The sequence below is a fragment of the Mixophyes fleayi genome, chromosome 3 (assembly GCF_038048845.1).
Source record: "Mixophyes fleayi isolate aMixFle1 chromosome 3, aMixFle1.hap1, whole genome shotgun sequence".
NCBI classification, from domain to species: Eukaryota; Metazoa; Chordata; class Amphibia; order Anura; family Limnodynastidae; genus Mixophyes; species Mixophyes fleayi.
In genome coordinates, this window is record NC_134404.1 from 265,830,574 (window position 1) to 266,045,024 (window position 214,451).

The following is a 214,451-nucleotide window of genomic DNA, read 5'->3' on the forward strand; positions in this document are numbered from 1 at the left end:
GCAGTACAATACCACTAATATTTATACTTTAGTTCACACTTCATAGTTTTCTTATTTTACTTATTTTATTGTATTTACTTTGTAGCATTAAAAAGACACACAATGTTAAGTTAATCAAATAAAATTTGTGATTTTAGATTTTTTTTTTAAAGAGTTTATTTAAAATTTCTTTATCTTCCTTTTGAATTAATGAATTCATATTTACCAGCCCCAGGGCTGATGTCCTAGAGCGTCTTGGTCTTCCTCTGTTAATTTAAAATTCTTGGGGGTCCAGAGGGTTGTTCAGAGTCCTTGCAAGACTGAAAAACTATGTTTAATAAACTTCCTTCCCCCTCTCCTTTACCTACCATCACCTTGTCCTGCCTCCTGTCTCACCCCCTCCTTCCCTGACTGGCTACCTGCACTGCTCAGGTGTAATAAAATAGGACGGACTTCGTTGCCTACCCCCCTTTCTTCATGCCACTTGCATTGGGCCGCCAGTGACCATCCTCCCTTATACCTCTTCGGCGCCATTGCTGTGCCCTCAGTTACTTTAAGATAAAAGCTGAGCACTGCACATGACCTGGGTCTGCCTGTATGGAACTTATCAATCTGCAACACACCTACCTATCTTTTGTTTTCAAAACTGCATTTATTTATTCTTACTTGCATGTCCTTGTTTTATGTAGTAACTATTTTCCAAACTCTTTGGTGTTGCGCAGCACTGTGGTTCCTCAAAAATCAACAATAATATTAATAACTGATGATAACTCCATATGCAGTGAAGCAGATGTGCATTCATGAGTTTTGATTATCTTTTCCAAAACCCTTAGCAAGGCATGTAGTCATATTGGCGACGGTGAATCTGTCGAAAGTCAAAACATCGACAGATTCATTCTGTTGACATGATTAAAAGTAGTAATGTCGAAAGTCACAATGTTGACATTCAAAGGGCACAAAATAGTTAATATAAAAACACACACACACACAAACATTAATCCCCCCACAAACATTAATCACATTGTGTGGGAAGACACACAAACATATTAACCCTGAATAAAAAATTAAAAATATCGTGCCCCCCCCCCAAAAAAAAAATAATAGCAAATTTGGGGGTACAAAAAGCACTGATGTCCTCAGATTTTACTAGAACCAACACTATGTGGCACTATAGCAGGAAAAACCACACCATGGGGTCCCAATGCCATAATGACAACCAGCCCTAGGCTGGCCAGCATGGGGCTGTATTCCCTAGGAAGATGGGATTTGCAAAAAACAAAGCAGTCCCCCCTCCAAGGTGTAGCCACCAAACATTGTAATAATTAGTTTTCCATTGTAATAATGTTAATAGGTACTTGTTTTTGGGACAACCACAGACCATTGGAAGGATTACAGATGAAGAACCAGGAATTTGGTGAGTATTGTGGTTCCCAAAGTGCCAGCATGCCCTGGAAGCAATGGGTGTGCTGCTGTTTGTAGTACTACAAGCATCAGAATGCCCAAACTATTAATGGCAGCCAAGGCTTGCTGGAATCTGTAGTGCACCAACACAAAATGGTGTATTTATTGTAAAAATATATTTTATTACCCCACATCCACCACCTAGGGGTGTGGTAAGAGCCCTAGTGCTTCCAGCATGGGGCTATCTACACTTGGGGAGCCCACTTTTTTTTGCGGACCCTGTCTCCCTAGGGAATCTAGCCCTATGCTACCCAGCCTGGGACTGGTTGTCATTATGGTAGGTGAATCCTATGCTGCAGGATCCCCTGATATAGTGTCACCAGCCCTGACTGGTATAGTGCTGGCTCTAGTAATATCGAGGGGACCCCAGGCTTGTTATCCCCCCAAGTTTGCTTATACCAGCCTAGGTTGGCAGTGCTAGGGGTAATGAGTTTGGAGCGGGGGGGGGGGAGGAAGGGAGTTTGGAATAATATTTGTGTGTGTGTTTGTTTTTTTTAATGTTAACTATTTTGTGCCAGACAGCTGGAGGGTCCAGCAGCTGCCGCTGTCATTGCTCTTTGATTGTTGACATTGACATTTTAAACATGTCGACAGAATGAATCTGTTCGTCGTTGCCATATTGTACCCAACTGCCTTAGCATTAGGTCCTTTACCTCCACGGTCACCCAGCGTACCACAACGAGGTGCACTGATCCTTTCCTTATTTTGTTTCAGACAATGGGCTGTCTTAGGTACTAGCTGGAAGATGTACAGTCAGATAATAGCATATATCTGAACACTACAGAAATCCAGCAACCCTTAAACGCATCTCCTGTCTCCCCTCTCTTCCAAAGTCCATTAAATGTGCCCTTTGGAATGCACGTTCTGTTTGTAACAAACTTACCTCCATTCATGATCTCTTCCTCTCAAACAACCTCAACCTTCTAGCAATAACAGAAACATGGCTCACGCAATCACACACTGCCTCACCTGCAGCCCTCTCACATGGTGGTCTCCATTTTACCCACACCCCCAGACCGGGAGGTAGACAAGGAGGGGGGGTTGGAATACTTCTCTCCCCACAGTGCACATTTACAGTTCTAGCAAATGTCCTATCACTCACATTTACATCTTTTGAAGTACATGCTGTTAGGATTTTTAACCCATTCTCTATGCGTGTTGCTGTCATCTATCGCCCCCCTGTTCCACACCAACAACTTCTTGAACACTTCTCTGCATGGCTTCCTCACTTCTTATCTACTGATATCACCACCATCATCATGGGTGATTTCAACATCCCTATTTCTAATCCACGTTCCAATGCTGCTTCCAAACTACTCTATCTAACCTCCTCACTTGACCTCTCCCAGTGGATTGAATCTGCTACTCATCAGGATGGCCACTGTCTTGATCTTGTTTTCTCTAGACTATGCTCAGTTTCTCATTTCCTAAACACTCCTTTCCCCCTCTCGGATCATCACCTTATTAGCTACTCGCTCACCCCCAGTTCTTTACTCTCCCTAGTGTCAAACTCTTCCAAGCCTCCTCACAACCGCAGGAATTTCAACTCTATTGATTTTCAACAGTTTTCCACCTCTCTCAAACACCTTCTCTCCCCAATTTCTACATTTTCCTCCCCTGATCGGGCAGTACCCCATTTTCATCAAACCCTAGGAACTGCCCTGGATCAAGTGGCTCCAGCGACACTACATACATCGCGTAGAATTCGTTGCCAACCGTGGCACACTACAGTAACACGAACTCTGCAAAAACTTTTTCGTAAAGCAGAACGTCACTGGCGTAAATCTTGTGCCTCTAATGATTTCATCACATATACTGATATCTACCACTCTTATAGAAATGCTCTGGACACTGCTAAACAAGCATACTTCCGATCTCTCATCTATGCTCAGGCTTCTAACCCCAAACGCCTCTTTAACACATTTATTTCTCTTGTGAATCCTCCTGCCCCAAATCCTCCAACTAACATCGGTTCACAGGCTCTTGCTTCCTATTTCAAGGACAAAATTGATAAGATCAGGCTTGAAATGGTATCATCTCCCTTGACAGGCAATCAATTCAGGCTCAATTCCTTTGTAGCACCCTCTGACACTCTCTCTTCATTTGATCCTACAAATGAAGAGGAAGTTTCTACTCTCTTCTCATCTTCCTACTCTACCTCCTGTCCTCTTGATCCCATTCCCTCACAAATTGGTATGTCCCTGTCTCCTGTTCTCATTCCCTCTCTAACTAAAATCTGGAATCTCTCTCTTTCTACTGGTATTTTTCCATCACTATTCAAGCATGCAGTGATTACTGCCATTTTAAAAAAAACAAAATTCTGACCCTAACTCTCTCGTAAATTACCGCCCCATCTCCCAGCTCCCATGCCCCTCCAAGCTTCTCGAGAGAATTGCCTACACTCGCCTCACACATTTTCTTACAGCAAACAACCTCTTTGATCCTCTTCAGTCAGGCTTTCGCTCTCAACACTCCACAGAGACTGCACTGATCAAGGTTGTCAATGATTTGATCACAGCAAAAAATAATAACCATTACTCTCTTCTAATTCTCCTGGATCTCTCTGCTGCATTTGACACTGTTGACCACTCTCTCCTCTTACAAACGCTACAATTCCTAGGTCTTGAAGGCACTGTCCTATCCTGGTTCTCATCCTACCTATCTAATCGCTCTTTCAGTGTTAATTTCTCTGGATCCACCTCTGCTCCGCTTCCTTTATCAGTTGGAGTACCACAAGGCTCAGTCCTAGGTCCTCTGCTATTCTCTATCTACACCAATTCACTTGGAAAACTAATAAGCTCCTTTGGATTTCAGTATCATCTCTATGCGGATGATACACAAATTTATCTATCCTCTCTTGATCTTTCACCATCTGTGTTGTCTCGTGTTACTGACTGTCTTTCTGCCATTTCATCTTGGATGTCTTCTCGCCAACTCAAACTCAATCTTTCAAAAATTGAATTAATAATATTCCCACCCAAAAACAGAAGCTTCCTGCCTGACATTTCAATTTCTGTTGATAACATGACCATAAATCCCACCCGCAAGCTCGTTGCCTAAGTGTTATCCTTGATTCACAACTGTCATTTATCCCCCACATCAACTCTATATCTAAATCATGTTACATACACCTAAAGAACATTTCCAGAATACGCACATATCTGACACAAGACACTGCAAAAACATTAATTCATGCACTCATCATCTCCTGCATCGACTATTGCAATTCCCTCCTTACTGGTCTTCCCAAAGTCAGACTTGAACCCCTACAATCTATTTTGCATGCAGCGGCTAGATTAATTTTCCTTACTAACCGTTTTTCCTCTGCTGAGCCACTTTGTCAGTCTCTACATTGGCTGCCTGTATTTCAACGAATCCAATATAAAATTCTTCTACTAACATACAAGGCCATCAACAAAATTGCACCGACATACATTTCCTCACTGGTCTCGAAATATCTCCCCACTCCACACCTCCGTTCTGCACAAGATCTACGTCTCTCCTCCACTCTTATCACATCCTCCCATTCTCGGTTACAGGATTTTTTCCGGGCTGCACCCACGTTGTGGAATTCCCTCCCTTGCACAGTAAGACTTTCCTCTAGTTTTCAAACCTTCAAGCGTTCACTGAAAACCCACCTCTTCAGACAAGGTTATGATATTCCTCAGCCACCATCTTAATTTCCCTAGATTACCCTATTACCATCCTCTACACAGCTAGCGTAAGACAACAACCCTCTGACCAACACTGCAACACACACACCCCACTCAATACTTTTACCTTTGCGTTCTAGCTGGTTCATTGTGCAATATAATGTAGCACATGCCATTGTGTTTCTAACTCCCATTGTCCTATAGATTGTAAGCTTGCGAGAAGGGTTCTCTTACCTCTCTGTCTGTATGTATTACCCAGTATTGTTTTATCAATGTTTGTTCCCAATTGTAAAGCGCTACGGAATTTGCTGGTGCTATATAAATAAATGTTGATGATGATGATGATGATGGTAATAGGACTTTTAATAAGTCCATTTAAAATTAATTTACATTAGCGACTGTTGTAGGGACAAATCGTAATCGTTTTTTTTTTTCCATGCTCTTGATCCGTTCATGTTGTTGAGATATGTTACCTCCATGTTTAATAATCTCTTTCATGTCAGCAGGGAAGGCACCACAATATTCAGATAGATATTGTCAATTTTGTGCAATCTGTCCTTGACCCCATCAATGTCTTCATGCAGGCACCCCAGAGCAGAGGGAATTTCAGGTTTTTAGTATGTTCTTTTTTTTTTTTTGCAAAGGTCAATGGTAAACATGCATGAGGCATATGAACAATCTGGTAATAAACAATCTCAAACACATCTCCCACACTTTAAATGATCTGAATGTATTGTAGATAATACACGTCATGTTTTCCATTTTATACGTGTACCATATTCTGCTAATGATCATCTGCAGTGATGGAGCGCAAGGTTGTTTCCAATCAGTAGCGATTTGACACAGGGCAGCAGAGACTATGTGTCTAAACATCTTCATTTGATGTCTAGTAGCAGACGGAATCCCAAGGGGGATTGTGACGCAAAATTCCGAAGCTCCATCCAAAACGGGGGAGCTTGGGGCAATGCCACCATGTATGGAGGAAGGAACCCTCCATCAGACATCCTCTCCAGCAAGTGCTGGACGTGTCCAGGAAGATTATTTTCGGTTTGGTTGGGACCAAGTACCATCGATATAAGAGTTTACATGCACTTTCTTTTAATTTCACACAGATTTCTTCCCAGTCTTTGTTATCTAGAGCCCCCCAGGTCTTCCTCCCAAGCCCGTTCATGTGAGTCTCGACCACCTTTGACAGGAACCCTAAGCTCCCAGCTCCCAGAACAGAAGGGATATGAGACCTTTGGTAGAGGACTGCCGAAGGGAAAGCGACTCAATAAGGTCAATGGCCTGATAACTAAGGTTAATTTAGAGGTAGAATGAAAGTTCCTTAGTTGTAGGTACTGGAAGAAGTATGTGTTAGGAATATTAAAGTTTACTTTCAGGTCATCAAATGAGGGGAAGGAAATGTCCCTGGTGATATCATTGAGATAGCAGACACCTTTCCATCTCCAAGGCTCGAAGTATGACAGTGTACAGCCTGGTGGAAATTTAGGCTTGTCAAACAGCGGAATGATTGGGCTAGGAGCAGGAGCTAACTTAAATTTTGCATTTGCTTGGTCCCAGAGAGATTGCGAGTGAGCCACTACTGGGTGATGAGTAACAGACCATGGGCGGCTAGGGCGGGGGAGCCACAGAAGAGAGGAGGCGGAGGAAATACCCAAGCTCTCAGCTTCGATCGAGATCCAAACTCTGGAGGAGCCAGGAGAGTTCCACAAAACATATTGGGCAAGTTGCGCCGCTAATAATAATGTTTAAAATTGGGAACCCCTAAGCCACCACTGTGATGGGGTGTCTCAGCTGAGCCATGTAAGGTCCCTGTAGTTTTTCGATTTCTGTGGAGGCATTATTTAATTCAGAAGTTAGATATCTTAGTTTAGTGGTTAGTTATAAATAAATATGAATATTTTGAAAGAGGTTACTATTGCACATAGTACAGGATTCAGTCCACAGGTACATGAGCTCACTAGACTGCTTTCCCCAACGTAACTTTCAGATAGGTAGACAGATTACAGATATATAAAAAAAAATGCCCCTCCCTCCAATAAAATAACAGCATTAGCAGTAACCAGCCTAGGCTATAAGCACTGGTACTGGTTACTCTTTTTTTTGGGTAGAGGGGACACATTCTTTTTATTTATTTAATTTATTTATTTATTTAAACATTTTGTTTACTATAGCAAAGATATGTGCTGCTGCAGCTGCTGATGATCATCAGCACATATATTGAGACCAGACTGATTAAAACTGCAAGTTTTATCAGGAGAGGCATCTCCAGGGCCTGTGCCACACTTGTACACACCCTTATTTAAACAACATTTGTACGCACTCAGCCTCCTCTCCAGGCATAGGCAGCCGCTGGTGAAAGTTGTGCTACACACAAAATTACACTATGTTTTACTGTGTATGTGCAGTAAAACAAAGTACATTTTTTGCACCCAGAGTTGGTCTTATGTACAACTCTTTATCAGGTCCTTAATGATTAATTGATAAACATTAATTTGCATTTCAGCAATAAGAAATGTCAAAATTCTTTACTGCTCATTTAGTATTAACACTGTTCCTCATTTCCATTTATAGTCAGTCATGTCATCCCTTCTCCTTAGCTCTATTAACGTATCACCTCAGCAGAAGTGTTACAAGTGTCACACATATCTGCAAACACAGAAAACAGTGAGTGAAAATAACATTTAAACACTGTATCTCATTTTGTTAACACTCAGTCATTAGCTTTTTTTTTTCTTAAAAAAAACCACATTTTGTGAATGGTATTATCAGGAAACAAAGCAAAGGTGGACAGTAGTGTGTTGATGAAGAGTGGGACAGTGAGGGCAGAAATTTGTCAACATTCCTCCATATTTATTTGACCAGGTAAGCTAACACCAGGGCTGGTTTCAGACCAAGTAAAGACCAGGTTGAAAATGCTTTTGGCGCACACCCAAAAAAACCTGCAACCTATAACAGGACAGTGCTTTTAGTGCTCCAGTTAACATGTGTTGTAGTCTTCAATCCACACAATGACATAATCATCATCATCGACTATTTATATAGTGCCACTAATTCTGCAGCGCTGTACAGAAAACTGACATTAGTCCCTGCCCCATTGGAGCTTAAAGTCTAAATTCCCTAACATACACACATACAGACTGAGAGAAATTAAGGTCAATCTGATAGCAGCCAATTATCCTACTAGTATGTTTTCAGAGTGTGGGAGGAAACCGGAGCAGTCAGAGGAAACCTGCGCAAAACACGTGGAGAACATACAAACTCCATACAGATAAGGCCATGGTCGGGAATCAAACTCATGACCCCAGTGCTGTGAGGCAGAAATGCTAATTACTAAGCCACCATGCTGCCCATACATCACAATATGTTTTAGGAGCATCATGTTTCATCAGCACTACTAGTTGCAGTGGCATTGGTGCTTGCAGGAGGGGGGGAGGGGGTGAATTTCAACCTGTTTTGGGAAACACTTGGGATATCCTGGGATATCCCTCACTTAGGGTCATGATACTACCACTGTTAGCAGTTATGATGAAACATTACCGGAGGAAAAAACAAGCCCGTGCTCAATATATCCCATATTATATAGGGTACCAGCTGCGTGGCAATATAAATGCCCATATATGTATACAAAGCAAAAAGAGACAGTTGTCAGCACTTGTCCTTACACTGCATATCTGTGTGTATGTAGCAAAATGAAAGCATGAGGTATAAGTTCATATTTTGATCAAAACATTTAAGCCTGCATCCCAACGTCAAGGGTACCTCATTAAATGCAGGATATAATGAGGTCCCCGCATATGAGATGCCCTTGACGCTGGGATGCAGGCTAAAATGTTTTGATCAAAATATCATCATCATCATCATCATCACCATTTATTTATATAGCGCCACTGATTCCGCAGCGCTGTACTGAGAACTCATTCACATCAGTCCCTGCCCCATTGGAGTCTAAATTCCCTAACGTACACACACAGAGATACTAAGGTCAATTTTGATAGCAGCCAATTAACCTACTAGTATGTTTTTGGAGTGTGGGAGGAAACCGGAGTACCCGGAGGAAACCCACAAACTCCACACAGATAAGGCCATGGTCGGGAATTGAACTCATGACCCCAGTCGCCACCAGGCTGCCCATAAAATATGAACTAATAGCTCATGTTTTCATTTTGCTAGATACACACAGATATCCAGTGTAAGGACAAGCGCTGACAACTGTCTTTTTTTATAATGAAACTTTAAGTGGATGTGCTGCTCCTATGGTAAATGTGGGGCAGCACAATATCATCAGCATGTCTTTAATGCAAAGAGAGGTCTAGCCTTTACCATAGCAGTGATTGACAACATAGAAGGGCAGGAACATATTGAAACACAGCATCTGAAATAAGTGGCTGAAAGGCAAACCCTAAAATGTATTTTTAATTATTTTATTCGGACCAGTACCAGGATGTGTAAAATGAGAGAAACTTCACATAAAAGAAAAAGAAAACACACAAGTCAATTTGCAGTTGACCACGGTGGGGTTTTTTGTTAAACCGTTAATACTAGCATGTATGGCCATGGCCAGACATAGTGAACTTTGCATAAAATTACACTACAGTAAAACAAAAAATGCTAACTTAAGGGGGAAAATCTAATTTACCCTAATCTATGCACAGTATTTTCACATTTTGGCATTGCTAAATTATGAACTACATTAAAAATGATTTATTGATTATTTATGTTTTTATGGCAACATCATTTTGATATGTTAGCTCAAACCGGCATTATCAAAATAGAAAGTTAGCTTTTTATGTCAGTTTAAAGCATAGAGTTTAATTTCAAATATATAGGCGCCTATTTATTTAGCAGGCCCCTTGTGGCAATATGAAACTTTTTTTTAACTCCGCTTATCAGCGCAATAAAAAAAATCCCTTATCGCAGCAATTTCTAAAAAAGAAAATCACCTGGACAGTTCAGCCATACTCAGCTGCCCTGTTGATACTGTCCCGAAGCAGCTAGGGTTAACTGAGATGGCGATAACAGAACAGGTATTGGAGCGGTACAGGTACACCCTCATACCTGTTAATTTCATGTGAGGAAGCTTTTGCTGACGAAAGCCAGCAAATCTAACCACGTGCACGGCTACGGCCAGCAATAACATTGTTATGGCTGGCGGTAATCCATTGATTTATAGGGCAAAATCAAACGCTGATAAAAACTCCTGTTTTCGCCAGTATTTAGGATAAATCTGCCTCTTAGCACATGCAAAATCTTTAAGGAGATATCTTAGGTATCTTTTGGTATCAAAATTCCATTATGCTATAGATTGCAAGCTTACGAACTCAGAGTTCTTACTTCTCTGTCTCTGTTAATACCATTCACATTTTACTACTGTTTGTTCCCAATTGTAAAGCACTGTGAGATATGCTGAGCTATGTAAATAAATGCTAATAACAATTACGCTTACATGCCATCCTTGGGATCAGTTATATGGTGTTGGGCACAGGGGCGGATCTAGACTTTTCTTTTAGGGGGGGGCGGTTTATAGATTATCCCTCACCCCGCCTCCTCTACAGTCACAGCCCCTCCCTTCTCCAGTCCCGACTTCTCCCCTTCTCCAGTCCCAACTCCTCCCCCTCTCCAGTCCCAACTCCTCCCCCTCTCCAGTCCTTGTACGGCGCTACGGATACTTTGTGGCGCCCCATAAATAAAAATTAATAATAATAATAATAACTCCTGTAGGCCCTGTGCCCTACAACACTATGGGGCTGATCTAGTTCAGCCACGTTATTCTAGGAATAACGCGGCGCTAGCAGTATTAACGTTTATACAGTAATTGTAACACAGATTTCTGCTCACGGCTCCCGCAAAAATCAGCGTTAAGGATTACCGCACAAATGATAATAATGAGCTTTATTACCGTAGTAATTGTTACCATAGTAACAGTCAGGTTTGTTAATTTTAAATAAAACACTATATAACTATAAAATCACAACAATAAGAGCAACAAATAACAGATATGTATACCCCATCATCACATTGCTGATCCTTTCATCACACTGCTGCACCTTTCATCCCACCTTCACCACACTGCTCCCATCTTCATCACACTGCTCCCACCTTCATCACACTGCTTCCACCTTTATCACACCACTGTTCCCTTCCTCACACTGTTCCCCTCATCACACTGCTCCCATCGTCATCACACGGTGCCATCTTCATCACACTGCTTCCACCTTCATCACCCTGCTTCCACCTTTATCACACCACTGTTCCCTTCCTCACACTGTTCCCCTCATCACACTGCTCCCATCGTCATCACACGGTGCCATCTTCATCACACTGCTTCCACCTTCATCACCCTGCTTCCACCTTTATCACACCACTGTTCCCTTCCTCACACTGTTCCCTTCATCACACTGCTCCCATCGTCATCACACGGTGCCATCTTCATCACACTGCTTCCACCTTCATCACCCTGCTTCCACCTTTATCACACCACTGTTCCCTTCCTCACACTGTTCCCCTCATCACACTGCTCCCATCGTCATCACACGGTGCCATCTTCATCACACTGCTCCCATCGTCATCACACTGTTCTCCTCATCACACTGCTCCCATCGTCATCACACTGTTCTCCTCATCACACTGCTCCCATCGTCATCACACTGTTCTCCTCATCACACTGCTCCCATCGTCATCACACGGCGCCATCTTCATCACACTGCTTCCACCTTCATCACACTGGTGTTTTCTCCTACACTCCAAAAACATACTAGTAGGTTAATTGGCTGCAATCAAATTGACCCTAGTCTCTCTCTCTCTTTCTCTGTCGGTGTGTGTATGTTAGGGAATTTAGATTGTAAGCTCCAATGTGGCAGGGACTGATGTGAGTGAGTCTGTGTACAGCGCTGTGGAATTAGTGGCGCTATATAAATAGATGATGATGATGATCCAGGTATAATCCATCAATTTCCATTACAAATTCCTTAACCACCCATAAATGAGCTTTAAGTGACCCTTGCTGAGGCTTAGCGGCAGAATTGGATGGACCCAATAATGCCTTTTCTTTAACAATATTGTGACTGGATCACTGATAAATAACTTCTGGTATAAATTTATTTAAAGGAAATAGTGCACGACGCTTATTTATATAATTGCACATGCACTTATTTTTGATGTTGTGTATATTTTGAGATAGGAAATCGTTATTTCTGAGACCAGGGTAGAAATTTGTTTTATCTATTTTAACCTTTCTAAAGCAAATGCCTTATTTCTGATGTATATATCTGATACATTGTTTACAAAGTCTTTTGTGTATTGGGATGTGTTTTGTGTGGAAGTGTCATTGTTTGGGATTTGTAAGATTGCTAGTGGAAACCTCCAATTAGGCCTATGGGGAGGGAGTCTGATAGCAGGAAAAACCTGCTCCGGCCAAAGGCCCAGCAGCGGGTCATTACTGTGTGGCCTTTTGTCAGAGTGTTCAAACCTTTCTGAACATCGTGAACAGCATGTGATGCATGACATCACAGCATCTCTAGAATTTCATAGATAAGTGCAAATATTGTTAGCTTTGATTCTAAAAATAGCTTTGTCTAAACTGTATAAAAGGCACTGGCTTGTATTGAAAACTTGTTCTTCTGATTTCATCTGACTTGCGTGAGCACTGGTACCTTCAACCAGTGTGAAAGCAAATAAACATCTTGCATCAAAGACCTGCTTGGAAACATCTTCAATATTGCTGTATACCTGCCTGCAACCCTAAAGCCCTGGTCAGTGTGATAGGCCAGGGGCGATCCATCCCCAGCATCCCTGATCCAAGAGGTCAGGAGCACCAGCCCAGGTACAACAGCAACGAGATACGCTAGCAGCATCAGTTACCCAGAAGAAACCAGTGGTGTCAGCATTTGTAAGCCCCTCCTACTGCAGCAAGAGGGCGCATTTGGGATAACGAAAGGGAATGGTGGCAAAGTAAGCCCAGTAGGTTCCCAGCAACAACAAACAGGGAGACATAGGCGGTCATCCTGTCACAAATATATAGATGAAGAACAACTATTATTGATGCCTATTTGGCTATTAAATATTGCAATTAAGGTAAGTCAAATACAGGAGCTGTATTTCTGCTCTCTCTGGTAAAAAGCAGCTAAGATTTACAGGTTACACCAGTGCAAAAGCACTGAGGATACATGTTAATGAGCCTTAGATATACAGTATTTTCATATTGTACATTTAATTTTATTTTTTGTATTGTAGATTTGTATTACTATAGGATTTCTTAAGTTTATTTAAAAACTAATAAAAGGACAAATGCTTACAATTTCTTTAATCAAAATGAATGGCAATATTTTTGTCTTGAAATCTTTCCTTAAAAAAGGAAATCCAATTATCCATATATAAAATGTTTGCACCTGTCCAAAGTTATTGTCAGGTGTGCAAGCAACACAAGCTAATTGTGGTGATAAAACTAAACTAAAGTATGCCATTTGTATTGTCTGTCTGCTGTTTCTAGTATCACATTCACAACTGACCTCTATTAGTTGTATAGAGGGGTTTAAAAAATGATGTCACTTCCGGTTTGTACCTTTCCGTTTTTTTTCACTTTGCTCAAGATTTTTGTTAAAACTCTGGAGGCAGTAGTGTGCTAGCGGGGGGGGGGGGGGGGGGGGCGGTGGCCCCGTGGATCTGCCTCTGGTTGGGTATGATTGTGTCACCAAGGTTGAGCTTCTGGATAGGATAATAAAAAAAAGTGAATTATAAAGATGAGTGCACCACTAATGTATCACCCTACAAGGTGCACTAAAGGTTATCACTTCACCCAACTTAAAAATAGAATAAACAAATTGTTACACCCCAACAGGCGTTACAAAATATCACCATAAATTATAAATCCAATACAGTATTGTTCCAGAGGATTTCCACTGGTATTCCTTGGTTGTTGTATCCAGAACCTCTTGTAAGTATATAAAACCAAAGAAACCCCCCCCCCCCCCCCCCACATATATAGTGTAGTATGTATAAACAACATGATTATAACAAAATCAAATATAAGTTATATAGCAGTCTATGCAAGTGAATATACCACCACCAATTAGTGGTTATAGAAAACAATCAAACGCCTAATTCATGAGGTGAATCATACACCACCCAAGTGGCTGTAGATCTTCTTCCTGATTTCCCCTTTTGCGCTTACTGCATTTGGAGAACATGCACATATACATCAATCCCATTGAAGATCTGGGGGTAAATGTATCAAGGTCTGATTTTTTCAGCGTGTTAAAATCGCAGCAAATCGCGGGTAATAACTCGCGATGTTAGTCCAAAATTTCTCAAACGTATCAAGCTGCGATTTTTACCCTGATCTTCAAAATCGCTGGTCATCTCTGGCGCTTTGCTGCGATGTAAAACACTCCCGTGTTAGCCAACTCTTCTGTATTGTAGCAGCGTTTTCTATAAATACTTCTCACGCTCGTGGGAAAATCCCCTAATACTATAAATAGACCTAGGGCAATGAGCTAAGCTCATTGCGTATAGGAGCTTCTACCTAGTAGAAGCTGTTTGCAGCAGTCCAGCTGTTTTTTTTTTTCTTCAATCAAGCAAGAAGAATCTGAATTTTACAAATATGGGGCCCTCCTGGCTGAAGCAAAGAAGACTTCTATTAACAAGGGGGCCCTTGTCACGGGCACTAGGAGGCTTTACCCAGTATCACCCACTGATGGTCTTATCAGAGCAGTAGAGTTGGTATATGATACTCTGATGGCAGGGTGATAATGGAACTGGAAACAGCAGATGGTTAGAGAATGCTCAGAAAGTCTATGACTAGCAGCACTGGTAAACAATAGGTAACTGAACACGAGGATCTGGATGGACAAGGGCACGTGAGGGTAGTCAGTGGTCTGCGCACGGCAAGTTGTACCACTGCTATAGTGAGAAGAATGTCCAGGAGTAATAAGGAGGTGGAAGTCAGCGGTCTGCGTATAGCAAGTTGTACCGCTGTCTGTAGTGAAGGAATGGAATCCAGGTGAAGGTAACGGGGAAGTCAGTGGTCTGCGAGTAGCAAGTTGTACCACTGCTTATGTGAGAGGATATATGCAACTGGAGACACAGGGAAACAGGAATCAGTGGTCTGCCTCTAGCAAGTTGTACCACTGAATATATATGTGAGGAAGGACACGAGGAGATGATCCCTGCACATGCAGGTGTTTCTTTGTAGTTAGTGGGACACAGGTAATGTCACTTTGGTGCAGTGTAATAGAAGTCACAATAATTTGGGCGCCAGACCATCTCTATAACAAACTCAACTCTTTATTTACACTCTTCCTCCAGCACGATAATCATAATGGTTGCAGCAATAAAGAAATATATGTACAGCTCCTTACTCTCTCCAGTACAGTTCTTAATGAGCAATACGAATATGGTTGCAAATATATCTCATTACTCCTCCTGCACAGTTCTTAATGTTATCCAGATGTTATGTAACATAAATCATTGGTCTCTCTTACACTCCATACTCACTGCAGATACCCTTTCTGCAGGGGCACATGCATGGATGCTAATAGGCAGGCAGCCTCTCCTCCATGCAGCTCTGACACACTCTGTGTACCTCTCAACTGCAGCTCACCCCTCCTCTGCGGGGATGATGTCTCCTGTGCTCTGACACGTCACTCTGTGTACTCTCAGCCTCAGGATCTGACACTACAGCTACCAGGCCTCTTGTAGCAGCCCTCACTCCAGGGCCTCTTCCATGCGAAGTGTCCCCCTCTCTCTTGGGTTCTCTATAGTGGCATGGAGTTCTCCCCCTCATCCAGGGCACACATTCCGTGCCCTGGCTCAGTCACCATGCTCAGACTTCCAGGGAATGCTGGGGGAGCCTGGGAGCTTCCACCCCAGGTCCCCAGCTACAACTCTCCTCTTGTCTGTCTCCTCTCTAGGTGACCCCTCCTCTATTCACTGAGGTAAAGGTTTAACTAAAACACCACTAGGGGGGTGTTACATTCTCCCCCGATTAGCTGGGCACCCTAAACTACACCTAATGGGGCTGCCTAGCTAATCTCACTCACACCTAACTCACATATGACCACACACACATGTAAACTTTTCTACATCACTATTGCATGAAAAATCACAGTGTAAAGTGAATACATACATAGCAATACAATGGCAGTATCAATATAAAACACATTTCACATTGCATACCCCACAACACCCCCAATGGATGTAAACATGTGAGTCACAGGTGTCCTGTTTTCTTTCAATGTACATTTAAATATGGCTTTATGCCAAAGCAATGTAGCACCTGCCCATGCCTGCCCATGTCTCCCCCCTCCTGGGTCAAAAAGAGACAGGTGGCTCTCGTGGGCCCCTCCCAACAAATACATCTCAGCAATATATGCAGGGGTGGCATTTGACCAGCGGGGTTGTCTTCCCCCCCTTTCTCTCCAACATGGACGATCTGCCTTTCTTTGCTCCCCCTAATCCTCCGGAAGGGCAATATACAGACGTCACTTGCACAGCCTGCCTCTCTTTGCTTCCCCAAATCCTCAGGAAAGGCAATATACAGACTGCATTGTAATTGCACCTCACATGTTGAACCTTTTCTTCTTTTGCTTCCCACTCAGCTGGGATAAGTGGCACTACAAGTCTCAGCAACAAGCACACTGCTGCTCCATATACTGTCCTGGACAGAACTACTCAGCAAACAACTTGCTTTACCTCCTCATTACCCTTGGTCTCTGTTGGGCACCTAGAGACGGTCAGACATGGTGTCCCAAGGGTGTTTCTCCGGCTGGGCACACTGCTCTCAGTTCCTGTGTCCTGCAAGCACTTTCTCCATCTGTTGTGCTCGAGCCCCACGTTGGGCGCCATTATGTAACCCCCTGTCACTGTGTGTAGTGTGGGGTGCAAAGGGTACACAGTGCACCTCCTTCTCAAGCCCAATGTAACACCCCCCTAGTGGTGTTTTAGTTAAACCTTTACCTCAGTGAATAGAGGAGGGGTCACCTAGAGGGTAAGATAGAAGTTTCTGAAAAGTTACATAAACTGGTTACCATGGTGATAACCCAGCCCAGCCTGTGAGACTAAGTGAGAGGAAGGAGGGGCTGTCATTAAGGGGGGATAGGAACTGAGAAGGGAGACACAAGAGGAGAGTTGTAGCTGGGGACCTGGGGTGGAAGCTCCCAGGCTCCCCCAGCATTCCCTGGAAGTCTGAGCATGGTGACTGAGCCAGGGCAAGGAATGTGTGCCCTGGATGAGGGGGAGAACTCCATGCCACTATAGAGAACCCAAGAGAGAGGGGGACACTTTGCATGGAAGAGGCCCTGGAGTGAGGGCTGCTACAAGAGGCAAGGTAGCTGTAGTGTCAGATCCTGAGGCTGAGAGTACACAGAGTGACGTGTCAGAGCACAGGAGACATCATCCCCGCAGAGGAGGGATGAGCTGCAGTTGAGAGGTACACAGAGTGTGTCAGAGCTGCATGGAGGAGAGGCTGCCTGCCTATTAGCATCCATGCATGTGCCCCTGCAGAAAGGGTATCTGCAGTGAGTATGGAGTGTAAGAGAGACCAATGATTTATGTTACATAACATCTGGATAACATTAAGAACTGTGCTGGAGAGAGTAAGGAGCTGTACATATATTTCTTTATTGCTGCAACCATTATGATTATCGTGCTGGAGGAAGAGTGTAAATAAAGAGTTGAGTTTGTTATAGAGATGGTCTGGCGCCCAAATTATTGTGACTTCTATTACACTGCACCAAAGTGACATTACCTGTGTCCCACTAACTACAAAGAAACACCTGCATGTGCAGGGACCCCCTGATCATTTACACCCATGCCCATCAGCTAGCCAGGGCTTGAGAAGGAGGTGCACTGTGTACCCTTTGCACCCCACACTACACACAGTGACAGGGGGTTACATAAGGAGGTGGAAGTCAGCGGTCTGCGTATAGCAAGTTGTACCGCTGTCTGTAGTGAAGGAATGGAATCCAGGTGAAGGTAACGGGGAAGTCAGTGGTTTGCGTGTAGCAAGTTGTACCACTGAATATATATGTGAGGAAGGACACGAGGAGATAATTGCTATGCAGAGTCTACACGGGTACACTGAACTTGATCCCACGTTGAACTGCACACAATAATAATAATGAATGAACAGCACTGCACAGATAAACAAAGTCACTCAAATAGTCCAGCAAAAGGAAACACAATAATAGCAATAGTCTCAGAGGATGGAAACTCCGGAGGAGAACAACTCAGTCCAGATGGATATGCAATACACCAGCACAGTCAATGAGAAGTATGCATACCGTGGTTCAGATGAGCAGGCTGTTAGAGATAGCTGCAGGGATACCTGAGCGGCCGGGAACAGACGAGATGCGAAGTCCTTGCAGAATGGAAGCGGCAGGTAGGTGCAGCGCACTGTAGGTAGGCCAGCAAGGATGACAAATACTCAGGAAGCAGTAGTAAATTGAATAGAACAGCAGGAGACCACGGGAGAGTTGAAGCGATGTAGCAAAGCTGGAAGCCGAGGAGCGTAGACTCGATGCAACAGGCGAATAGACACAAATGGACACACTGTAGAAGCAGTAGGCAGCGGGTCAGCTGACGGCAGGTAGAATGCAGACTGGAGCGCTGAGACGAGCAGACTCTGTAGACACGCTGAAGTAGCGAACAGGAATCAGCTGGAACAGTAGCGATGTAACTCAGGAGAGTTTGCAGTAATCTGTAGCTGTAGATACACAGAGGCAGCGGATAGGAATCAGCTGCTGGAGTCACGATGAAACACAGGAGAGTTTGCAGTAATCTGTAGCTGTAGCTACACGGAGGCAGCGGATAGGAATCAGCTGCTGGAGTCACGAAGAAACACAGGAGAGTTTGCAGTAATCTGTAGCTGTAGATACACGGAGGCAGCGGATAGGAATCAGCTGCTGGAGTCACAATGAAACACAGGAGAGTTTGCAGTAATCTGTAACTGTAGCTACCCGGAGGCAGCGGATAGGAATCAGCTGCTGGAGTCACGAAGAAACACAGGAGAGTTTGCAGTAATCTGTAGCTGTAGATACACGGAGGCAGCGGATAGGAATCAGCTGCTGGAGTCACGAAGAAACACAGGAGAGTTTGCAGTAATCTGTAGCTGTAGATACACGGAGGCAGCGGATAGGAATCAGCTGCTGGAGTCACGATGAAACACAGGAGAGTTTGCAGTAATCTATAGCTGTAGATACACGGAGGCAGCGGATAGGAATCAGCTGCTGAAATCACTAGGAACACAAGGAATAGAAGTGGTCTGGAAACCACAAACGGCAAACAGGAATCAGCATTAGCTGAACACACGAGGAGGCACTGGAACACCTTCAGAGACTCATGAGGAATGAGACTCCAAGATCAGGCAACGTGGTATTGACCACAGGTGCTTAATATAGGGAGTGTTGCCTGATCAGCCAATTAAGTTAAAGGAACAGAACTGAAGGTTAAAAGGGACTGCACATGCGCAGTACCTCATAATAATGGACGGACACGGTTCCTAGCTACCTTAGAAGTAGCACTCACAGTCCGGTGAGTGACAGCCCTCCTGGCTAAAGACTGCAAGCAACAAGGAGGGCTTTGTGCCCAAGAAGAACAGAAGAGATTTCAAGCAGGAACTTTTGGATACAAATACTTTGGTGACATTACAAGCAGGGACTTTGGATCTACAAATTTATTTTGGACTTTTCAAGCAGGGACTATGGATCTACAAACTTATTTTGGACTTTTTGAAGCAGGGACTTTGGATACAAATTTATTTTGGACTTGGGCGACAGCCATTTTTGGATTAAAAGCTGCTGACGACAGATGAAAACATCTGTGGTAAGTAGAGGGTGTTTATTAGTTTTAATAAAAATATATGGTATACATGAGGGTGTTTACTGTCTTTATTGTGGGTTTATTATTTTTATTAAATGTTAGTGGTTTTAATGAGGGTGTTGTGATTTTGTAAACATTTTGTTTTGTGGAACTACAGGTCCCAGCCAGCCGTGGGTGTCAGGGCATGTTGGCACTTGTGATTCTCCAAGTGCCAACATGCCCTGGCTGCCATGGGTATACTGGTGCTTGTAGTTATACAAGTAAAGTTGTGCTTCTGTCAAAACCGTTATTTCCAAAATCAAACACAGTTACCCCCCGGTATTACTTTCGCTGGTTTCTTTACTGGTCCAGAAATCAGTTAGAATCGCACAGCAAAATCATATAGGGCCCCAACAATGCTGCTGATGGAACTGGAAAGAATTATGATCATTTTATGCTCATTTCAATGCATCTTTGTTTTTGGAAATCTGTTTTTTTACTGATATCCATCAGTGCACTGACCATGTTTGATTCCGTGATTTCTGTACTAAATATACTTGACATTATTTTGTAAACATTCATATGAGTTTTGTCACATTTAAACTCTTACAATCAGGTGCCTTGGGAATATATGTGGATTTTCTGGTATCTGAGAGGGTTGGACCCTCACCTCATGTTTCCCATAACTTGGCAGCCACCACCCATACTACCCTTGGCAACGGACACACCCAATCTTGTATGGAATTTTGAATATGTGGGCTGTTACCCTGTATTCCAATTTGGCAGTTCTACTATTTAAGGCAAGGAGGGCTTAGCATCCCTGACGGTTATAGTGTCTGTGTTCACACTAGCTGACCTGCTCCAGTTTTCTGTGGATACTCTGCCTGAATTCTGACTGATCTCTGACCCTCTGATTGTTTCTGGACCCTGCTTGAATGCTGATTGCCCCTGACCTTTCACTGTTGTGTCTCCTTGCTTGCTGCCAGCCCTGACCTTTGGCCTATCCTTGATTTACCTGTTTGCATCGGGCCCCTGTCCCTTGGACTGTTCCAGACTTTGTTCCTGGTTTCCGGTTATTGCCTCCTATCTCTGCGCTTCAGTGCTGCATATAAACTCCTGCTACGCTAGAGTCAAGGTGTGAGGGTGGCATACAAGTACTTGTGAGAACTACTAGCTTTATATGAAAGGCAGCTGCTATAGACAAAGACCTCTTACCATCTGTTCTAGAAGTTTATGTCAGTAACATCTAGCCATAACAAAGGCCTTATGTAGGCTAATCATACGAATTCTCTTTTTTCTGCCTACCAGATAAATTTAAATGTCAGCTGTTTTAACTTTTTGAAAGTTTATGTTGGAATACAGATTAGCACTGTTTGAAAATGATAGGTGACTATTTAGGGAACTTTTACTGCCATGACTCATCCGATAAGGTGGAAAATTAGCTGAATAGTTGATTATACAATGTGGTTAAGCTGGTTACACACTACAGAAATTTCAACCAACTTTTTATGCCGAGCGATTTTACATGCAATCGATGGTCCGATCGCTCAGTCCTTGGACTGCATACACACTAGCCTTGTTTAGGACAATAAAGGGAAGAGCGGACGTGCCTTTAGCGACTTTTTACAGCCATGTTGTCATGAGCAATGACTGTAATTTCGTACTCACTGTTGTGGAGTGGTAGTTTATACACACTACACAACGGAAACGAGTTTAGAACGAAAATATTAAACGGTATGACCAACCAAATGAGGGGACAATCGTCCATTTGGGCAGACTTTCGACCAGAACCGTAATTAGGGCTGTGCGACATTGGGGACCGCCCAGGGCGCAACGGTGAAGGGGGGCGCAATTTAGGAATATTTTAGGTTAATTTGGTTAAAATTGAGTGCTAGGGGGGCGGCATTTGTCTTTCTCGCCCAGGGCGCTAGAATTCTAAGTTACAACTCTGCTTTCGACCATCGTGGCACTGCACACACTGACCCGACTTTTGAACGAGCGGTCGTATGTCGGCTGATTTAGCCGATTATTGGATGAAAACTGTGTAGTGTGTACCCAGCTTTAGAAAGATCCCTAAGAATTTCAATTTAGGGATTGTCCTTGAAAATTTTAATTATCTCTGAGCAATTATTGAGTGCTCAGGGATAAGGTAAAATCTAACATTTGATTTATTTACATTGATTTTATAATTGGATATACAACTTGTATGAGATTAGGCAAAGACCAATCCTAATAATAACATCTGCATATGCAGAGATTACATGCTCTCGGGAGCATGAGCTTATGCCCGTGATGTCAGATTCTCTAGGGAAGGGGCTCCATTATGAGGGCAAAAATGAGGAGGGACACGTGGTAACACTGCCTAGTACCACTGTGATTTTGAAATGTAGGTGGAATAATGACACACGTGATGCTAGTAGAGCCCTTACAGGCTGGAGAGTAGAACACATCAAACAACAGTGCACAGCAAACAGTCTATGATATGAAACAATATATAGCAATATACAGGAGTTAAAGTCAAAGGAGTGCAGGTAAACTCAAAACTAGATGTAATTAAATAAAGTACCCAGGCATACAGAATAGCAACTTGGCAGACTTGTGTGAAGATGAAACAGTCTCTGAGAATAACATTTGGATACCAGTACTTTGATACAGCTGATGCTACAGGGGTAACTACATATATGAAAAGCTGAAGGTGTTATGGTATAACAGTGCTGAGAGGTTACAGACAACAAATAAAGCTGAAATCAAACAGGAAGCAGCTAGGATCAGAAAATCGAAGTGATACAGGATACCAGAATACAAACTGGTGGGACACTGGAACTGGAAGACTTGATAAGGCTGGAGATCAGAGCAGCAGTCTGTACACAGTAACAAAAATGAACAGCAACAAGCAGTGCTGGGGGCAGAAGTATAGCACTAAGGAAGAGGAAGTGGAACTGCATGCCATAAAATGTTGACACGAACCTAACAAGAGTTATCACAATAAAGTTAAAGTGAGATACACTATAACTTATAGGGAATAGAGAGATAGTTTAGAGAAAATTATGTTAAGTATATTAAATATATAAATAAATAATAGAATAGACACATTTCAAAGTGTGATGAGTGTATCACTATGTCTGCCTAGGTGGTGGCCAGGCCACATTAACATCCAATGAAAATGGAATTGTATATTTCCATTTACATGAGGATGAAGGCCACTGAAAACCATACTTGCCAACTTATAGCGGTCGGCGTCCGGGAGCTGCCGGGTGGAGGTCGGCGTGCGGGGGTACGGGGCTCAGAAAATCACAGTATATTGGCCCCACCCCTGTGACCCAATGACGCAAAGGTTCATTTTACAGCGGGGCCAAATTCTTAGGGAATCGCTGCATTTTGGATTTAATTCTGCCCACTTCATTAGGAAGTGGGCAGATGCGAGAGGCTTTCACACTCTCCCGGGAGTCTGGGAGACCCACCCGGAATCCGGGAGTTTCCCGGACATTCCGGGAGAGTATGGCAAGTATGCTGAAAACTGTAGTAGATGGCAGTAAAGTCACCTGGTCCGGGACAGGTAATAGTTTCTGAAACTGTCAGATATATTTTAGGCGAGCGATAGGTTAACTCGTCACTTTTGTTTAAATCAAGATGATTTGGTTACAGGTGTGTTTGTCTCTCAATGTTTGGGCTAGTAGTGTAACCGATTTGTCCCCTTTTTTGAAAAATTTTTGTTGAAGCCATGATCAAGTTGGCAATTTGAGGTTGAAGTCACCTCAAATTGAAAGATAAACATTTCAAGAGATGCAACATGTTAAGAAAGAGAAAGAATCAGTGGGTGCATAGGTACATGTGATTTGTGTATTATGGAAATATTTAGGGGTTTGAGAAAAAATCATGTCTCTTGAAGACATATAAGATTATGGTAGAGGGAAATAATAAATTATGAATAGCATACAATGCTTGCAAGGCAAACTAAAAGCAGTCGAGGATTGGCCATGGACTCTTCCCGATAGGCCGGTGGAAAAAGGAGGCCGCCAAATGTTTTTTGGGTTGTTTTATAAAAAAAAATATATATATTGTGGCAAGAGCCCGCTACTGCTGAAGCACACGCGAACAACTTCTTCCTTTTTATGTAGTTTTATTATCAGGATGGTAAATGTTTTGACATTGTACAGATTTCACAGCAATACTTGGAGACCCTAAACGCTAGCTAGACATAGCTCAGCTCTCTCAAGACCAGCCAGCTTCCCCAGCGTTGATCTTCCTGAACAAGTAACACAGTCAAGCTTTTATACATGATACTCCTCCCCCAGCCTTAGCTTGATGGGAAGGTGACACACCCACCTTCTCTTTATAAGAAAACGCCCATCATTGCCTGTCACGGGCACTAGGAGTCTTTACCCAGGGATCACCAGGTGATAGGCTTACCAGAGCAGTATAGGTGGTAATATGGTACTCTGGTAGCAGGGTGATCACGGAACAGGAAATAGCAGGTGATGAGATGCTCAGGAAAGTCTATGACTAGCAGCACTGGCAATATGGAGGTAGTAATACACGAGGAACTGTATGGACAAAGGACACGTGAAGGTAGTCAGTGGTCTGCGGTAGCAAGTTGTACCACTGCTATAGTGAGGAGGAATGTCCAACAGAAACGAGGGGGTGATGAGAGTCAGCGGTCTGCAGATAGCAAGTTGTACCGCTGTCTGAGTGAAGGAGTGGAATCCAAGTGGAGGTATCCGGGTAGTCAGTGGTCTGCGATAGCAAGTTGTACCACTGCTATGTGAGAGGATACTGGAACAGGTGATACAGGAAACAGGGATCAGTGGTCTGCCTTCAGCAAGTTGTACCACTGAATATATATGTGAGGAGGTGCACGGGGAGAGACTGCAACACAAGATATACACGGGCACCTTGACTTTGAACCACAGTGATATGCACAATATAAATGTATAGATGACTGAACAATACTGCCAATATAGAAAGTCTCTTGAAGTAGTCCAGCATAAGATAACACAGTCAATGATGGCAATAGACTCAGCGGATAGCACACTCCAGAGGAGAACCAACACAGTCCAGCAAGGTATGCAATACACAGCACAGTCAATGAGAAGTATGCATACCGTGGTTCAGGAGGCAGTCAGACAGGAGTGCAGAGATACCTGAACGGCAGGAGGCCGGCAGGATGCGAAGTCCCTGGATGGGTGAAGCGGTGGTCTAGTAGGTGCAGCGCACGGGTAGGTAGACCAGCAGGGAACACAGGAAAGCGTGGAGAGCGGATCAGCAGTAGATGGATGAGTAGTGCTGAGGAGTAGCAGCAGCGGGTCTCTGCGGGAACACGGAGGTAGCCAATAGCAACCAGCAGGTGCAGTAACGATGGGACACGGGAGAGCAGAGTTGAACAGGCACTGTTGATCACGGAGAATAGCGGGTAGCAATAGTGGAGGCAGACTCAAGGAAACACGGGAGCGTTGACAAGGACTGAAGACTGAAGCGCACAGAGGCAGCGGATAGGAATCAGCCAAACAGTCACGATGAAACACAGACGGGTTGCAGGTTGAAGACTGTAGTGCACGGAGGCAGCGGATAGGAATCAGCTAGCAGTCACGATGATGAAACACAGACGAGTTGCAGGTTGAAGACTGTAGTGCACGGAGGCAGCGGATAGGAATCAGCTAGCAGTCACGATGATGAAACACAGACGAGTTGCAGGTTGAAGACTGTAGTGCACGGAGGCAGCGGATAGGCATCAGCTAACAGTCCCAATAATAAATGGTAGAGTAGAAGTGGTTAGAAGACTGTAGTGCACGGAGGCAGCGGATAGGAATCAGCTCACAGTCACGATGATACAGTAGATGGTAGAAGTGGTATGGGAACCACAGTAGGAGAAGTGGTTTGAAGACTGTAGTGCACGGAGGCAGCGGATAGGAATCAGCTCACAGTCACGATGATACAGTAGATGGTAGAAGTGGTATGGGAACCACAGTAGTAGAAGTGGTTTGGAAACCACAGAGGTAGAAGTGGTTTGGAAACCACAGGAATCAGCTGGGCTGAATAAACGAGGAAACACAGGAACACCTTCAGAGACTCATGGGGAATGAGACTCCAAGATCAGGCAACGTGGTGTTGACCACAGGTGCTTAATATAGGGAGGTTGCCTGATCTGCCAATTAAGTTAAAGGAACATACACTGAAGGTTTGGAAAGGGCTGCGCATGCGCAGTCCCTCAGGATAGAGGACGTCCACGGTTCCTAATAGTCCGGGAAGAAGCACTCACAGTCCGGTGAGTGACAGTACCCCCCCTTTTAAAGGTGGGCACAGAACGCCTGGAACCGGGCTTGTCCGGATTTTTGGAATAAAACTTCTTCAGAAGGGCAGGAGCATTAAGATCTTCAGCTTTGATCCATGAACGCTCTTCAGGACCAAAGCCCTTCCAATGAACGAGGAAACGGAGGACTCCTCGCGAAATTTTTGCATCCAATACCTCAGTAATCTCGAAATCCTCCTCCTGATGAACTTGAACTGGCTGCGGTGCTGAGGGAGGAGTCGAGAAACGATTGATAATAAGAGGTTTGAGTAAGGACACATGGAAGGCATTGGAAATCCGAAGATTCTTAGGAAGAAGAAGTTTAACACATACTGGATTGATAACTTGAATGATCCTATATGGACCAATAAAACGAGGGGCGAATTTCATAGATGGAACCTTCAAACGAATATTTTTGGTAGATAACCAGACACGATCTCCAATTTTTAGTGGTGGAATAGCCCGCCTCTTCTTATCTGCGAAAGACTTATATTTGTTAGATGTCTTCTTTAAACAGGTTTTGACCTGAGACCAGATATTTTTGAAGGTCTGACAAGCAGTCTCCACAGCAGGAACTTGGGTGGGCGGGAGGGCAGGAAATTCCGGAAAAGACGGATGGTGACCGTAGACCACAAAGAATGGAGTTTTGGATGATGACTCATGGTACATGTTGTTATGGGCGAATTCAGCCCAAGGGAGCAATTCTACCCAGTTGTCTTGGTTGGCTGAAGAGAACATCCTAATAAAAGTCTCAAGATCTTGATTGACTCGTTCCGTTTGTCCGTTAGATTGCGGATGGTAAGACGATGAGAGTGCTAATCGTATGCCCAAGGTTTTACAAAGGGCCCGCCAGAATCTGGAAACGAATTGTACTCCTCTATCTGACACAATCTCAGACGGACATCCATGGATGCGGAAGATTTCTTTAATGAAATGTTCAGCCAGAGTAGACGAGGAAGGTAAACCGGACAGAGGGACGAAATGAGCCATCTTCGAAAATCTGTCTACCACTACCCAAATAGTATTGTGATTCTTACTTGGTGGCAAATCAGTAACGAAATCCATACTAATATGGGTCCAAGGCTTGGACGGAATGGGTAGTGGTCGCAGCAACCCTGCTGGAGTTCTGCGGGAGGATTTGAACTGAGAACATAAATCACAGGAAGCAATAAACTCTTTGACGTCTCTCCTCATTGAAGGCCACCAGTAACTACGAGAGAGAATCTCAAAGGTCTTATGTTCACCGGCGTGTCCAGAAAAACGAGAGGCATGGAACCACGAAAGGATTTTCCTCCTCAGAGTAGGAGGCACGAGGGTCTTCCCAAATGGTAGCATTTTGGTGGATGACGCAGCCAGAGAAATACATTTGGGGTCTAGAATAGCATGGTTGGGAACCTCTTCTACATCAGAGGACGTCACAAAAGCTCGAGATAGAGCGTCAGCTTTCTTGTTCTTAGCAGCTGGTTTGAAGGTTATAATTAATTCAAAACGGGAAAAGAAAAGAGACCATCTTGCTTGACGAGGGTTCAAGCATTGAGCAGATTGCAAATATGACAAGTTCTTATGATCCGTGAAGATCGTCACAGGATGGCGAGCTCCTTCCAACAAGTATCTCCATTCCTCTAATGCAGCTTTGATGGCCAGCAACTCCTTGTCCCCGATAGTATAGTTTTTCTCTGCGGGCAGAAGACCCCGAGAGTAGAAGGCACAAGGATGTAATTTTTGTTGCTCCGAGCGTTGGGAGAGAATAGCTCCTAAGCCCACATTAGAGGCATCTACTTCTAGGAAGAAGGGGAGTGTCACATCAGGTTGTCGCAGAATGGGAGCAGACGAGAAGGACTCTTTGAGGATTTGAAAGGCTTGGAGAGCCTCAGATGACCATTGCTTAGTATTAGCCCCTTTCCGAGTTAAGGCCACAATGGGAGATGCAATGGATGAGAAGTCTTGAATGAAGCGTCTATAGTAATTGGCAAAACCTAAAAAACGCTGGATGGCACGAAGAGTAGTTGGCTGAGGCCAATGTAGTACAGCATTTACTTTGTCTGGATCCATCTTCAGGCCAACTCCGGAAACTATATACCCCAAGAATGGAATCTGGGGTAACTCGAATGAACATTTTTCCAATTTACAGAACAATGAGTTTTTCCGTAGTCTGGAGAGGACCTCTGCCACATGTTGGTGATGAGAAGGCAGGTCCTGTGAGAAGATCAATATGTCGTCCAGGTAGACAACGACACATACATATAATAAGTCCCGAAAGATCTCATTGATGAAACCCTGGAAAACCGCGGGGGCATTACACAGCCCGAAGGGCATTACTAAATATTCGTAATGCCCATCTCTGGTGTTAAACGCGGTCTTCCATTCGTCACCGGAACGGATTCTAATTAAATTGTAGGCACCACGAAGATCCAACTTAGTAAATATCCGAGCTCCCTTGATGCGATCAAATAGCTCAGTGATCAGCGGAATGGGATACCGATTCTTGATAGTAATGGCGTTGAGTCCACGAAAATCTATACAAGGGCGTAATGATCCATCCTTCTTTTTGACGAAGAAGAACCCAGCTCCAGCGGGAGAGGTGGAAGGTCGAATGAACCCACGCTGGAGATTCTCCTGTATGTACTCAGATGTGGCTTGAGTTTCAGGTAACGAGAGAGGATAGACCCGACCCCTGGGAGGAGTCTTGCCAGGTAGAAGGTCGATCGGACAATCCCAAGAACGATGAGGAGGAAGACGTTCAGACTGAGCTTTATCAAACACATCGGCAAATGAAGCATACTGAGGAGGGAGTCCCGGGGAGGACGATGAGATGGAAGATTGCTGTACTTTAAGAGGAATAACTTGAGAGAGACAACGATGGTGACATTCAGGCCCCCAAGACGTAACTTGAGGGGTGCGCCAGTCAATCTGGGGAGAGTGACATTGAAGCCATGGAAGGCCTAAGACAATCGGACTTGTCGTAACAGGAAGAATTAAAAACGAAATTTCTTCATGGTGTAGTACACCAATCTGAAGGGTTACTGGAGACGTACTCTGGGTGATGAGACCATTGATGAGACGTGATCCATCTATAGCCGTCACAGTAATGGGTGTTTTTAAAGTGATCACTGGTAGGGACCATTGATTCACTAGTGATTTAGAAATGAAATTTCCTGCTGCTCCGGAATCAATCAATGCCTGTGACTCAAAGGATTTGGTAGCAAAGGAAATCGTAACATCGAAAGCGCAGACTTTAGATTTCATAGACAATGGAGAGGACTCCAGGGACCCTAACTTCACCTCTCCAGAACTAGTTAGGGCCTGGCATTTCCCGATTTCTTAGGGCAAGAACTGAGCATATGTGTGGAATCAGCACAATAGATACAGAGTCTATTCTTTACTCTTCGTTTCCTCTCTTCTAAAGATAATTTGGAACGTCCTATCTCCATGGGAATCACAGAAGGTGAAACTGGACGAAATTGAGGGTTTAAACGAAGAGGTGCTTTAGCAGAAGTTGTTTTCTCAGATTCTCTTTCACGAAATCTCATGTCTACACGATGGCAAAGAGAGATCAAATCTTCTAGTGACGAAGGAAGCTCTTGGGTAGTCAGTGCATCTTTAATTTTATCGGAGAGCCCCTGCCAGAAGGCGGCAACTAATGCTTCAGTGTTCCACTGAAGTTCAGAGGCTAAGATCCTAAATTGAATGACATACTGTCCTACTGTATGGGAGCCTTGTCGCAAACGAAGAATGCTGGAAGCAGCGGAGGTCACACGACCTGGTTCATCGAACACACTTCGGAACGTGGAAATGAATTTGGCACTATCTTGTAGAATTGGATCGTTTCTTTCCCACAGAGGGGAGGCCCAAGCCAGGGCTTGTCCAGAAAACAATGAGATAAGCTAGGCCACTCTGGAACGATGGGTAGAAAAATTTTGAGGTTGGAGTTCAAAATGGACTGAACATTGGTTAAGGAAACCTCTACAAGTTTTGGGGTCCCCGTCATATTTTGACGGAGTAGGCAGGTGAAGCGTAGGAGCTGTAGACACCTGGGATGGCACTGGGGAAACGGAGGAAAGCACAGGAGCTTCAATACTAGCTGTAACAGTCTGTCCAGATGTTCCTTGGGAGGTTAACGATTGGTAACATTGAAGTAACAGCTGTTGGCGAGCATCCTGTTGCTCCACACGGCTGACCAGATGCTGCAGCATCTCTTTAGCAGTAGGTTCCGTATCTGGGTCTGTCATGGCCTGATCTTACTGTCACGGGCACTAGGAGTCTTTACCCAGGGATCACCAGGTGATAGGCTTACCAGAGCAGTATAGGTGGTAATATGGTACTCTGGTAGCAGGGTGATCACGGAACAGGAAATAGCAGGTGATGAGATGCTCAGGAAAGTCTATGACTAGCAGCACTGGCAATATGGAGGTAGTAATACACGAGGAACTGTATGGACAAAGGACACGTGAAGGTAGTCAGTGGTCTGCGGTAGCAAGTTGTACCACTGCTATAGTGAGGAGGAATGTCCAACAGAAACGAGGGGGTGATGAGAGTCAGCGGTCTGCAGATAGCAAGTTGTACCGCTGTCTGAGTGAAGGAGTGGAATCCAAGTGGAGGTATCCGGGTAGTCAGTGGTCTGCGATAGCAAGTTGTACCACTGCTATGTGAGAGGATACTGGAACAGGTGATACAGGAAACAGGGATCAGTGGTCTGCCTTCAGCAAGTTGTACCACTGAATATATATGTGAGGAGGTGCACGGGGAGAGACTGCAACACAAGATATACACGGGCACCTTGACTTTGAACCACAGTGATATGCACAATATAAATGTATAGATGACTGAACAATACTGCCAATATAGAAAGTCTCTTGAAGTAGTCCAGCATAAGATAACACAGTCAATGATGGCAATAGACTCAGCGGATAGCACACTCCAGAGGAGAACCAACACAGTCCAGCAAGGTATGCAATACACAGCACAGTCAATGAGAAGTATGCATACCGTGGTTCAGGAGGCAGTCAGACAGGAGTGCAGAGATACCTGAACGGCAGGAGGCCGGCAGGATGCGAAGTCCCTGGATGGGTGAAGCGGTGGTCTAGTAGGTGCAGCGCACGGGTAGGTAGACCAGCAGGGAACACAGGAAAGCGTGGAGAGCGGATCAGCAGTAGATGGATGAGTAGTGCTGAGGAGTAGCAGCAGCGGGTCTCTGCGGGAACACGGAGGTAGCCAATAGCAACCAGCAGGTGCAGTAACGATGGGACACGGGAGAGCAGAGTTGAACAGGCACTGTTGATCACGGAGAATAGCGGGTAGCAATAGTGGAGGCAGACTCAAGGAAACACGGGAGCGTTGACAAGGACTGAAGACTGAAGCGCACAGAGGCAGCGGATAGGAATCAGCCAAACAGTCACGATGAAACACAGACGGGTTGCAGGTTGAAGACTGTAGTGCACGGAGGCAGCGGATAGGAATCAGCTAGCAGTCACGATGATGAAACACAGACGAGTTGCAGGTTGAAGACTGTAGTGCACGGAGGCAGCGGATAGGAATCAGCTAGCAGTCACGATGATGAAACACAGACGAGTTGCAGGTTGAAGACTGTAGTGCACGGAGGCAGCGGATAGGCATCAGCTAACAGTCCCAATAATAAATGGTAGAGTAGAAGTGGTTAGAAGACTGTAGTGCACGGAGGCAGCGGATAGGAATCAGCTCACAGTCACGATGATACAGTAGATGGTAGAAGTGGTATGGGAACCACAGTAGGAGAAGTGGTTTGAAGACTGTAGTGCACGGAGGCAGCGGATAGGAATCAGCTCACAGTCACGATGATACAGTAGATGGTAGAAGTGGTATGGGAACCACAGTAGTAGAAGTGGTTTGGAAACCACAGAGGTAGAAGTGGTTTGGAAACCACAGGAATCAGCTGGGCTGAATAAACGAGGAAACACAGGAACACCTTCAGAGACTCATGGGGAATGAGACTCCAAGATCAGGCAACGTGGTGTTGACCACAGGTGCTTAATATAGGGAGGTTGCCTGATCTGCCAATTAAGATAAAGGAACATACACTGAAGGTTTGGAAAGGGCTGCGCATGCGCAGTCCCTCAGGATAGAGGACGTCCACGGTTCCTAATAGTCCGGGAAGAAGCACTCACAGTCCGGTGAGTGACATTGCCTCTGTTTGGACTAATCAGACACACCCTGTCTGTTTGCTGAGAGGAAATCATGTAAGTTAGCAAACTTTAAACTACACATACGTTTTTACCTGGTTTAACCTCAACCTAGGTGCATAACTGTGCCAATACTTTATTCTGTTTGTATACTTTCTCTGCCTCTTGTCAAATAAATGCCTCCCTTTGTTACATATCCCTCCCCCTAACGTCTCCAAGTAGGGGGACGCGGACTTCGCGAGGAGCGCATATTTTCGTGACAATGCATCTGCATTCTTGTGCAGAATCCCGGGTCTATGTTCTACTGAGAACTTGAAAGGTTGCAGTGCCAAGAACCAGCGGGTTACCTTGGCATTTACCTCCCGGTTGTTCTGCATCCATCTCAATGGTGCATGGTCTGTTATTAATGTGAACTCTCTGCCTAGGAGATAATAGCGCAGAGCTTCTGTAGCCCATTTTATGGCAAGACATTCTTTCTCCACAGTGGCATATTTTGTTCCCTTTTACGACTTAGGTACAGGACAGGATTTTCTACTCCTTTCTTCTCCTGTGACAAGAATGCACCTATGCCAACACCAGAAGCATCAGTTTGGAGGAAGAACCTCAGGATAAAATCCGGTGCTTGTAGAACTGGGGAGGAACAAAGAGCTAACCGAAGATCAGACCAGGCGGTTTCTGCAGAGTCAGACCAGGTAAATCTATCTGGACAACTTTTTTTTAACATGTCCGTTAGTGGAGCAGCTCTAGTGGAGAAGTGGCTTACAAACCGCCTGTAGTAACCTACTAAGCCTAAAAAGGTTCTTAACTGCGACTTTTTTTCTGGTCTTGCCCAATTTTTGACTGCCTCCACTTTATCTAGCTGGGGTTTCACACGCCCTCGACCAACAACGTACCCCAAATATTTGGCTTCTCTCATGGCTATGGCACATTTCTCTGGGTTAGCTGTTAACCCTGCTGACCTTAATGAAGCTAAGACCGCCTCAACTTTGGCTAAATGTGATCCCCAGTCTGGGGTATAAATCACTATATCGTCCAGGTAAGCGGCTGCATAAGCTGTGTGAGGTCGTAGCAATTTATTCATGGCCCTTTGGAAGGTGGCAGGTGCCCCATGCATCCCAAAGGGACTTTATATTGATAGAGACCATCAGTGGTGGAAAATGCAATCTTTGGCTTGGCCGTGGAAGTCAGGGGAACTTGCCAATAACCCTTTTTTAGATCAAGGGTTGTTAAATAATTGCTACCAGCAAGATTTTCCACTAGTTCAGCCACACGTGGCATCGAATAGGCATCAAACTGCGACATACTGTTTAGGCGCCTAAAGTCATTGCAGAACCTAATTGTCCCATTGGGTTTCGGGACAAGCACAATGGGACTATTCCACTCACTAGTGGACTCTTCAATCACATCTAACTGGAGCATCTTCTCGACCTCCTTTCTCACGTCCACCCGTCTAGCTTCTGGAATACGATACGGCTTCTGCTTTACAATGACTCCTGGCGCAGTGACAATGTCGTGTTTGATTAAGGTAGTGCGCCCAGGAAAGGAAGAGAAGACATCCCTGTTCCGGCGAATCATTTCTTCAGTCTGTTGTCTCTGCTGAATGGACAAAGCTGGCTCTATGGGCACTTCAGACTTTTCAATGGCCGTACTTACTACCTGAGGAGAGGTTTCCTCATCATGCCAGGGTTTAAGGACGTTCACATGATATATTTGCTCCTCCCTTTCTCCTACCTAACTGGTGGACTCTGTACTTGACAGGACCGACAGCCTCTAGAACTTCATATGGACCCTGCCAATGGGCGAAAAGTCTGCTTTCCTGGGTAGGAACCAGGACTAGGACCTTGTCCCCAGGCTTGAAAGATTGAACAACAGCACTTTTGTCATAACTTTTCTTCTGTTGTTCCTGAGCCTCTTTTACATGTTGCTGCACAATGGGCCCTATCTTTCCTAGCCTCTCATACATTTGGGACACAAATTGTACCAGATTTGGCTCCCTGGGATCTTGCTGCTCCCACCCTTCTTTTAACATATCCAAGATACCCCTGGGCTGTCTCCCAAACAATAACTCAAAGGGACTAAACCCTGTTGAAGCTTGAGGTACCCCACGGATGGCAAACATCAGATAGGGAATAAGAGCGTCCCAATCTTTTTTTCTTGAGCCACTGCTTTCCTGAGCATGTGCTTTAATGTGCGGTTAAAGCGTTCCACCAAGCCATCTGTTTGTGGATGGTATACAGAGGTGTGAAGCGCCGTAACCCCTAGCAACTGGCACATGTCCTTCATCAGTTTAGACATGAATGGAGTACCCTGATCTGTGAGAATTTCTTTGGGTATTCCCAAACATGTAAACATCAATACAAGTTCCTTAGCTAAGGTGCTGGACTTTTTGTTTCGTAGGGGAACTGCCTCTGGATATCTGGTTGCATAGTCAAGCACCACTAGTATATATTGGTGCCCACGTGCGGATTTTTCCAGTGGCCCCATAAAGTCCATAGCTATCCGTTCAAAGGGAACTTGTACTATTGGTATTGGAATGAGAGGTGCCCTGTACATGGGTTTGGGACAGGTTCTCTGACAAATGGGACAGGACCAGCAATACTTTTTCACTGCTATGTGTACCCCGGGCCAGTAAAACCTAAGCAGAACTCGTTCCCGTGTTTTATCCTCCCCTAGGTGTCCCCCACAGACATGTGTGTGTGGTGCTTTTAACACTAGGGTTACATGGACCTGAGGAACCATTAATTGTTCTACTTTTTCCCCCTGTACCTTAGCAACCATATACAGGAAATTATTTTTAACAATAAAATATGGTATACCTTCTGCAGGCTGGGCAGCTTTCGTTACTCCATTTACTTCAGTCACACTTTTAAAGGCATGTTGCAAAGTGGAACGCCTGCTGTGACTCCCAGGGTGGCATTCCGGTTTGGCGGTTCCCAAAGATCGATGTCCAGATGTTGTGGATTCCTAGGTGGCTCCTTTAAGACCGGGGTTCCGACCGTTGCATCAGTTGCCAGCATGTCCGGCCGGATCCGCTCACCAAGGACATCAATAAACAGTGGGAAGTCTCGCCCCAAAATGAGTGGATATGGGAGTTTAGGTGCTATGGCAGCTACCACCATAACAGTTTTGTCTTTGAGTGTGACTGGTAGTATTGTTCTTTCATGCTCCTCTGTCTTGCCATGTACGCAAAGAACCTTCACCTTGGGCAACCGAGAAGTTATGGTTTCGGGTAAGGCAGAGCTGGAAACAAATGAGAGTTCAATCCCCGAGTCAACCAAGGCCAGAACAAGGTTTTGGTTGATTAGCACAGTCACCCGGAACAAACAAGGACTTCCTGATTTGGGACTCATGGTAAAACAGCTTGGAAAAGCAGGCCCAATGTGTGCCACGGAACAGTCCATGGGTTCCGGTAGTTTAGGACACTCTGCCTTAAAGTGGCCTGGCTCACCACATTCAAAACACTTCAGATTAGACAGCTTTGCAACTGGCCCTCTGAATGTAGCAGTTTTTCTATTGGGCCCTGTAGCAAGGATTGTCAAACCTGGCTTTTGGCGTGGCAGCGGCTTTGGCACAAATGCAGGTTCTTTAGTCATTTGCTGTAGCGCACAAAACCTTTCTACCACGGTGGCAAGCTCTTCATAAGTTTGTGGGTCTGAATACAGAACCCACCTTTGCAAATCGCGGTTCAGCCCCCGGATACAGTGATCTATCACCAGAACTTCAATAATCCGAGAAGGCGAATTCTCCTCAGGCTGCAGCCATTTCTTTAAAATTTTAGAAAGCTCAGCCACTTGCGCTCTGACCGGTTTTTCTTTATCATAGCGCCATTGGTGATAGCGCTGGGCTCGGCCTGGCCCGGAAACTCCAATGCGAGCCAATATCTCAGACTTTAGGCACAGATAGTCAGAGGCCCGTTCCTCATCTAGATCCATATAATCTCGCTGAGCTTCACCAGTCAGATATGGCGCCAGCCTCTCAGCCCAATCTTTAGGAGGCCATTTTGTCCTTTTTGCAAGTCTCTCAAAGGACACCAGATATGCTTCTATGTCATCACCTGGCGACATTTTCTGGAGAACAGGACCAAGTGGTTCATTTTTGTCATGCCTCACCTTGCTTAACTGTTCTCTTAGGAGGCTTGTGTTTTCCACCTGTGCCTCGGCAACTGAGCTTGCTGTTCTTGCTGTGCAGCGGCCACATTCACGAGGGTTCTCAGTACTTCCTCCATGTAGACATCTGCGCGGGTTGGGTAGTGGAAACTTGCTTCCCGGAGCATCCCACTCCTGACACAACTTGTGGCAAGAGCCCGCTACTGCTGAAGCACACGCGAACAACTTCTTCCTTTTTATGTAGTTTTATTGTCAGGATGGTAAATGTTTTGACACCGCACAGATTTCACAGCAATACTTGGAGACCCTAAACGCTAGCTAGACATAGCTCAGCTCTCTCAAGACCAGCAAGCTTCCCCAGCGTTGATCTTCCTGAACAAGTAACACAGTCAAGCTTTTATACATGATACTCCATCCCCAGCCTTAGCTTGATGGGCAGGTGACACACCCACCTTGTCTTTATAAGGAAACGCCCATCACTGCCTCTGTTTGGACTAATCAGACACACCCTGTCTGTTTGCTGAGAGGAAATCATGTAAGTTAGCAAACTTTAAACTACACATACGTTTTTACCTGGTTTAACCTCAACCTAGGTGCATAACTGTGCCAATACTTTATTCTGTTTGTATACTTTCTCTGCCTCTTGTCAGATAAATGCCTCCCTTTGTTACAATATATATATATATATATATATATTTATTTATGCCTAGCCCGATTAAGAGGCAGGAGTGGGTGCCGGGCGACAAGCCACGTTCCCTAATGTGGCTGCAGATCTATTGATCCGTCCCTCCCAGCTTCCTCCAATCTTCGTAGTGCTAGATATCACATGGTACGTGCACCACGTGATATGTGCTGTCCTCTGTGAGCAGGCAGAAGAGTCTCCAGCAGCTGCGGTAAGGGGGGCTGCTATAATGTGTGAAAGGGGGGCTGCTATAATGTGTGACAGACAGGGGGGGCTGCAATAATGTGTGACGGAAAGGAAGCCGAGGCTGCTATAATGTGTGAAGGAAAGGGGGTGGGCTGCTATAATGTGTGAACAAAAGGAGGGGGGTATGTTGCTATAATGTGTGAGGAAAGGGGTATGTTGCTATAATGTGTGTGGGAATGGGGGATTCTTAATATAATGTGTGATATTTATAAGTATGTGGGTGGGAGGTAGTTCTATTAATTTAATGGTGGAGGTGAGGGCTAATTATTTAATGGGTTCTAGTTTATGTGTGGGGTGATGGTGGGGCAATTTAATTTAGTTGTGGGCTATTTAATTTAATAGCGGGTCCTAATAAATTAGGATGGGGTGACGAGACCTTTAATTTAATGCTGGGGTGGTTTTGGGAGGAGGGCTATTTATTAAATTTGAATATGATTTATTTAATGCCGCGGATGGTTGTGGGAAACGGTAATGTTAAACGTAAATGGTAGTCATTTTTTCTTGGGTTGGTTGGTGGGAAATAGGTCTATTTATTAAATGTGTGTACTATTATTTTAATGTCAGGACAGGTTGGAGGGAAATAGAGCTATTTATCAAATATGAGTACTGGTATTTTAATGTTGGGGCTGGAGGGAGGCCTAATTATTAAACGTGGGTGCTATTGATTTAATGCCGGGGCTGGTTTGGTGTTTTCTAAATTTCATGTGCCCATTATTTTTTCCAAATAGGTCGTTCAGCATCCCAGGATCAAGACAAGCAGCAACTGAGCTAAAGACACCAGCAGCCACAGGGCGTGAAAGTGACAAGAACAGGTAGGAGAGAGCAGGACAGTCTGCCAACTGTCCTAAATCTGGTGGGGCAGTACTGAATTTGGGTGACTGTCTCAGCGTAGTCAGGATTGGGTCCAACTACAAGAACAGTTGGGAGGTATGTGTCACAGACAACTAGGAATCACGGACCCTGATCCTGACAATTTAGCTGTTACTGTCTTCTCCAGGGACCCCCGCAAGAGGTTATGGTTTTAGCAGCTTCCGCTACGCAGGTCGCGGCTCTCTGGAGAGTGTGGTGGGATCAGCGGAATTTAGCAACACATGTATGGTGGAGTGATGATCTGCGCATAGCAGGATTGAACACTAGGGGGTTGAAGCTATGGTCTGCGGACTGCAGGCTATTACCACTGGACTGGTGGAGGAAGATCTGCGGACAACAGGACAGAGCGCCAAGAGGTTGTAGCGATGGTCTGCGGGCTGCAGGATATTACCACTGGACTGGTGGAGGTAGATCTGCTGACAGCAGGACAGAATGACAAGAGGTTGTAGCGATGGTCTGCGGACTGCAGGATATTACCACTGGAATGGTGGAGGTAGATCTGCGAGATAAGACAAGAGGGGGTTTCTAAAAAACAATTGTTTAATCACTGTATAAATGTATAAAACACTACCAATAAGTAATAGTGTGCAAAAAAAAATTATTCTCCAGGCAAAGTTCCAGCAATATTGTCATGTCCACTAGGGTCAGAGGAATGCCCGTTTAGTTTGCTCAAATTGGTATTACCTCCCAAAAGGCGCAGAGTCTAATGGAGAGGGGGGTTTTTTCGCCAGAGGCTCCCGCAAGGGAGTTTGGACTTTGCTGCTCCCAGACTGCAGGTTGTGGTTCTCTTAGGAGGTGATTATTATTATTATTATTATTATTATTATTGTTTATTTGTAAGGCGCCACAAGGTTTCCGCAGCGCCGTACATGGTACAAACAGTAGACTATACAGGGTAAGACAGTACAGAACAATAAACACAAAGTACCAGTACTTCAGAAACTCCAGGCAGGCAGATACAGTAGAGACGGAGTGGAAGAACAGGTATGGAGACATACCTGATGAGGTGATGAGCGAGACTGATGAGAACCAAGACTATAACTGAGGATACCACGGATAAATAGAATCGGAATGGCTGAGGCCCTAGGAGGTTGTTTCCATTTTGGGCAGTGAAGAAGGTACACTGAGTGTAATAGTCTAAAGAGCGGTATGCTAGATACTCAGGAGGCAGGTAGCGATGATCTGCAGAGCAGTTACCACAAAGATAGTGGAGGACGCACAGAGACAGTGATGATCTGCGGACCAATATGCTGGGGACTCAGGAGACAGGTAGTGATGGGCTGCAGAGCAGTTACCACAAGGATAGTGGAGTAGACACAGAGGCTGTGATGGACTGCGGACCAATATGCTGGAGACTCTAGAGACAGGTAGCGAACAGAATCCAGGGTACAGGACGTTTGAACAGGAGGAGAGACCTGAAGATCTGGCAACTTACACAGGTAAGGGGTGTGCTTAAATAGTGCAATCAGTCATCCAATTGGCTGGAAAGAATGAATGGGGAGAAATACCAGTTTGCGTATGCGCAGTTCACCTGACGTCCCACCAGGAGAGCCGCGTCCCGGAGAAGTGCAGCCGCCGGGAATAAGGTGAGTAAAAGCGGGGAGCCCGTCAATCAGCGGGTCTGATGTGTGACAAATATATTCCAAATATAGCCAACACAGTCCTTATAGACCTTGATATAAATAAATTATTCTAAGGAATCCCAGTAGCACTCACATTAGAGAGATAAATGCAGCTCCATACAAAATTATTTTGTACTCACACAGATCCCAGTGATGAAATAAGGCAGAGAAAACAAGGTCCTATGTAAGAACAATCCAGGTCAGATGTTGAAGACTGTGTCCTTCTGTCCCGTTTTCTAATAGCGGTTCCAATTGAAAATGAATCCGGAGGGATACTTAACTTCAGCAAGCATGCATCCGATTTGCGACTATAGTTTCTGTAGCATCTCCGCAATTACAACAAGCACATGCACCTTATTGGGTTCTCCAATGCTACAAACGGACCACAAAATTAGTTCCATATTAAGCGGTAATGGCATTTAGAAGAAAGCCGGATCTCAGCATTCTGAAGCTCCCCACTGACGCGTTATATCTTATATCAGCAAGACTTTCTCAAAGCTGATCATGATATATAGAAGGCCCATATATTTAAGTGCTGCAGAGTATGATGTCCTACCAGCTAATCAGACTTCAGACGTCACTTAATTAACTAATCAATCAAAATGGATGTTAGTAGGACAGACAAATACAAAATGTACCTTGCACACTAATAAATCAAGTTATAATACAGTTACAAAGTAATAAAATAACATATATTATCAGTTCTATAAAAATACCTTTCTGTCCAAATAAACAATATATTTTTTTATAAATGTGAAAATATATATAAAAAAGATACATCTAAAGAACCAAATATCAGAAATTTCAACATTTCATTAGTTCCATAGATTTGATCCAACCAAACACTAAACCTGACCTCATGATAGCTAAAACATAACAGCATATCTAGCAATAAAAAAATAAAAAATAAAATAAAAAAATAATCATTAATCATTAATCTATCCTCCTTTGTACTTACTATATTACCCGCAAACCCTTGGAGTATCTCTCGGCTTCACGCATGCCACTGTCTGCCAACCCTCCCTGCATTGCATTATTAATTCAAACCACCCCAGTCACTGGACACATTTAGAGCTCATACACAATTGTTACAAAACAAGTGTTTTCTTGCAGATGCTTGAAGCATTTCAGCTTTGTTGTGATCGCACCTAGACAAACATTATAAGGATTATTTTGAATGCATTTTTTAAAGAACATAGGGGGGAATTCAATTGGCCGCGTTATGGGTAAAAGTAATGCGGTCTGCGCATTATTAGTGTTTTACGGTAATAATGCGCTTAATTACTGTTATTACGGTATTTTCAACGCCCGCTTTTTGCTCTCAAAAACGGTATTAGTTTTAACGCCACAGTAATTCGGGGGGAAATGAATTCCCGCTATAGTACACATATTTATATATTATATATAGAGAGAGAGATTTGACTGGTAATTTGCATCTCATGACGTCACAGAAAGATGCAACAGTGCGTAATGTGCTCATATGCTGCTCTGGCAGACTGATCAAATATGATTGTGCCAAAATGTTTCATAATAGTTAAACTTGTTAAACAGAGTCAGATATGTTTCTATGAAGGGAATTTTGGAAGGATGTGTTAGTAGACAACTAAACAAGTTTGAGCACAGAGGCATAAACCAGTCGCAGATAATGCAAAGGGATTCATGTACGTTTAGAACACAGGACTGGCAGCTTTTGCCCTGTATTGCTTTAGAGATGACTCACTGTGTCTTAAATCATCACATCTAGGGTTTCCTAAATGTTACTACAACCAAATTCTAGTAGTTCTAAATTCCGCCTACTTTTGTGTTGGCCCCACCTACAGTTGTTTGGTCCCTCCCACATGAGGCCACTTTAATAATTTTTTCCAGGGCCACTTTAGGTTCCCAATCCGCCCCTGAATTAAAGCATTGTGCGATAAGTATACATAGTTTCTATTGTAAGCAAAAGACAGTATTTTGTTAGCAGGGCAAGGACTACACAAAACACATTAACAATAAACTTTCCAGTTATATGTTCAATCATAATGGGAGAGAGGGTAGGCTATAAAAAGCATGAGAAAGGGGACACAAACAGCTAATTTTAGACCTCCGGCATAAGTCCTCACGAGTTTGTGGCAGAGTAGTAGCAATTAGTCCATAAAAGAGCCAGCAACTAGAATGAACCACATTATAATGAGTTATTATTACACAAAATGAATCATGTCTGCATGTATGTTACTTATGATATCCCTATATATACTATATATAGAGGCACAATGGAAAAAACTCAGAGTGCAAGCATGTCTGATGATTTCAAGACAGTCCAAGAGAGGAAATGCTCAAGACTGGACCTGGAGCCCTTCTTCAAGTTGATACTGTTCTACTCCTGTTGAGGCTGTGGAGCAGGGTCTCTATCTAAGATAGGCCTTCTTTTGGAGTGGTAGGTGGAATCCTCTGTTACAGAAGTTAAAGTGCAAAGCAAAAGAGAAACCTCAGAAATAGTCAATTCCCTCACTCTTTAGGATCTGGGTATCTTGGCACATGTTCCTCCTCTTCTGGATCTTAGTCTCGGCCAAGTGTGCATAAAGCTTGACTCCAGGCTACCTGGAGTAACAAATCTCTAGAGGCCGGATGATTGAGCTTCAAAACAACATCTGGAAAGAGTCAGGTTGTGTGGCCTGCCAAGAGCCAAATAGATCCAATTGATATGAAGCTTAGGTGGGAATTTGGCTGTCAAGATTTCTGTACTAATGATCCGTGTATGCCTTCGGGTCTGTTTGCTTCAGGCATTCCCCAAATTCTAACGGGTCCCCTGGTCATCACCAAGAACAAGGCTGGATGGACTTTTGTGGCCGGGAACACGCAGGTCACAGCCCTCTGATCATCCACTAGTTGTAACATGGCGGAGAGAAGGGAAATCCAAAATCAGGTCAGCTAGCTGAGGACTGGACTGGCGGTAACGAGGTACAAGATCAGTATGCAGAAGGGAAGTCCAATAACACTGCACTATTGCCTGGTACACAGGCAATAGTGCAGTACACAATCAGGATCTGAGAGTGGTCACAACAAGCAAGGACTTGTACACAAGGGGTTAACAGGCAGAAGCACTATCCAAGAAGAAATCACACGGGAAGCCAAGGTCAGCAGCAATACAACATAACGGAGTCAGTATGGGTATAAATATCTATTACTTTGACACAGCTGCAATGTCAGAGTGAGCTTTATATACTCTGCAGATTTGAATATGCTGCCTCCCAGCCACGATTATGTGACTGCCTGAACCAGGAAGTTCTGACCTTTACACAGAGGCAGAGTAAATCAGCAGCACAGGAGTGGGGAGCAGGTAAGTTTTGTGACATCTAGTTATTCACACTTGGACTACAAGGACTATAGTCCAGTCTCCTACTCAACTAGCCTGGACTTGTCTGTGTAAATAATGTCTGGAAACGAGTCAGACCGCTATTCCAGTATGTGGGTCTGGTGGCCCAGGTCCAGATTGCTTGTGAAATACACCACATCTGCTCCAGCTCCCTGCAGATTACCACCTGCACTGCGTCCAGCTGCACTGTTATGTCCAGTGACAGAGGAACTCTGGGTGCATCTTTCAATTGAGCTGAAGATAGGGACATGCTTGAAGTGGAAAGTGTGAAGGACCGGGAATTAATTTAGACACCTCACATTTCATTAATAGCCCAAATAATATATTTTAGCCCCCAACCAGCCTCACATTACATTACTAGTCTGTCTACATTTAAAAAGAGCCACCATATTATAGCCATTTATTTATATAGCGCCACCAATTCCGCAGTGCTGTACAGAGAATATTTGTCATTCACATCAATCTCTGGAGCTTACAGTGCAAATTCCCTCACACACACAAACTAGTGTTAATTTTGTCAGCAGCCAAATAACCTACTAGTAGTATGTTTTTGGAGTGTGGGAGGAACCCCACACAAACATGGAGAGAACATACACACTCCACACAGATAAGGCCCTGGTTGGGAATTGAACTCATGATCACAGTGCTGTGGGGAAGTGCAAGCCACGGAGCGCTTTGCTACCCATATAACATTAATTCCTCTCATCAGACCTCCTGTAACATTGTTACCTCCAACCGAATCCCCACATAACATTAATATCCCCACATAACATTTATACTGTCACCATATTATATTAATCCTCCCCCCAAGGTTTACTGATTCTTGAGCGATGTGGGAGGCAGACTGGTATGTCTGCCTTCCATGTGGTCTCGTCACCATCCATGTGTACGGAGGGGAGGGTTCAAGAGAGCATGAAAGGAGGAAGAGGAAAGGAATTGATGGGGGACGAAACCTTGATCTGTGGCACTGACTATACATTAAGGTGGCTGGCTAGTGTGAGGTGTCAGCCAGCAGGAAGCACTGTAATGGCAGGGTTAGCCCCGATAAGCCTCTCCGCTCAGACAAAGTACCCTGGTCACCAACAGACCCCTATACAGAGTTGCTCTTTTAAAATAAAATAAAAAAAAACAACCTACAGGCCTACCACAATCCTTCCCTGCACTTACCTAACATCATTTTTTTAATTCAGTCAGTGTAACTCTGTTAGGTAATTAGTATGGAATACAGGAGTAATGTGTGTATTAGACTTTTGTGAACTTTTTCATCCTTATTAAAGCTGACTATGACCTGCGCTTTATTAAAAGTGTCATTGGAAAAACAAAACTTATGTTAATCTTCCGAAAAAATGAATAGCCAGAAACAGATATAAAGAAAACAAGATGTTGTCAGACGAGAACAAATAGAAATGTAAATTATGCATAAAAAGTACGATCTAGAGCGTAATTTCTCTTGCTGTACACTAGGGGGCGAACAGGGGTTAACCACAGATCATGTGCTGTGCAGTGGGAGGGGTTGTCAGGTGACGGTCACATGATTGTGTCCTGGGCTGGCGGTGTCTCTGCTCTTGGGCTTTACTGTTTCTTCGGCCGCAGTATGAGACCCCGGGGGACCCCGGTGTTTGCATTGTTCCTGTTTGTCATCACTGGCACCACTGGGCAATCTACAAGTGGAGCACCGGCGGAGCTGTGCGGGTGAGTGGAGATCATTACTCAATACTGTCTTATGTATACGGACACTTCCTTTATCTGCAGCTTTGTCATCTCTATAATGTGTAGTGCAGAACGTGACATTGCACAACCTGTATATTTTTGCAGTGTCTTCTAAAATGCTTTATATAAATTGCTAACTGGCACACTGAGCAATATAGTGGTATGCTTGTAATGTTTTCATATAGTCAACTGTCTGGAATTATATGTATATTTTTATTAATCATGTCTTTCCTTGCATATCATTAGACAATTAACATTACAGTGTTTATAATGTAATTGTATCACATTAGAGTGTAACAGTTAATGGCAATAAAGACTACTGTGCTCATCAATTGTGCAGGAAATATATAGGTTATACAACAAGCTGATCTATAATTTTTAGATTATCTTGTATTTTTAATAATTATACTTTATATACTGCCTGCACGTTGTGCAGTGCTTTCCAGAGAATATTTAATCATTTACATCAGTCCTAGTGCTGTAGAGTTTCTATACTCAGAACCACATAGACACACACTCACTCTAATTTTGTCAGAAGCCAATTAACCTACCAGTATGTTTTTGGTCTGTGGGAGGAAATTAGATCACTCGAAGGAAACCTACGCAAACATAAGGAGAACATACAAACTCCACACAGATAGCTCCATGTTCGAAATTGAACCTATGACCCCAGTGCTCTATAGCAGCAATGCTAACCACATCGCCACCTACTGTGTATTTTTGCTATTTTTCATCCGGACCCTCCATCCTCAAACTTTCAGTATTGAGATTAGAGAATCAAAATTGCTCATTGAACGCTGTCATATTAGCGTTAATACGGTAATTACTCTCGCAGCTCCCTGAGCTGCGAGATGAAATTCAGCGAGTAAACTACCGTATTAACGGTATTTACGCGCATATTACTGTATTAACGCTAATATTTTTAGAGCGCTCGTTTTTTTTTGCTTTAGCGCGTTAAAAGCAACAGTTGAATACCCCCCTATGTGTCTTGTGTCTACTATCATTTTGAGCTACACCACTACAGTCTTGTATCAACCTAAGTTGAGATATCCCAATCGTAAACAGTTCTTTTAAGCAAGCTGTGAAATAGTCAGAATTGTTATTTCAGCATTATCAAAACTAATTGTTGGTAGCTCTGAACCTTCTTAGTCTCTATTTATTTTTAATTTTTTTTTTTTAAGTTATGACTGAACACACTGCTCCCAAAACAGGTTGGCAGTGGTCAATTTTGCATTGCTGCCCACTTGTTACTACAGGAATACATAATGGCATGTGCACAGACACAAAGTTTAAGAAAAATATTATTTAATTGACTTTTCATGTGCATGTTCAAGTATGTTATTACACTATCGTTTTGTTTTGCATTTTAAGCTTATGTATAAAGGTTCATAATAAACATAATTGTAACATTACAATTTGTGATTGAGCACATCTCTACTGTATATATGGCAGCGGTAGGCAACACAAAGCTTGGGAGCTTCATGAGGCCATCCAGTGGCTCCTATATGTTCCATCTCACCTGACTTCTTTGGTACCTCTGCTTGTGATGTTAAATAATGCGCACATTATGGTCACACAGCCTATGTAGCAGCTTAGTCTACAACTGCATAGTGATGCTTTCGCCCCAGTTTCACTATTCAGCGATATTTTAAATTATTGTTGTAGCTATTTGAACAGTTCATGCTACTGTTCTTATCTCATAACGTGATCTGATGATTCCCTGCAGTTAGCTGCTTTTTGGGACTAGTTTCTATGTGTGAGGCCCTTTAAAATATGTTTCCACACTGGTGTATTTGATAAAGCACCCCATGTGAACATATACAATGTTAGATGTCACCAGAGAGTTCTGAGGCACAGTAACTAGTCTAAGTGCATTATAAAGAACATTTAAGTCCTTGTAGCTCAAAGGAATTTTCCCACTTTAATTATAAATTTTACTAAATTCCATAACTTTCCAATAATAGTATTTTATGGAGTCTCTCTCCTCGTAGCTCCACCATTTGCTGTTTTTTTTAGCAGGGTCCTAAAATTGACATATAGCCAAGACTAGTGCTAATCAGCTTCTGCGCTGCTTGGGTGTCTCCATATCTAATTGGAAACCGCTTCTGTTGTACTACACACATTCACTACATGCATGCATTGAGTGTCAATGTTGGTGGCGTATGGCTTAATTTTGGAGTGCTACTTTGGAGCAGTGTTGCTAGGTAGCAGAGAGCATCTAAATGTGGATGAGCTCTTAAGGAAAGTGTTTAATTACCCACGATGACACTCTACTTGATAGGACCTTGTACTCTTTATATCATCCAACACTTTAAATAGCTAAAGAAGGACATATAAGGTTTGTTACAAAAACATGAGGGAGGGGGGTATGTATTCTGAGATACATACATGTTCCTGGTAGACCATCAACTACTAACTATCCTAAACGCAGCTTAATATATGCAACTTTAGAGAAGACTGAATTACAAAACACATCTTCAGGGTACATACACATTGGTGTATTCAGTGTGGATCTCTTCCAGCAGTGTCCAGGCATATTCACATCCTATATGAATGCAAGTTGAAGCAATCTAATTCTAGAGAAATCCTCTATGGTAAACACAATGTTGGTACATTCTATAACTTTTTAAATCCATCGATGGACCTTGAATGTTGCTTGTAATATTATTGGTGTTCCTGAAAAAGTGTCATTGTTCACTGATAATTTGTTTATAATAGTTATCAAGCGATCACCACCATGTGATAAATACAGCTGAATGCCACTGATTAAAACCACAGACAGAAGTCCAGATAGAAAGCAACCTAAAATGTTTTTACTTATGTATTCTGATATTTACTTGCCAATGGCCACAGAAAAGAAGAAGTACTTAAACTTTTGTTACCATAAATGTTAACGTTTAACATTTACTGTTGGATAAAGTAAATTGGCAGCCGTTGCTATCATTGTACTCACTGACTAATGCCACATCATCCTCTCCATTTGTCTGACTTCAGTCTTCTAACACGTGGTTGTTGCTTTTTATAAAGCGCTGTAGCAGAAGGGTATGAATAATGTTACATAGTTTCTCAATCAGTGGATTTAGTAATCTCATACAAACATCAAACTGCCCTCAGATGCTTTATCATTAGGCCACATCCTGTACTATAGTGTATATCTACCACTTCCCATTATTCACATCTTTTCACACCATCAACGGTAACCTTTGTGTCTTCTCAGCACAGCCAGTAAGATGACTATTTCAGGTATTCACTCTATCGTGTGAGCTTTTCAAGATAGGTTCAGGAACTGTGCAACCTAATAATTGTCATTCTGGTGCTGTCTGCAGAAGGAGTTAAAGGAGTTCTCCAGCTCCATAGAACCTTTCTCCATAATCCGTATCGCCCCACCCCATAACACAAGTCGATTTGTATCTGGAAAGTGGAAGTAATCTCCCACTTTTAATTTGACAGCTGCAGCTCTGTTGCAATGAGCTGCAAGTGTCTTATCAGATAACCTCCAGGTTCCAGATACAAAATAGCTTGCCAGGATAAACCTTTACCTGCTCTGCTGTCAACTGGAGTGATTGCATCTGTCTTTAGTGTAATAGAGCGGCTCCAGCTAGCTGCTATATGTGGGGAAACACTGATTACAGATGGCATAACTAATAATTTGTATTGTTGTTTTTTTACTGGTGCCTGTCAAAGACATACAGTGCAATATCTCACTGGTCAAGCTTTTTGGACAATGTATCACCATCTGTTACTTTATTAGGGTTATCGGCAGTGCTATTTGACAAGCTTTTTTGATGTTATTTTTATATTATGTTTTTTTAAACTTTGCATGAGTTTTTATTGATATATATTTGCAACAGATCTTTTATATTTTCTTCTATTTTAGGTCTGTTAACAGGTTTATGTATAGGACATTTTCTTTGTCTTACAGTTTATGCTACCATGTGCTGCTCTGTTTAGATAATGGCATGTGAAATCTTTATTTGGCCAATTCCTATATTTGAAATAATCTAGACCTCTAGCTATTGTATATGTTATGCAGTCTAAATGAAGGGTCATATCTTGTCTAAGTACAAATGCATTCCACCCCAGATTGAAACATTTTTATCTGATTCTTTTATCCTATTCACCAGTGTGTGTACAGAACTTACTACATAGCTACCATTGTAAGTAGTGACAGTTAATGTGCAATATGAATGCAATACTTTGGGTTCGGGCTTTGTGGCTTTAAGTCTGGAAACTTTAAGTAACAGCATAAACTGTTAGATTTGCTCTTTTTGTTGAAATTTTCAAAGTTAGTGTTTCCTTTCATCTCTAAATGATGACACTTTGTATGTGTACTCCCTTTATGCGATCAAAACTTGCTTTGAAGGGAGCAGGTCTGACAAATCTCCTGTAAATTCTGTAAACTGGACTTTTAATCTTCTTACTTAACCTGCTTTTTAAAAAGGTGTTTGTATGTGTCTGAGGATCCTTCTACAACCAAGCTACTTATTAAGATAAAAAGTGTTCTTAAGCTAATTGAAAATAGGTCAGCAGTTAAAATACACGCAAAATGTCGGTTATATCACTATAAATAATATAAATAAATGATGCCAAATGCCTCCAAAATGACTTTTTCCAAACCTAAAAGCAAAGGGCAGCTGCCAGCTGAATGTTTGTATAGTTATGTAATCATGGGTAGAACACTACTTCTGAACACTAGCAATGCAATATGTCCTCCAGCAGTCTTCAATCTGATCGTCTGACAATGTGCGAAGTCATGTAGATGGACAGTGTTACTTCGTATGGGCTTCACTGAGCGGGCTCTTAGATCACTGTGAGTTCAGTTAATTGTGAAACTAATGTAGTTCACATGTGTATACAGCAGCTACAGTCCCCTCCTTACCCTCGGGCCCTGTAGGAAGTTCTGCCACAGTTCCACCGTTGATAGTAATTCCACAGTGCAACCTGTAGGTCACTGTCGGTCCCACAACTAACTCTAAAAATCCTGTTAAATCAAAGAGCATAAATACTGTTTTGTTTTTTTCCTATTATTTTAATTACCTTACCTATGCATTTTTAGAGGTTATCCTCAAGATTTAAAAAAATAAATAAATTTTTTTTTTTTTTTTTTAAGCAAAGGAAACCGGTAAAAGCAGACAAAATAACCGAACAATATCCATACAAAGATTGTTTGTGTCCTTCATAATTTGAATTTTACAATGGGGAAAGAGGGACAAGAGAGAGCAGGAGATGTGGGGGGGGGGCGGTCGATTGTGAGAGAGGAGGGTGGAGAAGGGTTGCAGGTACAAATCTCACAGGTAATCAAGCGTCAAACATGTTTATAAAACCAAACTGATGACATAAACCTGAGAAACATGGCACCCAGCTCAGAGGATCCAGTAATAGCCAACGCGGAGGAGTGTTTGGTGTTTTTCAATGGTCGGCTATTAGGGATTTAGCAACAGCAAGGATATGGGAGATAAACTAATTAGAGAAAGCGCTCTCATCAGGCAGACGGCGAGAGAGGTGGACGCTCAGAAACAGATTTTAGAACCAAAAGGACCCTGTTCCAGAAGGGTCTATGTTTGGACATGTCCACCAAATCTGGTGAAGCATATCTCTTTAGCTACAGTTCCGTCAGCAGATTGGAGTGGATGTAGGAAACCTCTTGGAGAGCTTGTCAGGTGTATAATACCAGCTATAATTTGTAGGCTGTGTTTTTTTAATTTGTGTGGAAATAGAATTAGTGGCAATCTCCTCCCTGACTTCTTCCTAGCAGGACTCATCTGGAGGGGGATCCAAGTCTTTCTCCCAGTCACGCTCGCTGCGACCTAGTAAGTCAAACGTATGCTCAATCAGCCAATTATGGATGAAGGAATTCATACCCTTGGCCGCTCGAAAAAGTAGGGGCACGAACAGTATCTTTCGGGGGTAGGACATAAAGAAATGGTGAACCTGAAAAACTTAAATGAGGGAACAGAAGGGATCAAATTTTTGTTGTATGTCTGGGAGAAAGGTTGGGATTATTGCACCGCTGCACCCGCGGGGATATAGGGGAGGACAGCTTGTATCTGGACCTGCAATAGTCCTAGAGAGATAAACAATATCTAAGGGATGGGAGGAAATTGGCCATAGGCGGCCGGTCGGCACGCGTAAGGTCCCAGAGTGAAGTGGACTCCTGTATAATGTGTTTACAAATCCAACCAGGCAATAGTATGGTAGGAAGAATAAGTGAAACTTAACACCCGGGAAAGCCTCCCGCATCCTGGGTTTCTTAAGAACAGCCATGGAAATTCTAGGAGGTTTACCATGTCAGACAAAATTTAAAAATGAGGATTGTAAGTCCTTAAATATTGAATCGGGGGCTTTATCTGTAAGGATCTGGAACAAATAGAGAAGTTTAGGGATCTGGTTCATCTTAATGGAAATGTTCCTCCCCAGCCACAAGATGATATAGCCCTGCCAAACCTTGAAATCCTGTTTAATTCTAGTGAGGCGTCTTGGGAAATTCTCTTGATACAACCGGTCATAGAAGAAGGGAATCGTATCCCAATGTATTTGATTTTATGCTTCTGCCACTTCAAAGCAAAAGAAGTTTGGATACGTGCCTTTAAGAATAATGGAATAGCATGGCCTCCGGCTTAGAGGAATTCATTTTATATCCCAAGAGGAGACCTTATTCTTTCATAAGCTGGTACAGGAGTGGAAAAGATGGCGGGTTTGAAAAGTGGAGATGTTGCCTATAGCAGCCAATCAGATTCTAGCTTTCATTTTGTAGAATGTAATGATAAATAACTAGAATCTGATTGGTTTTTCAAACCCGCCAGAAAACTCTCAGCTTGATAGATTTAGCCCCAGGGGTTGTATAAGGGATAAGAGGCTTTCGTCCGCAAGTAAAGAGATCTTAAATTTACGAATCCACCCCACTCTGCACCATGTACCGCTTCCATCTATCGAAGCATCACCACTAGAGGTTCAATAATCGGGACGAAACCCAGGGGCGACAGAGGACAGCCCTGTCTGGTCCCATTAGATAGGGGAATCGGGTTGAATAGGGTTTCGTTTATTAGAACTCTAGCAGAGGGGGAAACCTACAGAGTGGATACACCAGTCAAGCTGATAAATCGTAGGCCTTTAGAACATGAAACGTAAAGTTCCATGAATTCTGGACAAACGCCTTTTCGGTGACTAAGGAGAGAGCCTTATCACCAGGGAATGTCAGCCATTTCAAATTTGGACGAGATTGCACTAGCTTGGAGACCCGTATGAATTTAATTTGCTCACAATGGGCCAATTCTGGGAGCACTCCATTCAAACACGTGGCCAAAATCTTGGCATACAACTTAATGTCTGCGTTAAAAAGGGAGAATGGTCGGTAGCTTGCACAGTCACAGGGTCCTTCTCTTCTTTATGAAAGGCCACTATTTGGGATTCCAACATAGACCCAGGGAAAGGAGCACCTGTAGTACACTGTTAAGGAGTGGAGGTGGGAACCAGAATATGGAAAATTTTCTTGTAATAGGCCGCAGTGAAACCATCTGGGTCAAAATTCTGTCCACCTTGTCACCCTTCTCATAGAATCTCTGCTTTAGCCTGCAAAGTAGTAGATTCAGACAGAAGGCGATTCAGATCTGTCCTTACTTAAAGAAGTTTAGCTAGGGTAGAGATATTTGGGACAGCTTGTGTTGGCACCCAAAGTCCTGGAGTTGGATAGCCAAAGAGAAGCGTTTTAAAGCACACAGTTTCTTGTGTCGTTAGGCCATGATGATAAGGTGCCGACGTGTCTCAGGAATATTGTTAAGGAGAAAATACTGCTCCAAAATATCCCTTAGCTAGAGGGGTGGGGACAGGAAACCGTCAGAGAGGTCAGCTGAGATAGGAGAGTGGTCAGACCACACCATCGGGTAAATATGGGCTGCTTGGAGCGTAAGAGTCGGATCGTGGCTGACTAGAATAATGTCTATCCTAGAGCGTGTCATGGACCGGGGAGTAAAACATAATATCAGTCAACTCCAGAAAGGAGCCCACAGCAAAGCAATTAAGTAGGCGACGCAGAGATCAGATGATTTAGTCGCTCTTGTTATAGTTTACCTTTCTGTAGCTGGAAGATGTTGAGGTTTTGTGGTGGATTGATAGTCTGGAGCTATGGCCTGAAGCTGGAGATTGCAGGAGGTCCCAAGGTCTCAAGAAGATGGACATCATCTAGAGTCTTTGCCGCATGGAGCTTGTTATGATGCCAGAGTAGAAAACGGAAGGCAAGCCCCTTCTGTAGCGAATGTTGCTGTCTTGAGAAGGATGAGCGGGGTAATATCCTAAAAAATTGAGTCATACATTCGGAATTCCCATAAAACCATCTCTTTAGTACTGTAGTAATGGCACCGGAGGATAAGATCACAAAGTTGAGAGGCTTCCTGAAATTGTTGGCGGTGAGCCCTGTGTGCCCTGTCCAGTAGAAGCTGAACTTTCGGAGTAGCAGGTGTCAGTTGGCTAAAGAGTCTCTTCAAGTATTAATCCAGCACCGAAAGTTCTACTTCCTCAGGAATGCTCAAGGCGTTATTTTCCTGGTCCTCCTGCTGATCCTGGAGGTGGAGCGTGTATTGTCGCAGGTGCTGAAGTTAAGTCTCCATAGCCTGATGAGAGGAAATGAACCCAAGATGGATGAGGTTAAGATGATCAGCCCTGTCGCCAAGATTATGAAGTTCAGCCATCAAAGAACCAATGGCCTTAAGCCCTTTCACCTGGACCGCTTGCAATCTCTTAGTCTTTTACTTTGTGAAATAAGAACTGCAGATCTTTGCGAGTCAATGAAGAGTAGTCGGTCCTCCGAGTCGGAATGATCATGGTGTCGAGGAGCGGAAGCTCTTGGGGTTCAATAAGCAATCTTCATAAAACTCTTAGGCATGATACACCAGTGAGAGAGCTACAGGAAAGAGCAGATTTGGTAACCAGCTGTGATGCCTTTAGTAGTGGGGGTAGGGAATAGTACTTAATGTGGCATTTCAAGTGTAGACCTGGATCCAAGGCCCATGGAGGGAACCTTAAACCATTGCACAGAAGATGCTACAAGGAGCCAAACCAGAGCGAAGGGCAAGGGGATGTCTTAGGTGAAGAAGCCATGTGGCCGTTCATCTACGAAGGGCTGGCCAGGAGCAAAGGTCAAGGCAATTCTAAGCAGATGAGGAGCTGGACCACAGTAGCAAAATTCAATTAGATCACACTGAGAGGCCAAAATGATAGGTGTTAAAAAGGCCCTCTGGTGATGGTCATAGAAGTCTGAACCAGTGTGCAGGGACTGTGGGTAGTAGGAGCCTGAATTAAACAAAAAGCAGTCTCTGGAAACACTGCCCACATTATGGCCTGTACCAGCAGGGGGCAAACCTACCTCAGGGTTCCTCCGCTGGCATTGGTGTCTCACGTCCTAGCTCAGTGCCACGCTGTCAGGCTCTTGCAGCAGAGAGCTGGGTCTACTAGTGATGAGAGAGTAAGAAAAAAAAAGCAGAAGTGTATAGAGGGACAATTCAGAGATGTAAATAATAAGTAATTTAAAATAGTATAACTTTTATTATCTTAATTTAAAAATTATATCAGAGTATCTCCAATACAGATAAAGCTAGCGAAATAATTAAAAAAAGGGGAAAGGAAAGTGAAATAAAATTGCGGATCAACCGCAAATAACTCAGCCTGCCTGTTAGATTAATTGGTGCAACATAACAAATTATTTATTATCATAGTCCAGGTGCCAATAATACAAGTCGCACCTAAATTTATTGTTTTTAGATAGAGCACAAATGATGGATATAATATATTTGCCCACCTCCCCAATGGTCCTTCCACCTAGATTGATCTATCTAAATAGAGCTTAGATAAAAATCTTAGTATAGTATCTCATATAAGCTCCTTAAGTGAAGCCCCTTTTCAGGTAAGTTCAAGGTGTTAGAGCGAGAGTGGACAGGCTGGACGCCCAGAGAGCAGCAGAAGGAATGTCGCACAGGCCTTGCAGCCGCGGCCCCCAGCCAGGAATATTAGGAATATTCTGGTAGCTAAACTCATTGCCGGTGGGTAAAAGCTCCTTCTCAGTGAATTCCTGGGGAAGTCACCATACTGCGGCAGCAATATGGGGCAGCGGGGACGCCTAAGGAGCATAAGAATCTCGTCTTTGTCCCGGAGCTCTGGTATCATGTGGCCAATCTGAATGGCATCATAGCCACACCATCATAGTCCATTTTTAACTAAAGCTGCTTTGTCCGTTAACATTTGAGTGTCGCGCAGGCAAGTATCTTTTTTTTTTTTTTTTTTTTAAAAACATATTTACAGACTTGACAAGAGTCATATTTCAAATAGCCACACAGTTAAATAGCCTAGTCTTTTCATACATGGTTTTCATTTGTCATTAAAGATTTATTCATAATGTATTCTAAGCATATGCTGCTTTCCCACAGTTTCTTTTCTTTTGGCATTTGTATTTGTAGAGTCTGATCTCATGGGTACTTCACATAAGCACTATGAAGCATTTTGTTGTCACTCTCTAGCAGGAATGTCCTAAAATGACTGCCATAGTGATATAGTGATAGATATTGTTATCTTTGACTAATAATGTAGAAGAGGGACCAAAAGACATCTTTCACAGCTATTTTTAAAATTGTAAAGCGCTACGGAATATGTTGGCGCTATATAAATAAATTATGATGATGAAGTAGTGACCCCAGTTCCGTAATTATAATTTAATGACATATATCTTGTGGGAAAATAGAACTTTAAGTATGACAATTGATGGATTTTTATAATTCAGACCATGTTTCTCCTGTTTGTCGCTGTTGTCATGTCAATTTTTTTTTTTAAATATATTTTTATTCAGATTTTTGGCAAGAATAAACGGTACAGCATATGTTATGATCATACAACTCATAACAGTATAAACAGCGATAGTTTATAATACAGGTGAAATAAGGACCTCAGAACCACCACAAACGGAGTGGTCCTCGAGATTAATAAAATACGGGTAAAGCGAGATTCAAAATAACTGTGGTTATGAGATAACCGGAGTACCATGAAGGGAAGATGGAGAAAGGGGTAGGAAGAGGGAAAAAAAAAGAGAAGTGGAAAACAGAGAGGGGGCAGATTGTGGGGAGGAGGGGGGGGGAGAAGGGAGTGTTAGTAGGGGGAAGAACAAAGAAGAAGGAAGCGGAAATAGAGCCTAGCGAGACTCGGCTTACGCTGTTGTCAATTTTTATGTCTATAGCTTTTATCTTTCAGTTCTATATCGCTCCATAATTGGCTACTAAGCGACCACCAGTGGTCGTTCAGACCAACAAAAGTCTGATTGGCTTTGATTGTACAGGCTTGAAAATTTGGTTAGCCGATCTTGTCAGCTTCTGCTGGGTGTCAGAACTTGATTGTAATGCTTGGCACCAATCGTAATCTGATTGTTTGCCATGAACGGCTGAATATATATATATATATATATATATATATATATATGTATGTATCATCATTTATTTATATAGCGCCAACATATTCCGTAGCGCTTTACAATTGGGGACAAACATAGTAAACTAATAAACAAACTGGGTAAAACGGACACAGAGGGGAGAAGGCCCTGCTCGCAAGCTTACAATCTATTGAACAATGGGAGTTTTGACACATGAGGTTAAGTCTACATTTGCAGTCGGCCCAGCCAGACTGCAAAGGTAAGAGTGACTCATAAGCTAAATCATCCTGTCACACAACAATGTTGGGCAAGGGGTAGTTGTATAACAGGTGGTAATAGGATAGTGTAGTGAGGTTAAGATATAGATATATATCTAGCAGTTGGGGATAATGTCCTTCAAATGCATGTTGTGCACACTGTGATCATTATGGTAAATTTTGTCGATATACAAATATACAGTCAATGTATATGCAAATATTTAAGTTAGATTTGTCATTGGAAACTTTAAAGTTTCACATATGCATATATAAGGCTAGGACGTGGACTTGCCAGTAGGTTAAGTCTATACTACTTTCTAAGTCTGTCATTCTCAAACCTACTCTCAGGGCTAATACATGTTTGGTTGATTGTCTAAAAATAATGGATTTATTTGATTGCTGGAAAACCGTGTACAGAAGACCGTTCCTGGCCAAATCCCAGGAACCAAGTCGCCAGAGCGCCAAAAACATTGTGCTGATGTTTTGGAAACATGTTTGCTTATAATTTATTTACTTCTTCCCTGGCTACTTGATGGCTTGTAAACATGTGCATTGTAATGTAGTACCCGTTAAATGTGCAGATGAAACCTTGTACCTTCTAATCTCTCTGTGTTCTCAGTCTCCCTGCAGCTTAGGCAGACTTCATTTCTAAAGTTGCCTTCATCAGGCTTCTTTACAAATGAATGACTAACTTAGTCATTCATTTATAAAGTTGTCTGATGAAGGGGCCTCTGAGCTCTGAAAGTTAGCAAATATAATAATATTTTTTTTGGGTTAGCCAATAAAGGTATTGCTCCTATAATACTTTTGTCTTTTTTGACACAAAAGTATTTAACATCATACAGACTATTGTTAAAGGGGTTGGGGATAAGTGCAAATGATGGCAGTCTAGTTTCCCCATTTTGCATGACTACACAAGGATGTTTATGGAGTAGTAACATTGCAGTACAACAGAAGCACAATACATTGTGCCCAAAACATGCTCTAAACTTGTAAAGATTTAACTGATATTAATCTTGTCATTGGCACAATTACATTGTTTGCAGTGGGTTGGGTTCTTTACATGTCAATAAGAAGAGTACATAAACTGCCTTGTACTTTATCCTTGTTATTGTGAAGACCTGGAAGCAAAAACACACTTTGGTATCTTTTGTTTTCAACAGTAGAAAGTAACACTGTAATTATAATACAATGTACATGGAAGTACTTTTCTGGAGACAGAGAAGTATAATGTCCTTATGTGTAGTACTTTTAAAAAAAAAACAAACAAAAAAAAAACAGGCTTACCTGACATAATGAGCTAGTTTGCCAAGTGTTAAGAATCTACTGCTTCTTTTGTTTTTCGAATAGAACAAATTTTTTTTTTTTTTTTTAAAACAAGTAAAACTCATTTCACATCTCTCCAGATTGCTTAATTCTAGGCTAGTTCTGAAGTCTTATTGACATGTTAATAATCCAACCCACATATTCATCATCATCATCCTCATCATTTATTAATATAGTGCCACTAATTCCGCAGAGAACTCCCTCACATCAGTCTCTGCCCCATTGGGGCTTACAGTCTAAACTTACACACACAGGTCAATTTGTTAGCAGCCAATTAACCTACCAGTATGTTTTTGGAGTGTGGGAGGAAATCAGAGCACCCGGAGGAAACCCACGCAGACACGGAGAGAACATACAAACTCCACACAGATAAGGCCATGGTCGGGAATTGAACTCATGGCCCCAGTGCTGTAAGGCAGAAGTGCTAACCACTTAGCCACTGTGCTGTCCCATTAGAGTAAACCGTCTGAGCCAGAGAATGTGAGCAACCTCTGTACAGCGCTGTGGATTTGGTGGCGCTACATAAATAATATGATTATGATGATGAACATAAAATCCTATTGAGTGGTGCCGTATACATATAATATTAAAAGGACACTTTTCTTCTCAATACAACTTAACAGTACAATCTAATAATTTACTCAACCCCGCACATCTGACTACATATATTTGGCAGCTTGGCAAGGAGAAAAGCGGCACCAAAATAAAATATCAGATATATTGTTAAAACCTGTATTTTGCTGCCGACAGTGGAGTATTGACCCAGGGTAACCTCTACCTATGTAGGTCACCTTATACAGTGGCAGCACAGAGTTTCTTTTGTCTTTACAACATTTGTGAAACAGTTTTCATTGTGTGCAATCAGTTTTCTTGCTTAAAAAGTAATTTCAAGACGTTTAGTCTAAAACACAGCCACTCTGAGAGGCTATTATTTACTGACTGAATATTCAAGCTATAATAATTATCAGTTGGCTGTTAAAATACCTAGATGTCTGGATGTAAGTAAAGAATGCAGTAATAAGCAGAGAGGGAGGTATCAAGAATAATACATAGGTGTCTGTTAGGATGAGAGCATAAAATATAATATGATATAGAATATTAAATGTCAGGCCCCAAATAAAAGATTACATTGATAAATAGAAGTGAACATGATTGTCCCCTCAGATAAGTTTGTTTCCTTTTGTTAAAACATTTGGTCAAGTAGCCTAGTGGGAGGTAATTGGGTTCAGAGGACACTCTGTTAAGCTGGGTACACACTACAGAATTTCCACCAACTTTTTATGCCGATCGATGGTCCGATCGCTTGATCCATAGATTGCATACACACTAGCCTTGTTTTAGATGATAATGGGAAGAGCGGACGTCCCTTTAGCGACTTTTTACAGATTGTAATTTCTTACTCACTGTTGTGGATCGGTCGGAAACTTATACACTCTACACAACAGAAAGGAGTTTGGAACGCAAATATTCAACTTTACGACCAACCAAATGAGGCGACAATCGTCCATGTGGGCATATTTTCGATCATCGTGTTACTACACACACTGATCCGACTATCAAACGAGCTGTCGTATGTCGGCTGGTTGAGCCGATTATTGGACAAAAACCCTGTAGTGTGTACCCAGCCTTAGGAAACTAAGATATGCAGATCACAGACATCCATTGTTTTTGATCATGTATTCCACTTCCTAATTGACTTCCTTTAAATAGGTATTGTAAAAACAAAATAACCACTAGGTGTGAATTAGACAGAGACATATGCCTAGGTGAGAATCTTGGAGACAGAAGGCAAAACTTGAATGCTCTCTAGGAAGGTATTTAGAAATAGTAACTTTCAAGAAAATACATTTCCATTTTCGTATTTTGGGAAATACATGTGGTACTCCATACTAAGAGGCAAAAACCCAACAAAGTGTTTAAAACATAGATACCAGCTATACAGGGAACAGCCTTAGTCACATGTATTTTGGGATGAGATCTGATATTGCTGTAACCCCATCATATTTGGTATTTAAATGTGCTGGGGCAACGGCCGTACGCCGAGCTATACGTTTTTCGCGCCCCGGCAACACAGGGCAACCGGGCGCTTGTGCCAAGACTCCTCCTAAGCCTGCGGGCTTGTAGCACTTATTACATTCATTAAGCCACACTTGGGGAGCTTATTATGCCATTTCATTCTGTGCTCCTAATTGGCTGTCTTAAGTATTTAAGGCTTGGCCTCCCTGCCAGTTATAGCATGGATAATGTCTGCTGCTGTCCTGCTCCTGTCCTGTTCCTGTTTGTCCCAGTGTTTCTGTGGATACTCTGACCCTCTGTTATTGAACCTCCTGTTGTGACCCTTTGCTCTGTTTCTGGACTCTGCTTTCATGCTGGTGACCCTGACCTTTTAGTGTGTTATTTGACTACCCTGTTTGCTTCGGACCCGTAACCTGGGCTTACGTCTGACTATCCGTTACCACCAGTACAGCCTCCCCCGGCCCTGCCGCTGCGGTGTTGTTGATAAACTTGCACTACATCTAGAGTTAAGTCATGGGGGCATCCGAGTACCTGTGAGCGCATAAAGCTCCACGGGAAAGGCAGCTGCTATAGGTGAAGACCTCTTCCGCAAGTTTATTATCAGACCGACAGCCTAACAGTATGTCAAATCTTTATCTATTTTTTTTTTTTTTGCATTATCTGTAAGCATTGTACCTTTTTGTTTATTAAATCTTAACAATTTAATAGCTTTGTCCTTATCCTTAAACAAATCCATTGCCTGTTTAGAAGAGAGATTGCTTGGCTGGGATTAACGCTTTAAAAACCACAGAGAGTGAAGAGTTAACTGTTTAGCTACCAGAGCACAGAGTGTGTGCAATTGGATAATTGAGTCATAGGGTTGCTGCGGGCCTTATACGTAGCTGGTGGAGAGATGTGGAAGCGGGTGTCTGTGTTGGGAAACGGACCAGTAAATCTGTAGACTTAGAGAAAGAGGCGAGTGTGAGATCTGGGCTGGTTTCCTGTGCGTTTCCTTACAGTAAGTTTTCCAAGTCACAACTGCGCAGAGGGCGGTTTGTGACGGCTAAAGGGGTTCAGGAGTGGTTTCCTGACAAAATAGAGTTGTTATATTGTATGACTGTTGGAATATATGATAAGATATTAAATCAGGGAGTAGCTAGAGGGGCTTATCCCTGACAGTATCCATAGTAATTCTCCAAATTTTACAACCAGGCCCAAAAGAGTGGCCCGAGTCAGCCAAATACACCAATGTAAGATTAGTGTGTAGAGATACCCGTTTCTCCAGTCCCTCAGTACAAAGTCCACGTAATTCACATTATCTCCAGGGATGCAATGGCAAAAAGGAGACTAGAGCGTGGGCATCCCTGCCAAGTCCCTTTTTCTTTTAATGAGAGAATGAACTCAGATAGGTGGCATTAGTTTATATTAAAGCAATTTCACCCAGGAGCTAAAATCCAGACCTGCCAGCTTTCTGCTCACCCAACAGAAATCATGGGGGGTGGGGGGCACAAGTGCCCTTTCTGCAATCTCCCCCTCCCCCGGTTAAGAAGTTGGCGCGACTAACACAGACCTATACATAGTTTAGCTGAGTACACCATACTGTAGGTGAAAATGCGCTCCTCCAATAGTATTTTACAGCCGCAAAAGTAGTCTTCTCTTCCTGATTTTGTAAAGGGTACTCCACATACATTTAAATCAACAAAACATATTGTATGTTTAGTACTGTGTATTACTGTACATAATATTCTGACATATACAAATCTTAGTTCTAGTTGCTGTAATACTTCAGGAATCTCATCTGCATCTAGTATGATGCTTTTTTTCCAGCTGCAAATGCTATTTAATTACATGTAATGAAGCAATGCACACTTTTAGGATTATTATAAGCTTCCTCTTCAAGCAGTATCTGACAGTTTTTGTTGATATATTTATAAGATTTATGTCAAATATAAAATAATGAGCAAATGTGCTAAAGTAAGTTATATGTTTACCAACTAATTATCCCTGTCACAGTCCTAGCAGCAGCTTTGATTGTTGCTGTAATTATTCTGGGAATTTGCTGATGGTGCTAATTTAATGCATTAAAGGAAGCATTTGTGTTTTTTTTATTTTTTTATTATATATTTGTTAAATGTATATGCCAATTTTTTTTATCTCGGACAATCCATATTTTTGTATTGCTTTTCTCTCTGGTCTTCTTAATAACTAATGTACATTGTCTTTGCACCCATACTGGCAGATCGTTGGGTAGAACCATATCGTCTGCTGTTTTGGCTTTAATACACAGTAGTCTACTTTAGAGTCAATTACATAAAGTGCTACGGTACCGCAATAAAGCGGATTTCCCTTCGCAAACCCTAGGGAGGGGCGAAGGGAAATCCATGTTATTGCGCTACCGCGTAGTACTTTCTCCGGCTTTTCCGGAGCGTAACCGAGATAACCAGGCATAATTGAATATGCCGCAGCGTAGTGGTTAGCACTTCTGCCTCACAGCACTGGGGTCATGAATTCGATTCCCAACCATGACCTTATATGTGTGGGGTTTGTATGTTCTCCCTGTGTTTGCGTGGGTTTCCTCCGGGTGCTCCGGTTTCCTCCCACACTCCAAAAACATACTGGTAGGTTAATTGGCTGCTATCAAAAATTGACCCTACCCTCTCCCTCGCCGTCTGTCTGTCTCCCTTTCTGTCTGTCTTTGTCTGAGAAGTGTGTGTCTATATTAGGGAATTTAGACTGTAAGCTCCAATTGGGCAGGGACTGATGTGAATGAGTTCTCTGTACAACGCTGCGGAATTAGTGACGCTATATAAATGATGATGATGATGCCCCTTAGAGTTTTTCCCTTTGAACACTGAATGGTTTACATGTTAATGTTCCTATGACTGTTGTAATGAAAGGTGGTGGTTGAAAGCAGCAATACTTCCTCTCACCCTCCAAATCAGCAGATATATGTCCTTCCTGTAGTTTGACAGCTAAATATCTTTAAATTCTACAAATGTGAGCATCGTGGGCAATTTTGTAGCCCTCCTTGCCAGGATACATTCCCTAAAAGCTTATTTATTTTTTTATTTTTTTTATTGTGTCAGACACCCAGAGGATGCAGTCATCGCAGACTTGTAGACTGCACTGTTAGGTCTATTTTGGGTATTTAATTTATGCCCATAGTATGCAAATAAACTTTTTTCAAAAAACTCTCTGCTGTGCTAGCAGCTGGTATGCTAGATATTGGTTTCCTTTAAGTGAAAGTAACTGCATGGGAGGAATTGTACCAAAAGCCATATGACTGTAGAGACCTTTTCCTGCCAGCTGGAAAAATGATCTGTACTAATTGGTGGCTGACCACTTAGTGATTTGCACTGGACTGATGGCATTTTTGTTAAACTTGCTCTACTGCTTTCAGAAGAAGTCAATGTTCCATATTTTGAATGCAGTCCTTTTTGTAATCTCAATGTCTAGTATAGTATCATTAGGTAGATTGTGAGCTCTTCGGGGAACATCCCTCTTTCTTTTATGTTTTTTGAATTTTTGTACTCATCTTGTATATGTCGTGTTCCCTTTAGTTGTGTACTTGTGTTTCCATGGTAATGAATATATGTATACTTGTTGAAACTTCATAGGACTATTGTCTGCAGCACTGTAAAATCAGATTTGAGGATTTTAGTTAAAGATGCAGACACTTAATACATGTCTAGGAAACTGCTTTGGTTGGGGAAGCCTTTGTGATGGTGGGAAAATTACAATTCAATTACTGCTTTCAGTGATCTCATTCACGTCTTGTTAAAGTCCGCCCATAATTAAATACAGTGTTGGAAATTTATGAAGCTGCAAGCTCCCATTTCATCTTTCAACTGTACATTAACTATGTTCTTTAATGTCTTGGGAACCAACTTTCCTGCATTTTGTTTAAAAAAACAAACAAAAAAAAAAAAGCACAATGTCCGAATCTAAATTTATTGTTTATATTTGTGCACATACATTTTAATACTGAAATCCATAGGTTGTAAGCATGCGAGCAGGGCCTTCTTAACTCTCTGTCTGTATTATCCAGTATTGTTTTATTACTGTGTTTGTTTCCAATTGTAAAGCGCTACGGAATTTGCTGGCGCTATATAAATAAATGATGACTATTAAATAAGATTCGCTGTTTAAGATGTTGAAAGTGGACACTATTTTTAACCAGCCTATTTTCATAATTCCAGTAGATTACAAAATATCTACTGAGTATGTTCTAAACACATTTTTGACATTTTAAATATTACTGTAGGAATACATTTACAGTATAGGGAACCTGTTAACCACACACAGTAGAGGCAGCCATTGTATGGACCCAACCAGTGTTTAAAACTATTGAATTGTTAAACTAAAGTAAATTGGTAGGCTTATGTCACATGAATATTGTATTTTACACAAGAGATTTGTCTTCACTATGATTAAATTATGGGTCCATTTTATTTTTTTATGTTTACTCACTTTAATCAACACCAAATGATATAATAATAATAATTTCTATAGCACCAATCATATTATGAAATCTGTATGCAGAATTTTAATATTATCATGTCAGCCCTTGCTCTTGTTCCTCAGAATAGGAAGTAATTTGCGATGTCTAAAATACACCTTCATGCAATATAGTGCAGAAACTAAAATACTATATTTTCATATTATGGAGATTTGTAGAGTTTAGATTGTGTATAAAACATAGGCACTTCCATGTTTGTTATATCTAATTAAAATTGTATTGTTTGGAAGTCGTCATACTCTTTTCACAATACTTTAGCACTGGCCACTCATTTATGAAATTTTCCAAATAATCCCCCTATGACAGTTAGGACCGCCTATGCCACACTGTCTGTTGCTGCTGGGAACCGGCCGGGCTTACTTTGCCACCGTTCCCTTTTGGTATCCCAAACGCACCCTGTCACCGCAGTAGAAGGGGCTTACAAATGCTGGCACCACTGGACTCCTTTACCCGCATACAGAACCGGGTTTCATCTGGGTAACTGACGCTGCGAGTGTACCCCGTTACTGGTGTACCTGTGCTGGTACTGCTGACCTCTTCCTATGAATCAGGGTTGCTGTGGATGGATTCCCTCTGGCCTATCACACTGGCCAGAGCATCTGGGTAGCGGACAGAGCGGTGGTACTCGATACTGGGTCCAAACCTCAGAAACAGCCAGTAATGGATTAGATTTTGGGTCTAATCTGTAGGTCTCAGGGATAGACAAGTTTCTAAACAGGTCTTTGAAGCAAGTGATGTTTATTTGCTCACCCTGGTTGAAGGTACCGGGGAGCAGGTCAGATGGAACATGAAGAACAATTTTCAATACAAGACAGTGCTTTTTATACATATTTGAACAAATGACTCACTTGGTAAGCCAGCCCACTGAGATCTGAGCTATTTATAGAATCAGGATGCAATTTGTTTACCCAAACATGGATTTACATGCAATGCAAAGCTAACAATATTTACACTTACCTGTGATATCTTAAAACTTGCTGTGATTTCCTGCATCTTATGTTGGACAAAGGACATCTAACAGCAGTCTAATTAAACCTTCCTTCAGGTGCTAGACCCTTACATGTCAAAAAGTCTAATTAACATGAGATTAACATGGGTCCTTTCTTCAGACAGTCACAGAATACATATTCCCAAAGAAAGGTACAAAACCCCAAACAAGTAATTTCCCCACATCACGATAACAAAAGAATTTCTCCACAAAGGCTTAATGTATCAGATATATATACCTCAGAAATCATGCATTTCCTCTAGCAAAGATAGATTACTGGGTTTTATAAAACCGTATTCAAAACCTCGTCTTTGTCCTCACAAGATATGGGTCAAGTGTTACATAAGCGTGTTGTCTTGTATTATTGACTTCAGCTGCCTTAAGTGAATAGTTTAATAAGAAGTGTTTATCTGCTCCAACCTTTAAAGATGCATGAGGAAGAAAGGCCGGATCTTGGGTAGGGGTTGATGTCTGCCATTTTTAACTTTAATGAGGTGATTAAGAGAGAAAATGTGATGTGTGGTCGTGATGTTCACACTGCTGAATAATAGCAGAAATCTCAACAAATCCTTTAGCATTCTACAATTAATTTCAGATGAAAGAGGTTTATATAATAACTTTTATGTCAAGCACTAAGTTTACAACTATATCTCGGGGATATAAACGTGTTATGTTGTACTTTTACCAAGTCCAACTAATGCGTAAGACCTTTTTTTGTACAAAATTTTCTCTCAAATCGCTGATAGACAAGAGTTTGCACTCAACTGCGCAGTGAATGTAAATCTAAAGTAACGTGTATTTTACATTTTGGTCCTCTTTTTAACATTCTTTAAATTGTAACTTTAATGTTCCTCTGCTGTTCTGACAGACACACGTGGGAAGCAATAGATGATGAGAAACATGTATACTACAAAATCAACGTCTGTGTAAACCTGAATGCCAGTGATTGCGGCGGAGTGGAGAGCGCCATTTGTGCTCATGATATAAACCAAAACACTTTTCAGTCAGTGGGTAAGTCCAAAATATACTTGTGGGCAAATGTTTATCTTCTGTCTGACAGTCAGTCTTGTCTGGATGGTAGAGTATACTTGTTCACTGGTTACACTAGGATGAGTTTAGTCCATGCTGTCCAAGCTTTCCTTTGAAGGGGCTGAATCTGTTACATAAACAATTTTTCTGGGGGTGGGGTGGGGGGCACACGAGAGGCAGAAAACTGTAGCTTGGAAATGTGGTACTCTTCCTGGAAGTAGTGTTGTCAGTGGTGCCTCAACAATTTGAAACTTAGGAGACAGTCATATAAAGTGGTGGAGAACATTCTAGAGGAAGAAATCGCCCATGTGTGTTTGGAGGCGGATGATAATGGCTAAAACTGTTAGTGTTTGTCATATCAAAGAGCACAAGTATGTGCAGTGTTGTGGAAGCTCTAAAGGTGAGGGTTCATGGAAGGAAGTATTAAGTTGGGAATCATCATTGGATATAAGAATAAGCAAAGCTGTATTAAAAACATCATAAATATTATTGAAATAACTTTATTGCATGTGAAAAAAACACTTTTTGTTCAAACTCCGTATGGTAGAGTACAGAAGAGATAAAGTCTCCCACTCATGTTGCAGTCTGGTTGTTCAGCATGAATGCTAACCAATTGGATCAGTGAGCAGTTTGGTCACACACACTGATCCAGTGTGAGCCACCAAACCACTGCATCAAAAACCACTTATGAACTACACCATGGTTGCATTCAGTGGCAGATGCTCCCCCCCAGCAGGAACTTGCTTCTGGCGGCTGCCCACTATGACACAATCAGAGCAGCCGGGCAGCATACTATCCCTGCCTGTCTCTGCTGAACGGACCTGCACATAGTGTGCACCTGTAGGCATCCTTAGGTGTCAAAAAGGGGTCGGGGACTAAATCGCTCCCTCTACAATTACATTCTAGATCCGCCCCTGGTTGCATTGTCCAACATGCCTTACAATCATACTAATTTTGGGGCTACATTCCACAACATTGCCATTCCAGCTAAAAAGAACAGAGCTCTATTTTTAATGTTAATAAACATCTTTTTTTTTTTTTACTTTTTTTTTTTTTTTTTTGTATATTCATGCTTTTTAAGTATACCTTTTTTCTTTTTTTTCCCCACTGATTACATCCGGGCCGTAATTTTAACACTTTTAGCACACCATATGTATTTTTACCATGGTTATCCAATAGTACCTTGGCGTGAAAAGTGAACTGATTTTTCTCTTATCAGTAGGTGTTTGTCATTGTCAAAAACGGTGGGATGTGCATTTTGTGCTTGCGATAACTGGAACGCCATCCCTTTCACACTTAGCTTATACATAGCTCTTTAGAGAAAGCTAAAGTTTTGTTAGCGAATTGTATTTTAAACCTGCGCTTTATACATGAGATTTCACTACATGACTTTAAGTGTCAGTCCACGCCCCCTGCAAATCAATATATGGAGACCCTTTTTAATTTTAGTGTATGCATTTTAAAATGTTTTTCTACTTTCAGGAACATTACCGCTACAGAAGGGCAATAATGTGCTTGTGTTTAATACTACTGCGGATTGTCCAGGGTCTAACCATAAAATCCAAAGTATCATCAACTTAATATGCGGGAAGTCATTGGTCAGTGTTTAATACCTGTGTGTTTCTCTTGTTGTGTCTACATGATTCCTCTGGGTGTGTGATGTACTTCAGCTGTATGAACATATTAGAACTGTTTGAAGTTAGGAGAGCCTGTGTTATTGTGGAAGCCTTGTCCCCTGTGTACACCAGACTATATCTTCTGCCAAACAGAAAATATACTTGTGAAATGGTTGTATAAATCTGTATGGAGATGCTCCATAAAATTACCTTGTTACCAAGAATATATGCGTTTTCAGATATCTTTAAATATGTGATGTCGTGGAAACCTTTATATTGACACTTATTTTTCAATAAAATATTTGATAAAATGAATGTTACGCCAAAGCATGTTTAACGTCATCTTACAGACTGGTTAGCATTCTCCCATCAACTAAAATATACCCCGATCAGCCACAACATCAAAACCACTGACAAATTAAATGAATAACATTGATTATCTTGTTACAATGGCATCTGTCAAGGGGTGGTATATATTAGGCAGCAAGTGAACAGCCAGTTCTTGAAGTTGATGTGTCGAAAGCAGGAAAAATGGGCAAGCATACGGCTCGGACTGACTTTGACAAGGGTCAAATTGTGAAGGCATAGACGACTGGGTCGGAGTGTCTCCAAAACTGCAGGTCTTGTGGGGTGCTCCCGGTATGCAGTAGTTGGTACCTACCAAAAGTGGTCCAAACAAGGACAATAAGTGAACTGGTGACCGTTATGGGCGCACAAAGCTCATTGAGGCGCGTGGGGAGCGAAAGCTAGCCCATCTGGTCCAATCCCATGCTGGCTATGATGGAAAGGTGTCGGAACACACAGTGCAGCTTGCTGCATATGGGTCTGTGTAGCTGCATACTGGTCAAAGTGCTGACCCCTGTCCACCACCTAAAACGCCTACAATGGGCACATGAGTACCAGAACTGGACCATGAAGCAATGGAAGAAGGTGGCCTGGTCAGATGACTGGGTGCATGTGCGTCACTTACCTGGAGAAAAATGCAAGTCAACATAGGCAGTATGATGCTCTGTGCAGTGTTCTGCTGCTAAATCCTGGCATTTGTGTGGATGTTACTTTGATACATACCATCTACCTAAACATAGTTGTAGACCAAGTACACACCTCCATGGCAATGGTATTCCCTGATGGCAGTGGAATCTTTCAGCAGGATAGTACGCCCTGCCACACTGCAAAAACTGTTCAGGAATAGTTTGAGGAACATGACAAAGAGTTCAAGGTGTTAATTCGGCCTCCAATGCCAATACCAAAAGACACCTGCAGAGAGGGATCTAGAGTACACAATATTAGGCAGTTGGTTTTAATGTTGTGCCGGATCGGTGTTTACCATTTACTGGCAGTGTTTGCGATGGTGGCAAGCCCTCTTCCATAGCCATCTGATCTGCTTGATGTGTACTTGCTGACTTTTACATACATACCCTCCCAAACAAATTCTTGGATTTTACAGGGTATTTTCTAAATACAGTTTTGACATTGTTGCTTGTCTGCAATGTGAACCTAATTTATTCTACCCCCAAAGTAATGAACTGACTGTGTTTTCAAGGCATTCTTCTGTATTGTAAGACCTGGTAAACTCCTCTCCTGAAATGGAGAAGAATATTGAATAAATAAAAAAGCATGGTCTCTGTTGGATATCTTTCACTATGTATAATGCTAATTTAGTGCTATATATTTTCCTGTAAAGTTTTTAAAATATTTGTGCAATATGTTTGTTGTTGTTGCAGACAGCGGTAATATTTGTAAATTGGTGCCAACACCCTATTTCAGCAAATGTATGGAAAAGTGATATATTGCTGTGACTGACTATTTCCAATGCAAACCAAGGCAAAGGGTTTGTCTGCATTAAGAAAATATATATATATATATATATATATATATATATATATATATATATATATATATATAGAGAGAGAGAGAGATTTCCTGAAAATTTGAGTTAGTATGTAAAATGAAGAGGTGCATGTTTTGGTCACCTCATGGTTGCTTATTTTGGGGGTGCAAGGGGATCTGTATGTGTACCTACACTAACAGCCTATTTCTGGAAGAGGGGACTTATATCTCCATGGCATTTTAAGTATTCTAATCATTTTTTATTTATATTTGCTGACACTGCAGGGCACTCCTGAATTTGTTAAATATGATGAATGTGTGCATTACTTTGAATGGAGTACATTCACTGCTTGCAAGAAGAACCTATTTAAACCTATTAAAGAGGTAAGTTTTTGTTTTTTTTTTGTGGGGGTTTTATGGAATATTTTTATTTCCAAACATTGTCAAATTTAACCTGTTGATTTATTTATGAATTTTTTTCTAAATATAGATTTTACTTTAGTTATTGTTAAAAATTTATAAAGGCATAATAACATAAAGGATCCTTTTCCGTGGATGTATAGATGTAGGTAGATGTGTATTCGGTTGCAGATTCTAAGAAGTCCAATAGGGGCAGTATATCCGCTTCACCCATTTCTGGAGGTGCAGGAATGTACTTGCAAGGACAATGGGGCATATTCAATTGTCTGCGTTTTCTGCGGCATTAAAAGTATTACGGTAATTCTAAGCTGGATTTCAGCTCGCCCTGAGCTGCAAGCTGAAAGCCGGCGTTAAAGGTACCGTAATACCGGCAATTACGCGCACGATTACCGTAATAACGGTAATAGTGTGCAAGCCACGTTACTTTTGCAAGTAATGCGGACAATTGAATATGCCCCCTTGTCTCTTCCATAGATCAACACTTTGAGTGCCATCGCCGTAGAATAGAAGAAAATGAGTATGCCACAATGTGTGTTAACAGCATAAATCCTACAGCAGTATGAAGCATGAACGCTTATGGGGAAACTGATCTTATGGCTATGTAATATTTATTTCTGGCGTGGCACAATCAGAGAAGCTTGGGTCTACCAAGACCACCTCTCCCACTGTTTTAGAGCCTGTGTTTATGCTCTACTATAGTCTTAGGTTTGTATGACATCCAAGCCTATGTTAGAGAATGTGTTTACCTAATCTCTCCCTGCATATTTAGTGTTTACTCTGGAGTCAATGTGATAACTATACATATGTAAACATGGGAATTTCTTTTCATGAGAAGCACAGAGAATAGGACCACACAAGCTTTGTTGCAAAGTATTATCTGGCATTATCATTATTAAAGTTAATGGACCATTTGCAATTTTTTGGTCAGGTGCCCTGCTACATTTTTGACTCTGATTACAAGAAACATGACTTGAATCCACTCATAAAGACCTCCGGCGCATATGCAGTGGATGACTGGGATACTGAATCTGACTTGTACATTAATATCTGTAGAACTATTGGTAAGTACTTGTTGCCTCATTCAATTCTTATCTTTCTCTTTCTCTTGAATTTGATTTGTAGCCGGAGAGATATAAAACTAATTCAGAACACACATAGAGCAATCTGGTTCGACCACAGGATAACCAGATCATAGAGCAATTTGGCCACATACCAACTTGATTTTTCAGATGCTGCGTTGAACAGCATGATCATAATGGAGAACAATGATGTCAAACACCCGCCGACGGGTGATTTATTATTTATTATTATTTTCCCCATGCCACAGAGTAAAATCCGATTTAAGATGTTCCTAGACACTGAGTAATTGTTTGTCAGTCTGGGTGAAATTACTAAATTGATCAATTACATCATTATTTTGTGCGTGCAGTTGAAGTGATATGAGCTGTTCGAGATCATACAAGTCTGTTTAGGGAAACTAAATTAATTATGCCTACAACTGGTCAACATAACAGTTACTCTGGCTTCATAGAAAACTTGTAATGTGTTACGATCATGGGAAAACCAGTTTCTTTAGAGACGTCCAGCTGGTTATTGCTGCACAGACTTAATTTTTATTTGAAATTGCTTGTATTGCAGAACAGAATTAAAAATTTTACACTTGTTGGTGGGTCTTTTGAGTGGGTTTTTGTTTGTGTTCCTTTTAAAGGAGATTTTTTTTTTTTTAAATTTAATTGACTTTTTTAATTTAAAATTTCCTCTTCAACACAGTATCATTATGATAGTTGTTAGGAAAATTACTGTCCAGCCTTATGTGATATTTCAATAGCTATAACAAATTGCTTTTAACACAATGGTTTTAGCTTTGCAGGAAATCCTGTTTATAATGGAACAGTGTACAGACTGGGCTGTGTATTACTCTGTCTCTATAGTGTAGCATTGGTGCGTTAATCAATACACATAAATCTGTCTGCAGTTTGTTTCTTTGCTAACGTTGAATACACTGGTTTGTCCAGTTATTTGCAGTTTACAAGTAAAATAAATAATTACATATTCGTAAGACGAATAGCACCCAAAATGCGCTGTACAGGGTCAAACAATATCGCAGTACAAGGTGAGACAGCACGGTACAATTAATAAGCACAGTAACTCGGGAAGCTCAAAGCGCAGCTAGAGAGAGAGAGGGAAGGTGGGGGAGAGGGATAATCCGCATACGTTGGTAGCGTGAGCCCAAGTCTGATTAATTTATATTAAATATTGTATTCATTTATGATGAAGAACCCATTTATATGGGCTCCTGTGCACATGCACCATTTTAGTCCATCCACTCATGGAAAATGGGCCAAAACTGCACAGACTAGCCAAACAATTTTGTCTCAAGAAACCATTAGCAGAGTGAAATGGCACGCGTATGCATGAGCCATTAGGGTGCTAAATATCTAATCTAATTATCAAAAAAAGAACATCATCATTTATTTATATAGCGTCAACATATTCCGTAGTGCTTTACAATTTGGGGATAAACACAGTAATAAACTGGGTTAATCTGAGGTGGGAGGGCCCTGCTTGCAAGCATACAGTCTATTGGACAATGGAAGTGGATACATGAGGTTAAGTCTACATATTGCATTTTGGTCCAGTCAAATTGCAAGGGTAGAAAACAAAACAAAAAAGGATTAGATTGCTATATAACCCAGTCACACAGCAATGTTTGTCAGAGGGTTGATGTCTTGTGTGAAATGTGTAATGGGTGGTAATAGGGTAATCTAGTGAGGTTAAGAGAGTGGTTGAGGAATATTATAAGCTTGTCTGAAGAGATGGGTTTTCAGAGAACGTGTGAAGGTTTGTATACCAGACGAAAGTCTTATTGTGCGTTGGATGCAATTCCATAGAGGGGTGCACCCCTAAAAAAGTCCTGTAACCGTGAATGGGAAGATGTAATGAGTGGGAGAGAGACGCAGATTTTGTGCAGAGCGGAGTTGTCGGGTTGGGAGATATTTTTGAGAAAAGTGAGGAGATGTATATTGGTGCACCTTTGTTGATGGCCTTTTAGATTAGTAAAAGTATTCTATACTGAATTTGCTAAAAAATGGCATCAAGAGTACAGGAGGTAGAGTAGGAAGATAAGAAGAGAGTAGAAACTTCATCTTCATTTGTGGGGACAAATGAAGTGTGGGTGTCAGAGGGTGCTGGGAAGGAATTGAGCTGATTGCTTGTCTATGAAAAGAATACCATTTCTAGTCTGATCTGATCAATCTTCAAGTAGGAAGCAAGACACTGGGCACAGATGGTTTGGAATGGGAGGATTGAGAAGACCTTTAAATGTGTTAAAAATGCATTTGGGGACTGAGCATAGATGAGATTAGAAGTGTATTTGTATTGTCCAGAGCATTTCGGTAGGAGTGATGGATGTATATGTGATAGAAATCATTAAAGGTACGAGATTTACTCCAGATTTCATACTACTTTAGTGTGCCATGGCTGACATCATAGTCGACGTGTAGTTTGAAGGAGCCACTTGATCAAGGACTGTGGCTATGGTTTGGTGAAAATAAGTAGTGATAGGAGAGAGAAGGTGTTGGAGAGAGGTGGAAAGCTTTCTGCAGGTATGCGGAGGCTTGGTGGAGTTTGACTGCAGGGAGGTTACAGCAGTGTGGGTGAGCGTGTAGCTGATGAGGTGATGGTCCTTGAGGGGGAAAATTGTGTTAAGGAAATCAGAAACTGAGCATAATCTAGAGTAAACCAGATCAAGGCAATAGCCATCCTGATGAAGACAGGATTCAACCCACTGGGAGAGGTCGAGGGAGGAGGTTAGCGAGAGTAGTTTGAAAGCAGCTTTGGAAGGTGGATTATCAATGTGGATGTTGAAATAACCCAGGATGATGGTGGGGATGTCTGAAGATATGAAGTGAGGGAGCCATGCAGAGAAATTCTCAATAAATTGTTGATGTGGTCCAGGGGGGGGATAGAAGGTCACCACAACACGCATAGAGAATGGAGTAAAAATCCGGAAAGCATGTACTTCAAAAGTTGTGGGTGATGGGACATTTGGTAGAGCTGTGAATGTACATTGTTGGGAGAGTAGCCCAAATCCACCTCCCTGTCTGCCTCAAGGTCTGGGGGTGTGGGTGAAATGGAGGCCATCTTGTGAAAGGGCTGCAGGTGATGAAGTGTCTGATTGCGTAAGCCAGTGGTTCCCAAACGGTGCCGTGGCCAGGGTAAGTAAGGTGGGAGAAAATTAGGGAGACCCTAAGAGTGTCTCGAACTAAGAAAGTTTGGGATCCGCTGGCGTAAGCCATGTTTCTGTTACTGCCAGTAGGTTGAGGTTGTTTGAGGGTAATGGTCAAGTATGGAGGCAAGTTTGTTACAAGCAGCGTGCATTTCAGAGGGCACATTTAAAGGACTTTGGAAGACAGGTGTGTTTGAGGTTTGCTGAGTTGCACTGGTGTTCTGATTTGTAGTGGAGGAGTTTGGGGGACCTGGATTAAGAGATATATCACCAGCTAATAGAAGCAGAGAGAGAGAGAGAGAGAGAGAGAGAGAGAGAGAGATAGGTAAGAGGATTGTAAAGTGTGTTACATAGTGTTTTCTGGTGAGACGAGGAGGCTGTTCCAGTTAGAGAAAATAAATAGGACACAAGTTCATGGGTGTTAACTAGAGGTAAGTGGAGTAGTGAAGAGGTAATGTGGACAAACGTTTGTGTTGGCGGTAGGGTGAAAGATTATTTAGCCCTAAAGATAGTGCCATGAAAGGAGACTAAGAAAAGCAATTTGTAAACCTGTACCCATGATGCTCTGCTGAACACACCTGGCGCTTTTTTGTTGTTTTGGTTTTTGTTTTGTTTTGTTTTTTTAGTATATAACAGAACATACTAGTATGCAGTATACTGCATACAATGATTAGTGAATATATTGTCCACTGTTTTGATGGCACAAAAGTCCCCGTTTTGCAAGGCATATATTTAATATGTCGTCCACAAATTGTATTGGTGCAACAAAACACCCAGAAGTAAAATTTGTCGTATACACAACCACCTTGTCTAGAGGGCCATGGAGACTTGTGTGTTTGTATAGACATTCTATGAATGAATGAATAAAAAAAAAAAAGAGAAACATTTGCAATATATAAAAACAATAACAAAATATTAATACATGTAGCATTCTTTAGTTTTCATATGTGCAGAGGAAATGCTGATTACAAAACTGAATTCTGGTTTAGGAACAAAGACTACTAAACTTATTTCTCATATTCTAAACGCAGTGAAACCCTCCATAGATAATGTATTTGTACATACCTTGATAGAGGCTCTGCTCCTGTTTCACCTTCTCCCCTCCCCCCCCCTACTCTTTTCTCCTTTTTTTTATAATATAACTTTAAATTCAATCAAATTGTTAAAATATCCGTGCGAGGTGCCTCTGCAGCTGCTGTGAGACACCTCACAGGTTTTTTTTAGCGCCCCATAGAGGTGCGAGCAAAAATGAGTATTACTTTTTACTGTAGTAACTGTAAAAATGCGCGTACATTGTGGACATTTGAATATGCCCCTGTATATCCATTCCAAGTACAGTGGCAGAGGCCATCTTTTCTGGTGAATCTGCCTCGTCCCATTCACTTATAACAAAGTGACAGTAGACAAAAAATGTCATCAGTAAAATGTGGCTACAGGCTGAAAAAAATAAAAAAAATATTAACTAGGTTATTAAGTATAGCAACAATACTTCAGAAATGACACTAGTGAGTCTGTGATTGCCTATATTGTCCACAAAGCAGCTTAGATATGTGTCCATGACCCGAAGTTTACAGATTCCAGTGACGGGCTACACAGTTGCCGATTGCCTTTTGTGTATGATTGATTTGACTCTAGTAAAATCTAAAGCTGTTAGGTAATATTATACCGTATTGGCTGCACATCGATGTGCGTCCAGTTCGAAAATGACTGCTGTCTGGTTCATCATATTAGGTTGTATTACATGTTGATCGGGACTGGGGGAAAATTAGGTTAGTCGATGGCCCTACTCTGACACTGTGTGTGTGTGTATCGTCAGTCAGACCATGCCACTTGTGTCCCATAGGAACTAGATGCTTTTGTCACAAACACCAACAGGTCATATTTTGTCCATATAAGGGTAAGGGAAGCTAGAGCATGACATGAGAGGATAAAAGATTGGGATCAGAATATATACCATTCCTATGGCCTATGCTGTGGGCCATTAGAATGATATACATTCATCCTATGATGACTTTATTCAACTCTGAGATACCATAGACATGACATACTACAGTAGTTTATAGTTACCTTTGAGATTACTTGGACCACATCATTTTCTGGCATGTTATTTCTACAAACAGGTTTAGCAGGATACTTTCTTTCTGGAATGTTTTTGTTGAACTACATCAGTGTTTGTGCAATTACAAAAATAGAGTAGCAGAAATCTTTTTCTTTTCTAAACAGACACGTCCGAGGGCGATACTGCAAAATGTCCCAAGGAAAGTTCTGCTTGCCTCATAAAGAACGGTGTGGCTTATGATGTAGGCCAACCCAAAGATGCTCTCACTTCACTTGTTAAAGAGAGGTAACCTTTCCATTTCTTGTAAAAATGTCTTTATTTTTTAGGCAGTCAGTGGTCTCTGAATTGTTGACTGTCTTTTATATCTGTTTCTATTATGGTGTTTTTAAGAGTTCAGAACAGCCAAATATTTTAAAGACCTTTTTGATGTAAAATTTTCCATATGCTTTACTTACGTTAGAAGTGTTTATATTTGTGTATGTTTGTCAATTTAATACACATATGTAATCTTAAGGCACAAATAATCCTCACCTAGTCGACAATCGGGAAATAGAATATTTGCTCTGAGCTCTAATATTGTATTGACTAAAATGTGTGTTTTTGTTTATATTATATTTTTTTTTCCCCCCCTCTAGGCTTGTTGTTCATTATGAAACTGAAAACAAACCCGACTTTTGTAACGGTCACTCTCCAGCTGTCACCATAACATTTATCTGTCCGTCAGCGGGCACCGAGGTTAGTGGAGCTTTTCCGAAGAGAATAGATGTCGTCTATGATGATATGGTTATACTTATAATTTACATGATGACTGTATATATGTTTTATCAGTTATGGGCTGAAAACTATTTTTAAAAAATGTTATCTCTTAAAATAGTGATTGCTATAATGTCCAAGTATGGGAAATCGGTGAGGACAGCAAAAAGTCTTGATGGGCTACATGTCACGCAAGGACTGTTCACTGAACAGTCCTTACTTAATTCATTGAATCATATTATAGCCTTGATTAACTAAGTACTACCTTTATGGTCGTATATATTGGTGTGCTATAATCTAGTGGCTGTTTATTATTACCATGTGTCCTAATCTTAATATCATGACATAGAGCCATTTACACAAAACTTAAAAATCTAGTCTGGATTGGCCATTATGTTGCAGTCACCTGATGGTTCCTGTGATTCGGCACTGTACTGCTCTAAATTACCCCTTATACCCCATTCATACTGCACCAAAAACCCGGGTTTTTGCAGAGGTATGCTGATAAACCCGGGTCTTGGTGCAGTATGAATAGTCCAACCACAAAATCCCGGGTCTAAAATCCCGGGACTTAGACCCGGTATTTTGCGAGGGGTAATTCCCGTGTTGGACCCCGCTAGCCTGCAGTATGAATGGTGCAACCCGTGTAATTCCCGGGTCTCACCATTCATACTGTTAAAAAAAAAAAAAATTGTGAGGTAAAAAAAAAAGATTTTAATTAATAAAAAATACATAAGAAATGTTTACTTAACTTATTTTCAGCCAGCGGTGTCTCCGGTGCGTTGCCGGCTGTCAGGGGGACCTCTGGGTACTAAAATGACGTAATTTCAAGTCCATTAGAAATGACGTCATTTTAGTACCCAGAGGTCCCCCTGACAGCCGGCAACGCACCGGAGACACCGCTGGCTGAAAATAAGTTAAGTAAACATTTCTTATGTATTTTTTATTAATTAAAATCTTTTTTAACACTTTTTTTTTTTCTAAAACCCGGGTCGGGCAGGTGCAGTATGAACCCGCCCGACCCGGGAATCTTGTTATCTATACTGCCCTGTGCCCCGGCAATATCCCGGGTTAACAACCCGGGATATTCCCGGGGCGGCAGTATGAAAGTGGTATTACCTCTTTCAGACTCTTGTTGTTTGTGTTCCTTCCTTTTGCTCTTCACACTCGTACAATAACACTCCATTGCTTTAAGTTGCAGTGAGAGTCACCGTGTGTTATACGAGGGGTAGGCCATAGAGTTGTTTTGGTGTTTTTTTTTTTTGTTTAGGGTGGACATGCGCTTTAGCAGGAATATACATGGGTCTTATCACTCATACATACTATGATTCTTTGGAAGTCAACTCAAATTGCGACTATACTTTGAAATGCATATATGAATCTTGATGGTCGAATATAAATGGATTTGTGTGAAGCTTTTTTGTTGTTAATGTTCCAAAATTGTAGCTGCTCTATTGACATGTTACTTAGAAATAAGGAGGTCTCTGTACCTAAACAAACATGGAGGAAAGAGCGGTACATTTTACCATTTCATCCATATTTGCCTTGGTACATAGAACCCAATGTTTCATTTTGCCATTTTGTGCAGATGTCCTCCTAGTGGAAGTGCCCAAAGGCGGAATTGGGGTGGGCCACAGCCCACATGGTAATGACATTTACCATTACCATGTGGTTTATACGCCTCTGCCTTCCCCTCTTCTGTGCAGTAATATCCTCCACCACATCACAGGTAGCTGAGGTTGGCTCAGCTCCATTTTGGAAGCAATTCTTACATATAGCTCTGCTCCAGAGACAGAACACTGTGGCGGTTCATGAGGTATCTGTACGTTAGCCAGTGTTGTGAAGAGAAAAAATAAGGCAAACCTATAATTTGCTGGTAATTTCTTGCACAGCTACCAATACTAGTACCAATGTTACCACTATAGAGTTGTATTGTATGCAAAAGTTTGTGTCTGTTTCACTGGCAAGAAGTTAATACAACCTCTGTAGGCTACAAACCTAAATATGACACTTTTCTGCACATTTTGATATAACTACTATTTGTAAAATGTAAATGTTTTTTTTTTAAAAAAAATTATCATATATGTAAAAAATGCAAATTATGTGGGCTGTTGACGTCAAAGCAAGATCTGGCAGACCCAGTTGAATCATTTAACATGTATACTGTTCAGATATGCAAAGCAGAAACTACTGCACAGGACCTGCACAATGGTTTATCTGATCCATAAGCCCAACATGCAGTGTTACATCTGAAGTTTGCAAAGCAATACTTATATAAGCCAAAAATTATTTGGATGAAATTGCTGTGGACTGCTGAAACAGAAATTGACCAACTGTTAAGCATAGGGATGGATCTATTATATTTGCGGTTCAGTGGATGCTATTGGCAAAGGGAAAGAGAAGAATGGTTCGATGCCCATATCAACAAATCCTGGAAGCCAATGTCTCAGTTTGTAAAGAAACTTATTCTGAAATAAGGTTGCAAGACAAAAATCCAAAACGTACCTGAAACTCAACCAGGAGCAAATGATTAAGGTTTTGGGTGCTTTTCTCAGTCCTGAGACTTCAGTATTAGTGAAAATATGTGAAGAGATTTCAGTACATCTAATAAGACCTAGGAATATTTCTGAGCTAATAGTCCTGCAAGGAGTAGTGTGAAAAAAAAATGTCCTAAAGCAGGAATAGAGACTCTTAGGCAGTGACATGAAACGCCTGGAAGCTGTGATTTCTGGGTTAGTAAGCACTGACTGATAGGGTGCCAAAACGTTTGCACATACCAAGTTCACTGTTTAAAACGAGCAGAAATATGTCTTGTATGTATCGATCTTGCGTCTTCTTCTTTTCACTCTCTTCACAGAGACGTAGAGAAACCTGCAGTGTGACTAGGGGGTGCCTAAACATTCCCATACAATGGTATATGAATAAATATTTGTGCAGCAAACAAACACAACATCTTGTGCTGCTGTTCATTTGAAAGTTCAATTCTGTAAAGAAAAGGGATCAGGTGCATAAAAATGAAGGTTTTGTTAAGTTAAAAATATTAAATACCCAGTGCCGGGTTTACATCTTAAAAGCTCACAAATATTAGCACCCTAAGCCACAGGTTACCCATAAGTCTCATCCAATATACACAGAGCATTCCATAGAGTGTAGTGAAGTATCCCTGGCTGGGTACTGATTCCCCCCCCCCTCCCCACCTGCCCAGGTTAAATTCACCCAACTCGCTAAAACCCATATTGTTGGAAATTGTTTTGCTGCTTAAAAAATTGGATCAGAAATAGATGGTTTGCAACCACTCCTAGGCACACTCCTGCTTAGAACTAATGCTAAAACTGGGCCAGTTTATACAGGTGTCCAATATTTTTTTTTTAACCAGTAGCCTGTTATCTAGAAAATGACAAATACCAGAAAGAAAAAAGGAAATAATTGATGCTGTTTAGTGGTAACTTCATATACGGAGACATTTGGTCACTGGAGCACAGCTAAAGAGAGGAGTCAAGCGGAAAATGCCAGAAGCAGTTTTATGGAACAACAGACATTTTTAAAGTATTTAGAAAGGCGCTCCAAGTTACAAAAACCCTTTATACAGAAGATCCTATGCCCAAGCATTCTGATAATAGGTCTGTCATGAACGCCCAGCCTGTCCCAGATACAGCAATCTGAACAGCTGGCCATGACTGGTGTTTCCTTTAGTTAATTAACAATCAATACACCTTTTCTGCCACCACAAAGGATTTATTATGGTGTCCTTATGTTCACCAAAACCATTTATTAAAGTTTCACACTTAAATCACATACACATGTAGCATAAGCCTCTTTGGGGCTTCGTAATTTCACAAAGGATCACAGAGAAATTCGCTAGATTAAATATGTTTAATCTGAAAAATATTTCCAAGGCTTATGTGCAAAAAGATTATAAACAGACATACGATAGGTTGCATATAAGTTTCAGAAAATAAAATCGGAGATAAAACCAGAACTCCTACTTACAAGTTCAGGAATTGGCATGTGAGGAGTACACATTGAGATGAATGGCACATTTCAGTCGTGATAGACCCTCCTCAAAGAAATTGACAATCTGATGTCTGAAGCAAGGGATTTTTAAACCATTTCTTGTTGGCTCTTCAACCCCCACATTAGGAATTTGCACTTTCAATTAAGTCAGATTGATTCCCAAAATAACAAGAGTTTTCCCCAAAGTAAATTATCTATCCCTAAGATATGTTTGGGCACCTCAGAGTATCTCTCACCTCCTGATCTTTCTGCCTGGCTAAGCCTAACTCCTCTGCCTACAAAAACTACTCAGATATCTGTCTCTGGGCCTGGCTACTTTCAAAAGACCATTGCCACTTGCCTAGGTCAGACTCAGGTCAGTTAACCAAACACAATTTGAAAGGTTACATAAAATATTCAGTGTGATACATAAATGCAACAGAAAATAACAATCAGTCATTAGATATTTTGTCACAAGGTCACATAACATTTGGATACAGATGAGAAATAGAATGGTGTTATATATATATAACACCATTCTATTTCTCATCTGTATCCAAATGTTATGATATATATATATATATATATTATAATATATACTAATAATACAAAAGTACTAGATAGTATTGTTTATAAGATGGAGAGAGGGGGAACTGTGCAGTAAATAAACCACTCACAATGTGAAAAGCTCCGACACAGAGGTAATGGAGCATTAGAGGCACTGGTAAGGTCTTCACCCTCTTATGTTTAAATAGGGAAATGGTCTGACTGGTTCATTCCTCCCTCTCTTCTATTATTCTTTCACAATAGCCACCAGCAGGACAGGGATGGAAAATAGAGCGGAGGGAGAGGTTCATTACTGTATCCACTTCACTGTATACATGACATGGAGAGATGCTCTGTCGGTTGTATGCCAGAGCTGTCCACTTCCACTGCCTCTCCTTAAAGGATCATTTTATATGTCAAATTAGAGTTTTAAACTAGGTTTCTTATCTTTACTGTTCTCTTTAGAAATACTTATCTGGGTGCATTTTGTTATGTCTGAACCCCTGTAAAGCATATGTAGGAGTATTTGGAAGGTTGCACATTGCAAATCAATTTGTTTGCATGTGATTGCTTTATCTAGACTTTTAGCATTTTCATTGCAACATTGAAATAATGCATACATCTGACTTTTTCCTTCTAAACAATAAAAATGTATATAGTTTGTTGAATTGCATTATCCTCTAGGTGACTTCCCCAAAACTGACTGCAAACACCAATTGCCGATATGAGGTTGAGTGGGTTACAGAGAATGCTTGTCACACAGATTACTTGGAAAGTTCTAACTGTGTGCTCAACAGCAAGGAGAGGGGGATTTCTATTGACTTGACCCCACTAAAAGAAAAGCCAGGTGAGAATTGCTTATTGTTGAGATTTGTTTTTTTCTTCTCTCCAATAGTATTTGCTGTAGTAAGTCACAATCTTTTGTATAAGGGGCCTAGCGCTTCTGTATTTTAGTCCTATTTTTCATGCTTTTCCCGGCGGTATGAAAAGAGGAGGTGGTTGGGACTTATGTGACCCCATTTACGTGATCGAGTGGGCTGGGCAAGGCATACAGTGACAGTGTTTGCATTATCACTCAAGCAGGCAGTTAAGTGCTTTTCTGGGAGAATTGACTGCTTGCGCTCTCCATAATCTTGTAGTCTCCAGAGGATTCCAGGAAATAAGCAATTATAATTTTAGACAGATCATCCTTCACAAATGTATAGTATAGCTTCTTCGAAACTTGGCCTCTTCTAGTAGAAATAACAAATATGAAAGCAGTTATATTTTTATTTTCCTTGCTATAGGGCTTTATCTTGTTTCCATGACAGTTATAAGTGTGCTTGTTTTGCTAAAGTGTGATAATACTTTCACAATACAATAGCTTAGGTGCATGGTCTGGTGGCAGGAGATACAAGCAGTGTCATTGGCAGTATTAGGAATTTCTCCATTGATTCATGCTTATTGTGTGTACAGAAACCAGCTAGTCTCAGGCTGTTTTCAATCTACTCATCCTGTGTACTAAAGCCAGGTTACCTCTGACTACTGTAGATCTGCTCATGCCATGTACCGATTTTGCTAGTAATTAGTTTTAGTATCAAGACTTCATCGAAACACACCAGCGTCGTGACAGGGAGCAGGCATGGAAGCTATTTGTAATGTTCATAGCCTGCACAGAGGGATAGCCTGAAACAATGTCTAACATATGTATTCCAATGTACTCGGTTCAGTTAAGTAGAAAACTGTGTTGAGGTTGCATTAAGCTGTAACAAAATGTTTTTTTTTTTCTTAAAAATGTATTAAATAAGGTACAGGGGATCTCGACAATCGGTCCTTTAATATTTCCCCCAACCTCAATTTATATCAGATTTCACATGAGCTCACATTGCTCAATGTGTACAATCAAGAACAGGACTAGTTTTAGTTGTTATGAGTTTTGGATTTGCAGCATGGTCTGGCTGTAGGAACCTGAAATGGTTTGTGGGGGAAATGTTATATTAAGGTAAGGTTGTCCAAAAGTAAGCAATCACTTTTTAAGAAAAGAAAAAACCTCTACACTTAATAAAGCCTCAATACTACTAAAAATTGTAAAAAATAATTTTCTTTTTGTTGCTGTATTCTAGGTAGTCCTTACCATGCAGAAGATCCGGAAAATAGATATATTTATTACCTCAACGTTTGTGGTTCGACAGTAGCAGGTGAATGCACAGGAGAAAAGGTCTCTTCCTGCCAATTCATAAAGTCAAGCAATCTGGGTAAAACGGCAGGATCTTATCAAGATCAGACCCTAAGGTATGTTAAATGCACACTGTACCTATTGGTACACTGCAACGATGCTCAAAGTTCCATCGTTTGTTTAGATTTAGCCTGTGATAGTTTGTCTGAAGAATTGTACGTCCGTTTATTGTTTCTGGAGTGAGTCCCATTCTTTTACTCATATCCTCAAATCATGTGTGTGTGTGGATAGATAGATAGATAGAGAGAGAGAGATATATATGTGTGTGTGTAAATATAAACTGCTACTTGAGGGTGATTTTCTGGCGAGGTATCATGCAGAATTGACATCCTAGGCCGTTTACAAATATAAAACACTCATTAAGACTATTTAAAGTCTGGTTTATCGCTATTTATGTAAGAAGTACGTTAGCTCCATTTCATATCAGAAATTTTACCTTTGAGTTGCAAACTTCCAAAATAGTCCACCTAACTTAGGCCGGGTATCCAGGGGTGATGTCCTATACACCTCATGGTTTCTTGTTAAGTTTGCAGCTTGTTGTATTTAACTCTGTATAGGGTGTTTCAGTTCTTTATAGAGCACTTTGTCTAAAGTAAAGTTTATGCGACCATGTCTATGTATTTGAAATGTGAGCATATGTCTGTCAAGTCAACCTAATAAGTGTCCCACTTTGTTAATTTAAGCAGCTCATTAACAATGGTTTATTTTCCCTTTGTGTGGTTCTTTATTTTGGACCTTCAATGGAACTTACACTGATAATAAGTAAAAACAAATTGTAAGCACATGGATCACCTATGTGACTACTCACATATTGTGAGGGGGTTATTTAATATACCAGCCATATAGAATAATACTGCTTTTTATAATGTTTTGATGCATGGTTTGTTTTTCTGTATAAAAAGGCACAAATCAAGGATTTGTGTACTTGACCTGTTCATTTTATGTGCACCAGAGAACTCCTTTCAAATTAACCCTAGTGAGCGAGTCTTTTTAAATAAACAAATATGGATACTTAAGCCTGAGCAAACAAATTTTAATTTTAACTATTCAGATTGATTGAGGTGTTCCTGTGGACATTTCACTTAATATCTGTTGGCTTCTGCCAAATTTTTATTAACCTCTTAATTACTATTATAGTTTTGAGCAGTTATGCACAATCCTGTGGATAATTTCTGACCTTAATCTTTAGATATTTTATTTTCTCCTTGTTGCACAACACTTGTCATTTGTTCTTCTCCCATACTTTTGATATGCGGTCTAACACTCATAAATTTATTGTACTATATGCAGTAGCAATAAAGGGCCTGCCAAGCTGTCCTAATACAGTGAATTAAATTGCACCCTTGCAAATAACATGATATAGCCTATAGAACCTTTTAAAATAAAAAATATTGCCGCTTTCATCATTTTTGGATCTATCAACAATGTAAAAAAAAACCCATAAAAATAAATTTTGATGTTTGCAATAAATACATGTATTATTTTTTTGGTTTGTTTTTAAACACCTTCCCTAGCCAATAGTTCTGTGTGAATGTCTACCCCTCTCCCTCCCTTCCAGAACATACTGTACCAATGCCCCCTTGCTATGTAGAATGAAGCGTCTTTTCGGTAATGGAATGTTTAGATTGGGTGCTGGAAATATTTATTCCTATGTTGTTCTGTTAATATATCCTTTATCATCTCTATATCTAGATATTCAGATGGTACCATAACCTTGACATACCCGGGAGGAGAAACATGCAGTTCTGGTTTCCAGCGAATGACTGTAATTAATTTTGAATGTGATGATACTGCAGGTAAGAACAGCAGTCTTCTTTTGTGTTTAGAATCTCATTTGGAAAGTGAACAGGGATAGAGTTTTAAAGCTGCTCCCTAGCTGTAGACATAGACATTTCTGTTACATTTGTTTTACAGAGGAATTTTGAAAAGGAGATTTGTAGGAGCACTAAGAAAATGACTTGATTGCATGGTTAAAATTTACTGAACTTGCTATTTAAAGGGGAAAAAACTCCTATGTGGATATATACTGCTTTAACCTTTGCAGGATATTTTTTGTAATTGAGCTGCTGCTGCTTCTGTAATGGTCTGAAAACACTGACTGCTTTAAAGGATGTCCTTTACGTAGACCTCTGCTAGTGTGGTTGGGGAGGTCTTTGGCACTGCTACCAGTTGGTTCCAATGCCTTCGGTCTGCAGAGCCCGTGTCTTACACCACATAGATCCACATTGAACCCACAGAATAGTCCGTCTCTGATTTTACCTGTTTTAAATGTAACCGTTTTAAATACATTTTTATATTATACAAAGTAGAACTTTTACAAATGCTTCCTACTAGTATTCCAGTTGAAGGGCTACACCATGCAGTGATCAGTAGAGTTTCTAGATAAACTAGCAATGTGCTTTTAAACATTGGTGTGTCTATGGGTGCAGCTTTGCAAACAAGGGCATACACCAGGGTTTCCCAAACCCAGTCCTCAGGGCTCCCTAACAGTGCAGGTTTTCTGGATCACATGTGACATAATTAGGACAACCTGTGGATCTGTTACAGTCAGTAATGAATACACCTGTGTTCCAGCACAGAGATATGGAAAACCTGCACTGTTAAGGAGCCCTGAGGACTGGGTTTGGGAAACCCTGGCATACACAGTTAAGATGCATACATGCTGTGATATTGTAATAGGCCTGATGTTCGTGTGTGTAACTGCAATGCCGAAATCAAAAGGAACATTCTCTGTCATGGAGGAAAATGATGATGAAGGCCAATAAACCCTGTTTGCCTTTGTGTGCAGTCCTTTTTAGATTTGTAGATCTGGGCCCCAATGTTGTTTTTACTGTCTTCATCTGCAGGCTGCACTTTGGTTTTGACAGATGAAAAAAGATCATTCTTTTGGTATTTATAGTCGAGCCAGTGACCTAGCTTAAGCCCAATCATCATTCCACTATTCCCTGGCTCAGCCCAGCGAATTAGCTGGGTTCCGGTGTAAAATTGGGCTGTGGCACTTCGCAACATCTCACCTGCCCGCTACCTCTAATAACATCCACCAGGAATTATTATGTTATACAGTCTAAATTTCCCAGTGTAAAATACAGTGTCATGCCCATTGTCCATTATTTAATATAGCAGTGTCATGTCAAGCAGAAAAAAAACACACCCTCAAATGTTAAGTAAATAATGCAATCCCACACCCAGTATTAAGCCCCATAAATAAAATCTTTAATAGAGCTCTCATGCCCACAGTATACAGAACCCAGTATTACTCTTTTTTGTGCATTGATCTGTGTAGCGCAAACAGTCCAGAGCTACTAGCAACTTGCACTGTTCCAGGTTACTAGCGCTCCAGCTTCTTCTGATTCATTGAACTCCACTTGTTCCCCTCAGTACATGGAAGGCAGCCAGAATGTTAGAAACCCCACGACAGAACAGGTTTATTTGTTGCCCCTCTCTGCACTCAATAGCTCTCATCGCTTTCTGCAGCAGCGCCAGGGTGGAAAGTAGTTGTTTGGGGTTTTTAGGAATTTAAGATGAGGCTCAATACTATAGCATGAGGGTCTCCTGCCCTTTTTCCAGTTCGGATTCCAGAAATGGCCCTCATACCCATAGAAATGAACCTGATTATGGTTGTCTAACTAAACTGTTGATGTTATCTTTATTAAAGAAAATGATGGGAAGGGTGTGCCGGTTTTCTCTGCTGAAGCCGACTGCACCTATTTCTTCTCCTGGAACACCAAATATGCCTGCCCTAAAAAGAAGGAGGACCTTTGCCATGTGGAAGCCAGGAAGAAACATTTCAATCTGTTTGATTTGATTCGCAGTCCTGGTAAACGAGAATTTTTTTGTGTTTTTATCTGTTTAAATGTTGTATCTGCATGTAGTACATCAGCTTAAAATTAATTTTGGATAAAATGCCACTTGCTTTAGGAGGGAATGACATCTATGCATAATGTCTAGTGATGATAGACACAAAAGAACAAGACTGATCTAAACAATGATAAGGTGTGAGAAAGTGTGTAAAACCTTTTTAGAAATCTATTTTTCCTATATTAATTAATCAAATGTAACTGGAAAAATATTGTATACAGTCCCAAAAATAGTGTCATCCTGTTCGCTATAATTGCAGCCTTCTATTTTTCTTTCAGAGTCCAGCACTGCTCAAAACTGGGAGGCCGTGAATACAAAACAGTCAGATGAGAGTCGTTTTTATGTCAATGTGTGCCACGGGGTCTTACAGACAGGAGAAGCTGTTGGCTGTGAAGAAGATGCAGCAATTTGTGCAGTGGGTAAGAAGAATACACCATTTTTTTTTTAATTGGGAGACAATACATACCATCCATAGTACATATTAAGGTGACAAAATATACATTACACAATAAGCTGAAACAAAAGTCCAAAAAGGCAGAAGTGTGCATAGTCTTAACATTGAACAAAAACGTAAAAAATAGAAAAGAAACCGAGTGAGAAGGAAATAGGGAAGGGTGGGGAGGAAGGAGCCTACGAGGGGTGTACTGACCCAAACCTCAAAGATTATATATAGGAGGAAGGGAGGTCTGAATGGATCAAATAGTGCCGTTGTCAAAAATCAACTCTAGTGTACAACGCTTATCTGTTTGCACGGATCCCTTGTTTTTATTTTTGTTTATTTGCATTTTTGTTTTACAGATTCTGGTGTAAAGAAAAACTTAGGGAAGTTTTTGACTCCTCCAAAGATGGTTAATGGCAATATCCTGCTTCAATACACAGAAGGCTCAACCTGTGCAGAACACAAACAGATTGAAACAAGCATCACACTTTTGTGCAGTCCAGGTACTCCAAGCATTAACAAAATGACATAACAGCTGCTCCGAAGAGCAGTGTTTTAATGTGTGTCAGTATACATGCTCCATTCTTGGTGCTTTCATTTTGTTTTGATTTCTCCTGAGACTTTAAATAGTGCCTTCATTCTTCTTATTTTCTGGACTTCAGATCTCCTTTAAGATATTATGTGCACTTGCTTTAGCCTCTAAAAGGATTATAGGCAGAATGTCTAATAGAGATAGACAAAAGGTCTTGCCATGTTTCTTGATTTCTCTGAACAGTTTTTATTATTTTGCAGTTAGCTAAATATAGGAAAAAAATCTTTATACAATGCCATTTAAATGTTACCATGTCTTTATCATCTCCGTCCAAGTCTTATTATAGGATCTGTGGTTTTTACAGGTAATCGTGAGAGCCCCCCTGTACTGAAGCATGCCGATGAGTGCCTGTATGAATTTGAGTGGCATACAGCTGCTGCCTGTGTCTTATCCAAGACCGAAGGAGATGATTGCAGAGTGTCTGACTTACAGGCTGGTGAGTTTACAGGATTAAAGCACTCTCAGCGCTACCAATATAATCACTTTCAAGTCCTTCCTGCTACCACATTGGGAGCACCACCTTCATTAGTATTATTATTTGTGTTACCTAATATACTGCCATATTTATAACGTGTGAATACAGCAGGGTTTAAAAAACAAGGGTGTAACGAAAGAACCCATGAGGTGCATATTAAAGCATAACTTTTATTTAGTTAACAAAACATATAAAAAAAAGTTACACACCCATAAAAACAAAACAAACAAATGGCTGTCAATGGAGTACCAAAAGATATAAAATATTGATGCTTGGTACTGCCAGTACATCAGTGTGACCTATCCCAATGGTCAGCTCTACTATTTCCCTTTCTAACAGTGGGTACCAGGGGATCCCAGAGGTGAAGGGCATTATATTATCTGAGAATATTCATCCTCGCCTCAAGTGTGGCATTTCTGTTTCTCATCTATATAATCCCCATACTAAAGCACTCAGTGATGTACATGTTAATACATGTAGTGGTCTGTTCCACTATTAATCATCTAACTTCCAAAGAGATGGCAAAAGTTTGAACAATCTCCTAATCTGCAGCTTAGACTAGGAGATGGGGAATGGTGCCTTTATGCATGTTATGCCCATACAACAACATTGTGACATTGCCATTCCTCACTGCTTGTCCATAGTACTAAAGGCACATCTCAGGGAACTGTTGTAGGCAAATGCAGGTTACATACCACAACATGTGTTTCACCTGCTAAGTGGCAAGCTCCTCCTAGGGACATACCCTAGAAGAACAAATGTTATTTAAGTACGATAATAAAAATCTTTGTAAAAATGTTTTTTCTTCTTGTTGTTTTTTTTAAAAAATTTCTACAAGTATTGCAGAGGTTGTGTACAAACAAATAGATGATGATATAAAAAAAAACCAATTACATAATCTTCCAAATGTCTCCTAACAGTAACAGTTGAATGAGCATGACAAGGGGGAATGAGGGATGAGCAAGAGGGAGGGCGGAGGGTCTCAAGGTATTGCGTAATAACGCCAATTTCCATCAATACTATATATTAAAAAAAAATTAAATTTGAGTAGTTTGATGGCCAGATGTCCATTAACCACCTTATATTGTTGTATTGTCTAATTCACTATAAACCTATAAACACCAGATATACCATTCATCCCTCCAACAGGAAGTGGTAATCGGGAGAATCGTTGACGTCTATCCATCTATACTAAGTCACTGTGAATTCTGCATAATGATCTGGGCCAGACTTTTTTTGTTTGCTAGTTTAATCTCTCTCTTATTGAAATGTATACAAATATAGAGATTATGGATGTCCTTTTTAAATTGTCGGTTTAGCTTCTTTTTAAAAATGTGTTTAAAAAATGGTTTTCAGTAACATGTTTCTCTAAATATTTACTGTATTTATTTATTTTTATCAGTTCAGCTTTCTCAGTTTATAAGAAATGTTGGCCTAGAATCCACTAGGAGTGAACTGTAATATATGCAGCATGAAAGTAGACAGTTATATGGTGTGACCTTTTGACAGGCAACTTTTTTTTTTTTGCAGGTTTTTACTTTGATCTGTCACCCCTGACCAAGAAAAGTGGGAGCTACAATGTTGTGACGGACATGTATGAATTTTATATAAATGTTTGTGGCAATGTAACACAAGACCTTTGTGAAACCAACTCAGGAGCGTGTCAAGTGACAAAAACGTAAATAATAATTTCATGTACACTGAGTCTAATTAATTTCTCTGTTTTCAAGCAATTAACCTATTTTTGTTGTTTCTGCAGTAAAAGCGATCATTGGAATATTGGTTTGGGTAATTCTAAGCTTTCTTACTATGATGGAATGCTACAGCTCAGCTACACCGATGGAACACCCTACAATGATGAAAAGAAAACCCCTCGTTCTTCACTCATAACTTTCCTATGTGACCGAAATATTGATGTTGGTCAGCCAGAATATCAGGTATGGGACACATTCAACAATTTACTGTAAACAATGAACACAAGCACGACCAAATGATTATATTTTGACTGTAAACTTACTAACAGTCTGTACAGTGACCCATATATGGAACATTTTGTTGCTCTCTTCTAGGGATACTTAATCCCCTTTGGCCCAGATTAAAGTATATTGTTTTAATATGTATTGTTTGAAGGTGTATTGACGTTCAAACCTTTTTACAAAATTCTCCTTGGTGGGATGCCTTTGAGTCTGGAGGACATTGTCTGTATTTTTTATGGTTAGGATAATAGATACTTGTACAGTACAATATTAAAATAAAAAATGTATTATTTGGAACTGTAAACTGTTTTTTATGGGGACCCACAATTAAATGGCTTGAGGATGAGATTCTGAATGCTCACCTAGAGGTTAGGAAATCCTGCTCTAAACCAATAATTTTTAGCTGGTGTGAAAGAGAATGCTTGGGGCATGGCAATGCGTGCAAGAGGACTTGGAACATTTTTTGCAAGTGAGTTATGCAGATAATTGCCTAATAACATCATTGTAAAGAGTACTTTTTAGGTAATTCAGTCTGGTTTTATGAATATGCCTAAATCATTTTAATATCTAAAAAAAAATGACTAAGATAACTGGCTTTCAATAACTAAAGATGCAATGTCCATTTAAATAAATGTTAGCGCAACCCTTTCTAAATGTCTCTTTTTCATGAAGCTCCATTCTTGTTTATGTTTCTTAAGAGTGTAGCAAACTGTGACAAAACCATGCAAAAAGTTGTTGTAATCCAGAACTACCAATCAGGCTTTTGCGTTCATTTTCTAAGCTGTATTGGAAAATGACAGTATCTGGTTGCAACATCTGGATCAGTTTTTATAAATGCCCCCCATTACTTTTTACCACTAATTTTTTATATAATATCGCCTCTCCGTAATATAAACTTGGAAGCAATTATATTCTAAACAGATAATTTCTCTGTTGTGCCGTGACATGAATAGTCTGATAATAGTGGGGTTAAAATAAATATCTGACAGGACAACCAAAATGAAGTGATCATTATTCTCACTGCCCTTTATAAATTATATTTCAAAAGATCATTGTTTTAAAGTCATAACTAATTGGATATAATTGTTGTATATTTAGAAAGAAGATAACTATACATATAATTTCAAGTGGCACACAAAATACGCCTGCCCTGGGCTGCCAGTGGAGTGCGTTGTGGTGGACAGTGTAACAAAAGAGCAATATGATCTGTCCAGGTAAGAGCTGAATTAGAATTACTGTTTCACCATTATTTATATTTGATGTTTGTACATTGTCGAAAGTAAATTTGGGTGCTTTCATTTTCTTTTTTTTTATTTTTGACTTTAGATTTTTTTTTATGTAATGTATTACACTTTGTTAGGAGATTACAGTGCGTTAAGGAGGCAGACAAGCTTCATGATATTGTTTGGTGTACAGACCTGACAAACCTGTTACTGTGAAGGCTAGGAGCAGGGCAGTTAGTTTTGTGTAGGCTTTGAATACTGCTTGACCAGCAAGGAATTGCTGAATAGATATGTTTTGTTTTTTAATGTACAGCTAAAGTACCATTATGGGTGAATGGTCATAAAGGTGTGAGGGTGATGGCCAGAAAATTTGCTTTAAACCAGGCAAACCCTTTGGTGGCATTTTGGATGTGGAAAAATAGGACCTGATCTTCTTTCCTCTTTTCCTGCTACAACTACTACTTTTCACAAGATTGCCTTATGCGCTGCTCCAGTTTCTCTCCATGGAGATCAATGATCTTTGATTTTATGCTGCATAGATTCCATTATTACCATTATTGCCACAGCTCACTCAAATTTTTACTGTTGTTGTAAGTGCTGTTAAGATACCAATCTCTGCATTGTGAGTAACTCTGCTCTTTGTGTGACAGCTTGTCTAAGGTACAAGGAGAACACTCTTCAAATTGGTTTGCCACGGAGGGAAGCAGCAAATACTACATTAACGTTTGTCGTTCCTTGGTGCCAGTTATAGGATGTGATCCCTTTGCAGCTGTGTGCCAGATGGACTATAATAAAGATTCTGTAAGTATATTTCAGTCAGTTAAATCTTTACCTACAATTTAGTTACTTTGTATGGATGAAGCAGCGTCAGGCTCTAATGAGCTTTTAAAGACGGCATCAGGGGATTAAACATGCTAGGTGCAAGAATTGCGGGATTGTGTGAGAATTCCCTGCCTAATGTAAACTCAAGGCCTTGAGAAAGCCACGGAGCGAAACGCACGTTGGCGTTTTTGTCTCACCATCCTCTATGCCATTTATCTTTTCCAAGAATTGCTCCCCAGTTTATATTAGGCAGGGAATTCTCACATAATCCCGCGATTCTTGCACCTAGCATGTTTAATCCTCTGATGCCATCTTTAAAAGCTCATTAGAGCCTGACGCTGCTTTAGACTGTCCAGTGGGATTTATATAGAGATCCGAATCTAGCTATTTAAGGATATAATACTATCAGTCCTTAGGAGAACTTATATCACAACTCCTATTGTGCAACCTGGTACATTAATCTCAAAGGGCACTATATACTCGGGTTATTAACCATTTATTGGTACACCATACTGTAACTTAAACCCGATAAGCGTATTAATGGCACTCTTTACCAGCAATTACTGCCCTTTCAGCTACAGACCACAGAGGATTTAATCACCTACTATGGACACACAATATTACAATTAGGTGTTTTACAGATGTAACATTTAGCGCTATTTAAGCTCATTATGGCAGACCTACGAGTATTTAGGTGTGACCTTGCATTGATTTGCAATTTTAATTACTTGTCACTTATTTTATTATTTTTTATTTTTAATTATTTCGCTCATGTTCTTTCCATTTTAATCTACCTAATAAAAGTTAAATTTTATTGAGCACTCATGGAGTGCCTCAAATTACACTGTCTTTCTTTTCCCTCTCTCCCCCTTTTTTTCCTCTCTATATAGTTCAATACAGTGTTGGGTGCACCCCCCGAATTAGAGTCTCTCTTTTCGGGTTAACAACAGATTATCATACCAAGTGCTCATATCATTTTGCCTAGTGCGGTTTTTCTACCCCAGTTTCTTTGTATCCTTCATTAAGCCCTGGCGCTAAATTTATAGACTAAACACCCATTCTGCGACTAGTGAAACATTGGTCATAACGTATGTAGTTCCCTGCTATTCATCAGATAACCCTACAGAAGTGTCTAGTAGTCCATTCTCCTGCTGAGAAGGCAGGAACATTTTAGTAACTGATAATTCAGTGCTTGCTTATTTCAAGAGCACTGAATGGGATGCTGTGACAACCGTCCAATAGGTTTGATCAATAATAGGTATTCAAAATTCTCTACATATCCCTGGCAGGAAAATGGACAGTTTCAGTGGAATACGTCTACAATACTGCACACCTTAGTGAGACATGATATTTTGGTAGTTAGGGAGGAAGGGATTTATGAAAATACACTGCTTTATCTTTCTAGCTTTCTTGTGTGGGTTTCAGCCATGTCTTTTATATCAGCAATAGGTTTTCACTTTTGTTATCCTGAGATACGACAGAAACCGCTCTGTATATTGTTGTATCGCATATAGAGAGCAAAGTAGAGCAGTGTCCTAACACAGGGTAACAATATAGATGATTCTGCCTAAATTATATAAGGGCGTTCCTGAAAATCACAGACTGAAGGTGCATACTAAATAATAAACATAATCTGAATTTAAAATAAAAACATGTAAAGTAAAACTGGAATTAAAAACAAGCAGTGTGTGTGTGTGAGCACATTTATATGTATGTATTCGTTTTTGTATTGGGTACACCTGCTCGTTAATGCAAATATCCAAACAGCCAATCATAGGGCTGCGACCTCTTGCATAAGAGCATGCAGACATGGTCAGGAAGTTCAGTTGTTGTTCAGACAAAACACCAGAATGGAGAAGAAATGTGATCTAAGTGACTTTGACCGTCGAATGATTTTTGGTGCCAGATTTTTGGTGCCAGACCGTGTGGTTTGAGTATCTCGGAAAGTACTGATCTGGGATTTTCATGCACAACAGTCTCTAGAGCAGGGGTCGGCAACCCCCGGCACGCGTGCCAGACGTGGCACGCTGACCACTTTTGTCTGGCACGCCGACGCTGAAGCTGCTTCAGCAAAGCAGCCGATGATGGCCGAAACGGAGCTTCTGCTATATATTTATGGGGGCAACTGTGGCATGCTATATATTTATGCGGGCAACTGTGGCATGCTATATATTTATGGGGGCAACTGTGGCATGCTATATATTTATGGGGGCAACTGTGGCATGCTATATATTTATGGGGGCAACTGTGGCATGCTATATATTTATGGGGGCAACTGTGGCATGCTATGTATTTGTGGGGGCAACTGTGGCATGCTATGTATTTGTGGGGGCAACTGTGGCATGCTATGTATTTGTGGGGGCAACTGTGGCATGCTATGTATTTGTGGGGGCAACTGTGGCATGCTATGTATTTGTGGGGGCAACTGTGGCATACTATATGTTTCTGGGGGCAACTGTGGCATACTATATGTTTCTGGGGGCAACTGTGGCATACTATATGTTTCTGGGGGCAACTGTGGCATACTATGTTTCTGGGGGCAACTGTGGCATACTATGTATTTGTGGGGGCAACTGTGGCATACTATGTATTTGTGGGGGCAACTGTGGCATACTATGTATTTGTGGGGGCAACTGTGGCATGCTATGTATTTGTGGGGGCAACTGTGGCATGCTATATATTTATGGGGGCAACTGTGGCATACTATGTACTTGTGGGGGCAACTGTGGGTGTCATACTATGTATTTGTGGGGGCAACTGTGGCAAAGTATGAATTGTGGGCACAACTATGAGGCATAAGATGAATTGGGGACACAATCATGAGGTATGATGTGAACTGGGGCACTACTGTGCAGCATAACGTTTTTTTGCTGGTCCCTTACTGTTAATATGATATTAGCCTCATAAAATGAGATACATATATATATATATATATATGGCCCCACTGGATACCTATCTTTGAAAATACATTTTTTATTTTAAAAGTACTTTTTTTTTTTTTATTGAGTGCAGGGGGGATCGGTAATAGCTAAATCCCCTTCAGCTCAGGTATCTTCAGACGCCAGGTCATGTGACTGCAGTGGTCACATAGTACTCGGCGAGCTGCTGGATATCTTCCCATGCTGTGCAGTGGAGAATAAGGTAAGAAGGTGTGCTGGAGAGGGGGCATGTGTGACTAAAGGGGCTGGGCAGAGGGGGGGGGGCAAGTGTGATTACAGCATGTGGGCAGAGGGGACATATGTGAGCAAAGCTGCTGAGCAAGGTGGCATGTGTGAGTAATGCATTTTTCTGTAAGAGGGTGGCCTGGTGCTTTTCACCTGCTAGACAAGCCCTGCGGAAGCACATTTCTTTTTTCCATGCTTGACTATAAAGGGGGACACATGAAGTTGCTATACTGGGGCCATGAATTTCTCTAGGCAGCCCTGTATGTATGTAAGTATGTATGTATGCGTGTGTGTATATGTATGTATATGTATATGTGTATATATATATATATATATATATATGTATATATATATATATATATATATATATATATATATATATATATATATATATGTATATATGTATATATATATATATATATATATATATATATATATATATATATATATATATATATATATATATATATATATATATATATATACACATATACATATACATACATATACACATATATATATATATATATATATATATATATATATATATATATATATATATATACACTAGATTTTAGGTGGCACTCTGATAGAAAAAGGTTGCCAACCCCTGCTCTAGAGCTTACAGAGGATGGTGCTCAAAACAAAAAACATTCAGTGAGCATCAGTTCTGTTGGCGAAAATGCCTTGTTGATGAGAGATGTCAGAGGAGAATGGCCAGACTAGTTCAAGCTGACGGGAAGGTGACAGTAATCAAATAACCATGCATTACAACAGTGGTATGCAGAAGAGCCACTCTGAATGCACAGCACTTCGAACTTTGAAGTGGATGGGCTACAGCGGCAGAAGACAAATCGGGTTCAACTTCTGTCCGCAAAGAACAGAAAACTGAGAATACAGAGCACATAGGCTCGTCACCACTGCACAGATGTAGATTGATGATTCTTGAATGCTGCTGCGATATGCAGATGGTAGGGTCAGAATTAAACAACATGAATCCATACCGCCTTGTGTCAACGGTGCAGGCTGGTGGTGGTATAAATGGTGTGTGAGGAATGTTTCTTGGCTAACACTATGCCCCTTAATACCAATTGAGCATTGTGAAAAGGCCACTGTTTTAATTGCCTACCTCAGCATTGCTGCTGACCCTGTGCATCCCTTTATTGCCATAGGCTATGTCCAGCAGGTTAACGCGCCATGTGACAAAGCTCATGTCATGTCAAGCTGGTTCCACGAACATGACCATGAATTCAGTGTACTGCAATGGTCTCCACTGTCACCAGATCTCCATCCATTAGAGCACCTTTGGGATGTTGTAGAATGGGAGATTTATAGCATGTATGTGTATTTATGTATATGCTCAACATCCTCACCATTTATTTATATAGCGCCACCAATTGTGCAGAGCTGTACAGAGAATATTTGTCACATCATTGATGCACATCTTTTCATTGTAGGATATGCCAGTTGAGACAATAGCAATCGACAACTTGGGGATGGCAAGCAGCAAACCCATTATAGATAAAAGTGGACAAATAATTATTGAATACACAAATGGCTCCGAATGTATCAATTTGGATGGGAAGAAGACCACTTACTCATCAGTTGTACATCTTGCATGCAAGAAAGGATCTATGGTAAGGATGTCAACGTCATTACAATTACACATCCTTCTATAGCCCATTTTGATATTTATATTGTATTTTTTTTTTTCGGATGAAATTTTATGTATTAAGTTTTTTAAAGTGGTTAAAAAATGTAGAATTTTTTAAAAAAAATAATACCCTATTTGTAAATAGAAATTCCCTTTATTTTTCTGTAAATGTAAACATATCTGCTTTGGTTATTCTGTTTAGTGGATAATTTTCTCTGCAGAGTTGCATTTATTAATGAGTGAAACTGCAATATGCATGTTATTTGCTGTATAATATCAGCCATAGGTTCCAAGGAAATAGCTTCACAAAACAATTTGAATAACATTAGTGTAAACATTCCCCAGACATTGGTGTGTTGTATTCAGGGTGTTCTAGAATGTATCCTATATCATAAGGAAGGGAGGTATGGGGGTTCTAATTATATGACATGAAAATAAATACAGTAAATCTAACACACAGAACACTGAAGGTTTATGGGAAAGCATAAAGGGTATACAAACCAATATGCATGCTCTATATTGCTAGCAATATAACTGACCTTTCCAAAGAATCTGAAATATATTTTTTTTCCATTATGTTTTTTATAGTCTGCCAGCCCCATATTTATCTCAAAGCAGAATTGCAACGCTACATTTATGTGGTACACAGAAGCTGCTTGTCCTATTGTCAAAGAAGTACATGGGAAAGGGGTGAGTGATCTCTACATCTAAAATGTCTACAGCACAAATTGACATTGTTAAAATAAGAACTATTTTATTTATTAATATAATGGTATCTGGTTTAAAATTACTTCATAAGAGTTGATGCAAATTGTAATCTATGCTTAAACAGTATGCAACTATTTGAATCCATGTTCTAATAATAAGTACTTGTTTCATCCATATAAAATATGAACGTGTGCTATCTGTTCATAAGGGAAAGTGTTTTTACTATTACTTACCACAAAACAGCAGTAATTGCCTACACAACCTAAAAGAATTGTTCATTTTCAAAAATTCACAAGTGTGGAAGTTTTCATCACAGTATTAAAGTCATTCTATCGTTTTAAAATAAGCATTGCCCAATCAATTGTATGTGTTTCCAAAGCACATGGTGGTTTATTTTAGCAGATGTAAATAATCAACAATTCAATACATTATTATATTATGATAAAGTACAGTACAGCACAGCCAATACCAAAAGAAAAGTACATACCAATGCAATCGCTTGCGCACGCTGCGCACCCACGGGACCCGGTGGACAGTATATCTGTTTAGAATACTGTGTCAGAGTTGACTGAGGGCCAGGGTGTGTGCAGCTATGATTATATACAGTACAGTGTTACACTTGAACAATAGAGATGACGTAGATTGTTTCTATAGGTCCAGACGTTGGGTGGGTCCAGTGTAAACAGATCATAGGTTGATTCAATCTAAGGAATCCAAAGGTGGGGGTCGTCTCTCCAGGGGGGTCTGCTCCTTTCATAGCCAGCATCATACAAAGGATTATTCCCTAATATCAATAACTAAAGTATGCAATGTGCGATCTCTTCGCCGACTGCACCGGACAGCTGCTGATGATTAGGGGATCAAATTTGATATCAGGCATGACACCTTTCCTATAACCCAAACCTTTAATAACACTACAATGTACATATAATCACTATATATATATATATATATATATATATATATATATATAACTAATAATAAACCAAATACTATCTGCTCCTGAATTACAGTGTAGCAGAACCAATATGAAATTATATAAATAACTAAATGTTGTAATGCGAGTGTGTGCGTGCGTATTTTACCGTGCGAACGCACCACACCACGTGTTACCTGGCGTACGCTTCGCAATACGCACGGCAAACCAATATTAAACCAATGTACTTTCGTTCATCCAATTATACGACTTCAACAACAGGTACTTGAAATTGGTAAAAGTGTTATGTAAACTAAAACTAAAAAACCTACGTTTTTTTTTTTTGGTTTTGTTTTGTTTTGTTTTTTTAAATTGAAACTTATTTATAAAAAGTAGAGGTCAAAATAAGTACACATATTTTAACACCTAATACTTCCCGTGAACTACAATGTTTAGTGGCTTAATCCACCCACTATAGGTATGCATATACATGTAATTTTATCTACCTCTTCTATGACTTTTAGTAGCTCTGCTTCATCCAAATAATGTGATAAATTGACAGACCTGTATTTCCGCATGGTTTCTCTGCTTCAGTATTTGTGAATGTACATTATAGTTAAGTCAAACAAGGACATCAAGGAACATTTAGACAAGTATATGTTAAGATAAGCTGATCACATGCTGCAATATAAGGCGCAGAATTTCAGCATGCATGACCCCAACACGAACCTGGTGCCAAGTCGTAAAGTAGGATTGGTCCATGTTTGGACAGCGTTGGAATAGTGTGAGAGACATGTAGAGAAGAAATTTACACTGGATCATCACTCAAGAAGCAGTATGGCAATATGTCTAAAAACCGACAGACCATAATTGGCATTGACAGGTCATATTTTAACTTTTGAGCATCATGTTACTGTAGTGTAATATTTACAACTATTATTAATCATGGGTATTAATTGCTATGCCCTGCTGCTGGCTCTACTGTAACTTGTAGTTATATAACCCGGTTGTTTTTACATGCAGGATTGTTCGGTGGAAAACCCAAACACCGGATTTGTTTATCACTTTGAATCGTTGAAGAATGACTCTGGATATATTGTTCAAGGAAATGGGAAAACATATAAGGTAAAGATAGTTCTGTTAATTCCTGGTTCACCCATTACTTTAAATACTTTCCCAAAGAAAAGACGAGACTGCAGTTATTTTCCTTTTCATTACTATTTAAAACAAAAAATTATTTTAAAAGAATAAAGATTGAAGTAACAGAACTAAAAAACAGGAGTGGTACAGAAGTTACCTGTGATTGGACACACAAGTTCTGTTAATAAATAGGAATAATAAGGCAGCAGATCAACTTGCACAGTATGGTATATTAAATCAGATTTTATGTGCGTTCACTGGTAATGTTCACACACTGGACGGAGATTGTATGCATGTATGTATATATGTATATATAATATAAATTTTGAGGCACTGACAGGACAATTTATTACAGGCTTTATTCCATATAATTAGGTTGATGTCTCGTTTAATACGCAACTCTTTATCAGGTCTTGATAAAGGGCTGTGTCTTACTTAGGACTCAAATGGTATTTTCCTAGAGTTAAATACATTTTAGGTTTACTTCACACTGCTAGAAAACATGGTTTAATTTACCCATCAATCCAATTTACAGCTGCTTTTCTGGGACGAAGATATGTTCCAGGGAGGTTAATAAAAGCAGCGGAGAAAGCATCAATAATGGTGCTAGAAAGTATCATCACTTATGCTTCTACTGTGAAAATGGATGTCTTGCAATAGAGGTTGTATGGTTCTATTTACTTCTTTGTATGCTGATCTGATTTAGGTATCCATTTTTTATTTTGTTTGATAGCTAAATATCTGTGGCCCTGTCAAAGAGTGCGGCCTTATTGGCGACATTCAAACTGCTGGTTGTGAATTTGAAAACAACATTGCATCTAGACCGGTTCAATTAAGCCAAACTTTGGATTTATCTACAGAAGGTCTCATTACTCTTATTTATCGTGGAGCATTACAAGAAGCAACAGGTGAGTTAACTGAGTGAAAGCAAAATGTCAGTTGTGACCCATTTTACACATATGTGACTGTTAATTTTCTCTACCCTCCTATTGGGGGACATCGGGGTATAGAGTAGTGGTAATAGACGATGGGCATTTTAAGAACTTGTTAACTAGCCCTAGCTTCTTCCTTTATATACCCAACTTCCTATATGGGAGTCAGTTTAGTCTAGTGCTGGAGAATTGGCTGCTCTGCAGCCATAAAACACTTTTTTCTTTTATTTGTTTTAATTTGAATCAGAGGCTTCTTACTCCTGTCGTATATTGCGGGATGGTTCCTTTCTGAATGACAGAGCACTGCACGGACAGCTGTGCTCTTACCTGGGGCAGGGGATCCAGAGGTGTCTGTGCCCTTCCCCCACCAAAATCCACTGCTCCCATTGCTGGACACCTCTGGGGAACCGTCCACAGTTGCCGCAGGCTGTGACCACCGGCATCCCTAGCAGTGGCTGCACAGGAGCAGCTTCACTGTGCAGACAGTGGGAGGCAGCAGGTAAGTGTACCCTCTCCCAGCGCAGTGCTGGGAGAGGGGGGGGGGGGGGAGTAGAAGGCACAGTGGGCCCCCTGGGTGGCTGTCTTTAATAGAGTTTCGGTTGAAGCCATGATCCTTCAAGCTAAGGGTTTGTCTGAGAGCGTGATGCAAACCACGCTATGGGCTCTCAAACCGGGTTAGGTTTAAATATATCATCGTGTCTGGAACACAGATAGTTCCTGGTGTGAAAAGAAGGGGGGTATCCTACCTCTTCTTTTCTGTTGTCAAGGTTGTTTGTTCTTGCAGGATGGGCTGGATACAAGTTTGTACCTTAGTTCACTTAAGGGTCAGGTGTCTGCACTTTCAGTCTTTGTTGAATGAGGAGGACGCGGTTCAGGACCCATCGGGGGAACACAGTAATGGAACTGGGTTGATGACAAACCAGGCTGCTGCAATAACCGTCAGCAACACAGAACAGCTGCAGATTTGGTTGAATGTACATGGACCAGGAGCTGCTGCACATGAGAGGGCAGCAGTACTGGAAGCAGCGCTGGGTAAGCGGTCGTGGTACCTGCAATGGTATCAATGTCAGTATTGGAAGGAAGACACGCTGCGATTGGGATTTCACGATGTACCACGCTTTGTGGAATCAGCCACGGACATTGACACTCACCTTTAGTTATTGGAGTCCATTATGGCAATGCATAGAGTGCCTGGAAATAGTTTGGGCTCTCAAAAAGTTGAAGCCGTACTTATATGGGCACGAGTTTTTGGTGGTCACAGATCATAATCCCCTAAGTTGGCTACAACGCACCGCAGTGGACAGTTGCTGAGATGAAGCTTGGCCTTACAGCTGTATAACTTTTCCATCTCTCACAAAACGGGTAAAGATCACAGGAACACGGATGGCATGTCCCGTCTGCAGGAACCAGACTTCAAGCCTTGTCGCGCCCCTGGAGCTGTCCAGCCAGTCTCTCTCACCACGGACTAAAAAGTGGAGGGAGGAATGTAAAGCAACGGGTATGGTGTATGGAACCAGTGTTAAAACCCCTAATCCATACCCAAAATGCACTTTTTAGCCATGTTATCAGGAAGCATCAGTGATGGAACTATAACATCTCCTTGGAAAAGTACTTCAGGGGTTAAATTCCACCTCCACAGGGAACACTCAGGAGTTGAGTGAATTAAGCTGCCATTGTTGTTTCTGTTTCCTCCCAATTGTTAACTAGTGAGCTCTACAATCAGCCAGGAGCCGGACCCAGATCCAGCTGAGGTCACCTGAGGGAAGACACCTGTGGAGGTAGGGGAAGGGGGCTGGATAGTGTGAGAAGCCCACCAATCGAGACCTTTCGCAACTCCCCTGGGCAGGCAATTTTTGAGGTGGGATTATGAGGTGATAAAAGAGGCTACCCTGGGAGCTGGACATGTTGTGACTGACTTTGCCCAAGAGGTGACGCTCTGTCAGAGATGTGCTGTGGAACATATCTCACTGGATTTATTTGAACTTGATTTCCTCACTTGGACCTGCTATCGTTAAGGGGGCCATGCTGTATTTAATCCTGTTATGCAGAATAAATCATCCTTCTATTTTTCCTCGAATACCGTGTCCTGAGTGATTCGGGAACCACATATCTTCACACCGAGCAATGATGGAGCGTGCACTGCTATAGTAGAAAATACATGCAACATCCGGAAAGCCTACAAGGCAAGACTAATGAGCTGATATCATTTGCTGCTTGAAAAAGTCATAATGCAACATGCCTCGTCTTACTTTATGCTGAAGATGTGAAAACAATGCACTTGTATCTCGAAACGGCAGGAATACCACAACTATTTATCCATGGAGGCTTTGTTTAAACGCTGGGCATTTCTTGAAGTCACAGGTGATCTTATGGAATCTAAGAAGGGAAGGGGAAGTTTTCAAGATGCTGTTAACTACTTTTTCTTAGTATCTAGCGATACTAAAGATCTTCATGAAGATATTGCCCTATTGCTTTCTGAGATTTGAGGAGAAATGTGAGGAAAATGAGGTAGGAAAGTTCCAATCCTGCTAACACCGGTTCATGCCAAGTGTAATGAAACTTCTTGCAGAGAAATGTGAAGAATGTGGAGCAACCACTGAAAATGCCTACATGTTTGCAAGGACAGTTGCCTTGTCACATTTCAGAGGTTCTGATTGTGTACACCTATTTGCTCAGGAATGTGGAGGCAAAATCTCTAAACACAGTCCTCCATTAAGCTTTGAAAGTTATCAACTTAAACGACTCAGAATTGGATCAATTGGCAGACTTCTTCGGCCACAACATTATGGTGCGATATACAATATCCCTCCCAGAAGGTACCCTCCAACTTGCCAATATCGTTAACATTGATCCAATTAGTAACTGAAATATCAGATTATATATGGATTTGATTTTTACATTTTAAAATGCGCATTTAACTATATTTGTCTTCAGAACTAGTCCAGCTACAGAATGACTAGTCTGAGGATGAGCAACCTCCTGAACAAAATACAAGCAAGACAAATGGACATGCATCCTGTCAACATTTTTCACAATGAGAATAATGTAAGAATCCAGAAAAGCAGAAAACAATAGCACAACCAAGTTTCCAAAGGTTGGTTCAGCACGATACTTTAAGAAACACAACACAAAACAAACTGTTTTGAACAACTGTTTCATCTGGAATGGACAATTCTGCTTTCTTTGAGGTTATAAAGAAGCGTAGAAAAAAACCTGGGACACAGAAGTCACCAAAGCTCATGAACCTGATGAGGATTATTCAGACAAGCAGAGTGCCCTGAAAGCATGATTGTGTCACATGAATGGGGATTGGAAGGGTTTCTCGACGAAGAACTCATTCTGCCTCGGCTGTCCCAATTCTCTCCCAGAAATACTAGGGGCATGGGAGCCGTTGGGGACCACCTGTCCTTTGGGCGGAAGGCTCCCATTGCACTGGGTCACTCGGGGAGGAACGCTTCCCTGCAGTTGGTTCCTTCTTTGGAGGGCTTCCCTGCAGGAATAAGCCCGCCGTAGATCACTCGCTGGATGAGTAACTTTGAGACAGACGCTGCATTGTAGAAGGAGTTGCTTAAAGAGGGTCAGAGTTCTGTTGCAGGGCTAAAAGCTCCTCACCTGTAAGACACTTTTTTCACCGCTCCTGCTGCTATCTGAAATCCTGGTGTACCTATATTTGAGGTTATATTTTTTTCTCTCTTCTGTCAAATCCATATTGTGTGGTGATTGTTACATGTTCTGTTCCTCTTCTCTTTATTTATTCTTTTTATGAGGGTTTTTTTTGTTGGGGATCTACACCAGTATTATTTATAGGTCAGATTCCACCTCTCCCTGTTTAGTCCATTGTGCCTTTTATATTATGTCTGAAAAATTGACCAGTTCTAAGTCCAAAGCTAGAGGAGCAAGATCTGTTATGTATTTCCTGTGTCAGGTGCCAATTAAAACTACTTAACGAATGAGGCCAGTCTTCAGGAATGGGTGGCGGCGACATTACACCTCCATTTGCAGGGTCTTTGGTCCAGGGACCAAGCACACCTTATCAGTATTCTGGACCTGAGAGCAGTGTTGACTGTCCTGACAGTGGCCAAGTCTGTGCTGGAGGGCAGGCCCATCCATGTTCAGTTGGACAACACATGGCTGTGGTGTACATAAATCAGGGAGGAACCAGGAGTTCCCTGGCGATGAGAGAATCCTGACCTAGGTAGAACACTGTTTTGATGAGCATTGTTGTTGTGTCGTTGTGAAATATGTCTGCACTATTCATGATGAGCACCAGGCATTGATGTCTCTTCAAATACAGAAATTAATTCCTTCCTCTTCCTGCAATGCATAAAGTGTTACCTTGAACTTATAGATAGCTGAAGCCCTTGCCACATCATTTTCACATCTTTTGATGGGATTGATATTGTGAAGAAGCCTAGATGGAATTTGTTTGCACTGATGTGACATAACTGGCTCTGCCCGTGTATATCCATCAACCAATCCAGTGTTTTTCTGCAAAACAAGTTTGCCAAGCTGTTGTTTAGTTAACAATAAACATTTAATGTATGTTTTGGCCTCCATCACACACATCATTTGAGATATTTGTGTTGACTAAACATTAGGCATCTACCCATCGGTTCCCTCTCTGCCTCAGGACTCTTGATTTGTCTATCTTAGTTAAGCTGAAGCTCTGTGTACCATTTTTGATTGTATAATTTGTGTTTCATCACTGACCGGTTTGATTTCTATTTTCTGAGAAATAACAAAATCTATATAAAACTAAAACAAATTAACTGTCTCTGTAGCATGTAATATATTTTGTTAAACTTTGCAGGACAGGGTGACACGTTTACAATAAATTTTGTGTGCAATGATGATCTCTATCCTGGAGAGCTTTCATTCAAGAAAGAGGAGATCAATTCTGAATTGCATCTCTACGACACCTTTTTTGATTTTGAAACTGCAATGGCGTGTGCTCCTGCTCCAGTTGACTGCCAAGTTACTGGTGAGTTACAGGAAATTTTGTTTTGAATGGATTATTCATGTTGTTTTGATTGGTCCTTTTAAAGTTAATGCTTTTTTTTCTATTTTCCTAGATTCTGCAGGGAATTTTTATGATTTAAGTGATCTTACTCTGGACAACGAGTCATGGACAGCTGTTGACTCATCTAACAAATCAAAAGAGAGAACATTTTATCTCAATATATGCAAACCTGTTCCATATACTCATAGATGCAAAGGCAAGTTTAAATGAATTGCGCTTTTAATGCATTGGTAGCACAATAAAATAAATCTAGGTTGAGGCATATATTGCATTCGCCTGGCCATGGCCACTTCGCGTTAGGGAGCCATCTACAGCGGGTCGTTTCTAGGTGCTCTAATGATCTGGATCCAGGCTTCACAAGTAAGCCCACTGCAGTTGTCCATACCACACACATGCATACAATATAAAGTTACACATTTTCAAACTACCTGGACACACTGCTTGAGACTCCCTGCATATCTTACCAAGTTGCTTGTAAGAGGTGATATTTATAATAAGTGATGCTTATATAATTTTATAGTATAAAAAGCAGTCATGCTGCACCCAATCCTAGTTCAGCTCCTAGCAGTTTATTATAGTGAGATATATGAAAGCCAATATCTGATTGCTAGCTAAGTTTTACAGCACATGTGCCCTACTTGAATTTGATTAGTAAACAAGTACCTATGTATGTTTCATATTGTGTTCCATCATGTGGTACAAGCCGGCTGGGCCTTTATGAATGCTTGTGAATGACAAATGGCTGAAAAATCAATTGCAGTACTTCCTGCAGCTTTACATATGACCAATTCTATTATAAGCATTTGTTTATGTCCTACTTGGTTTAACGTTCCATGGGTGGGGTACGGTTTAACGTTGCGGAAAATTCCGGCACTGAGGGCACCTCCAAGGAAAATCCGAATGTCTAAAAAAACGCAAGTTAGTTAGACTATACAGATATCCGGCACAAGACTTTGACGTCATCTGTGTAGTCGGACTAACTTGCGGGGAGCATGCTGCTGCGATCGGAGATGTAGAGCGTCACTGGTTGTCTGGTTATATTCAAATCGTTTTTTTAGACTTTCGGATTTTCCTTGGAGGTGTCCTCGGTGTCGGAATGGTGATAATCATGAAGATGATTACCTCGGCTTTCCACACTGTAGTGATGCCATATTTTTAAAATGTTTCAACCCTTGAAATTTCTATCTGAAATATTCTACATTTGAAATTAAATAAATCAATGTTTAAATGTGTAAGGCAGCCAGACATTTTGTGCACAGCTCAATAGTGGGCAGAAGTTTACAAGCTGCACACAGATGTGAATAAACTACATTAGGAGTTAATCCAGTATGATCAGAGACACTACATTTCAGACGGCATGGCCCCTCTACAGGTAAACACCTCCAAATCACATTTGTGTGCAGCTTTTGTTATTTCCTTGTACACAGTAATATGTAAGAGTTTGTGGTCATCATTGTACACACTAACACCAGAAATAAAATATATACACATTTACACTGTGGTTTGAATTGTAATTTAGAAGGTCACCATATTCTGACTTACGCTGTATACTGTGTATTTGTCTCTTTAGGGAATGCTGTGGGGTCTTGCATGAAGACTTCAGACAATAAAAGCATTAATCTTGGTGTCATCCAGATGAGCCCACAGGTGCAGGAGGATGGTTCTCTTACTATAGTTTATATGAGTGGGGACAAATGTACAGATAAGAAGCGTTACTCTACACGGATTAATTTTCAGTGTGACCACGTTTTGGTACGATTATCTTTATATATTTTGGTGTCTTAATATGGAAGAAAGTTACATTTTGTGTTTATATTTTGATCAGCATTTGTTAAGCCTATTTACAAACACATCTTTAAGTGTCTGTAAATGGATACATCTTCACCTGTTAAGCTTACCATTCCCATTCTTTATCTTGTTTTTGTTCTTTACACTAAAGTGAAAACCTCACTTCAGTCTTTCCTACTTTTTTTTTTTCTTTTAAAATGCAGCTCCTTGGAGCCTCAATAATGATGTATAAGGCTGTTTACTTATCTGTGCAAACAGAAATCAAAGCTTGACATCATAAAAGAAAAGCAACAGCATTTTCATAGCTCCCAACTTTTTTTAAATTGGGAGATGGGGACATTACGTGACACACACATGATCCCCTCCCCTAAAAACACCCCCTTCAATGCCACACAATAGCTGTGCATGGCAGGCCTGCAGGGTAGCGGTGAACGGGACATTCCTCCCAACCTTCAAACCCACAGGACAAAGCTGTCCCAATTGGGACGACAGACAGAACAGTCCTGATTTGTGACCTCTGTCCAAAGTTAGGAAACACAGAGCAAATTCGTACCTCCCTAATGTCCAAAGTCTGCACATTCATAATAGACCCTTATTGTTTAAGTGGTAAGATATATACATTGGTCAAATATATGCATTGATTCATAGCGGTTGCATTCAGAAAACACGTAGATCTATATTCAAATACTAGCCTTTATTCTATTTGGTAATAAACAGCTTAGTGTTCAATGTTCTGGCATTTATCTGAATGCCAAGGAGAAAACAAAACAAAAAATTGTACAGCACTTGGTTACTAAAGATATTTTAAAATACCTGTTAAGAATCATGTGAATTGCTAAATACAAAAATGGAAAAAACCTACTTTTTAAAAAAAAAACAAAAAAAAAAACTAGATAAAGCCATTAAAATAATGAATTTGAAGTATCCGTTATGCAACTGTAAATGAACTCTTCTAGTTCAGAACTGTCAAGGCTAAGATGAATAGAAGGACAATTCAACACATTGTTACAATCCGCATTCATTAGTGTTAATATGTTGCGTTAGTAACTGTTGTTCACTGCCTCCAATCCAGCAAAAGTAAACTTAAACTGATCAGCACACAGTCTATTAAATTGCAGTGTAGTTTGTTCTTTTCTCTATTATGTGCGGGTGAGAGACGTGCTGTGCAGTACATACAGTCCAAGTCCGTATAAATCCATGAGGAGTACAGAGTTATCAATATAATAAAGCAGATCCAATATCATAATACTGTTTGACACATTTCTTTATAAACATAACTTCATCAGAGTTGATGATGATAATAATATTATTATGCTGCTTGTTTCTTTTTTAAGTTAATCTGTCATACGTCACGTTGTTTCCATTGTGGTTCAGTCCACTTTTATATAATAGCCACATTATGAATCTCTCAGGTGGCAGGAAGGTCTGTGTTTTCTACCAATCCACAAATAATTTTGTTTTGTGTGTAATTTCTAAATATATATTTTAACTTGTATGTTGTGCTTTTTACCTTTTCATTACGAATTCTAAGGTTATTTATTCTTAATTTTTTTTTTTTCAATCAGGGGTCCCCAGTGTTTCAAGAGCAAGATGGTTGTGAATATGTCTTTCTGTGGAGGACTTCTGAGGCCTGTCCTGTTGTTAGAGCAGAAGGTATTGAGAAAACTGATGAATGTTTATGGAAACTGCTGTCTAAGCTCAATCTGACATGGACAGGTTTATGGAAAACAGTGGGTGTACAGGAAAGCATATGATAGTAGTTATAATATTCCTTGTCTAGAAATATGGGTATTCTCCAAGTCTCATATGTCTGAAGAGGGCATGACTCCCTTTAATGTTTATGCATTGCACAAATGAGCCCCACAATTGCAGGGCTAATAATATATTGCATAGAGAAATTATCCATTGCAATCCATCCAAACTTTTCCAGCCACATATTTCAATGAACAACTCTCCCCCCCCCCCCCCCCATACCACTCATTGCTAGTCTCCTATTGCAGATAAGTAACAGTCAAGTACTTGTAAATTGGTTACAATGATATGCTCCAACAAACATTCCTCCAGGCTTTATGGCCATGCACCCTTTTTTAACCCCTGCATACAAATACAAGGCTCTTTGTGATATACGCCATGGGTGATGTTAGTATAATAATGTTGTAACGCTTTTCTTTGGTTAGAGACAGATTTCCTTAGGGGTTAAACACTCATTTCGCAAAGAATCTTTTTGGTTCAAACAACTCTGCGTGTTGACATCTAAACTGTGTTCTGTATAAAACTGCACAAAAATTGGCTACTCACAAAGGCCACAACCTCTCCATTTATTTGGAAATTACCCATACAGATCTCTTAATTACCTATTTCCCCACAAGAGCCTTTTACTGGACTTCTACAATCCTGATATTTATTTATGAATGTATTTACATCATGACAGCCTTTCTTGAAACCATCTAGTAAAACATCATAGCGCAGACTGCATCCCACCGCCCCCTAATTTGTAGCCCTGTGGGCTGCTCTGTGCAGCTATTTTTTTACGGGGCTACTCTCTTCTTCTGCTCTTCATAGAGCCGAAAGCTGAAAACCATATGGATGGGGTGTTTGTAAGATGAAGGACCAATCACAAGCTATAACCAAGAGATTGCAACTTGTGATTGGTCCTCCTGGTCATCGCCCCCTCCGCTGCCTTTTAAAGGTAGTGCAGAGGCAAACGTATTATTTGTAGAGAGGAGTTTCCACGTCATGCCGTGAGTGGGCGTGACTAGCATGCTTAGGTGCTTATCTATAATTTTAGACAGTGCTTGGCTGCTCTACAACTCTTCCTATCCCCATCATATACATGAGCAATGCTGCGTGCGATACTGTTGCTTGTGTCCTAAGCTCAGTTGCTGCTTGTCTGGATCCTGGAATGTTGGGTCCCTGTTTGGAAAAAGAACAGGTACATGATATAGAAATTACAGCAATGAGTGAACACAGTAGGCCTCCCTCCCCCAAAGCAGTCCGATATGTGGGCAGCATGGGAGCTTAGTTGTTAGCACTTCTGCCTCACAGCACTGGAGTCATAAGTTTGTTTCCCGGCCAGTGCCTTATCTGTATGGAATTTGTATGTTCTGCCCGTGTTTGCGTGGGTTTCCTCCGGGTGCTCCGGTTTCCTCCTACACTCCAAAAACATACTGGTAGGTTAATTGACTGCTATTAAATTGCCATTAGTCTCTCTCGGTCGGTGTGTATGTTAGGGGATTTAGATTGTAAGCTCCAATGGGGCAGGGACTGATGTGAATGAGTTCTCTGGGCAGCGCTGTGGAATTATTGGCGCTATATAAATAGATGATGAAGATGCTAATGATCGTAAATCAAAAGCACCCACATTTAATATTTAGGTCTCCCAACAACCAACCTGGACAGTAAATTAATGTCATTCACCTTTACTAAAAAGATCCATTTCCCCCCAAACAACCCCAACATTAACTTAATAGTATTTATATTTAATAAACATATTTCCTCCCAAACATTAAATAATTAGTATTCACTTTTAAGAAATGACTCTCCTTCTCCCCAAACTCAGGCACATATTCAATTAATAGCACCCAAACCACTCCAACATTAAATTAATAGTTTTATCATCCCACCCTTAATAGGTCCGCCATAACCCCACTATTAAATTAAGTATGTCCAACCTTCACCCCACCAATAAATTAAAACCTCCCACTCTCAACCTGCTATGAAATTAATATTTCACACCACAACGATCTGCACACAAGCTGCAAAGTGGCTGGTCCTAGGGGCAGGGTCCAGGCGCCTCAAGCATACAGTGCCACAGGCTGGAAGGAGGATTTCCAGGCACTAGGAAACCCCATCTCCTTCCCAGGTTTGTCTGTGTAGTGGGCTATAAAATCGACCAGAGACATAGAATACTGTATATATTCTTTCTGGGGTTGCCGATTGGCTGCACTTGGTTTAGCCATAGTGGGTTTACACAGAACCTATTTGGGAAGTTTATCACTTTTCATGCATTAAAATTTGAATATTGCTTAATTGCTTTATTGTGCATATAATGAACTACACTCTGACTTATGAGCATATTTTTTTCTATTCTTCTAAGTCATTTCAAGTGAATGTCAGGCACTCTTTAAGTGTATTGCGTTATTTATATAGCCATTATTTTTAATGTTTTTATAGGCGACAACTGCCAAGTAAGAGACCCAAAGTATGGCTATCTATATAATCTAAAGCCACTAGGAGAAAAGCCTGTGGAAGTATTAGATGGTGGTTATACTTACCAGCTCAAGGTCTGTGGTGAGCTTTCAGAATCACCGTGTGCGTCCCAGGCACCAACTGGAGAAACAGTTTCATCCTGTCAGGTGACTGGTAACACAGGAAAAGTAGCAGGTATGTGTGTTTTTATCAACTTAAGCACTTATTAAATAATCACATTTGCAAATGTAAATGTTCCATTGCAGTATACTACCATTATACGATATAGGGCAAGCAGTACTCAAGATATAAAGATCCGGTGAGGCTCAACACTAACACAATGCCATGCCAAGAAACCAAGAAAATGTCTGTTGACCTTGAAACATTGCTTATATAAACGGAGTACATAATAATGTTTCAGGGGCACAAATACGTGTATCATTACTTGTTAAATATGCCCCTTAGTGAGTAGAAACCAACTTATTCAATTATGTAACTACAACACTACATTTGTTGTAAAACACAGTATACCTCCTCATATATATGTATACATTTTTTAGTGAGTAGAGACCCAATATATTCCATTGTTTAACTACAACACTATATATCTGTTGTAAGACATTGTATACCTCTTCTTATATAGCAAGTATAGTGTAATATAAGGAGTAAATAATACTTAGCCTATCCAGGCTAATGTATAGCAGGCAGGAGGGAGTCCAGCAGCAGCCAAGTGTGTCCGAGTTTGACTGCAAAGTTTCCTTCTCCAGCCAATGTTTTGGCCCTGTGGAAGAAAGCATTCTGCCGATTAAGACAGAGGAAGCTTTACAATAAATCTGTCTGCAGCGTCCAGCGGCCTCCGTTTGTCTGCGGCGCTTCTCCTATTAAACCTGCAGACTGCCTCTGCTTAATTCGTTAAAAGCATTGTGTACTGTAGCACTTTCCCCCCCACTCTCTGAAGTAGGGACTGGTAGCTACCAAGACGGCGGCGGCCATCGCTTCTGGATTCGGGTGCTCTATGCTCCTCAGAGCAGCGCCGGTGCCCAGGAAATGATGTGGCCACGTCTTCTCCCTCTCTGCGTGCCAGCATCATGCAAAGAAGATAGGCGCTTTCTGTGAGAGCCTCTGGGGACAACAGTATCCTCTGGTGCTCCAAGTGGAGAGATGAACCTGACCACTTCTTTAGGAGATCCCCCTGCAAGCATCTCAAGTGGACAGTGTGACTCAGGACACAGGGGATGGATTAAAATGTCAACTCTAAAAGACCGAAGGATTACAGCAAGTAGAGGCATTTGAAAGGAACAAGCAGGATTTTAACAAGCAGTGATGTTTATTTGCATAGAAACAACCATTAAAAGAGTTGTGTTGAGTACATATTCACAAGCAGTGAAACTGCTCTCGAGGCACTGCCAGTCGTGGCACACCCTTGTTGCACTACATGTGTAGTCTAAGCATCTGATCCTAAGAAGCATTACTAGCTGTTAAGTCCTTCAGCTGTCTTCCTACGTGGTGTTACAAGGTCCTCAACCAGTGCTTTAAGTACTTGCTCTTGGAAAGATCTGCTGCTGAGAGAGCAGTTGATGTGCTCTGGGAGATACTAGGGGTTCCCCTGAGGTTGCAGTTGGGCAATCATATTGATCGCTGTTAACTGGCTCCACTTCCGGCCTGTGCTGTTCAGCTCTGCTCCGAAGAGCAGAGCTGGACAGCGCATGTGTGGAGGGATCACATAATCCCTCCCTGTCACACACCGCTTGCTCGGTTGCAGAGACAGAGCGGGGATCTTTGTGCGCATGTGCAGTTCTTCGAAATGCACATGCGCAATTGAAGGATGAAGAGTAGCGAAGAACACCTGGAGGAGATCCTGAGATAGCGCTTCCGAAGAGGGGGGTAAGTATGATTTTCTTTTTTTTTTATCACAGAAACAGCAGTTTATCGGAACTTCTGTTTCTGTGATCCGTTTTTCATAAATTTGAGAAATAGTTCAATCCTTATCAATGCGATAAGGATTGATAACTATTTTTCACTTTATGAAAAGATTGATAAATGTGCCCCTAAGAGCTATACATATGCAAGGGGAGGTATACTGTGTGTACAACAGATCTAGTGTTGTAGTTACAATGTTGAATATATTGTTCACTAAAAATGTATACATATGTAATCTAAAAAAAAAAAAAATATCTAAAATACTACTGGTGACTTGTCAGGGATTAGTAGTATTCTTAGGGGTAAATCTTTACCTGTGTGATTGTATACTGTACTTTCTATTCCTATTAAGTAATAATGTCTGATAAAGGAAAATCTGCCAAAGCTAAGTTTTATAAATGTTCAAAATGTAAAATAAAATTACCTATGGAACAACAGGGCCCGGGTCTCTCTGCGTGGGCTGTGACGAGGGGTCCCAGGCCGCGCAGTCTCAGGTTTCTTCTCCTATAGCCATGGAGGAACCGAAGTGGGCAATGTCTTTACAGCAGTCTGTAGACTCTCTGGTGCAGCTTTTGAGCTGCCCAAAAGGAATTTTGGGCTACCCCAACTACTTTGTTAGAATGCAGGTGTAGGTCCAAATGGCCTTCCATCCTCATTGGCTCCTTCGGACCCTTCCCAGGGGGAACCGGCTTGGTCCAATGCTTTGGTTAGCGGTATAGATAAATTAAACCGTTTTTTAGACTACCCAGGACCATTGGGGTCTATGTACAAAAGACACGAAGTGAACCATCCTCTCTTTGTCTCTGAGCCTCATCAGAGCAGTAAGGGGAACTTCTGCATGAGTCAGATTTCCAGACACAGGTCTTAGACCTGGATGACTCTAATAGAAACCAAGGTGTTAAGAATCTGGTTCTGGCAGTTTGGCGGGCCTTAGATCTCGTAGACATTGATAGGCCTAGACCAGTTAACCAGTTATTCAAAAAGGTTAAAAACGCTCGTCTAGCTCTCAGATGGTGGAAGAGTCAAGAACACCCAAGCATGGGCAGATCCTTTCCCAGGCTCCTGGAACATCTTAACAACGGATGCCAGTCTAAAGGGCTGGGCTGCAGTAACGCTACATTTGCACCTTCAGGGTTTTTGGTCAGAACAAGAAAGTTCCCTTCCAATAAATATGATGGAGTTGAAGGCCATGTTAATGGCTCACAAAGGGGCTCAGTCTCTAATTCAGGGATTCCCAGTACGATTACAATCAGACAATGCCACTGGGGTGGCATATGTCAACAAATGGAGGAAGAAGGAATCCAAAGGCAATGGGCAGATCAGCCCAGATATTTGTCTTGGCAGAACAGTTCGTCCCATCTCTGTCAGCCTTATTCATTCCAGGCATTCTAAATTGGGAAGCCGACTTCCTAAGTCGTCGCACAGCAATGCCAGGGGAATGGTCGCTCCATCCAGAAGTTTTTCAGATATTAGTCTGGAAGTGGGGCCTTCCGGATCTAGATCTTATGGCGTCCAGACACAATCGGCTGGTTCCCAGATTCTGTGCAAGAGCAAGGGACCCGCTGACGGTGGACATAATGACAATGCACTGGAATTTTCGGCTGGGGTATCTTTTCCCTCCCATTCCAATGCTTCCCCGAGTACTCCGGCGGGTAAAGCAGGGAGGACTCCCAGTTATACTGGTAGCTCCCCAATGGCCCCGCAGGGTATGGTATGCAGACGTCCTTGTCATGGCAGTGGGTCAAGGACTTTGTCTGCCTCTTCGCAGCAACCTCCTTCTACATGGTCCTTTTTAGCATCAAGACCTGTCTCGGCTGGCTTTGATGGCATGGCTGTTGAAGCCAGCCTTTGGCGGTCAAAAGGGTTTTCCTCCAGGGTGGTGAATACCCTGTTACGAACTAGGAAACCAGTGTCAGCCCGCATTTATCATATAATCTGGTGCATCTACATTAAATAGTGCGAAGACCAGGCACACAATACACGTATATTTCATTTACCTTGGCTGCTAAATTTTCTTCAAAATGGTCTTGATGTAGGGCACTGCCTGGGATCCTTAAAGGTCCAGGTCTCTGCTCTTCCCATCTTCTTCCAGAAGCGTATGTCGGACCCTCCGGAAGTCCGTACTTTTTTGCAGGGGGTCCAGCACATTCAACCTCCCTTTGTTCCTCCCACGGCACCCTGTGATTTGAATTTGGTACTATCTATGCTACAAGAACCTCCTTTTGAACCCTTACAGTTAGGGGACCTTATGTTACTGACATGGAAGGTGGTGTTTCTGCTGGCCATAGTGTTGGCTAGACGAGTCTTGGAGCTTGGGGCTCTTTCTTGCAGGGAGCCTTTCCTGGTCTTCCACGATGACAGGGCGGTGCTTCGGAATGTCCCTTTCTACCGAAAGTAGTTTACAGATTTCACATTAATCAGGAATTAGTGGTGTCCGTGTTCCAAGATGCTTCCGCAGGTACCACCTTAGAATATTTAGACGTGGTCAGGGCATTGTGTATTTATGTCCAAAGAACTTTGGACATCCGGCGTACGGACTTTTTTTTTTGTCCTAGTCGATTCCTGGAAAAGAGGCTGGCCAGCTTTCAAGCAGATCATTGCTAGATGGCTTTCCTTTACAATAACACAGGTGTATCTTAGGGCTGACCGGACTGTGCCTACCCACGTTACGGCCCACTCCACCAGGTCTGTGGTGGCTTCCTGCGCTGCGCGAAATGGGGCCTCTGCTTATCAGCTATGCCAAGCGGCCACATGGTCCTCGGTCCATACATTCACCAAATCTTTTCAGTTCAGTGAGTTTGTGTCTTTGGGTGCTAGCTTCAGCCATATCGTGCTACGAGCTGGGCGTCCAGGACAGTCCCTCCCTTAGGGGAGCTGCTTTTGGTGCTTATGCCATGCTGGTAGCAGTGTTCCCCAGATAGGAAGAAAGAGAAAAAAGGATTTTTATGCTTACGATAAATCCCTTTCTCTGATTCCATCTGGGAGACACTGTGTTCCCTCCCTTCTGTTCTTCTGCTGTTTGCTTCTTGGTTGTTCGACTCCCTTTCCTTGAGGGCTTTAGAATTACACTGACTAGCTACAGGGGGTTGCACAGGGGGGGAATCTGTCAGCAGCCACAGTTTAAGTAGTTAAGTGCCAACTCCACACTCCCCAGCTACAACCCCATGGTATCAGTGTCCCCCAGATGGAATCAGAGAAAGGGATTTATCGTAAGTATAAAAATCCTTCTTTTTTTTTTTTTTTTTTTTTTTTTTGTGGGAAATGCAAATGAATAACTCTATTGCTTGGTTCCATTATATACTATAAGTTCTTTCTTTGTAATATTTATGTTACACTGTGTTACATGGTGCATACATTTTTTTTTTCAAGTATTAATTTATTTTGTTTTACTAGGTTTGACCAATCAAAAGCTGATTTATAAAGATGGACTTCTTATGTTGAATTATACTGGGGGAGAACTGTGCCACAAAAAGTATAAACGTACCACTCTAATAATGTTCCACTGTGACAAGACAGAAGGAAAGGTTGGTACCTTAACCTCACTAAGCAGGAATATGTTTCCGTTTTGTTAGTTTACTTGTGTCGAAAAATATGTTCTAGATTGTGCGTGCATAAAGGTCCTGAGCTGGCCACATACACAGGGAAAAGACGGTATCAATGTCCAGTAGGTCACATCTGAGAAGCCAGGATAACCCTCGGCCTGTTAGTGGTAATCTTTTTACCAGATTTGCAAATATGGCTTGTAATAGTCTACTTTATTTGATCCCATTATTATCATCGGACACTTCCTTCGAATTTGTCGCCACATATACTGCAATATCAGGCCGAATGCCCAATAACTGCTGATTTTGCAATGTGTGGCCTGCTTTTTAGTGTTCGGCCATATACATGTAGTCATTCCCTGAACATGACATATAATATATTTTGGGAATGTCATAATAACTTCTTACCATTTTATCTATATATGAAAGTTGATTACTTATAATAATAATAATAATTAATAAGCACAAAATAATCTTTTAAGTCTGAAAAATCATTTTACTTTAATTTCAGCCTGTCTTTCTAAAAGAAACTCCGGACTGCACATACATGTTTCAGTGGCGTACTCCACATGCCTGTCCTTTCAAACCCGTTGATTGTTCCTTCAAGTAAGGCTATACCATTGTTTTTACCTTCTCTCAACCTGTTAATTTTCTGGAGTGGCTATTTTTTTATATCTATTTTTTATGCCAAGATTTCATTTTTGTTTTGTCTATAAATATTCAGTCCTACGTATATGAATATGGGAATCATTCAAAATACAGATAATAGATAATAGGTTGTACTTTGTATGGTTGCTTTGCATGTCTGTTGATGATAATTTATTGTGCAGAATTCATAACTTATTTAATATCACAGTAATCTGTACATCCAAAAAAGTAAAAATCTGTAAGCAAAATCCAAAGCCTATAGTGACTTATGAGTCTCACCCTCTTTGTATGCCTGCTTGGAGCATAGGCCTAAACTGGCCTATGCCAGTGAAAGTAATAGTATTAAGTGGGTGATAGACTTTATAATAAATATATGTGTGTGTTGTGTTAAAAGCGTGATTGTATAAAGAGAGAGCATTATTGTACTATAGAGTTTATTAACAACTTTTTGATATTCGAACCTTAGTATTAGAAATTAGCTGCTTGTGGAACAGTTTGCTACAGTTGTTGTTTGACACATCCTAACTTGTGTTATTTCTACAAACTGTTCTTCATTTTCAAAATGGATTACACTGTTAGGCAATTTACGCATGCTTCGTGTGTAGCCCATACGTTGCTGAATTCATGTTTCAAAAAACAAACAAACAAAAAATTGAAAAATCAGGGTACCAAGTTGATTAAAACCATGCAATGCACAAAATGTTTGGAGGGGAGAGTGGATGTCGGACTCCTCCGTACTGCTGGTAAGAGGGGATGAGTTAAAATATAAACACATTTGCCTGAGTGGAGCTCTTTTTTTTAAAGCGTGTTGAACGAAATTGATGAATCGGAAGGTTTCAAGAAATTACTATTGGACAAACATTGCCAAGATATAGGGGGATTGTGGCCATGTCACTATGCTCATGCAGCAGGGTTTATTTTACTTTAAAGATGGCGGGGTTGTGGGTTACAGGAATGAAATATCCGAAAAATGTTTTCATGGTAAAAATAGTGACTGTAAGAAGGCCACACGGGGTGAAGGAAAGTCAGAAAGCAACAATAAAGCTAAAGAATGGGATTGATAAAGGGGAACAGAGACTGTAGTGTACTGTGTGCATTTATGATTGTTATGTAAATAAAAAACTACATCACTCACACACACACATACACTCGCACTCCACCTCCTGGTTCAAGTCTGTGGTCTCCTCTCCACTTCTCCTGGTTCTTGTTTTATTATGTCCTTGTCTTCCCTTTATCCTTTATGTATGCTGTCTACTTTGTGTATACCCACATTTTGTAAAACTTCCACCCATCTTAGCAGTGAATGGAAGTGTACAGCTAGGGGGGAACCTACTGGAGATCCCAAGTGACATATGTTTTGAGAGTGTGTTCTTTATTAATGTAGTGGGTGCAATCTGTGTCATTCAGCAATGTATCCCTTGCTACATTTCACAAATGGTTATATAGAGTGAAATTTGAATTGACAAACATTTTTGCTTAAGACTAATATTTATTTTTACGCATAGTTTTTCATTATTGGGCAAGTCGTCCATTTACATTTGTTGCACTCTATTTAAATGTAATAAGCAGTTGTTATTATTATTTATTTATTTATAAGATTACAGATTCTGTAGAATCGGATACAGAAGCAAGTAGCAAATAGATGAGGTAATACCTAGAAGTAGCACAGATAAGTGTGAGCAATGCTATGAGGACTCACACAGAGTACAACAAGAGATATAACAGGATGTACGAGGGAGTCAGGCAGTAGACAGACATGAGACAATAGGTAGAGAGGACCCTGCCCGCGAGAGCTTACATTCTAGAGGGAGGGGTGGTGAGAGACAGTAGGACCAACTGGGATAAGTTGGAGATGGCAGGCGAGAAAGAGGAGGTGATGGATAGAATGGTTAGGAGGAGGTGGTAGAATAGGCAAGCTTGAAAAACGGAGTTGAAAGTGAGCGTTTTAAAGATTTAAGGTTGGGGAGAGTTGAGTTAGATGGGGTAGGGGAGTTCTAAAGATTAGAGGCAGCATGGCATAAGTCTTGGAGGCGTGCATGGGAGGAGGTAATAAGAGGTGAATTGAGGCGGAGGTCAGAGGCAGAGCGAAGTGGCCGGTTAGGTCTGTACAGTCATCGCCAAAAGTTTTGAGAATAAAACAAGTATTTTGGTTTTCACAAAGTTTGCTGCTGCAGTGTTTTTAGACTTTTTAGTCAGATGTTACTATGGTATACTGAATTAAAATTACAAGCCTTTCATAAGTGTCAAAGGCATTTATTGACAATTACATTAAGTTCATGCAAAGAGTCAATATTTGCTGGGTTGACCCTTCTTTTTGAAGACCTCTGCAAGTCGCCCTGGCATGCTGTCAATCAACTTCTGGGCTACATACTGACTGACGGCCGCCCATTCTTGCCTAATCAATGTTTGGAGTTTGTTGTGGGTTTTTGTTTGTCCACTTAGCTCTTGAGGATTGACCACAAGTTCTCAATGGGATAAAGATCGGAGGAGTTTCCTGGCCATGGACCCACTTAGTTATCACTTTTGCCTTATGGCATTGTGCTCAATCATGCTGGAAAAGGCATTGTTCATGAGGATGTTTTTGTACCATTCTTTAGTCATGGCTGTGTTCTTAGACAAAACTGAGTGAGCCCACTCCCTTGGCTGAGCAGCAACCCCACGCATGAATGGTCTCAGGATGCTTTACTGTTGGCATGACAAAGGACTGATGGTAGCGCTCACCTTTCCTTCTTCAAACAAGCATTTTTCCAGATGCCCCAATTAATTTGAAAAGGGGATTCATCAGAGAAAATTACTTTACCCCAGTCCTCAGCAGTCCAATCCCTGTACCTTTTGCATAATATCAGTCTGACCCTGATGTTTTTCCTGGAGAGAAGCGGCTTCATTGCTGGCCTTCTTGACACCTGCTGGCCTTCTTGACACCAAGCCGTACTCTAAAAGTCTTTGCCTCACTGTGCGTGCAGATGCACTCACACCTGCCTGCTGCCATTCTTGAGCAAGCTCTGCACTGCTGGTTCCCCAATTCTGCAGCTAAATTAACTTTAGGAGACTGTCCCGGCACTTGCTGGACTTTCTTGGGCACCCTGAAACCTTCACAACTATTGAACCTCTCTCCTTGAAGTTCTTCATGATGTGATAAAAGGTTGATTTAGGTGCAATAGTAGCAGCAATATCCTTGCCTGTGAAACCCTTTTTTGGGAAAAGCAATGATGACGTGTTTCCTTGCAGGAAACAATGGTTAACAAATGAAGAACAATGATTTTAAGCACCACCCTCCTTTTTAAAGCTTCCTGTCTGTTGTTCCATCTCAATCAGCATGACCGAGTGATCTCCAGCCTTATCCTCGTCAACACTCACCTGTGTTAACGAGAGAATCACTGACCTGATGTCAGCCATTTCCTTTGTGACAGGGCTGAAATGCAGTGGAAATGTGGTTTTTGGATAAAGTTCATTGTGAGGGCAAATTCATCTGATCACTCTTCATGACATCCTGGAGTATATGCAATTTACCATCATAAAAACTGAGGCAGCAGACTTTGTGAAATATAATAATTGTCATTCTCAAAACTTTTGGCCATGACTGTACCTCAAGGTCACAGATGCAAGGGGTGAAGTGTTGGTAAGGGCTTTGAATGTGAGGTTAAGAAGCTTGAACTGAATTCTGAAACTGGTAGGGAGCCAATGAAGGGAATTAGGCAGAAGAGAAGCGGAAGAGGTGTGGTGGGAGTGGAAGATAAGCCTAGCTACAGCATTCTGTATGGACTGAAGGTCAGAAATGTGAGAGTCGGGAAGGCCAGTGAGAAGGAGGTTGCAATAGTCAAGACAAGAAATAAGTGAACGGACCTGGATTTTTCGTTGCTTTCTGAGAGAATAAGGGATGGGTTTTTATGATACGGAGGAAGTGGCAAGATTTGGTGAGGGACTGGATATGAGGGGTAAAGCTGACAGTCGAGTCAAGGGTGACTCCAAGGCAATGGGCTTGGGTGACGAGAGAGAGTGATGTCTACAAAGAGGGAGATATTGGGAGGGAAAGCAACATTGGCAGGAGGAAAGATGATGAGCTTGGGTTGGGAGATGTTCGGTTTGAGGAAGCGCTGTGACATTCAGGTAGTTGCAGCAGAGAGACCGTACGATTGCTGGGTTAGGAAGGCTGGAGAGAGATAAGGGGAGTAAAGATATATTTTTGTATCATCAGCATAGATGTGGTGTTTGAGGCCATATGATTGAATGAGTTCACAGAGAGAGGTGGTGTAGAGAGAGAAGAGCAGAGGGCCAAGGACAGAGCTCTGTGGGACTCCAATAGAAAGGGTAAGAGGGGGGAAGGAAGAGTTGAAGCAGACACACTAAAAGAGTGGCCAGAGAGGTAGGAGGCAAACCAAGATGGAGCTGTATCGCGTAGACCAAGTGAGTGAAGGGTGGTGAGGAGAAGAGAATTATAGACTGTGTCAAAAGCAGCAGAGAGGTCTAGGAGTACAAGAAGGGAGAAGTTGGGTTTAGCTGTGAGAGTAAGTCATTTGTTTAGTGAGGACAGTTTCATTTGAGTGAAGGCGATTGAAACCAGATTGGGGAGGGTCAAAAAGAGAGCGGGAAGAGAGAAAGTAGGTCAGATGATTGAAGAGAAGTCGTTCGAGTATTTTAGAAGTAAAGGGAAGCAGAGATATGAGGTGAGAGTTGAGAGAGAGGATGAGTCAAGGGAAGGGTTTCTTGAAAATAGGGGAGATGAGAGCATGCTTGAAGGCCGAGTGGAAGATGTCATTGGGGAGAGAGAGGTTAAAGAGGTGAGCAAGGTGACAACAGGCATTGGAAGAGAGGGAGCGGAGGAACTTGGAGGGGACATGTTGTAGAAGAAGGAAAAGAGGATCTCGGGCACAGTTACAAGAGAGTAGGAGCCAAGGTTGGCAGAGTGAGTGATAGAGAGGACAGGTGGAGGGGGAAGACATGTCTGACTAGAACTGATATCATTGTGGATAGAGTCAATTTTATTTTTGAAGTAGGTGGCAAAGTAAAGAGTGGTGATGAGGAGGGAGGAGGAGGAGGTGGTGGTGAAGGGCACAGTAGAAAATTAATGATGGCAAAGAGACATCGGGTTTATTGGACAAGGAGGAGATGAGGGATATACAGTTATTTTACCTGAAGATTGGGAAATAAGGAGCAGTGGTAAACTGTCCCTGTCTTCAAAATTATTGTCCTCAGAAGCCTGTGTTTTTGTTTTGTTTTTTGCTGAGTTTTTTAAACATTATTTTTTGGCGGGGACATTTATAAAATGCTTATCCGTTCTTTTGTACGTATTAATTTTCAGGGACACACTTGGAAACTCGTATGATCTATCACCACTAGCCAATTACAGTGGAAACTGGGAAGTTCAACCTTTTTCCGGATCTAACAAAAAGTACTGGATAAATATATGCATGCCTCTAGTGCCGGAGACTGGTAAGAATGTTATGTATAAACCACATAAACACATCATCTGTCTATTTCTTTTACTGTAGGCACACCCATTGCATTTATGTTTACCTGTCGTGTTGTACTCTTTGTCAATGGCTGGAGCGTGACCATTGTAATTCTTCAGCACTGGTGGAGTGTGAGTTTGTATGCAGATCAGTAAACTGGTTAGGGACAATTTTTAAACACATATTGTAGGCAGCGTACAAATCGGTGAGATGTAGTTTTAATGCACTAAGGGCACCACTGGAAGATACATGAAGATGATCTCCAATCTCAGAGATGGACAAATACCCTTTATGGAAATGAATACCTACTGAGCAAAATTGCAGTTGTTATTGGTAGATCTTGATGAAGCAAATGTAACCACAATCGGCATATTTTGATATAACATCTATTTAATATGAATATGCTTTTAACATTATTTTGCACATCTGAGAAGTAATTTTGACAACTGATATTACTGGTGCTGTTACGATCGCTGCCAGCCGGAGATCTATGTTCTACGTTTATTATTATTATTATTATTATTATTATTATTGTTATTGTTATTGTTATTGTTATTATTATTGTCATTTGTTAGGCGCCACAAGATTTCCGCAGCGCCGTACACAGTACAAACAGTAGACTATACAGGGTGAAACCGTACAAAACAATAAACAAAAATACCAATATTTCAGAAACTCCAGGCAGGCTAATGCAATAAACACGGAGCAGAAGAACAGATAGGGAGACAGGAGGGAAGAGGGCACTGCTCGTGTGAGCTTACATCCTAAGGGAGGGTAAACAGAACAGGCACAAGGGGAGCCAGATGAGGCAAGGGGGAGAGAGGGAGAGCGAGGGGAGGAGTTGAAGGGGTTATGTGGATGGTTGGTAGGCTTTAAGGAAGAGGTGGGTTTTCGGTGCACGCTTGAAAGAGCCCAGAGTAGGAGAGACGGATGGAACGAGGGAGGTCATTCCAGTGAAGGGGGGCTGCATGGGAAAAGTCTTGGATTCTGGAGTGGGAAGAGGTGATAAGAGCGGAGGAGAGGCGGCGATCATTGGCTGAGCGCAGGGAGCGGGCAGGAGTATGAATGGAGAGGAGGTTAGAGATATAGGGGGGAATAGAGTGCGAGAGAGCCCTTGTAAGTTGTGGTGAGGAGTTTGAATAGGATTCTGTAGGGGAAGGGAAGCCAGTGTAAGGCGAGGCAGAGGAGGAGCGGCGTGAGAGGAAGATGAGTCTTGTAGCCACATTGAGTATAGAGCGGAGGGGGGAGAGATGGGAGTGGGGGAGGCCAGTGAGGAGGAGGTTGCAGTAATCCAGGCGGGAGATGAGTGTGTGGATGATCCTCAATCTTTTTCTTTCTGTACCCTGTTTACTCCTGTTCAGCTTGGTAGTACAGTAGTAATCTCAAGATTCTAAAAGTAAAGTCCAAATCGTGGTATATCAAAATATAAATACAATGCATATAGTATTACATATAGCAAAAATCCATGTGGAGTAGGTAACTTGTCAAAGCCATAGTATCAAACTGATGGATACATGTTGGTCGGGAACATAACAGAGAATAATGTAAATTCAAAATTGCGAAGGGCACCATCTTCAGAAAAGCATAATATTTTAACCACATATCTGTTTGTTTATGATCAGCCTCATGTCCGTATGGTGCTGCTGCTTGCTTAATAGAGGGCACAAAGGCCGTAAATTTGGGGGAACTTGCATCCAGTCCAAAGTGGGAAAATAAAGTTGCTGTGCTCCAGTATAAAAATGGAGATCGTTGTCCTGATGGTTTAAGGAACAGATCAACAACCATACACTTCGATTGTGATTTAAACAGAGTGGTAAGTTAATTACTGATTTTAGATTTGCTTCCATCATTATTATCATCTGTCTTTTTATATAATTACTTGCTTTTCCACCTTCAGAGAACTTTAATTTATCAATTTGTACTTTCCCTCCTACAACTTTTATCTATCTTGTTTTCCTTCTGTAATTTTTGTACAGAAGCCTTCATATGACCTGGGCAGAGTTAATCCCATTACCCTTGGATATGACACTGCTCAGTTCTGACCACTGGATACATGTAAAGTAGCTTTTTTTGCATCCAGTAGGAACAAAAAAAATGAACAACTCTGTCTAGATAAAAAGTTTTGGGCATTAAACACAGAAGGAAGCCATAGGCAATGTGTGCATCATGTTCACATACAGATAAATTGGACAGCAAATTTGATGCCTTCTTCCAAAATAAGTTTTATAGTTTCAGATATTGAAATTCAAAAACAAGTGTTAATGTAATAGCAACTGGGACAATACAGAGATGAAATAAGGTTTCTGGGGCTTTAACTTGTGATGCCATCATAGCCAAACGAACAATGATGAATATTAAATGCTAAACTCTCCAATTGCCTGCTCAGACATACATAAGCACCCGGTGCTTTTGTAGTGAATTATCTGTAGTTCTAATTCAGAGCTGGTGGAATGTATTCAATATGTTCCTGTATATGGAAGTCATTGGTGTAACTAGAGATTAGAGTCCCATAGAAATGCTGTAGAAAGGCCCCCGTACCTCCAAGCCATTGCCTGCCTCTTCTGTATTGCTAAAGTCATGGCAAGATCTGTTCCATCCCCAATCAATTCATACATTACACTACATGCATGATTATATTTTCACTAGTTGTTAAATTTGTATAATCTTCCTTCTATGCCTAAGGGCTGCCAATTTTGAATGTTGCCTGCAAAATCAGTATGCCTAGGGGGAGAGGTCCTTAAGAGGTACATGGTTTCTCCTGGGTCCATTAGCTCCTTATGTTGTTGGGCCCTATAGAAGGTACATGTGGATGTAGTTATTCCCTTTATGAAAATGGTTATTTTTCCTTGCAGTTACCACGAATGAGAAACATATTCAGCCTGCTGCAAATTTCCCCCAACTTCCTGCACAGTGGTCCTTTGAAAACTGTCACTGTGATCAGTCAACTTAACACCAGTTCATGTCTTTTTTTCATATTGGGTGTCTTAACTGAAAGCCGGCTGAGGCAGCCAGTAAATGAGTTGGGTGGTGCTAATAACTAAACCATAGAGGCTGCTGTCAAGGAACTGATTGACATGTCAGAGAAATCTACAGTACAGTGTACTCTCCATTTAAAGTATGCATGACTAATCTGCAATCCATTCACTCAGTCAGCAGTTACAAAGGGAGCATGATTGTGTCAAGAACACCTTTCATTTGCAGATGGGTTTGAACATTTTCATTGCAGTGTGTTTCACAGAGTGAAAGCTGAGGTAGAACTTTACATAAATTGTAGTCTAAACAGAGTCTAAATCAAAATCTTTAGTAAAGAAAGAAAGAAAAAAGTATTCTGTTCTGAGTTATTAAGTTATTTTCAAGAGTTAACCACAAGAAAATATAAAAAAAAATATAGTGCATGTTTGTTGTTGTTTTGTGGGATGTCTATATAGAAGAAAAGCAGTCCAGTATGAGCTGTGTTTAGCAAGCTGCTTAATGTACCTCAAAGTTTGTATACCACAACTCTAGTCTATAGCCTAATAAAGATTTTAGCAAAAACTGACTGGTTCTTTTTAAAGCTAAAACACCACCAGCATACAACTGTACTTTAAACAGGTATCTGAACAAACCACATGACATGTTTACAATGTTGTTACTGCTCCGTTGTATCTTCTTTATTCACCTTTTTACATATGTACTTGCCCATCTTTTGGGCAACTATAAATTTTCATGAGTATTTTTAATCATCAAACTGCCAGCTTTCAGTAACTTGGGTCTGAGTGGTCACATGAGATCCGGAACTCCTGGCCACACCAACAACCAATTTAAATAAGGCAAACAGTACTTTGTAGCTAATGCTCTCATTCATAATGTGTCGCAACTATAGGTTGCAAATATTTTTTTAAAATTTTACTCGCGTTGTACTGTTTAAAGGGTCACTCCCCTCAAACATGTTCTTTTTTTTTTTCTTTTTTTTTATATTGGATAAAAACAGAATTAAAATCTATTTGGTTAGAGTGCCTTTTAGGTTAGAGCAGTGGATCCCAAACTTTTTCAGTTCAAGGCACCCTTAGGGTTTCCATAATTTTTTCTAGGCACCCCTCAGCCAAAATAATTACCAAGTAGCCATCAGCCTTGCTTACCACTGGTCCTGGCCGAGGCACCCCTGTGAGATCTCCGAGGCACCCCAGGGAGCCTAGGCACACAGTTTGGGAACCACTGGGTTAGAGTATATAAATCTGCATGATATGTACACTGTAATTACATTACTGCTTTTCTAAAAGTTACTTCTGTTATCAAGGATCATATTTACCTATCTTTTATTTTTTTTATTTTTTTTGTAGGACTCCATACCTATATTAATCGCAGAAACTGAGAACTGTGACTATACTTTGTTGTGGACCACAGCGTCGGCGTGTCCTCTGACTGTAAACACACAAGATGACTGTCGAGTCACAAACCCTGCCACAGGTAATGATATCCATAGCACTAACCAAAGGAATGTTATGAGAAATCTTAATTGAATTTGAAAGGGAGCGTTCCGTTTGAATAAAGATTAAAAATGGGTAGCTGTATTTGAACCACTGGCTGTGTAATTCAGAATGCATTATGGTGTGCAACACTATATCAAATAGAACTTTTATTATTGAAAAACATCAATGATTAAAGATGTTAGATGGGACTCTTGGTGAAAAACAGTGTTTGGATGTGAGAATACTATGAAAAGGCCTGCATTATTTTAAATGATTATACTTTTTCTCTTTAGACAATTTTGTATGTATGTGAAATTAATATTTTTTAGGGAGTTATGTTTGTCTCTGTATTCATAGTTTGTGATATATATAATTTTTTTTACCTGGGATTTTTAAACGTATTAGACTTTTCCAGCACGTGATATTAACAGTTCTTATTGGATATTCTTCGGCTATAAATGATAACTGCAGCGGAGTTTGAATTTATTAAATATTTCCCTCCAGGTTATCTCTTTGATCTGTTATCATTATCAAGCAAGGACGGTTATGTTGTTAAGGATCGTGAGCGATCAATTCAGTTGAATGTTTGCAGTGACTTTAAGAATACTGTTTGTGACACTGGAGTTGGTAAGTTTTAAATAAGCAACCTGTTTCATACTTTTTACTAATATAGGTATAATGGTTACACAACATAAAATTATATTATGCTAACATAAAGCTAAATCATCATTCCCAAAATGATTTGATCAGGCAGAGCAGAAACTCTGTTCAGCCAATGATCCCAATGGAGACAGCCCAAGAACTTGCAGGGTCGCACTCTTTGCTTAGGTCAGTCTACCTGGTCACAGTTATGTGATCATTTGCACTGAATGATCATATCATGTAGTGTGTAAACAGCTGGAAAGTATACTGTGGTTTTTAGAGCTTTGACTGGCTGCATTTTAGTTATTACCTTATACACACCAAAAACGGTTATAATGATAATAAATATGTAAAAACATTTTTGTTTTAGGACATCTAAGTGGTGCTGCGATATTTTAGATAAAAGTTTTTATATCAGGAACCCTTCTGCTAATGTACATCTGCTACAATGTATTGAAGAATTGCTAACTTTCCTTAAATGTCTGCTGGACAGGTGTGTGTGTAACAGAAGGTGGGAAGCACATTAATGCAGGAATGTCTCAGAGTCGACTCACATATTCGGATCAGGTGATAACACTTGAATATAAGGATGGTGACAAATGCAGCAACAACCCTTTTCTGAAACACCATAGTATTTTTACCTTTGTGTGTGGAGCAGATGGTCAACCTGTCCTCAGGTCATTCAATAAAGAGACATGTATGTGGCAGTTCTCGTGGCACACTTCTCTGGTCTGTGAACAAAAGGTGTGTATAAAAACAACGATTTTTAAATGTATGTGGGGAATATCATTTTACATATTATCAAGTCAATAGATGTTCCAAAATACACCATTAAAAAAAAAAAAATCATAGTCCATTGTTTAATATTTGCTTATTCCTGCAACAGATTAAATGCTCAGTGCAAAATGGCACATCCATTATTGACCTGAGTCCTCTGATGAAACGCTTTGGTAATTATGAAGTCCTGCAAGGTACTCAGAAAGATGACTCTTCTGATTTTTACATCAATATCTGCAAGCCTTTAAATTATGATGTGGATGTAAGATGTCCACCAGGGGCAGCAGCGTGCCGTTTGACTGCTAGTGGACAACCCATTGTAAGTACATTGAAAACTTATTGTTGGAAGGTTCGTCTCTTGCAAAAGAAATGGAAAATACATATGCTTTGTTTGCCACTAACTATCTTTTCAGTTCATGGCCCTTATCAAACTATAATATATTTTGTTTTTGATAACTTTCATTTTGGTCTACAATAATCTTTTAAATAGCACAGAACATATTCATTTCAATAAATGTGTTTGTTAGAAACAGGCAAAAAAAAAAAGAAAGATTAGGAATATATAGGCGCAAATATGGAAAGCATCCCTTTTCTAATGCAAATGATATCACCTCCCACAGCTATGACATATGCAAAAATATAATAGAACAATAGGCGCTAGCCAAATACCAGCATAGAATATAAAACGATGTAAAAGTCATATATTGGACAGAATCTAATAGTCCTTATTGAGTATTACACACAATGCTACAATCAGTCACAGTGGATGTAAAGTAATAAAACGATAGTTTATGGATACTTCCCCGTCCAGTAGGAAAAAATTCTCCTATTCCTTAAAACGCATATCCACAGTCTTCCAACTGTGACTTAGTTCTTATATCGCTTCCTCCTCCCTTGTAAGCACAATATGGAATGTTCCTTGTCTGAACCTTTACTCAAACATCCATCTGCAACAAGTGCAGGAGTCACTATATATATATATATATATATATATATATATATATATATATATATATATATATATATATATATATAATAAGAAAATATATAATGAGAAAATATAATGAGAAAAAGAAAAACATAGTGCGTATCTGTGGCTTTCCAATAAAAACACTATTAGACTCTGTCCAATATTTGACTTTTATATTCTATGCTGGTATTGGGCTAGCGCCTATTTTTCAATATTTTTGTATCTGTTACTTACTACAGGACCTTTTCCTTATCTATATATGATGCCTACAGGTTAGAAATAATGATGTTAGAACCTTGCTGAAACCTGCTCTGATTAAAAGCCATATATATATATATATATATATATATATATATATATATATATATATATATATTAGTTCCATATTAGAGTTTGGAAACGTAAACATGGTCTTATAAGCTTCTCTGTTTTGGCAGATTATAATACAACTTCTGTTTTTTGAAGGACATTGGCCACTCAACTGGTGCTCCACAGATTGATCGGGAGAGACAAACCATTTCAATCAAAATGGATAGCCCAATGCCTTGTGATTCAGATAAACAGTCAAACTATTCCACCATCATTATGTTTCATTGTAAGATGGGGACAGATCTGGTAAGTACATAAGTACATTGCTTCACCTAAAACTCTGTTCAATATGGAATGCATAAAGTATAAGAGCACTAATAGCTTTTCTCTGTTGTATTCATTTGAATACGTCCCCTGTTTGCAACCAGTAAAGTGCGGCTGCATCATCTGGAATCATCTTGTAATGACTACATGTTCCAGCATCTAAACTTTGTGTGTTATGGCTAAAATATGAATAGTGTGGACTTTTCTTCTCAATTTAAGTGAGTTGGTCCAGAGAGCGGTGTTCCATGTAATATTAATTGTTAAGGGGTGTTCATTGTTTTTGGTAGTGTGTATTTGGGCACTCAGGGTGAGTGGCAGGATTGCATAAGTTGCTTGGTGATCACCACTATTGCCTGATGATTCCCAATGGTTCAAGTCATTTTGTAACTTTCCCAAATGATCAAAATATTGTTAAGTCCATACACCTCACAGCACATTCCTGTACTCATCAGGGTATGCCCACTTTCTTCTTCCTCTACTCCAGTCTTCCTACCTTATACACCGTTTGTTCGGTAGTGGTTAGTGTTCTCTGCACACCTCATAGTTGAGAACTTCTATAGAGGAAGCCCAGCAATTTCATCCAATGAACCTTTGGGGCTTAAGTCCTAAGGAAATCACAAGTGAAACCACAGTGATTTCAAACAGTGAAGCCACTGCTGCTTTATCTCAGATTCTGCTCTGTTACACAGGAACAGTTTTGAAGACTAAACCTATCCTTTGCTGACTCACTGGAGAGGAAATCTCATCTGACAGTGAGACAGCTTTGTTTTACGACCTGTAACAGTACTGTGCCATACCGTAGGGGACAGCCCGGGTTCGCCTGTTGGATAGAGCTGATCTAGCAAGTATTGCTGCCTAAGCAATGTACATATTTGTATTGTTTGTAATTTGGTGTGTCTGAAAAAGGATTTATGCACCAAAGTACAGCTTTTGAATGTATATATAGATCAGCTAGCTGCAAGACGTTTTATTTTGGGGCACGTTATAATGGTTTCCTTTATGTCATCAACAGGGAAGACCAAAGTTTGTCCAGCGGTCTGAATGCAGTTATCTATTTGAGTGGGACACCCCATTAGTGTGTCCAGATGATGAAACCGTTTCAGGATGTCTATTGACAGACCAGCAGCTCCAATACACCTTCAATTTAACCAGCCTCTCTGTGGAAACACACAAAGTAAGAAAAGGATAGCGTTTTCAGTGTTCATGATTACAATCAGACTGTATAATAGGAAGATATTAGTCCCCGCAGTCACTTTCCCCTCTTCACAATACAGATTAGATTGAACACAATCATAATCTCCTTCACAGGGCCCCCAGTTCAACTTCCAGCAGTAAAAATTAGACCCAAAGTATCACTAAATGACTAATATTACCAGCAGTACAGATTCGCCCCTACCTTCCCCATCTGGACTGCTGCTGGTAATAGTCATTTAATGATACTTTGGGTCCAATTGTACTGCTGGAAGTTATGTTTATTGTTAAAGCTCTTCCAAGAACAGAGAGAACTTTATTATAGTTGGGGAAATGACAGCCTTGTTGCTTGTTAGCTAAGCTATGCATCCTCTAAGCCTTCTGTTGCTTGACATGCCATTCGTGGCTTGAATTGGTATGTGCAGCTGAATGTGTTTTGTAAGTTAGTAAAATGCATAATGTTATAATGATATCTTTAATTGTTTTTGCGTAGACATCTGATCTTAATCCTTACTACATTGGAGTGTGTTCACCTGCACAAAATGTACCTATCGGTAAATGTGACGGCGCTGTGTGTTTTCCGTCAGGAAACACTGCTTTTTCTTTTGGGAATGCAAAGCAAATGAAAATGGAGTATCGCCATCAAGAGGATATGATAGTACTTCAGTATGCTGGAGGAGACTCTTGCCCCCAAGGTATACATTCTCCTGTTCTAGTGTAATCCTAAGGTACAGTGACTAAGCTGTCTTCTATTTCTTTCAAGGTGTTTTTGTTTACACATATTTATTGCTTTGTGCATCTTAGAAACGCAGGGGACATTAGTCATTAACAGTATAATTTAATTTATATTATATAAAATAACCTTAAGTAGCATATTAATATCCATTTTGTGTGGATAACATTTTGCGCTTAGGTTAAAAAATTTTTTTAATGTACTTTTGCTTCTCTTCCTCTCTCTCAATGGCCTGCTAACAATAGATGCTATATTATTATTGTCTAACTGATGGTGGTTACTGTATAGCCTAGGTAGCTAGTGCATGGCTGCATGAGTAAGAGATATAATTATCGGTGGTAATCGTTTTTACGATTACCACTATAACGACACCAAGGACTCCTCCAATTAAAATCCGAATCTGTAAAAGAAGATGTAAAGAGAAGCAGACTTACCTGCATCTTGACGTTGGAGATGTCTGATGACCACAGGATGCTGACTGCAATTGACTCCGACTACTGAGCTTTCTGTCAGGAGACTTTTTAACGTCAGTGCGACTTCTATCCCTATTAATTTAAAGCGGCAATGTTTGGTTAAGTGTTTAAACATTTAACCTGCAGGGTTTGACAATGCTGCTTTAAATTAAAAGGGATAGAAGTCACACTGACGTTAAAGTCTCCTGACGGACACCTCGGTAGTTGGAGTCGCTTACAGTCAGCATCCTGCGGCCAACGGACATCTCCAACGTCAAGATGCAGGTAAGTCTGCTTCTCATTAAATCTTTTTTTTTTTTTTAACTGATTCGGATTTTAATTGGAGGAGTCCTCGGTGTCGGAATATTCCACACAGATAACCCGTAGCCATCCCATAATAGCTGCTCTTGTTGGACACTGGATTCTCCAATAAAGTGTTATTAAATCTAGAAAACATTTTAGCATGAAATTGTATTTGTCACATTGATAACAGACAGTATTTAAAGCCTAAACTATTAAGACACACTTTTTTTTCATACAAAGATGGCATGCAGGGGGTTTTGTGGCAATAACAGCTATTCTGTAGAAACGAGTCACGTTGGTTACTCAGTATTGTCACTAGTTCTACTGTATTGATATGCTCCAATCTTCTGAATATTGCTTAAGGCCAAAAAGCTCTCTACTGTGTATATGTAATAGATCTAAAGCTTACCTCAGATATTCTGTAAATGTGAAGAAAACATACAACTGACCTGAAAGAGCCTTACCAGAAAATAAAGTACATAACCGTCATGTGAAATAGATTGTGATGAAAGTATTATACATAATTTCCGCCTTCTAAAAATTGCAATCCGTTTGTACATACAGACACGTACACATGTGCTTTCTTCTCCATGTGGGAAGCACAGTGGCTTAGTGGTTAGCACTTCTTCCTAACAGCACTGGGGTCTTGAATTCAATTCCCGACCATGGCCTTATCTGTGTGGAGTTTGTATGTTCTCCCTGTGTTTGCGTGGGTTTTCTCCCACACTTCAAAAACATACTGGTAGGCTAATTGGCTGCTATCAAATTGACCTTAGTCTGTGTGTCTGTCTGTGTGTGCGTGTTAGGGAATTTAGACTGTAAGCCTCAATGGGGCAGGTACTGATGTGAGTGAGTTCTCTGTCCAGCGCTGCGGAATTAGTGGCGCTGTATAAATAAATGGTGATGATGATCTGGCCCCTAGTTGGCTTTCTCTTACTAGCACGCTCTATTTTTCAAACAGTGATGGGGCTTTTTATCCCTTCAACCTACACATGAAAAGGGCTGACCACCAATTATAACATCGCTATTCATTTGCATGGGGAAGGGGAAACCTATGTATCCATTGTTGCCATGATAACTGCTATGAGATGGTGTTACATTTAGAAACTAAAAATAAATAATGAAATGCTGCAATAAATAATGTTTCAGGCTCTATGATTTAAAAATGAATGGGCCCAGACACCAGTAAAAAATGTATTTCATGGTGGGTTGTGGGTAAATATAATGAATATTTATATTACCTTATATTTTAGGTGAGTAATTGTAAATAGCGGTGAAGTTAACTATGAGTAGAGCCCAGTCTCTCGGTCGCGATCGCGTTTCCCCTGCCCCGTCTGGTTTTCCCGTGCCGTGCCACTACGGCCTCTCCACAGTACTCCATCTCACCCATCTTTCTCACCCACACTCACTCTCTCCACCAGCTCGGACTCACTTTTACGGTGAAAAAATAATGGTTAATCGACCGTAGCTATCTCTACACCAGCTTTCTGTCCCACTGGTTCGCTCTCTCTCTATCCCACACTTTCACCTGTGCTCTCTCTACCCCTCTCGGCTCTCTCTCTCTCTGACTGTCGGTTCGTCAAATAGGTTGCTATGGATCACAGTACGGCTGACTTGCAGCTGTACAATATGCACTGTACAGCAGCAATCAGATAATTGCTTTCATTGTCTGTAGCTGGGTACACACTACAGGGTTTTTGTCCAATAATCGGCTCAACCAGCCGGCATACGACCGCTCTTTCGAAAGTCGGGTCAGTGTGTGTAGTGACACGATGGTCGAAAGTCTGCCCAAATAGACGATTGTCGCCTCATTTGGTTGGTCGTATCGTTCAATATTTTCCTTCCAATCTCCTTTCCGTTGTGTAGTGTGTATAAATTTCCGACCGATCCACGACAATCCTCCGATACTTCCTCGACCTGGGGGGCATGTGTATGTAAATTTGTGATGCCTGTACCAGTCCCACGTGGTGCGGTATCCGCACATCACTGACTTGTTTTTTGTATCGATGTGTATTGCACCTGTCTGGCTGCAGACCATTACACTTGTGTAAAGCACGTGTGTTATTACCCTTTGTATCTATATTGGAAACCTATTCATATTTACCCTTTATAAACTTATACCTTTATAAACTATTGAACTTATAAAGTCATATTAACCTTTATTAACTAATATTTGTAAAATACCCAGAATAAACCACACAGTGTTCATGCAACAGTTTTATTGCAGGAGAAAAAGTACAACATTTTTTATTGCAGAATATGACAAGTGAAAAAAATAGCAATACACTTTAAAGGTGCTACTGGTTTTGTGGCAGAACTGTTCCAAACAGCATATACATTTCAACAAAATTTTTCTCAAGGTTTTTAATTTTTTTTCTTGATGTCGCTTGGGTTTCTATTTCCTTTGATTTCCTTACCTACGAAACAAGGAAATAAAAAAAAGGTTTGCCATTAAACTTCTGTATCTGTAATTTATATCAAACACCAGAAATACTCACATTTGCTCACCTTGCACATTGCTCGAGATCAGTTTATGTTGTGGTCCCTGTGGCGCAATCGCAATAGTAGCGGGCTTAACCTCCATATATTCTGGAAAACAGGCGCCATTTTGGTTAAGTATAACGGTACAGGTATGTGACCAAAGCATTTAGTTGTCTACACATGTTCACTGAAATACCTTTGTGTTTAACTTCTTTCATATCTTGTTTGATAACAGGTGTTACATTAGTGCTATCAGTGGTATCTAAACAGGCCTTCTCACCGTTAATTCTTCGTTCTGAAAAAATATATGTTACAAGTTAGGCATTTGCATTGCTTCGTGTGAAACTAGAATGAAATAAAGTCCTTTAAACAGGTACACTACACGTGCTACTCACCTTTTTTTTTAATGTCGTAGTCGTACTGGTCTAGTACTTTGACCATCATCTCCACCTCTCTTGGACTCATTGGCTTTGCTCTTTGCTCTTCTTGAGCATCTCCATCCCCCACCTTAACTGTTTCAACATTTTTTGGCCCTTCCAGCACCATCTCTGACTCAGTCTCCTCGCCCGCAACCCCCACTGGCACCTTCTCACCCGCAACCCCCACTGACACCTTCTCCTCACTCGCCATCTTCTCCCGCTCCTCGGCGCCAGACAGGCTCCTTTCATTTTATACACTCAGACATGGGCGTTCGTTTCTGCTGTGGACCAATCGGCGATGATGCCCGCAGAGAATGGAGCATTCCATTACATACTAAGAGATTTCATTGTTAGGGAATAATTATTGCATTGCACTTTACCAGTTAAATGTTTTTTCTAAATTTTATGTATGGTAATAAACTTCTATATTATAGGAATGAATGAAGAGACAGTGTTGTCTTCTCTTTTTATGCGGCTTTGGGTGTTAACTATAGTGAAACCTCTGCCCCTTTATGTTAATGTCTTTGGTATATAGTTATATGCCCCGCAAATGATGCTTTAGTGTGTACGAAATTAAAATTATTGCTCACGACAACATGGCTGTAAAGAGTCGCTAACGGGACGGCCACTCTTCCCTTTATCGTCTAAAACAATGCTAGTGTGTATGCAGTCCATGGACCGAGCGGATGTAAAATCGACATAAAAAGTTGGTGGAAGATTCTGTAGTGTGTACCCAGCTTAATGTGCCTTGGACAGATAAATGCTAATTGAGGATTGGTGGTTGTGGGTAAATTAGTCCCAGTTTCTTTTTCCTACCTTTCGTTAATTTCCCTTAATACACATTAACACATGATCTGAATGCTTTTGACAAAAGGTTTCATTATATTTATAGTTTCAAATGTATTTGTTTTCTAAACCCATCTCCAATATGGGTGATCTTATGAAGGCTCTTATTAATATGAATATATTTGAATATGTTGAAAATGAATTGCAATTTTTAGTGACGTGGCTTTAAATCCAATAGACCATGCCACTCTTTCTATTTTTGAGGGATTACATACTATAGTTACCATCTCTTACATTTTTGTGCTACAACTTTTCATTAAATCATTTGTGCAAGCTGCCATTTTACTGGATCAAGATAATGGAAATGTAACTATCCATTGGAAACACTGTCACCCTGAGGTCAAATTATCATTATCGCTAATACTTGCTTGAAAAAGCAATGTTAGTGAGTTGACTGAGTGGTATGGGAAATTACATATTTATTTGGAACTTTCAGTCTGGTAAATGGTAATCATTATCGAAGTGTCAAAATTGTTCTCTTACAGCAAATGACAGCAGACAGTCCACCATCTTGTTTAAATGTGATGAAGGTGCTGGAAAGGGAACGCCTGGTCTACTGAGTGAAACCAGGGGATGCTCGGCTACTTTTGAATGGAAAACACAGCTAGCTTGTCTTCCAAGGAAGTTGGACTGCAGGTTCATAATGCACCACAAGACCTATGATCTGAGAATGCTCTCCTCAATGACAGGATCCTGGCACTTCACTAATAACGGCAACAAGTAAGTCACTTCTATGCTACTAAATAATACAGGGCAGAGAGCACAGTATTTGTCGATGTTTTGCCACTGCGAAATGGGAAACCTGAAGTTGCAAATTTGCAATTCCTTTGTGTGTCCCTTTTTTTTTTTTTTTTTTTTTTTTTTACTTAAATCGTAGTCCTAAAACGCAAGTAGTTACTATTAGTAATGCATTGTGTAAAGGAAACGCTTTTCTTTTTTTTTTTTTCTTAAAATTATTGAAGAGGAACTCAAAACGTAGATTATTTTTAATACTGCAGCTCCAGATTGTTTACTTATCACTGGAGAGAGTGATTTCTGTTATGTTAATAAATAAAAACATGGATGTATTGCCATCTAGCATGTTTGTTTTGGGTTTTGTTTTTTTTTTGTTTTTTTTATACAGTCCTAAATTTAGTAGCATTTTTTTTTTTTTTTTTTTTTTTATATGTATGCACGTTTGGAGTCCACTTAAGGCTTTTTTTTTATTATTTTTATCATTTGCAATAGTTGTTTGAAATTCTCTTCACATTAGTAGTTTCAGATGTACTGTGTGTGTCTCAACATTATTCATTAACTTCTCTAACTACATTTTTTGTTGTATATTTGTCTAGCGTTATTATGTGTTTGTTTCACCCTGAATACCTAGTAAACTGTTAGTGGCATCAGATATTGGGAAGTTATTACATTTTATTCAGCATGGCACACTTGATTTCTGTTTTCATGTATAGGTATTATCTAAACCTTTGTCAGAGGGTGAACCAAGGTCCCAATGCCTGCTCGGAAAGTGCAAGTGTATGCCAGGAGAACAATGGACATGTACACGTTTTGGGTCAAGTTCATACACAGACTGTAACTGTTAAAGGTATATTAAAGTTGTTTGTTAAGACTGTTACGGAAATGATTGATTCTGTCCAAGAAATACTGATGCTTTTTTAGCACAAAACTTTCAAGTAGTTTTCAGTAAACTTAATTGAATTGCTGTTGCCCGGTTTGTCGAGGCTAGTCTTATGGTCATTTTACTGATCGTAGCCCATGTCCAGAAGACTAGTTATTTTGAACAACCTCTTATATGGCTGAACTGAGGTATTTGCATTTTATTTACTGGATATGATTTAATTATTCTGTGACCTCAGGAGTTCAGGGCTGTCTAATCCTTCAAAGTTTTCAAAGAAAAAGCTCCATTGTTAAAGTAGTGCTACACTTCAGTAAATTTGTCACAGGAACCCAGAGTGTAATTATGGCTGTGTAAATGGCAGGTTTTTTTTTTACAGGCATAAAAATCAGAAAAGCGCTACTTTCCTTTGACACTTTCTGTGCTCAGAATAGATCTGTCAGTGTGGCACTACACTTGACATTGAGCGATAAAGATATATGCTGCTCAAAAATATATCTTAAAGTAAGCTATTGTTCATTTTATTATCAATGTCCTTTTCACATAGTCAAAAAAAATTAGTAATGTACAGAGGTGTCTTCTGTGCTGTTTCTGGATAAACTATCTGGATTGCCCACTAAAAAGCGCACAATTCCGTATGCAGGTTTGGTAATTGCGCCTCCTTATGATGACAGTCGGCAGCACTAGTTAGCCGCTTTTGATTGGCAATTCACCTCTGATGGTGATTAAGTGTTTTATTCATTTTTCATTCATATATTATATGATTTTGTGGGTGTATTTAAAAAATATATATTTTTTATTTGCTGCTTTTATTAATATGCGAGAAGGAATTGTTATACCTGTAGAGTTTTTTGTTTTGTTTTTTAAAATCCACATAAATCAAACATAAGAGCATAAATTTTTCACTATCAAAACAAATGTTCCAAAATATGTTCTTTACTACGACCTTTTTCGGTATAAGTGTATATTGGCGTAAGTACTGGTTCAAATGCTGCAACTGGTGGAGAGCTAGGTGCATCGTGAGATGCCTATGCCTCTTTGTATCTTCGTTTTTGAGCGCATTGACGTCCAACTCTGCATCAGCTGCTTTAGTCTCACGTATAGGTGCCCCACTTGTATAAGCTGCCATAATGTGAAAGTATCATAAATACCCTCTCTTACTAGAAGATATTTCCCATGTATGACTGTTAATGTAGCTAACAGTCCATGTATGCGTTTTGGCTGGTAAATATAAGTGATGCCGCTCAATGGCTCAAACACAAGAATTGTAGCACTATATTGTCACTAATGGTGTTTATAGTCTGTGGATTTGAACTGCAAGATACAACAGTATATATCAACAGGACACATTACTTGATCAACCTATTTACAAATCTCCTCTCCATCTACCAGATGATGTTGTATCTGTGACCTATTCAAATGGAGACCCTTGTGGAAATGATAAAAGATATTCAACTACAATAGAGCTGAAGTGTGCAAATATAACTGGCAAGCCAATACTACAAAGGTAATTGTAAATATGACATGACTGACTTTTGTATCATAGGACATTCGTTCATATAATAAAGGGTGTACATGACTCGCCTACATTAAATCACTTGTAAAAATCCTGTATGTAATATAGCTAATGAAGACTGGACCAAAAATAAAATGTTGATATACATCCTGTGGCTTCTGAGATCCATGAGTACTAAAACATAGGTCTTTCAACAGCTTCACACTTTTTTTCTTGATAATTACACAAGTGATGTTTATTTATAAACTGTAAATTATATCCTTAAAAATGGTCTTTAGCCCTGTCCTTATTTCAATACTCCGTATTTATTATATTCTTATAATTGTTTGTTTGAGTTAATATTGTCTGCTTTTATTTTGTAAGTGCAAACTTTTGCAATACAAAAAACAAAGTACCATTTTCTTAGAGTTCTTTAAGTCCAGCTGTCTTGTGCTTTTCTTATGGTCACAGAACTAATTTCTGTCCTTTAATGTCCTCCTAGTTCACACTAAGTAGTAGTACATATTTTTGTATGTAGTAAATACATTCTGCTGCTGTGTATGTGGGTGATGCACACTAATCTGCAATCATTTCAGCTGTGAGTATGTAGTGCTTCGTCTACAACAGTACAATGCATGAATACTTAAACTAGTCACATTTGGTATATCTGCTCTAGGTTTGACTCACAATCTTGTCACTATTTCATTGCGTGGGAGACACGAGCAGCATGTGCTGTTGATCCAAAAGAGGCCTCCATGACGAATGGAATAGTACATGTTCAAAATGGTGGGAGCCTTAACTTAACTAGCATCTACATCAAGTAAGTGTTATGTATGTGGGTTTATGCTATATGTTGCTTTTGTTCTATCCAAAGCCTTTGCCATGTGTTGTGCAATCTTAGTAAAGGAATTTCTGCTGAAGACAGCAGTCTTCCCACAGCTCATTAATCATAAAATGAATGTGTATATTTGTTTTTTGTGTGCATTTTTAAATACATTTTTTTCGAATTTTGAAAATACCTTTTCAGCGCTGTTGCCTCTGATTTGTATTTAAAGTGGGTGTGGCCCATATTATAATACCAGGAAATCGTTCTGTCAATTCCTTGTTGACCTCTACAAAAATGTACATTACTTAGATGTATAATTTAATAAAGAAAAGGGGGAGATGTAGATATATAGTTCAGGGGTAGTTAAAAATGTGCACACATTTATTATTTTCATTATAAATTGAAAGTACTTGGGGTAGTGAATTTGTACTACTCAAAGATTTGATACCCCTCTGCGGAGGATATGAGCAAACCTGGGGGGGAAGGTGTTTGGTTCTGTCTTTATCTGCTGTTTGTTATACTTTCGTACCTCAAATGATCTCCTATCCTCCCCCAACCACTAGACCTTACATTCAAACCACTGAGTTGTTGGAATTGGCACTTTTGGAGTTAATAATGAGATTATGGGACATATAAACAAAAACAGTGTTGCTGTAATGATCGGAGACTCTCTCGGTAGACTTGGTAACACCTTCCTAGAAGTATAATCATACATTCATCTCTTACCAATAATATACGGAGGCTAGATATAATAAAGGTATAGATAGAGCCTACTGGCCCCTGATAGAGTTACATGGCATGGCGTAATGCCAAAGTGTGCTCTGTATTATGAAAGGCATGGTAGATGTAGAATTTCTTTAGTTTGGTAAAAATAAATTGATGTTTCTCAAACCTCCTTGATCACCAAAAAGAAGTGTATTTTAGTGCCACTGGTGGTGGTGTTTAGCTTTTGTGGCGCTGATGACCCCAACTCTGACTAAATTTGAGAACTTCCCCATTCTCGTTGCCAAGCTCTGTTTGCTTTCTAAAAGAATACAGACATCATGGACATTCATGAGATGCTGAATTGCTGCTTTCAGAAACGCTGTCCTAAATTACCTAAGGTCCGCTCTTCAATATACAACTTGCGTGATGTTAGTTGGTACGTAATAACATTTTCATTGTTAGGACTTAAGATGGATATTTACCTTTTTATGACCAGAATATCATCTTGACTCGGAGTAGGGAGAATGCTGTATTAGTTACATCAATTTTAATATATCGATGTCTGTTATAGTCCAGTTTTGATTTATCTTATTACATCTCAGATCTCTGACATTTGTTGTTAGATACCTATGATATTGTCTGTTTGAGAAATCTCGCAAACAATGGGTATTGGCCAGCAGAAGAGGCTAAGAGCCATTTCTCAATTACAATTTGTTTGTTTTTACTTTTTTGCTCTTGTACTTATTTTTTGCACTTATTTTTTGCACTTATCTTGTGAAATATAAAGCTGTAAACCATGTAATTCAAATTACTTTCATCATTGTTTTACTCACTCTGAGGAGGATTACCTATTCTAACATAGCTTGCTTCAGCGGCTGTAGTGTCTCTAGTCAGCCAGAGACGTCATGCAAGCATCCATCAAGCTAACTCCTTTTATTTTTCTGAATGAATAGGAAAGGTTGTCTGATCTTAAGTGCAATAGCTGTAAATATACTGCCCCACTTTGATACTTGTAATCAGTACAGCATGCGTGCCATTGCATGGACACGAGAAGGGGCATCGCTATGTCATGTTGAAGCATGCCACTTCCGCCAGGGGCATACACAATACTTCCAAAGCTCTGGGTTGCCACCAGTCTTTCCCCTCCCCTAAAAATACCCTTTCAATGCCATGTACACCTGACGATGGTACACCCTGCATTGAAGGGGCAAGCGTTTATGGGGCACGTCTCCCAACTGTCCTGAAATCTGGTGAAAAGTCCCCTCAAATCGTGATACTCGGCTAATTTAGGAATTTGGGAGTTATGTGTAAGGCATATGCACACCAATGAGCTCAGTGAAATGAAAGAGGGGGAAGTTACTAGAAGCATGTAGGACCTGAGTTAATGCACATTAGATTATTCTTAAGCACTTATATTGCAGCTATGTAGCAGTGTGTTTTAACTCCATGTGACTTTAACCACAAAGTATTCTGGATTAACGTTCAATACAACTTATCCTCCGCATTGATAGTGATTTTAATGTTTTTTCTAAGCTGTAATGTCGCTTTCCTGTTGTACAGATCATACAATGCCAGTGGTGATATAAGACTGAAGGATCAGTATGTTTATCAAATCCGACTTTCTGGAAAAGAGGATTCTGCATATCAAAAATGTAATGGAGCCAGTGTATGCCAAGTCAAGACAAACGGCGATTTCTCTAGAGCCGTCGGCACTTCTGGAAAAGCTAAATATTACCTTGATGGTGAGATCACTTTTCCTTCATTCCCCATTAGATCCAAAGTTTTAGGCTCATTCTGTTCTCAACTAAATCAGAAATCAATGTAGATTTTAGGTTTTTTTTGTTGATCCCTTTCTGTAATGTACAAGTGTTTGCACCTAGTCTTAAATGTGCAATTCAGGTGGGACATTTTATATACATTCAACTAAAGGAGTCTGCTACAGAAATATTGGAATTCTATACTGCAGAATCAGTAGGGACACCTGCTTTTGAACCTTTGACTGGGGCTCCATTCAGATAGATGGAGTCCTAAGAAAGCGTTTCAACATACATAGGTTTTTGAAGCATGAAGCAGTATTTTGGAGGGAGAAACTGTGTGTAACATAGATCTCTGTAAGACTGAATGAGACTTTATTAACGATCAATGTGACTGATTGCTTTTCCACTTCTTGTTTTGTTCCAGATGATGATTTAGATGTAGTTTTTTCCTCCAATTCAAAATGTGGTAAAGATCCAACAAAAAATGCCACCTCCACAATCGTCTTCCATTGCAGCCAAACCCAGGGGGAGGGGAGGCCAGAATTCCTGCACGAAACAGCCGATTGTCAGTACTTGTTCTCCTGGCACACTTCTGCTGTTTGTTCATATGAGTAAGTTGACCTCATCTGGTGACTTGCTTTCATTTCTTTTTTTTATATCAGCAAAAGTATCAAAATATTGTTGGAAAGTTTTTAAATGTGTTGAACCATTGTCAAGAGATGAATGTGATGTATCGGTTCACGTGTATTAAAGATTAGCCACTGCAGCAGTCTTTCAGTGTGGTTTTCACCTTCAGATGACTTGTACATGTCCCCTTGCAACTTTTTTTCTTTTTTCCTTTTATATTTTTTTTTGTCGTGTCCTCATATTGTCAGAGAGAGTTGTTTGTTTTTGCTGCCTTGGAATATGACCTAATGTTGCTTACCCAATACAAGTATATCCAGTGCAGGGATTGCAGCACAGTGGTTTCGTTATAGAAAAATAAACAACTTGTCCTATATAAGTAGATGGCTGAGAAGCACAGACAGAAGTCAGACCAATACACTGGATTTATTTAACTAAAGTTGTAGGAGGGTTTGTTCAAGCTGGGTTTAAATAAACTCAATTTTGAGGCAGAAGAGTTGTAGTGTAAATGTTATAGTTGAAACTTTGTTCTTGCAGAAATGACACAGCTTTTGTGTGGTATTTGATGTTTCTAATTTGTTGCTGTTTGTCTTTCAGCATAGCCCCTTTTCTTTGTTTCTCTACACTTAAAATCAGTGCACTGATGGTGGGGTTGCAGGCCTTCTGTATTATTTGATGTAACTGTTATCTTATGTGTGTGGCAGATCGGAGGCAACTGGAAATAATGATGACGGTCCTGATGACAATCAGAAACAGTACCAGGGCCTGTCTGGGAGAAGCCAAGCTTTGGGTGCCATTCTCAGCATTCTTCTAGTGATTCTCGTTGTCTGTTTGATTGTTCTGCTGCTCTACAAAAAAGAGAGAAGGTAAGTTACTCGTGATGGGAAAATGCTCACTAACTGCCCTTCATTTTTTTAATTTTTTTTTATTGCAGTAGACTGGCCTCTGAACATCGCACGGAAAGCACTTTTTATTGTTAAATAAATTATGCACCATGTATTGAACCAATGAAATGACGTTAGAGAACCTGGAAACACTTCCTCTTTACCCTTATTTTGCCTCTTTCCAACTTCTGCTTGTCCCCATTCTTCCCCACATACCAGGCTACTCTGATTGCTCAACTGGGTATGCTGCCGATGGCTAGACATTCATTTGATCAACATTCAGAAGGTCGACAATTCAAATGCCGACTGTATTAGGTTAACAATTCACATGGTCGACAGTATTGTTAGGTTGATAATTTTCATGTAGACTGTATTATATGGTTAGGGTGTTAGGGATATTATTGTCGACCTAATTACTTTCTACATTTCAGTTGTCGACCTAATATTGCTGTTAATTACTGACGAGTTTCCAACTCTATCTATATTGTGGTGTCGATCATATAAATGTCTAACATATGCATCACATCCGCTCCACTATACAAGCTGTCACAGTGATGCAATCTCCCTATCTCTAATTCCATCTGCTGCAGACACAACTGCCCCAATTACACATCCTTCATTTAATTAGACACCATCTAGTACTACAGTTGCTTCAACCTCACTTCTTTATATCTGGGTTTAATACATAATCTTGGATATTTACATGATCGATATATACATGTTTCCTTAGGGAAGTATTTTCTATAAATATATGTGAAATAAACAATAAATAGAAAAGTTGTCAAATGTAATCTCTAAAATGTCAGACTAAACTAAACCTTCTATTTATGTTCTGTCTATTTTAAGGGAAACTGTGATATACAAGATAACCAACTGCTGTAGAAGAAGTTCCAATGTGTCTTACAAGTACACCAAGGTAATGTTTGTTTTCCAAAGAGATACCCATAGCCATTCATACAGATGCCAAATATCAGATTGAATAATGTAAAAGCACTTCTTAACTTCTCCAAAGTGGGAAAAAATTATTTTAAAAAGTTCATCAGTTCCCAGGTAATGTAAACTGTACCAAAAAGTACAATACTTTCTTTGCGGCGCTTGTTAGGGCAGTGGTCGTAGGATACTAATTGCACGAGGTCTACAACCTCAACAAAAAGTAATAGAAAATAATATGCAATGGTCACCTACGCCACCAGTTGAATCAAATGTGCACTGCGGTTATATTAAAAAGTTATTTTTATTTAGTCCATATAATAAAAGTAAGCAATGAGACAACCTCGCAATTACTATAAATCCTCCATCAAATCTATATAACAACATACCTATAAAACACTTCACATCCAGAATATAGTAAGAATCACAATTATCAAAAAATGGATTATCAATCGGCAGTTCTCAAATCCAGATGGTAGGGATAATGCTGTTTTAAGTTCGTAAGAATATGTATATGAAACATCAGGACAAATAAAAGTGCTGGATCTTTAAAATGGAATAGGATAAATTGTGTCCCAAATGGTAGGAACGAGTTTCTGCGGACAAACAGCCTGTTTGCTTTGCTGAACAGGTGATGTGAAGATAAATATATGGTATAATTGGGTTTGGGGTTCATGTAATATGGCTTGTTAACCATGAAAGTGTCCCATCAGATTCAGTATATACCAACACATGGAGGCACAATTATATGTCTTGGTTTAATGATGAGATGCGTCAGCTGATTACCTGAGATTATTTATGTTTGGTCTTGAACCCAAGCAGGCACAATCTGGATGAATAACATCTAATATTAGTTTTTATGAACCGTTTACCTTTTACATTAATAATGAAACTTCTTTGCTCAGTGCTTAAAAAGGACACAAGTTGTGTTGCCATGAGTAACATAAGTGCCTTTACTCAAGGAGCAGTATGAGGATATAACAGCTAAAAAAACAAAACCATTTGTTTACTGGATGTTGTCACTGTTATACAGATGTACACGCTAAGCAGCATATTCCTTCTTTGCACTTCCTCCATAATATCGGCTCCTGCAGTCTCTGCTTTGTCATAGGCTGACTGAGGGACTAGCCGCTCGGTTATACTAACTAGCGACTGCCTGGAGGAGGTGACGGTATGCTCACTTAAGGACTGTAGGAGAAGGGTGAATGTTGGTATGTTCCAGGATTTACCTAGCGTGATGTCATCCTTTCACTTCCTTTATCTTCTCCGTACACATAATGTTTAGTGTTACAATGGGCAAGAAAGAGGTACTGAATTAGCAATAATACTACTTGGAGATGTCACTTACAGGCTGTAGGAGATGTCATTGCTGTTGTGTATATTATATATAAATACATGCAAGGAGCATATACTGAAAGCAATTTTCAGGACTTTAGTGAGGGATGAGGTGGGATTTAAATAAATGTTAAACTTATTTAAGTAGTTTTATTTAATTCAGTGTGTTATGACGAGCTTTAGCTGCAGCTGCTTCTATGCAATATCCAATAAATCTGCGACTTTAACTGGCTAAAAGATTTGAAATGGATAAGAAAAAAATAAACTGCAAATTCTGCTTCATACTGTTTTACTTTTTCTGTATATGCAGCGTTGCTCATTTTTTTGCGCATTCGGTTTATCTCATTTAGATCAACACAGAAGAAGAGGTGGACAATGAAACGGAGTGGCTTATGGAAGAAGTGTCTGCAAACCATGCAAAACCACACCACGAGAACGGCCATGTCAGAAGCGTCAAGGCTGAAGCTTTCACTTCACTGCATGTCGATGATCTTGACAGCGAAGACGAAGTCTTGACAATACCAGAGGTCCGAATACAGTCTGCAAGGAACAAACAGAGGAATGCAAACCAGGCCGTAAGCCAGTACGCTTCCAGCAACGACGAGAACTTGATAGGAATAGTAAATGGAGGACAAGAAAAGACTGGAAAGTTAAGGTTTGCCCAGCATAAAAAAGAGGACGAGATGAATATAGTTTCATTTCATGATGACAGTGATGAAGATATGCTTAATATCTAGTGCAAACTCTGCATTTTCAGTCCCTCCTAATTGTGCCTAAAATTAAATATTGTTTGAATGGACAATGCTACTTCAACCAAATACCCATAACTTAAGTTTTGTTTTGTTGTTTCTTTAGAACTTTTTTAGTTTAAATTTAAAATATATACATTAGGGAAGACGGATTTAAAAATTATTTTTTTTTCAGTTTACAGCGATTTATTGCATTTGGGTTTTGTTTTTCTTTTTATTTAACATATCCCTGCACAAAGTGGGATATGTAATCATTGGGACTTTTTTTCTTTTCTTTTTTTTTTTTTTTCTTTTTAAATAAGGAAGCTGGAGTCTTCTTCTTGTATTATGTAAATTGCTCTAAATCAATGGAAGTCAGAAGATGCAAATTATTTCCATGTGTATTGGATGCTCTGCCACTGGTGACATAATGTTTGACTACTATTTATTCACTTGAACTACAACTCAGGTTGGCTGAAAAAAAAAAAAAAAAGCATCAAGTTCTTCCTGCCGGCAGGGTGTTATTGCAAAACTTACATCAATGAAGGGGACAGAGCCAATAAGTGATTGATAAAAATGCACTCCTATTTGGTAATATTTACAGGTACCATTGTCTTGAATCTAGACTATAATTTAAATGTGTGTTAATAATATCCTCTTTTTGGTTTAAATCCAGAAGCATTACGTGAAGAATGTTGAAGAGTATTTGTTAAATATATGTACATATATCTGCTGCTGTCCTGTGCACGGTACCTAATGGCGAAACAAACAGGTATTGAAATGTGGTTTGGAAATAATTTATAAACTTGAAGCTGAAGAATGGGATTTGTATCCAGCTCAAAATCAAAGACAGTGATGTTTCTGCAGTACGCTTAGAGCACTGTCCAGAATAACAGAAGATTTTGCTGCCAAAAAGTGCAACCAGTGTATATTTTCATCTTTCAAAAATTGATGTCCTATAGAAGCCTTAATTTGCACATATGGACTTTTTATAGGTGATCTTAAAGGGAGCAAGTTTTAACACGCCAAAAAGATACAACCATCTGTCAGTGACCCAAACACTTTAACGCCACCCATTGTCTACAGCCTCAATAACTCCTTTTCTCTGATGCGTTTAAGGTGTTTCAGTTTTTCTATTTCCCTTATAGGTATAATCCCTCTATTATATTTCTATACCAGTTTTGCTCTGAGCAAGGAAGTTTTAAAAACTGTTTAGTCTTTAAAAGAACCCATTATGGTACTACAGTTCAAGCAAAATCTTTTTAATCAGAATCGTGTCATTTATAATATGTGAAGGGAGCTGGAGATTTTCAGTGTATAATAAATAGTTTCTTTAAGAGTCATAAAAATGTAATAGATTTTAAAAAAAAGTCTCCTGCATTTTCAGAAACAGTGCTGTGCTTAATATAGCACGTCTCATAAACTAGGTTGAGGTACTGCCGACATGTAAAAACATTTTTGCTTCAAAGGTGTTCTCTAAAGGCTGGGTATTTAGACAATTCCATTGTTATTATGAAGAACAGGAAAATGACAGCGCTGCTTAAAACCAGGGTTCTGCATTAATCATTATGTAACTTTGCGTACTGGTACACCATGTTGGTCTAAACCCCTCCCCGGTTTTGTATCTTCTAATTGATTTCTTTGGGTCAATTGGTACTATGGACTTTTTTCATTTTGGATCCTCTTGTAATATAAAAGTATTGAACAAATGAATTAAAAGATAAGTTATAACAAAATAGTGTTAATTTCTGTGTGGTTTTGCATGAATCTACCTTAAACTATGTTCTGATATAATTAATGGCAGGCAGCCTCCAGAGAATAGGTAACATTATACACATTCTTATCAAAAGCCTATTCAAAATAAGTGTAAACAGCCTGTACATCTTACTGGTTAATGATGCATAGGTTTATATAAGTGTATTGGTGGTGTATATAATAGATTATTACATTTGGTTATGTTAGATATTGCCTGAATGTTTCTGTTGTGTGCCATGATGTACTGTGTGTTTTGTGAATTTCATCTTCATTTATGTTGTATAATTTATAGGTTAAAAAGAGTGATGTAGGAAGTGTAACCTATTCAAGGGATGTTTAGTCTATTGAAATGGTTACTGTTATTTAAAAAGACAAAACAAACATATTACATGTATACATTACTGGAAAAAAATACAGACCTTCAGTATTTGAATAGTTTAGTATGTACAAACTTCAGCCTCAAAAGTCAATCTAAGTTTATGAATTACGTAGAGTAGTGTGTAGTAGCTGGGTTGACAAGTTTTGAGAAGTGGACCATATAGCACATAATAGTAGGTAATATACAGTATATGGACAAAAGTAATCAGACGCTTGGCCATTACATTAACAGGGACTGTAATGACATTGTATTGAAATACATATACTTTGATATGGAGTTGGTCCCCGTCTTGCCTCGATAACCGCTTCCACTCTTCTTGGAAGGCTTTCCACAAGATGTTGGAGTGTTTCTGTGGGAATTTGTGCCCATTAATTCTGTAGCACATTTATGAGGTCAGGCACTGATGTTTGATGAGAAGACCTGGCTCGCAATCTCCATTCCAGTTCATCCAAAAGGTGTTCGTTGGGGTTGAGGTCAGGGCTCTGTGTGAGCCATTCAAGTTCTTCCACACCGAACTCATCAAACCATGTCTTTGTAGTCCTTGCTTTATGCACTGGGGCACAGTCATGTTGGAATAGAAAAGGGCCTTCCCCAAACTGTTGCCACAAAGTTGTAACCATAGCATTGTCCAAAATGACTTGGTATGCTGAAGCATTAAGATTGCCCTTCACTGGAGATAAGGAGCCTATCCTAAACCCTCAGAAATAGCCCCATGCCGTTATCTCTCCTCCACCAAACTTCACAGTTGGCATTTTGTGTTGCCTATCTGACTCTCTGCCAAACAGAGAAGCATGATTCGTCACTCCACACATTTCCACTGCTCCACAGTCCAGTGTCGATGTGCTTTACACTACTCTATTTGACGCTTGGCATTGGTCTTGGTGATGTGAGGCTTGCATGCAGCTGCTAGGCCATGTTAACCCATTCCATTAAGCTCCCGCAGCAGATCTTTGTGACTATTAAGCACCATGCTGCTTAGCTGCTCTGTGATTTTACGTAGTCTTCTGCTTCTTTGCTGATATGCTGTTGTTTCTAAACACTTTCGCTTTCAAATAATATCACTTAAAGTTGACCATGGAATATCCAGCAGAGATGAAATTTCACAAAGTCTTATTGCAAAGGTGGCATTCTATCACAGTACTACGCTTGAAGTCACTGAGCTCTTCAGAAAGATCCATTTTGTATCACAAATGTTTACAAATGGAGACTGCATGGCTAGGTGCTTGATTTTATACACCTCTGGCAACGGGTCTGATTGAAGCACCTAAATTCAATAATTAATAGAAGTGGCCAAATACTCTTGTCCATATAGTGTATATTCTATGCATTGAATGGTCCCAGCAGGTCCTGGTTGTCCTGGAAAATATTTTGAAAGTTCATTGTGGCTTGAATGAAATTGTTCGGAGGTGGGTTAATGCTTGTGTAGCCATGTAGTGGTGGATCCTCCAGTGTTAGGCCATCCTCCTTTCCCTTCAGACACATCAGCGATTATGTATGCAGCTCCCCCTTCACAAGCACAGCAGCATGAATCAGGACATACCAACCGATTTGTCCCTCCAGTCGAGACAAAATGCTGACTGTATGGGACAAGACCAAAAGAAACAAAGAAAAGACTATCTGCCCACTCCCCTATATGTTCTTGCAGCTTTCACTACCTGCTCCTGCTGGTGTCTTAAGCTCATTTGCTGCTTGGCTGGCTGCTGGAAAGTTGTGGTCCTGTTTGGAAAAGGTACTATTCAACTCCTGGAAGCTGAGCAATGAGTGAACTCTCTAGGCTTGTCTGTATAATTTGCAGGCAAGTGTTAGAATTTAGGACGGCCTACCAGGAATTAAACTGTATTTTTCATAATTTGCACTAAGAAGGTTTGGGTGTACACTAGAGCCAAACAGAAAAGATGCTTTGGGCATTTCTATTGACTCATGTATCCAAGAAACAGGTGGAGCACTAAATTAGGTTATTTTAAATGGTATTTTTTAACAAATTGCAAACCAAAACCAAAACACGAAGTTAATCCAGATTCAAAACTAAAACCAAAACACGGGGGTCAGTGACCATTTCTAACTAAGATACTACATATATAAGTACCCAGACTAATAGACCACCGGGTGGTGCTACAACTACACTCTAAATTACTTGTCACATGCTCCATCTGCTGTGGTGTAAAATAAAGTGGTGATATCCATTACTTCCTCTATGGAACTTCTGTTTTCCTTTCATCCTGAGTTACTCAATTATAAAGCAGCTTCTCTAGTGGAGATATATCACATTCCTAGCCAGTGAGGTTAATATTTCTGTGCCTGCATGAACGACTAGTATTTTAATTCAGTCTACATGGACACTTCATTGCTCGGGAGGTCCACACATGTATGTCAAACACATGCATATTACAGCCACTACTAAACCTGAGCAGAACTTGCCTACTGGACATTATACTTTCAAGGTGTAGCAGATATTTACAATTCTTCAGAAATTTGAAGAAGCCTCTGCTGCTTGTAATACCTTCAAATATTATTGGAAGACCATTGTTACGGAATAAACAGTCTCTGTAATGTTACGAGTAATATCTTGTCAATAAAGGTTATTATTATTATTATTATGATGTTAAATACTTTCGTGTCAAAAAAGACAAAAGTATTATAGGAGTGATACCTTTATTGGCTACCCAAAAAATTATTATTATTATTATCAATACTACTACTTCTAATAATAATAATGTAAACCCAGCTGCCACAGGACAAACACAAAATGTTTCCGCCGCGTGGCTACACCAAAACAGAGCCGCTGGGCTAGCACAGCTGTCTACATCTACATCAGCCTATGCTGCTGGGAGGAGGCCTGGACAGAGAAGGAGAATGATCAGAGCAGGAGAGCCCACCGGTGCAAACAGAGAGGCGCAGAGATATATAGAGGAAAGGACACCTGGGAGGAGGAGAAGCCATATTTGGAGATAGACAGTGACCCTTGAGAGAGAGGTAACATAGAGAGGGGAGCAACATATTTTTCTGATGCATGCAATAAGGACTATCAGGATACAAAACTAAGTTTGAGTCCAAGTAGAGAGGGGGGCTGGATGGAGACAGACAGGCAAAGTCTGCTGAGAGATGCTGAGTGTGTCCTGAGTGAGGGACACATTTTACAAGGGACCTGTGCCAGTGAACCTTTGGGCGAGTCCAGTGAAGACCTATTGTTGTGGGGATTCAATGCTAGTCCCTGGCCAGAGAGGGAATCTCCTCGCATGGATGAATTGTGGGTGAGCAAAGAAGACAGCAAGCAAGAGGAGGTCTGGACGCTGCTGGTTATTGCTGAATCAGTGTCCTGCTCCCCAGTGACGGATAAATACATTTCTGACAAGTTCATGTAACCTGGGTTACCTACCCCTACCTCAAAACCTTCAAGGTAATTGGCTGTGTTTCCAGGATTGAAACTAAAAGTTATTGATGCACCATCCCTTTGCTTGTTGTGCTTGCTTTTCTGTTCAGCCTGTAATAAATGTGTTTCATCCTTTTAGGTGATTTGTTTTCCTTTCTTCTGTTCAATTACTTCTGATAGTTTGTGTTGTAGAGTGGAAGCAGATAAGCAAAGACACATGTCTTGTCTAAACAAAACAAATTTTATTAACAAAAGAGTGCAGTGAGTTTTAGTATACAAACGGTTAAACAGAAAGCCTTCTTTTATGTAGTCCAAAAGAAAATAAACAAATGCCCTTTCTCACTGTTCCGGTTTCCTAATCTGGTTCAGGAGGAATACAGGTCCCAAGTGTCAGTTTCCAGTTGCTGGACAAAAAATACAGGTAATCTCCCTTCTCTATCACAAACAGATATGAATGACATAAGCAGCCTTTTGTACATGCTAATGAGCATGTGCTATATGATATCTAAAACACTCTTGAATTTCCACGCACAACCAAAGGCACCAGTGGTCAGTAGGGCATACCTTCCAACTACCCGTGAGTCAGGACAGCTGGGAGGTATGAGGTGGTGTAAAATTTAAATTATTTTCCATCACTAAAAGACTCTGCAGAGCCCTCCTAGAAAGGGAAAGCCTCCAAAAAGACTCCACCCCCCGAGGTTTGTTAGTCTATCGCATCCTTTTTGTAGTTTTTACATTATTGTTGAGAATAAGGTGCATGATTGGAGATATCCTATATGAAAATAGTAGAACTCAGCTCTTCCCCATCATAGTGAGGAAAAATTGTGCCCCTCCCACAATGAACACCATCTTGTCATGATGATCCATGCACAGATTTTTAGTTGCACAACAGCTTTCTTTGCAGTCTGTAGATGACTTCCAATTCCTTGCTTATCCAGTAAAAACCTCAGATCTTTCCAATATCCAAATTGTGTTCACTCCAGCTTCTGCCCTTAATCAAATGCTTCCCCTATTCACTCAGTCCTCAAAGATTCACTACCTTCAAAAGTGCATTATTTTGCTTGCACAGTAAAAACCTCAGAGCTTCCCATTATCCTAACTGTAATCCCTCTATCTTCTCCCCTTAATCAAGTGCTACCCCTATGCACTCTATCCTCACAGACTCACAACCTTCTAAAGTAGTCTTGCTCCGCCGATCACCATTATGGGAAAACCTGCTCCAATGCTGATTTCATTCATTTCAAATTTATCCTCTCCTCCTACTACACTGCCCTCTCACCAAACAATCTTTGTTAAAATCTCTAATTGTCACCATATCAAATAACCCTTATGACTTCTTTGCCACTGTCAACTCCCTTCTCTGTTCTCAAAGCCCTCTCACCCCCCCTCCTCACTCAGCACTAATGACTTTGCCATTTACTTTAAGGACAAAATACCCAGCCTATCATGACTTCACTGCTCAACAAATCTGTCTCCTCTACTCACTTACCCTGTCTCTCAATCTGAAACCCTCTGTTTCTTCCCTCCTGCAACCAAATCTTAGATTCTCCCTCAACCTCAACCTACCCACTTGACCTTGTTGCCTCCAAGTTCGTTCACTTACTCTCTCCAAAATGGCTGAAGTCACCTTGCCGACCTCTTCAACCTGTCCCTCTCCACTGGTGCCTTCCACTTTACTTTCAAACATGTCCTAATTTCCTAAACAAACCATCTCTTGAACCATCCTCTCTCTTCTTCCCCATGTCTCTTCTTCAATTTGCTCCCATTCACTTCTTGACACTCTGCAGGCTGGCTTCACACCTCTTCACCCCATGAAACCTGCCTCCACTAAAGTGTCCAATACCTTCTCCTAGCTAAGGGCCTCTTCTCCCTCCTCATAATCCTTGGCCTTTCCAGCACCTTTGACACTGTTAATCACTCTCTACTCTGCGACACTCTGAGGTCCTTCGAAATCAGGACATTGCCATCTCCTGATTCATATCCTACCTCTCTGATTGCTCCGTCTGTATCTCCATTTCACACTCTTGTTATTCTCCCCTCCCCTTCTCAAGGCTGTTCCCGGCCTTATACTCTTTTTTTTCTCTACCCTACCTCTTTTGATAAACTCATACACTCCTTTGGCCTTGACTACCACCGCTATGCTTGCAGCACTCAATCTACCTTTCTTCTCTGAGCCCCTCTTCTACTTTCCTATTCTGTGTGTCCACCTCCACCTGGATGACCCAACACCACCTCAAGCTCAATACCACATTCACCCTCACAACTCCCTGATAATAGACAACATCACTCTCTCCCCTGTTCCCCAAGCATGCTGCCTTGCCCTCGCCTTTTCTCCTCACATCAAGTCTCTCTCTCAATCCTGTCACTTCCTCCTCCTCAATATTGCCCAAATTCATCCCTACCTTATTCATGAAGTAACCAAAACCCTGGTTACACACCCATTATCTCCTTGCCAAAATTACTGCAACCTTCTCCTCATTGGCTTTTCCCTCACCTGCCTCTCCCCTCTCCAATCCATCAGGAACACTGCAGCCAGACTAATCTTCCTCTCCGGCCACTTCTCATCTATTGCTTGCAAGTCCCTTCAATTGTTCCTCGTAGCTTCCAGATTAAAATTTAAGGAGCTGGTCATTACTTACAAAGCCTTCTACAGTGCTTCCCCACCTTACATTTCTGATCTCATTACTCCGCTCTGCCTTTTATCTTCACCTCTCCTCCCTGCTTATAATCTCCTCTCATTCCCATCTCCAAGATTTCTCCTGCACTGCACCTCATTTCTGAAACTCCTTACCTCGCCCTATAAAACTATCCCCCAACCTTAAATCCTTCAAGTGTTCCTCCGTCAAAAGCCACCTATTCTTTCTTGTCTACCCTTCCCCCTTCCCCCTTCCCCCTTCCCCCTTCCCCCTTCCCCCTTCCCCCTTCCCCCTTCCCCCTTCCCCCTTCCCCCTTCCATTCTCTCACTCATCTTCGTCTATCCTTCATGTTCACTTATCCCCAAATACTCCTACTGTCTCTCAATTCCCCCTCTCTCTAGAATGTCAGCCCTCATGAACAGGGTCCACTCTACCCTAAGTCTCTTGTCCATAGGTCTCTTCATGTATGTCCTTGATATGTCCCTCTTATGTATTACGCAGAATAGTGGTGTCATACCTTCTGTACCGCATGCTGCTATTCTGTGCATTGTATCCCTGTTTGTGTCTATTTACTAGTCTCGTATTTTCACTGCATTCTTAAACTTTTGAGTTGTGCTTTTGTCTGTATGATGCTAAGGAATCTGTTGAGCCATATAAATCAACTTTGATGATAATGATAATAATATGAGCTACTTCCTAAATGTTTACTCCAATTATGCATGTGTAACACCCCTCTGGTGGTGGTGTTCACAGCAGCTCCCAGTGACTGAATGTGTAGCCCTGCACTAGGACCCAGAGGAGACACAGCAGGAATGTTGCCTACCAACATCAGGCTGCTATAAATGGATCAGAACCTGTCTGGGGCCAGGACAGAGGGGAGTAGGTCCTGGGATCCCCCTTGTAATCTGGGGAGCTGGTCCATCAGCTGCTGCTGCCACTAGGGACCAAAGTACAACATCACTGACATAATACTAGTGACATGGGACAGATTTCAAGGATAAATTACCTCAGGAAGTGAAAGGATGATAGAAAGGAGAGACAGCAAACATTGAAGGGATTGAGAAATATTATCCCCACAAAGGAGGGGTGAAATATAATACCCCCGCAGAGGAGAAGTGAGAGATAATATCCCCACAAAGGAAGGGTGAGAGATAATACCCCCGCAGAGGAGGGGAGAGAGATAAGCAGGCAGAGGAGGGGTGAGAGATAATACCCCCGCAGAGGGGGGAGAGAGATAAGAACCCGGCAGAGGAGGGGTGAGAGATAATACCCCCGTAGAGGGGGGAGAGAGATAAGAACCAGGCAGAGGAGGGGAGAGAGAGATAAGAACCCGGCAGAGGAGGGGTGAGAGATCATACCCCTGCAGAGGAGGGGAGAGAGATAAGAACCCGGCAGAGGAGGGGAGAGAGATAAGAACCTGGCAGAGGAGGGGTGAGTGAACACTGCTGTGAGAGAGAAATTTGAACTGATTTTTAAATCTGACTGTCTCAATAATATTCTGTTCATGCAGCCTTAAGAACTGTGAGACAGGAGATGTATATAGGAACTGTACATAATCATTTTATCACTGTAACCATTTAAGAATGTGCAGGAGTGAAGAAGGAGTGTAAATAAAGAGTTTATTTTGCAATATAGAGATGGTCTGGCGCCCAAATTATTAAGACAGCTAATTGCACTGCAACACCAAGTTACATCACCTGTGTCCCAACATTTTCAAATTGACTCTGTAAAAATAACCTGCATGTGCGGGGACCCTCTGGTCAGCTACATCCATGTCAGGAACTAGCCAGGGCTGAGAAGGAGGTGCACTACCTAAACTGTGCAACCCACAATACACACAGTGACAGGGGGTTACATATATATGTACAGTGGTCAAAGTGGGAGTGTACATTGCTACTTCTACTGTCTTCATTATAAAACTATCAAATTACATTCACTTACACTATATGGTCAAATGTATTCGGATGCTTGACCATTATACCAACAGGGACTGTAATGATATTGTATTCAAATACATATACTTTAATATGGAGTTGATCCCCCTTCTGCAGCGATAACAGCTTCCATTCTTCTTGGAAGGCTTTCTACAAGATGTTGGGGTGTTTCTGTGGGTATTTGTGCACATTCATTTTGTAGAGAATTTATGAGGTCAGACACAGAGTATTTAGTCATTTTTACAGTGACCACAACCGCCTATAATTTTTTGGTGGTGTATTATAGTCTAATTATATGGCTCTTGTACGTCTATATGTTATTAACCTAGTGTCAGAAATACATTTATTTATTTTTAATAGATGCAAATTATCATTGCATAGTTTTGTGGTTTGGGGCTGAATGTTTATTTGCTTTGCTTTGTTTTGCACTTGTTATGTTTGCTATATGTAGAAACATCAATAAAGAATGCAATATTTATCTAACATGATAATTTAATTATGTGGCTGAGCTATAAAGAATTTACCATTTAAGCAAAAATACATAATACAATGAACATTATTCATTATATGTTTGATTTCAAAATATACTTTATATTTACTTTACTCCCAAATTTTCAAAGGTGAATATAAGCATATGATATTGAAAAATAGCTACATACTAAAAAAGACAGCAAATCATTTGAGGGTCTAATAGTGAGGCAATGATCACTGAATAACTTATTTTTGACTAATATCATCAATAAACTCCTCTCTGGTTGTCTCCAGTTTAACCCAAGGAATACAATTTGTTTTCTGCCCTAAATCCACAATGTGTAGCTTCATTTAAAATATTTTATATTCTAATCACAACAAATAACATTAACCACATCTAATCACATTAATATGTCAAATATTTTTATTCTTTTAAATTATATATGATAAAAATATTCACAATGGGGGGGGGGGGGGCGTGGTCTGGACGCCATAGCTGTAGGACGTGCACCACACCAGCTCCGACACAGCGTTGCCCCAAAACTGTCTTTTTGAGCGATAAATGCTCAAATTCGGCCACAAAAGTGTGGAATATAAGACACCCTAACATCATACAGGTCATCTCAGCCCTCTGACCTCTGGACAAGCCAAAACACCGCGACTGAGCTGCGGCCTGTCTTCCCGCCAACCCAGCGGGGACGGAGCGTGCACGGAGCGTGCACCCCTGGCTGTTTGCCCTGAGACACTCTGGGCTCTCAAACACCCTATATAACATTTCAAAAAAAGAATAGAAAAAAAAAAAAAGCTGACCCACCTGAGCGGAGCCTGCAGTGACAGGACAGGACACAATTACCCAGCTCCACTTGATCAGACCCGACGTTGCCAGCAGAGTCACTGCTTGAACGGCAGCCCATCACTACCAACCGCTGCTAGGGTGTCTGCTCCCGCGACTTGGCCCTGGAGAGCCTGCTCTCGTGACCCTGGATGAAGTCCCTTGCAGAAGGTTACCTGCAGTGAGGTCTGTCCAGCGGAACGCCCCGACGCTGTCCTTTTGTCTCCTCCCTTTGACTCCCTGCATCTGCTGTGCTGAGATCTCCTCCGGGGCAGAAAGTAATAGGTCCTGCCTGACTGGATCATCTATGTTCTCCTGAACCCTTCAGTGAACAGTGAGTACTTAATTTTATTTTCCCAAGTGGCTCACCTCCACCTCTGCTCGGGTCAGCAATCTGATTGAACAGATCAGATCGTTCACATACTCAGTGTGGGATTCTGCTGCCACCCAGTGGCTACTTAGAGAAATTACATCTGCATATTATATTTCCTGCTATATTATCAACACCCATGACTTACTGATGTACTGTTGTACAGTAGCGAGAAATTTGATGTAAATTTTCAATGAGCCCGTGAGCCTGAGGGGTCAAGATGATTTAACCGGAATGCTTCAACCATCTCTACATACATGACCAGAGTCCTTTCTCCCTTTTCTACCCCCTCCAATTTTATTTTTCCCTCCTCTGAGACCGGAGCGGAACAAAATATACATAAAAAAGAAAAACAGCAGATTCTAAAATCTTGGAAAGAACTTGCATTCATAATGACATCTAAAAACAGGAAGCACGCTGGAGGAAATACAGCTCCTATATTCACATCTGCTTCTAAGAAGGTGTCAACTTCCTCACCGCCATCTGATCAATCTCGCTCTTCGAGTCCCACCTCTCAGCTGGACAAGGGCATAGATCCCACAGTTCAGGCAGCTATAATCTAGCGCATGACATTAAACTTACTTTCCAGCAGGAACTTAAGAAAGCAATTGTTGAATTCAAATCAGAAATTGCAGCTCTCGGCACTAGAACGGACAGTCTTGAATCAAAGACGGATAATATGTGTCGAGCTCAAACGTCCTTTGAGCGAGAACTAGCGCTGCTTCGCTCTGAGGTGGACTCGGTGAAAGAGAAACAAGAAGACCAAGAGAATAGATCTCGGCGAAATAATTTGAGGATCCGTCATGTACCAGAGTCAGTTGTTACCTCTTCCATACCTGACTTTCTCTCTAGCCTTTTCAAACATTTGCTTCCAGATCTTCTAGACAGCGAAATTCTGCTGGATCGTGCACATCGAGCTCTCAGAGCTAAACCAACTGCTGATCAAAGACCACGAGACATCATTGTACGTCTTCATTATTACCAAACGAAAGAAAAAATTCTTAACGCAGTTAGGTCCAAAGACACGATCAGCTTCCAAGATATGCAACTTCAGATATTTCAAGATCTGGCTCCTTCCACTATCCAAAAACGCAGAGGTTTACAGCCAGTGACGCGGATACTCCGTCAACACAACTTCAGATATAGATGGGGATTTCCATTCCAGCTACAAGTGTTTGCAGGGAACTCTATCCTATATGCCAAATCCTTACCTCAAGGACAAGAAAAACTCAAGATTCTTCCAGACCCCACCTCATCTACAACACGTAGTAATTCCTCAAGATCTGATTCAGCACCTCCTCCTGACTGGACAACGGTGGAACGACGGCCTGCAAGATCTCCTCTGGTTCTTCCAGCCAAAAATCTACTTCTTCCATAAAAGACTCCCAGTCCTTATTAAAATGCATACGCAATTTATCGCTACATGACACCTGGCGTCTGAAAAAACGCTGATGCAAAAGACTTTACACATTACTCTGCCCCACACGGTAGTTACTCCCGCATAGATATGATATTTGTCTCTCATCCCCTCACTCAAACAATATTAGACGCAGGAATCTCCCCGCTTACCTGGACAGACCATGCCGGAGTGCACATCACCCTTGATTTAATAAAATTAGCTCCACGTTCTCGTCGTTGGCGTCTTGACAACTCCCTTTTGTTGGCCCAATCGACTCGTCAAGAAATTAAGGACGCAATCAAAGAATATTTTGAATTAAATACTTCAGAGGAAATTGCCCCAGGCATTTTATGGGAAGCCCATAAGGCTACCATTCGAGGTAGATTGATAAGTAAAAGTTCGGCAGCTAAAAAACTAGCATCTCAAGAAATTAATTCCCTTGAGACCGAACTAACCTCCCTTCTTGATCAACATAAACTCCACCCATCCACGACATTACTCACACAAATTTCTGCAGTAAGAGGCCAGCTAAATGCAATTCTTTCTCGCAGAGCAGCGAATACTCTCAAAAAATTAAATCAGCAATATTACGAAAGGCTGACAAAGCCGACTCTATGCTCGCTAACAAACTGCGACAGAAAAAATCTCGAGGGCAGATTACAAAACTCAAAAAATCGCAGCCTAAATATGACCCGGTGCAAATCGCTCAAGAATTCCACGATTATTACAAAGCTTTATACAATCTCCCTGAGACCTCATCCTCTGTCGAATCTCTTGATACAGAAATTACATCTTTTCTGTCATCTCTCTCACTACCACATCTCTCAGACACTGATATCACTTTCTTGAACGCGGATATCACCCAGACAGAAACAATCTCGGCTATCATCGGCTCCAGGCCCAGATGAATTCACGGCACAATATTATAAGAAATTTGCCAGGGACCTTGCCCCACATATGACAGATTTATTTAACAATATCTTAATGGGTTCACCTTTTAACGAGGCGACGACCTTGGCCACTATCATTGTTATACCAAAACCAGATAAAGATCCTACCTCCTGTCCCAGTTATAGGCATATATCCTTACTAAACGTGGATCTCAAAATCTATGCCAAAATTTTAGCTAACCGCTTGAACACTCTTCTCCCCTCTCTGATCCACCCAGATCAGGTTGGATTTATACCAGGCCGCCAAGCTATAGACAACACCAGACGGGCTATTGACCTCATACATTCTATTCACTCTGGTAAATTACCGTCATTGATCATGGCACTTGATGCCGAAAAAGCGTTTGATCGCATCTCTTGGACCTTTATGTCTAGAGTTTTGGGGTCAATGGGTTTCTCTGGTAAGTTTTCTAGATGGCTTGTTAGCTTTATATCAATCTCCTAGAGCAACGGTGGTGGCCAACGGAGTCGCCTCTTCCCCCTTCTCAATTTCCAATGGGACGCGGCAGGGATGCCCACAATCCCCTTTAATCTTTGCCCTGTTAATAGAACCATTAGCGTCAAAAATCCGATCTAACGGGGCGATACGCGGAGTTAAAACATGGAAATCCGAACATAAAATATCATTATATGCTGACGATGTTCTTTTGACTCTCTCGGATCCCGCTGTTTCTCTTCCTCCCCTTCTTGCAGACATCAAAACCTACAGTTACATCTCGGGATACAAAATCAATCCACAAAAGACAGAAACTCTTGATTTCTATCTTACAGAAAGTATGAAATCTTCTCTCACTCAACAATTCCCCTTCAAATGGCACCATAAAAAGATAAAATATTTAGGTATCTACATAACTAAACAATATAGTCAGCTTTTCCAAGCTAACTATCCTAAACTACTATCCCAAATTAAATCTGATTTAGAAACCTGGAGTAAAAACCTCATTTCCTGGATAGGATGAATCAATTCAGTTAAAATGAACATTTTGCCCAAGTTGTTATTCCAAGCCCTTCCCATACGCATCCCCCCTTATGTATTCAAATTTTTGCAACACTACACTTCACAATTCATATGGGGTAGAAAACGTCCAAGAGTTCGGCTCCTTGTCCTACAAAGGTCGACGCGGGAGGGCGGTCTGGGAGTCCCCAATTTTAAAAACTATTTCTTGGCAGCGCAACTTGCCCAGTGTATTTTATGGAACTCCCTGGGCTCCTCCAGAGTTTGGGTCTCGATTGAAGCTGAAAGCCTGGGTATTTCCTCCGCCTCCTCTCTCCTGTGGCTCCCTCGCACTAAAAGTCCTCGGTCCGCTCTTAATCACCCAATTGTATCACATTCGCTCTCTCTCTGGGACCGAGCAAACACTAAGTTTAATCTTGTCCCGGCTCCTAGTCCAATTGTTCCTCTTTTTGATAACCCAGATTTTCTGCCAGGTCGAATAGTCTCGTCCTTTGAATTTTGGAAAAGGAACGATGTTTAATATCTTAATAATATCACTACAGACGCTTCTTTTCCCTCATTCGAAGACATAAAAACCAAATTCAATATTCCCAACACTTTTTTTTTTCAATACCTACAACTAAGAAACTTTCATTCCACCACTAAATCATCTTTAAGAATCAGGCCGTTGACCTCATTCGAGTCACTTTTCCTCCGGCGATCTTCTATCAATGGCCTTATATCTCGGCTATATGGAGAGCTAAGAGTCCCTGACTCAGACACCCAAGATTCCCATGAGCGAGCCTGGGAGGAGGATCTGGGGGGTCCCTTGGATGGGGAAGATTGGGATGAAATAAAAGCCAACATGGCCTCTAGTTCAATCTGTGTGAAGCTGAAAGAAAATGCCTATAAGCTTCTTTATCGATGGTATTTGGTCCTGACCAGATTACAAAAAATCTTTCCGGACTCATCCAGCTCATGTTGGAGAGGATGCTCGTCAGAAGGGTCCTTCCTCCATATTTGGTGGCAGTGCCCCAAGATTGCCCCATTCTGGTCAAAACTACGGAACTTCGCATCTCAGATTCTGCAGATTGACATCCCGGTCTCTCCCAGATTTTTCCTTCTCCCACTTGAAACAAAAATGTTCCGCCACATAGTTTCTGCAGCACTATGTCAAATTGCCACTAATTGGAAACAACCCACCGCGCCTACTATGCAGACAATTATTAATAGAGTTTGGCACTCATACAAAATGGAGTTTATGACATGCATATTGCGCAACACCTCTAAATCATTTAATAAAGTCTGGGAACCTTGGATGTCATTTTTTCAAATCCAAATTCCTTTTGCCCTATGACTCCTCTAAAACACTCCACTTGATATCCCTCCTCAACCCGCTACCTTTCCCCCTCCCCCCACTTCTTTATTTCTTGCTCTGCTTTCTTTCTCTTCTCTTCTATTGGCGGTCTGCCACACCGCCTCCTAATCTATTTTGCCCACTTTTCTCTGACTGGCCTCCTTTCTGTTTCTTTCTTCTTCTATCCCTATAGCTAAAATTTGGTCAATCTCAATATTCTCATTATGATACACAATGTTTGTATTAGTCCCTGAATGTGTATAACCTGATTGTAACAGATTTTGTCTTGGACTGATGCTCATTATTGACCTTCTCAAAAATAAAACTTTAAAAAAAAAAAAAAAATATTCACAATGTATTTATTCATTAATAGATATCATGAATTCTCCTTTTTTCACATTCTGTTAAAGCACTGTGAATTTATTGCACATTTATTATACAAGAATAATAAGGTGAAAGAGTTAACTTGATTTCAGATTGCTTAGGCCCATAACCTTGCAAGTCATATTATGCTTTAGTTTTTAGCACGTTTCAGGGACATGGAAGAACTGCAACTCTATGATTTGTAACAGTTATGTTCTGTTCTAAACAGTATCTGCAAGATATGTATATGTATAACTCCTGAGGAAGTCCTTTTAAGGATGAAACGCGTTGAGGATATTTGATACACCTATTCTATACACTGTAAGGTATTTATTGTCTCTCTGGCTCCTGAGTGGGACTCCAGTGGGAACTTTTGTGCGGAGACCATGTGAAGTTTCTTTATGGATTTTCTAGAGAGTGAACATTGTTAACTGTATATCTAACTTGTATGGATCAAAGATAAATATGATTTTTTACACATTGTGAGTGTTCATTTTTTATGATATATTTTGAATAAATTTTCTGGTAAAAAAAATACCACACTATATGATGTTTTCATCTCTAATATATACCTGCTGAGTGGAGTGTGTCAGCTGATACCCTACTGGAACTGTTGTGCATGACCAAGAAATAATACACACAGACAAGACGTCTTCACATCTTCCGTCGATATACCAGGATGAGCTCAGACTGTCTCCATGTAACCGAGATACAGATAAGCTGTCTATCTTATTTTTTCTGGCATTTGGTGATTTACATTGAACTTTCATTGGTGTTTTGACTATACTACCCTATATTTGATTTTCTTTTCTGGTTGTATATTGACATATGATTGGAAGAGATGGAAGCTGTATGATACTCATTTACCCAGCAACATCTGATGAGCTTTTATGTACAAGAAAGAGCTCCAGATGTTAAAGGGATACCTTACAGATAAGCACTATATTTCATTTTTCTGGTACGCCTAATCTTGGGTGGCTGGGTTATAATGATTCTCCCTGTGTAACAGTACTACACTATTTGGGTTTTCTCTCTTTTTATGAGCATACAAGATTACAGCGGACCTACATGACCACGGTGAAACACCCCATTCCATATATTGATGAGCTTTTTTCAAGTAAATATCTGGTACGCATGTGCACATACCTTGACTTTTGGGTTTATACTACACCATTGGCGCCACATCCCCTCTTTATTGCTTTCATGTTTATGTTTTTGTTTAATATTTGCTGATGAAGGACTTTATGATTGACGCTTGCGCAGTGCTAAAATGTCTACGTGACTAAAACATTATATATAGATGTTGGTTTGTTTTTGATAAACTCAGAGTTTATGCAACACCCCACCTGCGTGTGTTCCTTTGTCTCTCCGGTCGTATTTATACACCTTATCTGATTACTGACCACACAAGAAATATCGCTGACAAAGATCACTCTATTATTTATTAAATTATTTACAATATGGAATTATTCGTTGATCATGGTTCAGGGATTCCCGAAACACCTGTTTTGAAGAAAATATAGTGGTTACATATTGTGATAAAATGTGGTTCACTTATAATCAACATATTAATAACAAAACCCTGTTATAAAGGAAATAAGGTGTACAAATATTATACAAGCATGCTGTTTGTTTAGAACTGAACATTAACAATTAATTAAGATATCTAAATACTATATTTCATTGTAACTTATTTTATTATGTTTAGGTAATTCATAATTTGAAGTCACTTTTCATAAAATCTCAGAATAAACATAGATGCTTTCCTCTTACATTACTAAAATAGTAATACATCAATAAAACAATAAATAACAATAAATCTATACTGTGAATTTGCACAATGTAAGTAATTATGTGTTGCAAAACTGACGCATCGCAAATGCGTGCAACAGGTATCCGTATTCCACATAACTTGCATTTACATGAAGTTGATGATGGACATCTTTGCGTTTAAGTTTATACTAGGGCTTATGTATCTTATATATAATCAAAAAGAGTAAAACAACATTAACATGCTAGAAGAAAACAAAACCTAAACAATAAAAAAAAGCTTTGAGAAAGTCTTAGAACTCAGACGAAACGAGTCAGAGAGAGCATCCAAGTCACAAGTTGTGATCTCTTTAACATAGAGTGGAACACAGTTTATCTTGCAGCTATAGCCACAGAAAGAGATCCTAGAATAGGTGACCATTGGAGGGTAAATAAACTGTTTTTTCTACATCTATGGTGTGCTGCTTAAGTAGTGACATAATAATTGGCATCAGACACATTTCACAGAATTTCCTCTCCTTGACTGGAACATCATTGTCTATTGCTATTACTGGAAACCCTGAATACAGTAATTAGGTTTATGTTATTATGCATTATTTATAATAAAATGTTATATTTTTGTTTCCCTTTCTTATTTTAAGTAACCCTCCTCCAAAGAAAAATGCTGTGTCAGGGAACCTATTCTAGCTCTCTCCAAAATGACCTCCTTGCAAGTAGCATATTGTACTGGATAGAAGCAAATCCCTGGGGTATTATTCAAGCTAGGGAGCCCTGTTATATTGCCACACACTTTATGTCACATATGGTGACATTTTTGTAAATATTTGCAACATTAATTCGTTTTTAGAGCAATATTGGCCTATTCACAAACAAGAAAGAGATGGCAGTGTTTGAATCAAACCTGACAATTCACATGCGATGGGTGCACCTAGGTTCCAAGACCCCCAATGTATACAGGCTAACAAATATCTCCCCAAGGAGAACAGGGGGTATATTTACTAAACTGTAGATTTGGAAAAACTGGAGATGTTGCCTATAGCAACTAATCAGATTCTAGCTGTTATTTTGTGGAATGTACTAAATAAATGATAACTAGAATATGATTGGTTGCAATAGGCAACATCTCCACTTTTTCAAACCTGCAGTTTAGTAAATATACCCCTAGGAGTGAAAAACTAAGCAGAAGAAGAGCCCTCATATGGGACACACTAAGGACAGTTAAAATCAGGATTTATCAGATTGACAAGTATTACGTATCACAAGTGACAGTCTTTGCTGGTATAAAGATCAAAACAATTAAAAACATCAACTTCATGTAAACCAGTTGGGATAAGGGCTACAAGTAATTGTATTGAGACATTTAATTACTTGAACCATTTACTCTTCACAATAAACTGTTGCTACATTACCTGATCAAAAACTTTAGGAAACGGCATCTCCAGTTTCTGTAACAAAAACAGAGATGTTAGTACATAATGTGAGACCTTTGTGTTTATGGCTGTCAACTATCAGTGGAAGGAATAAATACTACTGCTAGTGACACTATAAATCCTGCAAATAGCATGTGTCACGTCACATGGTTATAAGTATAGGTTTATTTCTCCTATTTTAAATTTTTTATACCTTTTACTAATGTAAATATCAGTAAAATATAACACCAGTAAAACTGTTGTCTGTCAATACATTTGTATAAAATTGTTACAAAACATATTTTGGGATCTGCACAGAGTGACAGTTTATCAGCATTATCATGTTTGTGTATGTGGTATGCGTCTCTTAAATACTAGTATTTTTATTTGGGAAGTGGGATATCGTGATAACTGAATTCCAGACTTTAAATAATGGTATAAACAAACCTGGCTATATTTTCAATAATATGTAGATTTGCATATCAAGCTATAGTAAGTATAGCAATGGATTAGTTTTCTTTTTTGAATTTTTAGAATATTGGTACCTGCCATTCAATGTGTATTTCAATAGCCTTATCACCTGATACTAAATTATCATGCTTTCTTTTTTCTCGAGGGCATTTATTCCAATCGTAATATATGCAATTTTACAGTTATTAGAACTTGTAATAAAGTAGGGGTACAAGTGCACTAATTCTGCTGTGCTGCAGATATTAGGAAGAGGTAGACTATTAAATTGGTTGTGCACATTTTTACAACTATCCCTCTGTATGACCACCCCATCCCGATGTAGCATTTAGGGTCGGTCTCTGATCTGGGACCCTCTCTGCTAAACCAAGCTGTATATATGAAGGCAGCCACTTTACAGGAAGCTTCAAACTTATATACAGCTCTACTGAACAGAACTGCAATAGTGCAATGGTCACCTTTACATATATATTATGTGCTGGTGGTTGGGGGTGTTGGTGGGACATATTGAAGGAGGGTCCCCAAAAGTGCTAAACACATTTAATTGTAATTCAACTGCTATGACTATATCTGTACTAGTGGTATTTCCAAGCAATAAAATAATGTTTGTATTCCATATAAGAATCATTTTTGGCAGGGTCATCATGTCATTTCAATTGACAATGTACTTTTATCATTTTTACAACTTGAAAGGATACTGTTAGAATCCTCTGTTTTATATTTGCAATGTGGTAATCAAATGATAATTGTGGGCATGTTTGAAGTAATGTAATAAGACCAGCATTGATACATGCATTGTGACAATTATGAAGACCATTGTTAAATAGAAACCAAAAGTTTGTGATGCTCTCTAATACTTTCTAACATTAAAATATTGACCTGTCATAACGTGCGCTGCCATGTGATGTGTTGTACCACACAATTTAAAGGGCATTATGGATATTAAGGGTACTTTACAAATGTGCAGACCGGGTGTCCCTTGCTGGGGGCGTGCTAGGCACATGAATGCACCAAGTTATGAGGTTGAACCCACATGCAAATACAAGATTGTGTTTTGAGGGAGAAGATCATTTAAATGAGAACCCAGGTGTGGGGAAGGTGCATTTACAGAGGGGTTCTCTGATCAGGGGATGTATTATCTGCAAAAATACTTATATTTTACACATACTCAGTGATGGTGGAATCCAGGTGTTGGCCTAAACTTCCAGTAGTTGGCTATTTGCACCTTCTCGGTAAAAGTTACATGAGAAATGTAAAAAACTGTTTTAAACAAAAAAAGATCATCCTGATGTCCCCTCTATCTGGTGATTAATTTCAGACATAAATGAGGCTAAACCAAGTAGTATATAGAAGAAACATGGAAAAGATAAAGTGAATGTGGGGTGGTCCTAAAGTGGGAGAAGGAAGTGACATTTCCGGTGACTCCCACAAACGTAGGCTAAGATAGATTTTTCTATGGCATTTCCCAAAATCTGTGTGTTGGCGAGAGGTACAAATAGCTGTATTTGCAAAAACTGAAGAGTTTTTCTGCACGTTCATAATTGGCTTTTCTTATGTTAATTAATTATAATTTAAAATATATTTACATTTTTGATTTTTTCTTCGCCTTCTCTCTAGAATTGAATAAAAAAAACAGAAGTTGTCATCATCATTGATCCTTGTAACATTTTGTACTTTATTTCTCATGACTCTTGTTACTATCTCATATACCACGTATGTTCCATATCAGACTTCTCCATCTATAACCCTCATACTTTCTACTTTCATTTACCTTATGTTTTGCTTTGAACTGACAATGGGTAGAACTAACGTGAAATGTATATTCTATTAACCGATGGTGATTAAGAAGGTGTCAGGAGTTCTTTAAAGGAAGAGTATATAGCGGGAACTACAAAATAGTTTTCCTAATTTGTCTACATAAAAGCAGAGTTAATATTCTTCACCACCTTTAGTTTCTGCTTTCCTATAACACAAGACGGATGTTGGAGGAGAGAAGAATGGACTATTATTATATGCAATGGGTAACAGTGCTTAGTGAGGCTATATGTTCCAGTCACACAGCAATGTTGGTTTGGGGGGCACAAGGTTGTTTGAGTATAGAAAGAAAATAAAAGTTTTGCATGAACTGTGTAGAGGGATGGACATCGGGTAGAATAGAACCTTGGGAGAACTTAAATATTTGGAGGCCTAAGGAAAGTCTTGTTACAACAAGAGAGGGAATTTAAGAGAATGGGTGCAGCCTAAAAAAGACATGCAACAGGAAATGGGAGCAAATAATGATTGTGGATGAGAGCAGCAGATCTTGTTCAGAGCGGAAGAGTTGAGTTGGGAGAAGAGATGTATTTTGGCGCAGTTTTACTTTTGGCTTTATATGTTAGTAGAAGTATCTTTTATTATATTTGGCTAAGTACAAGCCATGAAAATAGGAATTGGCAGAGTGGAGCAGCAGTAGACAAATGTTTTTCGAGGAACATTAGTCTAGCTGCTGCATTAAAAAATAGATTCACCATGACACAAATTTCTGAATATTCTTAAAGTTACAAAATGCTGACTGTAAAGTTTTAGATACTTCAGATTCTTCAATTCAATTCCTTTCAACTCCTACAATACCTTCCTCAAATAAAATAAATGCCAGGCTGTGACAGGGGAGGTGCAGAGAATTAACAAAGACAACAACCAGGAATTAGCTGAAACCAATTAAAGTGTATTTATATATTTCAATTAAGCTCTATATAAGCTTTATGTTTATTGAGGTAGAGCTTAAGAAGGTCTCTGTATTTAATCAATACCATTCTCTAATAAGCTGCAGCTGCACAAAGTATTTCAGCAAGTGATACTGTAACTACTGTGTACACTCCTTTTATACAGACAATAATTCCTGTATGACAAGCTCCGGGAGGTTAGACTGTGGAGGTTTACAAGTAACTTTGCCTTGCAACCAAATTATTGTTTTGTAGAATCGACTGTATCTCGTATGTTTTCTCCAACTATCTTACCACTGGGGATTAATAACACTTTTGAATATTATTTTTTTTACTCTAGAATGATCAGTGAGTAAATCAATGGGCAATGTCTACATTAGAATTAGGAGCAAAATAAAAAAAAGAGCAAATTTGCACCTTGGCAAAACCATTTGGGGGCAAATTTAAAATGTGAGGACAGATTTGGTAAAGGGCGAGTCCTAGCTCAACTCTTGGACTGTGATAATGTATCTGCCCAGCAGTTGTGTGTTTCATTCAAAATCACCCAGTATTTTCCCTGCATGCAAAAATAAATAAAATAAATGCATTTGCACACCTTGCATTGCAACACGTTTGTCCAGGAATTTGCTTTGCTCCTAACTGTACCATTATCACAGTGGCTGAAGAAATAATGACATAAGTAATGTAACCACATTCTACAGGCACTTACCCCTTTTTGATGTTAGTTACAATTACTGGAATAGGTCTCTTGTTGCTAGGGAGAAACAGACATTTGTGTTACAGTCTTCCAAGGTTTGACCTTGATTATTTTCTCTTTTAGCAAAAGACTTATCTTAGCCACCCTTGTCTATAACAATTCAAGTACACCTTAGAGTCTGGGTCTTTAATATATTCTTTATACCTCTGGTAGGGTCCCATTACAGGCATATTGCTAAGTCCCTGAAGGATTATGGTGTTGGTTGGTGAAGCTTCTGTTCTTTCAATTGTGTGAGTGTGTACACCTCTATTATTAGATAGCAGGACAAGGACACTAAGTTGGTTCTTCATTGGTGTACCAGTAGAAACAAGTGGAAATAGTAGGTTTCACCAAAGACCAGTTCCATAGACAGTACAAATGATGGCTCAAGTAGAAGAATTGCTACAACTATCAGTGTAACCAAGGAGGCTTAGATCAGCTTATAGGGAGATAAGTGCTCAGAAGCAAGAAGAACTTCCAATTAAAATGTTTTTGCACATAATTATGATATGAAGTACTTTAAAATCAAGCTCCATCTCTACTAATGTTAGCTGTTTAACCAAATATTACCCGAGTAGATGACCATATAAATATTATATATAGTGAATCATCCAGTAAATGAAAGGTTCAAAACAATTTTAAAACATATACCATCATCTTTACTATTTTTAAAACACATTTTTTGTTTATAGACGGGAGTAATAGTTATAATTGTACAACCAAAAAACAAAAGAGGTACAAAATTACCAGTGAGTGAATGAACAAAGTCAGCAAATGAACACACAAGTCCAGTGAACAAACAATGTGACTTAATAAAACAAAGACATCAGATCAAATTACATATATGGTGTATTCAATCAAATTTTAATGCTTTAAAATTTGAAAAAGTTCATTCACTGGTAATGTTTAGTCACTGGACGTTTACATATATATATATATATATATATATATATATATATATATATATATATATATATATATATATACACACACACACACACACTAAGATAGAACAGTTAATTTGAGATACTGTGTGTATATATATATATATATATATATATATATATATATATATATGTACACACACACACACACACACACAGATATAACAGTTAATTTGGCAAAGGATTGATTTCTCTTAAAATTGTGAACTAGGTAACAATATGTAATGAAAACTTCTGTCTAATCTTTTCAGTTGCACTTATCTCTCATGTCTGCAACTAGGCACTACCAGTCAAACTCTGCAACTGAAATCAATGACAAGTGCCATAGGTAATGGTATATGTTAGAAAAAAGCAAAACCATAAAAATATTTAAAAATTGTCCTTTTGCAGCCCCCAACAACTGTCTTAGGTACATGTCCCTGATTATTTGTTTGTGAGACATGGCTCTGTTTTTAATGATGTATCAACATGAAAGTACTCACAGAGCCATTTCTTCCTTCCATTGATCGTATGTTCTATAAGATAATGAGATCAATAATTAAATCATATTACAAATATATATAGAATTTGAGTAACAGCCTGAAAGCATTACAGGTAAAGACAAAGGTGAATTAAAGGCTTGCAGAAATTAAAATTACTATAGAAAAGATAAAATAAAATTCTAATACACAATTACAAAAGATAGATTCCTGGTGACTAGACTGTAGTAGAGGTCAATTTGTGGCCTAGTATATAATACAGAGCCCATTCCTTGTTGACAAGTCCAACAGAGCCCATTTCCTGGTGGACAGTGTATAACAAAGCCTGTTTCCCAGGTGGACAGTGTATAACAGAGCCCATTTCCTGGTGGACAGTGTATAACAAAGCCTGTTTCCCAGGTGGACAGTGTATAACAAAGCCTGTTTCCCAGGTGGTCAGTGTATAATAGAGCCCATTTCGTGTGGACAGTGTATAATAAAGCCTGTTTCCCAGGTGGTCAGTGTATAACAAAGCCTGTTTCCCAGGTGGTCAGTGTATAATAGAGCCTGTTTCCCAGGTGGTCAGTGTATAATAGAGCCCATTCACCGCAGGCCAAGAACATACACTCTATATAATTATTCCCTGGGGAGTCTGTCCCAGGAGAAGTATCCAGGAGCCACATCTCCTCTAAGGCACGTGCCCATGTGATAGATAGCAATGTGGGTTGTCTCTGCAATGTATGGCTGCCAGTCTGTGGTTTCTTGGTGTAAAGTGTGTTTGGCAGTTGGGGCTGATGTCCTCTGCATACAGTCATTACAGGATGAAACCTCATATACCGGGCCCAGGATTACATGGAAAGTATTCACTTTTATGCTGCAATAAGTACATTTCTTTTTATAAAAACACATGTAATATAGATATTTCTCCACTGTACCATGGGCCATGATGAGCATTGTGCCCTATAAAAGTGCTGTTAGTGATAATGGTATGATGACTTTTGGCAGAAGACTTTCTTCAACTAACTGAACACAATCATTGAAAGTACATGTTCTGCTGTATTGGGTATTGCTTAGAAAACATTGATTTTTGTATCCCAATATATATTTGTCAGAATCTGGTAACATTACAAAACAATCCCATTAAAAGTAAAGGAAAACCAATCTCTGCTAGCACAAGTGAAGATGACTGTGAGCCCTTCCACAAAGTAAGGAACACCACTAAAAGTGACTCTTTATTTATTAATCTCGCTCCACAAAAGTAAACCTTATTTTTTCATGTCTCTGCAAAACTAGATACACTGGTGCACTTACTCCATACTTAGCATACTCAGAACGTTGTTGCTCCAACCAACTTCTGCCATTGACCAATGCTACTCTACAAGTAACGCCACGTGCTTCACAAGCCAATGAACTTTGATCTAAGTGTACCAGAGCAAATCACTGCCTGTAACAACACCAGAAAGTATTTTGCACCGCTCTTTTGCTGTTTTGCTCTTTCTAAATGAGGCCCAGTATGTTCAAATATATCTTATATTTTATTTATTATCTTTCATTTATAAAACGTGCATGGAGAACAGATGAGATGGTAATGGAGAGGTGTGAGCAGACTGCCTTAGGAGAACAGTGATATCATCAGAGGTATGGGTAGAATGTTCACATTATGGGCTCATGTAGAGCTTTTTTGCACTGTGCATGCTCACAGAAAATTCTTACACTCCCATCCCTATGCAGAGTCAGAAGCATTTTGCACTTACAACTCCTCTACTACTCTTAGAGAGGCAGAATGGGGAAGGGAGGATGTGTGTAAGCATTGGCCAAGAACTGTAAGGCCATGTTCATGCAAATGGAGCTCACAACAAAGACGAATATGGACCTGTCAGGAGGTTTATAACTTGCAGGTGCTCGACGCCTGGTGCAAAATACACATAGATGATGATGACAAACGTCAGCCACTTCTGATTGGCTGAGTGCGTCTTGATTCCTCACACTTATACTATTACTACTATAGATCAAAGTGGCTGCTACAATCTATTAACATTATTTAATTGACATCTGCAATTTGTCCTCAGCACAAAAACAGGTTCTATTTTCCTTTTTAAAGGTAAAATCAACGTATCTTTATGTTTAATTGAACTTAATTAGAATTTTTGTTTTGGATGCAATTTCATTTTACATGGTAAATGCAACTTTAATATTTATTAGTAACACAGACTGGCCTATGTATATGATACATAAAACAAGAGCATATACTACTGTTCTCTCCTGGTGTAAGACTGGTACATATGCCATCCTTACAGAGATGGACACATCTTGAGATGTCTCTGTCTCAGCATGCTACACCAAATGCATCTCTCTTTAGGTGCAAAATGCATCCAAATTTACATATGAACCTATATCTGCAGTGCACACAGGGGATATGACTTGTATATCTGTGTGATAGCTCAGTCTGACACTACTTCTAATACAGATATCTAAGTATGTGAATACCTGCACAAGCGGTAAGATCTATGTTAAAATGTAATATAAAGCAACTCACTCTACAAAAATGTCTGACAAGTCATCTGTCCACGGACTCAGTCCCATCACTGAAACATAATAATATATTGAAATAATTATATGAAATGTATTATACAGTTTAAAAATGTAATTATCTTAAAATTAGTTATCACCAATGAGGGAACAATTGTATATTTATTCTCCCCTTCAAATTCAGTATACATTTTACTATTTGTAGCCCTGGTTACTTTTTGACCTCTAATGCTGCTTTTGCCAGATCATTGAACAATGTGGACAGGATTTATTAAGGAACATAAATGCTGATAAGGGCCGTATTTGCGCATGTCCAAATGGACTATGGGCCAATGAACGCAAGAACATCCAAATCATCTTTGAGTGCAAATGACACTTACAACAGGTAACAATTTCATGGGTGGACCGGAGAGGGGAATGGGTGTAAGCACATAGTCAATGCACAGTAAGAGCGCGCCAAGCTCGGGCGCACGCGGCAGCGCCCAATTTAAGCTTTAGGCATCTCTAAGGTATGTGTTTTTTTCTATTGTATCACTTGCACCAGCTTCATGTGTTTGCAATCAGGAGCAACTCTAAATATGCATTTTATGTACAGTAGATATTAATAACATCACTATAAATGTATTTTTTTTACTATATTATTAACAGGTGACTATATTTGAATATTTTTTTTGTTTGCGACTTTCTATTCCACATATGTATTGGACTCATCCTGCAGTGTATTGTGTCTGTCAAAGCACAGCGTACCTAGACCTGTATTCATCAAGAGACGTTTCTTCAGATCCGCTTGTAGTTGAGTACGAACGTGTGTCTGCCTAAATTATGTGCGTTTTAAAATAAAAAGTACAATTGCGTTCCTTAATGAATCATACCCTGTATCTACCCAGTTTGAAGATACACACACCTATTTATCTTAGACCTAGCCACACTGTCATAGTCATTACACACAAATAAAGCCATTATGACCATTTTATGTTGCTTAGCTCTTCAAAAACATGGAAAACAGTGATGTTAACATGTGCAAATAGCTACAATGAGGATGCCAGTGTATTGTGTTATGCTTACTGTACCAAATGCTGTTTGTATTATAGCAGACATCTAATTTCTGTTTAGAAAACACATCCAATCCAAAATATCCTGCTCATGTAATTTATGTTCATGTGTGCTCTATCTCAGTGTTAGTTATATTATCACATATTTATCTCATTTGAAAAATATTTAAGGTTACACTGTGGTCAGCATTGCTACATCACAGTTGTGGAGCCATGTGTTGGACTCTGACCGGGGCTCTATCTGTGTGTACTGTGTATGTTCTCCCAGTGTTTGTGTGAGTCTCCTCTGAGTGCTCCAGTTTCCTCCCACAGTCCAAAAGTAAACATGGTAGGTTAATTGGCTGCTGGCAAAAAAATATTAAAAGGACCATAAAGTGTGTGGGTGTTTGTGTGTTAGGGAATTTATACTATAAGGTTCAACAGGGCAGGGACTCAATATAATCACTCAAGGTGAGTGATTCAATATTCTGTCTAAAGCGCTGTGGAATATTATAGCTGTAATGTGGAAATATATATAATGTATAGCTATAAAGGGCATAATCATCCCTAACTTGGAAGCACCATACCTGCCAATCAGTCACCCTGGAGTCAAATACACCACATTGTCTATTTTTATATAAATATGAAGATGTTCTCTTACAATGTTCTGCAAATATATTATGGTATATCATAGCATGCTGATCTTCATGTTGTAGAGTTTGTATTGAGCTAAAATGCTGCGCAACTGCATTAGATACACACCTTCACCTTCAATAGTAAACATTTCTTGTATCTGAAAACAGAATAAAACATTGTATTTGCTAATTGTGATATCACAAGTCTTAATTAAAACAATATAGTTAGGTTTAGATTTTCTATGGAGAACGTTGTAGGAGAAAAATTTGGTATAGTCAAACAATGTTTATTGTAAATAAGAATACGGCTTATTGGTGTAGTTTGTATGTTCTCCCTGTCCTTGCGTGGGTTTCCTCCCACACTCCAAAAATATACTGGTAGGTTAACTAGCTGCTATCAAACTGACCCTAGTCTTTTTCTCTCCATCTGTGTGTGTGTATGTTAGGGAATTTAGACTGTGTTCTCTGTACACCGCTGCGGAATTACTGACGCTATATAAATAGCTGATTATGATGAATACAACAAGCCTATACAAATATCCCAATGAAGCTTAACATGCAATTTAATTGTTTCAACCAATTCAACAGCTGTTTTGTCATTTTAAATATCATCATACATTTGTTATATTGCTGTAACAAAAATTGCATGGGGCATTGGGGCAACCACTGCAGAATGGGAGGCTATAAGGACAAAGATAACGGCATTAATGGGTGGAATTGAGCTAAATAGGTTTTTGATGTAAAACCATTTTATTATTTAGATAGGACTTATGTATTAAAGGTTGTATTACAATAAAGCATCCATTTTCCCATTTGGAGTAGCACTGCAACCAATTATTGTCTATCTTGTGAATACCATAAAGATTTACTAATTTTATAGCGAAAGATGGAAAGATTGGATTACACTAAGTAATGGTTTGCCTCTCTGCATTTAAAATCTTATTTTGTAGAAACTGGTCTTAGATAGTTAACAGATCATGGGTGTAATTAAGGAGAGCTGGGGTAGGGCTAAATCTAATATAAAGTGGTATACATGATCTGTCTCTTATACATTCCTATAACACTGCATCATGTGACTCCTGGGGAGATGTTGCTCGCCAATGAAAATTCATTTATCCCAGCACTGTAATGGAGAGCTATTAGTTTCCTCACTAAAACTGTACATAGACAAGCCTTTGGAAAAGCACTACACTGCAGGACCGAGCAGTCTACAGATTAGGTCTTACCATTTCATCAAGGCATCGGAGATTCCGCTTATAAAGCATGTTATCATCTGGGCTGTAACACAACATAAATAGCACATTTAAATCACATATGTTGGTGAGTTTATACCAAAATAAATGACAAGGAGTATTGAGTCTAACCCCAACCCTTAAGAATGTAACAAAGATAGTTATGTATGCCACAGGGTTGGACTGGCATGCCAGGAAGCCGGGCTATCCCTGGTAGGCCCCGCCCCCTGTAAACTCTGCTCCCTTCGTTGGTGGGGGGTGCAGGTTTTTTAAACAAATATAAAAAATAATATATATACTTACAATGTCGCGGCGCCGGCACCCCTCCTCCCTCCTCCCTCCTCCGTTCGCATTGAATGTCGGGCGTGACATCATCAATTCACACCCGACATTGAGTGAGGAGCGGCGCAGAGAGGACCCAGCACAGGAGAAAGAAGACAGAAGAGAAGAAGAGAAGAAAAGAGATGAAAGAAGCCAATAGGAAGGTAAGGAAAAGAATGAAGACAAGGGTAGAGAAACAGAAAAGGACAGAGTGATAAAGAAGAGTGGGGAGGTAAAGAGTGATGAAGAAGAGGGGGGCACAGAGTGATGAAGAAGAGAGGGGTGGAGGCACAGAGTGATGAAGAAGAGCGGGGAGGCACAGAGAGATGAAGAAGAGGGGGAGGCACAGAGTGATGGAGAAGAGGGGGGAGGCACAGAGTGATGGAGAAGACTGGGGAGGCACAGAGTGATGAAGAGAAGGGGGGGAGGCAGAGAGTGATGAAGAAGACGGGGAGAGGCACAGAGTGATGAAGAAGAGGGAGGGAAGGCACAGAGAGATGAAGAAGAGGGAGGGAAGGCACAGAGTGATGAAGAAGAGGGGGGAGAAGGCACAGAGTGATGAAGAAGAGGGGGCACAAAGGCACAGAGTGATGAAGAAGAGGGGGGGGCAGAAATGCACAAAGTGATGAAGAAGAGGGGGGGGCAGAAAGGCAGAGAATGATGAAGAAGTGGGGGGGGGCAGAAGGGGACAGAGTGATGAAGAAGAGGGGGGGAAGGCACAAGTCGTGGGCCCTATTGATTTGATGCCGGGCCTGGTTGTAATTTTCTAAATGTACCCATTTTTTTTGAAAATAGGCCCCCCAAAATTCCAGGATCCAGATAAGCCACACTATGGTTCTAGCTGTCCTTCGTGAGTTGACCACTTCCTCTCTAGTGTCTGGTCTCGCCTCTATGATGGCTGGCCACACCCCCTCTGGTGGGCCCCTAGCGTTGCAGTCCCCCGGTGGGCCCTTCATGCCCTAGTCCAACACTGTGTATGCATATACCATAAGATGGAAACTAAAACCTAAAATATTAAATGACAAGCATTAAATAATGTAAAAGTGTATATGTGTGTATATATATATATATATATATATATATATATATATATATATATACACATATATATATATATATATATACATACATACATACATACATTGTCATTTACAAAATATTTCTACTTTTGTAAAATGCTGCTTTCTTATTATGCCTCTAGTCTGAATAGATTATTGAATGCTGGCTTGTGTTTGCACAGAAGACTCTAGACTTTACTCAAGGATTAGAAAAAGTAAAATAAGCATTATCTGTATCAAGCAATCTTTGTGAAGTACTTGTAGTTATAGAAATACCCCAAACTGAGTTTGTTTTGAATAATGTATGTTACATGTTACTATCTTTTCTGATTAAAATGGAAATCACAGTAAGGGCAGTTTTAAGACCCTTCCCCCCCCCCAGTTATTTCTTGCATGCTTCATGTATAGCCTAGTGAGGGTGAATTCACAGACCAATAGGAAGCCACAAGAGCTTGTGCTTTCTTATTGGTTTGCATGCTTTGCAGCCATAGTTTTGTTGCAGGTATATCAACCCCTTTTTTATATGGCTCCAAATGGGAAGTGGTCCCTCATTTCCTATATTTCAGCTCCGAATCAGGAAGCAGAATACAAAGCTGAAATAGCAGCTCAATAATCCAAAAGGTACTAAAAACAAGAATAACTACTTCTTAAAAGCAAATATAGCACTTCTCCTACTGCTAGACCAGGCCAAAGATCCCAGATAAAGCATATTTTCCAATCTGATAATCAGAATGCAACAGTGGCAATTCCAGTTAAAATCATATTTAAATGTTTTAGCACCTCCAATGATAGATGGATGAGTCAACATTAATTTGCACAATTGTTGGTAATATCCCCTATGATTCTTTTAAACTGACAACTGTATGTAAACATATACTCACAAGTAATGCTTGCAGTTGGAAGCTGTGGGTTGAAAGAGATGGTATTAACAGGTAGTAACATTAATTTATATCATTAAAGGCTCATTTACATATGAGGGGAATGACATATTGGCAATGAAGTGAACTATTCATATGTTAAAATGACTGATCCCTATGCCTCATTGCGTGAATGTTCTCTAAGTCACTAAACATGTCATCTCCATTAGGTCATACTACTGCAATTATTGATGAGGAAAGACACTGATCATTTAGTACAGTACTGCACACCTGACTTATATTAGTAGTTGATTGCAGCATAAAATAGTAAAAGATAATGCTGTACAAAGAACCAATAATGCAATATTTTTTATATTATCATTTATCCTACAAATCATTTTGTCATTGGGTTAGTTACAGTGACATAACTACTGTGGTGGCAGGCTACAGCTGTTTGCAGATGTGGGTAGAAGAAGACAAGGGGGCAGGCAAGGGGGGATGGGATTCCTTCCGACACTGGGACCATGACCCAAAAGGTAAACTGTTATTCAATAAGTAACTATTCTAACATATTCACTAACAAGCCATTGTGCACTTACCACTCCTAGTCCGTATAAGTTCGATCTGTTAAAGTAAAAATGTGGATTAATACAAATAAAATATACATCAAACAGAACTATATAATGCATATCTATCCCTGATTGATAACAAAAGCTGTTGTGAGAGAAAAAGAATCCAGGGACACAGCACGAGATTAGGAACATTCCAGATTTTCTTTACCTATTTATATATTATGTGTATACATACTCGTTAAGTACTACCTACAGTATATGCAGCTAACATTATATGTATGTAAGCTCTAACAAAGCCTACAAATTACTTACAATTGCATGAAACAGAAGATAATGATGGTCCTTCCAAAATGAGCTTACAACCTCTAGAGGTCTGGGGAGCACTTGGTACATAAGGTAGCAGAATAACAATTGTATTTGCAGGTAGGGAAGCTGTGTGTAGCCACAATAATAAAGCAGACATTAGCGACTGGCATTTATGTGAAGTTACCAGTGGAATGAGGAGAGACAGTGCCAGGTGGAAACATGACAAATGAACTAGTCATTGTAGAAATCTTAAAACAGCAGCTGGCAACCATAAATGTACTTAATCATTTATCTTAAATGAACCTCCTTCTGATTCTGGTTCTAGAGAAGGCTGTCATGACAATACAAATTGCTGCTAAACAGCATATTTAATAAATAATGACCCTTTAAATAGTGTCTCCATATCTGCTTCAATATCATTATAGAGCTTTATAGACATTAAGAAAATGCTCTGGCATATTGAAGAGCTTTCTTTCCTCCTTAGTTATGAAAATGTCTTGTGTGATATTACTATAACCATTATTAGCGCTTACTGATATTATGACTTGTAACACCCTCTGCTATTTATGTTTTTCAGTATACAATATTTTCAATAAAAGACAATCAATGAAAATGTTGTTCTCATACTATATACATAGAGATGTCCTGCTTCTAAAACAGAAACCCAGGTTCCAGGAGCTATACTCATTTCCATATGACGTGTAGTGGGGACTACAACAGTAAAGCTAGTTATAGGGACCATGTCTGAAGAAGACAATTTGTGGGCATCTCTGGACACAATAGTGATTCTCTATCTGAGTGAAAGTACAATGCAAGTTGTGGAGGACTACCAGGGGAATACTTATATTTAATCTATTTGGGGTTTCACTTGATTGTGTAAGGATATCGACTTACAAGACGGGAACTCCTGAACATTGATAAGCAGCAAACACACAAGACAGACAGATAGATTTTATGTTATAGATAAATAACTTAAATAAATTAGAATGTGTGTGCGTATATATATATATATATATATATAACATACATATATGTCTGTGCTTTATGTTTAATTGACTATTAAATGAACATAGCAATCCATTGAAAATTAAAATCTACCTCAGCGAGGACATAGTTACAATCCTTTTCCTGTGAAAGAAGAAAGAATGTTATGCTGGAGAGAAACTGTACCATTTCCTCTGGATATAATAATTATAATAATAATATTAATAATAATAATAATAATAATAATAATAATGGTATTAGTAATAAAATTTTACTAGACTCTGTAGAGAAATAGGATCTTAATGCAATTTGAACTTAATGCAATTTCCTGACTACTGGACAAGAGCCTAATACATTTTAGTATACACTATAAAGAATAAGAACTAAATGAGGTATATTTATCAATGGACAAAAAGCCCAGTGGCCAGTGAAAACAGGTGCTTTTACCATCTATAGGGTTTTACCGATACATCAGACAAGTCTATTTAACAAGGTATTTGAACCGCCACAATACCTGTTCTGTTATTGCCATTTCAGGATGATCTAAGTTTCATTGTAGGGCAAACTTACCTCCAGAGGGGTTATATGCCGTTGATAATAATACTATTGCTGGCAGTAAGTCCTTTAATAAATTATCATTTCCATTCACAGGACTTATCGATAGCAATAGGGTTTGTGCCCTTTTATAAGTATGCCCTTTAATTTACTGAATGAACCATAATTATGGAATATCCATTGAGCAGATTTTCTATACAGACAGGTGCTCTTACTTTAAAAAGATTTTATCACTTCCATTTCCAGAGACTATTGTATTTAGCGACTAGCATCTCTACACACTCTGTAACTACATTTGTAAAGAGGCTCACTGGACACTTACAATCTGATTGGCTCTCTTGAGAAGGCCCATGATTTTTGGAGGCTTCAGATATTCCTGTAAAATATGGTAACATGAAAATATGAATGCCTATAATGCAAGTATAATTTCAGTTTAATAAATACATGCTTTTACTTTATTTTTGTGGTTTTACACAAAAGCTGCATTATTGTAACTTTTATTTTTCCTTGCACAATAAAGGTTTAAAGTTAATTTTTCTTTACTCTTTATCTGCACAGTTATAACTGATGACTAGCTGATTTTCCAACCTCATCCTGGACTAAGGGGGGTATTCAATTGTTTCTTTTAACGCGCTAAAACAAAAAAAAACGAGCGCTCGAAAAAAACTTCATATTATACGGTAGTTTTGCGCGCGTAAACAGTTAATACAGTACTTACTCGCTGCCAGCGGGCTGAATTTCAGCTCGCTGCTCAGGGAGCTGCGAGATTAAATTTAGCGAGTAATTACCGTATTAACGGTAATATTTTTAGAGCGCTCGTTTTTTTTTTGTTTTAGCGCGTTAAAAGAAGCAATTGAATACCCCCCTAACACTAAATGAATGGCATAGTGTTTACTGTCCATAGGATTACTGACTATAGATAATGGGAGCCAAGCCCAGCTGAGCAAAAGCCCACTGGTTACCCTGTCAATTTTATGCAACGTTTTGGAACAGATCATTGAACATTGGATGTAATATGGTCTATTAAAATATGTGCCTTGTAGATGCAATATGGTGTTTCCTAAGATGAATAGTTTATTGAGCTTTATTTGTGTTGAACTAAAATCTCCAATTATATTAGCCTGTTTGTTATCAGCCAGTTCAGACAAAAGGAGGCTGTCTGTGCTGTAATTCAAGTGGATTACTGAGAAGAGGTATTTTGCCCGCCCCTCAAGGGGGTGTAACCAAAAATGAGTAATTTTTTTAATTACCGTAATTGCAGTATGTGAGCACAGACACATAAAAACGAAACCTACAGTGGCAAAATATTTAACAGTGCAGTAACCTAGAGCAACAAGTCGCTTACTATTATTAGACTATCTTTAAATAAACTGATGAAAGCTAAATGCTGAGTGGTTGTCAATGGTTACAGCACTGTCCAAGTGCAATAACCCTCCCTGAGTTTACTGACATATACCAGTCTGTATAGCTATTAATGGTATTAGAGTTCGTGGCATGCTCCTGCCTTTTTCAGTGTGTTGTTGCTGGCAAAAATGTAAAATAAAAAATATAGCTAGAAAGAAATGGCAAGGGATAAATGATTACAAGACTGATCATCTCTGAGCCCATAGGCAAGGTTTGACCTTTTTATGCTTTTTTTGTGCCCCCCAGGTCCTATGTGAGGTTCAATAGACCCTGTAAACTAAACCCAGTTCCCTATGATCCCATTTGAGCACTGACTGATGTTGCAAGTACAATTATTTGTGGACTTAGAGAGGGGAAGAACCGAAATGAAGATTCAGATGTAACCTATCTAGAAAGACTTATGTTTATCAGAAGACATACTGCATAGAGGCATAATACCCATTACTGTACTGTCCATTTGGGAAGATGAGGAATTCTACTTACAATTTCATCAAACCTCTTCAACATGAAATCTTTTATCACGTTTATTTCAGTATTCTGTAAATAACATATAAAAATTTACAACAATATAAACATTTCAAACTAAAAGTTTAAATAATATAATTTTGACTAAGTTTTTATTTATTTTCTCTCTTTAATTTGCTTCTTATGTTTACATCAGCTCCTCCACTATAACGACTATTCTATCAAATGTGCCTGTATTTATATGTGTATCTAGGATGTAATGGCTAAGAAAAATTAAACTAAGCAGAAGAAGAACCTTTATGTAGAACTCAAGTTCTATCCATCTATCCATCTATCTATATATCTATCTATCTATCTATCTGGTACACAGGTGAGCAGGCAAAGCGTGGATCAGATGCAAGCCAAGGTCTGGTATACAGGTGAGCAGATAAAGCCGTAGTCAGATGCAAACCAAGGACTCGTACACCGGTAAATAGGCAAACCCAAGGTCAGATGCAAGCCAAAGTCTGGCACACAGGTAAGCAGAGAAGTCAGTGGACAAATGCAAAACATACATTGATCTGGAAGATTTATTAATCTGACTACTTGCAAAACCACATTGCTGAATCCTTATTGCCGCAAAGATGTTGCAACAGATACTAATCCAAGCACACTAGGTACTCTTATTACCATATCCCCCTAAACTTGTCCATGTGGATCCTCATGCTTAGGATGTTCATATAAATTGCAACCTGAGAGGTGCACCCATACAAATAATTACATATATGAAAAGGAAAGCAAATGAAGTGCATAGATTGGGGCACTCTGGGATGTTGATTGTAAAATATTTGTAAATTATTTTTAATTCTTTATTGAAAATATATTAAAATACTTTTTATGATCACTAGAAGCTAGCAAAATATACTAAAAACATAATGAAAATGGTGATGTGATTGAGACATATAGTGAAATAATGTGATTTAAGAATTGCAGTGTGACTTGCAATAATCCTGTAGCCCTATATGATTAAATGTATAGAAACACATTTTCGGGTATCAGCTAATATCATCACTATATTAGTGTTGCTATAGAAAAATGATGCTATCACTGGATCAGTTAAAATTAATAACTTCCTTATGTTGTTAATTACTCATTGATATATATATCTATAATATAAATGTCTAGTGGCGTGTGTTAGTCTGGCTGTGTGTGTGTGGAAAATATAAAACCAAGCTGCAGCGCCACCTGCTGGGCGGAGTTATATACTGACCTACTAAATTCTTAGTGTGTGTGGAAAAAAAAATTCAGAAAGGGCTGAAATTTGGTATACTAAGAATTTTTTTAATTTGTTAATTTCATTTGTTAATTGTTAAAAGTGTTTATAAAGATTTTTTTTTTAAAAATATATATTTCTTGAAGGAGAAGTGACAGTTGGGAGTGGTTGGTGGTTGCCGGGGCTTACAGTGGGGAGTGGTTGGTGGTTGAGGCCTGGGCTATGGCCCAAATGCATGACAAGAACCTTTTTAACACCTTAAGTAGCTTGATTTGACTAGAATGCATGAGTATCATGCACGGGTTAACTTGTATATATATATATATATATATATATATATATATATATATATAAAGGGGGGAATTAAATTTGCCGCGTTGCCGGTAAAGGCGGCCTGCGCATTATTACCCTTATTATGGTAATAATGCGCTTTATTACCATTATTCCGGTACTTTCAATGGCAGAAAAATATTTAACAGTGCAGTAACCTAAAGCAACAAGTCGCTTACTATTATTAGACTACCTTTAAATAGACTGTTGAAAAGTAAATGCCGAGTGGTTGCCATGGGTTACAGCATTGTCCAAGTGCAATAAACCTCCCTGAGTTTACTGATATATACACCAGAATGTATAGCTATTAATAGTATTAGAGTTTGTGGCATGCTCCTGCCTGTTTCACTGTATTGTTGCTGGCATTAAATGCTTTTAATAGATTATACAAACATATTTTAACTTTATTTATGAACTTTCAGTTTATATTTCACTCCATGCAAAAATGGATGCATGTTTTAGCTTATTTTACTTGTGTGTTGTGGAAAAAGAGGTTTTAAAAATGTGGCAAAAAGGTAAAATAAAAAAATATAGCTAGAGATAAATGGCTAGTGACAATTTATTACAAGACTGATCATCTCTGAGCCCATAGGCAAGGTTTGTCCCTTTTACACTTTCTTTTGTGCCCCCCAGGTCCTATGTGAGGTTCAATAGACCCTGTAAACTAAACCCAGTTCCCTATGATCCCATCTGAGCACTGACTGATGGTACAAGTACAATTATTTGTGGACTTAGAGAGGGGAAGAACAGAAATGAAGATTCAGATGTAGCCTATCTAGAAAGACTTATGTTTATCAGAAGACATACTGCATAGAGGCATAATACCCATTACTGTACTGTCCAACTTGGGAAGATGAGGAACTCTACTTACAATTTCATCAAGCATCTCCAATATGATATCGTTTATAACGTTTATTTCAGTATTCTGTAAAACACATATAAAAATTTACAACAATATAAACATTTCAAACTAAAGGTTTAAATAATATAATTTTGACTAAACTTTTATTTATTTTGTCTTTAATTTGTTTCTTAAGTTTACATCAGCTCCTCCACTATATGGACTATTCTATCAAATGTGCCTGTATTTATATGTGTATATAGAATATAATGGCTAAGAAAAATTAAACTAAGCAGAAGAAGAACCTTTATGTAGAACACAAATTCCATCCATCCATCCATCCATCTATCTATCTATCTATCTATCTATCTGTTACACAGGTGAGCAGAAAAAGCGTGGGTCAGATGCAAGCCAAGGTCTGGTACACAAATAAGCAGACAAAGCAGTGCTCAGATACATGTCAAGGTCTAGTACATGGCAGAAAAAGCCATGGTTAGATGCAAGTCAAGATCTGGTACACAGGTGAGCAGATAAAGCCGTAGTCAGATGCAAACCAAGGACTCTTACACAGGTAAGTAGACAAACCCAAGGTCAGATGCAAGCAAAGGTCTAGCACACAGGTAATCAGACAAAGTAGTGAACAGAAGCAAGCCAAGGTCTGGTACACAGGTAAGCAGAAAAAGATATGGACAGATGAAAGCAAAGATCTGGTACAAAGGTAAGCAGAGAAGCAGTGGTCAGATGCAAGCCAAAGTCTGGCACACAGGTAAGCAGAGAAGACAGTGGTCAAATGCAAAACAGACATTGATCTGGAAGATTTAATAATTTGGCTACTTGCAAAACCACATTGCTGAATACTTATAGCTGCAGAGATGTTGCAACAGATACTAATTCAAGCGCACTAGGTACTCTTATTACCATATCCCCTTAAACTTGTCCATGTGGATCCTCATGCTTAGGATGTTCATATAAATTGAAACCTGAGAGGTGCACCCATACACAGAATTGCATATATGACAAGGAAAGCAAATGAAGTGCATAGATTGGGGCACTCTGTGATGTTGATTGTAAAATATTTTTAAATTGTTTTTATTCTTTATTGAATACATATTAAAATACTTATGATCACTAGAAGCTAGCAAAATATACTAAAAACATAATGAAAATTGTGATGTGATTGAGGCATACAGTGAAATAATGTGGTTTAAGAAATGCAGTGTGACTTGCAATAACCCTATAGCCCTATATGATTAAATGTATAGAAACACATATTTGGGTATCAGCTAATATCATCACAATGTAGTGTTACTATAGAAAAATGATGCTATCACTGGATCAGTCAAAATTAATAACTTCCCTATTTTGTTAGTTACTCATTGAGATATATATATATATATATATATATATATATATATACATATAAATATATATATATATATATATATATATATATATATATATATATATATATATATATATATATATATATAGGGGGGAATTCAATTGGCCGCGTTACGGGTAAAAGTATCGCGGCCTGCAAATTATTACTGTTATTACGGTAGTTTCAATGCCGGCAAAATATTTAACAGTGCAGTAACCTAAAGCAACAAGTCGCTTACTATTATTAAGAATTGTCCAAGTGCAATAACCTTCCCTGAGTTTACTGATATATACCAGTCTGTATAGCTATTAATGGTATTAGAGTTCGTGGCATGCTCCTGCCTTTTTCAGTGTGTTGTTGCTGGCATTAAATGCTTTTAATATATTATACAAACATATTGTAATTTTATTTATGAACTTTCACTTTATATTTCACTCCATGCAAAAACGCATGAATGTTTTAGCTCATTTTACTTGTGTATTGTGAAAAAAGATTTTTTAAATTTGTGGGAAAAATGGAAAATAAAAAAAATATAGCTAGAGAGAAATGGCTAGTGACAATTTATTACAAGACTGATCATCTCTGAGCCCATAGGCAAGGTTTGACCTTTTTACTCTTTTTTTTCTGCCACCCCCAGGTCCTATGTGAGGTTCAATAGACCCTGTAAACTAAACCCAGTTTCCTACGATCACATCTGAGCACTGACTGATGGTACAAGTACAATTATTTGTGGACTTAGAGAGGGGAAGAACAGAAATGAAGATTCAGATGTAGCCTATCTAGAAAGACTTATGTTCATCAGAAGCCATACTGCATAGAGGCATAATACCCATTACTGTACTGTCCAACTTGGGAAGATGAGGAACTCTACTTACAATTTCATCACACCTCTTCAACATGCGATCTGTTATCATGTTTATTTCAGTATTCTGTAAACAACATATAAACATTTACAACAATATAAACATTTCAAACTAAAAGTTTAAATAATATAATTTTGACTAAACTTTTATTTATTTTCTCTCTTCAATTTGCTTCTTATGTTTACATCAGCTCCTCCACTATAACGACTATTCTATCAAATGTGCCTGTGTTTATATGTGTGTATAGGATATAATGGCTAAGAAAAATTAAACTAAGCAGAACAAGGACCTTTATGTAGGACACAAGTTCCATCCATCCATTCATCCATCTTTCTATCATTCTGTATGTCTGTCTGTCTAATCTAATCTATCCATCTTTGGATCACATGAGGTGTAACACAAATTTCAAACACCTTAACACATGTCTCAATTTGTCTTCTTCACATCACACTACTATAACTGCACCAACATGATTACTTACCTGCATCTCAGCCATCGTCTCACCAACTGAAGCCAACATTCTATTACAGCTGCATCCAGGTGACTAGGTGATTATGAGGTCATAGTGATGCAGTGAAAGCTAACTGACAAAATGTCCATGGCAACCATTTAACTGCATGGTCATCTGCATGGTTTTAATCTGACCCATTTCAGGGCAAATATGGGAGAGGGTGAAAATAAAGGTCTTAGTGGATATTTTTGTAACTCTCACTCTATCTATAGAAATTAAGCTTCTAGTCAGTTTTAAGTTATTAATTTGCCAACCGCATTTCTGTCTCTTGACAGGAAAACTTACGTTCTATAGCAAAATCTGTAACTGTGAAGACAAATGAGTACTGCAACCGCTTGTTTTACATTTTCAAAAAGAATTCAGGCTGAAGCCCCATTTCAAGTATGAAGAGTAGTTCCAGTATGTTTTATTACCAGGCATAATGACATAATTGCATTCACTGTCCCATCCTGTCACACTTATGCTCTTTCAGTGGTGTTATAGCAATGAACAAGGACCCTGGTGACTGGAATAAGTCTGTATTCCAATGCTCCCAATAGTAGAACAACAACAGGTGATCAACATCCATGGTCAGTTCTGTAGCCAAGAGGTGTGGTACAGAGATTATACAGAGGCAGTAGCAGTGTAGGAGATCAGCTACATGTCAAGGTATGGTACACAGGTAAGCAGACATAGTGGAGGTCAGATGCATGTCAAGATCTGGTACACAGGTGAAGAAAAACAGAAAAGCGCTGGTTGAAATAAAATGAAATTAAAATTAACTTAAACTTTGCATTTATTGTTATACATTAATAAAATTATTCGGATAATGAAATAATGATAGCCAAACAATAAATTAATCACAATATAGGCAAGTGAAAAGCAGAAAAGATAATAATAAAAACTAAAATACTATGAGTGCCGGATGATAATTAGGATGTCTTTGGGTCATTCTTGTAAATGCAAATCATTGGACCTCCATTTGTCCAGAATCCTTTCAATATATGATGATATTGGATCTATAGATTTCCAGACTAGAAACGATGGTATACAACTCTATGGCAGAAATCGTTATCCAGGAATAATTCCATGTAAGGGTTAAGTCCAGAAACAGACTGAGGCTGATGTCTTTTCTGCTTATCACTTGCCTATATTGTGATTAATTTATTGTATGGCTATCATTATTTGATTATCCGAATAATTTAATTAATTTATACTAATAAATGCAAAGTTAACTTTAATTTCATTTTATCTTAACCAGCACTTTTCTGTTTTTCTTTATTTGAGCTCAAATTATCAGCAATTCAGTATTTTCTTATTGTTGCAGCTGCGGTTGATTAAGCACCTTAGAATATTTACCCGGTAGCGGCCATTGGTTGTTGTTTTTTTTTTTTGTGGTACACAGATGAGCAGACAAAGCAGGGGTCAGATGCAAGCCAAGGTCTGGTACACGGGTGCAAGACAAAACCGTGGTCAGATACATGCCAAGGTCTAGTACACGGCAGAAAAAGTCTGGTACACAGGTGAGCAGATAAAGCAGTAGTCAGATGCAAGCCCAGGACTGGTACACAGGTAAGTAGACAAAGTCAAGGTCAGATGTAAGCCAAGGTCTAACACACAGGTAATCAGACAAAGTAGTGGACTGATGCAAGCCAAGGTCTGGTACAAAGGTAAGCAGACAAGCAGTGGTCAAATGCAACCCAAGGTCTGGTATACAGGTAAGCAGAGAAGACAGTAGTCCAATGCAAAATAGTCATTCATCTGGAAGATTCAATAATCTGGCTACTTGCAAAACCACATTGCCGGATACTTATAGCCGCAGAGATGTTGCAATAGATACTAATTCAAGCGCACTAGGTACTCTTATTACCAGTGATGGCTGCATAGCTAGTGTGTATAGTTCTAAGTGTACAGTTACAAGTGTAAAAAAAAAAAAAAAAGCATAATTTAGAGTTATAAAGGACTTAATAGTTATCAGTTACATTTATACCAGGCTATGAGAAGTGACTAATCTCTGCTTTCTCTCTTTCATGAACAGGTAATTACTTCTACTTCATTTGCACCTGAGTCAGAACTGTATTAAGAAAGTACATTTTTATTTCTAATGGTAATTACTTCTACTTTTTTTGCACCAGTGTCAGAACTGTATTAAGAAAGGGCATTTTTATTTCTAATGGTAATTATTATTATTATTATTATCATTTATTTGTTAGGCGCCACAAGATTTTTCGCAGCGCCTTACACAGTACAAACAGTAGACTATAAAAGGTGAAACAGTACAGAACAAGAAACAGAAATACCAATACTTCAGAAACTCCAGGCAGGCTGCTGCAATAAGCATGGAGCAGAAGAACAGGTGAGGAGACAGGAGGAAAGAGGGCCCTGCTCATTCGAGCTTACATCCTAAGGGAGGGTTGACAGACCAGGCACAAGAGGATCCGGTTGAGGCAATGGGAGAGAGGGGAGAATGAGCGGAGGAAATAGGGGTTAAGTGGATGGGTGACTTTGGGTGGATGGGTGGACTTTATTTGCACCAGTGTCAGAACTGTATTAAGAAAATGCACTTTTATTTCTAATGGTATGCTGTCCTTTCACTGTTTGTTTGTTTAAATCTTTTATTTCTAGTGTTTGTTGGGAGAGTTTATTGAGATCCTGATTGAAGAACACTGATCACATTTGTTTGTTAACCATATATATTCATTGCAGAATGGCTGCATAGCTAGTGTGTATAGTTCTAAGTTTATAGTTACAAGTGTAAAAAAGAAGAAGAACATTCTGCCTATTACCACAGTAAGACAAGGACAATCGTCTGTATTCACCTGAAACTCCATATTCTACTCCTGGGGGTAAATGTATCATACCCCGGTTTTCTCAACTCGCGGGAGATCGGCTTCTTTGCAGCTTAAATTTAAAGCGGCGCTGCCTTGTAAAGGGAAATTTTCTACTCAGCTCATGAAAGTTTGTTTTATCTGTCAGTTTATTTTCCCTGCAAAATCCCCTCTGTTTTATCAGCCTGCTCTACTCCTTGCTCAGCCACCCGATACCCATGCTACAGCTATTTCAGTCTTCTATCTTATCATTGTACTTTCAATTCTACTCAAGGTGTTGTCTGCTATCACAAGTAGGAAGAAATGAAACTGAGTTTGTACCATGCTGCTCTCTCATGACTGCAATAACTCAGCTACTCCATCTACTCCATCACCTGTTCTTTATTACTCTCCATTCAAGGTTGAAACTGAAAAAACAAATTTTTTCCCATGGTCTCCAGAAATAAAAATTTACTATATCAAAATATACACAATATCAAAAATAAGTGCATTGGCAATTAAAGGAAATAGCGCAGAGCACTTATTTATATAATTAAATTTATACCATAAGTTACTTGTAAGTGATCCAGTCACAGTTACCTTCTAAGAACCTTTTTAAGTAATTTTAATGGAGTAGTGCAGTTGGTTCCAGTGTGTAACACAGGGAGTGCTACATTGAAAGTTTTATTAATTACTGTATATATTCACTTTTATGAAGAAGCGGTTTTGCCATCTTCATCACCTATTTTGAATTTGAGTTATGTAGCATCAGTGAAGTGTTTTATAATGGATAAAATTATTTAACATATTCTAACTGTAGGAAACTATAAACATTTGTATCATTTGCAAAACAAGTAATTCATGAATGATCTCCTAAAATACATAGTGTTGATTCCCCTCTTATGCAAATCCCCTTTTCTGGTTAACCTTGTACAACACTTACAAACCATTAAATAAAGACACGGACACCGACTTAAGTTTGGAATAAAAAAGGTCCTTTTATTTTTATTACTATTATTTTTTATTATTTTTAAATTATTTTATTTATTTTATTTTTATTTTATTTATTTTAATTCTATCAAAACTATCAAAAGTTTCTATCAACAATTTGGACCTTTTTCTTTATATAGGTGGCGAAGAGTTGGGCAGCCGACTAAAACCAATATAAACCAATAAGGTGGAAGATTGTCTTCTTTTAACCAACCCAGGTTAAAACCTTATCTATTGGCCGGTACTATAAACTATAAATTAACTCAATACCCTCTGGACTCAAACTGGTTAAGCCCTTTCAAGGCAAAACCTGATACTCCTTACTAGAGCATCAACGAGTCTGATAACGACGAGGGAACCAAGGCTACATCGCCAACACTTAAGTACCGTATGTTTAACAACCATCTGACTGCCATGCTCTTCCACCACAGCCGTGTGGACCGCGCGGCCCGCCACCTAAAGAAAAAACTAACCCCCTCAACTCTGAAAAAATACTCTCTATAAACAAAACCGTTCCTTCTGCTGACAAATGAACCCCATCCGCTCTAAAAAGATGTCTCTTGTCAACCGTTAACCCGGGATGACTTATAATTAACCCCTGCATGCTTTTCACATTCTGCTTTGCGTATCCGTTTATCTTTTTAACCACCCTTATCAATGTGGCCGGGGGAATAGATGATCTCCAGGACAAACAAAGTATTATGTTAGACCAACAAACCTTCATTGAAGGCCATTGGGCATGTATTTGCGCAAAATCCTCACGAATGTTAATGATTAGATCAAGGTTTTTGCCTCTACCCACGTCATTACCCCCAGATGAATCACCACTATATCGGGGGTCCCATGATCTTCTATTTTCTTACCTAACGTGGGAATCAACGCCGCCCATACCATGCCCCTTTTACCCAACCAACAGATGTCAACTGGGTGCGTGAAACCGGACCACCTATCCGCTATTCTGTGTTTCACTGCCCAAAAGATAAACGAATGACCCACGACCCATATTCGTGTCCTCTTCACCGCAGAACCTAGAACAAAATAAATAGTCTCATCAAATCATACCCATATCTGAGAACCATAATTACCACCAACAAAACGAACCGTATTCTAATCTGCTATCAACTTGCTGAAATAGCCCCTCCATACTAGAGGGGCCACCCCAGCTCAATTGGAGTACTTGCAATGTAAACACCTCCTTCATTGGCTTCACATTTATACCCTCTATAAGGGCCCACTGTTCAAAATTTTATTTATTTTTATTTTTATTTTATTTTATTTCTCAAAAACTATTTTATTTTAATTCTTAAACAACCTGGAAATAGGAAAATTGGTAACCCACATGAAGGTAAAAATCCCTTATAACCCTGGGAGGCACACACACTAATCAGGCCTTGTCAAGGAAACAAGAGGAGAAAATCCCTTCACGCCCCCGTTCAACACAGCGAGCAGCATAGCATGATAGAGGAGAAAAGATAAGATGAAAGCGATAGAGAATACTGAAAGACATGAGGAGATGCAAGACTGTGTATAAGAGCCCTCTTCAAAGGCTCATTTGTCAGGCTGGATGTATTTCTTATAGGTCTGTGACCTCCATCTCCCTAGCGCTTGAATCTCAGTGACAGATGCCCCTCTAACTGCAGTGGCAGTGGCCGCCCCTATCCTGAAGGAATGCGTACCATAGTCTACTGGGTTTAGGCCTATCTCCCCTAGGGCCTGTTTTAACAAGGCGTTAAACTGAAATTTCGTTAATGGGGTATTATCCATACGAATTAACCACAAACCCTCCCCTGGGGGCCGGAGACTAGCAAATTTATTGGCCAGCATGACCGGGCATATAGATGTTCTTTGCTGCTCCGTAATTGCTAACCAATGGCCTCTGCCTAACTGATCTGTTTTTGACTTAACTATCTTACAGCGAATCACATTAGGTTGTAAAGTCACATTTCTAAACAGCAAAGCTCCCCCTATGTCGTTCTTAGATCTGGCCACTAGCTCACTAACCCTAAAAGCACAGTGAAACGCTACTGAGAAAGCCAAACCAAAAAGCAAAGCATCGTAATCATCCATGGCTAAATTATGCAAGACCTCAATCAACCTAGCTAAAATTTGGCCGTCAATAGGCCGGCGAGGGTCATTCTTTATTGGCTGCATTCTGGACCAACCCTTCAAAGCCTTAGCTATAATAAATGACTTTGTGGGATCCTGTGTACCATTTAGCTTAGCCATGATTGAAATACCGGCTAACAGGGACCCCATTCTAGCTTTAGAAACCCCCTCGTTATAATGCTTCCACATGAAGCCCGTAATAGAGGGAATCTGACCTGAAGTGCTGCTGTTGCAAGCCGCCTGGTAACTCAACCAACGTTCCCATGCCCCTTGATAACACTTTCTAGTTGCCGGAGCCAAGGACGCCTCCGCTAGCCACCTTATCCCTATTGGATCATCTGCCAAACACAAGGGGGACACTGTAAGCCAGTTAAATGGGCATGTGGGGCCAGAGATATAAAACGTTGCCATTCTAAAAGAGAAAGAGCGTCCGCTATCTGGTTATCCATGCCAGGAACGTGTCGTGCACGAAAACCAATGTCAAACTCTAGACATCTCAACACCAAGACTCGCAACAAGTTGATTGCCGGGCGTGATGAGGTGCTCTGATTGTTGATAGCCTGGACCACACCTAGGTTGTCACACAAAAAAACCATGCTCCTACTGTGCAACTGGTCAGACCACAACTCGAAAGCCACGACTATGGGGAACAACTCTAACAAGTTCCGAACCAAACCCTCAGACTTCCATGACTGCGGACAAGGCGCGGCGCACCACTCCCCCTGAAAAAACGCACCGAAACCTTTTGAGCCTGATGCGTCTGTATGTAAGTCCAAAGATGTACTGGATACTGAGGGAGCTGGCCATACCCGTATACCGTTAAAAACCGTTAGAAACCGACTCCATATACACAAATCCTCCCTAATTTCCGCGGATAGTCGAACCTGGGAATGGGGACCACGAAAACATGCCGTCGCCAGTTGTAATTTCCTGCAGAATACCCGACCCATAGGTATAACTCGGCAAGCAAAATGAAACGAGTCTAACAGAGATTGAACTTTCCGCAAAGAGCAAGACGGTGACGCCATAACTTCCTCAATAAGGGACTGTAACTTAACAATTTTATCAGCTGGTAAATGACAACAACCTTCCATTGTGTCAATCTCTATGCCTAAAAATGCTAAGCATGTGGCCGGGCCCTCTGTTTTATCTGCAGCTACCGGTACACCCATCACCCGAAATAGCGCTTGCGCTGCATACAGTGTGTCCTTACAGCAAAGGGAACCAGCTGGGCCTATAAACAGGAAGTCATCCAGATAATGTGCTATGCCGTGGTGCCCCGTCCCCGCCCCCACACACCAGTGAAGGAAGAAACTGATAGGCTCAAAGTATGCGCATGAAACTGAACAACCCATTGGCAGGCATCGATCTACATAGTACTCATTCTGTATTTTAAACCCCATAAATTTAAAGGACTCGGGGTGAAGAGGGAGAAGACGGAATGCAGATTCAATGTCTAATTTAGCCATCAGCGCTCCCTTGCCAAATTCTCTCACTATGGTCAATGCATCGTCAAAGAACTGGTACGCTACTGAGCTAATACTAGGGTCAATCGCATCATTAACTGACTTGCCTGCTGGATGAGATAAATGCTGAATCAACCTAAATTTCCCTGGGGTCTTTTTGGGTACTATTCCAACCGGGGAAATAACTAAATCTGGAATGGGTGAGGAAGAAAAGGGGCCCACCATGCGCCCCAGGCCTATCTCCTTTTCAACTTTTTCCACCAGAACGTCAGGATGCACGTAAGCGGAAACAAAGGTTCCTGGCGGTGGTCCCCGTCTCCCCACTTTCAATGGGGAGGCGAAAACCGAGGCGAAAACCCTCTCTAAGGAAAGAGGCCTGGGCCGCATCAGGGTAAGGAGCCAGCCATCTGCAAAGGATTGGGAATATAATAGGAGAATCCGCTTTAGACAGCACCCCCCGCCCCTCCCCATCCCCTACCGACGCCAACGGCGCTCCTAGGGCAATCTTTGAGGGGATGGCTTCCTCTACAATTGGAGCACGCGTGCCTGTATCGACATGCCTCCCCTCTACCGCATGAAGAATTATTAAAGGCAAAGCATCGGTTTCTTGAAGACTGGGTAGCACTTCGTCTCCCCCCGTATGGAAAGTTAACTGTGGAGGGCCGTACCCCATGTGCACCGCTCCCATTTGCGCTCTATTCAACCTCATCCAGATTTCGACATCCTTATAGGCCAGGGGCATATAGCGTTGCCCATGTACTTTCTCACGAAAAAGCTTATCATATAACCGCCAGGTCCCTGGACGTTCACAACTATGCATTTCGTTAATCAAATGAAGATATTTCCAGATGTCTATAATTGCTTCCGGGTCTCGTTTCCAGGTAACAAGCCGAAAAAACGCAATACCCGGTTAACCAGTTAGAAAAAATTCTGTACGTATCTTCACCAACTCCCCCTCTTGCACGCGCAGCTGCTAACTCTCTTTCTGTATCCGTTGTTAGCTCGTAGATATCCACATAGTAAGCCCGCTTTATCTTATCCCTTACGCTGCGCCTAATTCCTATCGTCAACGCGGTGTTCTCACATTTAACTAGCGGGCCTCCTGACGGAGTGGGAGAAGCGGTTTCCAACCGATCCATATGTTTCCTCTTATTACCCCCGAAATGATTGTTAAGTATTTTAATTAGCTTGCGCTGACCTTGTCTAGGGGAAGATGAAGCAGACTCATCACTGGTCGTTGAAATGGTTGGACTAGACATGTGTGAATTGCATACGGTAGAACACTCATACTCACCGGCCGCTCCCTGTGTCTCCTGTCGAACTGCTGCAGCTCCTCCCTCATCCTCCGACCCAATCCGCTGGGCCCTCTGTTCCATTGTTCCACGCCCCGACTCTTCTCCATGTTGCTGAAGAAGCGCTGGCCCGCTCTCGTCTGTCGGCGCTGCCGTTGAAGATAACTGCATCTGTGGAACTGGATGAGAAGACACGTTAGCACGCGGGGGAGACAGATTGCGCAAGGACTGAGGCGGGACCCCTGCAGTGTCAACTAAAGTGGGGGCGCCAATGAGATGACCCAAGAAACCAGCGGGCGGAGGGACCCCATGACTCCTATCACACTGCCATTATGACAGGGGAGGCTGTAGATCCATACCAGAAACACCAGCCGTATTATAAAAGGAGGGTCTAGGATAAGAGTGAAGGTACTGCCCGGACAGAGAAGGATTGGGGGCCAACCAATTACTTCCTCCCTCCAACACGGGTCTGTAACCCCTCGGGGGGTATGGCAGCGACCCAGGGGTGGCTGCACTGTCTGCCATGGGCTGATTGAAAAGCGCCAGTGGAAAAGGCAAGCTGCCCGCTAGGTCTGGCAAACCCTGCGCCCGACTAAGAGATGGATATGGGGTAGGGTCCTGTTGTTGAAAAGTTCCCCTGGTCCCAGGTGAAAAACTGACCGGGGTTGGCCCCAACAGCCCTGGGGGCTGATTGGAAGAAATCCCGGCCCTAATAGAAGATTCTAAAGAAAACAGAAGCGGGGAGGCCCTGGGGGGTGGGCTATCCCTAGCCTGTGGCAAAGGAAGGGAGGGCAGGGAGCTGGATGAAATAACCCCATGAAGGGCTGGAAAGGGGGGTAACATCCCCTGCTAGATGGTACCGTGGGCCTGCTGGCTGGAGAGGGAAAGACCCTGCTGACTGGAGGGAGGGGAAGAGGCCCTGCTGCTAACATCCCCAACATACAGATTCTGAGCCCGAGGAGGAAGAGGGTCTATTATGATTGTCCCGAGACCCCTATATGGGGACCCATGCCCCCGAACCCCAGCTGACTCAGTCGTGTGCCCAGACCCCAAACCTCTCATCTCCGAGGACACTGCTGAGGGCTGCCCGACAGAAGCAGGCGCTTCATGATTAAAACCCCGCCCCCCCGGAAGCGACCGACAGCCACGTGACCCGGGGAAGGGGATCCCCTGCCCCGGGCTCTGCTTACCTCCTCCCTCTGCCTGACCACTCCGGACACGAGCGGCCTCGCCGCCCGCTCCAGAGCCCGGGATCTCCTGCCGCGACTCGGGCCTACCCCGCGAGATACTCTCGCGGCGCCCGAGTCACACAGTCGCCGACCGCCATTAGGCCCCGCCCCCCGGTTGTGCCCGCTAGACGGACCGGGCATTGTACTCCGCTCACGAGCGGAATGAGAAGTTGTGCTGGGGGAACCTGTTTCCGCGGCTGGGGTGGAAAGAGACGCGCGGGGAGGGGGAGAACCAGCCAGCCTGGCAGGGGTGGACCTAGAGCGACTGGGGCGAGTGCTAGCCATTGAGGAGAGAAACACAGTATAAAAAAAGGATTGGGAAAGGAATAGCAAACAGAAGAGGAGAAGAACCAGGACAAAAAGGGGGGAGGGGGGAAACAAAGCCAAAACACAAAGATAAATGCAATAGGGGAACAGAGATACTTAGCCTGATGCTGCCAGGTATCCGGATCCAGGAAACAGGAAGCTCACTCCTCCTTCCACTGCTGGATATATTCTTTCCACGACCACTCCCACTTCATCCCAATTGGCTGAAACCATCACAGACTTAACCCCTAATGATAAGTAACATTGTCAGCTCACAACACATGCTTTTAAACTCCCTCGGCTTAATGGCCTCTCTCATACTTCTGTAACCACCTCACAGCCTCCACTTTTCCATGTTTTTTGGTGTGTTTTTTGTAGCTGACCAGAAAGTCCAGCATTCAACTGAATCTGCACTGTTACAGTTTTGTTGAATATTACATAATCAAGTACTTGTCAATTGTCATTTATATTCCATATTCAAATATAATTTATATTCCATTTTCTGTTTATTTTGTTTTTCAGGTCTTATTCCACTTTTGGGCATTGATGTATGGGAACATGCTTACTATCTGCAATATAAGAATGTTAGACCTGACTTTTTGAAAGCTATCTGGAATGTCATAAACTGGGATAATGTAGCTGAAAGATATCGATCTTGCAAAAAATAAAATTAATTGTTTATCATCTGCTCTGTCCTCTTATAAGCACTTAGAACCCATTGTAACTTGTAGATGGGCTTTACATGATTTTGTGAATTTCGGCAGAACTCTTGTTATGACATCACATTAGAGACATGCCTTATCACTTTGCAGTGTTTCTCAGAATTGTTATAAATCTGGAAACTTGTAAAGAATTGTTTAATTCTTGCTAACAATAAAGTAAGCAATAGATCTAAAATATTCTGTTTACCTGTTTTTTCTTGTTGCTGTTTCCCTGTTGGTATTGTGTGAAAATCAAATATTGCTTATTTATCAATGTTTTGGAAAGGATCAGCTTGAGGGAGTTACTTAGCATCTCCGATCTCTCTCCTAGTCTATAAAAGGGAGACTAGAGACTAGAGATGCTCACTGACCCCCGTATTTTGGTTTTGGTTTTGGATCTGGATTACTTTCGGGTTTTGGTTTTGGTTTTGGCAAAACCGCCCTTGCGTGTTTTGGTTTTGTTTTGCAATTTTGTTTAAAAATCAATTTTTTTTTGGCCTAAATTAACCTAAATTAGTGCTCCACCCATTTCTTGGATAAGTAAGGTAATTCTAAAGCTAATAAATTATGACAAAAACAGTTTAATCCCTGGTAGGCTGTCCTTAATTCTGCACACAAACCTGATTGTCTTCCTCTCCATCTTAGCCTATTGGCAATGCAGCCATCGTCTTTGGATGTATATTACACCCTACATTTATAGTTAAATATATAAAGAAATGGACAAAAGCAGTTTGGTTTCTGTCTGCATCAGCCCCCCCCCCACTTGTAGTAAAATAGGAAAAAAACAGCCGGTATAGACTGCACAATAAAAATAGAAAAGGACAAAGGCAGTTTGGTGTCTGTCTGTATAGGCCCTCCCCCCTCCACTTGTAGTTAAATAGAAAAAAAGCAGCCTGCATTGACTGAACAATGTAAAAATTAATGGACAAAGGCAGTTTGGTATCTGTCTGCATCACACCCCCTCTCCACTAGGAGTAAAATAGCAAACTATTTAGCCGTTATAGACTGTAGAATATAAATAGAAATTGAGAAAGGCAATTTGGTATCTGTCTGCATCATCCTCATCAACATCATCATTAGCGCCCTCGTCGCCTACACAAATCTCCCCTCATCCTTTTCTAATTCCAAAGTGGCATCCTCAATTTGTGTATCACCGGCTACACTCGGGCTGTTATGGCACACATCAGCAGAACTGCTGAAAGAGCTCACGATTATCAGAATGCTCACGATTAGACATACCACTGGTGGAAGGACTCTCCACAGGGATTGGTGTCATTTCTGATTCAGAGCATACATTATCCTCTAATGCCTTACTGTTTTCTTGCAGCTCGGCTTTGACACGTAACAGTAGTTGTGCACCACTTTTGGACTCCAAATTACTTGGTCTTGCTTGGTCACGAGTGACCGTACAAGAAAAAGGCTCAGTAACAGTTTTTGATCTGCCTCTAATAGAGAAAGGCGAAGGCCTCATTCTTTCTTTGCCACTGCGTGTGTAGAATAGCATGTTGGCAATTTTTTTTTTTCGGCAGTTAACTTTTCCTCAGTTACACTTCTTTTTCGCTTCGACATGGTAATTTTTTTTTTGGTGTGTGTTTTTTTTCCCTGATTTAAAAAGACTATGTACTTTTACATAGGCTTTACCAGATGACGTACTGGGAACACTACCATCAGGACTGGTGACAGCACCTGCTTGCTGATCCTGCTCATATGTGGACTGCTTTAAATCCATATTAATGATCCCAAAGCATTTGTAGTGCAAAATATTCAATAGATACTGCTGCTAGATATGACTTTTTACAGCCAGAAAAATTATTGTTTCACACTGGGGAATATGGGACACCCCAAAGCACTTGTAGTGCAAAATATTGCAAAAAAAAAAATGCCTCCTCTATCCTCCTCTCTTCCTGCTCTAACAATTGCTAATAGAATTGGTAATAATAATAGAATTGAATAGAATAGAATTGAAATAATAATACAAAGAATAAGGTGTACAATTATTGCTCTGTCCCTGCTCTAATACAGCCTGTGACCTAACCCTGCTCTCTCCCTCTGTCAAATGGCGATGGATTGCTGTGAAGGAGGGTTTTTATGCATTTCAAATATCGCGAGAACCGAGCTCTGAGATCCGACGACGTCACGATAACGTTTTGCCTCTATTTAGATTCTGAACGGGCGGGAGAGTACCGAGCCTGCTCGGCTCGGTACTCGGATAGGCAATGTTTGGGTGGGTTCAGATCTCGGGGAACCGAGCCCGCCCATCTCTTTTTGATTTAATTTGCATTCCAGTGCTACGCCCACCAGTACTCTCTTGCTGTTACTGCAACTGGCTTATCTTTCTTGTGCCTGAACGACTTTCACCCTGCGTGCACAAACAATGCTTAGAATCCTACTTTCCATTACATGATGTGAGCGTTGTACCTTCAGCTTTCAATTGGTCACCACCAGTGGGCAATTAAAAATACAAATGTAGACAGCTGCTGGGACACTACAACTACTGTCATTGAACACCACACAGTCAGACCCTGCACCAAAATATGGTTTAAGACAGGTTTATAGAATGACCCCTATAGTATTTCTTCCTCTAAGCAATATATAAATCATTGAGAATGTATTCTCTGTGAGTTAATTAAGATGTATTTATTTGCCTTGTACTTTCTTCACGCTGCACATAGGTGAATATATACTCTCATTTACAGTAAGTAATAATGTTTTGTAGGTACTGTGCTACAGTTCTAACAAACACATGAAAAATATACTTGGCTAGGGATTATTTTCTGTTTAAACTTTTTACACATTAACTTTTCTTTTATTGTCTTTCTATATTTAGCTAAAATCTAATGACAAGTAAAACATTAGGTTCTGCCATATTATAAATGATAAAAAATAGTTTATTGTAACCCAGTGATAGGCAACCTGCTCAATTTTGGGGCCTCACATTTGGCCCATGAACCTTCCAAAGGGCTGCAGCTTACATTGTTTTTATGTTGACATGGTTCTTTGCTATAGTAACTTGTCATACAGTTTGTGACAGCACAGTATTTTTGCACATGGTCTGATTGTACTTTCAGGTTCCTTGGGGACCATCCCAGCCTTACTCACTGCATGAGTGTATTCTAAACTGCTGGGCAGCTGCCGCTGCTGATACTGTACTGGATAGAAGACACTTCTATCAGCAATGGTAATATTCTCAGTAATATGGCCATAGTAATAGTAATAAAGACTAGTAAAATGTAAGCAGTAGGAGTATTGTCCAGTGATATGTCCACTACTGCTCTCATGCTGCTGCTGCTGCCACCGTCTGATCCCTCCCAACCACATCCCCTCAACCCCCTTCCCCCAGTCATTCAAAATCAGAAATCCCCCTGATGTTCCTCATTTGACAGTAGAAGGAAAATAAATATCCCATCCATGGCAGTCAGTACTTAAATTTCAGGCAAATCATGACATAATCATTTTCTTCCACCACTAATGAATGGGCTGTATTTTATGACCTGGACCACAGAGGAAATACAGGAAGGTCCGCATGTGGGTTACCAGTTGGAGACCGGGCTTTGGTCCCTTTAAGATAAGAGCTGGTATATATCTTCATCGACTTATTTGTTTGTTTTACTTTTGCATTGGTTTCTCTATAAATAACATTAATCATTTCTTATTCTATCCAAAACTAATGTTTAGAATGTTATATTTACAGGGCATATAGTGGGTTATTTTGCTTATATATTGAAATAAGTCTTTATTGTGTGGGCATTTGATGAGGAAAACAGGACTGTTTTCTTTTTTATATATTACAGTTAATTATTTCTAATTTTTATCATGCTAATAACATGATAATAGTAATGGGACCAGCAAATAAACATCCATATTATGACACACATTAGTGCCCACAATTCATAATATGCCACATATTAGCAAGGCCGCCAAGAGGAATTTGTGGTCCTGGTACAGCAAATTCATGGAGCCCCACTTATAGTTGTGCATGGTAAAAAAAATTTGGGTTGTAAAAGTGGGAGTGGTGCAATTGGGGGTGTGGCTGTGCATAATTGGAGCGTGGCTAGCAGGTGAAAAGCGCTAGGCCACCCTCCTATAGAAAAAAACCTGCATTGCTGTGTACACACAATGCAGTGTGTACATAAAGAGTTCACAGAGTTGGCCTGACCCTTACATTTGGCAGAACAGTCACCAAAAATTGAGATTGTCCCACTAGAATCACAACATTTCACACACTCTGCTGCTCTCTCCTACCTATTCTTGTCACTTTCACCATCTGTGGCTGCTGGTTTCTTTAGTTACGGCTTGTCTAGGTCCTCAAATGTTGGGGGCCCTATATGGAGAAAAAATGGGTACAATTAGAAAAATTCCAACAAGCTTGTTAAATCAATAGCGCCCACAATTAATAATTAGGCCTTCATCCAGCCCCAACATTTAAATAATAGTATTCCCATTTAATAAATAAACCTAATTCCCTCCTTTAAAATAGCCCCAGCAATAAATTAATAGTATTTACATTTCATAACTATTTACCTATTTCCCACAACCATCACTGCCATTAAATAATTCACTGTCACATTTAATAAAGATACCTCATTGCCACAAGCCCCCTGTGCCATCACATGCCCTCCATGTTGCTTCCCCCCCTTCATCTGGCCCCATTTATCTCACTGTGCCATGCTGTTCCCCCCTTTCTTCATCTCACTGTGTCATGCTGTTCTCCCCCAACTTCATCTCACTTTGCCATGCTGCCCCCCACCTCTTCTGCATCACTGTGCCATGCTGCTCCCCCCTTCTGCATCACTGTGCCATGCTGCTCCACCTCCTTCTGCATCACTGTGTCATGCTGCTCCCCCCTTCTTCATCTCACTGTGCCATGCTGCTCCCCCATTCTTCATCTCACTGTGCCATGCTGCTCCCCCCTTCTACATCTCACTGTGCCATGCTGCTCCCCCATTCTTCATCTCACTGTGCCATGCTGCTCACCCCTTGTTCATCTCACTGTGCCATGCTGCTCCCCACTTCTTCATCTCACTGTGCCATGCTGCTCCCCCCTTCTTCATCTCACTGTGCTATGGTGCTCCCCCTTCTTCATCTCACTGTGCCATGCTGCTCCCCCCTTCTTCATCTCACTGTGCCATGCTGCTACTCCCCCTTCTTCATCTCACTGTGCCATGCTGCTCCCCCCTTTCTTCATCTCACTGTGCCATGCTGCTCCCCCTTCTGCATCACTGTGCCATGCTGCTCCACCTCCTTCTGCATCACTGTGTCATGCTGCTCCCCCCTTCTGCATCACTGTGCCATGCTGCTCCACCTCCTTCTGCATCACTGTGTCATGCTGCTCCCCCCTTCTTCATCTCACTGTGCCATGCTGCTCCCCCATTCTTCATCTCACTGTGCCATGCTGCTCCCCCCTTCTACATCTCACTGTGCCATGCTGCTCCCCCATTCTTCATCTCACTGTGCCATGCTGCTCACCCCTTGTTCATCTCACTGTGCCATGCTGCTCCCCACTTCTTCATCTCACTGTGCCATGCTGCTCCCCCCTTCTTCATCTCACTGTGCTATGGTGCTCCCCCTTCTTCATCTCACTGTGCCATGCTGCTCCCCCCTTCTTCATCTCACTGTGCCATGCTGCTACTCCCCCTTCTTCATCTCACTGTGCCATGCTGCTCCCCCCTTTCTTCATCTCACTGTGCCATGCTGCTCCCCCTTCTGCATCACTGTGCCATGCTGCTCCACCTCCTTCTGCATCACTGTGTCATGCTGCTCCCCCCTTCTGCATCACTGTGCCATGCTGCTCCACCTCCTTCTGCATCACTGTGTCATGCTGCTCCCCCCTTCTTCATCTCACTGTGCCATGCTGCTCCCCCATTCTTCATCTCACTGTGCCATGCTGCTCCCCCCTTCTACATCTCACTGTGCCATGCTGCTCCCCCATTCTTCATCTCACTGTGCCATGCTGCTCACCCCTTGTTCATCTCACTGTGCCATGCTGCTCCCCACTTCTTCATCTCACTGTGCCATGCTGCTCCCCCCTTCTTCATCTCACTGTGCTATGGTGCTCCCCCTTCTTCATCTCACTGTGCCATGCTGCTCCCCCCTTCTTCATCTCACTGTGCCATGCTGCTACTCCCCCTTCTTCATCTCACTGTGCCATGCTGCTCCCCCCTTTCTTCATCTCACTGTGCCATGCTGCTCCCCCTTCTTCATTTCACTGTGCCATGGTGCTCCCCACCTTCTTCATTTCACTGTGCCATGGTGCTCCCCACCTTCTTCATCTCACTGTGCCATGCTGCTCCCTCCCCCCTTCTTCATCTCATTGTGCCGTTCTGCTTTCCTCCCTTTGCCTCCATTCTATTACTTTCCTATGTATTGGCTTCTTTCATCTATTTTCTTTTTTTCTTTTTCTGTCTTCTTGCTTCTTGCTGGGTCCTCTCTGTGCCGCTCCTCACGGATTGAGAAAACAAATGAAAACGTCAGCAGTGAGGGCCCGGGGCCGGTCCCCCTGGCATGCCCATGCCCGGGTAATTAGTAGCCGCCCCTCCCTCTCTGCAACCCTGCATTTTAGTCAGGAAACAAATATTATACATATTAAATACTAATATCACCTGTGTGCTCATCTCTTTCTGTGTGCCGGATGAGACGGGAGTGGCACTGTCAGTATACTATTCTTATGGACAGAGCTTGTGTCAGGCTCCGAGTGGGAGAATTATACAAAGATGAAAAGAACAAAGCCGCAAGAGCACCGGCTCAATCGCATCCCAAACCTCGCCTCTCAGGAAAACAGGATATTGTCAAGTCCCCAAAAAAAATAAAATTACAATAAATGTAAAAGGGATCCAGGGTGGGCCTGGGCCACAGTATTGAGTACATGTCCATCAACCCTCTCTGTGCTCCTGGATAGCAGTATGGATCTGATGGTAATACATTGCATATGACACTTGTGAAGGGGGCATGTAAGTATCTAAAACATGCTGTCTCTTGTAATGACACAAAACATGATTGTTTTCTTTGGTGGGGATTGCTAAAATTGAAGTGGTGCTTGCTGTCACACATCATGATCTTCTCATCTTCATCATCATTATGTTTGTAAGGCACCGCAAAACTCAGTCAGTTACAAATTATTATGGGTGTGCACCGGGCACTTTTAGTGTTTTGGGTTTTGGGTTCTGATTAGCTTGAGGTTTTGGGTTCTGATTTGTGCTGCCAAAACACCTGACGAAAGGTTTTGGTTCTGATTTAGGATTTTGGGTTCTGATTTATTTTTTAAAAAAGCATAAAAAGCGCTAAAATACATTATTTTGGGTTTTTTACACTCCTACGCTATTATTAACCTCAATAACATTCAATAACAATCATTTCCACTAATTTCCAGTCTATTCTGAACACCTCACACCTCACAATATTCTTTTTAGTCCAAAGCGTTGCACCGCGGTAGCTTTCTGGACTGCGTAGTGGAGTGGCCCCGGTACCCAATTTGGTACCGGGGCCACAATACCTCCTCCAACTGGTCTCAATTCCACTGCACATATGGCTGCTCCTCCATCCTCTGCAGCATATAGAGGGTGGAGTTTTAGCGTGTCAATACCTCTTGTTTTCGATCATGACAGTGCATTTTAATTATTTTTGGATTTGCCCCCAACACTGAATGTAGTTAAATATCTGATACGCATCTATCTGGACTGCATAGTGGAGTGGCCTCGGTACCCAATTTGGTACAATATATCACCATCAGCAGGTTTGAATTCCACTGCACAGATGGCGGAAACCGGATGGACGTCTAAAACCAACATAGATGTTAAGACCGCAGTTCCTCTTTTTTGGGACTGCACAAACAATTAACGTAGTAATATAAATGGAAGTTACTATTTTTTTGAACTACAGAAAGAAAGAACGTAGTAATAAAAATGCCAGTTACTCTTTTTTGGAACTACAGAAAGAAAGAACGTAGTAATAAAAATGGTAGTTCCTCTTTTTTGTAACTACAAAAACAAAGAACTTAGTAATATAAATAGAAGTTACTATTTTTTGGAACCACTGAAAGAAAGAAAGTATTAATAGAATCGGCAGTTACTCCTTTTTGGAACTACAAAAACAAAGAATGTAGTAATAGAAATGGCAGTTCCTCTTTTTTGGAACTTAACAAGAATTATATAATTTTGTTTATTCAGAAATGATGAGTCTCTCTATTAGAGTGTAATGCCCCTTAAAACTCCTTTAAATAAAATAGTATGTATTCTAGGAGACCCTGTTTATATATTTAACTTGGTTCTGCAAAAATATGCATGATGATCACTGGAAAGAGATCTGTAATAGAGCAGCGATTAAAGTGGCCTGATTAAAGGTCATATAAGATCTTAAAGCACTCACAATTATATAGAGACTGTATTCTCATTAAAGACGCTGCCTAACGTGTCTCAAAGTTGGCACTTATATAGCACTTGCTTCACTGGGTGATGTGAGCAAGCGGAGTGTGTTAATATGGAGAGACCCTATCTAAACATTAATATGATAGAACAAATTGCAGCGCTGTATACGCTGTGTGTAGGTAAGGTAGGGATCTCAAATAACATGACACTCTGTTTAGCCTAATCCCTGACAATGTAATATCACGGAAACCCTATTTGCTTATCAAGGGCAACGCCTAGCTTCTGCGAAATCAGACAGAGTATGCAGCGCACGTCCAACACCAACATAGCTGTGCCGGTGACATGGCCTGCAGGAATATCTCTGATGGAGATAGAACTAGGCCCCAAAGAGCACATAATGCCAAAAAAAGAGTTGCAAGATGGAATTGTCTTTGGGCCCTCCCACCCACCCTGATGTTGCTGAAATAGGACATGCACACTTTAACAAACCAATCATTTCAGCGACAGGGCCTACCAAACTACTGTGGCTGAAATGATTGGTTTGTTTGGGCCCCCACACAAAAAAAGCTATTCATCTCTCCCTGTACAAACTAAACTGGCTCTACTGAGGCAAGATGTCGTCCTCATCCTCAGATTCCAGGCCTCCTTCAGTGTGTACTTCCTCATCCTCACACATTATCAATCCGTCCCCGCTGGACTCCACAACCACAGGTCCCTCTGTATTATCTGGAGGGCAGTGCTGTACTTGATTGAGGAATTGATAATTCATTTTTATGAACATAATTTTTTCAATGTTCTGAGGAAGCAACCTCCTTCGACACTCACTGACCAGGTTCCCCACTGCACTAAAATACAATAGATATCTCCGGCGCTAATAGGTAGCATGAAAAACATGCAAATATCAGAAAAACATCAAATGCAGCAAATCAAAAAGAGGAAGTGCAAATCCTCTAATAAACATACAAAACAAACCAAAAAGCAGATGAGATGTTCAAATCAAATGAATACACATAAAAAATATAAAAATATATGAAAATAAATGTACAAACAGCTAATAATATAGTAATACCTCTGTTTACTGAATACAATGCATAAGTAAGATCAATAATCACATAAAATGATCCACAGGCTCATAGGGACCTATATATATATATATTTACACAGTGAGACAAATATCTCTATAGAGTAACAAAAAAATAGGCTTTCAACGATTGTCTCTATAACCAGAAGAGTGGTAACTCTGTATTGAAATGTTGGCAAAACAAGCTCTATTCCACCTGATTCCGGTGTCTTCATTGATTGGCAAATTCCCGCAATCAGAGCGGTGTGAATGATATTAAATGTATAACTCCGTAAAGTCAACTGTATGATGATACATTAGTGATGGAGCATAAATACAAAAGAATTGGTCCGCTGTATAAAATATCAATTCAGCCGATATAGTTAGTCCAGCTGGTAGATAGAAAAACCAGCAAAGCTTACCCGTAACGGGAAATGTAGATCTGAATCACCGTGCCGCCGCACAAGCGGCTCAGGCGGCTTGAAGTTTCCAGAGTAGATCTCATGTGGTGCGCACCACCAAATTTCGTCCGGACTGAAACACAAATAGTGCAGAGAAGAGTCCTCTTGAGGACACGGTAAGTATAATGCCTCTGGAGACAATGTAACACAGTCTTCACGATCAATGAGGCTTAATGGAGCCAATAACCAATAGTAGATACTCCATAGGATAAACAGATGAGGATCAGCGACGCGTTTCGTCTGTCAGGCAGACTTTTTCAAGCTATAAGCTAACTGACATTCCACTTGGTCATTTATAGAGGAAAATAAGAAGAACCTCATTAGGTAATTAGCGGCCATGTTTTAGAATACATGATTCAAATTGGCAAAGTAAAAAACATATATGATCACTATGAGCCAAATCTCAAAATAAGAAAATATAAATACATAGTTGTTTTAAAAAACAGACAAAACTATGTCTAAGACAGAGGAACAAATTATTACAATATAATAATATAATCTGTACTGAAGTCTACATACATATGCATAAATGGATTAAGTGCATTTAGCACCCATAAAAAAAACATCAAATAACTAAAAATATATAATAAATACATATACACAAAAATGCATGCTCATATACATACATAAGTGTACACATACACATATATACACATATATATATATATATATATATATATACATATATATACGCATACACCCACATACACATATATAAAACAGGCCGAAGGCAACGGATAAAAACACAACATACAAGGTATAGTAGTAATAAAATATAAAATAAAATAAAATAAAAATGAATGAATAAATAAATGGATATATAAGACCCATGCCGCGCATATGTGTATGTACATATGTGTGCGCACGCGCGAAAGCATGCACTAACACACACATATACCCGCTGCACTAAAAACTCTTTCCGAGTACACACTGGAGGGGGGACAACTCAGGTAAAATAGAGCCAGTTTGTACAGGGGCTTCCAAACTGCCTTTATTTCCTGCCAATAACAACATGGACTGTCTGACATGTCTATTTGGATGGTGTCAGAAAAATAATCCTCCACCATTTTTTCTACTGTGACAGCATCCAATGCAGCGACAGTAGACATGTCTGCAATGGTTGGCATGTCCTTCAGTCCGGACCAGATGTTGTCTGCATCCCCGCTAGTGGGTCTTTTAGGAAAACTGAGCTTTTTCCTCGCAGCCTTAGGTGTGGAAGAAAATGAAGGAGGAGCTGTTGGCATGTCACGGTCCTCTTCAGAGGACAATTTCCTGACCAGCAGGTCTTTGAACCTCTGTAGACTTGTGTCCGCCGGAAACAGAGACACAACATACGCTTTAAACCGATGATCAAGCACGGTGGCCAGAATGTATTCCTCTGACTTTAAAAGAGTGACCACCCTCGGATCCTGGCAAAGCGTACAAAGAGCTTCATCCACAAGAGCTACATGCTTGATGGAATCGCAATGGTTTACCAGCTCCTCCCTCACTTTCTCTTGTAATATAGATTGCAGTACCTATTCTCTGGAACTGCTTAAAGAATGAACGTAGTAAATGTAATATAGATTGCAGTACCTATTCTCTTGCACTGCTTAAAAATTGAACGTATTAAATGTAATATAGATTGCAGTACCTATTCTCTGGAACTGCTTAAAGAATGAACGTATTAAATGTAATATAGATTGCAGTACCTATTCTCTTGCACTGCTTAAAAATTGAACGTCTTAAATGTAATATAGATTGCAGTACCTATTCTCTTGCACTGCTTAAAAAATCAACGTAGTAAATGTAATATAGATTGCAGTACCTATTCTTTTGCACTGCTTAAAAATTGAAAGTATTAAATGTAATATAGATTGCGGTACCTATTCTCTGGAACTGCTTAAAGAATGAACGTAGTAAATGTAATATAGATTGCAGTACCTATTCTCTGGAACTGCTTAAAAATTGAACGTATTAAATGTAATATAGATTGCAGTACCTAT

General features: G+C 40.4%; 1 protein-coding gene and 1 long non-coding RNA gene across 2 annotated transcripts; one reads left to right on the forward strand and one right to left on the reverse strand.

The window, feature by feature from the left end:
• Positions 1 to 44,731: 44,731 nt before the first annotated feature.
• IGF2R (insulin like growth factor 2 receptor) lies at positions 44,732 to 151,081 on the forward strand. Its single transcript, XM_075203565.1, has 47 exons — positions 44,732 to 44,903; positions 66,279 to 66,421; positions 67,922 to 68,037; positions 70,171 to 70,269; positions 71,234 to 71,366; positions 76,757 to 76,877; positions 77,228 to 77,327; positions 82,569 to 82,731; positions 83,987 to 84,155; positions 85,792 to 85,895; positions 87,755 to 87,916; positions 88,236 to 88,376; positions 88,756 to 88,899; positions 89,293 to 89,424; positions 90,994 to 91,141; positions 91,223 to 91,400; positions 92,538 to 92,653; positions 93,313 to 93,463; positions 98,106 to 98,285; positions 98,891 to 98,992; positions 100,950 to 101,051; positions 101,800 to 101,974; positions 106,809 to 106,979; positions 107,071 to 107,214; positions 108,589 to 108,770; positions 110,372 to 110,459; positions 112,980 to 113,189; positions 118,308 to 118,438; positions 118,968 to 119,062; positions 124,404 to 124,534; positions 126,177 to 126,367; positions 128,874 to 129,000; positions 129,507 to 129,629; positions 130,138 to 130,388; positions 130,531 to 130,740; positions 131,857 to 132,006; positions 133,037 to 133,198; positions 133,709 to 133,910; positions 138,935 to 139,169; positions 139,898 to 140,031; positions 141,454 to 141,568; positions 142,233 to 142,376; positions 144,648 to 144,829; positions 145,269 to 145,455; positions 146,173 to 146,334; positions 147,199 to 147,268; positions 148,968 to 151,081. Exons 1-47 carry the CDS (start codon positions 44,743 to 44,745, stop codon positions 149,352 to 149,354), a joined length of 7,224 nt encoding a protein of 2,407 aa, XP_075059666.1. The 5' UTR covers positions 44,732 to 44,742; the 3' UTR covers positions 149,355 to 151,081.
• A 31,188-nt stretch (positions 151,082 to 182,269) lies between these two features.
• LOC142142955 (uncharacterized) lies at positions 182,270 to 186,606 on the reverse strand. The gene is made up of 5 exons (XR_012689421.1): positions 186,550 to 186,606; positions 184,985 to 185,038; positions 184,222 to 184,251; positions 182,845 to 182,869; positions 182,270 to 182,291 (listed from the first exon to the last, which is right to left on the reverse strand). It is a non-coding gene; the product is annotated as an uncharacterized LOC142142955 (long non-coding RNA).
• Between the last annotated feature and the right edge of the window lie 27,845 nt (positions 186,607 to 214,451).

Coding starts and splice junctions, on each gene's coding strand:
- IGF2R (XM_075203565.1), top strand. CDS start 44,743: ATGATTGTGTCCTGGGCTGGCGGTGTCTCTGCTCTTGGGCTTTACTGT. Junction 91,142..91,222: donor GCGTGTCAAGTGACAAAAAC/GTAAATAATAAT, acceptor TTGTTTCTGCAG/TAAAAGCGATCATTGGAATA. Junction 101,052..101,799: donor GAAATGGGAAAACATATAAG/GTAAAGATAGTT, acceptor TTTGTTTGATAG/CTAAATATCTGTGGCCCTGT.